This window comes from Ranitomeya imitator, chromosome 1 (genome assembly GCF_032444005.1).
Source record: "Ranitomeya imitator isolate aRanImi1 chromosome 1, aRanImi1.pri, whole genome shotgun sequence".
In the NCBI taxonomy this organism is placed as follows: domain Eukaryota; kingdom Metazoa; phylum Chordata; class Amphibia; order Anura; family Dendrobatidae; genus Ranitomeya; species Ranitomeya imitator.
The window spans coordinates 383,330,262-383,618,619 of record NC_091282.1 but is presented as its reverse complement, the minus strand read 5'-3'; the positions used below and the strand labels follow the sequence as shown (position 1 = coordinate 383,618,619).

General features: G+C 43.8%; 1 protein-coding gene and 1 long non-coding RNA gene across 3 annotated transcripts; one reads left to right on the top strand and one right to left on the bottom strand.

The window, feature by feature from the left end:
- Positions 1–107,318: 107,318 nt before the first annotated feature.
- LOC138657816 (uncharacterized) lies at positions 107,319–114,614 on the bottom strand. Its single transcript, XR_011317204.1, has 3 exons — positions 114,493–114,614; positions 111,438–111,576; positions 107,319–108,026 (listed from the first exon to the last, which is right to left on the bottom strand). It is a non-coding gene; the product is annotated as an uncharacterized lncRNA (long non-coding RNA).
- A 183-nt stretch (positions 114,615–114,797) lies between these two features.
- On the top strand, positions 114,798–257,611 carry PTCH1 (patched 1). 2 transcript variants are annotated; one of them, XM_069762024.1, is made up of 24 exons: positions 114,798–114,934; positions 135,008–135,200; positions 184,464–184,653; positions 185,634–185,703; positions 187,196–187,287; positions 188,162–188,360; positions 188,584–188,705; positions 192,609–192,756; positions 194,044–194,175; positions 194,330–194,485; positions 196,727–196,825; positions 197,147–197,272; positions 206,437–206,555; positions 207,183–207,573; positions 207,846–208,155; positions 212,626–212,768; positions 222,672–222,852; positions 223,745–224,025; positions 226,823–226,960; positions 233,462–233,604; positions 242,782–242,881; positions 243,014–243,265; positions 252,295–252,814; positions 253,923–257,611. In XM_069762024.1, exons 1-23 carry the CDS (start codon positions 114,932–114,934, stop codon positions 252,811–252,813), a joined length of 4,107 nt encoding a protein of 1,368 aa, XP_069618125.1. In that variant the 5' UTR covers positions 114,798–114,931; the 3' UTR covers position 252,814; positions 253,923–257,611. The 2 variants fall into 2 exon arrangements, with proteins under 2 accessions (XP_069618125.1, XP_069618124.1); XM_069762023.1 differs by lacking the exon at positions 114,798–114,934 and adding an exon at positions 130,523–131,161.
- The last annotated feature ends 30,747 nt before the right edge of the window (positions 257,612–288,358 follow it).

Sequence of the window (288,358 nt, the reverse complement as noted above, 5' to 3'; positions counted from 1 at the left end):
GCGTTCCGCAGGCGAAAACTTTCGGGAAAAGAAGGCACATGGCTTCATCAAGGAACCATCAGAATTCCTCTGTGACAAAACGGCCCCTGCCCCAATCTCAGAAGCGTCAACCTCAACCTGAAAAGGAAGAGAAACATCCGGTTGACGCAACACAGGGGCAGAAGTAAATCGGCGTTTAAGCTCCTGAAAGGCCTCAACAGCCTCAGAGGACCAATTAGTCACATCAGCGCCTTTCTTCGTCAAATCGGTCAGGGGTTTAACCACACTAGAGAAGTTGGCAATGAAACGGCGATAAAAATTAGCAAAGCCCAAAAATTTCTGAAGGCTCTTCACAGATGTGGGTTGAATCCAGTCATGAATGGCTTGGACCTTAACAGGATCCATTTCTATAGACGAAGGAGAAAAAATAAACCCCAAAAAAGAGACCTTCTGAACTCCAAATAGGCACTTAGACCCCTTCACAAATAGAGCATTATCACGAAGGATCTGGAATACCATCCTGACCTGCTTCACATGAGACTCCCAATCTTCGGAAAAAATCAAAATATCATTCAAATACACAATCAGGAATTTGTCAAGATAATTGCGGAAAATATCATGCATGAAAGACTGGAACACAGATGGAGCATTAGAGAGCCCAAATGGCATCACAAGGTATTCAAAATGGCCTTCGGGCGTATTAAATGCAGTCTTCCCTTCGTCACCCTCTTTAATACGAACAAGATTATATGCCCCTCGAAGGTCAATCTTGGTAAACCAACTAGCCCCCTTAATCCTAGCAAACAAATCAGAGAGCAAAGGTAAAGGATATTGGAATTTGACCGTGATCTTATTAAGAAGGCGATAATCAATACAGGGTCTTAAGGAGCCATCCTTCTTGGCAACAAAAAAGAATCCCGCTCCCAATGGTGACAAAGACGGCCGAATATGCCCCTTCTCTAAAGACTCCTTAACGTAGCTCCGCATGGCGGCATGCTCTGGCACAGACAGGTTGAAAAGTCGGCCCTTAGGGAACTTACAGCCAGGAATCAAGTCAATAGCACAATCACAGTCCCTGTGTGGTGGAAGGGAACTGGACTTGGGCTCATCGAATACATCCTGGAAATCTAACAAAAATTCAGGAACATCAGAAGAGGGGGAAGAGGAAATTGACATCAAAGGAATGTCACTATGTACCCCTTGACAACCCCAACTAGTCACAGACATTGATTTCCAATCCAGCACTGGATTGTGTACTTATAACCATGGAAAACCCAGTACAACAACATCATGTAAATTATGCAACACCTGAAAACGGCAATCTTCCTGATGTGCTGGAGCCATGTACATAGTCATCTGCGTCCAGTACTGAGGTTTATTCTTGGCCAATGGTGTAGCATCAATACCCCTCAAGGGTATGGGACTCTGCAAAGGCTGCAAAGAAAAACCACAGCGCCTAGCGAATTCTAAGTCCATTAAGTTCAGAGCAGCGCCTGAATCCACAAATGCCATGACAGAAAAAGATGACAATGAGCAAATCAGGGTCACAGACAGGAGAAACTTAGGCTGCTTAGGTTACTAATGGTAACAGATCTAGCGACCCTCCTAATACGCTTAGGGCAATCAGAAATAGTATGAACAGAATCACCACGGTAAAAACACAGCCCATTCTGACGTCTGTATTCCCTCTGTTCCGCTCTAGTCAAAATCCTATCACATTGCATGGGCTCAGGACTCTGCTTAGAGGACACTGCTGTTGTGAATTCTGTGGCAGAGCTCCCTCCTGTGGTCACAAGTGGTACTTCGGCTGGTTCTCTCTGTGAGCTTCCGTTGGTGGAGGAAAGTGGTACTGCGGCTTCTGAGTTTCCTTCCTCAGGTGTTGTGGTGAAGTCGTTGGGTGCTGCTCTATTTAACTCCACCTAGTGCTTTGATCCTGGCCTCCAGTCAATGTTCTAGTATTGGACCTGTTTCCTCCTGGATCGTTCCTGTGGCCTGCTGCTCTACATAGCTAAGTTCCTCTTTGCTATTTGTTTGCTGTTTTTTTCTGTCCAGCTTGTCTATTTATTTTTTACTGCTTGCTGGAAGCTCTGGGACGCAGAGGGTGTACCTCCGTGCCGTTAGTTCGGTACGGAGGGTCTTTTTGCCCCCTTTGCGTGGTGTTTGTAGGGTTTTGTGTTGACCGCAAAGTTACCTTTCCTATCCTCGCTCTGTTCAGAAAGTTGGGCCTCACTTTGCTAAATCTATTTCATCTCTACGTTTGTCTTTTCATCTTAACTCACAGTCATTATATGTGGGGGCTGCCTTTTCCTTTGGGGTATTTCTCTGAGGCAAGGTAGGCTTATTTTCTATCTTCAGGCTAGCTAGTTTCTCAGGCCGTGCCGAGTTGCATAGGGAGCGTTAGGCGCAATCCACGGCTGACTTTAGTGTGGTTTGAGAGGATTAGGGATTGCGGTCAACAGAGTTCCCACGTCTCAGAGCTCGTTCTTGTTTTTTTGGTTATTGCCAGGTCACTGTATGTGCGCTGACCTCTATGTCCATTGTGGTACTGAATTACCTTTCACAACACACTGCCATATGGTGCACCACTTTGCGTTCGCGCAGGCGCCGATCAATCTGAATGGCCAGAGACATAGATTCGCTCAAACCAACAGGCGTGGGAAACCCCACCATAACATCTTTAAGGGCTTCAGAAAGACCCTTTCTGAAAATTGCTGCCAGAGCATCCTCATTCCATTTAGTGAGCACAGACCATTTTCTAAATTTCTGGCAGTATAATTCTGCCGCTTCCTGACCCTGACACAGGACCAACAGTGTTTTCTCAGCATGCTCTACAGAGTTAGGTTCGTCATACAATAATCCGAGCGATTGATAAAATGCATCTACATTAAGCAATGCCGGATTCCCTGACTCAAATGAGAATGCCCAGTCCTGAGGGTCGCCACGCAGTAGAGAAATAACTATCTTTACTTGCTGAACGGGGTCACCAGAGGAATGGGGTTTCAGAGCAAAAAACAATTTACAGTTATTTTAAAAGTTCAAAAACTTAGATCTATCCCCGTAAAACAAATCCGGAGTAGGAATTCTAGGCTCTAAGGCCGGAGTCTGAACCACATAATCTTGAATACTCTGTACTCATGCAGCATGCTGATCCACACGAGAAAACAAACCCTGAACATCCATGCCTGCATCCATATCCCAAATCACCCAGAGATCAAGAGGAAGGAAAAAGACAAAACAAACTAAAGAAAAAAAAATGGCTCAGAACTCTTTTTCTCTTCCTTCTTTTGAGAGGCATTCAGCTCATTGTTGGCCAGTTGTACTGTTATGAACTGGTGATTAGGGAGCGACATGCGTCTAGCTCTGAGCAGGTGGCAACTATACTGACCGCAGTCCCTAAGCTCAACACAACACTAGAAGCAGCCGTGGAATGCTCCTAACTCGGCCTAAGCATCTCGTCACAGCCTAAGAGCTAACTACCCCTAAAGATAGAAGCAGGAAAACTATCTTGCCTCAGAGAAAATCCCCAAAGGATAGATTAGCCCCCCACAAATAATGACTGTGAGAGGAGAAGGAAATGAGATACGTAGTATGAAACAAGATTTAGCACAGGAGGCCACTTCTAGCTAAAAAGAAATAGTACAGAACAGAACGCTGTGCGGTCAGTAAAAAAAACTAGAAAAAGTCCACCGCAGAGAAATGCAAAAATCTCCACACCTGACTAAAGGTGTGGAGGGCAAACTCTGCTGCCCAGAGCTTCCAGCTTAACTAAATAGATCCATACTGAAAAGCTGGACAAATGAACAAAAACAAAGAAAGTGCTGAACAACAAGTCCACAACAAGAGAACCGCAAAAGGACAAGCAAGGACTTAGCTTTTGATGAACTGGTCAGAGTGTCAGGAAAGTCCTAAGAGCAATGACTCCAGGCAGGAACAATTGACAACTGGCATTGAATGAGGGATAAGGCCAGACTAATATAGCCGAGCCAGAAAGACGATCAGTGAAAACAGCTGCTGAAGCTAAATCCAAGAAGCAGCCATACCACTAAAAACCACAGGAGGAGCCCAAGAGCGGAATTCACAACCGTCAACACATGCTCCAGTGTTATTGGGGTTCAGTAATATCAGCTGATCCCCATGCTGTGTCTCCGGCAATTTCTTCTGCTCTGTCCACACTCACACTACTACAGATATTAAACTTGCTCCAATTAGGTCTCTGGCTACACTCTGTTTCTCCTGTAATCCCTGGGCTCCAACACTGACAGTTGTTTCTCAGAAGTGTCGTCTGCACAGTCAACACATGCTCCAGTGTTATTGGGGTTCAGTAATGTCAGCTGATCCCCTGCTGTGTGTCCGGCAATTTCTCCCACTCCGTCCACACTCACACTACTACAGATATTAAACTTGCTCCAATTAGGCCTCTGGCTACACTCTGTTTCTCCTGTAGTCCCTGGGCTCCAACACCGACAGTTGTTTCTCAGAAGTGTCGTCTGCACAGTCAACAAATGCTCCAGCGTTATTGGGGTTCAGTAACGTCAGCTGATCCCCTTCTAGTGCCTCCTTCTCGGTATCTGAGTTCCACCAACGTCTGCTGGTCCTTGGTAGTGCTTTCTGGCACAGGTACCTCTGCTTAGTAACCAGGTTGCAGTACCATCAGCTGGTCCTCAGTAGTTCCATTGGCTCTTGTACCTTCGGCTACCCATCCAGGTTCCAGTACCGTCAGCTGGTTCTCAGCAGTTCCTTAGCCTTCTTGTACCTTCTGCTACATTTCCAAGTTCAAGCTTTTTGAAATGGTTTTAGGTAATCTCTCTGGATCTCCCTGACGACGACCCCGAAGACGACGACCCTGAAGACCACCCTGAAGACGACGACCCCGAAAATGACGACCCTGGAGACGACGACCCTGAAGACCACCCCGAAGAAGACGATGACCCTGAAAACGATGAACCTAGAGATGACGACCCTGAAGACTGTGGGATCTGGCAATGAAGGCTGGTTCCGTAGTGCCAATATGACAAGCTCCCCCTGTAGGATTGTGGGTTTCGGTAACTCCAGCTGGCTCGCGGCCTTGCAACTTTTTTTTTCATGTGTACCTTCTACTGCCTATCTGAGTTCCATTACCATTAGCTGGTTCTTTGGAAGTCAATCTTGATTATGTCCCCATGGGTTCCAGTAATGTCAGCTGGTTCCAGGCAGAGCTTTTGGCTTCGGTGCCTCCTTCTCAGTATCTGGGTTCCACCAACGTCTGCTGGTCCTTGGTAGTGCTTTCTGGCATAGGTACCTCCTGTTTAGTAACCGGGTTCCAGTACCATCAGCTGGTTCTTGGTAGTTCCATTGGCTCTTGTACCTTCTGCTACCCATCCGGATTCCAGTACCGTCAGCTGGTTCTCAGCAGTGTCTTTGGCACGGGTACTCCCTCCTGCCCAGCCTGGTTCCAGCACGCCAGCTGTTTCCGGGTAGTGTCAACATCACTTTGCCTCCAATACGTTTTCCTGTCGTGTTGTGGTCGGGTTAGCCGACTCTATGGTGCCTGCAGTTTAGGTGCTTCCTATGTGGGCTGCGGGATCTGGCAATGAAGGCTGGTTCCGTAGTGCCAATATGACAAGCTCCCCCTGTAGGACTGTGGATTTTGGTAACTTCGGCCGGCTCGCGGCCTTGCAACTTTTTTTTCATGTGTACCTTCTGCTGCCTATCTGAGTTCCATTACCATTAGCTGGTTCTTTGGAAATCAATCTTGATTATGTCCCCCTGGGTTCCAGTAACGTCAGCTGGTTCCAGGCAGAGCTTTTGGCTTCGGTGCCTCCTTCTCGGTATCCGAGTTCCACCAACGTCTGCTGGTCCTTGGTAGTGCTTTCTGGCACAGGTACCTCCTGTTTAGTAACCGGGTTCCAGTACCATCAGCTGGTCCTTGGTAGTTCCATTGGCTCTTGTACCTTCTGCTGCCCATCCGGGTTCCAGTACCGTCAGCTGGTTCTCAGCAGTTCCTCAGCCTTCAGCCTTCTTGTACCTTCTGCTACATTTCCAAGTTCAAGCTTTTTGAAATGGTTTTAGGTAATCTCTCTGGATCTCCCTGACGACGACCCTGAAGACCACCCTGAAGACGACGACCCCGAAAATGACGACCCTGGAGACGACAACCCTGAAGACAACCCCAAAGAAAACGACCCTGAAAACGACGACCCTGAAGACCACCCCGAAGAAGACGACGACCCGAAAACAACGACCCTGAAGACCACCCCGAAGAAGACCAAGAAGATGACCCTGAAGAAGATGACCAAGAGGACAAAGAACAAGAAGACAACCACCAAGATACAGAAGAACAAAAGACAGAAGAACAAGAAGTTGCAGAACAAAAAGCAGAAGAACATTAAGCATAAGACTAAAAATCAGAGCAAAAGATATTATCTAAATTATAAGCAGAAGAAGACTAAGCAGTGTATGGGGGTGAGTCCCTTCCTCCTCGTGGTGCCCCTGGAAAATACCTGCTGCTGCATGCAAAACTGAACGCGGACAAATCATGTTGTAAATCTTTTGTGACAGGCGGAGCGGAAGGTGTAATCTTCAAACTTTTATAGATAATAACTACAGGAATGCCTATCACAAATAAGAATATGATGAAGAAGAAGAATATGAAGAAGATGAAGAAGTACAATATGAAGAAGAATAATAGCTGAATAAGAAGAATATGAAGAATGTCAAAAAAGAATAATAGGAAGAAGGTGAAGAAGAAGATGAATAAGGTGAAGAAGAAGTTGATGAAAAAGATGCTGCTGCTGTGGATGATGAAGGAGAAAGTGTGGGAGAAGTAAAAAAGAAGGAGAGGAGCATGGAAGTAGTGAAACATAAATATCTGACAAAATATAAAAAAGCTTAACCTAGTCAATATCTTTGTAACTCCGAACGTCTTAAAAAAAATTAATTCCTGCTATTCCATTTGATTGGGCTAAACCTCTATGCCTTTAATGTCTCCTCCAGCTCCCCCAATACATTCTACATTATTCTTAGTTGTTTTCCTTCATGTAGAATTAACCTACAAGGAAAGTATTTCCCATTGACTTGCATTGGTTTCCGGTATCGGAATTGGTAATATCCGATATTTTTGGGGTATTGGTCCGATCCAATCCGATCCAATATTTCCCGATATCGGAAGGTTTCGCTCAACACTACCAATAAGTGATGACTTCAGTGTTTTAAAAAGCCACATCGTAGGCCCCGTTCCATTGTCACAATGGTTAAGACTTCCAAAAGGTATAAGGCCATCTCGAAAGACCTTGGTATCCCAGTTTCAACAGTGCACAATGTTATTAAGAAATTTGCCAAGCATGTAACCATCAAGAATCTCCCTGGATGCAGGGGAAAGAGGAACATTTTACAAGAGATGTCTTCAAAGGTTGGTGAGAATGGTGGAAAAACACCACGTCAAACATTGAAAGACCTGAAGGCTATCCTTGAACAGTCTGGGGTCATGGTTTCAACAAGTACCACTAAGTCAAGGAAGACACCATTGCTGAAGAAAAGGCCTGGATGTCTTCCTGGAGCAAAACAATATTGTATCATACAATTATTAGGTTCTGTAGAAGGACGTAGATCTGGGTATTTATTATGATGGAATATAGGCTGAACTGGATGGACAAATGTCTTTTTTCGGCCTTACTAACTATGTTACTATGTTACTATGTTACATAAAGAGTAACAACTGATCTTTGCCAAAGAGGGCAGAAGAAAAAAAAATAATACCCTAAAGTTATGCTTTTTATAGGGGCTAAATTTGCTATATAACTTTGTTTAGTTTAATTTGAGTTTGGGGGGGGGGCGGGGGTAACCAACTCCATTTAAGTTCTATATATATCTTGTCCAAAAAAAAAATAACCATTTCCTATCATTTGTAAAACCAAATATCAGGAGTCATGGTTCACTGAAATGATTTATAAAATGTAACTATCTAATACCCATGTTTAAGCAATAAAGTAGTAATAGGTTTCCATTGAAATGTCTTACTTTATCTGTGAAATGTCCTACTATGGACCTGTATTTCCAATTCGTAAATCAATGGGGGCTCAATGCTAATATTTGGATATTTTTTTAAGCATCCATTGTAAAAACAAAGCTCTAGATTTTCCAGTTGTATCAGAAGTGATTATGGAATCCTTTGTCAATGATCATTGAAGTCAGACCTAGTAGGTGGTGCTTGAGCATTGTATTAGAACAGGAGATTGCCCTGTCCTTGCGAGCTAACAGTCTACAGAATATTGATTATAGTGTGGTGTGTTGTGAATTCTGTGGCAGAGCTCCCTCCTGTGGTCACAAGTGGTACTTCGGCTGGTTCTCTCTGTGAGCTTCCGTTGGTGGAGGAAAGTGGTACTGCGGCTTCTGAGTTTCCTTCCTCAGGTGAGGTGGTGAAGTCGTTAGGTGCTGCTCTATTTAACTCCACCTAGTGCTTTGATCCTGGCCTCCAGTCAATGTTCTAGTATTGGACCTGTTTCCTCCTGGATCGTTCCTGTGGCCTGCTGCTCTGCATAGCTAAGTTCCGCTTTGCTATTTTGTTTGCTGTTTTTTTCTGTCCAGCTTGTCAATTTGTTTTTTACTGCTTGCTGGAAGCTCTGGGACGCAGAGGGTGTACCTCCGTGCCGTTAGTTCGGTACGGAGGGTCTTTTTGCCCCCTTTGCGTGGTTTTTGTAGGGTTTTGTGTTGACCGCAAAGTTACCTTTCCTATCCTCGCTCTGTTCAGAAAGTTGGGCCTCACTTTGCTAAATCTATTTCATCTCTACGTTTGTCTTTTCATCTTAACTCACAGTCATTATATGTGGGGGCTGCCTTTCCTTTGGGGTATTTCTCTGAGGCAAGGTAGGCTTATTTTCTATCTTCAGGCTAGCTAGTTTCTCAGGCCATGCCGAGTTGCATAGGGAGCGTTAGGCGCAATCCATGGCTGCCTTTAGTGTGGTTGGAGAGGATTAGGGATTGCGGTCAACAGAGTTCCCACGTCTCAGAGCTCGTTCTTGTTTTTTGGGTTATTGCCAGGTCACTGTATGTGCGCTGACCTCTATGTCCATTGTGGTACTGAATTACCTTTCACAACAGTACTGGAGGCCATAAGTACTAATGATTCCCAATAGAGGGAAAAAAGAAGTTCTGAGACCATTTTTTTTCTTTGCACTGTGTTTTGCCTTTTTTTTCCCCTAGACATTTGGGTGGTTCAGGACACAGGTGTAGCAATGGACATTAAAGGTCTGTCTTCATGTGTGGATCAGCTCACGGCAAGAGTACAAAGTATTCAAGACTTTGTGGTTCAGAATTCTATGTTAGAACCGAGAATTCCTATTCCTGATTTGTTTTTTGGAGATAGAACTAAATTTCTGAGTTACAAAAATAATTGTAAACTATTTCTGGCTTTGAAACCTCGCTCCTCTGGTGACCCAGTTCAACAAGTTAGGATCGTTATTTCTTTTTTGCGTGGCGACCCTCAGGACTGGGCATTTTCTCTTGCGTCAGGAGATCCTGCATTAAGTAATATCGATGCATTTTTTCTGGCGCTCGGATTGCTGTACGATGAGCCTAATTCTGTGGATCAGGCAGAGAAGAATTTGCTGGCTCTGTGTCAGGGTCAGGATGAAATAGAGGTATATTGTCAGAAATTTAGAAAGTGGTCCGTACTCACTCAGTGGAATGAAGGTGCGCTCGCAGCTATTTTCAGAAAAGGTCTCTCTGAAGAACTTAAGGATGTCATGGTGGGATTTCCTATGCCTGCTGGTCTGAATGAGTCTATGTCTTTGGCCATTCAGATCGGTCGACGCTTGCGCGAGTGTAAATCTGTGCACCATTTGGCGGTATTACCTGAGCTTAAACCTGAGCCTATGCAGTGCGATAGGACTTTGACCAGAGTTGAGCGGCAAGAGCACAGACGTCTGAATGGGCTGTGTTTCTACTGTGGTGATTCCACTCATGCTATCTCTGATTGTCCTAAGCGCACTAAGCGGTTCGCTAGGTCTGCCACCATTGGTACGGTACAGTCAAAATTTCTTCTGTCTGTTACCTTGATCTGCTCTTTGTCATCGTATTCTGTCATGGCATTTGTGGACTCAGGCGCTGCTCTGAATTTGATGGACTTGGAGTATGCTAGGCGTTGTGGGTTTTTCTTGGAGCCCTTGCAGTGTCCTATTCCATTGAGAGGAATTGATGCTACGCCTTTGGCCAAGAATAAGCCTCAGTACTGGACCCAGCTGACCATGTGCATGGCTCCTGCACATCAGGAGGTTATTCGCTTTCTGGTGTTGCATAATCTGCATGATGTGGTCGTGTTGGGGTTGCCATGGCTACAAGTCCATAATCCAGTATTAGATTGGAAATCCATGTCTGTGTCCAGCTGGGGTTGTCAGGGGGTACATGGTGATGTCCCATTTCTGACTATTTCGTCATCCACCCCTTCTGAGGTTCCTGAGTTCTTGTCTGATTACCGGGATTTATTTGATGAGCCCAAGTCCGATACCCTACCTCCGCATAGGGATTGTGATTGTGCTATCGATTTGATTCCTGGTAGTAAATTCCCAAAAGGTCGACTGTTTAATTTATCTGTGCCTGAGCACGCCGCTATGCGGAGTTATGTGAAGGAGTCTTTGGAGAAGGGGCATATTCGCCCGTCATCGTCGCCATTAGGAGCAGGGTTCTTTTTTGTAGCCAAGAAGGATGGTTAACTGAGACCTTGTATAGATTACCGCCTTCTAAATAAGATCACGGTTAAATTTCAGTACCCCTTGCCATTGTTATCTGATTTGTTTGCTCGGATTAAGGGGGCTAGTTGGTTCACCAAGATAGATCTTCGTGGTGCGTATAATCTTGTGCGTATTAAGCGAGGCGATGAGTGGAAAACTGCATTTAATACGCCCGAGGGCCATTTTGAGTATCTAGTAATGCCATTCGGACTTGCCAATGCTCCATCAGTGTTTCAGTCCTTTATGCATGACATCTTCCGAGAGTACCTGGATAAATTCCTGATTGTGTACTTAGATGACATTTTGATCTTCTCGGATGATTGGGAGTCTCATGTGAAGCAGGTCAGAACGGTGTTTCAGGTCCTGCGTGCTAATTCTTTGTTTGTGAAGGGATCAAAGTGTCTCTTTGGTGTTCAGAAGGTTTCATTTTTGGGGTTCATCTTTTCCCCTTCTACTATCGAGATGGACCCTGTTAAGGTCCAAGCCATCCATAATTGGACTCAGCCGACATCTCTGAAAAGTCTGCAAAAGTTCCTGGGCTTTGCTAATTTTTATCGTCGCTTCATCTGCAATTTTTCTAGTATTGCTAAACCATTGACCGATTTGACCAAGAAAGGTACTGATTTGGTCAATTGGTCTTCTGCTGCGGTGGAAGCTTTTCAACAGTTGAAGCGTCGTTTTTCTTCTGCCCCTGTGTTGTGTCAACCAGATGTTTCGCTTCCGTTCCAGGTCGAGGTTGATGCTTCTGAGATTGGAGCAGGGGCTGTTTTGTCGCAGAGAAGTTCTGATTGCTCGGTGATGAAACCATGCGCCTTCTTTTCCAGGAAGTTTTCGCCTGCTGAGCGAAATTATGATGTGGGCAATCGAGAGTTGCTGGCCATGAAGTGGGCATTCGAGGAGTGGCGTCATTGGCTTGAAGGAGCTAAGCATCGCGTGGTGGTCTTGACTGATCATAAGAACTTGACTTATCTCGAGTCCGCCAAGCGGTTGAATCCTAGACAAGCTCGTTGGTCGTTGTTTTTTGCCCGTTTTGACTTTGTGATTTCATACCTTCCGGGCTCTAAAAATGTGAAGGCGGATGCTCTGTCTAGGAGTTTTGTGCCCGACTCTCCGGGTGTATCTGAGCCGGCGGGTATCCTCAAAGAGGGAGTAATTGTGTCTGCCATCTCCCCTGATTTGCGGCAGGTGCTGCAAAAATTTCAGGCTAATAAACCTGATCGTTGCCCAGCGGAGAAACTGTTGGTCCCTGATAGGTGGACGAATAAAGTTGTCTCTGAGGTTCATTGTTCGGTGTTGGCTGGTCATCCTGGAATCTTTGGTACCAGAGAGTTAGTGGCTAGATCCTTTTGGTGGCCATCTCTGTCGCGGGATGTGCGTACTTTTGTGCAGTCCTGTGGGATTTGTGCTCGGGCTAAGCCCTGCTGTTCTCGTGCCAGTGGGTTGCTTTTGCCCTTGCCGATCCCGAAGAGGCCTTGGACACATATCTCTATGGAGTTTATTTCAGATCTTCCCGTCTCTCAAAAGATGTCAGTCATTTGGGTGGTCTGTGATTGCTTCTCTAAGATGGTCCATTTGGTACTCTTGTCTAAATTGCCTTCCTCCTCTGATTTGGTGCCATTGTTTTTCCAGCATGTGGTTCGTTTACATGGCATTCCAGAGAATATCATTTCTGACAGAGCTTCCCAGTTTGTTTCGAGGTTTTGGCGAGCCTTTTGTGGTAGGATGGGCATTGACTTGTCTTTTTCCTCGGCTTTCCATCCTCAGACTAATGGCCAGACCGAACGAACCAATCAGACCTTGGAAACATATCTGAGATGCTTTGTTTCTGCTGATCAGGATGACTGGGTGTCCTTTTTGCCTTTGGCTGAGTTCGCCCTTAATAATCGGGCCAGCTCGGCTACCTTGGTTTCACCGTTTTTCTGCAACTCTGGGTTCCATCCTCGTTTCTCTTCAGGGCAGGTTGAGTCTTCGGACTGTCCTGGTGTGGATACTGTGGTGGACAGGTTGCAGCAGATTTGGACTCATGTAGTGGACAATTTGACTTTGTCCCAGGAGAAGGCTCAACATTTCGCTAATCGCAGACGCTGTGTGGGTCCCCGACTTCGGGTTGGGGACTTGGTTTGGTTATCTTCTCGTCATATTCCTATGAAGGTTTCCTCTCCTAAGTTTAAACCTCGTTTTATTGGTCCGTATAGGATTTCTGAGGTTCTTAATCCTGTGTCTTTTCGTCTGACCCTTCCAGATTCTTTTTCCATACATAACGTATTCCATAGGTCATTGTTGCGGAGATACGTGGCACCTATGGTTCCATCTGTTGATCCTCCTGCCCCGGTTTTGGTGGAGGGGGAGTTGGAGTATATTGTGGAGAAGATTTTGGATTCTCGTGTTTCTAGGCGGAAACTCCAGTATCTGGTTAAGTGGAAGGGTTATGCTCAGGAAGATAATTCCTGGGTCATTGCCTCTGATGTCCATGCTCCCGATCTTGTTCGTGCCTTTCATATGGCTCATCCTGGTCGTCCTGGGAGCTCTGGTGAGGGTTCGGTGACCCCTCCTCAAGGGGGGGGATACTGTTGTGAATTCTGTGGCAGAGCTCCCTCCTGTGGTCACAAGTGGTACTTCGGCTGGTTCTCTCTGTGAGCTTCCGTTGGTGGAGGAAAGTGGTACTGCGGCTTCTGAGTTTCCTTCCTCAGGTGAGGTGGTGAAGTCGTTAGGTGCTGCTCTATTTAACTCCACCTAGTGCTTTGATCCTGGCCTCCAGTCAATGTTCTAGTATTGGACCTGTTTCCTCCTGGATCGTTCCTGTGGCCTGCTGCTCTGCATAGCTAAGTTCCTCTTTGCTATTTGTTTGCTGTTTTTTTCTGTCCAGCTTGTCAATTTGTTTTTTACTGCTTGCTGGAAGCTCTGGGACGCAGAGGGTGTACCTCCGTGCCGTTAGTTCGGTACGGAGGGTCTTTTTGCCCCCTTTGCGTGGTTTTTGTAGGGTTTTGTGTTGACCGCAAAGTTACCTTTCCTATCCTCGCTCTGTTCAGAAAGTTGGGCCTCTCTTTGCTAAATCTATTTCATCTCTACGTTTGTCTTTTCATCTTAACTCACAGTCATATGTGGGGGCTGCCTTTTCCTTTGGGGTATTTCTCTGAGGCAAGGTAGGCTTATTTTCTATCTTCAGGCTAGCTAGTTTCTCAGGCCATGCCGAGTTGCATAGGGAGCGTTAGGCGCAATCCACGGCTGCCTTTAGTGTGGTTGGAGAGGATTAGGGATTGCGGTCAACAGAGTTCCCACATCTCAGAGCTCGTTCTTGTTTTTTGGGTTATTGCCAGGTCACTGTATGTGCGCTGACCTCTATGTCCATTGTGGTACTGAATTACCTTTCTTAACAGTGGTGTTAAAGGCAACCAGGTTTGGCCAATAAGAGATACAGCCATCACTTTTCAGAGCTGAGATACAGATATATCAGCCCCCAACCAGACCTGCAAGAGAAGAAAAATAACTTTTATTATACTCACCTGCAGGGCGGTCCAGTCCGATGGGTGTCGCTCTTCTTGACCTGGCGCCTCCCTTCTTCTTACGATGATGCCCTCCTGCTTGCTTTGTGTTTATGACGCCTTTCCTCGGCACTGCGCTCCTGCGCAGGCACAGTTCTCTGCCCTGTTGAGGGCAGAGCAAAGTACTACAGTGAGCAGGTGCCGGGAAAGGTTAAAGAGCCCCGGAGCATGCGCACTACAGTACTTTACTCTGCCCTCGATAGGGCAGAGAAGTACTCCTGCGTAGTAGCGCTGTGCTGAGGAGACTGTGTGGATGACGAAGGGATGCATCATCCACACAAAGCAAGCAGGAGGACGGGGATCACAGGAAGATGGGAGGCACCGGACCAAGACCAGCAACGCCCATCGGACGGACCGCCTCATAAGTGAGTATAGTAAAAGTTATTTTTCTTCTCTTGCAGGTTGGGTTGGGGGCTGATATACAGCATTATAGTATGCTGTATATCAGTCCTGAAAGATGATGGCAGCATCTCTTATCGGCCAAACCTGGCGACAGGTTCACTTTAAAAGGCTGCTAACCAGATGAACAAGCAAAACGTTTGGTGTAATGATTTTTAAGATTAATCATGTACATCATCAACATGGTTGGCCTAAAGAGGCTATTAAATGACAGACGATTGGCAAACATACAGTTGATCAGCGGTCACCTAACAGCCGCAGGTCATCTAATGTAAATGTACCTTTTGACTGTTGTGAAATGGTCACAATAGAGCAAAGTCTACAAATGAATGCATAGTCTATGGTGAAATCTTTACATTAGAATAAAGCTTTTTATATATATTTTATATATATACATAAATACAGAGGTTATTCATTGTACTGATGAAGAATCTGGCTATTGTGACATCATCACAACAGAATATTGCTCATAGACAAGATACAGCCTAATGTGACATCACAGTTAAATGTACTTTAGGAATAGAGAAGAACATCATTGTGACATCACGTCATTTCAATTCAACCAATACATAATAGAGCATGGCTTATAAATGAGGACGCAAAATATTGTAACATAATTAAAACACATTGTAGGAGAACAAGCACACAGTACTGTTAAATCATTACAACCTAGAAAATACAGCCTAGAAATTCAAACAACAATATAACACAGCCTTGTGATAAAGATGAACTCTATTGTAATATTGTATCAATAGAACACAGCCTATAAATGAAGTTCAGTGATTGGCAAATGACATGCTGAATACTCAATATTCTTTTAGTTTAGTGACTGATGTAGCATATTTGGCCATAGTTTAACCAACAGTGAAATTTATTTCCTGAAATAATTTTGTATCTTTTTACTGTCTTCACAGAGGAAGAGAGCTGGATCTCTAGGCATTTATCGAGAAAAAAAAAACATTTCTATAAGTCAATATTGACCATTTAAAGTGACTTACCCCATGACTTAGGATAGAAAGCCCAAAAAGAACCTCCATTTACATACAGTGGTTTGGGGTTCTGTCTACTCATTAGTCCAAAGTAGGCAAATGGTTGGCTGGTTGTGAGGTCTTTGAAGGGGATTCAAGAGTTAAATTTCAACTTGAAAGCTGGCATGGGGGGACTTTGAGGTTTTGCAACACTCACAGTGATATAAAATTCCATGAGAGCTGAATTCTGTGATTTTGTTGTAAAGGGGCACTCTTCCCATCAAAGTTTTTATCATCTTCATATATTGCAGTCATCATATTATTTAGCACTATGCACTTACAATTGCTCATTTTGCCTTTCTACAATGTTAATTGCAATTTTTTCCATTAGGTCTATGACATCAACTGATTAGTAACAGACTACCTGAATCCTTCTAAACTTTCTGTAGAAACAGGAAGTCTATTTTCCCTGCATGAATCACAAGTCACTGCAAAAGTCCCTGGAGGGGAAAGAGGAAGGAACATCTGGGTCACAAGTTGATGAGGGGGATGATAAATGCCGGGGAAAAGAGACTTCCTGTTTCTACACGGAGCAGAGAAAAGAGAAGAATTAGCTGGATAGAAAGGCAAAATGAGCTATGTAAGTACACAGTGCTATATAATATGATGACTGCAATATATTAAGAGGATAAAAACTTTGGTGGGAAGAGGAGGAGTGCTTCTTTAAAAACTAAATTGTTTAATTTATCTACAGGATTACACTCTGAAATATAAAATGTCTCCCATCTGCTTGCTGAGCTAACTTAACAAGAGTAATTTCTAAGTGCACAACAGTAAGGTCTGCATGTAATATGATAATGTACTAAAATATATAACAACCTCCAAAGTTTTCACTTATTACCGTCTGGGATTTTAATGAAGCATGCAATCCAAGCACAGTAGAGTTTTACCAAGAGACAGAAATGAGGCGGTATTCATGCACACCTGTAAGTACTGGCACAAGAAACTCTCCAACTGTGAGTATCTGTGGCTAACAAAATAGGAATCAGCAGGTGACAGACCACTGCCGTGTCTTATTTCTACAAGCATTATGCAATAAGTGGCCAAGTGTAACATAAGCATCCTGTTCTACAACAGATACACATTAGGCTTCACCCTACTTCTTTACTACTTACTATGTGTCTTCTATCAATAACAACATGTTTCAATTTTGTATGTCTTTTCCCCATTTAACGTTTTTAGTTTGAATCCCAACACACACCACATTTTATAAAAAGCAAATAGTAAATGAATGCATAGAGAGTAGTGATGAGCGGATAGGGAAATATTCGGATTTGGGAAAATCAGCACAAATAATTTCTAATATCTGTTTATTTGTACGGAATAACGAATCCAATGAAAGTCAAAGGGAAAGCCGAATATTTTTCTGCTGGACCCAAACAAAACAAACAGGTCTGGGGGCCTGAGAAAAAAGCTGAAATGGATGGGAAAGAGCTAAAACTAAATGGGAACAGCATGGAGAAGATGCCTGCATGTCTTTCTGACTCACATATGGTATCTGGGAATAATGTTGTCAGACTATTGTGCTGGTTTTACGGATTTGTAAAAAGATCTACCAAAATAAACCTACATTTTTGTAAAGGAAAAAATGCTAAGAAACTTCATACTTACATGTATATAACGCAAAATAAAAATAAAAAAAAATAAAAATTATACCATCCCTTTAGCATATGCTCACACAGAGCGTTTTGGCTTTAATTTTTCCTTTTACATTTGTGAGGGCTCTCACTCCTACATTTGGAAGGTCCCTCCCTCATTCCAAATTATTATGCGGCCCTAGCTTCACAAGTGCTATGAAACCTAAGTTTGGTAATGGCCCTCAGGTGGCCCTATATCATACATTTGCGAGAGCTCCCACTCCTACATTTGGGAGGTCCCGCCCTCATTCCAAATAGATAGCAAGATAGTGGAATACATATTTTCCATCCCATTCCAATGCCAGTTAAACATGCCCATTTGAATTTTGGGTTTTGCCCGCCACCACCAGCATGGCCACCGCCATGTCATTATGAGGTCCTCACTTCCCATTTTCAGAGGGCCACTAGGCGCTGTGAAACCTGAGTTTGGGAAGGGCCCTCAGGTGGCCCTGTATCATATATTTGGGAGAGCTCTCACTCCTACCTTTGTGAGCTTCCTCTCTCATCCCAAATAGTTAGCAAGATAATGGAATACATATTCTCCATCATTTTACAATGCCAGTTAAAACATGCCCATTTGAAATTTGGGCTCTGCCCGCCACCACCACGTCCACCGCTATGTCATTATGTGACCCTCGCTTCACATTTTCAGAGGAAGGAAGGTGTCATGAAACCTGAGTTTTGAGAGCTACACGGTTCATTTTGGTCACCGTATCCCAATGGAGCCACTGTCATAGCAGGTAAAGCCACTGTAAGGTGAATATAATACAGGAGTTGGGGGAGCTGTATAATCAATGTCAGTAAATTGGATTCTACCAGACAACAAAAGCATTATAATTAAATTCTGAATACAGTCTGTGCAAGCGAGGGCCTGTATTGTGGTCAGTCTGTCAGGCCTGAAACCCATGTCAGGAACATGTACAAGCCTCATTTTACTTGGTAGCAGCCTCTTCAAGGGAAAGAGACAGGAGTGAAATTGACCAATCTGCACAAGCCTACGTGCTCCCTCTAGAAACTACCCAACCAGGCAGAATGTAACTTTTGCATGGTTTTGAGCAACAATGGAGTAATTACAGGACATGTCCCAGAGAGTGTCGAGATCTGTGGAGTGTATTACTCAGGTGACAGGCAGTGCTACAGAGCTCAGGAAAAGGCCTTAGAATGACCATGTTCCAATATGTGTAGGTTGCAGCCTGAATAGGTCTGTGGAGAGTATTAACCCAGTCTCTTAGATGTGTTTAAAATGTACAGAAACTGGCCAATACCAAACCACCATTTTTTTGTAAGGACCCAAATGTATAAAATGTAAGGGAAGCAACAGTTTAATAAAGAGACAACAGACTCATTTAGGAGCCTGGAAAAGTCAGCAATGGTGCTTGTCCAGCACCGGACAATGTAAAGTGCTAATGAATATGTATGCCCTATCTAACTAACAATTTGTGAACAGACATCTGCTGACGAGGAACAATTGAATGCTGTGCTGGGATAAGGAACTGGACGTGGTTGCTGACTGTTGTGTCTGTGCAACTGCAGGTTGGGGACAGGAGGCATCAGTGCCTCCTTCCTGGACAGCATATTGGGAAGGGCATAACACAGTTGATAGGCCAGTGGTTTCACCCTCGGACACAGATTTTGTACCCAGGTGTTCTGTCAACCTATTGGGGTTCTGCGTGTATGAGTAGTATATGGCCTATGCTAACAGAGGTATGTCGAATTTCCCTTTATAAAGGGATGTGTGTGTGCTAACTAGCAGCATATACCGTATTTTCCGCTTTGTAAGATGCACTTTATTTCCCCCAAATTTGGGGGGGAAATGGGGGGTGTCTTTCAAAGCGAACATACCGCTTACCGTTATAGGCTGGGATGAGGGGGTGTCCGCCGCCGCGGTTGTCCGCCACCTCTGCCGCCCGCCACCACTGCCGCGGTTGTCCGCTGCTGCCCCGGGTGATGCTGGAGGCTCTGGTGCTGTGGGGGGCTCTGGCGACATTTTGTGAAAGACCAGAGCCCCCCGGCAGTTCGTCCATGCTTTCCTGTATGATTGACTCCGGGAAAATGGTCGCCGGAATCTCGGGAGATGAGATTTCAGGGCTGAGATCTCATCTCTCGAGATCCCGGCGGCCATTTTCCCAAAGTCCACCGCAAAGGAAAGCATGGACGAACTGCCGGGGGCTCTGGCCTTTCACAAAATGTCGCCAGAGCCCCCTGCAGCACCGGAGACAGCCCTGCAGCACCAGAGCCCCCTGCAGCACAGGAGACAGCCCTGCAGCACCGGAGACAGCCCTGCAGCATGGGAGCCCCCCTGCAGCACAGGAGCCGCCCTGCAGCACAGGAGCCCCCTGCAGACCCCCTCATCCCAGCCTGCAGCAATGCTCCACTCCTGCCTCCAGCAACAACCCTGGGACCCTGATCCACCGCAGCCACAACCCCTGGTAAGCAATAAGACACATGGATTATAAGAAGTTTATTAAAAAAAGTTTTTTCCTATTTTTCTCCTCAAAATTTGGGGTGCGTCTTATAATCCGGAGCGTCTTACAAAGCGAAAAATACGGTATATATATATATATATATATATATATATATATATATACAGGTCCTTCTCAAAAAATTAGCATATAGTGTTAAATTTCATTATTTACCATAATGTAATGATTACAATTAAACTTTCATATATTATAGATTCATTATCCACCAACTGAAATTTGTCAGGTCTTTTATTGTTTTAATACTGATGATTTTGGCATACAACTCCTGATAACCCAAAAAACCTGTCTCAATAAATTAGCATATTTCACCCATCCAATCAAATAAAAGTGTTTTTTAATAACAAACAAAAAAACCATCAAATAATAATGTTCAGTTATGCACTCAATACTTGGTCGGGAATCCTTTGAAGAAACGACTGCTTCAATGCGGCGTGGCATGGAGGCAATCAGCCTGTGACACTGCTGAGATGTTATGGAGGCCCAGGATGCTTCAATAGCGGCCTTAAGCTCATCCAGAGTGTTGGGTCTTGCGTCTCTCAACTTTCTCTTCACAATATCCCACAGATTCTCTATGGGGTTCAGGTCAGGAGAGTTGGCAGGTCAATTGAGCACAGTAATACCATGGTCAGTAAACCATTTACCAGTGGTTTTGGCACTGTGAGCAGGTGCCAGGTCATGCTGAAAAATGAAATCTTCATCTCCATAAAGCATTTCAGCCGATGGAAGCATGAAGTGCTCCAAAATCTCCTGATAGCTAGCTGCATTGACCCTGCCCTTGATGAAACACAGTGGACCAACACCAGCAGCTGACATGGCACCCCACACCATCACTGACTGTGGGTACTTGACACTGGACTTCAGGCATTTTGGCATTTCCTTCTCCCCAGTCTTCCTCCAGACTCTGGCACCTTGATTTCCGAATGACATGCAAAATTTGCTTTCATCAGAAAAAAGTACTTGGGACCACTTAGCAACAGTCCAGTGCTGCTTCTCTGTAGCTCAAAAGTGGCTTTACCTGGGGAATGCGGCACCTGTAGCCCATTTCCTGCACATGCCTGTGCACGGTGGCTCTGGATGTTTCCACACCAGACTCAGTCCACTGCTTCCTCAGGTTCCCCAAGGTCTGGAATCGGTCCTTCTCCACAATCTTCCTCAGGGTCCGGTCTCCTCTTCTCGTTGTTCAGCGTTTTCTGCCACATTGTTTCCTTCCAACAGACTTACCATTGAGGTGCCTTGATACAGCACTCTGGGAACAGCCTATTTGTTGAGAAATTTCTTTCTGGGTCTTACCCTCTTGCTTGAGGGTGTCAATGATGGCCTTCTTGACATCTGTCAGGTCGCTAGTCTTACCCATGATGGGGGTTTTGAGTAATGAACCAGGCAGGGAGTTTATAAAAGCCTCAGGTATCTTTTGCATGTGTTTAGAGTTAATTAGTTGATTCAGAAGATTAGGGTAATAGGTCGTTTAGAGAACCTTTTCTTGATATGCTAATTTATTGAGACAGGTTTTTTGGGTTATCAGGAGTTGTATGCCAAAATCATCAGTATTAAAACAATAAAAGACCTGACAAATTTCAGTTGGTGGATAATGAATCTATAATATATGAAAGTTTAATTGTAATCATTACATTATGGTAAATAATGAAATTTAACACTATATGCTAATTTTTTGAGAAGGACCTGTATATATATATATATATATAGCATGTTTCATTGCTCATATTATTATTCGGTGTAAGGCTGAAACCTGAAGACTTGTGTGGAGCATAGTAATGCATTGATGTTCCAAATTGTCCAAGTGCAGACCCAAAAATTAACATCAGGCTACCAGATACACCCTTAAAGAGACCATGAGAAGGGCAACACAATAAAAAAATAATAGAATATATAGAGATTGACAGTAGAAATTTGACCATTGCACAATGTACAAAGGTTTATCATACACGTTGAAAGAGGCCGTGACGGGGACCTCACAATACATTTAGCAGTTATTACAAGAGGTAGAGATAGGTAGTACAATTTTCACCATTACACCATGTGAAAAGTTTTCCAAAAATTACCCAAGGATTCTCTATTAGTGATGAGCGAAAACATTCGGCACTATTCGTTACTTACACAAATAGTATGGTATTCGGACTATTTGTTACTAGGCAAGTAATTACTCGCCTCGGTATATTTGAGTGACCCTCCCAGTATGTTTGGCATGCTATTTGCAGACAATGAACATGCTGTACAGGCTTACCAATCACAGTAATGCCGGCGCCATCTTTGTTGTGGCATTACTGTGATTGGCTGGCCTTCCAGCATCATAGGGGATATTTAAAGGCTGCCAGCGCCATCTTGTGCACATTGTAGCTGGAAACAGTGTAGGGAGAGTGTAGTTTGAGCGTAGGGAGAGTGAAAGGCACGTGTAGGGGGAGTGAGAGTGATAGGAGCTTATAGTGAGTGTTATTCATTCCAAAAAGCTCTTTTAAGAGCTGAAGATTGTGAAGATTAGTTGATTGTTAGGTAGGTATTTAGTAGGGAGAGATTTAATAGGAGGGAGAGTGAAAGGCAGGCACCTGGGTGTTCTCATCATTGCAAGTACATGCTGCAGATCTCTGCTATTTTCTGTGTTGTATAGTAGTTAGTATTAGGAACAGACAGTGGAATTTGGTAGGGATGGCTTCATCCACTACCAAAATATAAAAATCAGTTATTTGTAGAAATAAATAATATTAGGTAATAACAGCATATACAATATCATTTTTGGGAGCTACATAATATTTTTGTGTAGAAGAATATATTTTTTTACCACAAAGTAATATTTCTCAGTGCCAGCTTATAGTAACATCCATTTTAAAATCTAATTGGGAAATAATATTCCTCATCTATTGCTTAAATACCTAGTATTTGTTTAGCAGTTGTGCGACTGGCGCAAAACCTCTTGAGCTACGGAAACGTCACTATTTACCATTAATTTCCCTGAGTCTGCTGGTGGCATGTCTCCTAAAGAGTATGATAAAAAATCCCCCCAAAAATATATTTATTTAAAAAATAGCATATCTTTATCTAACAGTTCTGCGACTGGTGCAATCCAGGTAGAAATAATCTTACGTGACAATTTAGCAGGGACAATAATCTTCATTACTCCACATTTGGAGTCTGTCAGCCAAGCGATCTAGAAAAATCATAAATTTCTATTGGTTTAAAAAATACTGTATCTTTAGCAGGGCTGTGACTGGCGCAATCCAGGTAGAGATAATCTTACGTGACAAATTAGCAAGAACAATAATCTTCATTACTCCGCATTTGGAGTGTGTCAGCAAGGCGATCTAAAAAATAATTTATTTTTCTATTATTTTAATAAATAGCATTCTTTTATCTAGCAGTTATGTGACTGCTGCAATCCGTGCAGAGGTGAATTTACACGACAATTTAGCATTTGCAATAATATTCATTACTCCGCTGTTGGAGTGTGTCAACAAGGCAATCGATAGTGAGTACAAGTTTCACCATTGCACAATATGCCAAGTTTTCACAAAGTGCAAAACATTAACCACATGAGGTATACATACATGACCACTAAGTACTGGTTGCAGAAGCAGGAGGAGGAAGAGGAGGAGGTTATTTCCTGAACAAACTGGGTTTGGATGGTAAGTAGTGATGAGCGAGTATACTCGTTGCTCATGTTTTCCCGAGCACGCTCGGGTGGTCTCCGAGTATTTGTAAGTGCTCAGAGATTTCATTTTCATTGTGGCAGCTGAATGATTTACAGATGCTACAAAGCTTGAATACATGTGGGAATTCCCTAGCACCCAGGCAACCCCCCACATGTACTCAACCTGGCTAGCAACTGTAAATCATGCAGCTGTGTCAACAAAAACTAAACCTCCGAGCACTTACAAATACTCGGAGACCACCCGAGCATGCTCAGGAAAACACAAGCAACGAGTATACTCGCTCATCACTAATAGTAAGGGATAGATGTTAAGACAATTTCCCCCCAAAAAAACACTTGGGCTGCTTTTACATTGCATTGCTGTCATCTGTAGGACTTACAAAGTTGGAGGAAATCCAGCCCGTGTTCAATTATAGAAGAGTCAGCCTGTCTGCATTTTCCATTGACAGGCGTGTGCGCCTATCCATTATGATTGCACCAGCCGAACTAAAAACCGGTTCAGACAGCACACTTGCGGCAGGGCATGGCAGTACCTCCATCCATGGAGATTTTGAGCCAAATGTGGAGCTTGGACAACCAATAGTTAAAGGGCATTGAAGAATAAGGAAGGGTGCTGGTATGGTCACTTAAGTAGTCCTTCACCATCTTGGCCAATTTCTCACTCCTTTTCATAGTTACACCCACAGAGAGCCCTTGATGATGTGACGGTTTCAGGAAAATAGCCCAGTTGGTGGACATTTCACCCCCTGGTATACATATATGACCACTAAGTACTTGTTGCAGAAGCAGGAGGAGAAGGACGTTATTTCCAGAACAAAATGGGTTTGGATGGTAAGGTGCATTTACGTTGGGTTGCTGTCATCCGTAGGTCTTAAAAGTCAAAGGAAATCTAGACCTTATTCATTATTCGTTGACAGGCATGTGTGCATATCCACTTTGATTGCACTGGCCGAACTAAAAACCCACTCAGACAACACACTTACGGCAGGGCATGGCAGCACCTCCAAGGTATACAAGGAGAGGTCGGACCAAGTGTGCAGCTTCAACAACCAATAGTTAAAGGGCACTGAAGAATCAGGAAGGATGCTGGAATGGTCACTTAAGTACTCCTTCACCATTTCGGTCAACTTCTCCCTCCTTGTCATAGTCATACCCATATATAGCCCTTGCTGATGTGACGGCTTCATGAAAATGGCCCAGTTGGTGGACATTTTTCCACTTCCTGTGCTGCACCTGGTGTGCATGGGCCTCCCCTGTAATAATTGTGAGTGAAAAGAGCCAGTACCTCTTCCAGCAGCATTGTCAAAGGGTAATCATTTTAGCAAGTCTTCCAGAAAGGCCCTCTAGCATACATGCCCTGAAAATGGCACATCTGCCTGTGACATGAGAGAAGGAAATTTCTAATTGTACCATGGGTCAAGAAAGGTGCACAGCCAGTATTTCATGTTTGACAAAATCTCTTTCACATGAGGGTCTTGGGAAATGCATCTGGACATGAACTCTGCCATGTGTGGAAGACTACAAAGAGCCAAATGTTCAGTGTCCTCACCAGGAAGAACACTAACCATCCTCTCCTCCTCATGACGCATAGCCTCCTCCGCCTATTTCACCCCCTCAGGCCATCCATGCTGGACAGACATGAAGCTGGGATTGGGAGACCAAAAACTCCTGTTCCTCCTCATCCTCCACCCCCTCCTGTTCCTTTTCATCCCCCAATGTTGCCTGAGAATATTGTCTGAGGCTGGGCTGTGTGGTATCAGCCAATGTGAAATCTTGCTCCATAGCTACCTGCTCGGCATTCAGAGTATCCTCTTTGAGATGTATGGTTATGCTGATAATAGCATCAACAGCGCTCACCATCTTGGTGCAGTACTCTAAGTTTTGAAGAACTTCACATATGTCAGCGATCCACATCCACTAGGCAGTTATGTGTGGATGCTCAGTGTTACTCTGATGGGCATTGAGAAGCTGGAATTCAGACACTGCCCTCTGCTGCTTACTAAGCCTTGCCAACATATGAAAGGTTGAATTCCAGCATGTGGGCAGGTCACAAATCAGTAGGTGATGAGGCAAATTAAAGCGCTGCAGCAGCGCAGCCAGACCAGCGAAAGCCTAAGATGACTTTCCTCATGACCACCTTTAATGGTGAGAGACTTTAATAATTACAAGGTAACAAAAACAGTTAATCACAGTGGCCAGTTTTGGGGTCATATGTCTCCTGTGATTCTTGATGGGGGGAGGAAGGAAGACCAGACTGAAGATTGTGAGTCGCAGCCTCTTGGCTACTGAGACTGGACTGTGTGGAAGACTTAGTGGTGCTGCTTGTCAACACACTGGAACCTTTGTCTGCCATCCAACCCACAACATCCTGGCACTTTTCTGGGTTTGACAGTGGTATAGCGTGCAGACCGAATTTTGAGAGGAAGCTAGAACAAGATATAGTCACCATCTGATCTGTCACACGGCCTTGGCGTACACTACCACATCCACGTCCCCTTTCCCCTATTGAATGCATTATGAAAAAAATTTCCACCATACAGAGGTGTTATGCACAAATTCCCTAGATCTAGCAATGTGTGGGTAATATTTTTTTAGCTATCACCTTTATTACACATGCGAACAGCAGACTCGGGAAAATTCCTAGTAAATATTGACATTTGCATATGTCAGCAGGTTTTACGCCAGTCGCACAACTGCTAGATAAATTTACTCTATTTAACCAATAGCAGAGTAATTTTTTTATATCGCCTTTACTACACACGCCAACAGCAGACTCAGGTAAATTACTTGTAAATAGTGACATTTGTGTATGTCAGCAGGCTTTACGCCAGTCACACAACTGCTAGCTAAATGGACGCTATTTCAGCAATAGGCGAGGAATATTATTTAGCTCTAGAAAAGATGTTTAGTATATGCTGGTACTGAGGAATATTATTTTACTGCAAAAAAAAAAGCAGTTTAGTATATGCTGGTACTGACGAATATTATTTAGCTGTAAAAAAGCAGTTTAGTATATGGTGGTACTGACAAATATTATTTATATATGGTGGTACTGACAAATATTATTTACCTCTAAAAAAATGTTTAGTATATGCTGGTACAGAGGTATATTATTTTGCTCTAAAAAGAGCTGTTTGTATATTATGGTACTGGATATGAAATCCTGCCTCTCTTTTCCTACTCCTACAATCTGTTCTTACACTATACACAATGCAACCTAGCAGAGATCTGCAGCATGTTCTTCCAATGCTAACACCCTGCCTTCCTTTCCCTTGTATTAAATCTCTCCCTATGCTATCTCAACCTGAGAGAGCTAATCTTCACTCTAAGTAGCTCTTAAAAGAGCTTTTTGAAAATCTCAGTATATGCTCTTTTCACTCTCCCTACGCTGACATTATGCTCTCACTACGCTGTTTCCGCATGCAATCTGCGCATGATGGCTCAGACGGGGCTTAAATATCCTCCTATAACGCTGTAAGGCCAGCCAATCTCAGTAATGCCACAACAAAGATGGCGATGGCATTACTGTGATTGGCAAGCAAGTCTAGAATGTTCATTGGCTGCAAATAAAGCGTCAAAAATGCTGGGGGGGGCACTCAAATATACCGAGGCGATTAGCTAATTGCTCGCCAATTAATGATTAGATCAAATAGCATACTATTCATGCGAGTAACGAATAGTGCCGAATGTATTCGCTCATCACTAACGCTAATAAAAACTCACTCTTTAATGCAAAAATGCATAAAATGTTCCTCATAGTCTCAAATCTCCGAGTTTTGAGGATTTTTTAAAACCCCTTAGTGACCAGGCCAAATTTTTGAAATCTAACCAATGTCATTTTATTAACCAAATAATAGGCCTAACTCAAAAAGGCACTCCCATAAATACAAAATCAATCAAAGAGAACAATCGGAACCTTAAATACCAACAAAAAGTATCAAATTTTATTGAATCACAACAATAATTAAAAACAAGTCTCATAGTAGCCAGTGGAAATACATGTGACAGAATAATACTGTCTGCATACAGTAAAATGCCAGATCTAGTAATACATATAAATATGCCAAAGGCAATAGCCGCACATAAATATGAAGATAGGGAAGATATAAATAAATCTCCTATATATTATAATGTCCAATATGTCTACCTATGGTTAATAATATCACAGTGAACAATGAAAGAAAGGGTTAATACCATCAGGCATATTACATAGCAAAGTTGCTCATAAGAAAGAAACCCCATCCAGTAGAGCAGGACATATCACATGTTGCACCAATAGTAAACAAGTGCATATAGTACATATAAGCAGCCTAAAAATAAAGAGAGGGCATATTACCTAGATACGCAGCTCAGTATAAAGGACCCCGACGCGCGTTTCGCAATATGCTTCGTCCAGGGGGATAGTCACAGCACATAGTGGCTATTTCAGGGTTTATATAGTAGGTGTAATCAGTGGTGGCAGCGGTTTCAAATGACGCATCTCCACAGCGACCCGAAAACCGGAAGTATCCACAAGCGCGCACCGCAGGATAAGAGTATAATAAGGATACTAGCGGAATGGTTCGTACCTACATAAAGAGAATGTCTAGTGCTAAATAAAGTGCATAACCAGTGCCTCTATGTGAAATGCGGATAGCCACACTACAGCGCATATCCATGGCAACCCGAAACCGGAAGTGTCCACAGACATACATCGCAGTAAAATATAATTAGGATACTGGCAGAATGGTTCGTACCTACATGAATAAAGTGTCTAGTGCTAAAAAAGTGCATAACTAGTGCCTCTGTGTAAAAATACAGATAGCCACACTATAGTATGTATCCATGGCAACCCGAAACCGGAAGTGTCCGCAACCGCACATCACAGGATAATAAATATAATTAGGACACTGGCAGAATGGTTCGTACCTGCATAAATAAAGTGTCTAGTGCTAAAAAAAAGTACATAACTCGTGCCTCTATGTAAAAATACAGATAACCACACTATAACGCGTATCCATGGCAACCCGAAACCGGAAGAGTCCACAGACACACATCACAGGATAGTAGAAAAAATATATATTAATAAATGCTCGACTAGTGCCTAAGTGCAAAGTGTAATATAATGCAAAAGAAGCAGCATATATCAATTTAGAAAAAACACCCTTATAAAGTGCCAATATATGTAAAAATAGTGTCAATAATTACCTATATACAAAATAATGCGATATACTAATTAGTAGTTAATCCAACTATGTAAAAGATAAATCATATAAAATAATATGTATAAATCTTATATATCATAGTGCAGATACACTGCCCATAAGGCATTGTGTTAATAGATATGGCTATAATACATCTACTCTCCATAGAATATAAATACGCACACAATAAGTACTAGATATAAAAATATAAAATATAGTAATATATCTCAAAGAAATACATATAAACATATACATATAATACAATATATATAATACAAAAAAAAGAAAGAAAAATTATCCAAAAAATGATAAGAAAAATGTTGATAGATGCAGGTCCCACTCCAGATGAAGAATATCCTAGGATGCCAAAGCCAGAGCACTGTGTTGGTCAAATCAAGTGTTATGGGGACAATATCGGGAGCTAGAAACTAAAAAACACAAAATTAAAATCAAGCAATAAAAACACCACTACAATAAAATAAGATATACATTAAAGAAAGGGGGCAAAGCTAAGCACCTCATTCAGACCACACGGCTGAACAGAATTAATTTTAGAGATCCAACGAGATTACATTTGCGAGCCAGATGAGAGAAGTGTTGAGGAAGTACTGGCCTTTGCTACAGACAGATAAAGATTTGACTAAATACTTACCTACAAATCCATCGATCACATATCGAAGATCTAGTAACTTGAAAGATTTATTGGTACATAGTTACTATGCAGTAATCAATAAGTCCTTTGGATCTAGAGGACAAAAATGGGGTTGTTTCCCTTGCAAGAACTGCATTGCTTGTCCGAACATTCTACAGGCTTCAACGTTCACTTCAAGTGATGGGAAGAAGAATTTTAACATAACCCAACATATCACTTGCAACACATTGGGAGTGGTGTATTATGCACAGTGTCCATGTCCCAAAATTTTTGTGGGACTGACGTCTAGAGCTTTAAAAATCAGAGCGAGGGAACATTTCAGAGACATTACCAATGCAGAGGCAATTGATGATCTGTCCTTGCTCAAACCTGTACCGAGACATTTCAAGTCCCATCACAATTGCGATGCCAAGCTTCTTAGAGTAATTGGGATAGACAAGGTGTATGTGGACCAGAGAGGAGGAAATTGGAGAAAAACTCTGGCGCAAATGGAAGCTCGTTGGATCTCTAAAATTAATTCTGTTCAGCCGTGTGGTTTGAATGAGGTGCTTAGCTTTGCCCCCTTTCTTTAATGTATATCTTATTTTATTGTAGTGGTGTTTTTATTGCTTGATTTTAATTTTGTGTTTTTTAGTTTCTAGCTCCCGATATTGTCTCCATAACACTTGATTTGAGCAACACAGTGCTCTAGCTTTGGCATCCTAGGATATTCTTCATCTGGAGTGGGACCTGCATCTATCAACATTTTTCTTATCATTTTTTGGATAATTTTTCTTTCTTTTTTTGTATTATATATATTGTATTATATGTATATGTTTATATGTATTTCTTTGAGATATATTACTATATTTTATATTTTTTTATGTTTATTTACATATATCACCAATATCTAGTACTTATTGTGTGCGTATTTATATTCTATGGGGAGTAGATGTATTATAGCCATATCTATTAACACAATGCCTTATGGGCAGTGTATCTGCACTATGATATATAAGATTTATACATATTATTTTATATGTTTTATCTTTTATATAGTTGGATTAACTACTAATTAGTATATCGCATTATTTTGTATATAGGTAATTATTGACACAATTTTTACATATATTGGCACTTTATAAGGGTGTTTTTTCTAAATTGATATATGCTGCTTCTTTTGCATTATATTACACTTTGCACTTAGGCACTAGTCGAGCATTTATTAATATATATTTTTTCTACTATCCTGTGATGTGTGTCTGTGGACACTTCCGGTTTCGGGTTGCCATGGATACGCGTTATAGTGTGGTTATCTGTATTTTTACATAGAGGCACGAGTTATGTACTTTTTTAGCACTAGACACTTTATTTATGCAGGTACGAACCATTCTGCCAGTGTCCTAATTATATTTATTATCCTGTGATGTGCGGTTGCGGACACTTCCGGTTTCGGGTTGCCATGGATACATACTATAGTGTGGCTATCTGTATTTTTACACAGAGGCACTAGTTATGCACTTTTTTAGCACTAGACACTTTATTCATGTAGGTACGAACCATTCTGCCAGTATCCTAATTATATTTTACTGCGATGTATGTCTGTGGACACTTCCGGTTTCGGGTTGCCATGGATATGCGCTGTAGTGTGGCTATCCGCATTTCACATAGAGGCACTGGTTATGCACTTTATTTAGCACTAGACATTCTCTTTATGTAGGTACGAACCATTCCGCTAGTATCCTTATTATACTCTTATCCTGCGGTGCGCGCTTGTGGATACTTCCGGTTTTCGGGTCGCTGTGGAGACGCGTCTGTAATGTGACTGACTCCGCCCCCTGCCCTGACACGTCGGGGAGGGGATTGGACAAGCCGCATGTGATGCTGACCGGCAGTGACGCCCGAGCCAGTTTGTTGAGACAAGCGCCATTTGAAACCGCTGCCACCACTGATTACACCTACTATATAAACCCTGAAAGAGCCACTATGTGCTGTGACTATCCCTCTGGACGAAGCATACCGCAAAACGCGCGTCGGGGTCCTTTATACTGAGCTGCGTATCTAGGTAATATGCCCTCTCTTTATTTTTAGGCTGCTTATATGTACTATATGCACTTGTTTACTATTGGTGCAACATGTGATATGTCCTGCTCTACTGGATGGGGTTTCTTTCTTATGAGCAACTTTGCTATGTAATATGCCTGATGGTATTAACCCTTTCTTTCATTGTTCACTGTGATATTATTAACCATAGGTAGACATATTGGACATTATAATATATAGGAGATTTATTTATATCTTCCCTATCTTCATATTTATCTGCGGCTATTGCCTTTGGCGTATGTATATGTATTACTAGATCTGGTATTTTACTGTATGCAGACAGTATTATTCTGTCACATGTATTTCCACTGGCTACTATGAGACTTGTTTTTAATTATTGTTGTGATTCAGTAAAATTTGATACTTTTTATTGGCATTTAAGCTTCCGATTGTTCTCTTTGACCAATGTCATTTTATATGGTAAGAACTCTGGAATGCTTCAACAAATCCCAGTGATTTTGAGCTTTTTTTTTGTGGAACATAATTTATGATAATGTTAAATTTAGGTCAATATGTTTTGTGTTTATTTATAAAAAAATATCAGAAAGTTGACAAAAATGTAAAAAATAGCAATTTTCAAACTTTGAATGATTATCTCTTTAATCCTCATTATTTACAAAGTAATATTTTTAGGGTTTGAAGTGACTTTGAGGGTCCCATATAGTGGAAAACCCTCAAAAGTGATACCATTTTAAAAGCAGCCCCCTCGACATATGGAAAACTACTGTCAGGTAGTTTATTTACCTTTCAGGTGCTTTTCAGGAATTAATGGAAAATGGCATAACAGGAATGAAGAAATGTATTTTCACCACCTAAATGTCGCTAACTTCTGAACAGGCCACTATAGCCGGCAGACTCTAAGACCACTAATTGGTCGTGAATTACCATGGCAACCATCAGGATCACACAATCATGATCTCGGGGTCTCAATGGGGATAAAGAGGAAGCTTCCACACTCTGTTAACCATTTATATGATGTAGTCATTATTGACAGCAGCATCTATGGGGTTAAACAGATATGGACGGTGCAAACACTGATCATGGCTATTGCAGCAAGGTGTCAGCTATAGTATACAGCTGACAGCTGCTGGATTGTCACCTGTATGGGGATGCTATTCTCTTATATCTCAGGTCAGTAAAAAGATGTATTGGCGGTCATTAAGGGGTTAAGTTCTAACATAGCCATGAAGCATGTTATGTATTGCTAGTGCTACATGTGCACAAGATTGGAACCACCTTCAGCACATGAGTTCGGCATCAGAACAACCATTAGAATTAGAATGCAGCATCAGAACCACCGTCAGTACATAGAATGCAGCGCCACAACCACCGTCAGTACATGAATTCAGCACCAGAACCACCATCAGTACACAAATTCAGCACCAGAACCACCATCATTGCAGTGCCCCAGGGTCCTGGTCGTCACAGTGGTATTGCTTTCTTCTCGGGGAGAGTGATGCTACGTTTGGAGGCAAAGAAGGATAACTGCATCCAGGTATCACAAACATGTAACACATTTCACACTCCAGACCACCAGGCGAAGCTTCTGCTCCTATTTATTAGGCCACTCCCCACATATATATAACTGGTAGTCTGTAGGGAAAGTTAGTGAGCTCCAGACAGGAGTCAGTTCCAGACAGTAGTCTGAGGAAGACAGAAGGAAAAAGGAGCGGTGCATGCCCTCAGAGCTGCAGCTCCGGAAAGAGATATTGAAAGGCAGAATTGTATTGCAGCGAGTGTGAAGGAAGTCAAAGCAAAAGAGAGGATACCAGAAGGGGACCAGCCCCGTTCAAGCTGTCTCCTTCTGAGGCGCAACATCCCGGTAGCCGGACCACCGAGGAAGTAAGGACCTCTATGCCTTATTTCAGAGACCGGAAGGACAGCTAATTGCCCTGGAAGCACGGTGACACCTACAGAGCTACGTTATCTAAGACACCCTATAAACAGGCTCAAGTCACCAGTCATACGGGTTTTGTCCTATCCTATATGGGGGACAGAGAGAACAAAGCACCACATCTGGGAGACCCTTATGTGAAGCCATAGGCAGTAAGGGACTACACCACCGCAGCGCAAGGGAAGGCTACTGATTTTCACCTGGATAAGTGAACTCTCGACTTGCCTCCAAACCGACCGGATTCTGCCTGCCCTGTGATCTGGTGCCCTAGACTGTGGATGCTGAAGTCTTCAGTAAAGGTAAAGAAACTGCAACCTTGTGTCCTCATTCTTCTCTGCACCTCTCACACACCACCATCAACACACCAGGAAACCCTGGGGACATACTTCAACTGTGGGAAGGTATACCATCTAGCAGCAATAACATCACCCCAGAGACCCTTTAAAGCAGCGTCAGTCACCCTGACCGAATACCACAGGTGGCGTCACGAACATAAACTCTATCCCTTTGAAGACCTTTTACACAGACGTCCCAGGGCCACGACCGGTTCAGCCACCGTGACATCCCCCTGTGAACTGCAGGACCCGGTACCGAGTACCCCTAGCCCTCAAAGTGACTCAACTACATGGCCAGAAATACAATCAGCACATCTATACAGCACAAAGCTTTATTCAGCGATCAATTGCAATATCAGGTCAGCCCCATATACAATTGTATTGCATGAACGTACAACTACAAGTATGTCCATATTAATAGTACCTTATAGGTGACATCAGTTCTGATTGAACTAGTTCTTTTCTTCTACATTTTGACCATACGCCATGATGAGATTTCATGCCCAAAGCTTGTCTTTGCAGACTTCCCTCTTCTCCATCTTCAGCAACACCTCCAGACACGGTGCCCTTAAAAATAAAGTATCATTATACTGCAACCTAAATATAGACATCTCCTATGCTGAATAACTAAATGACCCTCATTGTGTTTCCTGCACAAAATTCCCTCCCATATTGCCCCTCCCTATAATATCCCCAATACTACCCCTCTCTATAATATGCTCTTTCACACTGCCCCTCTCTGTAATGTCCCCCTCATGTCCCTTCTCCATGATATAGCACCACACTGCCCTTCTTCATAATATACCCCCTCACATCCCCTCTCCATAATAAACCCCCTATACTGCACCTCTCCATAAGATCACCCCAAATTGCCCTTTCCATATCTCTCTGTTGTGAATTCTGTGGCAGAGCTCCCTCCTGTGGTCACAAGTGGTACTTCGGCTGGTTCTCTCTGTGAGCTTCCGTTGGTGGAGGAAAGTGGTACTGCGGCTTCTGAGTTTCCTTCCTCAGGTGATGTGGTGAAGTCGTTAGGTGCTTCTCTATTTATCTCCACCTAGTGCTTTGATCCTGGCTTCCAGTCAATGTTCTAGTATTGGACCTGTTTCCTCCTGGATCGTTCCTGTGGCCTGCTGCTCTGCATAGCTAAGTTCCTCTTTGCTATTGTTTGCTGTTTTTTTCTGTCCAGCTCGGCAATTTGTTTTTTTCTGCTTGCTGGAAGCTCTGGGACGCAGAGGGTGTACCTCCGTGCCGTTAGTTCGGTACGGAGGGTCTTTTTGCCCCCTTTGGGTGGTTGTTGTAGGGTTTTGTGTTGACCGCAAAGTTACCTTTCCTATCCTCGCTCTGTTCAGAAAGTTGGGCCTCTCTTTGCTAAATCTATTTCATCTCTACGTTTGTCTTTTCATCTTAACTCACAGTCATTATATGTGGGGGCTGCCTTTTCCTTTGGGGTATTTCTCTGAGGCAAGGTAGGCTTATTTTCTATCTTCAGGCTAGCTAGTTTCTCAGGCCGTGCCGAGTTGCATAGGCAGCGTTAGGCGCAATCCACGGCTGCCTTTAGTGTGGTTGGAGAGGATTAGGGATTGCGGTCAACAGAGTTCCCACGTCTCAGAGCTCGTTCTTGTTTTTTGGGTTATTGCCAGGTCACTGTATGTGCGCTGACCTCTATGTCCATTGTGGTACTGAATTACCTTTCATAACATCTCTCACACAATGCCTCTTTTAAGTCCCCATTGCCCCTCGCTATACTATGCACCGTCTCACAATCCATCAATTGCCCCATAATGTACCCCATCACAGTAAACTCAACCCTTCCCTCCCCTGACCCCCAATCTAAAATGAAAGCACATTTAATCTTCAGCTGCTCCGTAGAGTGTTTACCAGTACCCAATGTTTTCTCTGCCTGTGCGGCCCTGACGCTGGCAGTAGTGTGATGACATAAGCAGCGTGCTCACCTGATCACAAAGCGGCATGTCAGGGCTGGGTCTGGTGTGATCTGTTCCTGTCCTGGAGCTGCAGTGTTTATATTTATTCATATCTGAAAGATGCAAATACATTTGAACATAGGAAGGGAGCGGAGTCTCCTGGACAGCTGTGAAGGCCACACAACATCGCTTGGGGGTCCGCATGCAGTGCACAGGCCGTATGTTGTGCTGGACTGCCTTATCTGGTGGCAAAATAACATTGGAAGCTTCATACGTTACTTTGTGTCACTACTCTCTGAAATGGTTTAACATAAAAATAAAATACATTCTATCAATTTAATACAACAATAGCAGCTGAGGTGTGTATCATGAAGTTCTGCATCAGCTGAGGTGTGTGCAATGAGGTTCTGTGGCACCTGAGGTGTGATTTATTTGGTTCTGCTGCAGCTGAGGTGTGTCGTATGCAGTCCCACAGCAGCTGAGGTGTGTACTATGAAGGTCTGCAGTAGCACAGGTGTACAGTAGTGTGCAAAATAATAGCAGTCTAATATGACTATCCAAATTAATCACTGTTTTTGGTATGAATTATATTACCAATTTACTAGTTGGTGCAGTAGATACAAAGAAAACCAACAGACTCAGCATTCATGATCTGCATGTTTTTGAGTCGGTTAGAAGAGGTTAGCTAACTAAATGGAGATACTATTGATTCATGGGTGGTTATAGGCCCTACTGTTTGTGAAGGAAAGATCAACAGTATTATTAGCAACTTGCAGCATTAAATTGATAGTGGCAGATTGGATTAGGCTACGTTCACACTGGCGTTCCGCCAATGTGCATCGCTGTTGCGCCGGCGACGCAGCGGCGACGCAGCGGCGACGCAGCGGCGACGCGCCCCTATGTTTAACATAGGGGACGCGTGCGTTGTTTTTGGTGGCGTTTTTGCCACGTGCGTCGTTTCCGACGCTAGCGTCGGACGCAAGAAAACGCTACATTGTAGCATTTTCTGTGCGTCCGATTTTCGTCAAAAACGACGCACGCGTCGCAAAACGCGCGCGTTTTTGCGCGCGTTTGCGCGCGTTTTTACGTGCGTCGCGCGTTGCGTCGCCGACGCAGGGCGGCGCAACGCTAGTGTGAACCTAGCCTTAGAACAGTGTTTCTGAAACTCCAGTCCTCATGGCTTTCAACAAGTCATGTTTTCTGGATTTCCTTAGGCACATTATGAAAGTTTGTTAAGTTTTTTTTTTACATTTGTGGTATTGTATCATTGCGCAAAGGAGATTTCTGAGAATCCCAGAAAAGATGTTTATGCTCATCAGGCTGGAAAAGTTACAAAACCATCGATAAAGAGTTTGGACTCCACCAACAGCTAGATTGTGTACAAATGGAGGAAATTCAAGACCATTATTACCCTCCCCAGAAGTGATAGACTAAGAAAGGTCATTCCAAGAACACAGCATGTAATAGTCCATGCAGTTTAAAAGGAACCCAAATTAACTGCTAAGCAACTAAAGACATCTTTCACATTAGATTAGATTAATGTTCATCAGTCCACCATCTGGAGATCACTGAACAACAATATTGTGTAAAACAGATTGCAAGGATGCCTGTGCACCTGCAGTTTGCTAAAGGTCACCTGGACAAGCCAAAAGGCTATTTGAACAATGTTATGTGGCTGAATACAACCAAATTGAGCTTTTCAGTTCAGCATTATGTTTAAGAAAGACAAGCACTGCATTGCAGTATGAAAACTTCACACCATCTGTGAAACATAACGGTAGTAGTTATATGGTTTTGGCATGTTTTGCTGCATTTATGCCAGGATGCTAGAACATTATTGTGAGTCTCTTCTCACAGAAAAGCAATGAGATGGGGAAGTCAAGGAGACCAAGGTCAAATGCCAGAAGAGGATATCAAAGACAAATGGGATAACACAAAGGAATAGTCAGAGGCAATGTCAGGGGTCAGGCAACTAAGGTCAGAGTGTGTCATAGGCAATATTGGTAATACAAACGAGTAGCCAAAAAGGCAAATCCAAGGTCTTGCAAGAAAGATCAGAATATTAGAACACAGAGAACACAGAAAACACACCACCATCAAGTGAGGCTACAGCTGGCAATGGTCTGAACATTGCCACCTGGCTAAATGGCCAGGTAATCACCCTGAATGGGTGACATCTGGAAAAAATAACCTGCAAACCCAGCCAGATTCAGCAGCTGAGCTGTCACTCAAAATACTGACAACACAGCACACCCCTGCCTCCGATTGGGTGGCTGGGCTGTCACTCACAATACTGACAGTTTAACATGTCCCTGATCCACACTCATGTCATTCACTTCATGAGTCTAATCTCAAAAGATAAAAGGTCATGCAGCAAGACAACAATCCAATGCACACAAGTTGTTCAACAAAAGAATATTCATGTTTAAATAAGAATAATGTTAACATTTTAGAATGGTAAAGGCAAAGTCCTGATTTTAAAAAATTATCACGGTGCTAGCGATGATCTCATTCAGGTCACTGCAGTTCATCGGACCACTCACAGTGAACTGCCCTTGGGAACTGCAGCTTCAGTGAGCGGCAGTAACCTCTATAACGTCATTGTTCATTGTGGATTATCTTCAAGTCGGACAGGTGAGGAACACGGTTGTTTATTATTTTTGTTTTTTTACAGGGGACATGGGCTTCAATGGATTTTAGTTGTAAAGGTGAGTATAACTTTATTTTTTAATAAATGTGTAAAACAGGTTGTTGATTTCTAATTCAATTAAAGGATTTTATTCTGGCTGTGTGTATTTCAAAACTTACTATGGGGTTAGTAATGGGGGCATCTCTCCATTACTAACCTCTGGGCTTGATGTCAGATACCAATACAAAGCTGATATGAACCCCAACCCAATAACCCCACTAGCACCCGCCACAGGGCAAGTGGGAACAGCGAGGCTAAGCCCCATATTTGGCACATCTTATGGATGTACCATTCTTGGGGTGGCTGAGGGCTAATGTTGGTAGCCTGGGATGGGGGCAATATCTCTGACTACTTCCCAGGCTGTTAATATGAGCTCACAGCTGTTTAGCATTTGCTGGTTTGAATTTGTAGGGGGACCCTACCTCATTTTTTAGGGGGGTCCCCTGTAAACTCACCAGTGAGCTGTTATTAATAGCCTGGGAACATTTGGGGATATTGTCCCTTTTCCCATATTATTAACATCAACCCCCAGCAGTGCGCTTTCCCTCTGCTGGTTATGTAAATTACTTGGGAGCCCAAGCCAATTTTTTTCATTTAATTATTAATTTTACACAGAATGTACACAGCAGGTGCTGAATACAATTCCCATTATTGTCACCTGGTAGCCTGGATCTCAGGGAGACCAAGCGACAGTGATGAGCGCTGTCTTCATCAGCTGGCACCTGGGATCAGCGTGAACTGTACCGCTTCTTCTCAGGCGCTGGAATGAGTCACCAAGGAAAAGACAAACTCGAATGGGATCACCAGACAAAATAATATATAAATAATCCTTTATTGATGAACAGCTACACACTAAGAGTACATAAAAACAGTTAAAACGTTAATAACACGACTCCAACCACGATCAACCAAAGAGGGTGACCAACACTGTCAGGCAATGAATGAAGAGTTCAATCTCTTTAAATAATGGATGTAACCCAGGCTAAATATACAGTACAAAAATGCATTGATCTCTCTCAAAAGACATACTGTAAGCGCCCCTGCAACAAGATGATAAAACCAATATGGGTGTTAGCACGGCTGTGCTGCTGGAAACAACCTGTTCAGATCACGATGACAGATAAGAAGAAAACGGCCCATGAGGAAGCCACACACTAGTGGCGACATGCGTTGGGCACTCTTTGCTCTATCAGAGAATTTGACTTTTTGCTGACCCAGGTTGCTATGCTCTCACATTGGTACACACCATTGGCATCATAACGTGTTTGATGTAGGTATTTCCTATCCTTCATTTGTCCCCAGCAGCATGTTCTTTTATTCAGCGTGGATCAATGCATGGTAGACTTGTTTGTTTAACAGTCCTTCTCATATTTATATGATTCTGATTAGCTGATATTTTGGTATTTAACCTTTATTAGATATTCCATTGCTGCTTACCATTTTCTTCTTATCTGTCATCGTGATCTTGAACAGGTTGTTTCCAGCAGCACAGCCGTGCTAACACCCATATTGGTTTTATCATCTTGCTGCAGGGGTTCTTACAGTATGTCTTTTAAGAGAGATCAATGTATTTTTATACAGCAGATTTAACCTGGTTTACATTTCCTATTTATAGAGATTGAACTCTTCATTCATTGCCTAACCGGGTTGATCACCCTATTTGGTTGATCATGGTTGGAGTCATGTTATTAACTTTTTATTTGTTTTTTTGTACTCTTAGTGTGTAGCTGTTCATCAATAAAGAATTATTTTCATTTTATTTTGTCTGGAGACCCCATTCTATATACAGTAGCTTGTCTTTTTTGTTTTTTGCAATAGTATACACTACTCGCTATAGGTGATCCAAGCAGTATTTACAGTGGTGCCCTCCATTTCTTTTCATTTGATACAAATTTGAAGAAACAACCGCACTCAGAGAATGGATTTTAACTTGCGTCATATATGTGAAATTTAATAAAGTGTTGAGGTAACGTTTCGACCCCTTGATGGGTCTTTATCAAACCTCACTGGAAAAAACATAAAAATACAATATATTAGAGATCATGCGGCAAAAAGAAACAAAGAAAAGTATATCAATCTGTAAAAATAAGACAAACATAGTACAACAGTATGGTGCAAAAGCTCCAAGAGAGCATCCAAAATCGGGGGTGTATATACAGTAAAAAATAGAAAATACACATAAACAGCCAATAATATACAAAGGATCAACATATATACAGATAATGCCTGTGGAGGATATGCAATGAACGAAATGGACATAGCTGCGTGAAGGAAAGCAACAACGGAGAAGGCTGACAACGCAACAAAACAATTAAATGAGGCATGAAGATCTTGGAATAATACATAGGCAAGAAGTGTAGAACATAACTGACTTTTAGAGTGGAGAGCAATGAGAGATTGAGAGGACGCTGTCCAGTGAACGGACACAAAGGCTCCTAGGGAGAGTTAAGGAGAGTGAGGCAAAGTAACAACCGTAGAAAGACGCCCAGACACCTATGCGCCGTAAAACAAAAACATACCAGAAGCAGGTAGAGAGTACGGGGGTACGGTATGGCACGGACAGGGACCGAGATCCCTAGAGGCACTATGAATAAAGAGGCACGAAGTCAAGGTGCTGGTGGCGCTATAGAGTTTGTGAAAATGGCGGCGCCAAAGCAAAATATCTGTGGGTCCAGAGGCAGGGAGATCAGCGGTGGTGTGAGCCATCATTGGTGGCCAGTGGGTTAACATAGCGGGGAGATCAGCGGTGGTGTGAGCCATCATTGATGGCCAGTGGGTTAACATAGCGCCGAGAAAGGAAGTGGAGTGAGGCGGGGGAACGCGCGTGTGCGCGTGATAAGGATGAAGGCTAGGAGCGCAGGGAGCCAACGTGGAACGCAGCGATGAAACGGCGCGTGCGCAGTGGGAGAACGGCGCCTGCGCAATGAGAAAGGAGCTAGCGTGGAATGCAGTGATGCATGCGCAAATGAAAAAGAAGGCTATGGGACACACAGCGCCTACGCGGTGTGTGCAGGGCGCCGTGTGGAAGGCAGCAGTGCAGAAGATGTGGAACTGGTGCAAGCCAGAGGAGGCATAAGACAGGGGATGAAAAGGCAAGAGGAAGGAATGAAGGGGAATGAGCTAGAGGTGGGACTGTAAGAGAATATAAGAAAATGAGAATAGAAAAAACGGAAACAGATGGGAGAGTAATATGAATAAAAGGTGGAAAAATGGAAATCTCGAATGAAGCAGAAATATATATGAGAAATAGATATCATGGCTGAAACAAAAAGATTCATAAGAGAAATAGATATATGGAAAGGAGAAGACAAATATGTAAACCAAGAAAATGGAAAATATGAAAAAGGCTGATGAATGAAGATGAGGAGAAAATGATGGAAAAGAAAAGGTAAAAACTGGTGGAAAAAATGGTGAAAAAAATGGTGAAAAAAAATAAATAATAAAAATTAAAGGAAATGAAAAGGAAAACCAAAATGAAAATAAGAATAAAAGGAATGAAAAAATAAAACTGTAAGTAAAAAGGAGAGAAAATTGGAAAAAAGAAAGATTGATAAAAATAAAAAAATAAAAATAAAACTGAAATAAAATGTGGAAAAATGGTGAGATGTAAAATAATGAAAAATAATGAAAGATAAAAATATAAATGAGAAAACAGATAGAAATAAAGATAAAGAAAATAAAAATAAAATGGAAATAAAGAATAGAAAATAAAAAAGGTGGACCTGGGTACTTACCCCAGTAGGATGTAGCGAATTGTGGTAGTCAAACTGCCTGCAAGTAGGAGGATAGGTTAGTGCACTGAGAAAGAAAGAAAGGTCAGCATGCTACACTTACATATCAACAGATTGTATTAAATATGCATGACACATGCAGGATACAAGTGATAGACAATACAAGCAGAAACCTAGAGCTGGCAAGAGGACACGCGGCCCCACGGCGATTTTGTCATCAGATCAGGTCGAGTTCCCTATTCAAACCTTTGGGTGTGAGCTTTTGCAAAGTGTAAATCCAATGTGATTCACATTGTCGTAGTAGTTCTACATGGTTACCACCCCTCCTTGAGCGCTCAACCTGCTCAAGGACCTGGAAGCGTAGTTGGGAAACCGAGTGGTTGGCAGCAACAAAGTGGTAGGGGAGGGGAAGCCAGGTTTTCTTGCACCTTATAGTAGATTTGTGGCTGGCGATACGATCACGGATGTGATGTGTCATTTCACCAACATACAGTAACCAACAAGGGCACTTGCACTTGATAACATATACTACGTTGTTGGATTCACATATGAAGAATCCCTTGATTTGGTATTGTTTACCGGAGTGCGGGTGAGTGATGGTGTTAGACTTGATGACATTGGAGCAGCATGCACAGCCTAAACAAGGAAATGTGCCGTGCCTTTCTGTACCTAAAAAAGTTTGTCTGGGTACCCTGGAGGAGCTGCCCAGGTCTGCTTTAACAACTCGATCCCTGATGTTGTTAGGTCTCCGTTTACACATAAGTGGCGGTATCTTGAAAGCCTCAATCTGTGGGTATGAATGTTTCAGCAGAGGCCCGTCTAAAGTTTGCTAGAGAGCATTTGGATTATCCAGAAGAGTATTGGGAGGATGTCACATGGTCTGATGAAACTAAAGTAGAACTGTTTAGTAGAAACAAAACTTGTTGTATTTGGAGGAGACAGAATGCTGAATTGCATCCAAAGAACACCATACCTTCTGTGAAGCATGGGAGTGGCAACGTCATGCTTGGGGCTGTTTCTCTGCAAAGCAACCAGGACCACTGATCCGTGTACATGAAAGAATGAATGGGGCCATGTAGCGTGAGATATTGAGTGCAAACCTCCTTACATCAGCAAAAGCATTGAAGATTAAATGTGGATGGGTCTTTTCAGCATGATAATGATCCCAAGCACACCGCCAGGGCAATGAAGGAGAGGCTTTGCAAGCAGCATAGGAATATCCTGGAGTGTCCTAGCAAGTCCCCAGATCTCAACCCCATGGAAAACCTTTGGAGGAAGTTGAAAGTCCATGTTGCCCAGCAACAGGCCCAAAACATCACAGCTCTAGAGGAGATCTGCATGGATGAATAGACCAACATACCACCAACAGTGTGTGCCAACCTTGTGAAGACTTACACAAAACGTTTGACCTCTGTCATTGCCAACAAAGGATATATAACAAAATATTGAAATTAACTTTTGTTAATGACCAAATACTTATTTTCCACCATAATTTGAAAAAAAACTTGCCAAATCAGACAAGGTGATTTTCTGGATTTGTTTTCTCATTTTGACTTTCATAGTTGGGGTCTACCTATGATGTCAATTACAGGCTGACTAAATACTTTTTTCCCCATTGTAACTAAACCCATAGAGAAAGATCAAGTCCACACGGAAGAGAGCACCACAACCATATGTAAAAAATACAAATTCTTTTATTAGCAAGCTTTTACAAAAAATAATGCAACACACAAAAAGATAGGTCACACAAAAAAACGGATAAAAACATTAAAAGTGCAACAACAGCACAAATCTTGTACACAAGTCATATCCTAATATGATAATGTAGGAAAAAAGTGACAACCCACATCCCAAACTACTCCAGCATGGTCATACAATCTATAATATAACGCTGGGAGCGTCACTCTGTCCGAAGCCTTTGTAGACTGCGCAGGCGCAAGCGCCGGCGCAGTCTGGCCCCCACAGAGTGACGCTCCCAGGAGATCGCGGTATGCGTAAACACTGAACGCATACCGCGATCTCCACCGGAGAGTCAGGGACCGCCAGGAGGGTAAGTATATTCACCTTTCCCCGTTCCAGCGCTGCGTGCGGCTCCGTCTCCCGGCTCCTCTGCTGTGACAGTTCAGAGGGCGCGATGACGCGCTTAATGCGCGCCGGCGCCGCCCTCTGACTTACCAGTCACAGGCAGAGGAGCCGCAGTGTGTCTTCAAGAAAATGGCGCTGGAAAGCGCGGACTGCGCAGGCGCCGATTCCTGCTGCCGGAATCGGCGCCTGCGCAGTCCGCGCTTTCCGGCGCCATTTTCTTGAAGACACACTCCGGCTCCACTTCAGGTGTGTCTTCAAGAAAATGGCGCCGGAAAGCGCGGACTGCGCAGGCGCCGATTCCTGCTGCCGGAATAGGCGCCTGCGCAGTCCGCGCTTTCCGGCGCCATTTTCTTGAAGACACACCTGCAGTGGAGCCGGACGATAGGTGAGTATGGTATTTTTTTTTTTTTATATGGCAGCAGCATACGGGGGCATACACACTGGAGCGTCTTATGGGGGGCATATAATACAATGGTGGCGCAGGATGGGAGCAGCACATGACAGAACGGGGGCAGGATGGCAGCAGCACATGACAGAACGGGCCCAGGATGGCAGCAGCACATGACAGAACGGGCGCAGGATGGGAGCAGCACATGACAGAACAGGGGAGCAGGATGGGAGCAGCACATGACAGAACGGGCGCAGGATGGCAGCAGCACATGACAGAACGGGCGCAGGATGGCAGCAGCACATGACAGAACGGGCGCAGGATGGCAGCAGCACATGACAGAACGGGTGCAGGATGGGAGCAGCACATGACAGAACGGGCGCAGGATGGCAGCAGCACATGACAGAACGGGCGCAGGATGGGAGCAGCACATGACAGAACGGGCGCAGGATGGGAGCAGCACATGACAGAACGGGCGCAGGATGGGAGCAGCACATGACAGAACGGGCGCAGGATGGCAGCAGCACATGACAGAACGGGCGCAGGATGGGAGCAGCACATGACAGAACGGGGCACAGGATGGGAGCAGCACATGACAGAACGGGGGCGCAGGATGGGAGCAGCACATGACAGAACAGGGGCGCAGGATGGGAGCAGCACATGACAGGATGGGAGCAGCAAATGACAGAATGAATGCGCAGGATGGGAGCAGCACATGACAGAACGGGGGCGCAGGATGGGAGCAGCACATGACAGAACGGGGGCGCAGGATGGGAGCAGCACATGACAGGATGGGGATGCAGGATGGAGCAGCACATGACAGAATGGGGGCGCAGGATGGAGCAGCACATGACAGAACGGGGGCGCAGGATGGGAGCAGCACATGACAGGATGGGGACGCAAGATGGGAGCAGCGCATGACAGGATGGGGGCGCAGGATGGGAGCAGCGCATGACAGGATGGGGACGCAGGATGGAGCAGCACATGACAGGATGGGGACGCAGGATGGAGCAGCACATACCAGGATGGAGACCATATACCAATATAAATGCTCGCCACCCGGGCGTAGAACGGGTTCAATAGCTAGTACAATATAATGGCCTGTGGTATAACCATATACAATGTGCTTAGTATACAGAAACAATTAGTTATATACAGTTATATGAAAAAGTTTGGGCACCCCTATTAATCTTCAGCTTAATGTTTTATAAAAATTGGGTTTTTTGCAACAGCTATTTCAGTTTCATATATCTAATAACTGTTGGACACAGTAATGTTTCTGCCTTGAAATGAGGTTTATTGTACTAACAGAAAATGTGCAATCTGCATTGGTGCTCCCTTCCATGTGGACTTGATCTTTCTCTATGGGTTTAGTTGCTATGTTTCCAAGTCCACGGTGAGCCCCAACAGTTATATATTCAGCGGTGCCCTCCGCCCTCACGAATTTATACATTTTTCCCCATTGTACATGCAGATGGCACACGGACACGGACCACGGATCTCACCAGTACTGTTTTTTTTCCTGTCCAGGAATCACCAGGACGTGTGAAAAAAGCATTAGTCTGAAACTAATATGTCTTGATGACCTGTGTCTTGCAAATTAATAATCTGATTTTAGAACTATTACTGTTATGAAATCAAAACTGTAACACAGAGTAGGCAAGATGAGATTTATGGGCAGCATTTGGGATGAATAAATTAAATATATATACTTTAAGCAACATGGCATTTTCCATTCAATACTAAGTTTGCTGTCTGTACATCTGGTTTGTAATGTCTGTGACCACACTATCTGTGTGTAAAGCCCAAGTGGAATGGTTCCCACGAGCGATAGGCTGGACTTTATTTACTTTTGCAGTCACCCTTAAATCTCCTAACACATTTCCCACTGATTTTGACATCTGCACACTCACTTAGAAGAATATGATAGTGTTATGAGCTAAAGTTAGTCTGAAATATTAAAAAATAATATAATCAGATTGATGCATATTTTAGATTTTGGTAGGTGTGGCACCTTATATACAAATTTAAAATTACAACACTTACTAGTACTCGTTGTGGCCCAGCCATAGCTGAGACATAAAAATTGAAGACCTATAATGTAATTCAATTATATTGAATTTTTGAGATTTATAGCTGAAATAATTGGTTCACAGTGAAAGTGCACAACCTTACAGCTTTTCTGTGTTCAACTTTCTTGTTCTGTTTTCGAAAACTTGAAATAGCTTTCTTCCATATGCAGGAAGCAGATGCTTTCTGCAAGATGTGCAATGACGAGCGCAAAGCAGGTACTGGTGTTATATTGGTATAGTGATAGAGCATGGAGCAGGTAGTTAGTGGTTACATTAAAATAGCAGTCCAGTGATTTTGTTTTTAATTCATTTAGTCACTAGTCTCCAAATTCATATATCAGCTAGTATTACTTTATTTACTTTTTGCTTTCTATATGAAAATTCAGGAATCCTTCTCAGTAAGCTCATGTGAAATCATGGTACACCATCTTCATCAGACTCTAATGATTCACCATGAAATTGCATGGACGGTACCACTGAACTTCTTCCATGGGTGAGAAGAAACTTCTATCACAGTTACTGATTATGACTAGGGAACGCTTGTCACAGAGTTAGAATGTAGATGATAGAAAATCACAGTTCAGTTTCCATGACTTATATGGATATAATCTATTAATCTATTTAGAAGAATATACAGTAGTGGAGAATATAATCATAGTTACCACAGTATTCAGAAATGCTACTGGCTCTATATACCTATGTGAAGCTGTGTTGAAGCATCATGGGATTAAAATCATAAAAGGAAAATAATGACAAGATGGAGACTATAGGGAAGCAAAAAAGAAGCTGAACTGCATAGAATTAAGTACACTGTACTATACTTGCAAAGACTACCTTGCCTATACTCCTAGATAAGGGCTGAGAGGGACTGAGACCAACTAGTGGACACACAGCCGAGGGAGATCACATCAATAATGCCCACCTCAAAGGAAAGTCAGACCGCACCTTTATATGTACATGATGAAACAGACAGAAAAAACCCAAAAGGTATGAACTGGGATATAAACTGGTGTGCGTGTAAGCGCACGTTCACACCAGCCACTAAACAGAAAAAAGCAAATAAAGAAATATAACGATTTATCCTGCAGTAAATAAATAAATAGCATAGTGCACAAAAATAATATACGGTAACTAAGTTAACATGTTTTTTGATTAAAAAAAAATGGGGAAACCATCACTCTTCGTCACAGTGACCGTAATTGCCTGTGCTCCTGTAGAAAGTCTATTCAGTGAGCCACCAGTTCCATTCGGATTCTCCACACCTCTTTTCTGCAAGTCATTGCTTACTAAGAGAGGGAGAAATCCGAAAAATACAGCTTATTGAGGGCTCACCCCCACCTTTAGTGGCCATCACTTAAGAGAGATTTGTTTTTGTGCTAAGACAATATAATTTCTAAATAAATGTATTTCAGATTTCCTTTTTAATACGTTTGCTATCATTTCAAGCCAAGCTACATGAAACTACTGTGACCACTGAAAATTTTTGTATGTAAGCCACTTATATTGCTAAATTCCCATATTTCTCTTATATTCACATATAGTAAATATACACAACTGAGAGACATTAATCATATGAGAAGGGAAGGTAGGGATAGTATGTGAATACAACATATTATGAATACCTGCCGCGGACGCACTCATGCTCCTCCCCCGGTCTGTCCGCGCTGGGGCAGAGCTAGCGCACACTTGGATGGTGCGACTACACATGGTGGTGCCTTGTGCGTGGAAGTGGTGAGCAATGTGGGAACATGGACGCCATGCTCCACACTGGTTTTACGGCCCAAGACACATGAGACACTGTGTATCCAAGTTGCCAGGCAACGCAGGACGCTCCCTTGTCTGGTGTTAAGGTACCGTCACACATAACGATATCGTTAACGATATCGTTGCTTTTTGTGATGTAGCAACGATATCATTAACGAAATCGTTATGTGTGACAGCGACCAACGATCAGGCCCCTGCTGGGAGATCGTTGGTCGCTGGGGAAAGTCCAGGACTTTATTTTGTCGCTGGATCTCCCGCTGACATCGCTGAATCGGCGTGTGTCATCACTGGTAACTAGGGTAAACATCGGGTTACTAAGCGCAGGGCCGCGCTTAGTAACCCGATGTTTACCCTGGTCAGTCACGTTCCTCAGCGTCAGCTTCCCTGCGTTCCCCAGAGTCAGCGCCGGCCGGCCGTAAAGCAAAGCACAGCGGTGACGTCACCGCTCTGCTTTCTGGCAAGCGTGCTTACACAGAGCAGGGAAGCTGAGGCCGGGGGACGCGACAGGAATGTAAGTATGTAGTGTTTTTTTTTTACTTTTACAATGGTAACAGGGTAAATATCGGGTTACTAAGCGCGGCCCTGTTTACCCTGGTTACCCGGGGACTTTGGGATCGTTGGTCGCTGGAGAGCTGTCTGTGTGACAGCTCTCCAGCGACCAAACAGCGACGCTGCAGCGATCGGCATCATTGTCTAGATCGCTGCAGCATCGCTTAATGTGACGGTACCTTTAGTCAATAGAGGGAATTTGTGCACCCTGCTGTTCAGGTGAACAGTGAGTGGCTCCTTGGACATAACAAGGAGAATTGTATCACCTCATTGTTATCTCTGGATTATGGCTGGCCATATGAGCCCTAATTCTAACCCAGTTCAGTGCGGTTTATTCAGTTACCTTGTGTAGGTGTATGGTCAGTGATTCCTGGTCAAGCTCTGGTAGCTTCTCAGTAGTTGCTAATGGTCATTATTTGTTCTGATTTACTAGCTATTGTCCTGGAGTTTTATTTTGGTTTTCATTTGTTTTGTTTTTCTAACTTTGGATTTGCTTTTGAACGTGACACCACATCATCCGCGTCACAAGACACCAGCTATCCTGCAACAGCAGTCTAGGAAGGGCTCCGTAAAGTCCCCCTCCCCTTTGGGAGTGGGAGAAGAATTTCCTGGCCCTAATAGGGGTGGCTTGTGCAAAATGCGTTTGTGACTGTACTTTTGCTGCTCCGATGCGAGTCACTACAGAGTAGCTATTTCTGCGCATGATACAAGATAGCTTTTATTTATATATTTTTTAAAAAAGGGAAAAAATGGTTTATATTCGCACAGCCGTTATTCACTTATAAGACCTGACATGTAGTGGGTAGGAAATTAATTGTTGTGTTACAATTTTCGTATAGAATTAATTTATTTTTAGGTAAGAAGATATTACTTACCTTTGATGTAACAGACTGCATACAGTCCACGCTTCTTTAGTAAAGTTAAAAATGCACAAACAGCTTGCCGAGATGCCACTTGGTAGGTCAGCTGTGGCTGAATCTTATGAAATAAGTATGAGTGGGAGTTTGGAACCTCTTTGTGTAATCTTTGGAAGGTTTTTGTTACTCCATCCATCTCAGTTAAGAGTAACCATGTATGCATAATAAACTACCTCCCAAATGAGATTTGGAAGCTAGAAGTCCCTATACTTTAGATTGTTAGGGATTCCATTTGGCAGATTCCCAACAGTTTGATTATTACGGTGTCCGATTCATATCTCATTGAAATCTATAATCACAAAACCTAATTAATTTGTTTATTCTTACACATTTATACTTACCCAAATTACTTTGCTGTATTGAGAATAAGCTTTGGAGATTTTCTCTCCTGTAAGAAAATATTTTTTGCTTTTCTTTTAATTCGAAAAGATTTCGATTTCAATATACAGTCTCTGAATGTCATAATCCTGCTTTCAAAACTCGGGTTTGCACAGGTATTCTTCTAGTAGAGCCTGGGATTTTTATACATAAAAATCACGTAGGGAGGACCATATTATTTGGCAAAACTATGTCAGAAATGTTAAAGAATTTTCTCCTAATATGTGCATACTAAAGGTAACTTTGAAAACCTGCCATTCAAAATGTGTCTGAAGTAAGGTCAAAACCAATATTATTCTACTCCTGTTCAAAGGTTTCATAAAAGTGAATATTGGTATCAAAATACATACGCTTGGAAAGCACCAGGTGTGTTATGAATGATTTGTACTTACTGGAACTGTGACCAAGGCTGCATTTACAGCTGGTAAAGCCCAAGACATCAAATCTGAATATGCTCCAATTCTGCATTTGTTCAGCACTTTTCCTTGAAAACTGTCAAAATGAATCAGGCAAGGATCACTGCCGACTTTCAATCACCTTTGGCTGATTCCAATGGTTAAATCAGCCATACCATTTGCCTGCCTACCTATTGTCTGTCGTTTACACCATTATGCTGCGTTCAGTGCTTACCCTACATTGTCTTACATCTCATTGCCTGCATAACTCTGTCTACTCCCTGTCCATTATTTCATCTATATTGTAGTACTGCTTCTGCTTGGGTTGTTGTGGCTGGCCCTATATTTACTGAAACCTCATTGCCTATCGATCCTAATTCCTTACAGTACTGCTACTGCCGCAGCCACTACTAAACCACGTCGGGCACACATATCCTAGCTGTACATTGTCTTATAGTGCTGGATACTAGGAAATGTACTCTCTTGAAGGTATACAAACATGAAACAGCTCCCCAAATTTTGTCTCCCTAAACAGGAGGATTCATTCTGGATTATGATATAATTTTGTGATTATCAGACCTTTTTGTGGACCCCCAAAAAAGGGATAATTTTTCACTACTTGATGATAATCCATACCTTCTTCATGTTCAAAACAGTACACCTGTTTTGTCTTCAGAAAAATGGGGATAACTTGATAAAATGCCTTTGTAATTGTCTAATCATTTTGTGATTAGCAAACCTGCTGTACATCCAAAAAAAAGGTATTTTTCTTTTACTACTAGTTGATAAGTTTAGGATGGGGGAACAGCGAAGAGTTATATTAGTGAAGTAGGGTAATAGACATGTCTAATGAGGTGTGTTGATAAAGCATGCTTAAAAATGTGGAGGCTAGGTATTAATGTGGGGCAAGGTATTGGATTGTCTGGGGTAGGTCATTCTAGAAAACTGGGGTAGCACAATAGAAGATAGAGACGGAAGTGGGAGATTCAGATTATGGAAGATGTTAGTCTTATGTCACTTGCAGAATGGAGAGCACAAGTAGGGTAATAGATAGAGATGAGGGAGGAGATGTAATGGGGTGCAGAACTTTGGAGAGCTTTGTGGGTGAGAGAGATAAGTTTATGCAAATTGCCTCTTCAGAGAAAAATAGGACTTGAACTCTATAGCACCACCTGTTGGAAGTAGCGATCCTACAAGTCACAATCAACCCTTTAACGAGTCTTGCAATATGACTTAGGATAAAAGCCAAATCAGTACCTCAATTCGTAGACCCTGTGTTTTGCGCTGTTGGCCCTCGTCAATGCGAAGCATGAGAACTGATTTGGCTAGGTGGGAGGCTCTGGACTGAGGTCTAAGGGGTAAGGTTTCTCCTTGTGGAGAGTGACATACCAGCTTTGGCTGGTCAAGGTAAGGAGGCTTATTCATCATGCAATGCTCCTCTGTAGAACATGATTAACCAGTGCAATCATTGGTAAATGGTGGATGAGACAGTGTAGCAGCTGGACATAAATATAGCCCTTACTGCTACATTCAGGATGGATTAGAGATGAAAATACTTAGTAAGAGGGAGACCGATTAGTAGAGAGTTACAGTAGTACAGACAAAAATTTGTGTCAAATATGACCCCAAGACAGTGAGCGTGCTACCTGGGAGTTATGGTTGAATCACACAAGGAAGTTGCAATATTGGGTATAGATAAGTTAGTAGAGGGAGGGAACATGAGAAGTTAAGTTTCAGAGGGATTGACTTTTAGATAAGAGGACATGATGTTATAGACAGCAGACAAACTCTGTGTTTTGTATCAAGGTAGGGGTGATGTCAGGATAAGAGGTGTCCAATCTGCTGATGGTTTGTTCAATAGCGGCAGTATGACTAAACCCCAAGGAACCTCGGCAGTAAGGAGGAGAGGAAGAAGAGTAGGAAAATGATACAGTAGAGGGGCGGTGTCATGCCGTAAGCGGAGTTAAAGGAGCAGGACAGCGTACTGGGACCCACACCTGTCCCTACCACTTTAATGGGGCCCTGGCTTTCCCTTATCTTGGGGGTACCTATGATAGTTAGGAGGCCCGAGCCGCCAGCGTATCCCTGTCTCCTGTGCAGGCCCTATCAGTTGCCCCCTCTCCCCCCAAAGGAGGTGGACTGCACCAGTGTAATAATACAACAAATAACAGGGTATACAGACAAGGTAACTAAAAGTCTCAAACTCACTAAATGCTCACACAACCACAGTGGAAACACAGAGAAGGGAAGAGAAGGAATAAAATAGGAAAGAAAACAGTTTAAACATGCAACCAAAACCGCAGACACCAATCTCTGTAAATAAACCTCCAACACTACACTCCTGCAACCTCCAAGCCAGGCAGTAGAACTGATCACTGACAATAGTTGAAGTCAGGACTGGGTCTATATAGAGCATCAGATTACAAAATCCACTTCAGCTGAGAGAGACCCAGTTCACAGCAACTCAGCAACAAGATTAACTCCTGCACTGCTGGCACAAAGCAGCCAGGTCAGAATATAGGTGAAGAGCTTCTGTTCACTGTGTGTGAACGAGGCCCAGAGCGCTGCGGTTCAATGGAACCTCTCTGTCGTGGTAGCCCCGTGACAGTATCCCCTCTTCTACAAGGGATCTCCGAAACCTCAGGACCAGGTTTCTCAGGATAAGCTGTATGAAATGCCCGAACCAACCTAACCGCATGGACATCGGCAGCAAGTACCCACGACCTTTCCTCAGGACCCTACCCTCTCCAGTGAACCAGATATTGTAGGGATCGACGAACTAAACAAGAATCCATAACCCTGGAAATCTGGAACTCAAGATTTCCATCAACAAGGAATGGAGCTGGAGAAGAAGGGGACTGATTGGATGATGCCACAACCTTTTTGAGTAAGGAGCGATGAAAAACATTATGGCTCTTAAATGACTGAGGCAAAGCCAGCCGAAAAGCAATAGAATTCATGACGGCCACAATCCTATAAGGGCCAATGAACCTATGGCCCAATTTCCACGAGGGAACTCTCAGCTTAACCCCTTACCGGCATCGGACGTACTATACCGTCCGATGCCGGCTCCCCTGCTTTGATGCAGGGCTCCGCGGTGAGCCCGCACCAAAGCCGGGACATGTCAGCTGTTTTGAACAGCTGACATGTGCCCGTAATAGGCGCGGGCAGAATCGCGATCTGCCCGCACCTATTAACTAGTTAAATGCCGCTGTCAAACGCAGACAGCGGCATTTAACTACCGCTTCCGGCCGGGCGGCCGGAAATGACGTCATCGCCGACCCCCGTCACATGTCCGGGGGTCGGCGATGCGTCTCCATTGTAGCCATAGAGGTCCTTGAGACCTCTATGGTTACTGATTGCCCGTCGCTGTGAGCGCCACCCTGTGGTCGGCGCTCACAGCACACGTGCAATTCTGCTACATAGCAGCGATCAGCAGATCGCTGCTATGTAGCAGAGCCGATCGTGCTGTGCCTGCTTCTAGCCTCCCATGGAGGCTATTGAAGCATGGCAAAAGTTAAAAAAAAAAGTTTAAAAAAATGTGAAAAAAATAAAAAAAACATAAAAGTTTAAATCACCCCCCTTTCGCCCCAATCAAAATAAATCAATAAAAAAAATATCAAATCTACGCATATTTGGTATCGCCGCGCTCAGAATTGCCCGATCTATCAAATAAAAAAAAGTATTAACCTGATCGCTAAACAGCGTAGCGGGAAAAAAACTCGAAACGCCAGAATTACGTTTTTTTGGTCGCCGCGACATTGCATTAAAATGCAATAACGGGCGATCAAAAGAACGTATCTGCACCGAAATGCTATCATTAAAAACGTCATCTCGGCACGCAAAAAATAAGCCCTCAACCGACCCCAGATCACGAAAAATGGAGATGCTACGAGTATCGGAAAATGGCGCAATTTTTATTTTATTTTTTTTAGCAAAGTTTGGAATTTTTTTTCACCACTTAGATAAAAAATAACCTAGTCATGTTTGGTGTCTATGAACTTGTAATGACCTGGAGAATCATAATGGCAGGTCATTTTTAGCATTTAGTGAACCTAGCAAAAAAGCCAAACAAAAAACCAATGTGGGATTGCACTTTTTTTGCAATTTCACCGCACTTGGAATTTTTTTCCCGTTTTCTAGTACACGACATGCTAAAACCAATGATGTCGTTCAAAAGTACAACTCGTCCCGCAAAAAATAAGCCCTCACATGGCCAAATTGACGGAAAAATAAAAAAGTTATGGCTCTGGGAAGGAGGGGAGCGAAAAACGAACACGGAAAAACGAAAAATCCCCTGGTCATGAAGGGGTTAATATTTTCCGAAGACAACCAAACCCAATCACCCACACAGAGGTCCGGACCTTCCACACGTCTCCGATCAGCCGCATTCTTATACCTGGAACCCATCTTCTTTAATTTTTCAAGAACCCCTTGCCATACGGACGTGATGGATGAAGAAAACTTCTCCTCTTCAGGAACACCTGAGGAATCCCTCCTATTAAATGAACTAGATTGAGGATGAAAACCATATGCCCCAAAAAACGGGGACTTACCAGTAGACTCATGAGTACGATTGTTTATAGCAAATTCTGCTAGTGGTAAGTATTTAACCCAGTCCTCTTGATTCTCTGAGATGAAACACCTGAGATAAGTCTCAAGATTTTGATTTACGCGTTCAGTCTGACCATTGGATTGAGGATGAAAAGCTGAAGCAAACGACAAATGAGTCCCCGGCCGGCTGCAGAAAGCCCTCCAAAACTTAGAAATAAACTGCACCCCCCCGGTCTGAGACAATATCTGAAGGAATACCATGCAGTCTCACAACCTCCTTAATAAAGACCTGTGCCAGAGTCTTAGCATTTGGTAATGCAGGGAGCGCAATGAAATGAGACATCTTGCTAAATCTATCAACTACGACTAAAATAACTGTATTACCCTCCGAAACCGGTAAGTCAGTGATGAAGTCTATTGACAAATGAGTCCAAGGTTTATTGGGAATCTCCAAAGGTTGGAGAGACTTAGACGGGTGAGAATGAGAGGACTTGGAACGCACACACACACTGCAGGCAGCGACATATTCCTGTACATCATGTCTTACCCCAGACCACCAAAAACGCCGAGTGAGTAGGTCCACAGTAACCTTACTTCCAGGGTGTCCGGCCAAAACCGAGTCATGATGCTCATTTATGACCCTGAGATGGAGATTAGCTGGAACAAAAAGTTTACCTAACGGACAGGCTGCTGGGGCGTCCCCCTGTGCCTCTACCATCTCTTTCTCAAGATCAGAATTAATTGCGGCGACTACTACACCCTTCTGCAGTATAGGACCTTGTTCACAATTATCGCCACCCCCCGGGAAACAATGGAATAACGCATCAGCTTTGACATTCTTATTTCCTGGCCGCTACGTAATGTAGAAATTGAACCTGGCGAAGAACAGAGACCACCTTGCCTGCCTAGGTGTAATACGCTTTGCAGATTCTAAATATAACAGATTTTTGTGATCTGTAATCACCATGACAGGGTGAAGTGCTCCCTCCAAAAAATGACGCCATTCCTCAAATGCCCATTTAATTGCCAACAGCTCCCTGTTACCAATGTCATAATTCTTCTCCGTAGCAGATAATTTTCTCGAGAAAAATGCACACGGATGCCACTTACTCTGAGAAATCCCCTGAGACAATACAGCTCCCACCCCTACCTCAGAGGCATCCACCTCTACCACAAATGGCTGAGTGATGTCAGGCTGTATTAATATGGGTGCAGTGGAAAAACACTTTTTCACATTTTCAAAAGCTTTACTGGCCGCACTGGACCATATGGAGAAATCCGTGCCTCTCTTGGTCACGTCTGTCAATGGTTTGGCTACCACTGAAAAGTCTTTAATAAATTTGCGATAGAAATTTGCAAAACCTAAAAACCTCTGTAAAGCCTTAAGGTCCTCAGGACGATCCCACTCGAAGACCGCCCTGACCTTAGCCAGATCCATACGAAAACCTGTGGAGGATAAGATATAACCCAGAAACTAAATTTCTTTGACCTCGAACATGCATTTCTCAAGTTTGGCAAACAGTTTATTGTCCCTGAGTACCTGAAGGACCTGCCGTACATGATCCTGATGAAACTCGAGGTCAAGGGAATAAATTAAGATGTCATCGAGATATACCACCACAAACCTACCTATTAAGTGACTAAGTATATCATTGACAAAGTGTTGAAACACAGCAGGAGCATTACTTAACCCAAAAGGCATAACCAAGTTCTCGTAATGTCCCTCTGGAGTATTAAATGCCGTCTTCCATTCATCCTCCTCCTTCATCCGAATGAGATTATATGCCCCCCTGAGGTCTAATTTGGAGAACCATTTAGCCCCCAAAATTTGGTTAAAGAGGTCCAGAATAAGAGGGAGCGGAAAAGAATACCAGACCGTAATCTGATTTAATTCACGGAAGTCTAAGCATGGGCGTAAACCCCTGTCCTTCTTTACAAAGAAGAACCCGGCAGCAATGGGTGATGGCGAGGGTCTGATATGACCATTGGCCAGACTCTCTGTGATATAGTCCTTCATGGCCTGTCTCTCTGGGGCAGAGATGTTGTATAGCCTACTCTTAAGCAGTTTAGCACCAGGAATGAGACGTATGGCGCAATCATAAGGACGGTGTGGAGGTAGCTCTCGACTCCCCTCCTCAGAGGATACATCCTCAAAATCTGAGATGAACTCTGGCAAAACCTGAGAACTCAATCCGGCCAGCCGAGTACCCAGGCAATGTTCCTGACAAAACTCACTCCATCTAGTAATCTCTCGAGTCTGCCAGTCTAACACCGGGTTGTGTAACGTGAGCACTGCAGCTTTATGACAGGTGGGTAGAAGCAAAGTCAAATAAGTCACCTGATGTCTCTGCAGTGTCTGCAATAATGTTAATTTAGCCTGGGAGCTTTCTAGGAAAGTTCCCACGATCTATGAACAGCCAGCAGAGGGCGCCTCACCGCAAATGAAGCTAAATATAGATCATTGATCTATATTTAGCCTCATTCCCCGGGGTTTTGCAGCAAGGAGCAGCCTGCATTAGCGGAACTCCTTGCTGCAAAATATTTTAACCCCTTCAGATGGATTTACATCGTTGGACGTTACAGATCTGCGGAGGGTAAGGATATTGTTGGTTTATTATGTTTTTTTACTTACAGAACGAGGGTCTTCAGTGACTGGATTGGGCGTAGAATAAAATACTCCAACAACCATTGTTTTTATTTCATTAAAATAATTTTAAATAATGTGTTTGTCTTTTATTTAACCCTTTCATTCAATTGGATTAATAATGGATAGGTGTCATAATTGACGCCTCTCCATTATTAATTAGGCTTAATGTCACCTTACAATAGCAAGGTGGCATTAACCCTTCATTACCCCATATCCCACCGCTACACGGGAATGGGAAGAGAGTGGCCAAGTGCCAGAATAGGCGCATCTTCCAGATGTGCCTTTTCTGGGGTGGCTGGGGGCAGATGTTTTTAGCCAGGGGGGGCCAATAACCGTGGACCCTCTCCAGGCTATTAATATCTGCCCTCAGTCACTGGCTTTACTACTCTAGCGGAGAAAACCAGGTCTCAAATCATGTCGGGTTTTAGGAAGGAGAAAGCAGAAGCCGGCAATTGAATTACCGGCTTTCTGCTATATCGCGCTGGATGAAATATTAATATATATACATATATGTGTCTACTGACATTATATATATATATATATATATATATATATATATATATATATATATATATATATATATATATACATATATATATGACAGTATATATGTTTGTTTGTTTTTGACACATGGATCCCTTGTATTGGCGTATGTTGGTTTTGCAAGCCTGCGATAAAAACACGCAGTACGGATGCCATACGGATGTCACACGGATCATTTGATGCGAGAAAATCGCATCCTCGCACTGCACTCGGATCACTGTTTTGTAAAAATTTTTGCGATTCTCCTCCGTCAAAAACGGACCGTTTTTTTATACGTTGTGTGTGTCCCCGGCCTAAGATGGTACATCAGCAGATAAAACATCTGGTCTATCTTGTCAAATATACTGTAGTCACTGCTGTTGCCTCAGGTACATGCTTCTGGCTTTAGTTATATAGATCCTGCATAGGCTTCTGCATATGATATCACAGAGCGAGCACCCCTTAGGGCTCATACCCAGTTGCTAGAAAAAAAAACGGTCCGTAACCTGGACCGAAAAAATTGGATGCAAACTATGCAATTGTCATGCGAGTTCAATGCGATTTTTAATCGCACCATCCGTTTTACATCCGTATGACATCCGTATGCAATGCGTTTTTTTTCTCTGCAACTGTTTTTTTACAATCATTTACAGGACCATTTACAGTCTTCTATACCACAGAATGGTAAAGTATCTGTAAAAAAACGGACGGAAAACGGATGGTGCGTATTCCGTGCGTTTGACTTGCATTGGCGAGACTCGCAGCAAATCGCAGCATGCTGCGATTTTTTCCTCAGTCCGATTTCGCCTGAGAAAAAAATGCAAATGAGATGTCACCTATTGAATAACATTGGTCCGAGTGCAATCCGATTTTTATCGGATTGCACTCGTCTGTTTTGCTCGCAAGTGAGTATGAGCCCTTAGGCTGGAGTCACACACAATGTATAAAAATCTGTCTGATTTTTGTCTGCTGAGAATCGCACAAATGTTCTCCGAATGGTGATCCGTATCTCATCCGTGTGAAATGCCAGGATGCTTTTTTTCTCATCCGTATGGTGAGATTTTCTCACACACTTGCAAAATGAGCAAATAATGGCTGAGCCATTCCTGTCACCTGCCCAATGCCTGAGAATTTCTCACAAGTCACACTGGTGGTCCGTGTGCTGTGCGATTTTTTTCTCACACCCATAGACTTGCATTGGCGTTTTTCAGTTGAGATACGCAGACAATCGCAGCATGCTGCGATTTCACTCGCAAGCGTAATACGGATGAGAAAAAAAACGGATGATGAGAGCTGCCCCATAGATTAACATTGGTCCGAGTGCTATGCGATTTTTTATCGCATAGCCCTCGTTCGTATTATAGTCTAGTGTGACTCTGGCCTTAATGTGAGAAATAATGGCGGCTGGGTATCTTACAGCAAGATTAAATTCACATCATCATTTATCAAAATGCAACTTTACCAGGAGTATGTATACGTCAAATAATTAGATGACTAAGAGCGTCACCTGATTGCTCAACATACAATCATCTGTTGTCTTTGGGATGGATCATCAATATCTGATTTGTGGGGTTTCAAGTCAAGAGACGGTGGATGTGCAGCACCCAGCAGCAGCCACTATACCATTGATGGAGCTCTGCAGCTGAACACTTCTAGCCAGTAGCGTACCTACAGGGGAGAAGAAGTTACAGTTGCCTCACTCAGAGGCTCCCACCCAGAGCTATGCTACCTTTAACTGTAGCATGCCGATACAGTTAACTCCGTTGTAGAGCAGGAAGACACGATCTCCCTGCACGACGGCGCTTTGTTCTGTAGCCCGCAGGTTGCTTTAAACCTGCGGTTTACAAAATGGCCAAGCATAAAGTCAAAGTCCTGGCACAGTGAAGTCATCACGCAGTGCCAGGACTCTGATGTCCTGTGCATGCGTCAGCACCAGGGGCAGGCAAGTATATGCCCCCCAGGCCAGCACTGTACCTGAATAAACAGCCATCTCATCTAAATTAACATTATTGCAGACACTGCAGAGACATCAGGTGACTTATTTGCCTTTGCTTCTACCCACCTGTCATAAAGCTGCAGTGCAATACAGCGCAACTTACACCAGGGGGAGTTTAATAGGGGTGCAAGACTGCACACACTGAGCAGCTGAACAGATGCCACCTAGTTTGCAAGAGAGTAGTCAGAAAAAGCCGAGTCAAGACACTAGATAATATGTCAGTACAAAAGGATTAAACAGAAAGCATAGTCAAGACGTAGCAAGAGATCAGTAAACCAGGGCGAGCAAAATACGGTACAATAGGGACAAATCAAGACAGAGTCAATAAACAAGCCAGGAGTTCAGCATCAGAGAATCAGTCAGAACAGACAAACGCAGGGAAAAGGCAGACAGAGGGGGATTACAGACACAGGACAAGTCAGGGTTTCCAGCAGGACAAACCAAGGGTTTCCAGAGTCAGGTTCTCAAGCCGAAGACAGAACTATAACTGACATTGCCAGCAAGATTCATGGGAGCTAAATAGCAAACCCGAACCCAGAATGAGGCATAGCCAAGTTAACCCTTGATATGATCCATCCAAAAAAAGGCCAGACACTAATAAACCCTGGAACGGATCATGACACCGCCATAAAGGAGCTTGTAGGTGGGACAGGAATCCAGGAGACAAGACACCATCAGCTTCTTGTAGGTGAGTTCAGGCTCCTGCCCATACCTGGGGCTGGACGTATCTGTAGTACCCAGTGTGATGGCAAGACGCTGATAACATCTACATACCTAACCTGGGTGCCTGGGTTTTGGGCTGTGAGATAACTTAGTGAGATAGCAGTCTTGCAGTGTCTTTGTCTGGGGTGTAGCTGCTATACAGATGTTTGCTATGCATCTAGATGTATCCCCTCCTCCACAGCACACAGTCGGCCATGAGATAAGATGACATAATGACCTGTAAGTGTTCTTTTCAATTTTTGTCCTTTTTTTTATTTGCAATTGTATTGTAAATATGCTTTGTCTCCTTTATAATATCTTTTTATACCTCTGTAAACACTGCCTACCTTTTTTGGAGTAAAATCTAAAATTACTATCTTACATAGTAACATAGTAACATAGTTAGTAAGGCCGAAAAAAGACATTTGTCCATCCAGTTCAGCCTATATTCCATCATAATAAATACCCAGATCTACGTCCTTCTACAGAACCTAATAATTGTATGATACAATATTGTTCTGCTCCAGGAAGACATCCAGGCCTCTCTTGAACCCCTCGACTGAGTTCGCCATCACCACCTCCTCAGGCAAGCAATTCCAGATTCTCACTGCCCTAACAGTAAAGAATCCTCTTCTATGTTGGTGGAGAAACCTTCTCTCCTCCAGACGCAAAGAATGCCCCCTTGTGCCCGTCACCTTCCTTGGTATAAACAGATCCTCAGCGAGATATTTGTATTGTCCCCTTATATACTTATACATGGTTATTAGATCGCCCCTCAGTCGTCTTTTTTCTAGACTAAATAATCCTAATTTCGCTAATCTATCTGGGTATTGTAGTTCTCCCATCCCCTTTATTAATTTTGTTGCCCTCCTTTGTACTCTCTCTAGTTCCATTATATCCTTCCTGAGCACCGGTGCCCAAAACTGGACACAGTACTCCATGTGCGGTCTAACTAGGGATTTGTACAGAGGCAGTATAATGCTCTCATCATGTGTATCCAGACCTCTTTTAATGCACCCCATGATCCTGTTTGCCTTGGCAGCTGCTGCCTGGCACTGGCTGCTCCAGGTAAGTTTATCATTAACTAGGATCCCCAAGTCCTTCTCCCTGTCAGATTTACCCAGTGGTTTCCCGTTCAGTGTGTAATGGTGATATTGATTCCCTCTTCCCATGTGTATAACCTTACATTTATCATTGTTAAACCTCATCTGCCACCTTTCAGCCCAAGTTTCCAACTTATCCAGATCCATCTGTAGCAGAATACTATCTTCTCTTGTATTAACTGCTTTACATAGTTTTGTATCATCTGCAAATATCGATATTTTACTGTGTAAACCTTCTACCAGATCATTAATGAATATGTTGAAGAGAACAGGTCCCAATACTGACCCCTGCGGTACCCCACTGGTCACAGCGACCCAGTTAGAGACTATACCATTTATAACCACCCTCTGCTTTCTATCACTAAGCCAGTTACTAACCCATTTACACACATTTTCCCCCAGACCAAGCATTCTCATTTTGTGTACCAACCTCTTGTGCGGCACGGTATCAAACGCTTTGGAAAAATCGAGATATACCACGTCCAATGACTCACCGTGGTCCAGTCTATAGCTTACCTCTTCATAAAAACTGATTAGATTGGTTTGACAGGAGCGATTTCTCATAAACCCATGCTGATATGGAGTTAAACAGTTATTCTCATTGAGATAATCCAGAATAACATCCCTCAGAAACCCTTCAAATATTTTACCAACAATAGAGGTTAGACTTACTGGCCTATAATTTCCAGGTTCACTTTTAGAGCCCTTTTTGAATATTGGCACCACATTTGCTATGCGCCAATCCTGCGGAACAGACCCTGTCGCTATAGAGTCACTAAAAATAAGAAATAATGGTTTATCTATTACATTACTTAGTTCTCTTAGTACTCGTGGGTGTATGCCATCCGGACCCGGAGATTTATCTATTTTAATCTTATTTAGCCGGTTTCGCACCTCTTCTTGGGTTAGATTGGTGACCCTTAATATAGGGTTTTCATTGTTTCTTGGGATTTCACCTAGCATTTCATTTTCCACCGTGAATACCGTGGAGAAGAAGGTGTTTAATATGTTAGCTTTTTCCTCGTCATCTACAACCATTCTTTCCTCACTATTTTTTAAGGGGCCTACATTTTCAGTTTTTATTCTTTTACTATTGATATAGTTGAAGAACAGTTTGGGATTAGTTTTACTCTCCTTAGCAATGTGCTTCTCTGTTTCCTTTTTGGCAGCTTTAATTAGTTTTTTAGATAAAGTATTTTTCTCCCTATAGTTTTTTAGAGCTTCAATGGTGCCATCCTGCTTTAGTAGTGCAAATGCTTTCTTTTTACTGTTAATTGCCTGTCTTACTTCTTTGTTTAGCCACATTGGGTTTTTCCTATTTCTAGTCCTTTTATTCCCACAAGGTATAAACCGCTTACACTGCCTATTTAGGATGTTCTTAAACATTTCCCATTTATTATCTGTATTCTCATTTCTGAGGATATTGTCCCAGTCTACCAGATTAAGGGCATCTCTAAGCTGTTCAAACTTTGCCTTCCTAAAGTTCAATGTTTTTGTGACTCCCTGACAAGTCCCCCTAGTGAAAGACAGGTGAAACTGCACAATATTGTGGTCGCTATTTCCTAAATGCCCAACCACCTGCAGATTTGTTATTCTGTCAGGTCTATTAGATAGTATTAGGTCTAAAAGTGCTGCTCCTCTGGTTGGATTCTGCACCAATTGTGAAAGATAATTTTTCTTGGTTATTAGTAGAAACCTGTTGCCTTTATGGGTTTCACAGGTTTCTGTTTCCCAGTTAATATCCGGGTAGTTAAAGTCCCCCATAACCAGGACCTCATTATGGGTTGCAGCTTCATCTATCTGCTTTAGAAGTAGACTTTCCATGCTTTCTGTTATATTTGGGGGTTTGTAACAGACCCCAATGAGAATTTTGTTACCATTTTTCCCTCCATGAATTTCAACCCATATGGACTCGACATCCTCATTCCCTTCGCTAATATCCTCCCTTAAAGTGGACTTTAGACAAGACTTTACATAGAGACAAACCCCTCCTCCTCTCCGATTTTTACGATCCTTTCTAAACAGACTGTAACCCTGTAAGTTAACTGCCCAGTCATAGCTTTCATCTAACCATGTCTCGGTTATTCCCACTATGTCAAAGTTACCTGTAGATATTTCTGCTTCTAGTTCTTCCATCTTGTTTGTCAGGCTTCTGGCGTTTGCGAGCATGCAGTTTAGAGGATTTTGTTTTGTTCCAATCTCCTCACTGTGGATTGTTTTAGAAATGTTCTTACCTCCCTTCTGAGTATGTTTTCCTGGGTCGTCTTTGTTCGAGTCTAATGTTTTTCTTCCCGTCCCCTCTTCTTCTAGTTTAACGCCCTCCTGATGAGTGTAGCGAGTCTTCTGGCGAATGTGTGTTTCCCAGGTTTGTTGAGGTGTAGTCCGTCTCTGGCGAGGAGTCCATCATACCAGTAATTCACACCGTGGTCCAGGAATCCAAATCCTTGTTGTCTGCACCATCGTCTTAGCCAGTTGTTTGCATCAAGGATCCTGTTCCATCTCCTGGTGCCATGCCCGTCTACTGGAAGGATAGAAGAAAAAACTACCTGTGCATCCAGTTCCTTTACTTTCTTCCCCAACTCTTCAAAGTCCTTGCAGATTGTCGGTAGGTCCTTCCTTGCCGTGTCATTGGTGCCAACATGTATCAGAAGAAATGGGTGGACGTCCTTGGAGCTGAAGAGCTTTGGTATCCTATCGGTCACATCCTTGATCATCGCACCTGGAAGGCAGCATACTTCTCTTGCAGTTATGTCCGGTCTGCAGATGGCTGCTTCGGTGCCTCTCAGTAGTGAGTCTCCCACCACCACCACTCTTCGTTGCTTCTTGTCTGTACTTTTTGCTGTCACTTGTTGCTGTGTGCCCTTTTCTTTTTTGCTTGCTGGTATTGCTTCATTCTTAGGTGTGCCATCTTCATCCTCTACAAAGATTTGATATCGGTTCTTCAGTTGTGTGGTTGGTGATTTCTCCATGGTCTTCTTGCTTCTTTTGGTCACATGCTTCCACTCATCTGCTTTTGGAGGTTCTCTGACACTTTTTGCACCTTCTGTGACCAGTAGAGATGCTTCTGTTCTGTCTAGAAAGTCTTCATTCTCTTTGATGAGTTTCAAAGTTGCTATTCTTTCTTCCAGACCCCGCACCTTTTCTTCTAAAAGGGCCACTAGTCTACACTTCTGACAGGTGAAATTGGATTCTTCTTCTGGTCGATCTGTGAACATGTAGCACATGCTGCAGCTCACCATGTAGGTTGTCACATCTGCCATGTTGCTCCTAGATCCTGCTGACTTGCTGTGTGTTTTCCTTCTTGTGTAATCTACTCAGCCAAGCTCTCTTGCAATAATGTCCTACAGGCAAAAATTCGCGCGCCGTACGGCGCGCGGTTTGGTGATGCTTTCGAAGCAGCTGGTCCCGGCTGTACCCAACGATCTTCTAGCTTAGGGAGACTTCGCTTCTCCCAGAAGGCACCTGGAATATGCAAATTAGCCTCCTGAAGCTTGAATCCCTGGTTTGGTGATGCTTTCGAAGCAGCTGGTCCCGGCTGTACCCAACGATCTTCTAGCTTAGGGAGACTTCGCTTCTCCCAGAAGGCACCTGGAATATGCAAATTAGCCTCCTGAAGCTTGAATCCCTGGCTTGGTGATGCTTTCGAAGCAGCTGGTCCCGGCTGTACCCAACGATCTTCTAGCTTAGGGAGACTTCGCTTCTCCCAGAAGGCACCTGGAATATGCAAATTAGCCTCCTGAAGCTTGAATCCCTGGTTTGGTGATGCTTTCGAAGCAGCTGGTCCCGGCTGTACCCAACGATCTTCTAGCTTAGGGAGACTTCGCTTCTCCCAGAAGGCACCTGGAATATGCAAATTAGCCTCCTGAAGCTTGTCTCTCCTTGTTCTATAACGAACTGTCGCGTCCTCTGAGGCGAATTGCACTACTAATCTGGGTTGGCTCCGGACCCATTATTAATTACGAAATTGGAGCTGGTGGCAGCGGATTTGTACTGTGCGGTTGGGAGTCTTTGTAGCGACTGGCGGCGTTGATAATTATTGTTCCCGCCTGAGTGGGAGTAGTTATATCCTCCTCGCTGCAGCATGCCCAATAGCCAGTACATAAAAGGCAGCCTTTCTGGTGACTAATTATCCTAGGTGCTGTACCCTGACAGACCTGAGGGTAAAGGGGGGCACCAGAGAGCTGCAGGTTCCAAACTGGAACTGGGAAGTGGGATATAGATAAATCCCCTTCAGAAAGAACCAGGGGCACTCAAACAATCCCCAATTCATGACAAATTGGTGTGAGTGATGGGGATGATAAAGGTATCCTCCCCGTGAAGGAGACATGATGTCCCAGATGTGTTCAATCGGATTCAGGTCTCAGGAACAGGCGGGCCAGTCCATAGCTTCAATGCTTTCATCTTGCAGGAACTGCTGACACACTCCAGCCACATGAGGTCTGGCATTGTCCTGCATTAAGAGAAATCCAGGGCCAACCGCACAAGCATATGGTCACACAAGGGTTCTGAGGATCTCATCTCGGTACCTAATGGTAGTCATGCTACCTCTGGTGAGCACATGGAGGGCTGTGCGGCCCTCCAAAGAAATTCCATCCCACACCATTACTGACCCACTGCTAAAGCGGTCATGCTGAAGGATGTTGCAGGCAGCAGATTGCTCTCCACGGCGTCTCCAGACTCTGTCACATCTGTCACATGTGCTCAGTGTGAACCTGCTTTAACCTGTGAAGAGTACAGGGCGCCAGTGGTGAATTTGCCAATCCTGGTGTTCTGTGGCAAATGCCAAGCATCCTACACAGTGATGGGCTGTGAGCACAACCCCCATCTGTGGACGTCGGGCACTCAAACCATCCTCATGAAGTCAGTTTCTAACGTTTGTGCAGACACATGCATATTTGTGGCCTGCTGGAGGTAATTTTGCAGGGCTCTGGCAGTGCTCCTCCTGTTCCTCCTTGCACAAAGGCTGAGGTAGCGGTCCTGCTGCTGGGTTGATGCCCTCCTACGGCCCTCTCCACATCTCCTGGTGTACTGGCCTGTGTCCTGGTAGCGCCTCCAGCCTCTGGACACTACACTGACAGACACAGCAAACCTTCTTGGCACAGCTCGCATTGATGTGCCATCCTGGATGAGCTGCACCACCTGGGCCACTTGTGTGGATTGTAGAGTCTGTCTCATGCTACCACGAGTGTGAAAGCACAATCAACATTCAAAAGTGACTAAAACATCAGCCAGAAAGCATTGGTACTGAGATGTGGTTTGTGGTCCCCACCTGCAGAACCACTCCTTTATTGAGTATGCCTTGATAATTGCCAATAATTTCCATCTGTTGTCTATTGCATTTGCACAACAGCATCTGAAATTGATTGTCAAACAGCGTTGCTTCCTAAGTGGATAGTTTGATTTCACAGAAATTTGATTTACTTGAATTTATAGTCTGTTGTTTAAGTGTTCCCTTAATTTTTTTCAGCAGTGTATATACAGTGGGTACGGAAAGTATTCATACCCATTTAAATTTTGCACTCTTTGCTTCATTGCAGCCATTTGGTAAATTCAAAAAAGTTCATTTTTTTCTCATTAATGTACACTCTTCACCCATCTTGACTGAAAAAAACAGAAATGTAGTAAGTTTTGCAAATTTATTAAAAAAGAGAAACTGAAATATCAAATGGTCATACATATTCAGGGCTCTGGCACTGATCTTCCTGTTTCTCCTTGCACAAAGGAAGAGGTAGCAGTTCTACTGCTGGGTTGTTGCCCTCCTTTGGGCCCCAAAAGATTTGGTAGTTGGTGATAAAATATAACCTTGGTTCATTATTAAATTATGTGTGGTGCTAGCAGCAAGGATAGAAAAGGGTTGGGTAATAAAACCTAACTTTTAATTTGTTTCATATAAAAACAGGGAACAAAAACACGCTATTCACGACAGGTGCTAAAAATAAAGATGCTCAATAAATCCAGTGCGCATTATTAAAATAGTACGGTCTCAAGTCCAAGAGTGGGCACGGGGGGTGGGGGATTCATTAATTGCTTGTGAGCTACCCTGTTATGCCCCATGCAAGTCTCCCATGCTATCAAGGAAAGCCCCCAAGTGTAGTCCTGCCCTCACTAGTGTCTCTTATTTCCCTTCGGACACGTTTCGTCTGACAATACAGGTGGACTCATCAGGGGAGCATTAATATATCTTGGGAGTTATTATAGGGTTCAAGAATATTGAACCAAACATAGAGTTACAGGGATCAGGGTGTTGACGAGTAACCGAGGTTAGGGGATAGCCTCCCCTGACGGCAGATTGCCGCCTGCTTCACAGAGTAAATGTTGTCCTTAGGCTATGTGCACACGTTGCAGTTTTTACAGCGGAACCGCGGCGATTTTGATGCTGCGGGTCCGCTGCAGTTTCCATTGTGTTTACAGTAACATGTAAACCAATGGGAAGCCGCAAACCACTGTGCACATGCTGCGGGAAAAAAAGTGCAGAAACCGCACAGAAACATTACTATTGATGCTGCATATTGCTGCATATGCAGCATCAATAGTAGGAGTAAATCCCGCAGCGGAAACCGCAGGACAGAACGTTATAAATCTGCAGGGATAACCGCAGCGGTTTTGCCCTGCAGATTTATCAAATCCGCTGCGGGAGAACCCGCAGGGACCCGACCCTACGTGTGAGCATGGCCTTAATAGGATGGGAGACTGCACAATTTTATTAATGTCCACTGGCTTTTTTCAATTTTGTATATTTAGCACCTGTTGTGAATAGCGTGCTTTTGTTCCCTGATTTTATTATACAAAACATATTACAAGTTAGGATTTATTACCCAACCATTATATCTATCCTTGCTGCTACCACTACTAAACTGGTAGGAGTCCATTTGCTTTGTTATATTACATTATCTAATTATATGCATAAAGCAATAAAATATTAAAAAGATTTGAAAAAAATTATCACATAGGGACAAAATAACCTGATCTGGGACCATTGTTGACAGAAAACCCACAGATTGTCTTCAGTAGAGCACACAATATAAGGAATCTTGACACAAAATGTAATGTTATAAAGGTTGTAAGGCAGTAGAGGCCCAACAAAAAGCAACTATTTAAGAAAAAAATCTTTGGATTTTAAAAAGATAAAGAATAACGACCAGAGATCCCCTTCTTCCCGAAGCCATAACTTTATATTTTTTTGTCAAAATAGCCATTTGAGGGCTTGTTTTTTGCGGGACAAGTTGGACTTTTGAAAGACACTATTGGTTTTAACATATCATGTACTGGAAAACGGGAAAACAATTCCAAATGTGGTGAAATTGCAAAAAAAGTGCAATTCCACAGTTATTTTTTGTTTGTTTTTTTACCAATGCTAAAACTGGCCTGCCATTATGCTTCTCCGGGTCATTAAGAGTTCATAGACATCAAACATGTATAGGTTCTTTTTTTATTTAAGTTGTGAAAAAATTTCAAAGTTTGGTAAAAAAAAATAAGAGTCTAAAAATGTGGCTAACCAATAGTCATCATTTTGATTGATGTTAACAATACTCTTGTCCTCCAACAAGAATTGCATCATACAGCCCTGATATTTCACGGTCATCACTTCATGACCAGCATTGTCATCCTCATCATTTTCACTTTGACTATCTTATCTCCTGCCTGCTCCAAGTCTATGTCCCCGCCACATTCATTAGTTGCTGATTCTCCTCCTCCACCTCCAAATTTTGCAGCACATAACATGGACCTTCAGGGTCCCCAACAGAAACAGGGTAGCACTGAACAGTTACAAATTGGTAGCCTTACTCCACCCTCTCTTCCTGTTAAATACTTTACCCAGTTATCCCAGGCTCTGCTTCCTTCACCTCAGTCTGCTTCTCCCTGTTATGTTCCATTTTGGGTTTTGCAGGTTGCCCAGTGTGCTTCAGCGACATCATTTCCCTAATCCTATAAAAGGCCCACTAAAGGTACCGTTACACTAAGCGACGCTGCAGCGATATAGACAACGAGCAGATCGCTGCAGCGTCGCTGTTTAGGTCGCTAGGAGACGTCAAACACGGCAACAGCAGAACGATGCAGGAGCGATCCAGTGATGTACTTATGGTTCTCGCTGGTTGTTAGCTCCATGAAAAAACATTGCAGGCATCGTTGCTTTTGCTGTCAAACATGACGAATCACGCCGACCTGATGACCAAATAAAGTTCCGAACTTCTAGCTACGACCAGCGATGTCACAGCGGGATCCTGATCGCTGCTGCGTGTCAGACACAACGAGATCGCTATCCAGGACGCTGCAACGTCACGGATCGTTGTCGTTCTCGTTGGAAAGTTGCTCAGTGTGAAGGTACCTTAAGACTTAGGTTTTAAACTCCACAGTCCAAGAGGAAACATGTCTGCAGTTTCAGGGAGTATAATACTGGGGTTATCACTTAACATTATAGCTGATAGGAGTACATTCACCTCACACATCATATATTAGTGTAGTATCAGCTCCTACATCATATATGGGATCAATTTTACCTCAGAAATTCATGTAGCCGCCATGTTCCCTCATGTGTACCTCCCTACAGACATGGCTGATATACTACTCCACATTCATCATGTATTAGTGTAGTCTCAGCTCTTACATCTTATTTGGGAGTAATATTACCTCAGAGATTCATGTAGCTGCCATGTTCCCTCTGTCCCCAGGCGAGAGTCAAGCTATGTGGGACTACATTCGGGAGAATTTGGCCAAGGGGTTCATTATTATTATTTTTATTTATTTATATAGCACCATTAGTTCCATGGTGCTGTACATGAGAAAGGGGTTACATACAGAGTTATAGATATCTTTTACAGTAAATGAATTTACAATGACAGATTGGTACAGAGGAGAGGACCCTGTCCTTGCGAACTTACATTCTGCAGGATAATGGGGAAGAGACAGAAGGTTGGGGGTGCAGCAGCTCTGGTGGTGGTGAGGCGGCAGCCCGGGTGGTGATGAGGCAGCAGAATGGTTATTGCAGGCTGTAGACTTTCCTGTAGAGATGGGTTTTCAGATTCCATCTGAAGGATCCGAGGGTGGTGGATAATCGGACGTGTTGAGGCATGGAATTCCAGAGGATAAGGGATATTCGGGAGAAATCTTGGAGGAGGTTCTGTGAGGAGCGAATAAGTGTGGTGGAGAGTGGGAGGTCTTGGGAGGATCGAAGATTGTGTGAGGGAAGATATTGGGAGATTAGTTCAGAGATATAGGGAGGGGACTGGTTGTGGATGGCTTTGTGGATCAGTATTAGTAGTTTGAACTGGATTAGCTGAGGAATTGGGTGCCAGTGGAGGGATTTGCAGAGTGGAGAAACAGGGGAGTAATGAGGAGAGAGGTGGATTAGGCTGGCAGCAAAGTTGAGGATAGACTGGAGTGGTGCACGAGAGTTAGCGAGAAGACCACAGAGGAGGGTGTTGCAATAGTCGAGGCGGGAGATGATGAGGGCATGCACAAGAGTTTTAGTAGATTGAGGGCTGAGAAAGGGACGGATTCTGGCAATATTTTTGAGTTGGAGGCGACATGAGGTGGCAAGAGTTTGGACATGCGGTTTGAAGGACAGGGCAGAGTCGAGAGTTACTCCGAGGCAGCAGATTACAGGTACGGGAGAGAGCGTGACGCCGTTTACCATAAAAGATAGATCGGGTAGGGGAGATACACGAGATGGGGAAAGATGATGAACTCGGTTTTGTCTACATTGAGTTTTAGGAAGCGAGAGGTGAAGGAGGATATGGCTGATAGACACTCCGGGATTCTGGACAGAAGGGAGGTGACATTTGTGCCAGAGAGGTAGATCTGAGTGTCGTCAGCATAGAGGTGGTACTGGAAGCCATAGGACTTTATGAGTTATCCTAGGCCAAGGGTATAGATGGAAAAAAGTTGGGGCCCCAGGAAAAAGACTTGAGGGACACAAACAGAGAGAAGGTGGGATGAGGAGATAGTGTGTGTTAGGGGTCGAGTTCCCGCCTCTGCACAGGGGGAATCTCGGGCCATCTCCGCTGCGGTCTCCCATTCTTCTCCTGCCACAGTGGAGCCTGCTCAGCGGAGACGTCAGTCCCAGCGTCTCGCTCAGTCTGACTCTGTACAAAGAGTTACTGCTGCTTTTCCTGCTTCTGCCATTGAAGTCAGTGCTGGGCAGCGGCGAGCAGACGCTTCTGGGACTAAGTCCTGCTTTTCTCGTTCTGAGCATGCCCAGAGTAAGATCTCTCAGTGGAGATCGAGGGTCACATGTTCAGATACTGCAGCTAAAGCCATTGGTCCTTCAGGAAGGTCCTGTAGGTGCTCAGGCTCTGTGGCAGCCTCTCATTGGTCCTTCTAGGAAGGTACTGTACGTGCTGCAACTATTTAAAGGGAACCTGTCACCCCGTTTTTTGAGATTGAGCTATAAATACTGTTAAATAGGGCCTGCGCTGTGCGTTACTATAGTGTATGTAGTGTACCCCGATTCCCCATGTATGCTGAGAAATACATTACCAAAGTCGCCGTTTTCGCCTGTCAATCAGGCTGGTCTGGTCAGGTGGGCGTGTTCACAGCGCTCTTTTCTTCCCCAGCTTTCCGTTGGTGGCGTAGTGGTGTGCGCATGTCCAGAGTTCCGACTTCCCTGCGCCCACGTGAAGACACAGCGCGCGATCTGCGCTGTAATCCCTTGCATCGGTGGGGGCGGCCATCTTCCTGGGGCCGCGCGTGCGCAGATGGAGTGCTCTGCTGCACGGGGCTTCAGGAAAATGGCCGCGGGCAGCCGCGCGTGCGCATTAGAGATCGCAGCGGCCATTTTCCCAAAGCCGAGATGCAAACTCGGCTTTGGGAAAATGGCCGCCGCGATCTCTAATGCGCACGCGCGGCTGCCCGCGGCCATTTTCCTGAAGCCCCGTGCAGCAGAGCACTCCATCTGCGCACGCGCGGCCCCAGGAAGATGGCCGCCCCCACCGATGCAAGGGATTACAGCGCAGATCGCGCGCTGTGTCTTCACGTGGGCGCAGGGAAGTCGGAACTCTGGACATGCGCACACCACTACGCCACCAACGGAAAGCTGGGGAAGAAAAGAGCGCTGTGAACACGCCCACCTGACCAGACCAGCCTGATTGACAGGCGAAAACGGCGACTTTGGTAATGTATTTCTCAGCATACATGGGGAATCAGGGTACACTACATACACTATAGTAACACACAGCGCAGGCCCTATTTAACAGTATTTATAGCTCAATCTCAAAAAACGGGGTGACAGGTTCCCTTTAAGGCTCGCATGGCCACACATCCATGCGCTAGTATCTTTCTATGTTATGTGCTTTGCGCCAATGTGGTCATGTAAGTTTGTGTTCAGGGACCCGGCTGAAATAAGCCCCTAGAATGCTGGCACCCCTGGCGAGGAGATTGTGTGTGCATGTATTCAGGGACCTGGCTGAAATAAGCCCCTAGAATGCTGGCACCTCCGGCGAGGAGTTTTGTGTGCATGCATGACCACTGACTGCTCTCAGTTGGGTAGTTAGCCTGTGCCTCTGTGAAGTCTAACAGGGCACAGTGCTTTGATTTTACAGCTACTCTGTGAATTAACAGAGTTAGTTCATACCGCCATATAGTTCCGCCTTTTGCTAGCAGCAGGTTCTCCTGCACGGTGGACCCCGGGCTGTGAACGCATCAATTACAATAAAACATCTATATTTACTCGGTGCTTTCCGCTAGCCCTAACAGAGTGGGAGTGGAAAACGCTAAATGTGTGGTCGGAAAGGTACAAGGCAAGGTCCTTGATGCCAAGGGAAGAATCTGTAGCACAAGGCCGTGGTTGACTGTGTCAAAGGCAGAGGACAGGTTGAGAAGGTGGAGGATGGAGAACTGTCTGTTGGCTTTGGCTGTGACTAAGTCATTAGTAATTTTAGTCAGTAATTTAGGCAGTTTCGGTGGAGTGGTGGGGGCGGAAGCCAGACTGGAGGTTGTCAAGGAGTTAGATGAGAGGTGGGAGGAATGGACATGCTGCTCAAGGAGTTTAGAAGCAAACGGGAGCAGTGATATGGGGCGATAGCTGGGCATAGCAGTTGGGTCAAGGTTTGTTTTTTTGAGGATGGGTGTGATGGTGGCATGTTTGAAGGCAGAGGGGAAGATAGGAGAAGATAGCGATAGGATGAAGAGATGGGTTAGGGCTGGAATGAGCATGTTAGTGAGGTTAGGAAGCAGGTGGGAAAGGATGGGGTCAAGTGCAAAGGTGGTGAGGTGTGATTTGGAAAGGAGGTGAGTAAGCTCTCCTTCAGTGATGTTGGAGGGGGAAGTCATTAGGGAAGGGCAGAGGTCTTTTATATGGAGTGGTTGGGGTGGTGGAACAGTAAAGGTTTGCCTTGTTTGGTCGATCTTATTTTTGAAGTAGGTGGCAAAGTCCTCGGAAGAGATGAGGGGAGTTGGAGGTGGCAGTGGGGGGCGGAGGAGTGAGTTGAATGTGCTGAACAGTTGTTTTCATTCAGAAGTCCTCCTCTCCTGCTGGGGCTGGGTTTTCTTCGTTAAAAAGAAAGATGGATCGCTCAGACCCTGTATAGACTATTGGGGTCTCAACCAGATTAAGGTGAAAAATAAATACCCTATCCCATTGATCCCTGAGTTGTTTGACCGATTAAGATGTGCCAGGATCTTCACTAAACTAGATTTAAGGGGCGCCTACAAACGAATCCGCATTTGCCAGGGAGATGGCTTTCAACACCAGGGACAGACATTATGAATATCGAGTCATGCCATTCGATCTCAGTAATGCATCAGCAGTTTTTCAAGAGTTCATCAATGATATCTTCCGGGACCTGCTTTATTCCTCCGTTGTTGTGTATCTGGATGATATTCTGGTATTTTCCCTGGATCTGGCCTCCCACAGATGAGCAGTTCAGCAGCGTCTTTGGGAGAATCGACTCTACGCCAAGTATGAGAAATGCGTTTTTGAACAGTCCTCCTTTCCCTTCTTGGGTTACATCATCTCAGATACCGGACTCAGGATGGATCCTGAGAAAGTCTCTTCCATCTTTAAATGGCTGCTGCCTGTTGGAGTCAATCCAGAGATTCCTTGGCTTTGCAAACTATTATTAACAATTCATTCCTCACTTCTACACTCTGACCGCTCCTATCTCTGCTATGACCTGAAAAAGAGCCAACCCAAAGAACTGGTCCTCTGAGTCTGAGGAGGCCTTCCGCTCTCTTGAACGGTCCTTTTCCACCACTCCTGTTCTGTAATGTCCGGATTTGAACAAACAGTTGTTAGAGCTGGACGCATCCTCGTTAAGGGCTGGAGCTGTGTTCACTCAGAAATCTTCCTCGGGTCGCCGCGTGTCCTGCGGTTTCTTCTCTAAAGCCTTCTCTGCCCCAGAGCGTAACTACTCCATTGGTGATGGAGAGTTACTCGCCATTAAGATGGCTTTGGAGGAGTGGCGATATCTGCTGGAGGGTGCAGTCTATCCATTGGTTATCTACACGGACCATAAGAACCTGGCGTACCTCCAGTCCGCTCAGAGACTTAATTCATGCCAAGCCAGGTGGTCTTTATTTTTTGCCTGCTTTAACGTTTTGTTGCATTTCAGGTCCGGTGACAAGAATGTCAGCGCTGATGCCCTCTATCGCTCTTTTCTGTCAGGAGACCAAGAGAAGGATCCTCAATTTATCATCGAACCATCCAAGATGGTCACTGTCGCTCCAGTCAGCTTGTCGCAAATTCCCCCAGGAAAACCCTTTTGGCTGAATCCGAGAAGGAGACAGTTTTGTCATGGGGCCACTTGTTCAAGGTGGCTGGTTACGAGGGACAAAGGAAGACTCTACAATTGATTTCTCGCCACTACTGGTGGCCATCCATGAGGAGGGAGATCTATGCTTACGCGGCTGCTTGCCTGATTTGTGCTCTCAATAAGGTCCCCAGATGACTTCCTACCATTACCCATACCATCTGGTCCATGGCAGCACATAGCAATGGACTCCATTACAGATTTGCCAATATCCGAGGGCTGCACCTTCATCTGGGTAGTCGTGGATTGCTTCTCCAAAATGGCGCATTTTATCCCATTGTCTGCTCTTCCATCTGCTGCTGAACTGGATGACAGCTTCACATGGGCGAACATACCGCTGGTTCAACCGATGCAGCTGCATCGAGACCCGGAGGCTCCGGGGAACCACTGCAGGGTGGCTAATAATGAGGGCAATCTGGCTAGTTTATCTGGCCCCGGGGCTCCGGGGGACCCCTGGCCAGATTGCCCTCATGTGCAGCGGGCAGGGAGCAATCCCTGCAGCTCCGCTGCCATCAAGAGAAAATGGCAGTGGAGCGGAGCTGCAGGGAATGGATCTTTCCTTCTTCCTGTCTCACACAGAAGCGACTGAATGACATCATCATTCAGCACCGCGGCTGTGCGAGACAGGAAGCTGCCTGTGATGGTGCGGCTTCAGGATACCGTGCGCAGAGGTGAGGTGTGATGTGTGTTTGTGTGTGTGTAGGTGGAGGAGAGGCCAATGATGGGGGGAATGGGGCAGAAGGCAATGATTGGGTTGACGGAGAGGGCAATGAAAGGGGTTGTGGGGGAGAAAGCAATGATGGGTGGTGGAAAGGGCACTAATAGGGGTGGTGGGGGAGGAGGAAATGATGGAGGTCGTGAATGGGCAATAATGGGTGTGGTGGGGAGGAGAAAATGATGGAGGCGGTGTAATGGGCAATGATGGGGGAAAAGACAATGATGGTGGTGGTGGAAAGGGCAATGATGGGGATGGTGGGGAGGAGGAAATGATGGAGGTCGTGGAATGGATAATGATGGGGGTGGTGTGGAGGAGGAAATGATGGAGGTCGTGGAATGGGTAATGATGGGGGTGGTAGGGGAGAAGACAATGATGATGGCTGTGGAAAGGGCAATGAAAGGGGTGGTGGGGAGGAGGAAATTATGGAGGTGGTGGAATGGGTAATGATGGGGTGGTGGGGGAGAAGGCAATGATGTAACAAAAAAACAGGACTCTATAAAATCCAATATGTAAGGTACGGTGCTGTACATAACAAGAGAGGGCACTGTATAATAAGGGACGGCAATATACATAATAAAGGAGACTATGTAACATATACATGTACGTGTGTGTACCTATATATATACTTGAGGGGGACCCAGGGGGACCCAGACACATTTCCTGTACAGGGGCCCCAAGCTGTCTGTGTCCGCCCCTGCAGCTTCATCAAACATATTTTCCACCTGCACGGATTTTCTCGTCACATTGTGTCCGATCGAGGTTCACAGTTCACTTCCAGATTCTGGCGAGCTCTCTGTAAACATCTGGATATCATCTTGGTCTTCTCCTCATCCTATCACCCTAAGTCCAATATGCAAGTGGAGCGTGTCAACCAGGTCCTGGGCAACTACCTGCGACACTTCATTAATGCCCACCACAGCTATTGGGTGAAATTACTTTGGGCTGAGTTCTCGTACAACTATCATGTTGGTGAAGTCTCGGGAGAATCTCCTTTCTACGTTGTGTTTGGTCGGCAACCCGAGGTTCCTCTTCTGGTGACGGTTCCTTCTGATGTTCCTGCGGCAGATGTCCTCTCCAAGGATTTTGTAAAGTTGTGGGAGGATACCAACGCCACATTAGAAGCATCCTCCGCCCATATGAAGAGACATGCAGACAAAAGTCACCTGGATCCTCCATGCTTCCGCCCCGGCGACAAAGTATAGCTCTCATCCAGGTACATCCGACTGAAGGTTCCCTCTTACAAGTTGGGTCCTCGCTTTATCGGACCTTTCGAGGTGCTGAAGCGGATCACCGAGGTCTCCTATAAACTGAAGTTGCCTCTTTCATTATGGATTCCGAATTTGTTTCATGTCTCTCTGCTGAAGCCGATCATCCTGAGCCCCTTCTTCAAGGATCCCAGTACCACACCCGTGCCAACTGTCTAGGATGACGTTTTTGAGGTGCAGAACATCTAGGCCATGAAGATCGTGAGAGGCAAGACCTTCTTCCTTGTTGACTGGAAGGGGTTTGGTCCGGAGGAGAGATACTGGGGGCCTAAGGAGAATATTCATACTCCGATTCTCCTCCGGAACTTTCTTGATGGATTAAAGAGGTGGGGGCATGAAGGGAGGGCACTGTTAGAATCATGCCAGATCCCTGCTCTGACAGGCAGGGCTTCCGGCATGTCACTTCACTCACCCACGCTGCAGTCGGTTCTCCCCTTTCTTGTGCTCCGCATGCTTCCAGCAAAGCTTCAAGCTGGGCCTCTAGCCATGTCTTTAGACCACGCATGCGCTCCCACCCTCTTAAAGGACCAGTGCGTGCACTTGCTATTTCCTCCCCAGCCAGTGGCTGTGGGGCAGTATGTATATATTGCTTCCTCCCCACCGGGGAGGTATCTGAGCAACCTTCCTGTTCTGCAGTCTAAGTTGTGTAAGGCTGTGTACCAGTCCTTGCTGCCCTCTGGTGCACATCCTGCCTGCTGCACTCTAGTGCAGATCCTGCCTGCTGCATTCTGATATGAACTCTGCCTGCTGCACTCTGATACAAACTCTGCCTGCCGCACCATCCAGTCTGTCCTTTCGGGTCCAGCTGCCGAGCGTCCATTAGTCTGTCCTGGAGTGGCACCTGGCATGCATCAGGAGCCAAGCCTAATCTCACCATCAGAGGCTCTAGTGAACAGTCTGGTACTCGCTTAGTCATGGCCCTCCAAGCTCTCCGTGGCACAGTGGTCCTACAACCACATCCGTGACAACCAGGGCCGACCGAACCCTCTTCCGACAAGAAATGGTATCCCCTGAAGAGATTATCATGGTGAAAACCCTGTCATCGGGATTGGGGGTGTCCACTGTCCCTTGCCGATGGCCCGGTTTTTAATAATTGGTGTCCCGGGAGCTGGGTGAAGGAAGTGGGGGAGTCCGAAAAGCTACCCACAAACATTTTGTTGGGAACCAATTTGGGGAGGATGTTCGCTTACTATGTCCCCAACACCACTCCTTGATCTGATACTGATGGTAATGTTAAGGCTAATGATGTGAATGTCAATGCTTTACCTGATAACGATGTATCTGGTGGTACAGGAGAACTCAGGCATGTCACGCTGTGGGTGTTATTGCTGAGGATCTCCTAACAGGAGCAAGAGTCAGTGCTAAGGGGGATGGAGAGAGGCATGGGAACCATGAAGCAGGTGATGCCGTGCAATTGACCAGTGTCATAAAGGAAGCTGAACTGGCTGATGGTAGCTGCACCATAATTAGCACTGCTCCTGATGTAATAGGGGAGGATGGGGACGTAGTACCAATAGCTGGGCAGGCTGATGGGACTGTGTTATTCCCCAGGAAGAGGGCCTATATATCCACTGTCACCCGCAGTTAGAGTGCACAGAACGCAAGTAACACTCTGCATTCTGGACCCTCCTCAGCCAGGGAAATAACTGAGCCAATAACGGACCCAGAGCAGGTCCCAGAGGGACCTTAACGTCACTTCTGGCCACCCCCATCCAGGATTTTCAGACAGCTCTGCACACAGATGCTAGCCTGCAGACGTTGAGGAACCTTGCTGAGAAGCCCACCTCCGAGACTGATAAGGAGAGGGTATTCTGAGAGCAAGGGAGGTTTTACCGGGAGACGGTTCCCTGTAAACCCCAACAGGAGTGGTTGTGGGAGAGCAAGCAGGTTGTACCCTACCAATTTAGGGATGGGTTGTTACGGATTGCCCATGAGATTCCCCTTGCTGGACACTTGGGGGTCAGCAAAACTGAGGCCCAACTGTCTCAACACTTCTCTTGGCCCAAAATGGGGACAGATGTGACAAACTACAGTCGCTCCTGTGTCACATTTCAAAGAGTGGGAAAGTCAGGGCCTGCTCCCAAAGCTCCCCTGATATCTTTGCCAGTGATAGAGAAGACTTTCCAGAGGATTGCTGTGGACATTGTGGGACCACTGGTCATACCCAGCAGTTATGGAAAGCATTTCATTCTTACTGTGGTAGACTATGCAACCTGGTATCCGGAGGCAGCATCTCTGTCCTCAATTAGGGCGGATAAGGTGATGGATGCCCTGTTGGCCATCTTTTCCCAAGTAGGATTTCCCAGGGAGATGCTTACCGACCAGGGGACTCAATTCATGTCTGGCTTAATGGAGGCTCTATGTAAGAAAATGCAGGTGCGGCATCTGGTATCGAGCGCGTATCATTTTCAAAGCAATGGTTTGTGTTAGCGCTTCAATGGTACCCTCAAACAGATGCTAAAAATGCTGGTTGAGACCCAGGGACACGACTGGGAGCAGTACATCCCACATCTGCCAATTGCTTACGAGAGGTTCCGCTGGCCTCGACGGAGTTCTCCCCATTTTAGATCCTGTACGGCAGGTGAGTTCAGGGACCCCTTGATCTGGTAAGGGAATCCTGGGAAGAAGAGCTGAGCTCTCCAGAAGTTTCCATCGTGGAGTATGTCATGCGCTTCCATGACAAGATGCAGACCTTGACTCAGTTGGTGCATTACAACATGGAGCAAGCTGTTGTGAATTCTGCTCTTGGGCTCCCTCCGGTGGTTATGAGTGGTAGTGCTGCTGTCTTTGGATCGCAGCATTTATCAGGTGTGTCCACTTATTGCAATTTGGACTGGGCTATTTAGTCTTGCTTGATCCTTTATTCAGTGCCAGTTGTCCATTGTTTTTGGAGGATTCACTTCCCTACCTGGTCTCTCCTGTTTTGCTGTTCTTTTCTACAAAGATAAGTTCTGGCTTTGTTTTTGCTGTCCACATGCTGTGGGCCTTATAGTTCTGTGCATTTTCATGTTTGGTCTTGTCCAGCTTGTCTGTGTAAGGATTTTTTGCAGCCAAGCTGTATCTCTGGAGATGCAGATATACCCTCCATGTCTTTAGTCAGATGTGGAGATTTGTATTTTCTGTGGTGGATATTTTCTAGTGTTTTAATACTGACCGCATAGTACTCTGTCCTATTCTTTCTTTTTAGCTAGAAAGGCCTCCTTTGCTAAATCCTGATTTCTGTCTGCGTATGTCATTTCCCTCTCCTCTCACAGTCAATATTTGTGGGGTGCTGTCTATCCTTTGGGGATTTTCTCTGAGGCAAGATAGTTTTCCCGTTTCTATCTTTAGGGGAAGTTAGTCCTTAGGCTGTGTCGAGGTGTCTAGGGAGTGTTAGGTACATCCCACGGCTACTTCTAGTTGCGGTGCTAAGTTCAGGGTCTACGGTCAGTACAGGTACCACTTTCTCCAGAGTACATCTCATGCTGCTCCTAGGCCACCAGATCATAACAGTACAACTGGCCAACAATGAGTTAAACGCATCTCAGAAGAAGGGAAGGAAAGTGCTGAGCCATTTTTTTTTCTGTAGTCTGTTTTGTCTTTCCTTCCCTCTTTTCCTCTGGGTGGCTCAGGAGTTAGGCGCTGTCATGGAGGTTCAGGAATTGGTTTCTCGTGTGGACCAACTAGCTGCTAGAGTACAGGGTATTTCCGATTATATCGTTCAGACTCCGGTTTTAGAGCCTAGAATTCCAAATCCTGATTTGTTTTTTGGGGACAGGTCCAAATTTTTGAGCTTTAACCCCTCTCTGACCTTAGACGTACTATCCCGTCGAGGTGCCCTGGGCTTATCTGACCCTGGACGGGATAGTACGTCATAGCGATCGGCAGCGCTCACAGGGGGAGCGCCGCCGATCGCGGCCGGGTGTCAGCTGCTTATCGCAGCTGACATCCGGCACTATGTGCCAGGAGCGGTCACGGACCGCCCCCAGCACATTAACCCCTGGCATGATCGCGGTGTGCCGGCGGTGCAGGGAAGCATCGCGCAGGGAGGGGGCCCCCTGCGGGCTTCCCTGAGACCCCCGCAGCAACGCGATGTGATCGCGTTGCTGCGGGGGTCTTACCTCCCTCCCTGCCTGCTCGAGCCCCGGATCCAAGATGGCCGCGGATCCGGGTCCTGCAGGGAGGGAGGTGGCTTCACAGAGCCTGCTCAGAGCAGGGACTGTGAAGGCTGCAGCGCTGCTAGTCAGATCAGTGATCTGACAGAGTGCTGTGCAAACTGTCAGATCACTGATCTGTGATGTCCCCCCCTGGGACAAAGTAAAAAAGTAAACAAAAATTTTTCCAAATGTGTAAAAAAAAAATAAAAAAAAATATTCCAAAATAATGAAAAAAAAAAAAATATTATTCCCATAAATACATTTCTTCATCTAAATAAAAAAAAAACAATAAAAGTGCACATATTTAGTATCGCCGCGTCCCCAACCTATAAAACTGGCCCACTAGTTAACCCCTTCAGTAAACACCGTAAGAAAAAAAAAAAAAACGAGGCAAAAAACAACGCTTAATTATCATACCGCCAAACAAAAAGTGGAATAACACGCGATCAAAAGGACAGATATAAATAACCATGGTACCGCTGAAAACGTCATCTTGTCCCACAAAAAACGAGCCGCCATACAGCATCATCAGCAAAAAAATAAAAAAGTTATAGTCCTGAGAATAAAGCGATGCAAAAATAATTATTTTTTCTGTAAAATAGTTTTTATCGTATAAAAGCGCCAAAACATAAAAAAATGATATAAATGAGGTGTCGCTGTAATCGTACTGACCCGAAGAATAAAACTGATTCATCAATTTTACCAAATGCGGAACGGTATAAACGCCTCCCCCAATAGAAATTCATGAATAGCTGGTTTTTGGTCATTCTTCGTCACAAAAATCGGAATAAAAAGCGATCAAAAAATGTCACGTGCCCGAAATTGATTTCAATAAAAACGTCAACTCGTCCCGCAAAAAACAAGACCTCACATGACTCTGTGGACCAAAATATGGAAAAATTATAGCTCTCAAAATGTGGTATTGCAAAAAATATTTTTTGCAATAAAAAGCGTCTTTCAGTGTGTGACGGCTGCCAATCATAAAAATCCGCTAAAAAACTCACTATAAAAGTAAATCAAACCCCCCTTCATCACCCCCTTAGTTATGGAAAAATAAAAAAAAATGTATTTATTTCCATTTTCCCATTAGGGCTAGGGTTAGGGCTAGGGTTAGGATTAGGGCTAGGGCTAGGGTTAGGGTTAGGGCTAGGGTTAGGGCTAGGGTTAGGGCTAGGGCTAGGGTTAGGGCTAGGGTTAGGGCTAGGGTTAGGGCTAGGGTTAGGGCTAGGGTTAGGGCTAGGGCTACAGTTAGGGTTGGGGCTAAAGTTAGGGTTAGGGTTTAGATTACATTTACAGTTGGGAATAGGGTTGGGATTAGGGTTAGGGGTGTGTCAGGGTTAGAGGTGTGGTTAGGGTTACCGTTGGAATTAGGGTTAGGGGTGTGTTTAGATTAGGGTTTCAGTTATAATTGGGGGGTTTCCACTGTTTCGGCACATCAGGGGCTCTCCAAACACGACATGGCGTCCGATCTCAATTCCAGCCAATTCTGCGTTGAAAAAGTAAAACAGTGCTCCTTCCCTTCCGAGCTCTCCCGTGTGCCCAAACAGGGGTTTACCCCAACATATGGGGTATCAGCGTACTCAGGACAAATTGGATAACAACTTTTGGGGTCCAATTTCTCCTGTTACCCTAGGGAAAATACAAAACTGGGGGCTAAAAAATAATTTTTGTGGGAAAAAAATTTTGTTTTATTTTTATGGCTCTGCATTATAAACTTCTGTGAAGCCCTTGGTGGGTCAAAGCGCTCACCACACATCCAGATAAGTTCCTTAGGGGGTCTACTTTCCAAAATGGTGTCACTTGTGGGGGGTTTCAATGTTTAGGCACATCAGGGGCTCTCCAAACCAACATGGCGTCCCATCTTAATTCCTGTCAATTTTGCATTGAAAAGTCAAACGGCGCTCCTTCCCTTCTGAGCTCTCCCATGCGCCCAAACAGTGGTTTACTGCCACACATGGGGTATCAGCGTACTCAGGACAAATTGGACAACAACTTTTGGGGTCCATTTTCTCCTGTTACCCTTGGTAAAATAAAACAAATTGGAGCTGAAGTAAATTTTTTGTGTAAAAAAGTTAAATGTTCATTTTTATTTAAACATTCCAAAAATTCCTATTAAACACCTGAAGGGTTAATAAACTTCTTGAATGTGGTTTTGAGCACCTTGAGGGGTGCAGATTTTAGAATGGTGTCACACTTGGGTATTTTCTATCATATAGACCCCTCAAAATGACTTCAAATGAGATGTGGTCCCTAAAAAAAAAAATGGTGTTGTAAAAATGAGAAATTGCTGGTCAACTTTTAACCCTTATAACTCCCTAACAAAAAAAAAATTTGGTTCCAAAATTGTGCTGATGTAAAGGAGACATGTGGGAAATGTTACTTATTAAGTATTTTGTGTGACATATCTCTGTGATTTAATTGCATAAAAATTCAAAGTTTGAAAATTGCGAAATTTTCAAAATTTTTGCCAAATTTCCGTTTTTTTCACAAATAAACGCAGGTACTATCAAAGAAATTTTACCACTATCATGAAGTACAATATGTCACGAGAAAACAATGTCAGAATCACCAGGATCCGTTGAAGCGTTCCAGAGATATAACCTCATAAAGGGACAGTGGTCAGAATTGTAAAAATTGGCCTGGTCATTGACGTGCAAACCACCATTGGGGGTAAAGGGGTTAAAAATAACTGCAAACTGTTTTTTGCTCTGAAACCCCGTTCTTCTGGTGATCCCATTCAGCAGGTTAAATTGATATTTCCCTGCTGCGTGGTGATCCTCAGGATTGGGCATTTTCCCTGGAATCTGGGAATCCTGCTTTGCATAATGTAGACACCTTTTTCCAGGCGCTAGGGTTATTGTATGATGAACCTAATTCAGTGGATCATGCAGAGAAGACATTGTTGGCCCTGTGTCAGGGTCAAGAAGCTGCAGAATCGTATTGCCAGAAATTTAGAAAATAGTCTGTATTGACTAAATGGAATGAGGATGCCTTGTGTTATGCACCTGGTGGTTAGGAGATGCATTAATACTTTGGGCCAGCTGTACTGTTATCTACCTGGTGGTTAGGAGCACCCGGAACGACCTGATGGTTAAACTCACACAGGACAAGCTCTGGGAAGTGGGAGCTCTGCTGACCGCAACCCCTAATCCTATCACAACAACTAGAAATAGCCGTGAAGCGTACCTGACTCTGCCTAGACGCCTCTTCACAGCCTAAGAGCTAACTAGCCCTAAAGATAGAAAATAAGGCCTACCTTGCCTCAGAGAAATTCCCCAAAGGAAAAGGCAGCCCCCCACATATATTGACTGTGAGTAAAGATGAAAGTCACAAACGCAGAAATGAAACAGGTTTCAGCAAAGGGAGGCCAGACTTACTAAACAGACAGAGGATAGGAAATGTATCTTTGCGGTCAGCACAAAAAACTACAAAAAGACCACGCAGAGTGTGCAAAAAGACCTCCGCACCGACTCACGGTGCGGAGGTGCCACTCTGCATCCCAGAGCTTCCAGCTAGCAAGGCAAAATCATGATAGCAAGCTGGAAAAGGAAACAATGAACAAATAATAAACTAGCAGGGACTTAGCTTCTGCTGGAGTAGACAGGTCACCAGAAAGATCCAAGAGCGAACTGAACCAGTACAAGAACATTGACAGCTGGCATGGAGTAACGATCTGAGTGGAGTTAAATAGAGCAGCCAGCCAAAGAACAAACTACGTCACCTGTGGAAGGAACCTCAGAAGCAGCAGCTCCACTCACAGCCACCAGAGGGAGTCCATGGACAGAACTCGCCGAAGTACCATTCATGACCACAGGAGGGAGTTCGATAACAGAATTCACAACATTTCTTCCCCCTTGAGGAGGGGTCACCAAACCCTCACCAGAGCCCCCAGGCCGATCAGGACGAGCCAAATGAAAGGCACGAACTAGATCGGCAGCATGAACATCAGAGGCAAAAACCCAGGAATTATCTTCCTGACCATAACCCTTCCACTTGACCAGGTACTGGAGTTTCCGTCTCGAAACACGAGAATCCAAAATCTTCTCCACCACATACTCCAACTCCCCCTCGACCAACACCGGGGCAGGAGGATCAACAGAGGGAACCATAGGCGCCACGTATCTCCGCAATAACGACCTATGGAACACATTATGGATGGCAAAAGAAGCTGGAAGGGCCAAACGAAATGACACAGGATTGAGAACTTCAGAAATCTTATACGGACCAATGAAACGAGGCTTAAACTTAGGAGAGGAAACCTTCATAGGAACATAACGAGACGACAACCAAACCAAATCCCCAACACGAAGTCGGGGACCAACACAGCGTCGGCGGTTAGCGAAACGTTGAGCCTTCTCCTGGGACAATGTCAAATTGTCCACCACATGAGTCCAAATCTGCTGCAACCTGTCCACCACAGTATCCACACCAGGACAGTCCGAAGGCTCAACCTGCCCTAAAGAGAAACGAGGATGGAAACCAGAATTACAGAAAAAAGGCGAAACCAAAGTAGCCGAGCTGGCCCGATTATTAAGGGTGAACTCAGCCAAAGGCAAGAAGGACACCCAATCATCCTGATCAGCAGAAACAAAGCATCTCAGATATGTTTCCAAAGTCTGATTAGTTCGTTCGGTTTGGCCATTTGTCTGAGGATGGAAAGCCGAAGAAAAAGACAAATCAATGCCCATCTTAGCACAAAAGTACCGCCAAAACCTCGAAACAAACTGGGAACCTCCGTCCGAGACGATGTTCTCCGGAATGCCATGCAAATGAACCACATGCGGAAAAACAATGGCACCAAATCAGAGGAGGAAGGCAATTTAGACAAGGGTACCAAATGGACCATCTTAGAGAAGCGAGCACAAACCACCCAAATGACCGACATCCTTTGAGAGACAGGGAGATCTGAAATAAAATCCATGGAAATATGCGTCCAGGGCCTCTTCGGGACCGGCAACGGCAAAAGCAACCCACTGGCACAAGAACAGCAGGGCTTAACCCGAGCACAAGTCCCACAGGACTGCACAAAAGAACGCACATCCCGTGACAAAGAAGGCCACCAAAAGGATCTAGCCACCAAATCTCTGGTACCAAAGATTCCAGGATGACCCGCCAACACCGAACAATGAACCTCAGAGATAACTCTACTAGTCCATCTATCAGGGACAAACAGTTTCTCCGCTGGACAACGGTCAGGTCTATCAGCCTGAAACTTCTGCAGCACGCGCCGCAAATCAGGGGAGATGGCAGACAAAATTACCCCCTCTTTGAGAATACCCGCCGGCTCAGGAACACCCGGAGAGTCAGGCACAAAACTCCTTGACAGGGCATCAGCCTTCACATTCTTAGAACCCGGAAGGTACGAAACCACAAAATCAAAACGGGAGAAAAACAGCGACCATCGAGCCTGTCTAGGATTCAACCATTTGGCAGACTCGAGATAAGTCAAATTCTTGTGATCCGTCAAGACCACCACGCGATGTTTAGCTCCTTCAAGCCAATGTCGCCACTCCTCGAATGCCCACTTCATGGCCAACAACTCTCGATTGCCAACATCATAATTGCGCTCAGCAGGCGAGAATTTTCTAGCAAAGAAGGCACATGGTTTCATCACCGAGCCATCAGAACTTCTTTGCGACAAAACAGCCCCTGCTCCAATCTCAGAAGCATCAACCTCGACCTGAGACGAGAGCGAAACATCTGGCTGGCACAACACAGGGGCAGAAGAAAAACGACGCTTCAACTCCTGAAAAGCCTCTACAGCCGCAGAGGACCAATTGACCACATCAGCACCTTTCTTGGTCAAATCAGTCAACGGTTTAGCAACACTAGAAAAATTAGCGATGAAGCGACAGTAAAAATTAGCAAAGCCCAGGAACTTCTGCAGGCTCTTCACAGATGTCGGCTGAGTCCAATTATAAATGGCCTGAACTTTAACAGGGTCCATCTCGATAGTAGAAGGGGAAAAAATGAAACCCAAAAATGAAACCTTCTGAACTCCAAAGAGACATTTTGACCTCTTCACAAACAAGGAATTCGCATGAAGGACCTGGAACACCATTCTGACCTGCTTCACATGAGACTCCCAATCATCCGAAAAGACCAAAATATCATCCAAATATACAATCATGGATCTATCCAGGTACTCTCGGAAGATGTCATGCATAAAGGACTGAAACACAGATGGAGCATTAGAAAGCCCGAATGGCATAACCAGGTACTCAAAATGGCCCTCGGGCGTATTAAATGCTGTTTTCCATTCATCGCCCCCTGTTTAATTCGCACAAGATTATACGCCCCTCGAAGATCTATCTTGGTGAACCAACTAGCCCCCTTAATCCGAGCAAACAAATCAGAAAGCAGCGGCAAAGGGTACTGAAATTTGACTGTGATCTTATTAAGAAGGTGGTAATCAATATAAGGTCTCAAAGAGCCATCCTCCTTGGCCACAAAAAAGAACCCTGCTCCCAACGGTGATGACAACGGGCAAATATGACCTTTCTCCAAGGATTCCTTTATATAACTCCGCATAGCGGCGTGCTCTGGCACAGATAAATTAAACAGTCGGCCCTTAGGAAACTTACTACCCGGAATCAAATTAATAGCACAATCGCAATCCCTATGAGGAGGTAGGGCACCGGATTTGGGCTCTTCAAATACATCCCGGTAATCTGACAAAAACTCAGGGACTTCAGAAGGAGTGGAAGGCGAAATTGACAGCAATGGAACATCACCATGTACCCCCTGACAACCCCAGCTGGACACAGACATAGATTTCCAATCCAATACTGGATTATGGACCTGTAGCCATGGCAACCCCAAAACGACCACATCATGCAGATTATGCAACACCAAAAAGCGAATATCCTCCTGATGTGCAGGAGCCATGCACATGGTGAATTGAGTCCAGTACTGAGGCTTATTCTTGGCCAAAGGCGTAGCATCAATTCCTCTCAATGGAATAGGATACTGCAAGGGCTCCAAGACAAACCCACAGCGCCTAGCATACTCCAAGTCCATCAAATTCAGGGCAGCGCCTGAATCCACAAATGCCATAACAGAATAGGACGACAGAGAGCAAATCAGAGTAACGGACAAAAGAAATTTAGACTGTACCGTACCAATGGTGGCAGACCTAGCGAACCGCTTATTGTGCTTAGGACAATCGGAGATAGCATGAGTGGAATCACCACAGTAAAGACACAGCCCATTCCGACGTCTGTGTTCTTGCCGTTCAGCTCTGGTCAAAGTCCTATCACATTGCATAGGCTCAGGCCTATGCTCAGAGAATACCGCCAAATGATGCACAGCTTTGCGCTCACACAAGCGCCGATCGATCTGAATGGCCAAGGACATAGACTCATTCAGACCAGCAGGCGTGGGAAATCCCACCATGACATCCTTAAGGGCTTCAGAAAGACCCTTTCTGAAAACTACCGCCAGGGCACACTCATTCCACTGAGTAAGCACAGACCACTTTCTAAACTTCTGACAGTACACCTCCGCTTCATCCTGACCCTGACACAAAGCCTGCAAGATTTTCTCTGCCTGATCCACTGAATTTGGTTCATCATAAAGCAATCCAAGCGCCAGAAAAAACGCATCTACATCACACAATGCAGGATCTCCTGGCGCAAGGGAAAATGCCCAGTCTTGAGGGTCACCACGCAACAAAGAAATAATGATTTTCACTTGTTGAACGGGGTCACCAGAGGAGCGGGGTTTCAAAGCTAGAAACAGTTTACAATTATTTTTGAAATTCAAGAACCTAGATCTATCCCCAGAAAATAAATCAGGAATAGGAATTCTAGGCTCTAACATCGGATTCTTAACCACAAAATCTTGAATGTTTTGTACACTTGCAGTGAGATGATCTACACAAGAGGACAGACCTTGAATGTCCATATCTACACCTGTGTCCTGAACACCCAGAGGTTAAGGGGAAAAGAAAGACAAAACACACTGCAGAGAAAAAAAAATGGTCTCAGAACTTCTCTTATCCCTCTATTGAGATGCATTAATACTTTGGGCCAGCTGTACTGTTATCGACCTGGTGGTTAGGAGCACCCGGAACGACCTGATAGTTAAACTCACACAGGACAAGCTCTGGGAAGTGGGAGCTCTGCTGACCGCAACCCCTAATCCTATCACAACAACTAGAAATAGCCGTGGAGCGTACCTGACTCTGCCTAGACGCCTCTTCACAGCCTAAGAGCTAACTAGGCCTAAAGATAGAAAATAAAGCCTACCTTGCCTCAGAGAAATTCCCCAAAGGAAAAGGCAGCCCCCCACATATATTGACTGTGAGTAAAGATGAAAGTCACAAACGCAGAAATGAAACAGGTTTCAGCAAAGGGAGGCCAGACTTACTAAACAGACAGAGGATAGGAAAGGTATCTTTGCGGTCAGCACAAAAAATTACAAAAAGACCACGCAGAGTGTGCAAAAAGACCTCCGCACCGACTCACGGTGCGGAGGTGCCACTCTGCATCCCAGAGCTTCCAGCTAGCAAGGCAAAATCATGATAGCAAGCTGGACAAGGAAACAATGAACAAATAATAAACTAGCAGGGACTTAGCTTCTGCTGGAGTAGACAGGTCACCAGAAAGATCCAAGAGTGAACTGAACCAGTACAAGAACATTGACAGCTGGCATGGAGTAATGATCTGAGTGGAGTTAAATAGAGCAGCCAGCCAAAGAACAAACTACGTCACCTGTGGAAGGAACCTCAGAAGCAGAAGCTCCACTCACAGCCACCAGAGGGAGTCCATGGACAGAACTCGCCGAAGTACCATTCATGACCACAGGAGGGAGTTCGATAACAGAATTCACAACATCCTTGGCGGCAATTTTCAGAAAGGGTCTTTCTGAATCCGTTAAAGATGTTATGGTGGGGTTCCCCACGCCTGCTGGTCTGAGTGATTCTATGTCCTGGCCATTCACATTGATCGGCGCTTGCGCGAGCGCAGAGTTGTGCACACTGTGGCGTTGTCCTCCGAGCGGAGCCCTGAGCCTATGCAGTGTGATAGGATTTTGTCTAGCGCTGAACGACAAAGATTCAGGCGTCAGAATAGGTTGTGTTTTTACTGCGGCGATTCTGCTCGTTATTTCTGATTGCCCTAAGCATACAAAGGGAATCGCTAGTTCTGTTACCATCAGTACTGTACAACCTAAATTTCTGTTATCTGTGACCTTGATCTGCTCATTATCGTCATTTTCTGTTATGGCATTTGTGGATTCAGGCGCCGCTCTGAACTTAATGGACTTAGAATTTGAAAGACGTTGCGGTTTCCCCTTGCAGCCTTTGCAAAACCCTATTCCTTTAAGGGGCATTGATGCTACACCGTTGGCTAAAAATAAACCTCAGTTTTGGACACAGCTGACCATGTGCATGGCGCCAGCCCATCAGGAAGATTGTCGATTTCTGGTGTTGCATAATTTGCATGATGCTATTGTGCTGGGTTTTCCATGGTTACAGGTACATAATCCGGTGTTAGATTGGAAATCTATGTCTGTGACTAGTTGGGGTTGTCAGGGGGTTCATCGTCACGTTCCTTTGATGTCAATTTCCTCTTCCCCCTCTTCCGAAATTCCTGAGTTTTTGTCAGATTTCCAGGATGTATTCGATGAGCCCAAATCCAGTTCCCTTCCACCGCATAGGGACTGTGATTGTGCTATTGACTTGATTCCAGGTTGTAAGTTCCCTAAGGGCCGACTTTTCAACCTGTCTGTGCCAGAACATGCCGCCATACGGAGCTATATTAAGGAGTCTTTGGAGAAGGGGCATATTCGGCCATCTTCTTCACCATTGGGAGCAGGGTTTTTTTTTTGTTGCCAAGAAGGATGGCTCCTTGAGACCCTGTTTTGATTATCGCCTATTGAATAAGATCACGGTCAAATTTCAATACCCTTTGCCTTTGCTTACTGATTTGTTTGCTAGGATTAAGGGGGCTAGTGGGTTTACTAAGATTGGCCTTCGAGGGGCATATAATCTTGTTCATATTAAGCAGGGTGACGAATGGAAAACTGCATTTAATACGCCCGAAGGCCATTTTGAATACCTTGTGATGCCATTCGGACTCTCTAATGCCCCATCTGTGTTCCAGTCTTTCATGCATGATATCTTTCGGAGTTATCTTGATAAATTCATGATTGTATATTTGGATGATATTTTGATTTTTTCCGATGATTGGGAGTCTCATGTGAAACAGGTCAGGATGGTATTTCAGATCCTCCGTGATAATGCTTTATTTGTGAAGTGGTCTAAGTGCCTCTTTGGAGTGCAGAAGGTTTCTTTTTTGGGCTTCATTTTTTCTCCCTCATCTATAGAAATGGATCCTGTTAAGGTTCAGGCCATTCATGATTGGATTCAGCCCACATCTGTGAAAAGCCTTCAGAAATTCTTGAGCTTTGCTAATTTTTACCGTCGTTTCGTTGCCAACTTCTCCAGTGTGGTTAAACCTCTGACCGATTTGACGAAGAAAGGCGCTGATGTGACAAATTCGTCCTCCGCGGCTGTTTCTGCCTTTCAGGAGCTTAAACGCTGATTTACTTCTGCCCCTGTGTTGCGTCAGCCGGATGTTTCTCTTCCATTTCAGGTTGAGGTTGACGCGTCTGAGATTGGGGCAGGGGCCGTTTTGTCTCAGAGGAATTCTGATGGTTCCTTGATGAAACCGTGTGCCTTTTTTTCTCGGAAGTTTTCGCCTGCGGAACGCAATTATGATGTCGGCAATCGGGAGTTGTTGGCTATGAAGCGGGCATTTGAGGAGTGGCGACATTGGCTTGAGGGGGTCAAGCACCGTGTTGTGGTCCTGACCGATCATAAGAATCTGATTTACCTCGAGTCTGCCAAACGACTGAACCCTAGACAGGCTCGATGGTCCCTGTTTTTCTCCCGTTATGATTTTGTGGTCTCGTATCTTCCGGGTTCTAAGAATGTTAAGGCTGATGCCCTCTCTAGGAGTTTTTTGCCTGATTCTCCTGGGGTCCTTGAGCCGGTCGGCATTCTGAAGGACGGGGTGATTCTTTCTGCCATCTCCCTTGATTTACGACGGGTTCTTCAGGAATTTCAGGCTGATAAACCTGACCGCTGTCCAGTGGGGAAACGGTTTGTTCCTGATAGATGGACTAGTAAAGTGATTTCTGAGGTTCATTGTTCTGTGTTGGCTGGCCATCCTGGAATTTTTGGTACCAGAGATTTGGTTGGTAGGTCCTTTTGGTGGCCTTCTTTGTCGCGGGATGTGCGTTCTTTTGTGCAGTCCTGTGGGACTTGTGCGCGGGCCAAGCCTTGTTCCCGTGCTACTGTGTTGCTTCTGCCTTTGCCGGTCCCTGAGAGACCTTGGACGCATATTTCTATGGATTTTATTTCAGATCTTCTGGTTTCCCAGAGGATATCGGTTATCTGGGTGGTTTGTGATCGGTTTTCTAAGATGGTTCATTTGGTACCTTTGCCTAAATTGCCTTCCTCTTCTGATTTGGTTCCGTTGTTTTTTCAGCATGTGGTTCGTTTGCATGGCATTCCGGAGAATATTGTGTCCGATAGAGGTTCCCAGTTTGTTTCTAGGTTTTGGCGGGCCTTTTGTGCTAGGCTGGGCATTGATTTGTCTTTTTCTTCCGCATTTCATCCTCAGACAAATGGCCAAACTGAGCGAACTAATCAGACTTTGGAAACTTATTTGAGATGCTTTGTGTCTGCTGATCAGGATGATTGGGTGGCTTTCTTGCCATTGGCCAAGTTTGCCCTTAATAATCGGGCTAGTTCTGCTACCTTGGTTTCGCCTTTTTTTTGTAATTTTGGTTTTCATCCTCGTTTTTCTTCAGGGCAGGTTGAGCCTTCTGATTGTCCTGGTGTGGATTTTGTGGTTGACAGGCTGCAGCAAATTTGGGCTCATGTGGTGGACAATTTGGTGTTGTCTCAGGAGGAGGCTCAGCGTTTTGCTAACCGTCATCGGTGTGTTGGTTCCCGGCTTCGGGTTGGGGATTTGGTCTGGTTGTCTTCCCATCATGTTCCTATGAAGGTTTCTTCCTTTAAGTTCAAGCCTCGGTTTATTGGTCCTTATAGGATTTCTGAGATTATCAATCCAGTGTCTTTTCGTTTTGCCCTTCCAGCCTCTTTTTCCATCCATAATGTTTTCCATAGATCTTTGTTGCGGAAGTATGTGGTGCCCGTTGTTCCCTCTGTTGATCCTCCGGCCCCGGTGTTGATTGATGGGGAGTTGGAGTATGTGGTTGAGAAGATTTTGGATTCTCGTTTTTCAAGGCGGAAGCTTCAGTATCTTGTCAAATGAAAGGGTTATGGCCAGGAGGATAATTCTTGGGTTGTTGCCTCCGATGTTCATGCTGACGATTTGGTTCGTGCCTTTCATTTGGCTCGTCCTGATCGGCCTGGGGGCTCTGGTGAGGGTTCGGTGACCCCTCCTCAAGGGGGTGTTATGACCTAGTGGTCAGGACAATAATGGACCTGGCGGTTAAGAGCACACGGAATGACCTGATAGTTACTGATAATAAGGACGAGCTCTGGGACATGGGAACTCTGCTGACCCCAATCCCTAAACCTATCAAACACACTAGAAATAGCCGTGGATTGCGCCTAACGCTCCCTATGCAACTCGGCACAGCCTAAGAAACTAGCTAGCCCTGAAGAAAGAAAAATAAAGCCTACCTTGCCTCAGAGAAATTCCCCAAAGGAAAAGACAGCCCCCCACATATAATGACTGTGAGTAAAGATGAAAATACAAACACAGAGATGAAATAGATTTAGCAAAGTGAGGCCCGACTTACTGAACAGACCGAGGATAGGAAAGGTTACTTTGCGGTCAGCACAAAAACCTACAAAAAGACCACGCAGAGGGCGCAAAAAGACCCTCCGCACCGACTCACGGTGCGGAGGCGCTCCCTCTGCGTCCGAGATCTTCCGGCAAGCAAGACAACAAATTAAATAGCAAGCTGGACAGAAAAATAGCAAACCAAAGAAATACAAGCTGGAACTTAGCTTCTGATGGGAAGACAGGTCACAAGAACGATCCAGGAGTGAACAGACCAATACTGGAACATTGACAGGTGGCATGGAGCAAAGATCTAAGTGGAGTTAAATAGAGCAGCAGCTAACGAATTAACCTCGTCACCTGTGAAACTTAGAAACACCCACCAGAGGAAGTCCATGGACAGAACCAGCCGAAGTACCATTCATGACCACAGGAGGGAGCCCGACAACAGAATTCACAACAGGGGGGTACTGTTGTGAATTCTGCTCTTGGGCTCCCTCCGGTGGTTATGAGTGGTAGTGCTGCTGTCTTTGGATCGCAGCATTTATCAGGTGTGTCCACTTATTGCAATTTGGACTGGGCTATTTAGTCTTGCTTGATCTTTTAGTCAGCGCCAGTTGTCCATTGTTTTTGGAGGATTCACTTCCCTACCTGGTCTCTCCTGTTTTGCTGTTCTTTTCTACAAAGATAAGTTCTGGCTTTGTTTTTGCTGTCCACATGCTGTGGGCCTTATAGTTCTGTGCATTTTCATGTTTTGTCTTGTCCAGCTTGTCTGTGTAAGGATTTTTTGCAGCCAAGCTGTATCTCTGGAGATGCAGATATACCTTCCATGTCTTTAGTCAGATGTGGAGATTTGTATTTTCTGTGGTGGATATTTTCTAGTGTTTTAATACTGACCGCATAGTACTCTGTCCTATTCTTTCTTTTTAGCTAGAAAGGCCTCCTTTGCTAAATCCTGATTTCTGTCTGCGTATGTCATTTCCCTCTCCTCTCACAGTCAATATTTATGGGGGGCTGTCTATCCTTTGGGGATTTTCTCTGAGGCAAGATAGTTTTCCCGTTTCTATCTTTAGGGGAAGTTAGTCCTTAGGCTGTGTCGAGGTGTCTAGGGAGTGTTAGGTACATCCCACGGCTACTTCTAGTTGCGGTGCTAAGTTCAGGGTCTGCGGTCAGTACAGGTACCACCTTCTCCAGAATACGTCTCATGCTGCTCCTAGGCCACCAGATCATAACAGCAAGCCCAGGCTGACCAGAAGCATTGGTACGACCAGAATGTACGGCAGCAGACCTACCAGGTCGGTCAGAACGTGTGGGTGCTGGTCCCTGTACCAAAAGACAGGCTTCAGACGGCCTGGGAGGTCCCGTACGTCATACACCAACAGCTCAACCCAGTCACCTACGTGGTCACTCTTGACCATGCTCGGGTAGGCAAAAGGCCTTCCACATTAATATGATGAAGGCTCATCAAGAACGTGGAGCCTGCGTCTTACCATTCTGCATCCTGCCTGAGGATGGGGAGGAAGACCCCCTCCTGGACATGCTGTCCCAAGCGAATGCCGGCGGGTCTATAGAGGATGTGGAGGTAAGAGCCTTGTTATCCTCATGCCAGTGGTTTCAGCTGCGAGCAACACTAAAATCCTTCCAGGCTGTGTTTACCAACATGCCTGGAAGGACTGAAGCAGCGGTCCATGAAGTGGACACTGGGAATCATACCCCAATCCGGTGGACATCCTATCGAAACTCGGACGAACTGCAGCACATCATGCGCCAGGAGATCGATGAGATGCTGAAGTTGGGGGGGTGATTAAATGGTCTAAGAGTGCGTGGGCCTCACCTGTAGTCCTGGTGCCAAAGAAGGATTGGACCTCCTGGTTCTGTGTGGACTACAGGGGGCTCAATGTCATAATGGCCTCCAGTGCACACCCAATGCCACACATCGAGGAGCTGCTTGAGCAGTTAGCTAGCGCGAGCTACCTATTCCTTATGGATCTGAGCTGGGCATATTGGCAGATTCCCCTGAGACCTGAGGCACAGAAGTCCGCCTTTATCACCCCCTTTGGACTGTACAAGTCCACGGTCATGCCTTTTGGCATGAAGAATGTCCCTGCCACATACGAGCGGTGGCGTACCTAGATGACATTGTCGTCTTCAGTCCCACCTGAGATGATCAACTCGAGCATCTACAGCGGGTGCTCGGCGCATTCACCAAGCAGGCTTGACCATCAAGCCGGGAAAGTGCCAGATGGGCATGAGCGAGGTCCACTACTTGGGGCACGGGGTAGGCGAGGGTCTTCTGAAGCCAGAGCCTGGGAAAGTGGATGCTATCATGTCATGGTCCACCCCCAGGACCAAGAAGCAGGTGATGTCCTTCTTGGGCACTGCCTGCAGGGTACTATAGGCGCTTTGTGCAAAACTGTAGTACTCGAGAAGTTCTTGACGGACCTCACTAAGAGGAACCTACCCCATACAGTCGATTGGATAAACGACTGAGGTGGCCTTTCAGGGTTTGAAGACCTGTGCTAAAGGTGGTTGACTGCAGTTGGCCATTCTTAGTACAGACAGACACCAGTGGGTTTGGCCTTGGTCCTGTGCTCAGCCAGGTCGACTCGGGGAACCAAGAGCACCCCATGTTGTACCTAAACCGGAAGCTCCTGCCACGGGATGTGGCCTATACCACTATAGAGAAGTAGTGCCTGGCCATGGTTTGGTCCCTGCAATGCTTGCAGCCCTACTTGTACAGGTGCACCTTCACCGTCGTGACCAACCACAACCCCTTGAGCAGGCTGCACACCGTGTCTGGTTCCAACAGAAGGTTGCTATGCTGGAGCCTCGCCCTGCAGCAGTACGACTTTACCATTCAACACAGACAGGGCAGCAAGCATGGCAATGCAGATGGGTTATCCTGGCGGAGAGACCGCAGAAATGCACATGGAGGAATACTGAGAGGTCCTGCCCCGTAGTGCAGTCAAAAGGGGAGAGGTGTCAGGAAAATATGAATTATCTTCCATTGTCCTGGGTATACAACCAGAACTGGCCCACTGCTTCTCCCACCTGGTTGCTGCAGGGTCAGGTCCTGCATGCAGCCTCCTCTCTCTTGCCCTTTGAATCTCTACTCCTCCCTTCAGGCAAATCGTCAGTGTGTAATGTGAGCCAGCTATCAGAGCTGAATGTATTTTTCTGCCGAAAATCCCTTTATGCCCTAAGCAAAATACTCAGTCAAATTCAATAACACACATTAATCCTAGAAACATGAAAATTAGATTTCCAGGATCGGGGCACTTCGGGCTGTGCATGGCAGCGTTTTGCAACATTTAGGGCCATCAGAAACCTGGGAAATTAATTTCTGCCCACAAGAAAATCACAGACATACCGTGTTTGTACTGTAAAGAACGGTAAAATCGCAGGGAAAAAATAATGCCAATATCATTGGCCTGTGAACTTCCACGCCAAAGATATGAAGAAAAGGAGTTTTGATAATTTTCAAAGAGATGTGTACCTCCCAGAAAACAGCCCATATGTAAGGTCAGCAAAGCGGGAGTTCTTAAGTTTATGGCCAAAGCTTAAAACAGGAATGCCCATTTTTGGCCATTATTCATAGCCGGAGAGACAGCTGAAACAACATGCTGGGGTACTAAATCATTTCTTTTGGAACTCTCCTCTCCTTTATCGACATATCATACCTGTGACTGAAATGTAGTAAGTTTCATATCTTTATGCCTTTTATTTCATAACTGTTTGTACATACTTATATTTTGTCTCTTTTGTAATATTTTTGTATCTTTTGTAAATACTGTTGATTTTTTGTGGAGTAAACTTATAAATTTGCTAGCTTCGTTATTCTTGCTCTATGAGCGATCCGACACATACTCCGTGCAAATTCACACTACCTGGGGTTCTTTTCTGACCCAATGTAGGCTTGTTAACGTACTGGGTTTATATCTGACAAGGAACTGGTGGCAGCATACCGTACTGGTGTTATTGGGGGATCCTGGCAGTGACAGACCGGAGGTTTATATATGTATTGTCGGCCTGGGACTGGTGATATACATACTGCCCTCACTTCAGAGTGCCCCAATAATCAGCACGTGACAGGGCAGTCTCTCCAGGGACTATGTATCCTAGGTACAGTTCCCTGGCTGACCTGAGAGGAAGGGGTGCGCCAGAGAGCTGCAACTGTGTAAGCTCCATCACAGATTGGTGATGGTGAGATGATATCCATATCCCCCGGCACACTCGTGAGTGAGTGTTGTTTGTGACACTAACATATTGCACATCAGACAGAAGCATAAGGGTAAGTTCACACAGGGTGTTTTTGCTGCGTTCTTTTTCTGCAGAAAAATCTGATCATCTTCGCAGGAAAGAAGCTGTGCCAAAACGCAGGTTTAGGTGCGTTTTTTTCATGAGTTTTTTTTTCTCTTTGTGCATGCCAATAAAGTTGAGTGCACACAGAGAAAAAAAACAACTTCCTGTAGATAGACTGAATAGATAGAATAGATAGATTGATGGAATAGATAGAATGAATAGATAGATTGATAGAATAGATTGAATGAATAGATAGAATAGATAGATTGATAGAATAGATCGATACATTACCTGCAGTATCCTGTTCCCTGGCATTTTCCCACGGTGCAGAGGTTACCTCAGATCAGGCTGTGAGGGAGCGCAGGCTCAGTGACGTCACCGCTAGTGATCGTCTCATTCATTCCCCAGTAGCTTACAGCCGGGAGCGGTCGCATTAGCAGCGCTCCCGGTTGTAAGCTTTATCACCCCCAGATACAGTTTGGGACACTCGTTATAATAGACTACGACGGATAACAAAATACTGATCACACAAAACCCAATGTGTGTGCATGAGATTTCTGAAATCTCATAGACTTTGCTGGTACTGTAAAAGGCAGCTGAAAATTAGCATAAAAAAGCAGCAAATACGCCCTACGTGAACTTACCCTAATGGTTGTATTTACATGCACTGATTTCAGGCCACTAAACAAGTGTGATCAACAATATTGAAGTAGTTTGATGCTTATTTCCTGGCCTGTTTACACCAGTTGAGGAACAATGATAGGGCAGAATAATCAGTAATCTGTCCCCATACAGTATCATGTTATCAGCAGCATATCTGCAGTTTTCACTGGGCAATTTACTGCTGAAAGAATTATTTTTGTTCCGGCATAAACAATCCAAGCACTCGATGACTAGGCAGCATTTTGTTTTTTTAGTATAATACACCCCATAGTCCTCCACATAGCATAATGCACCCTATAGTCCTCCACATAGTATAATTCACCTAACAGTCCTCCATATAGTATAATGTGCACCACAGTCCTCCATATTGTATAATACACACCCCATAGTCCTCAATATAATATAAAGTGCCCCATAGTCCTCCATATAGTATAATATACTCCTCATAGTCCTCCATATAGTATATTTTACTCCCCATAGTCCTCCATATACTACATTACACTCCTCATAGTCCTCATATAGTATAATACACTCTCCATAGTCCTCCATATAGTATAATATACTCCCATAGTCATCCATATAGTATAATACACTACTCATAGTTCTCCATATAGTATAATACACTGTCCATAGTCCAGTATAATGCACCCCATAGTCTTTCCTATTGTATAATGTGCACCACAATCCTCCATATTGTACAATGCACACCCAATAGTCCTTCATATAATATAATGTGCACCATTGTCCTTCATATAGTAAACTACACTCCTCATAGTCCTCCATATAGTATAACACACTCCTCATAGTCTTCCATATAGAATAATACACTCCTCATAGTCCCCAAATATAGTATAATGCAGCCCCATAGTCCTCCATGTAGTGCAATGCATTGTATAGTATAATGCACCCCATAACTCTTCATGCAGTATGTAGTACAATACATTCCCCATGGCCATCGATATAGTATAATGCATGTCACATATAGTACATATAGAATAATGCACTGCCACTAGTACGATAGAGTACAATGCAGCCCCTATATAGTATAATGCAGCCCCCCCATAGAGTATACTGCAGCCCCCCTCAGAGTATAATGAAGCCCCCCATAGAGTATAATGCAGCCACACCATAGAGTATAATGCAGCCCCCCACAGAATATAATGTAGCCCCCTAATAGAGTATAATGCAGCGCCCCACAGAATATAATGCAGCTCCCCATACAATATAATACAGCTCCCCATACAATATAATGCAGCTTTTTCATAGTATAGTGCAGGCCCCATGGAATATAATGCAGCCCCCTCATATAGTATCATGCCGCCCACCACAGAATATAATGTAGCCCCCTCATAGAGTATAATGCAGCCCCCCGTAGAATAAAATGCAACCCCCATAGAATATAATGTATTGGACAGGTGATGAGCAGGGCTTGGTTTTCCCCACACATGCCGCTTAGAATTATCACCAAAAAGATCTATCTTTGTCTCATCAGACCAAATAATGTTATTTCTCATAGTCTGGGAGTCCTTCATGTGTTTTTAGCAAACTCTATGGGGCTTTCATATGTCTTGCACTCATGAGAGGCTTCCATTGGGACACTCTGCCATAAAGGCCCGACAGGTGCAGGGCTGCAGGATAGTTGACTTTCAAAGGTAAATATGACACAAAAACATGGTAACACAATAATTCAAAATCAATCACTAAGTACCAACTCATATACCATGTTAGCAATAATAGGACAATAGAGCCTATCATCCGATACTACATTGAAAACAAAAAAAAGATGATCAAAAGGCCCCAAAAATATGAAAAATACCAAATTTTATTTAATTACAACCGTATAAAAGCATATGATCATAGTGTAACATATAGGAAAAAAACACAAAAGATCATAAAATAGGACAGTGCAGGCAAAACCCTAACAGGGTAACAAATAATGAAAAACTATAATTGCACCTAGCCCGAACTACTGTCCACAGGGAGAACTCACTTAGCTATATGGAATATATATCTGCACTGCAGATCTCCTATGAAGTATATCCGCTATCCTGAGTATTCTCAATGTCCCCACAGTTGGTGGCACACATGGCTACAAAGCCCCATCATAGCTAACCAATCTCTGCATAATTACCTGCTCCAAACTATAGGGGGAATGTTGCCAGCACCTGCGGTAGCGCGTCCGCCCCGTAGGTGCTGGCAACATTCACCCTATAGTCCTATTTTATGATCTTTTGTTGCCATACATATCCTGTGGGTGTGCGTAGTATGTATGATGGTATTTTATGAGTGTTTTTTTCCGTATATGTTACACTATGATCATATGCTTTTATACGGTTGTAATTAAATAAAATTTGGTATTTTTCATATTTTTTTGGCCTTTTGATCATCTTTTTTTTGTTTTCATTCAGGATAGTTGACTTTGTGGAACTTTCTCTCATCTCCCTACGACATCTCTGGAGCTCAGCCACAGTGATCTTGGGGTTCTTCTTTACCTCTCTAACCAAGGCTCTTTTGCCACGATTGCTCAGTTTGGCTGGAAGGCCAGGTCTAGGAAGACTTCTGGTAGTCCCAAACTTCTTCCATTTAACGATTATGGAGGCCACTGTGCTCTTAGGAACCTTGAGTACTGCAGAAATTCTGTTGTAACCTTGGCCAGATCTGTGCCTTGCCACAATTCTGTCTCTGAGCTCCTTGGCCAGTTCATTTGACCTCATGATTCTCATTTGGTCTGACATACACTGTGAGCTGTGAGGTCTTATATAGAAAGACGTATGCCTTTCCAAATCAGGTCCTATCAGTTTAATTAAACACAGCTGGACTCCAATGAAGGAGTAGAACCATCTCAAGGAGAATCACAAGGAAATGGACAGCATGTGACTTAAATATGAGTGTCTGAGCAAAGGGTCTGAATACTTAAGACCATGTGATATTTCAGTTTTTCTTTTTTATTAAATTTGCAAAATTTCTACATTTCTGTTTTTTTCAGTCAAGATGGGGTGCAGAGTGTACATTAATGTGAAAAAAATTAACTTTTTTGACTTTACCAAATGGCTGCAATGAAACAAAAAGTTAAAAATTTAAAGGAGTCTGAATACTTTCCGTACCCACTGTAGTATAATGCAGCCCCCATAGAATATAATGCAGCTCCTCATATAGTATAATGCAGCCCCCTAAAGAATATAATGTAGCCCCTCAGAGTATAATGCAGCCCCCCACAAAATATAATGTATCCCCCTAATAGAATATTATACAGCCCCTCCATAGAATATAATGTAGCCCCCCATAGAATGTAATCCAGCCCCAAAGTCCTACACGCACTATGGTGTGTGATGAAGTGACAAGTCATAGATCACCCGCTTTGTCAGAGGCAGAGGGAAATGATGGGAGAAGGAACGTCATCTGACGCTTTCTCCTCCATTACTGCTTTCGACTGTATTGGCATCGGCTGGCACCAGGCGGGTCCCTTTGACTCACGGGCCCCATAGTGGCCATGTTGTGTGCTGCTATTAGCGGGCAAGCCACAAGCTATGGGCCCCTGGGGGAGTAGCTGCCTAGTCTGCTTGCCCCTAACGCCGGCCCTGGCTACATGCAAAGTTACATATATTTACACAAACTATACATTATCACAGCTTGCGTTGCACACATGCACACACACACTATACATTACCAAATATTGCTGTTCCTGATCAGGACCTGAATGAGATGTGCAGCCAAAGGACTTTCCACACAATTAACTCAAGGACTTTTCAGGTCATGTGATCAGTCACATGACCTGAAAGGTCTTTGAATTACTTTCATTATGTTATGTCTATGTTGTTCTACTTGTTGGAGTGGACTCAAGTTGCTTGCTCTCCTTTTGTATTCGTTCCAAAACCATTAAATAAAGATTTTATAAAGAGAAAAAAGAAAATCATGTCCTGCATAGCTATCTACAGACAACAGGAAGGAACAGAAAACAGCTACAATTTTCTATTGCATGTGATCAGAAACACATTAGTGGATGTTAACATAGCTCCCACCTTCTAAATACTCACTTCTCTCCGACGCCTTCATCGCTCCTTAGCTCCTCATCTTCAGGAGTGGGCTACTTCTCTCTGCTCAGTGCATAAATTAAATTATAATATTCACTGTTTCTTCTCCTTTGCTGGGGACTCCCCAGAACTCGAACTCATTTCTCAATGTTCACAGGCTACACCTCTATCTATGAGCCACAGCTCATAATGATAGACATAGGAGAATTTGGTAATCTTGACTAAAGATGAGCGAATTTGATCGGGTCAGGGCTTATTCGGCAAGCTATAGCGCTTACCAAATAAGCTGCAGAGGGAACCTGGCTTTCTGGATTGCTCCAGCTGACCAGCTGTTCGCCTCTGCAGCTGCATGTTTGCGGTTGTGTCACGACACATGCATGGAGAGCTCAACAAACAGGCTCTCCATGCATGTGTCATGACTGTCACACAGCCGCAAACATGCAGCTGCGGAGCCGAACCGCTGATCAGCCGCTGTGCTCCTTGTGTTATGACCAGGCCGAACGTTCCCTGCTATCCACTCTCACACGGTGTCCGTAGCTGAAGGAATTATGGCACACACCGTTCTCGGCGATAACAGCTGCATTTACTTCAGCAGGAATTGGAATTATAACTTGGAACAAATAAGGAACAGTCTCTCATGGGTAGTTCACGGCAATTACAGTTCACACTTAGATGCTGAGATGTGATTGGGGTCTGAAGCTTTAAGAGCACTGGATAGTGTCTTTTGGTAGTTAACAGAAGGAGGTAGACGCAGCAATTAGAGGTTACAGACCTGTACTCGGGGTTAACTCCACAGTGAGTCACGGCATGTGCACAAGTACTTATAGGTGAATGTAAAAACGGAGTCGAATCCAGTCAGAAAGACTTTAGATTGATATCACTTATAGGTGAATGCAAAAACTGTGGTGAATCCCGTCAGAAAGACTTCAGAATGATGTCACTTGTAGGTGAATGTAAAAACTGTGGTGAATCCAGTCAGAAAGACTTCAGAATGATGTCACTTGTAGGTGAATGTAAAAACTGTGGTGAATCCAGTCAGAAAGACTTCAGAATGATGTCTGTACGGGTTAGAGAGGGAACCCAGGCTCTTAGGCCTACAGGAGATCTTGTAGTGAAAACAGCTTCCACGTGTGTTCTGCTCTCCCTGAAGGTATCCCTCAGACTAAGGCCGGGGTCACACTAGACCGTAATACGGACCAGTGCAATGCGATAAAAAAATCGCATAGCGCTCGTCCCAATGTTAATCTATGGGGCAGCTCCCATCATCCGATGTTTTCTCGGCCGTATTCAGGATCTGAGTGAAATTGCAGCATGCTGCGATTGTCAGCGTATCTCGGCCGAGAATCGCCAATGCAAGTCTATGGGTGCGAGAAAAAATCGGATTACACACGGATCATGCGTGTGCATTGCGAGAAATACGGAAGACTTCTCCAGGTGACAGGAAATTGAATCATCCATTATCAGGAAGCCTTGGCATGCTAATTTCTGGGCCACGATGGATTGAAAAGCAGGAAGCACGCCTCCACGGAGTGTACTGTGTAGCAGCATGGCCAGGCATATAAATGTGGAGATGGTGATTGCTCTGGTCCATGATAGACCAGAATTATGGGACCAACGCGATGCACATTATGCAGACCATGCACGTAAAGACGCAGCATGCAGGGCAATCTGTCGCCACATGTTCCCCGATTTTGATGAGCGACTTCATGAGGTTCAGCAAGAAATTAGTAAGTACCATCCTTTACCAAAATTGTGTTTAAAATTGGGTTCCTGATAAAACTAACCATGAACACATCATTTGTGGTGTGTTTATTAGTGAGGTAAATGTTAAAATCTCTTGCTTGCGGATGCAAAATCATCAACATGACACACAAATATGGTTTAAATGTACTAGCAATAGTCCTTTTATATAGGACAAAGGGACTTTTATGTCCCCCTAAGCTCCAGGGCCCATGTGCGATTGCAAACCCTGTATCTGATGGAGTTATGTGCTTGATAGTTAAAACAATTCTTGTGTTTCTTTGCAGTGAATGATGTCAATAGACGCTGGCGGAGTTGCAGGGACCAATACCGGCGTGAACGTCAACTGTTTGGGCGTAGTGGTGATGCAGCCCCCCAAAAAAGAAAATATCTTTATTTTGAGCGTCTTAATTTTCTTGCACCCGTGATGGAGCTCAGACCATGAGTGCATGCATGTCACAAAATTTTTAACACATGTTATAACGTGAATATGTTTTTTTGAATTTTTTTAATTTTTTGAAATCCAGAACAGAGTCAAATCTGACAGAAAGGGAGACTGCATCTGACTCCGAGGTGGTGATTGACCCCGTTGGTGAAGGTGCCGAAATGGCTGGGCCATCTGGCCAACAAACAAGCAGCAACCAACCATCACCACCACAACTAGCAGCAGTGTCTTCTGCCACACAGGAGGCCAATGCAGAAGTGGAGGAAGGCGCCCACAGCAGCAGTCCAACCTTGGCTCTGGATACATCACCACAGCCTACTACAAGACCAGACCGTGGTCGGCGCAGAAGGGTGCCTTCTACCACTGGCACCAGGAGGCAAGTGAATACAGGGGTGTTGGACTATTTGTCCAGGGCTGCCCATGATAATGGGGAGGAAGCGTACTTCCGCAGTCTTGCCTGCTACTTACGTCCCATTCTGCGCTCGTTCAGGCTGCGGACCAGAGGTTGTCTACAATTATTGATAGATGCGGCAACACCCCCAAACAACCCTACTCCTGTGTTTAACTACCTAGATAGTTGGAAAATGTCATCTACAAACCTTCTGACGGTGCAAGACCTTCCACAAGAACAAACACAACCAGTCGCAGCACCACCACCGCCACGTATAGCACCACAACAACAGCCTGCCCAAAGCAACCAACAAACACAACTTAGGCCAATTTATGAGTATACAACAACTGCCCAATCTGACCACTTGAACAGACACACGTTTGGAGGCTGGCCCCAACATGTGTCTGCTCGACATGGCCATATTGGGGGGTATGACCAAATGGGACAATCCAGTACACAGGAGTTAATGCACTTCTACCCTCAACAACAATTTTTACCTCAGACACAGGATAGATCCTTGCAACACCACCCTTTATATATATCTGGCATACCACAGGCTGACAGTCAGGTTGGTCATTCACCTAGGCCAAGTTCTGCACATGCTGGACACCCGTCATCACCATCACCACCCCCAACCTACCAGAACCTGTAATTTTTTTAAACCAGTTTTTGGCCTGTCATTTACGCTGCTTTTGGTGTAATGTTATTTGTGCTCTTGGCATGTTATGCTTTCTTGTTTGCTCAGGTTAATATGCCTACAATTACATATGATGTGAATATGTTGTTGGCTACTAGATATATGTTTTGAGCAGTAAAAACGTTTTGACAAATATAAGTGTTATGTATTGTTATGACTACATACATGATGTGACTACTTAACAAAATAATTATTTTGTAAGGACAAACATACTACACAGTTCAAACAGGAACATTATGCTATTTATGAAGTTAGAATATAACTAAAGATTAAAGCAAAACATCATTGTCTTGCCAGACAGTCGATCCCTCTGGTGACATAAAATAATTTGTTAACACATCACAAACTTTTAGACCCGAGGGCTGACGACGTTAAGGAAGAACACGTGTAGTAGACAAGACAGTATTTGCATAATCAACTTCATCATCAGCAGATGATGGGCAATCATGGTATCTTGTAAAGTTGTGAAGAACAACACATGCTTTTATCACGCCATTGACATTGCCTTCATTCAGTTGAATTGCGGACTGAAGTACCCACCATTTTGCAGTGAGAATGCCGAAGGAACACTCTACCAGACAGCGGCCGCGGGAAAGACGCAATTTAAAAATTCGCAAAAAGTCCAGGCCTCTCCGTGGATAGGGCCTCATGACGTTCCTTGATAATTGAAATGCCTCATCTGCTACCATGACGTAAGGCACCGCATCCAAATTAGTCCCTGGTATGTGACTTGGGGGTGGGAGATCCAAATCATTGTTGCGCAGCCGCTGACACTCTAGAGTCTCCAGTTCTCCCATAGGCCCCAATATCTACAATTAAGAACCTGTAGTGGCTGTCGACCAGGGCCAACAGCACTACAGAGAAAAACTGTTTATAATTATAGAATTGGGTCCCTGAGTTTGGCGGCTTACGCACACGGATGTGCTTTCCGTCCAGAGCTCCAATTCAGTGCGGAAACTGGCACGTGTCCTGACATCTTTGGGCAATACGTAACCAGTCTGCCACTTTAGGCTCACCTCTTGATGGAGTCTTCTTCAGATTTCCGAACATGTATCCCGCACAATTCCAGAAATTGTGGATTTGCCCAGTAAAAACTCTAAATGCAGTGCCGCATATGAAATGCCAGTGGCAAGGAATCTAAAAGAAAACAGAGTATGTTTTTTTTTTTTTTTTTTAAAAAAGGGTAGACATTACAGTGTTATATGGGCAAAAACTAAGATTAGATAACTAAGAAGCCATCTTTAATCAAACATTAAGGACATGCGATGGCTTTGATGTTCTATAAAGTAAAAGATTATAAAAGCACAAATGATGTTGAAGCTACATAATTTAATTATCTAATTATAAAAAGGGGTAAGACCATTAGATGGCACCAGAACACAGCTAATGAGAAATGCTTTGCATCTAAAATGGAGGTGACTAGAAATGGAGAATTACAGCTCACAAATGCAGGGGATAATGTAGAGGGGCAGTTAGAGAGTGAGGAGCTGTAGTGTACATAAGCTACTCACAATCCAGGATTACTTAAAGGGAAGGACACACTCTGGACTTTGTCACTACACATGTATCCGGGTTCCCTCTGCAGCTTATTTGGTAAGTGCTATAGCGTGCCAAATAAGCCCCGACCCAATCAAATTCGCTCATCTCTAATCTTGACCTGTATTACAGGCATTGAACTCAGATGCATATCATGTATGTACATATTTCAATGTATTTTTATGTTCCCTGTATCCAACAACCCTCAACATTACAGGCAGGAGCTAAAGCAACTAAGCCACAAGGTCTGGTGTTGTAATGAGGAGAATTTTGTGTACTTGATCTGTATTGCAGGCTATGACTCTGCAGGCAGATTGTACTGATACTTTGTGCACAGAAGTGTATTTCTATGTTTCTGCATTCTAGAGGGATACTAAAAAAGATTTTTTTTATCCTATAAAATTACTTAAAATATATATGTATAAACTATTTCAAATATTGTCATTTTTAATGTGCTTATTTAAAAAACAATGAACATCAAAAGTCAGCAAATAACATGGAAATATTTGGTGTCCCTGTAATTGTAACGACACGCACAACACTTTGATCATATTATTTATAAGGGGATCAGTAAATGGTGTAAAAAAAGGCATGACTGATATTATTTTTCTGTGAAATCCTCCAAAAAAGTAACAAAATGTAACGGTGAGGCTGTGTTCACATATAACCGTAAATCCTGAATGTTTTCTGCTGCTTTTTTTTCTGTAGGTGTCAACACAATAACAACCTTCTCTGATTATTGCATGTTTGCTGCGTTTCTTTTATGTGTGTTCCCCCATATTTAGGCCATGTTCACACAGTGCGTTTTTTACTGCGGAACCGCCGCGATTTTGCCGCTGTGGCTCCGCAGCTGTTTTCCATGCAGGGTACAGTACACTGTACCCTATGGAAAACAGGAACCACTGTGCACATGATGCGGGAATCGGGAAAAAAAGCCGCGCTGAATAGCCGCGGTAAAAAAGAAGTACCATGTCACTTCTTTTTTTCGGAGCCGCAGCGGTTCTGCACCCATAGACCTCCATTGTGAGGTCAAACCCGCAGTAAAACCCGCAGATCAAAAATATATCTGCGGGTTTTATTGCGGTTTGTGGTGCCGAACCGCTGCAGCAGGAAGTGCGGGCGGAAGTGCGTGGGCGGAGTGTGGCTGCCCCGATCCCACCCCCCCATGCTCCGATGCCCCTCCCCCGTGTTCCGATGCCCTCCCCGTGCTCCGATGCCCCCCCGTGTCCTAATCTCCCCCCCTTATACTTACCCGGCCTCCCGATGTCCGTCCGGCCATCTTCTCCCTGGGCGCCGCCATCTTGCAAAATGGCGGGCGCATGCGCAGTGCGCCCGCCGAATCTGCCGGCCGGCAGATTCGTTCCAAAGTGAGTTTTGATCACTGAGATATAACCTATCTCAGTGATCAAAATAAAAAAAATAGTAAATGACACCCCTCCCCCCCTTGTCACCCCCATAGGTAGGGACAATAAAAAAATTAAGAATTTTTTTTTTTTCCACTAAGGTTAGAATAGGGTTAGGGTTAGGGGTAGGGTTAGGGTTAAGGTATTTTCAGCCATTTTAACCCTAAAAAACTTCCTAGAAAACACACAGACTCTGCATAGAAAACTGCATAAAAAAACGCATCAAAAAACGCACCAAAAAACGCACCAAAAAAGCACCAAAAAAAGGACCTGCGTTTTCTGCAAAGAGCTGCGGTTTTTAGTCCTGAAAAAAAGGATGGAAATCAGGAACGTGTGAACATACCCTTAAAGTGTTTTTGGTGCAGATGAGAATCCACGTTTTTAATGCTTTTTAAATACTGCAGAAAAGCTTTGATTTTGCACTTAAAAATGCAAAGGTGTTTTTTTTTCTTCATACATTTTTTCAGAAAAAGCCTATAAAGAAAAAGTGCACAAAAAAGGCAGATTTCAGCAGTGTTTCTAGACACAACGAGGGCAGAGATTTCATGAAATCATATCCACTTTACTTAGACATTTAGGCTGCCATCACACTAGGAGTATTTGGTCAGTATTTTACATCAGTATTTGTAAGCCAAAACCAGGAGTGGAGCAATCAGAGGAAAAGTATAATAGAAACATATGCACCACTTCTGTATTATCACCCACTCCTGGTTTTGGCTTACAAATACTGAGGTAAAATACTGACCAAATACTGCTAGTGTGACAGCAGCCTCAGACTGTGTTCACATGTAGCATAAATGAGGCATTTTTGCTGATTTTTTTGCACAGAAATCCTTCTGTGTTTTAGGCTGTGTGCACACGTTGCGTTTTTTTGTGGATTTCCCACTATGAAATGCATTGGGAAATGTCCGGAAAAAAACGCATCAAAAACGCAGCAAAAAACGCGCAAAAAAAACGCATGCAGATTTCTTGCAGAAAATTTCAGGTTTTTCTCAGGAATTTTCTGCAAGAAATCCTGAACGTGTGCACATAGCCTAACTGTCAAAGCAAAGTGGATGTGATTTAATGAAAACTGCTCCCCCTGTGGTCTAAACACGGTGCTGAACTGTGCGGCTTTGGTGCTTTTTTTCTCTAGAGGCTTCTATGTTGAGCCTTAAAAAAAAAAACACATGTAAAAAAAACTGCAGTTACTTTTTTAAGTTCAGAACCTAAGCTTTTCTGTAATGTAAAAAGCACTTAAAAACGGAGCTTCACATCTGCACTAGAAATGCATCTATTAAGGAAGAAAACGTATAAAAACTGCACCAAAAAAGCAATAATCAGAGAAGATTGTTATTGTATAGTTTGGTGCAGACACCTGCAGAAAACAACAAACACAGTATTTATGCTATGTGCGAACACGGCCTTACAGACAGCAAAAAGCCAGATGTTGTATAATGAAGCTACATAAAAATGATAAAGTTCTGCTCTGTGAATGATGGAACAAAAAATAAATCCACAGGCCCCAACTAGAGATGATCAGGATGCACAGATGATGTAGCGCCAGCCCTGGCTAAGCATAAGTTGCGTTGGGAACACCAGAAGGTAAAAGATTCCAGGCACTACTGACCTGGACGCCGGACCAGAGTCCTGTGAATCAATCCACTCATCTTTAGTCCAAACTGTCCCGGATACAGCGAACAGTCCCGAATTTGGGTCTACATCCTGCAGTCTTGGGCATCTGCTGAATGTTCCTCTGACATGTCCTCCTGCCAGGGTAGAAAGGAACGGTGAATGGGCGTGGACTGAGGTTTGGCCAGGGGCGTGGCCAAAGTTTACCTCAGCACAAGTAGTGCGCTGCATAATTTGTCCCTCTTTCTAATCTTCGAAAGTTGGGAGGTATGGCTGTTGACTATATGTGGCTTAAAATTAAAAGCATTAAAAAAAAACATTCTGTGCCTAATCTTGGTGTGCCCTTCCTTTATATAATTGAATTATCTGTTGTAGTAAGTAAGGAGAAATGTGGCCTGCTCCATGTGAATAAGCACTGATTGTCTTCTTTACAACATAAATTGGACCTTTTGACTATATGTAGCTGGGATGATGTGTGGGTGGATACATGGATACAACAACCATCCCTGATCTCCCTCTCTCATTAGTAATGCTAGTAATGATATTGATATAGCCCCCCCCCAGCCTAAAAATAGCAGCCTGCAGCTGCCCAGAAGAGGTGCATCTAAAGGCAACAGTGTTCCATCTTGTGGCAAAGAGAAAATGAGTCAGTATGCTTTATGTTGTATTTTAGAAACATTTGGAATCGGAGTATTAAGCAAGGCTGGCCAAAGAAACACAGAGATAAAGGATCATTTCAGCATTTCTCAGCTTTTTGACATATTTCATGGATCAATGAGCAACTTCTGCACATCCCTGAAAACACAGATTTGAATAGATGGTGGAAAATTTGAAAATCTTCCCTAGTCTGTCAAAGGTTAGGTATGGATAATTAAGAATGTACTGTACTTACTGTCTCTTTTACATTATGATAGCCAGAGCAGATATGTATATTTCTCATATCTGCTCCCATGAAATATCATCTGAAATTAGGGTCTAAGGGGTAACGTTTCTCCTTATGGAGAGTGACATACCAGCCCTGGCTTGTCAAGGTAAGGAGGCTTATTCTTTTTTGCCTTGACAAGCCAGGGCTGGTATATCACTCTCCATAAGGAGAAACGTTACCCCTTAGACCCCGGTCCGGAGCCTCTCACCTAGCCAAATCAATTCTCATGCTTCCTACTGACGAGGGCCAACAGCCCGAAACACCGTGTCTGCGACCTGAGATACTGATTTGGCTCTTATCCTAAGGGCCCCTTTCCACTTGTGTGACAAAAAAAAGGTTCGATTTACGGACCGAAAAAACGGATGTAACGTGTGCGATTGTCATGCGAGTGTCATGCGAGTGTAATGCGATTTTTTAATCGCATCATCCGTTTTTACATCCGTATGCAATCCGTTTTTTTTCTCTGCAACTATTTTTATACAGTCATTTACAGGACTATTTACAGTGTTCTGTGCCACAGAATGGTAAGGTATCCGTAAAAAACGGATGGAATACGGATGGTCCGTATTCCATGCGTTTTTTTTCTCGCACCCATTGACTTGCATTGGCGAGTCTCGTCCGAGAATCTCAGCAATACGCAGCATGCTGCGATTTTTTTCTCAGCCGACACAGATTTTTCTCAGTCCGATTTCGGCTGGGAAAAAAATCGCAAATGGAATGTCACCTATTGAAAAACATTGGTCCGAGTGCAATCCGATTTTTTATCGGATTGCACTCGTCCGTTTTTCTCACAAGTGGAAAGGGGCCCTAAGTCATATTGCAAGACTCGTTAAAGGGTTGATTGTGACTTGTAGGATCGCTACTTCCAACAGGTGGCGATATAGAGTTTAAGGCTATGTGCACACACTGCGGATTTTGCTGCGGATCCGCAGTGTTTCCGCAGCTGCGGGTCCGCAGTGGTTTCCCCCCCCCCCCCCCCACTTGCCAGGCAATACTCACCGACACCCAGCTCCAGCGATGTCTCCTGGGGGCGCACAGGGGATCGGAGGCGGGAGGGGACGCACAAACTTTATTTTTAAGGGGAAAAAAAAAAAAGATTATTCATTCCTTCTTTCCAGCGAACGCTGCTGGGAAGAAGGGATGAATACCGGCTTCAGCACCGCACGCAGGGGACAGCGCTTAACTGTAGCGCTGTCTCCTGCACGGTCCGTGTGGTCCTCAGTCGGCACACGGGCGGCACACGGCTGCCGCACGTGTGCCACACTGATGTGCTCCGTAAGCACACGGACACACGGACACGGATAATTCCGGTACCGATTTTTCCGATACCGGAATTATCTGGACGTGTGGGACAGGCCTAAAGTAGTGAAATGATTTCTTTATTTTGTTAGCTACTTTTCACAGCTTTTCAGATGTAGATGAAAGGCAAATCAGGATGGCAAAACGTATAAGTTTTTGGTGTGTTTTTGACCATTTTTTATGCTAATTTTAGCTGCGTTTTACAGTACCAGCTATGTCTATGAGATTTCAGAAATCTCATGCACACAGCTTATTTTTTTTTATCCTCAGTATTTTGGGCACAACCTGAGGATTTGCAGAATGGAGAATGTGACATCTTTTTGCTGCCAAAATCTGATCAAGTAGATTTTTTTTTTGGCACAAAATTTATCAGCATGCACAAGATACAAATGTAATATGTCCAAAATGCAGCAAACGCAAAAACAAAAACTAAGCAAGACCTGCTTCTTTTGCAGCGAGTTTCTAGCTGCCAGGAAAGCAGGTTCTGCCAGCGGAAAAAAAAAAACATGCACCAAAATGCAACATGTGAACATAGCCTTACAGTTCTGATAAATGATCAATGTGTGATTAGATCACTGGGACTCCGAGTCCCAATCAATCACTCCTCTATTAACATCAGTGTCGTAGACTTTTAAAGGACTGTCAGTAGCTCACACTATATAAATGATCATGCCTGTTAGGTATTATTGCAAAATCTTCTTGTTAGAAAAAAAAAGCAAAAACAATAGCCTAAATGAAAAACAAATCGTAGAAAAGTGTTCAAAGAATCTAGTGAAGGATGCTGCTAGAATGCATCAGGTTCAGAGTGTGAACATATTCTTTGCCTTACCAGTTCCCCTCTGCAGTGGCAAGCAGATGAAAGGAGGGGGTGCAGTATGTTTGCCTGCAAGGCCAGGCTGGTGCACAGAACATGTTTACAGGGCTTTGCTTTGCCTTCTCTTTCAGAAGTTTATTGTATTAAAAAGGTCACCGTGTTTCTTCTCCTTCTTTCTTGTTTCTGGGAGTCACGTGACGCTGACAGGTCCTGCCTATTGAGAGGCAGACCACCCACATGGAAGACGATGGAGCTGCTTAATAGAAACAGTCATGTAATTGTGAGAGCTTCCAGCACTCTGCAGAATGCCTGCACACCAGAAGGATTATTACACTCTCAGTTCCTGATGGCAGGGAACTGATGTGATCTCAAAGCCCCCCCCCACCCCCAAGAATACAGGGAAAAATATCATCTTCCATTTCACTGGGGCTTAGCACGTGAGAGAAGGGGCTTGATGGTAAGTACAGTGATATGCTGAATTGCAGAAATGACTCTCTGGAGTGGGATGTTGGCAAATGGCTGTATTTGTGATCTTGCTGCAGAGGAGCACAGGGAGGGCAGGGAAGGGTTGGCAGGGTGTGTGTTTGTGGCTACAGGATCTGGGGATGGGGATTATGTGGTGTAATAGGGGGAATTGTGTGTCATTAATATCAGCTACAAACTCTCTGATTCCACAGTGAGGTGTGTGTCCTTCACAATCCTTTTACTGCTGTAGTTTAGCACTATGTAGACTTCCTAAACATGGATCTTGCTAGTTTGGGGTTTCCATATGGACTCTTGTGTGTTCTGTGTGTGACAAGAGGGGATCTCTTGGTGACATTGCTTTTAGGAAAGGTGTATCTCATTGTGGTGGAGATGTCTACTATCTGATAATATAGTTGGACAGTAAAGGAATTGTAGGACACAGGCTTGAAATCAAATCCTCTTGCAAAGCTCCAGGATAGAAAACCCACAGGCAGAGAGCCCAGGGGATGGTGTCTTCCAGGATTGCACTTCTCCTGTCCTGGGCCATTCTGGTTTACAATGACATTCTAGCCAAGCTGGATATAATAACATATTTTTACCAGCAGTGTCACACTGTCATTAGTGATGGCCACTGTCAATGCTCTTGGAAGAGCTGTCAGTCTAATGCTCCTACTGTGGCTTGTGGAATTGCATTGAATAGTCTATTTCTAGAGGTTTTATGGTAGCATATATATTGCCTGGAAGTTATTCACCATATCTTATAGCTTGCACAGCTCTGAGAAGTAAAAATTTGGAGATGTAGAAATACGTTGGTAGTAAATGTACATGCTAAGGATTATAGTGTAAACACAGGTTTCGTCACATCTCTATGCAGTGCATCATGGAGGCTGATACTATCTGCTACTGTATGTAATTTATCAGTGTTCATAACCTGTAAATAGTTATTGCACAATGTTTCCCATTGGTTCACTAATAGCTGGTGTCTACTTCTAATATGCAACAGATATTACTCCACTGCCATTGTCTCACAGAATCCCTATTCTAGGAGTGCAAGGAAATTTCCATATGGAATCTGTCACAAATTATTTGATTGGTTTCTGACGTTTGACCACATATTAAGTGTTTTTTGGTCTATTAGTGGCTCAGCCTGTAAGGAAGCAGGTGCAGAGTATAGGTAAACCCTGTGGAACTGGCAGTAGTGCTGTACTATTACAAATACTTTGGGATTAATGCCAATATAGCTTATGTGAGTGCTTTATACAGAAGGCTCAGTGTAGTATCAGTTATCATGGTGACCCTTGTTCACACTCATTAGGCTGCCGTCACACTAGCAGTATTTGGTCAGTATTCTACATCAGTATTTGTAAGCCAAAACCAGGAGTGGGTGATAATGCAAAAGTGGTGACGTGTTTCTATTATACTTTTCCTCTGATTGTTCCACTCCTAGTTTTGGCTTACACATACTGATGTAAAATACTGACCAAATACTGCTAGTGTGACGGCAGCCTTAGGTACGCTACACATGGCCTGATAGTTTTTAACCTCTAATGTAGATATGAGAAGTGAACCCTGATCACCTGCATTAAGTTATCCTTTATCTTTCTCACACATCCCACCCCAGGAATGAAGAAGACACCTTTGTCATGTCTTTCCTTGCTACACATCTGTGCTAAGATTTAGCGGAAGTTAACAAAACCTGGTGTACATGTCCAGGGCATGCATATGAAAAGCCAGCAAGGCTTACACATGTAAATAGGGGCAGATTGATTAGGAATAGCATTATGGCCAGGGATGCAACACTCAGGAAAACAAATTGGGGGCAGGAATGCCTCTGACCACCCAAGTTGAGGCAGACTAATACAATGACACCTCTTCCTCTTTTTAGAACATTACTCAAACAAGGCCAGTTATATCCCAACAGTAATTCATCAGTTGCATATGAAGGAGACTAGACCACAGGGAGAGGAATCATTAAGATAGTACTTCTTTAGTCCTAGCCTTCTCATAAAGCTCCGCAAGGAGCACAAAGAATTTGCTGGCAGCACTGTTTTAGGTCATTTTGGGAAAGTTAACCACATAGAGGTGCAGAGTGCCTTCCACAAATCACCACTCCCAAAACCTAGCATCGTCAATGGAACATGTTTCTTGCCAGTCTGCTTTCCTTGTGTGTGAGTGATGACGAATGGCAGTGGTTATAACTTATCTTGTGCCCAGACTGTATTTCCAGTGTGTTGTCCTGTGTCCAACATGGCTTGGCCAAGCCCATGAGTGCAATGACTGTACAACGTTAGCTCAGCTCATACTTGGTGGCTGGCAGCCCATTAGATTCCGGTCATTGTTTTTTTCATAATAATATACACTTCCCATACTTTTATAAAGCAGACAAGAACCCAACCAATTGTAGCTTCTGTTCCAGCCAAATGTGCTGAAATGTTTATTTTCTTTAGAACCTCATTTTAACACAAGTTCACAATATATTTAATGAGACAGTTTGTTAGGCTGAGAGCTCACTACAAATAGATGTGATTTATCACCATGCAAGCATATAGGCTGATTAATTAGTAATATATCCTACCTGTAATGGTAAACAAACTCCAAATCCTCTGCATAGGACATATATTTAAAACACCACATTCTGGATGCATGCAGCCACCACTAGGGGGAGCTTCAGTTATTGGTAGGTGAAAGCCTAAACTGCCTCCTTAAACTTTAGGTTCTGTCACCATATTTCACAATAGAATCTGCAAACACAAGACTTTATGAGGCTGGTGTCCTTACTTTGAAAATCAATGTAAGATAAGCTGTGTAAGGTATGTGATGTTAAATATTTGTAGCAGACATACACCCCTTTGTGAATGTTTACCTTACAAATATTAAAATGAATATTTTGTGAGTCCACCTCTAGCTCATGCTCATTTTAAGCTTTAGGATTATGCAGCCATTTTGACATGGATTTTCAAAGTAACAACAACAGTCTCATCAGGACTGACAGATCTATGTTATAATGGAGGCCAAAAAAGACACTCTTTTGCCCTCTGGCAGGTAGATGGAGCCTTACAGATTTCACTTATACCCTGGGAGCTTCACCAATTTCTATTCTTTGGCTTCCACTTACGGTACTGTTCCTGTACCACAATTTGAATAGGAACTGTGACCATTTTATTTCTGTTGTTGCAAGAACAGTAATTTCCATCCTTTCTACCAGAGAAACCTCTAAAGAAACGTTGTCTTCCTGAGGAACCCCTAGAACTTTTCCATGCTTAAGGTTTTTTTATTATACAGTTCAGGTGCAGTTCAGTGTCAAAAAATAATGCTCTTTACTTGCCCTCCCAAGGTTTAGATTCCAAGGTTTTACAGAACCCTAGGTGGAAATTTGCTGTTCTGATCTTTAGCAGTTGGAGCTCTGTTCACATCTGGGTTGGAGGATCCACGTGGAATCTCCCTTTTCATTCTATCATATTTTCTAGAAAGAATATCGATGGCAATGACACTATGGCGGATGCCATTCTAGGTCAGCGAGTTCCGTCAGGTGCTCTTGCCGCCCTTCGCACAATTGACCACACAAAATTGCATTAGGTTATGGCTTCCTTATAAACAGAAACATGAGAAAGATGTGAGCAGCGTGTTATCTGGCAAAAGAGCTCCACAATAAAGTGTCGGTAATGGAAAAAATTGCATTTAGACTCAGAGCACATAGTTGTGACAATAGTTTTCTGACAATTTTTGGGAGGATTTTTGTCAGGTCTGAAAATTGCAGCATGTAAATTTCAGTCGATTGCTCGTTTGGTGACAACTATTCTTCTTGAGCCGCTCTACACACATGTACACTCAGCTGAACCGAGCTTGCATATGCTTTCAATGGGATGAGGGGAACAGGCTGTGTCATGTGTGTATGGAAGCCGTGTACCTACTGTGAGAGCAGTGCATTAGGTATGATGAGATCCAACATGGCGGACCCTTCTCTCCTCTGACATTTTCTGTTGGGGGCAGTAGGGGCACCCCAGTCATTTCTAGATCAATCCAGTCCATTCTAGATGGTGAACCATCTTTTCTCCCATGTATCTGGCTACCGTTAGAGGTGATAGGCCGGGGTCACACTTGCGAGTGTGATATGCTAGTTTCTCGTATCACACTCGCAAGTATGACCCCGGCTTTACGCTAAGTAAATACTACATTTATACACTCAGGAGGTATTCACCAGACAGTGTCTACGGCCAGGATGGATGCCGATGTCCACCATAAGGACCCACTCTGTTCAGTGGCCCTCTATATATGTGCAGTCTGCTGCACTTTACTATAAACGGCATGCAGCTGCACACCGGCCAGACGTAGGCTGAAAGAACACACCTATGGCAGCTTTACAGTATACATAGGGGAAAGCTCTCAATATATACAGTGCCTTGCGAAAGTATTCGGCTCCCTGGAACTTTTCAACCTTTTCCCACATATCATGCTTCAAACATAAAGATACCAAATGTAAATTTTAGGTGAAGAATCAACAAGTGAAACACAATTGTGAAGTTAAACGAAATTTATTGGTTATTTTAAATTTTTTTTGTGGAAATTCAAAAACTGAAAAGTGGGGCATGCAATATTATTCGACCCCGTTAACTTAATACTTTGTTGCGCCACCTTTTACTGCGAGTCGCTTGTGGTATGTCTCTATCAGTTTTGTACATCGAGAGACTGAAATTCTTGCCCATTCTTCCTTGGCAAACAGCTCGAGCTCAGTGAGGTTTGATGGAGATCGTTTGTGAACAGCAGTTTTCAGCTCTTTCCACAGATTCTCGATTGGATTGAGGTCTGGATTTTGACTTGGCCATTCTAATACCTGGATACGTTTATTTGTGAACTATTCCATTGTATATTGTGATTTATGTTTGGGATCATTGTCTTGTTGGAAGACAAATCTCCATCCCAGTCTCAGGTCTTTTGCAGACTCAAACAGGTTTTCTTCAAGAATGGTCCTGTGTTTGGCTCCATCCATTTCCCCATCAATTTTAACCATCTTCCCTGTCCCTGCTGAAGAAAAGCAGCCCCAACCCATGATGCCTCCACCACATGTTTGACAGTATAGATGGTGTGTTCAGGGTGATGAGCTGTGTTGCCTTTACATCAAACATATCTTTTGGCATTGTTGCCAAAATGTTCAATTTTGGTTTCATCTCACCAGGGCACCTTATTCCACATTTGATGTGTCTCCCAGGTGGCTTGTTGCAAACTTTAAGCAACACTTTGTATGGATATCTTTGAGAAATGGCTTTCTTCTTGCCACTCTTCCATAAAGTCCAGATTTGTGCAGTGTATGACTGATTTTTGTCCTATGGACAGACTGTCCCACCTCAGCTGTCGATCTCTTCAGTTCATCCAGAGTGATCATGGGCCTCCTGGCTGCATCTCTGATCAGTCTTCTCCTTGTTTGAGATGAAAGTTTAGAGGGATGGTCTTGGTAGATTTGCAGTGGTATGATACTCCTTCCATTTCAATGTCATCGCTTGCATAGTGCTCATTGGGATGTTTAAAGTTTTGGAAATCATTTTGCATCCAAATCCAGCTTTAAACTTCTCCACAACAGTATTACGGACCTGCCTGTTGTGTTCCTTGGTCTTCATTATGCTCTCTGTGCTTCAAACAGAACCCTGAGACTATCACAGAGCAGGTGCATTTATACGGAGACTTGATTACACACAGGTGGACTATATTTATCATCATTAGGCATTTGGGACAACATTGGATCATTCAGAGATCCACAATAAACTTCTGAAGTAAGTTTGCTGCACTGAAAGTAAAGGAGCCGAGTAATATTGCACGCCCCACTTTTCAGTTTTTGAATTTCCACAAAAATGAAAAATAACCAATAAATTTCGTTCAACTTCACAATTGTGTTCCACTTGTTGTTGATTCTTCACCAAAAATTTACATTTGGTATCTTTATGTTTGAAACATGATATGTGGAAAAAGGTTGAAAAGTTCCAAGGGGCCGAATACTTTCACAAGGCACTGTACTTATAAGCCTTGTGCCACATTCACACATCCGTGTGTGCAAGGCTGGCTTCACAGCCTCATGAATGCAGCATCCCTCCTTAAGAGCTTGATCACACGTTATATTTTTTGCACATTTTTTTCCCCCATGGGGGAAAAAAACACTCGTTTTCCATTAATAGAAAAGTGAATGAGATTTCTGAAATCTCCTGCATATGCTGCTTATTTACTCCTTGCAGGTTGAACCTTCAAAGCGGCTTATCAAATATGCAGCAGGCCAATTCTTTCAGCCTTTTCTCAGTGTTTATCACCCATTCAAATGAATGGGGAAACAAAACAGGCAAAATGCATCAAATATGCACACAAAAAAACACTCCTGTTTTACCCAGCGTTTTTCCTGCCAACGCTGATTTTGGGGGCTGAAAAATCTACTGCCAATACATGTGCATGTAGCGCCTAAGGGATTACTCCCAATAGTAAGTTATCCCCCGACCATTGGACAGTTGAATTATCGCTGGGGGTCCGACTGCAGTAACCCCCAATGATTCTGAGAATGGGGCTCTGGATCTGGGAGTTTCACATATACAACCACTGCTCTATTCATTGTCGATGGGACTGCCGGTAATAGCAGCTCTGTTGTCGACTTTTTCCAGCAGTCCCATAGACAGTGCATGGATTGGAGGTAAAGCACCTTCACGCCTCTCAAAATAGCCCCCATCCTAGAGATCGCTGGGGTCCCAGCCATCACATGCCCAGCAATCAGTCATTTTCTATCTTAGGAATAATGTATACTTTACATTTACTGTATATTTTCAAGTATGCAGTTGTCCAAATGTGATTTTATATGTGACAAAGGCCGGCGTCACACTCAGCGTATGAAAATACGGTCCATTTTTATGGCCGTAATACGCAGAAATGTTCCCAAAATAGTGATCTGTATGTCATCCGTAGGCAGAGTGTGGCAGCGTATTTTGCGCATGACATCCTCCGTATGTAATCCGTATGGAAGTCGTACTGCGAGATTTTCTCACAGGCTTGCAAAACCGACATACAATGGATCCATGGGCTCAAATGTTCATTAAAACATATATACAGTCATATATATATATATATATATATATGTATATACTCTATTTATATTTAATTCAGCGCTAGATAGCAGAAAAGACGGTAATTTAATTGCCGGCTTTTCCTACCTCCTTCACAAACCCGACAGGATATGAGACATGGTTTTGGTTTACATACCGTAAACCATCTCATATCCCTTCTTTTATTACATATTCCTCTTTACTAATGTAACAAGTGTCTCTGTGTAAAATTTGGTGTGTCTAGCTATTAAATTAAAGGGTTAAATCCTGGAAAAAAAAATGGCGTTGGCTCCCGCGCAATTTTCTCCTCCAGAGTAGTAAAGCCAGTGACTGAGGGCAGATATTAATAGCCTAGAGAGGGACCATGGTTATAGGACCCCCCCTGGCTAAAAACATCTGCCCCCAGCCACCCCAGAAAAGGCACAGCTGGAAGATGCGCCTATTCTGGCACTTGGCCTCTCTCTTCCCACTCCGGGGTAGTGGTGGGATATGGGGTAATGAAGGGTTAATGTCACCTTGCTATTGTAAGATAACATTAAACCAGGTTGATAATGGAGAGGCGTCAATTCTGACACCTATCCATTATTAATCCAATAGTGCGAAATGGTTAATAAAACACACACATTATTAAAAAGTATTTTAATGAAATAAAGACACATGGTGTTTTAATAGTTTATTATACTCTTAATCCACCTGAAGACCCTTGTCATCTGAAACAAAGGTAAAAAAAACAAACAATATTCCATACCTTCCGACTATTCTAACCTGTCAGTGTGATTTTACTGTACACCGCACTGAATTGCCGGCTTTTCTATAGAACACCGCTGCGTATTTCTCGCAAGTCACACTGCTGGTCTGTGTGTAATCCGTATTTTTCTGGCCCCATAGACTTTCATTGGCATAGTTTTTGCGCAATACGGTGACAAACGCAGCATGCTGCAATTTTCTACGGCCGTACAAGACCGTATAATACGGATCCGTAAAATACGGCAGATAGGAGCTAGGGCATAGAGAATCATTGTACCGTATGCAATCCGTATTTTCTGCGCCTCTCATACGTCCGTATAACTCGCTAGTGTGAGGCCGGCCATATAGGTGAAAAGGGTTATTTTTGTATTTTTTTTTGGGGATAGAACAATTTTTGCAATTGGGTTTCCTTACTAATTCTGCCCTGTTTGGCTTTTACAGGTACTTTGTTCCGTGGTACATCCAACTGTGGTCCGCTGAGCGCTCAGAAAGACAAATAAGCGACAAACTCTCTCATCATTCAATGTGAATGAGCTCAGTGCACCAGAGGCTTTAGAAGGCAAACACTAACATGTTTAATGAAATCCAATTGCAAAAATGGTTTTTATTCCCAAATACATTAACTTCATTAAAAATATCCCCAAATGTGGATAGTTCCTTCAAAGACATGTCGCGCGTTGCCTCAGGTTTTTCTGCTGGTATATAAGTGACGTGTGTGGGGGGCTCCTCAGGTCAGTGGTGGTCGGCGCCTGTGCACATGCTCTTACTGTATACACGGTACAGGAGGGCTCCTGTCACGGTATTGGGTAGCGTCATGAGGTAAGGTGTCCTCTCAGGAATGTATTATGGCTTGTGAGGTATTTCTTCACAAGCTGATGTGTCCTGCCGCCGGACCGCTGCAGTATGGCGTGCGCGTATACACGGTGCTGTGCCCTCTGACGTGGGCGCTTGGGTGGCAGCCTTGTGGCCCGGCTCGCCGAGCTCTCCACATGTCTACACTACGCCATAGTGCTGCTGACCGGGAGCGCGCCTTGCTCAGGGGGCCCGTCCATCACGTGACGCAGGCGGAATTCCCGCCCCGGTCGGGCGGCTTTTCTCTCTCCCACAGGCCTGTCCCCTCAGCTCCCTCCTCCCCGCCAGCAACGCTTAGGTTTTTTTTCTTCAATGGACACACACAGTGCTGCTGTTAACTCCCTCACTGCTGGAACATCTTCTTCTGCGGTAGTCCAACTCCATGCAGAGGACTTTGTGAGGATACAAAGTTGCAGATCTTTTTAGGAATTGTGTCAGACAGCTAGGAAACAGTTACATTTGTCTTCAAGTGACTTATATTTAGCAATGTTTGGTGTTTTCAGCTCAACATTCAGGATTATACTGCTGTAGGGTATTCCAGGTCTTCTTAGCATCAAAGTTTGAGTAGTTGTAATATTTTACAACAAAATGAAAGCGCCATGATACCTGGACCTCCCTTGGACGTGAGTTGTAGTAAGGCCACGTTCACACCATCAGTATTTGGTCAGTAGTTTACCTCAATATCTGTAAGCTAAAACCAGGAGTGGGACAATCAGAGGAAAAGTATCATAGAAACATGTCACCACTTCTGTATATATCACCCACTCCTGGTTTTGACTTACAGATACTGAGGTAAAATACTGACCAAATACTGAACGTGGCCTTGGGGTAGGTTGGAAATCCACATCAAAATCTGCATGTTAGACTACGTTCACACGTTCAGTATTTGGTCAGTATTTTACCTCAGTATTTATAACCCAAAACCAGAAGAGGGTGATAAATACAGAAGTGGTGACGTGCTTCTATTATACTTTTCCACTGATTGTTCCACTCCTGGTTTTGACTTACAGATACTGATGTAAAATACTGACCAAATACTGAACGTGGCCTTAGGGTAGGTTGGAAATCCACATCAAAATCTGCATGTTAGACTACGTTCACACGTTCAGTATTTGGTCAGTATTTTACCTCAGTATTTATAAGCCAAAACCAGGAGTGGGTGATAATACAGAAGTGGTACATATGCTTCTATTATACTTTTCCTCTGATTATTCCACTCCTGGTTTTGGCTTACAAATACTGAGGTAAAATACTGACTAAATACATATGGCCTTACTTTCATGTGGATTTTGATTCAGATTTACCTCAGAATTCAACCCTGCTACACGGAAAGGTGAAAAATCCATCATAGAACTTGACATGCTGCCGATTTCAAAATCCTTTGCACATATCAATTTCCGCAACATGTGGATGTGCTTTTGCAAATGGCAGCATTTCTGTCCTCTGTGAACTTCCATCCCTTTGGAGTTATTTCCATTTTCTGCCTTTCATGGCTGAAACGGAAATAGCTCATCCAGTTGCCAACCTGTGGAGATGGGACTATGGAAATATCCAGAGTGGCTCGTCACTGTGCTACTGTTTCTTTCACTCCCATTCATTTCTATGGATGTTATGGGAAAAAAGTGTAACTCTTGGCTGTTTCTATGGCTAGCGCCCAGATGGAGTTAGGCTAGGTGGCGCATATTCTGTCCGTACGCCTATCCCACAGTATACATCATGAGCTTTTCTTGACGTATACTGTAATGACGCCACAGGCATCTATTCACCAGACGAAGGCTAAAAGTCTGTTCTTTCAGCCTCTGTCTGGCCAGTATGCTACTGGATACTGTTTACCTGTACAGTAAAGGACAGCAGAGTGTGCTTTTCTATACAGAAGACTACTGCAGAGAAACGTATGCTATGTGGTATACATTTGTTTACAATGGTGGAGGGATGTCTTGGCATCCATCTTGACAATGCACACTGTCGGACACACATTTCCTGTAGTGTATATGGCTGACAGTGAGTACAGACATAGTGTGGACCGAGCCTTATTCCTAACTTAGCCATGAAAGATTGACATGGCAATAACCCATAATTTGTTATTTAAGTATTCCACTCCAATATCCATATCAAAAATCACTTTTAGGGCTCGTGCACACAACCGTTTAAAACAGACGAGTGCTGTTCTTCCTTTTCATGGATAGCACTGGTAACATGTTATTCTATGAGGCTTTGCACATCCAATTTTGATCTGAGTGTCCGATCAAAATTGTCCATGCAAGTCTATGGGCCCTGAGAATACATCAGACCTCATTCGAATGACATCCGAGTACGGTTTGATTCTCATGGACTGAGTAGATGGAGCAGGTTGGATAAACCGCTCTTTTTTTTCTCTCCACATCTGAGAATATCGGATCCCACTCTGATCAAACTCTGATCAGAATCTGATTGGCATAATTGGACCGCTTTTCTTGGATGTAGAGAAAACTGTTGTGTGTACCTATCCTAAGGGTAACTTCACAGGTTTCTTTTTACATGGATTTTAAAGCTTTAGGCTATGTGCACACGTTGCGGATTAGGCTTAGGAATTTCTGGTGCAGATTCTGCCTCTCCTGGAAGAAAACGCACCTGCGGATTTGTCGCGTTTTTTGTGCGGTTCCGCAGCGTTTTTTGTGCATTTTTGCTGTGGTTTTCTTGCAGATTTGCTGCGTTTTTTACCCCTGCGGTTTTCTATAATGGAATGGGTACAAAAACGCTGCAGATTCACAAAAAAGAAGTGACATGCTACTTCTTTTAAACCGCAGCGTTTCCGCAGCGGATTTTCCGCAAAGTCTGCACAGCATTTTTTTCTCATTGATTTACATTGTTACATTGTACTGTAAATCAATTGCGGATCTGCAGCATTTCTGCACTGTAAAAAACGCTGCGGATACGCAGAGAATCCGCAACATGTGCACATACCCTTAAAATATACACATAAAAGAGTATTGATAGGCCCCAATTCATCAAGACTGGAGTTTTGCATGTCAAATGATTGGAGTGCTTTGCTGTTGCAATTTATGTTACTTTTGTGGCATGAATTTTGATGAATTTGCTGGATAAGGCTACTTTCACACTAGCATCGGCGTCGACCCGTCGCAGTGCGTCAGGCCGACGTACCAACGCATCCTGTGACAACGCAGCACAACTGGGGCAGCGGATGCATTATTACAACGCATCCGCTGCCCCATTGTGAGTTGCGGGGAGGAGGGGGCGGAGTTCCGGCCGCGTATGTCGGAAATCGCAGACACGACGCACAAAAAAAGTTACATGGAACTTTTTTTGTTCCGACGGTCCGCCACAACATGACGCAACCGTCGCACGACGGTTGCGACGTGTGGCAATGCGTCGCAATACGTCGCTAATGTTAGTCGTCTATGGGGAAAAAACGCATCCTGCAGCCAACTTTGCAGGATGCGTTTTTTCACCAAAATGACGCATTGCGACGTGCGGCGTACGACGCTAGTGTGAAAGTAGCCTAAGCTCACCAGCTCCCCTTCCGCATAAGCTCCACTCCCTTTACCAATCCTTTTCAGAGCTGGCCAGTAGTGATGAGCGAACGTGCTCGGACAAAGTGTTATCCGAGCATGCTCATTTGCTAACCGAGTCTGCTCGAATAATATGTTTGTCCCCGTTCCTGCATGTCTCGCAGCTGTCTGACAGCCACAACACACGTGGGGATTGCCTGTTTATTAGGCAATCCCCGCATGTGTTGCGACTGTTGAACAGTCGCGGGACATGCAGCCGCAGGGACTCGACCATATTTCTTGAGCAAGCCAAAGACGATAGCACACGAACGAGCATGCTTGGATAACACCTTATACGAGCACGTTCACTCATCACTACTGGCCAGGTAAAAATGCCAAAGACAGAAATTATTTTGCAGCTATGAGTTGCGCACACATTTTAAGACATTTCAAGCCGTTTTATACCAAAAAGATTGACAAAAAGTGCTTGTTCAATCAGGGCAAAGAGTATTTGAAGCTTTTTTGTTTATGTGCATTTTGAAGCAGGTCCACTTCAGAATCCACCCACGTAAAAAAAAACCTTTGTGTGAACATACCCTAAACACTCTTTGCATAAACGTCCTATGGAATTTCAGTTTGAATCTTATAAGGCTTTACAAAAGGCAAACATTCACTTTAAGGGTCCAAGCACACGGAATCGTCATGAGTACAGGCTCGGTACTTTGGCGCGTACATCCCATCTGGTCCTGATCATAAACCTGTGGACACCACGGGGGCATTTTACTCAAGAAGCAATGTTTTTAGAGGAGAATATCTCTGGCATGGCATTTGTTGAAGCATGCCAACATATTTTTTCTCCCAGAATCATACAAAAAGAAAACCACTTTGTGTGCCTCTGAGGCAATGTATGACTCCAAAGCAGGCTATGGGTGCCATATTCTGGATACAGAGAGCATAGATTTCTATAAGGGTTATGTGCTTTTGATATAAAGATTGCATAAGACAAAGATTTACTTTACTAGACTTTTAAAGAGGAGGCTAAGACATTGTTCACCTCAGTTCAAAATGTCAGCACATAATATATTTAGTATAGCTTATTCCCATTTACTCAGATTTCATGTGACATCATTTTGCAGCAAAGTGTCACTAAAGACAGGTAATAATTCTTTTCTGAGGCAGCCAGCTGTGTCTACAAGAGGCCCAAGTGAACTTGTGCGGGTAACTTTTTGATGCATAGTTAAAACCTTATGTAGGTTAACAGAAAATTATAGATGATAGCTTAGAGAAAAAAGCCTCTATTTACTTTATTATGTAAAGTACCAGAATTCTATCAAGAAATTCTAATAATAAAATATATATGAACTATTTGGAATAGCAACAGTTAAAACATCATTTCTACACGCACAATGAATCAGTACCAAAATACATACATAATATATTACAGGGGGATATGGTTGCTGTAGCATACATCCTTGCCACAAATCTCTATCATGTGTTCCATTGGAATTCTAGAGCATAACGTGTGGTGGGTCGTTAACCCATAGCATGCTGTGGGACGAAAGTCACAGCGATGAATTATATGGGGGTAATAAGGGGTTACATTTACTGCATATTTGCTTATATAAAAATATATCAAGCTGGTAGGATGATAGCTATCACTGTAGGCTGGTTTGGAAGGGGTGCCTTTTTATTTTCCTGCAAATGGAATGTTAGAAGAAAAGAAAGAAAAAATCTGGCACTTCCCAGTACTTCTCCCACAAGCACTGTGTCATTATTTGTGCAAGCCTGGGAATTCAAGCTGGACCTCCCAGTATTTGTTTCAGCTTGGGGCCAAGGCGCCTCTTTAAAGGATCTCTGAAGAGTTCCCACTAGATGGGAACGTGTAAAGTAACTTTGACACAAAAGTCTTTCTTTGGCCAGGCCTGTTTTTTAGAACTATGACCTATAAGGCTGCTCTGAGTTGAGAAGAGAAAGTTGAGGAAAATGTAGATACTGGAGACAATGAGGGAAAGGAAAGAAAAGTATCTATGGATTTAAGAAGAGGGGAAGGCAGAAATAAGGGCAGAGACAGAAGTGAAAGATATGTGAAAGGATAGAAACTGGAAAACAAAGGGCTTATACACTAATCAGGAAAAGAAGGGACCAGAGTAACTAAAGAACATGAAAAAGCAATGTGAAGAGACAGGAGAACAGAGGCTACTGAGCAGACAAGAAGAGGCATATAGAGAAAAGAGAAGAGACTGGATGGAGACCGGGAAAGCAAAGAAAAGTGAAGAGGACAGAGAAGGGTGAACAGAGAGACAACTAGGAGAAGACAAAGGGAAATCATAGACTTTTGGGAAAGAGCGAAAGCAGAGAAAAATGAAGAAAACAGAGAAGGAAAGCAGAGACTACTTCAGAGACTGGAAGACACAGAGAGAAAGTGAAGATTCCAGAGACAGCTAAAACTAAAGCGAACAGAGAAGAGGTAAAGCACAGATTACTATAAAGACTGGATAAAAGGAAAAGAGAAAAGTGAAGAGACAGAGGAAAATCAGAGACTAGAGAAAGGGAAAACAGAATGATGCGAAATCAAAGATTACTGGAGAGACTCCAGACAACGGAAAGCAGAGCAGAAAAAGATGAAGAGACTGCAGACGGAGATCATAAGTATACAGAATAAAGAACAAAAGGGAAAGCAAAAGTTAGAGAAAATATGAGAGGAACTAGAGGCAAGCATAGAGACAGGAGCTAGAAGAAAGCAGATAAAAGGGGACTGAAGAAGAGAAAAAGGAAGGGAAAAGACAGAGGAAGGAAACATGGGTAAGGGTAAGCACAGGAATGGAAAAACAGAAGACTAAGAGGAAAATTAGGGACTGATGAAGAAGGGGAAAGCAGAGAAGTCCAGAAACTGGAGATCAAGAAATAAGCAAGCAGACCGACATAGAGACTGGAGCAGAAGAGAAGGCAGAAAATAGGACAAATCTTGAAGATCGAAAACAGAACAGTGAAGAAGGAAAGCTGAGAATAGTGTAAAGCCTGGGAAGAGAAGGCAGAAAAAGTACTAAGTGGAGAAGGAGGAAAGCAGCTATCACCGAGTGAAGCCGGAGAGCCGAGGACAGAGGGGGAAGCTGGTTCCTGTCGGCTTGCATGCGAGGAAGGGTTGGTGCTCTTTAAGACTCCCCCTGAAGCTGGGAGATACACACACAAGTCCTGGCTGCCTGGGTGGTCCCTCTACTTTGGTGAGCTGTTGCTAAGCAGCTAATAATAGTCATGTTTGTTGAGTATTTTTTTGCTGCGCTTCAGCCAATGGTATGAGCGAATTGCCAGCCATCTGACGGCCCCGGGGGCGGCTCTCTCCACATTCTCCCCTCCTTTTCTCTTTCTCCAAATGGAGAGAGCGAGCTTTCCTCTCCCTCCCCCCTTCTGCTACATCTCATCTATTGAAGCAAGGAGAGAGCCAGGGAGAAAGAGTGGAGGCACAGGCAGCTGAGCCAGTCTCCCAGCAGGGCCCCAGTCACGGATCTGCTGCTACCCAGGGAAGCTACTCTCCAGCGTGCCCAGTGTGGGATTAGCTGCTTCCATGCTCCTCGGGCTGGCTGGGGTCTGTCTGTGAGCGAGTGCAGGAGCGCCCCTACTCCCTCTACTCTCCACCTTCCACAGAAACAAACACTCTGAATGTGGGAAGCGGCTCAGACCTCCGGATCGCGAAATGTGGGGATGGAAGGCGCAAAGTGTGACTCGCCGCCCTCCTCCACCAGCTCGCCGGGAGAAGCATGAAGACTCGCGCTGTGCCAGCCAACGAACAAGAAGCCTTCCCATCACCACCCAGCTAAACCTAAGGGGCAAAGCGGAGTGCACAAGTCGCAAAAGCTGCGGCCACAATCCGGCCACAACATGGCCCTGGCTGCCTATGCTACTGAGCCACAGGGCAGTGGGGAGCCAGCTGCCCGGCCGAGGGTAGCCAGGAGGAGGGGGCGCAACAGAGACCCACATCACAGGACTACGGGGCCGCCGGACCGGGACTATCTGCAGCGGCCGAGCTACTGTGATGCGACGTTCGCCCTCCAGCAGATCTCAGAGGTGAAGTGTGCTCTGGTTCCTAGGGGGTTAATGAGAGGGAGTAAATAGTAGTGTTACAGCAGGTCAGAATGTCGCAGGAGGCTGCACTGGGTACTGGAGCTGTAGGGATCGTGCACTGTGTAATAGAGCTGTAGGGATCGTGCCATCGAGGTGCTCTAGATACAAGAGCTGTAGGGATCGTGCACTGTGTAATAGAGCTGTAGGGGATGTGCTCTAGCTACAAGAGCTGTAGGGATCATGCACTATGTAATAGAGCTGTGGGGATCGTGCACTGTAACAGCTGTAGGGATTGTGCAATTGATGTACTCTAGATACAAGAGCTGTAGGGATTGTGCAGTGGATACTAGAGCTTGTCGGATCGTGCAGTATGTAAGAGCTGTAGTGATCGTGCAGTGAGTGCTAGAGTGGTAGGGATCATGCCCTGTGTAGCAGAGCTGTAGGGATTGTGCAGTATGTAATGGAGCTGTACAGATCGTGCAGTGGGTACAAGATCTGTAGGGATCGTGCAGTAGGTACTAGATCTGTAGGGATCGTGCAGTGGGTACTAGAGCTGTAGGGATTGTGAACTACAGCTGTAGGGATCATGCAGTGGGTGCTAGAGCTGTAGGGATCGTGCAGTGGGTGCTAGAGCTGTAGGGATCGTGCAGTAGGTACTAGAGCTGTAGGGATTGTGGAGTAGGTACTAGAGCTGTAGGGATTGTGGAATGGGAACTACAGATGTAGGGATCGTGCAGTTGGTACTAGACCTGTAGGGATTGTGCAGTGGATGTGCTCTAGATACAAGAGCTGTAAGGATCGTGCACTAAGTACTATATTGTGCACTAAGTAGTAGGGATTATCCAGTGGGTACTAGAGCTGTAGGGATCGTGCAGTGAGTACCAGAGCTGTAGGGATCGTGCAGTGGATGCGCTCTAGATACAAGACCTGTAAGGATCGTGCAGTGGGTACTAGAGCTGTAGGGGTCGTGCAGTGGGTACTAGATCTGTAGGGATCGTGCAGTGGGTACTAGAGCTGTAGGGATCGTGCAGTGGGTACTAGAGCTGCAGGGATCGTGCAGTGGATGTGCTCTAGCTACAAGAGCTGTAGGGATCATGCACTATGTAATAGAGCTGTGGGGATCGTGCACTGTAACAGCTGTAGGGATTGTGCAATTGATGTACTCTAGATACGAGAGCTGTAGGGATTGTGCAGTGGATACTAGAGCTGGTCGGATCGTGCACTATGTGAGAGCTGTAGGGATCGTGCAGTATGTAAGAGCTGTAGTGATCGTGCAGTGAGTGCTAGAGTGGTAGGGATCATGCCCTGTGTAGCAGAGCTGTAGGGATTGTGCAGTATGTAATGGAGCTGTACAGATCGTGCAGTGGGTACAAGATCTGTAGGGATCGTGCAGTAGGTACTAGAGCTGTAGGGATCGTACAGTGGGTACTAGATCTGTAGGGATTGTGCAGTGGGTACTAGAGCTGTAGAAATCGTGCAGTGGGTACTAGAGCTGTAGGGATCGTGCAGTGGATGTGCTCTAGATACTAGAGCTGTAGGGATCGTGCAGTGGGTGTTAGAGCTGTAGGCATCGTGCAGTGGGTACTAGAGCTGTAGGGATTGTGAACTACAGCTGTAGGGATCGTGCAGTGGGTGCTAGAGCTGTAGGGATCGTGCAGTGGGTGCTAGAGCTGTAGGGATCGTGCAGTGGGTACTAGAGCTGTAGGGATTGTGGAATGGGAACTACAGCTGTAGGGATCGTGCAGTTGGTACTAGAGCTGTAGGGATTGTGCAGTGGATGTGCTCTAGATACAAGACCTGTAAGGATCGTGCACTAAGTACTATATTGTGCACTAAGTACTAGGGATCATGCAGTGGGTACTAGAGCTGTAGGGATCGTGCAGTGGATGCGCTCTAGATACAAGACCTGTAAGGATTGTGCAGTGGGTACTAGAGCTGTAGGGGTCGTGCAGTGGGTACTAGATCTGTAGAGATCGTGCAGTGGGTACTAGAGCTGTAGGGCTCGTGCAGTGGGTGCAAGAGCTGTAGGGCTCGTGCAGTGGGTACTAGAGCTGTAGGGCTCGTGCAGTGGGTACTAGAGCTGTAGGGCTCGTGCAGTGGGTACTAGAGCTGTAGGGCTCGTGCAGTGGGTACTAGAGCTGTAGGGATCGTGCAGTGGGTACTAGAGCTGTAGGGATCGTGCAGTGGGTACTAGAGCTGTAGGGATCGTGCAGTGGGTACTAGAGCTGTAGGGATCGTGCAGTGGGTACTAGAGCTGTAGGGATCGTGCAGTGGGTACTAGAGCTGTAGGGATCGTGCAGTGGGTACTAGAGCTGTAGGGATCGTGCAGTGGGTACTAGAGCTGTAGGGATCGTGCAGTGGGTACTAGAGCTGTAAGGATCGTGCACTAAGTACTAGAGCTGTAGGATCTTGCACTGGGTCCAATGTAGCGGTGCTCCAGCGCCATTCATAAATCCTGCCCTGGAGAGTAGGACTGAGCAGTGTGCATGTGTGCCGCCTGTATAGCAATGTTATGTATAGGAGGTGAGGAGGGACCTCCTCTCTGCAGACAGGTTGTATATACCCGCCTGTATATACATCCTGTTTATGTGTCTGCCACAGGGAGCAGTCCCCCTTTTTACTCCTCACAAGGATAGACCATGTGGCTGCCCTCTTCCGTTCACTAATGTTGTTGTGAGCTCCATAGGGCCAATCTGCTGTGGACATTACTACTAGCCCATGTGTACATTGTAACCACGTGTATAGTCAGTAGATAGTGCTGCTGCTAATGTGGAAACATGCTTTCCAGGACTTCCACTGTCTTCCTGTAGATGCTGTTCTTGTTTTCTGCAGAATTTGTCCCCAGATTACTGCTGCATACATCATTAGAAACCTGGTGTCATTACTGTGTGCTTGCTTAACCATGTACTTTCTTTGAAAATCTATGTAAGAACGGTTGTGTAATCCTTTTTGAAAGTTTTCGTGGCTGTTATTAAGATGTGATTTTTCATAAAATGCAAATCTTAATGTGAAGATTATACTTTCAATATGACATGAATTGTGTGGGTAACTGTGACCAGGTCTAAGGGCTCTATATAATGATGGTTGCAATTTGTATTGTGAAACCTCGTGACAAATCCTCTTTAAATGAAATCCAGTAGCAAGAAAAGCTTTTCTAACCAAATACATAGATTGATAGTACCACAAACAGCCAGTGATGATGGGTAGCGGGTTGGATATAAAAATCTGTTTCCAGAAAGCAGTTGCACCCCTGGTACTAAATGGACACTGCTGCCACCACAATAGATCTATATACATATATCAGGGTATACTATATTGCTGCCAAAAAAAAGTAGAATTGGTCAATCAGTTGCTTTACTAAACATGCTGTCTATATGGCAATACCCAGTGAGACATCGTGCCGGTCACCACCTGGGTGGCTATACCTGTCAGCCATGAGATGATGGTGCCAGTGTAGTGAGAATACAACAATCACTGTTTCCGCCACTGAAGGCCTTCCTTCCTTTTCAGTAGCAAAAGATGACCTGCTGTGATCTACACCAGTTGAAGTGACTTGTGTCAACATGATATGAAAGTGACAAATAACCAATCAGAAACTACCTTTACCCAGGCTATGCCATGATAGTTGCCTCTGATTACAGTTAATAAATATCCCTTTATGTAGGGGACAGTCATAACACATGCATCATGGTCAATGGCCATTAGACGACATGATTCTACAGTACGGCTCCTAGGCTCCTATTTCCTTGGATAGACTAAAAAAATATGTATTTCATGACCAATGTCACCTCGGAAGCTTTGTCTGACATTAAATTACATTTATTGTTTTTTTTTTTTTATATTCCATAGGGGAAGGCCACGGGCAGGAAAGCGCCTCTATGGCTCAGAGCGATGTTTCAAAGACTGTTATTTAAACTTGGTTGCTACATACAAAAAAACTGCGGAAAATTTTTGGTTGTGGGCCTCTTGATATTTGGTGCTTTTGCGGTAGGATTACGAGCAGCGAATCTAGAGACTAATGTGGAGGAGCTTTGGGTTGAAGGTAAGAAAGCCTTTCTTACGTGTTACTTGTTACCATTTTGTCATGTTGTGTTGCGGCAGTACATATGGTGCGCCGTGTATTTAATGTTTTCTTTTTAAGTACGGTATGTTGCATCTAATGGTTTTTGGTCTTGCACATTTTTCAGCTTTCCTGAACCTCCTAGTTAGTATTTGTTTTAACATGTGTCGCCATCCATATGAAAGTGGGTATTTAATATGAAATTAACTAGTTGCTTTGCTGGGAAGGCCTCTAGCAAGAAATCATGCACAATGCAACCTGTAGAGTCTTGTGTGTGGTCCTATGTTGGAAAGCTTTCAAGTTTTGCTTCAAGAGGGTGGAGTTGTGCAACATATGTCTCAAGGTAAAATAGGAGTGTAATCCTTCAAATACATGGTGTCCCCATAGCAAGGGGAGATGCACATATTTGATGTTGCTTGTTTCAATGTTCTTTGTTTTTGCATTGATGAATACAGATTTAGCATTGGTACCAGCACGCAGCTTTATATGTTGTTTGTATGTGCAAATAGTATTTTGTGTTTTATATTGTGTCACTTTATATTGTTTTATTAAAAGTAAGAAGGATATTTACTTTGAAGACAATGCTGTCTGCATTTTCTGTTGTTTTGGCTATCAATGCCACTCTTGACTTCCTATGGTCTGGATGGCATGCTATGATGACATAAAAAAATAGCTCTCAAAAGTTACTTTCTAAAAAATTATTTCACTTAATATGGTGACCTGGTGTCTATTATCCCGATTTATAATTGTTCGTTTTTCTCTGGCATGAAACCACAATAGCATTGCTTCATCATAAGCTCTTACATTAGTTGGCATTCTCTGCCACTTCAGAAACTTGTGTGCTTTAACTGTATTAATGCCACCCCTGTTTAATTAGTATTCCGGGGCCATGCTAAATGTTGTTTGGGATCTCCCCTCTTACGTTGCGCCCAGTAATTTGTGGATGTCACTTCACAATGATTTAGTTGTTTGGCAACCAATAAGGGTAAATACCAATGGAAACTTAGTGGCGAGGTTTATGAATTAACATCTATTCTTTAATGTTTTTCTTATCCATAGCAGCCAGGTGATGGTGTACGTTTCTCCTTATTAATTGTCAACTATTTTTCTTATCCATGGATTTCTTCCATATAAGGTTTTTAAATTCATTGGTCAAACAAAAGCTGAATGTGCTACACTGTATATAGTGGTGGAGGCATGCCAATAATATGTGGATATTTTACTGCAAGGTTTAACCTAGTGGTGTCACAGCTGTGCGAATGGTCTTTGAAAAGTAGAATATTGGGCAAATTCCTTTTAGAGTAGATATTGTGCTAAAATGGTATTAGCAACATCTAAGGAGAGTCATATCCATATATTTGGAAGCTGTATTTGAAGTTTTATAGGGAACACCGTTCTCAAGTGAATTCTACCATGTTTAACAGATAATAAGACTGGGTCTTATATTTTTGGGGGGCTCTAAAAGATGGGTTAGGTCTTATTTTCGGGGAATGTCTTATTTTTTTTTCCACAAACAACAATCCACATTTATTCTTGAACAAAAAAATCTACTTTTATTCAAATCTAGTCATGTCATCACTAGAGATGAGCGAATTTGATTGGGTCCCTGCTTATTCGGCAAGCTATAGCGCTTACCAAATGAGCTGCAGAGGGAACCCAGATACATGGAGCGCGCCGGCTGATTGGCGCCGCAGCTGCATATGTCGCGACTGTGTCACAGTCCCAACATAGGTATGGAGAGCCTGTTTTGTTGTTGTGTAGCTTGCCAAATAAGCAGGGACTCGATCAAATTCGCTCATCACTAGTCCTCACACACACTGCACATACACGTGTATTAGACACACACTGCACAGCCACATACACATGTAAATATTAGTGATGAGCGAATATACTCGTTACTTGAGATTTCTCGAGCATGCTCGGGTGTCCTCCAAGTATTTTTTAGTGCTTGGAGATTTAGTTTTCCTCAGCTGAATGATTTACAGCTTTTAGCCAGGCTAAGTAAATGTGGGGGTTGCCTGGTTGCTAGGGAATCCCCACATGTAATCAAGCAGGCTAGTAGCTGTAAATCATTCAGCTGCGGTGAAAAAAACTAAATCTCCGAGCTCTAAAAAATCCTCGGAGGACTCCCGGGCGTGCTCGGGAAATTTCAAGTAACGAGTACATTCGCTCATCACTAGTAAATATAGATGCACTGCACATATAGTGCATACCAGCCTGTCTCCTCTTCAGATCCCCTAGTCTCCTGCAGTTAATGGACCTTTGGTGACATTATGGTAAGATGATCGTGATGTTACCAAAGGTCTTTAAAGGGAACCTGTCACCCCCGCAGGGCCTAGTAAGGTAAAAGAGCCACCTTCAGCAGTGCTAAGGCTGCATTCTGTGAAGGTGGCCCTTATGCCTAGTATCCCTAGGAACGCTGAAATAATCATTTTTATAAATTTCGCGCCACACCTCTATTGAGTCATGGAGGTATGATTTCTCCCTGACTCAAGCGCCTCACTGTCCATCATCCCACCGGGCACCGCCTCCTCTGTCTTGTGCCGTCACTGGCGCCTGCGTGCTGCAATTATTTCTCAGGCATGCACCTTGTGCGCTGCCCTGGAACTTACATCAAGTGATGTAAGTAGATTGCGCTTGCGCACAGCGGAGGCCCCAGATCCCGTCTCACAGTGTGTTATGATGTATTCACACTGTGGGGCTGGGAATCTGGCGCTGTGCGCAGGTGCGATCTACTTACATCACTTGTTGTAAGTTCCAGGGCAGCGCGCACGGTGCATGCATGAGAAATAATTGCAGAGCGCTGGTGACGGCACAAGACAGACAGGAGGCAGCACCCGGTGGGATGATGAACGGCTGCAAGGTAGCGGAGTCAGGGAGAAATCATACCTCCCTGACTCAATAGAAGTATGGCACAAAATTTATAAAAGTAATTATTTCAGCATTATTAGGGAGCAAAAACATAAGAGCCACCTTCACAGAATGCAGCCTTAGAGCTGCTGAAAGTGGCTCTTTTACCTTAATAGGCCCTAGGGGGTGGCAGGTTCCCTTTAAGCAGTTTTACCTCCAGAACAGAAATGCTTGTGTCCCCTAAGGCCGGTTTCACACGTCAGTGGCTCCGGTACGTGAGGTGACAGTTTCTTCACGTACCAGAGACACTGACTCATGTAGACACATTGAAATCAATGTGTCTCTGCACATGTCAGCGTGTTTTCACGGACCGTGTGTCCGTGTGCAAAACACGGAGACATGTCAGTGTTCGTGGGAGCGCACAGATTACACGGACCCATTAAAGTCAATGGGTCCGTGTAAAACACGTACCGCACACGGACGCTGTCCGTGTGCAGTGCAGGAGACAGCGCCACAGTAAGCGCTGTCCCCCCAGCGTGGTGCTGAAGCTGCCATTCATATCTTCTCTCCAGCAGCGTTCGCTAGAGAGAAGATATGAAAAATCCTTTTTCTTTTTTTTTCGTGTTTAAAATAAAGTTCCCTGTCCCCAACCCCCTCCCACCCCCTGTGCGCCCGCCCCCTGTTAATAAAATACTCACCCGGCTCCCTCGCAGCTTCCTCTCAGCGCCAGCTTCTCCTGTATGAGTGGTCACGTGGGGCCGCCGATTACAGTCATGAATATGCGGCTCCACCTCCCATAGGGGTGGAGCCGCATATTCATGACTGTAATGGGCGGCACCACGTGACCGCTCATACTGGAGAAGGTGCGGCGCGGAGAGGACGCTTCGAGGGAGCCGGTTGAGTATTTTAGTAACAGCGGGCGGGCGCACAGGGGGTGGGAGGGGGGAGGGGACAGGGATCTTTATTTTAAACACACAAAAAAAATTTTTTTTTCATATCTTCTCTCTAGCGAACGCTGCTGGAGAGAAGATATGAATGGCGGCTTCAGCACCAGATGCAGGGGACAGCGCTTATCTCTAGCGCTGTCTCCTGCACGCTCCGTATGGTACCCAGTCGGCACACGGCTGCCGCACGTGTGCCACACTGATGTTCAAGGTAAGCACGCGGACACTGATAATTCCGGTACCGGAATTATCTGGACGTGTGAGACTGGCCTAGGAGAGTGGGGGCTCTAGGCAATTGACCAGGATCTAACAGAGTCTGCTAGTGTTGCAGAATTAACGTCAAGACCTCTGAGCTCACTTGTTCTCTGCAGCACTATTGATGTGATGTCAGCGCTGCAGACAATAATAGACACTTGGAGCAGCAGTGCTGACTCGGTGCTGGACCCAGAGAGGGTGAGTAAAGCACAATTTGTTTTAGAATAAATAAACTGGAGTGGGGGAAAGGGTTTTATCTCAAATTGGAAAGCTCTAAATTGTGTTGAGCAGCCTAGTTAGTGTTCTTACAAAAGGAGCCTGTGTGTCTTTGCTACACGTTTTGTAAAATGGCAGCAGAAAAATATGGTTAGGCAAACCCATGGCATAGGCTAAGAGTACAAACAATGTTTTTGTTGGGCATATAAGTTAATGAGGCTTAAGTCTTGCAGTGGCCACAGTCTGGATGAATGCCTTGGCATCTGTCCACAATAGGAGCCCATTGAAAAAAAGGCATAGGATGCACAGAGAAAGAAGCTCCAAAGGTTAGACCACCACAGCTCTGTGACTATGGCATATACTAGCTACATAGCATAGCTTACTTGGGTGTAAAACCATTAAAGGTTTTTTTTGTGAAATTTCAGAGGATTGACAGTCATACTGTCACCGACAAATATTGTTTCTCTATAACCAAAAGGAAAGGTTCTTAAAATGTGAACGATATTTGTCATTTGCAGAACAAACGTATGTAGTGTCATCAGGGCCGTATTTAGAGTTTCTGCTGCCCTAGGCACTTTTAGTGCTGCCTCCCCCTTTGGTGAGTATGACACTATCGGCAGTGACTTTGGCAAAAATCGCTGATGTGAAAGTCGCCTTTTGCAGCAGATCCGACAGTTTTTCCGCATCTGCCGCGTAATGGATCACTTAGGGCAACACTGCGTTCGGCCTCATTCATTCCCTATGGGACTTACAGACATGTGCGGCTCTTGCGGTTTTGCCGCCATCCGGCAAATGCGGTACTTGCAGCAATGAGAAAAAACACTACTAGCAGTGTTTTATGTATCATCGTAAGTGCAAAACCGCAATTGCCGCACATGTTCGCAAGTAGCCATCATTACCTGTCCCTGCACCTTGCTAGCTCATCCCTATCCAACCCTCCCTGACCTAAAACTACACTATAAAGCTTCAGAAAAGCAATTTATTAACTGCCATATTCCTATGATAATGAGGGCTCTAGGCTACGGCGTAGACTGGGACGGGCAGTCTCCGGGTCTCCATCCTCTCTGTGCACACCCTCAGTCCCTGCCTCACTGCCTGTGCACAGACCTCCCTCCACCGCACCCGGTAATCACCGCTCGCAGTAGCATACCAGCAGAGGTGTATCTAGGGTTTCTGGCACCCGGGGAAAGAATTCATTTTGGTGCCCCCCCTCCGCCAAGGACATATGTGATTTGCACACTCAGTCATGTACCCACGAGCTCCTCTCCCTAATGCTCTCAATGTTCAGTGAAAAACTAAGAGAAGCAGAAGAGAAGCTCGATGTCGCAGGACCATAAGAGTATGTGTCCACGTTCAGGATTGCATCAGGATTTGGTCAGGATTTTTCATCAGTATTTGTAGCCAAAACCAGGAGTGGAACAATTAGAGGAAAACTATAATAGAACCATATGCTCCACTTCTGTATTTATCACCCACTCCTGGTTTTGGCTACAAATACTGATGTAAAATACTGACCAAATCCTGATGCAATCCTGAACGTGGACACACACCCTAAGTCTGAAAAATCGCATATGAGTGACGTGTCCATGTGACGACTACTGGAACTTGCAGAGCTGAATCCTGACATCGCAGCTTCTGAATTCTCACAACGCATGCACTGCACTTTTAGGATTCTCCCTTGCCGGTGGACGGTCATGTCAGCACAAGTATGTGATTTGTAGACTTCTGACCACATTCTGACTAGATGTGCCCGGCCTCGCTCAGTTCATTTTCATTGACGGAGGTCACGCATGTCTAGTCAGCACGTGATCGCATTAATGTAAATCCCCAGCATGAGAGAATCCTGACAGCGTGCAGTGTGCACTGTGAGAATTCAGAAGTCTGCAGTCACAAAGAATGACTGCAGACTCATCACAAGCCTGGACATCCCCTTTAAAAGGGACTCTGTCACCTGAATTTGGAGGGAACAATTTTCAGCCATAGGGGCGGGGCTTTCGGGTGTTTGATTCACCCTTTCCTTACCCGCTGGCTGCATGCTGGCTGCAATATTGGATTGAAGCTCATTCTCTGTCCTCCATAGTACACGCCTGCGCAAGGCAAGATTGCAGATTGTGCAGGTACAGTATGTACTACGGAGGACAGAGAATGAGCTTCAATCCAATATTGCAGCCAGCATGCAGCCAGCGGGTATGGAAAGGGTGAATCAAACACCCGAAAACCCCACCCCTATGGCTGAAAATTGTTCCCTCCAAATTCAGGTGACAGTGTCCCTTTAAATCTCCTAACATATATAAAAACATGAGAGTTAGCATCACAAATAACATTTACATCCAGGTACCTGATAGATGACGTCGCCTCTGGAGCCGTTCTCCTTTTCTTCATCTTGTCCAGATCCCATGATGAGTTTTCTCATCCACAGCCGTCTCTGCAGACTTCCATCTTCGCCGCTCTTTTGCAGAAAGTCTCCACATGACGCCCTTAAAGATACAAGTGTCATTATAATGCTCCCAAATAAAAAATTGCCCCTCACTATATTGTCTGCACAAAGTATGACCCCCACACTGTCCCTCTTATGGTACATGCTCTTCACACTGTCCTCTCCTTTCTATACCAGTCCCCTCTTCACACTGTCCTCTCACACTGTGTCCCCCTTATAGGGCCCAGTATTTATACTCCATATTTATACTCCATCCTCCCACACTGCGTTCATGCCTCCCCCATCCTCCCACCCTGCGTTCATGGCTCCCCCATCCTTCTCCCCTGCAAGCATGGCTCCCCCATCCTCCCACTCTGCGTTCATGGCTCCCCATCCTTCTCCCCTGCGTTCATGGCTCCCCCATCCTTCTCCCCTGCGTTCATGGCTCCCCCATCCTCCCACTCTGCGTTCATGGCTCCCCCATCCTCCCACTCTGCGTTCATGGCTCCCCCATCCTCCCACTCTGCGTTCATGGCTCCCCATCCTTCTCCCCTGCGTTCATGGCTCCCCATCCTTCTCCCCTGTATGCACGGCTCCCCATCCTTCTCCCCTGTATGCACGGCTCCCCATCCTTCTCCCCTGTATGCACGGCTCCCCATCCTTCTCCCCTGTGTGCACGGCTCCCCATCCTTCTCCCCTGTGTACATGGCTCCCCATCCTTCTCCCCTGTATGCACGGCTCCCCATCCTTCTCCCCTGTGTGCACGGCTCCCCATCCTTCTCCCCTGTGTACATGGCTCCCCATCCTTCTCCCCTGTATGCACGGCTCCCCATCCTTCTCCCCTGTATGCACGGCTCCCCATCCTTCTCCCCTGTGTGCACGGCTCCCCATCCTTCTCCCCTGTGTACATGGCTCCCCATCCTTCTCCCCTGTATGCACGGCTCCCCATCCTTCTCCCCTGTATGCACGGCTCCCCATCCTTCTCCCCTGTGTGCACGGCTCCCCATCATTCTCCCCTGTATGCACGACTCCCCATCCTTCTCCCCTGTATGCACGGCTCCCCATCCTTCTCCCCTGTATGCATGGCTCCCCATCCTCCTCCCCTGTGTGCACGGCACCCCACTTTTTTCCCTGTCATACTTACCTCTCACCGGCGCGCAGCACAGAACTTCCTGGCATCTCAGCGTCTTCCTTCCTGTCTTCAGCGGTCACATGGTAGCGCTAATTAAGGGTGATGAATATGCGCATATTCATCACCCTTAATGATCGGTACCATGTGACCGCTGAAGACAGGACGGCGCTGAGACGCAGTTGCAGCCACCGCTGGAGGAAGGTGAGTATTACGTCTTCAGGGAGGGAGGGAGGGGGGCGGGAAGGAGGGAGGAGGGGGGGGGCGGGAAGGGGGGAGGGAGGAGGGGGGGGGCGGGAAGGGGGGAGGGAGGAGGGGGGGCGGAAACTTGACCCCGGAGTTTTATAAAATAAAAAAAAAAGAAAAAAAGGAAAAAACCTAGCTCAAGGGCGCCCCCCCGCATCCCGCCGCCCTAGGCACGTGCCCTCAAGTGCCTAGTGGCAAATACGGCCCTGAGTGTCATACATCTTGATCTTTTATTTGTTAAAGCTCGTTATTCCCTTACATAGTTGTTGTCTTCTGTGATACTGCATAGTGTACTGTACAGACATCAGTGAGAAGGTGCAGAGTACATCTAGTCAAGTAAAGGCATCGCAACGGTGATAGCCGTTCCCATATGGGTGTGCCAAAGAGAGGGATCAGAAATGGAGACTGGAGCTGGGCGAGGTTGAGAATTATTGTATCGATAGTAGTGAAGAGAGGTGAATGATTATGTGCTTGCCTTGTGAGATTATGTGTTTAGAAGAGTTGGACTAGCTGAGTCTAGTCCTGCAGGCAAGAGTATAAGGAGGTGATGAGAGTAGAGAAAAAGGATGGCTACAGAGTGGAGGTGGGCTTCAGTGGTGTTTGGAGATTAGTTACAATATATATGTACTGATGGAGGCAGTTTTGTTTGCATTAGAAGTGACTGGCATTCAGTTGAATGATGGAAGTAAAATAGTAAGATGCTATCTGGATGAGATTGAGGAAAGATTGACTGGTTTGGTTACCTTCAGAGAAAGGGTTTTGCATCAGTGAATTATGGATGTATTGGGAAAAGACTTCTTGCTTTAAACATACTTACACATAGGACCTTACTTGTAAAGGAGCCAACCTTTTGATCCCCACAAGATTATAATGAGAATTGCTAGTCAGTTTGTGTTGGCTCGCAAATTACAAACTGTACCATACCATAGCATAAACCTAATCAGCTCTGCTTATCACAAGTCTGACAAATGTAAGTCACAGTGTGTCTCCATGCGTTCTACAAATAAATCAGTAGAGGGCTTTTCTGTTTTAAAAGTAATTTTAGGGAACATGTGGAACATTTGGTAAATCTTCTTGTTTTAGTTATCCCCAGGTGCAGATTCCACACATGTAAAGCAAGCTGATTCCCTCCCATACTGTGCATGTCCAGCTGTGATTACACAATTTCTTAGTGCTAAATAGATGTTGGTAGTGGTGGGGCTTGTGAACACAAACAAACAATTTGGTTTGCATTTCTTTGGTTGAGAATTGACAGAGCTGGTGTCTCTAGGGCATATAGTGGCCAATAACAGATGTCTGTGCTCCATATGTGGCCATGTGGCTTTCCATCCACTAGTTGGGATCCCTGCAATAGGCAATGAGGGACAGCAACTTCTGTACATGGTAGTCTGTGTATCAGTTCTGATCCCTAAAAACTGTTTCAACCACCTAAGAGCAAGAGTGCTCATGTCCATCCACCTGTAAATGATTAGCATCCTCATAGATTTATCAGGATCACTTTTGCATTGCATTCAAAGCATAATAAAATACCCTGGACATCTTCAGATTTCTGTGTTAGGGCTCATAGTCACTTGCGCGAGACTCGGATGAGTCCCGCACGGCAATACCCGGCACTACACCCGGCACTCAGGAGCAGAGCATGCTGCTGCGTGTATTCCTGTGCGGCCGCACGCTCCGATCTGAGTGATGGCAGCGCCGGGTTTTAACATGCGAGACTCATCCGAGTTGCTCACAAGTGAGTATGAGCCCTTAAAGGGAACCTGTCACCCCGAAAATCGCGGGTGAGGTAATCCCACCGGCATCAGGGGCTTATCTACAGCATTCTGTAATGCTGTAGATAAGCCCCCGATGTTACCTGAAAAAGGAGAAAAAGACGTTAGATTATACTTACCCAGGGGCGGTCCCGCTGCTGGTCAGGTCGGATGGGCGTCTCCGGTCCGCTCCGGCGCCTCCTATCTTCTTTCCATGACGTCCTCTTCTGATCTTCAGCCACGGCTCCGGCGCAGGCGTACTTTGCTCTGCCCTGTTGAGGGCAGACAAAGTACTGCAGTGCGCAGGCGCCGGGCCTCTGACCTTTCCGGCGCCTGCGCACTGCAGTACTATCCTCTGCCCTCAACAGGGCAGAGCAAAGTACGCCTGCGCCGGAGCCGTGGCTGAAGATCAGAAGAGGACGTCATGGAAAGAAGATAGGAGGCGCCGCAGCGGACCGGAGACGCCCATCCGACCTGACCAGCAGCGGGACCGCCCCTGGGTGAGTATAATCTAACGTCTTTTTCTCCTTTTTTCAGGTAACATCGGGGGCTTATCTACAGCATTACAGAATGCTGCAGATAAGCCCCTGATGCCGGTGGGATTACCTCACCCGCGATTTTCGGGGTGACAGGTTCCCTTTAAAGGGGTTGTCCAGAATGAACCTACTGTTAGGTAATCAATATGACTTTGGTGGGGGTCTGACACATGGAATAGCTACTGATCAATTGAACTCTGCTTGGACAGTAGTCAGATATAAGCAGTGTACAGAGTTGAACACAGTACTTGTAGCTGTATATTTTGCCTAGTGGATGCCGCTTAGTATTTCGCAGCCAAGTATTTCTATTTCTCCCCCATTCAAATAAATGGGAGAGAAATATCAGTACCTGACAGCATCTTCATAACAAAATGTGGGACTGCTGTTTTCCAGCACATACATCACTTGTGCAGATTTCAGCTGAAAGGTGGGGTACTAAGTGTAAGCAGATTTAATCTAATCAGTGGGTGTGCCAGTTGTCTGACTAAAGGTACCTTCACACTAAACGACGCTGCAGCGTCGCTGTTTGGTCGCTGGAGAGCTGTCACACAGACCGCTCTCCAGCGACCAACGATGCCGGTAACCAGGGTAAACATCGGGTTACTAAGCGCAGGGCCGCGCTTAGTAACCCGATGTTTACCCTGGTTACCATCCTAAAAGTAAAGAAAACAAACGCTTCATACTTACCTTCCGCTGTCTGTCCCCGGCGCTCTGCTTCTCTGTACTGGCTGTGAGCACAGCGGCCGGAAAGCAGAGCGGTGACGTCACCGCTCTGCTTTCCGGGCGCTGTGCTCACAGTGAGTGCAGGAAAGCAGAGCACCGGGGACAGACAGCCGAAGGTAAGTATGAAGCGTTTGTTTTTTTTTACTTTTAGGATGGTATCCAGGGTAAACATCGGGTTACTAAGCGCGGCCCTGCGCTTAGTAACCCAATGTTTACCCTGGTTACCAGCGAAGACATCGCTGAATCGGTGTCACACACGCCGATTCAGCGATGTCAGCGGGAGAGCCAGCGACCAAAGAAAGTGCTGGCCTTCTAGCCCCGACCAACGACATCACAGCAGGATTCTGATCGCTGCTGCGTGTCAAACTGAACGATATCGCTAGCGAGGGCGCTGCAACGCCACGGATCGCTAGCGATATCGTTTAGTGTGAAGGTACCTTAAGGGTACCGTCACACAGTGGCATTTTGATCGCTACGACGGCACGATTTGTGACGTTCCAGCGATATATCCGTGACGTTCCAGCGATCTCGCTGTGTCTGACACGCTCCTGCGATCAGGGACCCCGCTGAGAATCGTACGTCGTAGCAGATCGTTTGAAACTTTCTTTCGTCGTCTAGTGTCCCGCTGTGGCGGCATGATCGCATGGTGTAACAAAGGTGTGCACGATATTGTATACGATGTGTGCATAGTAACCAACGGCTTCTACATCGCACATACGTCATGAAATTATCGCTCCAGCGTCGTACATTGCAAAGTGTTACAGCAGTCTACGACGCTGGAGCGATATTGTTACGACGCTGGAGCGTCACGGATCGTGCCGTCGTAGCGATCAAAATGTCACTGTGTGACGGTACCCTAACAGATCTCATATTGATAATCTGTCTGATGGATCAATTGTCAAGTCCCAGACAACTGCTTTAACATTTTATTTTGTAATCTGTGTCCATTTGGTAAAGTTAATTACTACAGCCCACCATGCTGCAATAGCGCTTTATGAATGTTTTCACATAGTAGACAATACTCAAAACAGCAATTTCCATTTTGCAAATACTTCTTTAACCAGTTCCTGACAGCCCATATACTTTAAAGGGAACCTGTCACCCCCAAAATCGAAGGTGAGCTAAGCCCACCGGCATCAGGGGCTTATCTACAGCATTTTGGAATGCTGTAGATAAGCCCCCGATGTATCCTGAAAGATGAGAAATTGTTTAGATTATACTCACCTGGGCGGGCGGTCCGATCCGATTGGCGTTGCAGTCCGGTCCGGGCCTCCCTACTTCTTACGATGACGTCCTCTTGTCTTCACGCTGCGGCTCCGGCGCAGGCGTACTTTGTCTGCCCCCGATGTATCCTGAAAGATGAGAAAAAGAGGTTGTCTGCCCTGTTGAGGGCAGAGCAAAGTACTGCAGTGCGCAGGCGCTGGGCCTCTCTGACCTTTCCCGGTGCCTGCGCACTGTAGTACTTTGCTCTGCCCTCAACAGGGCAGACAACCTCTTTTTCTCATCTTTCAGGATACATCGGGGGCTTATCTACAGCATTCCAGAATGCTGTAGCTAAGCCCCTGGTGCCGGTGGGCTTAGCTCACCTTCCATTTTGGGGGTGACAGGTTCCCTTTAAACATCTGGGCAGTCCACACTTTACACTGCACTTGTGTACTAAAACATCAGTGCCGAGTAAACTGCTTTCACACAGGCATGCAGTTGCTGCAGCAAGGAGAATGTCAGATACAGCCAGACTCCTGTTAGGGTATGTTCCCATGGTCAGAAACTGGCAGTGCTTTGGACGCAGCACATGTCCGCTCCGTCAAAAGCGTTGCTGTCTTTTGAATGCAGGTGATTCCTCATGTGTTCATTGAACCGTGCGGAATAACTGCGACCAATACATTGTGCGGAAAATTTATCTTGCCGAGACTGAGCGTCTCCGCAAGATAAATTGACATGTTGCTGTCTCAAAAGACGCACCACATGTCCGTCTACGCAGGTAAGCCAGAGGCGTCGCTGCACGCATAGCAGAGATGGGATTTCTTCAAATCCAACCCACTATGCTGTAACATCTGGTCGCTGTGGGCTGGAAGCTGCAGATGTGCGCAGCGTCCAACCCGCAGCTTTTACTCACCGTGGGAACAGACTCTTAGAGAAGGCAGAGATGGTTTATTGCAGGGGAGGGCAATTTTCCCAAGGGGCCACATGAGAGACTGTGACTGTTGTGGAGGGCCGAACCAATAGGCCGAAATTAATTCTACTCAATATTAATATCGATATATTTTATAATTATTATATTATTGATAATTCTGTTAATATTAATTGTATCACTTATTATTGAGCAGAATTAAGTATGCTGACATCCACCTATATCGTTTGAACCTGAATACAGCCCCTTCAGTATATCATATGAGCCCCACATATACAGGGTTGACCATGTATATGGATACTCCTAAATAAACTGGGAATGGTTGGTGATATCATCTACCTGTTTGTGGTACATTAGTATATAGGAGGGGGAAAACTTTTCAAGATGGGTAGTGAGCATGGTGGCCATTTTGAAGTCGGCCATTTTGAATCCAACTTTATAAATGGCCCACCCAGGTGTATCCATATAAATGGCCCACCCTGTACTTTAAGAGCCCCACACAACTTTCCCATATGCAGCATGAGCCCGACACAGCTTCCCTCATATGTGGCATGAGCCCCACACAGCCTCCCCCATATGCGGCATGAGTCCAAAAAGCCTCCCCCATATGCGGCATGAGCCATACACCTTCATCCCCCATATGCTGCATGAGCCTCACACAGCCTCCCCCATATGCGGCATGAGCCGCACACAGCCTCCTCCCATATGCTGCATAAGCCCTTCACAACCTCCCCCCATATGCTGCATGAGCCACACACCTTCCTCCTCCATATGCGGCATAAGCCCCACACAGCCTCCCCCATATGCGGCATTCGCTCCACTCAGCCTCCCTATATACACTGCATCAGCTCAACACAGCCTCCCTATATACAGCATGAGCCCCACACAGCCTCCCTATATACAGATTGTGCCCCACACAGCCTCCCTATATACACTGCATGAACCCCACACAGCCTCCCTATACATTGCATGAGCCCCACACAGCCTCCCCATATACTGCATGAGGTCCCCATAGCCTTCCCAAGTGTAACATGACATTCCAGTAGCATCCTCATGTGCAGCATGTCACCCCATAGCCTCTCCATGTGCAGCATATCACCCCCATAGCCTCCCCATGTGCAGGATGTCACCTCTATAGCATTCACATGTGCAACATGTCATCCCCATAGCCTCCCCAATTGCAACATGTCACTCCCATAGCCTCCCCATGTGCAGCATGGCCTCCCCATGTGCACCATAACACCCCCATAGCATCCTCATGTGCAGCATGACACCCCCATACCCTTCCCATATGCTGCATGTCACCCTTATAGCCTCCCCATGTGCTGCATATCACCCCTATAGCCTCCCCATATGTTGCATGTCACCACCATAGCCTCCCCATGTGTAGCATGACATAGTAGCTAGAGGCCCCACCTCCACTAATGCAGACAGCGAGCGGGGGGGCACGGTGCGGGACGTGGGCCTCTGATTTCCAGCCCTATGGCTCTCTCCGTGTTCGGGCCGGACTGAGACAGACAGATGGCCCGATGTGGCCCTGAACCACACTTTGCCCAAGTCAGGTTTATTGTCATGTCTGCCTTCCTAAGGAAGACACTGACAGTGCTTCCTCCTCCAGACCCAGCTATCATGTGATTGCTAGTCAGAGAACAGGAGCCGCTGGATCCTAAGAGATACAGTTAGCTCTAAAATACCATCCCCAAAGGGAAAGTCAGCAATAAAAAAAATTAATTACCGTAATATGTTAAAATGCCCACACAAAGGTATTTTAGGACTTTATGGAGCACAGTGTGTAAAATAAAAAATAAATAAAACAATAAAAAAAAGACACAACCTGTCTAAATTGCTTTTTCTAGCTCTTCCCCAGTATTAAAAATAAACATGTCCAATATATAAAAATAATTTCTGCTTAAAGGAAAACACTGTTTAAAATGTTTTTTTAGGAGTGTTTTGTGATCTTAAAAAAAGTGAAAAATAGACGCGTATTTACTATTTTTATTTGATTGATTTTCATTTTTTCCCCAGTAGATTTAATAAATGGTCATTGGATTCTGATATGTATATTAGGTTTTTAAAAGAACACAATGCAAAACTTTACTGAGAGCAGGAAGGTAAATATTGCCAGTTTCAAATGCCAAGAGTTGATTATTATCTGAATATATTATTCTGAAAATTATATTCATACAAACTGGCTCCCGAAAAAACTAAACTACAGAACTATAAGGTATATTTAATATGCATGAAATTATGACCTATTACACTAAACACTATTTTCTACCGTAAAAAGCATTGTCATTGAAAAGTTGCATAATTTTGGTGCAACTTGAGGCGGTGCTTAAATTTGGTGACGTTTGGCATTTTTAATTTCTCCCAGCTCTGACAGACCCCAGCTCGTAAAATTCATGATGATCGGCAGTGTCATGCCAATCTCACTCCAGGAGGGACTGGTGTAGGATTTGTGGTGAGACGCACACAGACTTGTATGCCACTCATCTCAAATATGTTTCTTCATGAATCAGGAGCGTCTGGCTTCAGCACATCTCAACAATATGTTGAACAACTACTATTCTTGATGAATCGGACTCTACATTCTTATATAAAAATACACTGCTCAAAAAAATAAAGGGAACACTTAAAAAACAGAATATAACTCCAAGTAAATCAAACTTCTGTGAAATCAAACTGTCCACTTAGGAAGCAACAATGATTGACAATCAATTTCACATGCTGTTGTGCAAATGGAATAGACAACAGATGGAAATTATTGGCAATTATCAAGACACACTCAATAAAGGAGTGGTTCTGCAGGTCCCCTTGGTCACTTTTGAATGTTGGTTGTGCTTTCAACCTCGTGGTAGCATGAGATGGACTCTACAACCCACATAAGTGGTTCAGGTAGTGCAGCTCATCCAGGATGGCACATCAATGCTAGCTGTGGCAAGAAGGTTTGCTTTGTCTGTCAGCGTAGTGTCCAGAGGCTGGAGGCGCTACCAGGAGACAGGCCAGTACACCAGGAGACGTGGAGGGGGCCATAGGAGGGCAACATCCCAGCAGCAGGACCACTACCTCAGCCTTTATACAAGGAGGAACAGGAGGAGCACTGCCAGAGCCCTGCAAAATGACCTCCAGCAGGTCACAAAAGTGCATGTGTCTGCACAAACGGTTAGAAGTCGACTCCATGAGGATGGTCTGAGTGCCTGACGTCCACAGATGGGGTTGTGCTCAAAGTCTAACACCGTGCAGGACGCTTGACATTTGGCACAGAACACCAGGATTGGCAAATTCGCCACTGGCGCCCTATGCACAGATGAAAGCAGGTTCACACTGAGCACATGTGACAGACGTGACAGAGTCTGGAGATGCCGTGGAGAGCGATCTTCTGCTTGCAACATCCTTCAGCATGACCGGTTTGGCAGTGGGCCAGTAATGGTGTGGAGTGGCATTTCTTTGGAGGGCCACACAGCCCTCCATGTGCTTGCCAGAGGTAGCCTGACTGCTATTAGGTACCGAGATAAGATCCTCAGAATCCTTGTGAGACCATATGCTGGTGCGGTTGGCCCTGGGTTCCTCCTAATGCAGGACAATGCCAGACCTCGCGGCTGGAGTGTGTCACCAGTTCCTGCAAGATGAAGGCATTGAAGCTATGGACTGGCCCGCCCGTTCCCCAGACCTGAATCCGATTGAACACATATGGGACATCATGTCTCGCACCATCCACCAACGACATGTTGCACCACAGACTTCCAGGAGTTGGCGCCACCTCATCAGGAGCATACCCAGGCATTGTAGGGAGGTCATACAGGCACGTGGAGGCCACATACACTACTGAGCATCATTTCCTCGTCTTGAGGCATTTTTACTGAAGTTGGATCAGCCTGCAACTTCATTTTTCACTTTGATTTTGAGCATCATTCCAACTCCAGGCCTCCGTGGGATATTAATTGTGATTTACGTTGATAATTTTTAGGTTTTATTGTTCTCAACACATTCCACTATGTAATGAACAAAAATTTACAACTGGAATATTTCATTCAGTGATATCTAGGATGTGGGATTTTAGTTTTCCCTTTACTTTTTTGAGCAGTGTATATCACAGGCATTGTTTCAGTTGCCATACACATTTAATAGGTTGCTAGATCCTGACAATTCTATTGGTATATAGTGGTAACCGCCCTCAATCTAATGTGTATAAGGACCGCTTGACTTTCCCCCCGCAGAGGTATAAGAAAATAAAGATTGGGCATGCTGGATTTCAACATGCCTAATCTTTAAGGTACCGTCACACTTAGCGACGCTGCAGCGATACCGACAACGATCCGGATCGCTGCAGCGTCGCTGTTTGGTCGCTGGAGAGCTGTCACACAGACCGCTCTCCAGCGACCAACAATGCCGGTAACCAGGGTAAACATCGGGTAACTAAGCGCAGGGCCGCGCTTAGTAACCCGATGTTTACCCTGGTTACCATCCTAAAAGTAAAAAAAAACAAAGACTACATACTTACCTACAGCCGTCTGTCCTCCAGCGCTGTGCTCTGCACTCCTCCTGTACTGGCTGTGAGCACAGCGGCCGGAAAGCAGAGCGGTGACGTCACCGCTCTGCTTTCCGGCTGACCGACGCTCACAGCCAGTACAGGAGGAGTGCAGAGCACAGCGCTGGAGGACAGACAGCTGTAGGTAAGTATGTAGTGTTTGTTTTTTTTTACTTTTAGGATGGTAACCAGGGTAAACATCGGGTTACTAAGTGCGGCCCTGCGCTTAGTTACCCGATGTTTACCCTGGTTACCAGTGAAGACATCGCTGAATCGGTGTCACACACGCCGATTCAGCGATGTCTGCGGGGAGTCCAGCGACCAAATAAAGTTCTGGACTTTCTTACCCGACCAGCGACAGCAGAGCAGGGGCCTGATCGCTGCTGCCTGTCACACTGGACGATATCGCTAGCGAGGACGCTGCAACGTCACGGATCGCTAGCGATATCGTCTAGTGTGACGGTACCTTTAATCCCATGTGGGAGATAGTCTAGCATTGGCTTGTCTTTCGCTCCTCTTTTGATCAGACCTAGACAAAGTTTTCTTTTAAGTTTTGATTTGCTTAATTTTTTCTTTTTTTACAAAGAGAAGGGTTTTAACTAAGCACTCAAACAGATTGAACTGTTATCTCAAAATTCCACTAAATGACCCCCAAGAAGCATGAAGATACAAGTCTTTACTCCTGATACTTCCATTTATCCTGGGGATAATGTTACCCCTTCTGGGTTCTGCTGAAAGAGTATGTTTTACGGGGCAAGATATTCCTCCTAAGCAACTTTTTTTTTAATCCTTTTAGTTGTCTAGTTCAGTGATATTAGGACAATAGAAAGGACTGGTTACTATGGACCACCGGTAAATGTTTTCCCGTTTCTGAGACAGAAAGTGTCAGATTCCAGATGTGTGAATGGACTGCTCCACTTGTTTAGATGATGTGGTACAGCTGATACCTTTATTTATGCTGGCAGGATGGAGCAGGAGATTTGTATGCTTCTTACAATGAGATGTTTACGTTTCATCTGAATGTCTCCTTTACAGCTGACCTTTCTATGACCTCTGAAATAATGCAATCTACACCTAGTGTGTACATTTATGTTAAAGAGGTTATTTGCGGACCATTAAAAAGGCAACCCCCCCCCCCCCCCAAAAAAAAAAAAAAAAATACTTGTAATCATCTTTATACACTGATGTATGCATTCATTCATGGGCAAAAACATATTTCAGCCTTATGCTAGTTTTATATGGACCGTTAATCGGGGAATGAGCTCTCCTAGTTCCCGACCATCATGTCCTCTAACTCTAAACAGGCTGACAATCAACGATGATTTTAAGCTGGTTTAAAAATCGTTTGCGGCAACACAGTGTCTCATGTAAACCGATTATGCGCTGCTGACAATAATATTCTATGCCCATAGAACGGTGACATTATCCATCTTCTGTACAGGTAATTCTGGTCAGCCTACCTAAGCAGGCCAATTAAACGATGCTGATTAGCTTGCTTGCAGCTGACAAGCTTGTTTTTACAGCCTAGGTCTCCATGTCTGAACCCAGCATTACTCACCAGCACAGTTGTACTACTATTGCAATGTTCAGGGTAATAGTCTGGACTTGTAGTTTAAGTTAGTCCTGAATACCATAAGCCCTGTCATCCTATTATTTTCCCTAAATTATGATATCCCTGGCCACCCCTGTGTTCAAGAGTGGTGGAAAAAGGTCTGTGGAAGAAGGGGGCAGCTTTTTTTCCTCTACAGTTATTACCAGCCTCCTATTGGTTATCTTATTTGATGAAGCAACGATAAGTGGAATACGCACTTCATTAAATTGAGCAAAGTCGGTATGTTTTCTTGCCGGACTTTTTTTTTTTTTTTAACTTTTAGGGTATGTGCACACGTTCAGGATTTTTCAAGTTTTTTTCGTGTTTTTTTTTCATGATAAAAACACATTAAAAACACATACATATGTATCCTATCATTTAGAATGCATTCTGCAGTTTTTGTGCACATGATGCATTTTTTTCTGCCAAAAACACGCATCGCGGTAAAAAAAGCAGCATGTTCATTAATTTTGCGGATTTTTCGCATTTTTGGGAAAAACCGCACAAAAAAAGCGGAAAAAAAAACGCATGCGGATTTCTGGCAGAAATGTCCGGTTTTTGTCAGGAAATTTCTGCAAGAAATCCTGAACGTGTGCACATAGCCTAACTGTCACATGACAAGTATATACCCCTTAATGACCGCCAATACGTCTTTTTACTGACCTGAGATATAAGAGAATAGCCTCCCCATACAGGTGACAATCCAGCAGCTGTCGGCTGTCCTCTATAGCTGACAACTTTCTGCATCTGCCACGATCAGTGTTAGCACCGTCCAACTCTGTTTAACCCCTTAGATGCTGCTGTCAATAGTGACTACATCATTATAAATGGTTAACAGAGTGGGGGCTTCCGATTTAACCAAATTGGTGCCCTCAGATCTTGATTTTGTGGTCCTCATGTTTGCCGTGGCAATTCATGACCAAATAGCGGACTTAGAGTCTGATTGCTGTAGTAATCTGTTCAGAAGTTAGAGACATTTAGGTGGTAAAAATACACTTTTCCGTTTCTGTCATACCACTTTGCATTAATTCCTGAAAATCGCCTGAAGGATTAATAAACTACCTGTCAGTTTTCAATATGTCAGGGGGGCTGTTTTTAAAATGGTATCAATTTTGGAGGTTTTCCAATAAATAGGACCCCCAAAGTCACTTCAAACCTGGATAGGTCCCTAAAAAAAATAAATGTTGTAAATTTCCTTGAAAAAAAATGAAAAATTACAGCTACATTTTTAAACCTTCTGAAATGCTAACAAAATAAAAGAACATTTTACAAATGGTGCTGATGAAAAACAGACATGAGGGAAATGTTATTTCTTCATGCTTTTCTGTGGTATAACTACCTGGATTAAAGGGATAATCATTCAAAGTTTGAAAATTGCACTTTTTTAAGTTTTTGTCACATTTTTTATATTTGTTGTAAATAAACACAAAACATATCAACCTAAATTTACCATTATCATACATTATAATGTGCCACGAAAAAAACAATCTAAAAAAATCACTGGGTTATGTTGAAGTGTTACCACATAAAGTGACACTTCTCAGATTTAAAAAAATTGGCCTGGTCACTAAGGGGTTAATAAGTCTCTTTGTTTATTTTTTTTCTTTGGCATACAATTGCCCCCAAGTTCTGTATCTTTATGGTGGCCACATTGAGATTGATATGTTGTTTTAAGGTGAATTTATGCTTTTTAAATGGAGGGATTCTGTTTTTTCATCTTTTAAAAATTGACTGATAGAGTGAAAAAGGATAACTCCCCCTCAACTATATCCATCAAGTCAGTGCCATAGCTCCCTGCCATAGAAGTAGTGCATAGGTTCCTGGCAAACTTATCCTGACAGCCATCAATCCCAACTTCCGTAACTTGAGACACTAAGGCCGGTTTCACATTAGCGTTTCTGTGTGCAGCATGGGCCTGCGTACTTCTTTCCTTAAGATCCGCACAGATCCGCATGTGTCTTGCATACCTATAGTTAACATTGCGTACGCAGGGACATGCGTTGTATGCGGATGCGTCGTCGAGCGTTGTTTTGACGTGCCCGCAGAACGCAACATGAGCAAATCATCTAGCCCTTTTTTAAAAATGCCTGCCATTACTACCTCTTCTGGTCGGGCATTCCACAGTGTGACTGCTCTAACTGTAAAGAACCCTTTCCTCCTTTCCTGTTTAGATGCCTGAATCGCCTTTCTTCCACCAGTAGTGAGTGCCACCTGGTCCTTACTATGGCCCTTGGAAGGAATGTGCCAGTTGTTTGTGCTGACCACACGTGTATTTATACGTATAACATACCTGAGAGCTCCTCTGAAACGTCTTTTTTCTAAGCTAAAGAAGCCCGACATTTCCAACGTTGTCTTTGACTGCTGGATGGAAGCCCTGCAAATCTCCTTACGTCCCGGAATTCCTGATTATATTCTAGATTAGCCGTACTAGCACTGCGTCACGTGTGTGTCAAACCGTTATGATGACACTGCACCAGCCCGACTAACCAAAAGAAGAGCTGGGAATGCCGGGAGGTATGGAGATCTGCAGATCTCCAGTCGTGTGGTCGCAGATTACTGACCTGTCCGATAGACAGGAGTCCTGTGAATCCATTCTCCCATCTCTATGACCTGTCCGATAGACGGGAGTCCTGTGAATCCATTCTCCCATCTCTATGACCTGTCTGATAGACAGGAGTCCTGTGAATCCATTCTCCCATCTCTATGACCTGGCGGATAGACAGGAGTCCTGTGAATCCATTCTCCCATCTCTATGACCTGGCCGATAGACAGGAGTCCTGTGAATCCATTCTCCCATCTCTATGACCTGTCCGATAGACAGGAGTCCTGTGAATCCATTCTCCCATCTCTATGACCTGGCGGATAGACAGGAGTCCTGTGAATCCATTCTCCCATCTCTATGACCTGTCCGATAGACAGGAGTCCTGTGAATCCATTCTCCCATCTCTATGACCTGTCCGATAGACGGGAGTCCTGCGAATCCATTCTCCCATCTCTATGACCTGTCCGATAGACAGGAGTCCTGCGAATCCATTCTCCCATCTCTATGACCTGGCGGATAGACGGGAGTCCTGCGAATCCATTCTCCCATCTCTATGACCTGTCCGATAGACAGGAGTCCTGCGAATCCATTCTCCCATCTCTATGACCTGTCCGATAGACAGGAGTCCTGCGAATCCATTCTCCCATCTCTATGACCTGTCCGATAGACAGGAGTCCTGCGAATCCATTCTCCCATCTCTATGACCTGTCCGATAGACAGGAGTCCTGCGAATCCATTCTCCCATCTCTATGACCTGTCCGATAGACGGGAGTCCTGCGAATCCATTCTCCCATCTCTATGACCTGTCCGATAGACGGGAGTCCTGCGAATCCATTCTCCCATCTCTATGACCTGTCCGATAGACAGGAGTCCTGCGAATCCATTCTCCCATCTCTATGACCTGTCCTATAGACAGGAGTCCTGCGAATCCATTCTCCCATCTCTATGACCTGTCCGATAGACAGGAGTCCTGCGAATCCATTCTCCCATCTCTATGACCTGTCCGATAGACAGGAGTCCTGCGAATCCATTCTCCCATCTCTATGAGCTGTCCTATAGACAGGAGTCCTGCGAATCCATTTTCCCATCTCTATGACCTGTCCGATAGACGGGAGTCCTGTGAATCCATTCTCCCATCTCTATGACCTGTCCGATAGACAGGAGTCCTGTGAATCCATTCTCCCATCTCTATGACCTGTCCGATAGACAGGAGTCCTGTGAATCCATTCTCCCATCTCTATGACCTGTCCGATAGACAGGAGTCCTGTGAATCCATTCTCCCATCTCTATGAGCTGTCCGATAGACAGGAGTCCTGTGAATCCATTCTCCCATCTCTATGACCTGGCCGATAGACGGGAGTCCTGTGAATCCATTCTCCCATCTCTATGACCTGGCGGATAGACGGGAGTCCTGTGAATCCATTCTCCCATCTCTATGACCTGGCCGATAGACAGGAGTCCTGTGAATCCATTCTCCCATCTCTATGACCTGGCGGATAGACAGGAGTCCTGTGAACCCATTCTCCCATCTCTATGACCTGGCCGATAGACAGGAGTCCTGTGAATCCATTCTCCCATCTCTATGAGCTGTCCTATAGACAGGAGTCCTGTGAATCCATTCTCCCATCTCTATGAGCTGTCCTATAGACAGGAGTCCTGTGAATCCATTCTCCCATCTCTATGACCTGGCGGATAGACAGGAGTCCTGTGAACCCATTCTCCCATCTCTATGACCTGGCCGATAGACAGGAGTCCTGTGAATCCATTCTCCCATCTCTATGACCTGTCCTATAGACAGGAGTCCTGTGAATCCATTCTCCCATCTCTATGACCTGTCCTATAGACAGGAGTCCTGTGAACCCATTCTCCCATCTCTATGACCTGGCGGATAGACAGGAGTCCTGTGAATCCATTCTCCCATCTCTATGACCTGTCCTATAGACAGGAGTCCTGTGAACCCATTCTCCCATCTCTATGACCTGGCGGATAGACAGGAGTCCTGTGAATCCATTCTCCCATCTCTATGACCTGTCCTATAGACAGGAGTCCTGTGAATCCATTCTCCCATCTCTATGACCTGTCCTATAGACAGGAGTCCTGTGAATCCATTCTCCCATCTCTATGACCTGTCCTATAGACAGGAGTCCTGTGAATCCATTCTCCCATCTCTATGACCTGTCCTATAGACAGGAGTCCTGTGAATCCATTCTCCCATCTCTATGACCTGTCCTATAGACAGGAGTCCTGTGAATCCATTCTCCCATCTCTATGACCTGGCCGATAGACAGGAGTCCTGTGAATCCATTCTCCCACCTCTAATGTTGAGCTCAGAGAAATTTGTGTATGGTATTTTAATCAAATAGTGTTGGACTTTGCTGTTCATTTCCCTTAAAAAGTGTATGGTTTTTACTAGACGCTCCATTAAAATTAGTAACAAGACTGATTTATATCGAAGCACATTAACGATCATGCTAATAATGAGCTGGATACAGCAATTTATGGAGGGAAATAGGAGAACAAATGTAAGCAATGTGATATTTCCTGGAAAAATTTCCTTCAGTCCAAAGGCTAAACAAGGTGACTTTTTTTATGTTCCCATTCCCCTCCCCAGAATGCCTACTCATCAACTGTGACTTAGGTCAGTACAGAATAGGACCCTTCATTGATAGTTTACTATAGTCTGGTATTATGTATACATGTGTTAGTCACCCCCCTCACTGTGAGCAAAAATCAATATATGTATTAATACGAGTTTTCTTCCTTTTTTCTGCAATCATTGCTTAAGGGCTTCTGGCCCCCAGCTCAGGAATCCTGACCAAAATGCCAGAAGTATTACACAGTCAAGGATTGCAATGTAAACAGTGCTCTCTGCCATAAGAGCAGGGTGGTCCATTTTTTTTCCTGTAAGGAGGGGGAGAGGAGGGAAGAATGCCTGCGCTCACAGCACAGTAGTTGTAGTGTTATTTGTGTTTTGGCTGCACAGATGGGTTTCTCTTGTGAGCTGCAGTTTGAGAGCACAGATGAATTAATATCTTGGACAGGCAGGAACTAGCATCTGAAACGCTGAGATACTGCGTTCTGAAATGCTGCTTGGAGATCGTTTCTTGGTTTGGCACGATAATGCTTTGTAACTGGATGCGTGGAAATGTATAGGCACGCATGCTATATTTTAGAAATTGTGGGGGTGTGAAAGTCCATGCTGCGCACTATTATTTGGCGCGATCAATAAACTTTTAAAGATCATTCTCTTATAAATAACTGGTATGATGTTTTTTCCTTTTTTTCTGTTTCCCAAATTATTTTGTTTTGGTGACCTACAAACACAATTGGGCAAATCACACAAGGGTGAGGATGAAAAATAACCGCGATTCTGTTTAAATATAACACCTCGTATTTATTCCAAGCAGATACAAGTCCTGGAAGAACATGGGAGAACAGATGGAAAGGAAGTTAGAGGATTTGGGGCCAAGTCCAGACTTGGGCTTGTAAAGAGCACTGCGGTGTTAAGTGTGGAAAGGGAGGTGAGCCACTTTATCTGGACAGCAAGTTGGATACGGTACCGCTATGTCAGTACTGCTTGTCATCACCGCGTCATTTTCCCAGATCACGGAGGTATCTCAGGAGTTAGCAGACGGCTTTGTCCGCAGTCCGCTTTTTTATCTTCGCATTTAACGCCTGGTCTGAACAAGGCACCCATGCAGGAAAGGATGTCTGAGAAATAAAATGCTCGGAATTCTATATTGCATCATCGGTATATTGTATTGGGTCGACATTGGTAGCAATCTTCTATACGGCTTTATAAAAGTTATTTTCTGTATAAAAAATATTAAGGTTATGAACGTTCCCAGAGCTCACACACACAATCAAGCATTGGTAATGCAAGTGCCAGCTTTTAGGAGATAGGGAGCACATAATCAAGGGCAAAACTACCCAGTGGTTTTCTGCATTAGTGTATGACTAGAACTGTACATTTTGCTGCAGTTTTACAGTAGACGTATTTCTGGTGTAAAAGACAGCACTAGAAAAGATACAGCGGCGTGGCGTTCGCTAATCCAAAATATTGTAAGAGTTTTCTGGATCATTTTCAGTACTATAACCTTATGATCTAGCAAAAGTGAACATTCTGGTGGTATGGCAGTAATACGCATGTGTGTCAGATTTGGTAAAACCTCATCGCAACGTCTTGTATTCTCATATTTTTTCGGGGCTAGAGTATGATTTGTGGATCAAACTCTCTTGTTCAGTATAGGTATGCCAAAGAAATACTACGGTGTGGAAACGCATAGTGAAAATAAAAGCATCTTCTGACTTAAAACTTCTTTCCAGCAGCACAGAATATTTTTAAACATGTTTTTATCCACTTATGGTAAAAGAAACAAACAGCACACAGAAGCCAGCCATGTTGCATCCTAGTGATGTATGGCCACTAGGTGTCACTCTTCTGTCTAATTTACTGTCCTCTGCCTCTTGCCTAGTGTCATTGATCTCGTCACATTACAGAAGAACGCAGGAGGCAGATTGCAGAAAGCAGTCAGCCATGAAGTGAGGCAGGTTTTCAGTTTAAGGATGTGAGGAAAAGGAGCATTCAGTGCCTATGGTGCCGGCAGAATGATAATAAAGCAGAACCAGCCACTCAGAAAAATATTAATGGCATGTTACAGTGCATGAGAACAAAGACAGTTCCTGGATAAGTTAGACCAGACCTGGGCAAAGTGCATCCCTTGATCGACATCCGGCACGCTGGGTGTTCCAGTCTGGCCCCCAGACCAAGACAGCCAAAGGGATGAAGCAGTGGCTCACATTGCACTCCCCTGCCCTCCGTCTGTCCGCTACCACTGCCCGCTGTCACCAGTCTACGCATCCTCTGGATGTACACAGCAGGGCATACATTGGTGGAGGATGGCGCCGCTTTCTCTGTCTTCCACCAATCAGCATGTGAGCCAGCAGTTGTAATGGTGCACATCAGCTGTGCACTGCAGAGAGTCAGTGCATTAGATAAAGCCAGGGGAACGGGAGTAAGATTAGTATGTGTTATTTTTTTTATTTTTTTTTTCCATATGTATGGGAGATTTGTATGTATATTTAGGGCTCATATTGTGTGTGTATATATAGGGCTCATGCTGTGTACAAGAGACTCATGCTGTATATTAGAGGCTACGTGAGACTCATGCTGTATATCAGAAGCTACGTGGGGCACATGCTGTATATCAGAAGCTACGTGGGGCACATGCTGTATATCAGAGGCTACGTGGGGCACATACTGGTAAGCATAATACCCAAGCCCATAATCTCAAAAGGGGATTAGGCAAACACTTCATATATAACTAGAACATAACTGACCCGTAGCAGTAAAAGCTATGGTCAATAGACATGCTACAATTATAAAATCATTATAAATCTTTATTGAAGGTATAAAAATACACAGTACATACAACCACAAACTAACATAGAATAAGGTGTCTACAACAAACTACATATACATGGGGCACTTACTGTATATCAGAAGCTACGTGGGACACATGCTGTATATCAGAGGCTACGTGGGGCACATACTGTATATCAGAGGCTACGTGGGACACATGCTGTATATCAGAGGCTACGTGGGGCACATACTGTATATCAGAAGCTACGTGGGACACATGCTGTATATCAGAGGCTACGTGGGGCACATACTGTATATCAGAGGCTACGTGGGGCACATACTGTATATCAGAAGCTACGTGGGACACATGCTGTATATCAGAGGCTACATGGGGCACATACTGTATATCAGAGGCTACGTGGGGCACTTACTGTATATCAGAAGCTACGTGGGACACATGCTGTATATCAGAGGCTACGTGGGGCACATACTGTATATCAGAGGCTACGTGGGGAACATACTGTATATCAGAAGCTACGTGGGGCACATGCTGTATATCAGAGGCTACGTGGGGCACATACTGTATATCAGAAGCTACGTGGGGCACATACTGGTAAGCATAATACCCAAGCCCATAATCCCAAAAAGCGATTAGGCAAACACTTCATATATAACTAGAACATAACTGACCCATAGCAATAAAAGCTATGGTCAATAGAAGTGCTACAATTTTAAAATCATTATAAATCTTTATTGAAGGTATAAAAATACACAGTACATACAACCACAAACTGACATAGAATAAGGTGCCTAAAACAAACTACATATACATGGGGCACATACTGTATATCAGAAGCTACGTGGGACACATGCTGTATATCAGAGGCTACGTGAGGCACATACTGTATATCAAAAGCTATGTGGGACACATGCTGTATATTAGAGGCTATATGGGGCACATACTGTATATCAGAGGCTACGTGGGGCACATACTGTATATCAGAGGCTACGTGGGGCACATGCTGTATATCAGAGGCTACGTGAGGCATACTGTATATCAGAAGCTACGTGGGACACATGCTGTATATCAGAGGCTACTTGGGACACATGCTGTATATCAGAGTCTACGTGGGACACATGCTGTACATGGGAGGCTACGTACGGCTCTTACTGTATATCGAAGGCTGTGTGGGGCATCTGTTTTTATATACCAGGTTTTGTGGGGCACATGCTGTATATAAAAGGCTTTGTGGGGCACATGCTGTATATAAGAGGCTATGTGGGGACTCATGCTATATATAAGGTGGCTATGTGAGGCACATTTTGTATATAGCCTGGCTATGTGGGGCACATGCTAAATATCACAGGCTACATGGGGCACATACTGTATATCAGAGGCTACGTGGGGCACATACTGTATATCAGAGGCTACGTGGGGCACATGCTGTATATCAGAGGCTACGTGAGGCATACTGTATATCAGAAGCTACGTGGGACACATGCTGTATATCAGAGGCTACGTGGGACACATGCTGTATATCAGAGGCTACGTGGGGCACATACTGTATATCAGAAGCCATGTGGGACACATGCTGTATATCAGAGGCTACTTGGGACACATGCTGTATATCAGAGGCTACGTGGCACACATGCTGTACATGGGAGGCTACGTACGCCTCTTACTGTATATCGAAGGCTGTGTGGGGCATATGTTTTTATATACCAGGTTTTGTGGGGCACATGCTGTATATAAAAGGCTTTGTGGGGCACATGCTGTATATAAGAGGCTATGTGGGGACTCATGCTATATATAAGGTGGCTATGTGAGGCACATTTTGTATATAGCCTGGCTATGTGGGGCACATGCTAAATATCACAGGCTACATGGGGCACATACTGTATATCAGAAGCTACGTGGGACACATGCTGTATATCAGAGGCTACGTGGGGCACATACTGTATATCAGAGGCTACGTGGGGCACATACTGTATATCATAATCTACGTGGGACACATGCTGTATATCAGAGGCTACGTGGGGCACATACTGTATATCAGAGGCTACGTGGGGCACATACTGTATATCAGAATCTACGTGGGACACATGCTGTATATCAGAGGCTACGTGGGACACATGCTGTACATGGGAGGCTACATACGGCTTTTACTGTATATCGAAGGCTGTGTGGGGCATCTGTTTTTATATACCAGGTTTTGTGGGGCACATGCTGTATATAAGAGGCTATGTGGGGACTCATGCTATATATAAGGGGGCTATGGGAGGCACATGCTGCATATATCGGGGCTATGTGGGGCACATGCTAAATATCACAGGCTACATGGGGCACATGCTGTATATCAGAGGCTTCGTGGGGCAAATGCTGTATATTAAAGGTTATGTGAGGTGCATACTGTATATCGGTATATAGGGGTCTGTGTGTGGGCTCTTACGGTATATTAGGGGGCCGTGTATAGGCTCATTATTATTATTATTATTCATTTTTATAGCTCCATTTATTACATGTGAAAAAAGGGGCATACCTAGACAAGTGCAATAAACATTAGCAATACAAGGCACTAACGGGTACAGAAGGAGAGAGGACCCTGCCCACGAGGGCTCACAGTCTACAGGGTATATAGGGGGCTGTGTGCATGCTTGTACAGTATATAGGGGGAAGTCAACATGCTTAATTCATCTCAATGTTAAGTCATACAGCAATATAAAATAATTATAGTTAACATAATATTGAGCAGAACTAATTTCAGCCTATTGGTTCTTCCCTCCACAACAGTCACGGTCCCCTATGTGGTCCTTCGGGAAAATGCAGCAAAATCTTAATGTGGAAGGACAGTTACACTTTAATACAGGCATGCCAACCAGACAAGGCACCAACCATTTAAGACAAAGTAAAACATTTTGTCATTTTTTCAGGTCAGAATGAGACGTGCATTCACTTTCTTACAGAAGTTACTTCCAAATATTTTGGTCGTAGATAAGTGCTGCATGGCCTGTGTGCATATGTACTACACGTTAACACGTCAAATATGTGCAACAGTTTCACAGGACTTGTAAGAAATGCCAATCTCTCTTTGTTTCCCACTCCAATTGATTTATCATTTTGCTTGCAAGCAGAGTTTGAGTGTTAGGGCACGAACACACTCACTTTTCTATCGTAACTTTTGTTGCGGACCGAAACCAGTTGACTTGAATACATTTTTCTGTGGCCTCAATGAAACCAGCAACGTGGAAAAATCTTGCCATTCAAGGCCGTCTGAATGTACATTTCAGCCACACAGTAAGCTGCATTGGTAGGCAGTGGACTGCTAAATACAACCATTTTTCGCAGCAGAGAGTTAGACAGGTGATTAGCATAATTAGCACAGAGTAGGCTATACATATGGTAATGTTAAATGTGTAAATGCCAGCTGCGGTGTAAAATTTATGTCAGGGGTCGGCAGGGTTGTGCGAAAGTATTGTGTTACCGCTGCAGGTCAAAGCCTCCTTTGCCTTCACCCTTTTCTCTTGTTGGTGAATGCAAGTGCAGAGTAGAAAAGGAGAAACCTAGCAGAGAAGGTTGGGATGGAGGAGAGGCGCAGTGAGCCTTCTCCCCATATTCCAAAAACATTAGCGTGAATGCCTGTGGTTTCTAATGGCACATGTATGGCTTACGTGAGTGGAGGTAGATGCAGAATTAATGTAATAGTAACTTGTCAGTGCCGCACTTTTGGAGCCATCCGGCTGAATTTGGAACCAGAGCCAAGAAAAGTGGTTTTTGTGTGCAGTTTGGTATACTGACTCCCCTAGCCCCTCCAGACTCAGTAACCGCAGCATTCTTAAGAAATAAAAATATACCTGGGTGGCTATTTTCACAAACCCGTAACTTTATTTTCGAAACAGAAGCCACATTGTAAGTCAGAAACGTCACATTTCCTTTGTTCTGCTCATGTCAGGTTCTTCTGTCTTTTTTTGTGTGTGCCGGTAGTGGTGGTGTTGACAGAATATACTTCACACCACAGTGACCTTGTGATGAAACTTCCTCGCGGCCGCAGGGGGTCCTTATGAATCAAACCCTAATCCAGCTAATCCTGATCGCAACAAAAATCATGAAAGTGGCCCCCAGTGCTGTGTGTTTCTCTGCCCAGATGCAGGGTTGGGTGTAAATCAGTGCAAGGATGATGCTGGGGAGCCTGTGTGAAGCTGGGGGAGTCCTTTGTGTTTTGCCCCATGCGGCCTCAAGTGGAAAACCAATGAAAGGAGAGCTGGAAGCATAATGAGAAGTGTTCAGAGCCATGAAGTGATGTCAGCCTTCCGCAAGTCAGGACAAGAGAAGTAGTGGGGTTAACACAATGCACTAGTTTAGAGAAAAGGGTGAATAAATTTTCGTTATTTAAATTTTTTTTTCCTTTAGTTTATTTGCAACTTTTTGTAACACATGCCCCTTTAATATTGGGCTCAAGTCTAAGTAAACTGCTGTCTGATAGGTTTGTTTGTAAGCGGTTAATCAATGGTAGCGATACATCAGGGAAGGCCAGCACTCTCAAGGTGGTATCATTATTCTGCATGTGTTAGGTTGCTAAGCGGAGTTGACAGTGAGCTCCTTGTTTGCAATGCTGTCTGTTGAGATTTCTGAATGAACCATTTAGGTATCCAGTGAAAAATCGGCTGCATGACAGGTCCAATGTTGTGTTTGGAACTGGTGGGCATGTAAGAAATCTGGAGACAGGGAGGGCTATGACAGGCAGCAGTTTCATGCTGGGGGAGCGCTGACCTGACCTGATTGTCTCTGACAGTGAGAGCAGTTCTGCTTCACTGCAAGGATTTTCCATAGTAAACCTTTTAGGTAACAACAGATGGCAGAACAGGCAGCTGGTGAGAAACCTTGAAGACTAATGGAGAGGCGTCTCCTTATTGCTTTTACTGTATATGTGGTGTACTCATTTGTTTTCATCAGTTATTGCCTGGCTGCTATTTTTGAAGTATTGAGACTGTCTTGTTATGTTTGTGTGATTAACAATATGGCGTGTTCTGACTTCTAGGTTTGGCTAATATATGTGTAGGTAACATACCTAAATTACATGATGATGTTAAATGTGCTGTGACTCATGTTTCTGATTGACTTGTACCTAAATTTTAGCTATATCTTTCAAAACACACACTTGTATATTTTTCTCTATCCGCTAGCCAATTTCTCTACAAATTTACCATTGATGCCTAATTTATTGGGTTGTTTTGCCTTGTATGAAGGTTCACTAAAACATCATTTAGGCTCCAGGAGTGAAACAACTGACCTCTACACTACAAAAAATAGAAAAAGTGTCATTTCGGTTCCCATTGCGTTAATGGGACCGCGCTAACGGACAGCGTTGCACGGCGAAATTAACGCCGTGCAATGCGTCCGATAGCGCGCCCATTAACAGCAATGGGGACGCGCATCACTAGCGCGTGCCATTTTCGGCACGCGCTAGCGATGTGCCGGTGTTTTGTGGCGCGCCGCGGACGCTGCTTGCAGCGTCTGAGGCGCGCCCGCGGTCCGTTCTCCGCTCTCGCAGATCTCAGATCTGCGAGAGCGGGGACGTTTAACGCGACCCCTTTATATCACATTGCGTTAGCGCAATCCGCTAGCACTAGGCGCTAAACGGATTGCACTAACGCAATCTGAACCTTAGAGGTCAGTATCCCAGGAGACTTCCAGGGTAGACAGTCTGTGGTCTGGGTGTGGGGCACAGAGTGCGCTGCTTCCAGGTCTAATAGCTCTCAATAGTCCACATAAGGATGTTCTCAAACACCCAAGGGAAGTAGTTCATTTTTAGTAATTATATAGGATAAGAAAAATTGGGAGAATGTAAACATATTAGAAAAGAAAACTCAGAATGCTTACGCTTTTCGGTTGTAAAACCCCTTAATCATAGCTGGCCAAACAGTAGTTCAAAAGGTGATGTTATCCAGCAGTTAATTAAAGTAGTTAAAATTTAGCCTTAAATCACATAGGATAACAAAATTTGGAGAATGTGCACATAGCTCCAGCTATGATTAAGGGATTTTAAACCTGAAACGCATAAGCATTATGAGTTTCCTTTTTAATATGGGCACATTCTCCCAATTTATTTTATCCAATGTGAATAAAGTCTAAGTTTTAACTACTTTCCTTTGGTTCTGGAGAACATGCCCTTTTGGACCACTGTGACCGCTAAAATGTTTAATATGCCATCCACCCTTTATATATTCAAATCAGATCTAAATTCTTGTTTTTAAAGAGATAATGTCATTTTTCTCAAGATGTGATGTTCCTGATCTTCGGCTCCTTCCAACAATAGACTGGCTGTTCTAGCAAAGGCAACAGGAGCTAAAGGAGATTACATCAACTAATTCATTCTTGCACACCTAAAGGTACCTTCACACTAAACGACGCTGCAGCGATCCAGACAACGATCCGGATCGCTGCAGCGTCGCTGTTTGGTCGCTGGAGAGCTGTCACACAGACAGCTCTCCAGCGACCAACGATGCCGGTAACCAGGGTAAACATCGGGTTACTAAGCGCAGGGCCACGCTTAGTAACCCGATGTTTACCCTGGTTACCATCCTAAAAGTAAAAAAAACAAACGCTTCACACTTACCTTCGGCTGTCTGTCCCCGGCGCTGTGCTTCTCTGTACTGGCTGTGAGCACAGCGGCCGGAAAGCAGAGCGGTGACGTCACCGCTCTGCTTTCCGGCCGCTGTGCTCACAGTGAGTGCAGGAAAGCACAGCGCCGGGGACAGACAGCGGTAGGTAAGTATGTAGTGTTTGTTTTTTTTACTTTTAGGATGGTATCCAGGGTAAACATCGGGTTACTAAGCGCGGCCCTGCGCTTAGTAACCCGATGTTTACCCTGGTTACCAGCGAAGACATCGCTGAATCGGTGTCACACACGCCGATTCAGCGATGTCAGCGGGAGAGCCAGCGACCAAAGAAAGTGCTGGCCCTCTAGCCCCGACCAACGACATCACAGCAGGATTCTGATCGCTGCTGCGTGTCACACTGAACGATATCGCTAGCGAGGACGCTGCAACGTCACGGATCGCTAGCGATATCGTTTAGTGTGAAGGTACCTTTAGGAGTAGCCGCAGTCAGACCTCCAAATATTTCACCTTTTGATACGTCTGTATTCTATGTCAGAAGATGAACAACATAGCAATTAGGGCTTGTGCACATGGACGTTTAAGGCTGGTTTCACATTTGCGTCGTGCATGCAGCGTTTCATCCGCATAGATCCGCATGCATCCTGTGTACATATCTTTAACATGGTGTCCATAGGGACATGCGTTTGCATGTGTTCGCCTGCGGATGCGTACACATGCGTCGTTTCTCGATTTACAGCGGGGTTCGGCGAAGTCAACATGTTGCATTTTTGGAAGCATCAAAAACCCGTCAAATATGTGCAGACATGCAGATGAGTGCGTTAAAAAACACATTACTGTCTATAATAATGATCTTTTATTTTTATATAGCGCTAACATATTCCACAGCGCTTTACAGTTTTGCACACATCATCATCACTGTCCCCAATGGGGCTCACAATCTAAATTCCCTATCAGTATGTCTTTGGAACGCATGTGTACGCATGTCTTTGCGTACGCATGCGTTCGATGTGCTGGCGTACTTTGGACTGCGCATGTCCAGGAACTGATATAGACACGCCCATTGAAACACGCCCTCCTGGAAATTTGAAACGCATGCGTAGATAAAGCGCAATTGCATGTAAAAACGCATACAAACGCTGCGGTTTTTTGGCCGTCATGCGTAAGCTGATGCGGATAAGAAACTCTACGTTATCATGCATTTGCATGCGCTTTTGGATGCATTTGCAGTTGCAGACGATACGCTGCGGACTCAAACGCAAATGTGAAACCAGCCTAAGAGATTTGTGTTACATGAATTCTTTAGTCCTGTGTCATACCCAGCAGTGGGTCCTTATTGTACCATGTGTATAGACACACACAACAGTGTCAGTTTCTTGCAAATCCCCAAAAATATCAAATCTAACAGCATATAACACCTACAGCGAGAAAAGGAGCTATCAAGGCCACTTTATCTTATACAACCATACTTTTATTATCATTATATTATCCTTATAAATATAGAAATGATTAAATGAGAAAATGGTGGGCTCTTGAGATTTGCAGCACACATAACAGGCCCAATTATTAAAGGGGTTGTCCTTTAGTTTTATATAGGTGGCCTTTCTTCAGGGTACGTCCTCAATATTCTTAGGATAGGTCATCAATATCTGATTTGAATCAAGAGATGGGCGGATGTGCAGTACCCATCAATAGCCACAATAGTGACAGAGCTGTGCAGCTGCGTAACTGGGCACTTCCGTCCTACATCAGGAACAGTTGATCAGTGAGGGTGCCAAGTGTCATCCCCCAGCGATAAGATATTGATGAGGTGTTCTAAGGATAGGCCATCAATGTAAAATTCCCAGACAACCTGTTTAACCCCTTTCTGACATGAGACGTACTATACCGTCCATGTGCCCTGGGCCAATTTCACCATGGACGGAATAGTACATCTCAGCTCACAGTTGACACCCGGCACTAAGTGCCAGGAGCGGTGACAGATCGCTCCCGGCACTTTAACCCCCGGAGTGCTGCAATCGAACACGATCGCAGCATTCTGGGAGCAAGCAGGGCTAACAACCCCTCTGCCTTTGGATCGGAGACCCCGTTGCGTGACGCGGGGTCACGATCGCTGCCATGGTAACCCGATGTCATCGTGGGACAAAGTGTAAAAGTTAGAATGAAGTAAAAACAATTTTTTTAAATAATTGCAAAAAAAAATTTAAAAAATTAAAAACAATCAAAATTTATTCGGTAAATAAATATTTGAATGTAAAAAAATCTAAACAATTAAACAATAAAAGTACACATATTTGTTATCGCTGCGTCCATAACGACCCAACCTATAAAAATGTCCCACTAGTTAATGCCTTTAGTGAACACCATAAAAAATTTTTTTTTTATCATACCGCCAAACAAAAAGTGAAATAACACGCGATCAAAAAGATGGATATAAATAACCATGGTACCGCTGAAAATGTAATCTTGTCCCAAAAAAAACGAGCCACCATACAGCGTCATCAGCAAAAAAATAAAAGTTATAGCCCTCAGAATAAAGCGATGCAAAACAATAATTTTTTCTATAAAATATTTTTTATTTTATAAAAGTGCCAAAACATAAGAAAATTATATAAATGAGGTATCGCTGTAATCGTACTAACCTGAAGAATAAAACTGCTTTATCAGTTTTACCACAGGCAGAACGGTGTAAACGCCCCCTCCCCCCCCCCCAAAAAAAAAAAAAAAATTCATGAATTGCTGGCTTTTGCTCATTCTATCTCCCAAAAATCGGAATAGAAAGTGATCAAAAAATGTCATGTGCCTGAAAATGTTACCAATAAAAACGACAGCTCGTCCCGCAGAAAACAAGACCTAACATGACTCTGTGGGACAAAATATGGAAAAATTATAGCTCTCAAAATGTGGTGATGCAAAAACATTTTTTTGCAATAAAAGCATCTTTTAGCGTGTGACAGCTTCCAAACATAAAAACCCGCTATAAGGCCTCCTTCACACGCCCTGATATTTCCAGTACCATAGATGTTAGTGTCCGTGTGTGTACTATTTGCTTCACACATGTGGCATTTGTGTGTGTCGCATCAGTACCACACGCACAGGTGCCAGGGAAGAAGCGTTGCAATAAGCAGCTCTGTTCCCCAGGTGCTGAACACAGCTCTCATCATTCTCCCATTCTCTGCCGACGATTGGCGCGAGCAGGGGAGAATGATGAGAGTTACATTTAACCCCTTAATGACCGCCGATACGACTTATAATGGCGGCAGTTAAGGGTACTCAAACCCTTTAGCGGCACTGAGGTTTAAGGTTATAGCGCCCCCCCAGCGTCGGAATTTCTCCGGGGTGTCAGCTGCCGGGGGTAGCTGAGACCCCAAAGAACATGATTTGGGTCGGTTTTTACCGACCCCGGTGTTGCAGTAAATCAAACCCCCTTTTTCACCCCCTTAGTTAGGGAAGAAGAATAAAATTAAAAAATGTACTTATTTCCATTTTCCCATTAGGGTTGGAGTTGGGCTGAAGTGAGTTGGGCTATAGTTAGAGTTAGGATTGGGGCTAAAGTTAGGGATAAGGTTGGGGCTAAAGTTAGGGTTTGGGCTGGACCTAAAGTTAGGGTTTGGGCTGGACCTAAAGCTAGGGTTTCGGCTAGAGTTGGGGTTAGGGTTTGGATTACGGTTACGGTTGGGATTAGGGTTAGGTTTGGTATTAGGGTTAGGGTTGTGTTAGGGTTAGGTTTGTGGTTAGGGTTAGGGGTCTGTTAGGGTTGAAGTTAAAATTGGGAGGGTTTCCACTGTTTAAGCACATCAGGGGCTCACCAAACACGACATGGTGTCCGATCTCAATTCCAGCCAATTCTGCGTTGAAAAAGTCAAACGGTGCTCCTTCCCTTCCGAGCTCTGCCATGCGCCCAAACAGTGGTTTACCTGCATATATGGGGTATCAGCGTACTCAGGGCGAATTGTACAACAACTTCTGGGGTCCAATTTCTCCTGTTACCCTTGGTAAGATAAAAAAAAAGGATCTGAAGTAATTTTTTTGTGAAAACAGTTAAATGTTCATTTTTTTTAAACATTACAAAAATTCCTGTGAAGCACCTGAAGGTTTAATAAACTTCTTGAATGTGGTTTTGAGCACCTTGAGGGGTGCAGTTTTTAGAATGGTGTCACACTTGGTTTTTTTCTATCATATAGACCACTCAACGTGACTTCAAATGTGATGAGGTCCCTAAAAAAAAAAAATGGTGTTGTAAAAATGAGAAATCGCTGGTCAACTTTTAACCCTTATAACTTCCTAACAAAAAAAAATATTGGTTCCAAAATTGTGCTGATGTAAAGTAGACATATGGGAAATGTTACTTATTAAGTATTTTGAGTGACATATCCGTGATTTAAGGGCATGAAAATTCATGGAAGCGTTCCAGAGTTATTACCTCCATAAAGGGACAGTGGTCAGAATTGTAAAAATTGGCCTGGTCATTAACATGCAAACCACCCCTGGGGGTAAAGGGGTTAATATTTAACATATAAATACAGTTCAGACCAAAAGTTTGGACACACCTCATTTAAAGACTTTTCTGTATTTTCATGACTATGAAAACTGTACATTCACACTGAAGGCATCAAAACTAGGAATTAACACGTGGAATTATATACTTAACAAAAAAGTGTGAAACAACTGAAATTATGTCTTATATTCTAGGTTCATCAAAGTAGCCACCTTTTGTGTTGATGACTGCTTTGCACACTCTTGGCATTCTCTTGATGAGCTTTAAGAGGTAGTCACCGGGAATGGTCTTCCAACAATCTTGAAGGAGTTCCCAGAGATGCTTAGCACTTGTTGGTCCTTTTGCCTTCACTCTGCGGTCCAGCTCACCCCAAACCATCTCGATTGGGTTCAGATCTGGTGACTGTGGAGGCCAGGTCATCTGGTGTAGCACCCCATCACTATCCTTCTTGGTCAGATAGCCCTTACACAGCCTGGAGGTGTGTTTGGGATCATTGTCCTGTTGAAAAATAAATGATGGTCCAACTAAGTGCAAACCGGATGGAATAGCATGCCACTGCAAGATGCTGTGGTAGCCATGCTGGTTCAGTATTTTGAATAAATCCCCAACAGTGTCACCAGCAAAGTACCCCCACACCATCACACCTCCTCCTCCATGCTTCACGATGGGAACCAGGCATGTAAAGTCCATCCGTTCACCTTTTCTGCATCGCACAAAGACACGGTGGTTGGAACCAAAGATCTCAAATTTGGACTCATCAGACCAAAGCACAGATTTCCACTGGTCTAATGTCCATTTCTTGTGTTCTTTAGCCCAAACAAGTCTCTTCTGCTTGTTGCCTGTCCTTAGCAGTGGTTTCCTAGCAGCTATTTTACCATAAAGGTCTGCTGCACAAAGTCTACTCTTAACAGTTCTTGTAGAGTTGTGTCTGCTGCTAGAACGCTCGTGTGGTATTGACCTGGTCTCTAATCTGAGCTGCTGTTAACCTGCGATTTCTGAGGCTGGTGACTCGGATAAACTTATCCTCAGAAGCAGAGGTGACTCCTGGTCTTCCTTTGCTGGGGCGGTCCTCATGTGAGCCAGTTTCTTTGTAGCACTTGATGGTTTTTCCCACTGCACTTGGGGACACTTTCAAAGTTTTCCAAATCTTTCGGACTTACTGACCTTAATTTCTTAAAGTAATGATGGCCACTCGTTTTTCTTTCCTTAGCTGCTTTTTTCTTGCCATAATACAAATTCTAACAGTCCATTCAGTAGGACTATCAGCTGTGCATCCACCAGACTTCTGCACAACACAACTGATGGTCCCAACCCCATTTATAAGGCAAGAAATCCCTTTTATTAAACTTGACAGGGCACACCTGTGAAGTGAAAACCATTTCCAGTGACTACCTCTTGAAGATCATCAAGAGAATGCCAAGTGTGTGCAAAGCAGTCATCAAAGCAAAAGGTGGCTACTTTGAAGAACCTAGAATATAAGACATGATTTCAGTTGTAACTTTTTTGTTAAGTACCGTATTTTTCGGACTATAAGATGCACCGGACCATAAGACGCACCCCAAATTTGGGGTGAAAATTGCAGAAAAAAAGATTTTTTATAACATGGGGGTCCGTCTTATTGTCCGAATTTACAGTATCTTATGGCGGTGGCAGAGCAGGGTCACAGGAGGCAAGGTGTCGGCAGAGGTGGGGTGATGCTGGGATGAGGAGGTACTGGGATCAGGAGGTGCTGGGATCAGGAGGTGCAGTGAGAGATATGGCGTGAGAGGGGTCCCTGGCGTACCATGCAGGCTTACCTAGGTGGCAGAGGTGCGGTGGCAGAGGTCCGGTGGCAGAGGTGCGGTGGCGGGGGTGTGGCGGCAGAGGAGGCGCAGTAAGCGGGGTCCCTTTCCCCGGTATGGTGATGCAGCGCACGCGCGGCCTCCGGAAAATGGCCGCCACCACCGATAACAAGAGGATTCACCCGGCTCTGCTGCATACCGGGCCTGCTGCATCACCATACCGGGGAAAGGGACCCCGCTTACTGCGCCTCCTCTGCCGCCACACCCCCGCATCCGCACCTCTGCCACCGGACCTCTGCCACCGCACCTCTGCCACCTAGGTAAGCCTGCATTGCGACTATTAGACGCACCCCCCATTTTCCCCCCTTTTTTGGGGGGAAAAGTGCGTCTTTTAGTCCGAAAAATACGGTATATAATTCCACATGTGTTAATTCATTGTTTTGATGCCTTCAGTGTGAATGTACAATTTTCATAGTCATGAAAATACAGAAAAATCTTTAACCCCTTACCGGCATCGAACGTACTATACCGTCCGATGCCGGCTCCCCTGCTTTGATGCAGGGCTCCGCGGTGAGCCCGCACCAAAGCCGGGACATGTCAGCTGTTTTGAACAGCTGACATGTGCCCGTAATAGGCGCGGGCAGAATCGCGATCTGCCCGCACCTATTAACTAGTTAAATGCCGCTGTCAAACGCAGACAGCGGCATTTAACTACCGCTTCCGGCCGGGCGGCCGGAAATGACGTCATCGCCGACCCCCGTCACATGATCGGGGGTCGGCGATGCTTGTATATTGTAACCATAGAGGTCCTTGAGACCTCTATGGTTACTGATTGCCCGTCGCTGTGAGCGCCACCCTGTGGTTGGCGCTCACAGCACACGTGCAATTCTGCTACATAGCAGCGATCAGCAGATCGCTGCTATGTAGCAGAGCCGATTGGGTTGTGCCTGCTTCTAGCCTCTCATGGAGGCTATTGAAGCATGGCAAAAGTTAAAAAAAAAAGTTTAAAAAAATGTGAAAAAAATAAAAAAAAACATAAAAGTTTAAATCACCCCCCTTTCGCCCCAATCAAAATAAATCAATAAAAAAAATATCAAATCTACGCATATTTGGTATCGCCGCGCTCAGAATCGCCCGATCTATCAAATAAAAAAAAGTATTAACCTGATCGCTAAACAGCGTAGCGGGAAAAAAACTCGAAACGCCAGAATTACGTTTTTTTGGTCGCCGCGACATTGCATTAAAATGCAATAACGGGCGATCAAAAGAACGTATCTGCACCGAAATGCTATCATTAAAAACGTCATCTCGGCACGCAAAAAATAAGCCCTCAACCGACCCCAGATGATGAAAAATGGAGACGCTACGAGTATCGGAAAATGGCGCAATTTTTTTTTTTTTTTTTTTTTTTTTTTTTTAGCAAAGTTTGGAATTTTTTTTCACCACTTAGATAAAAAATAACCTAGTCATGTTTGGTGTCTATGAACTCGTAATGACCTGGAGAATCATAATGGCAGGTCATTTTTAGCATTTAGTGAACCTAGCAAAAAAGCCAAACAAAAAACCAATGTGGGATTGCACTTTTTTTGCAATTTCACCGCACTTGGAATTTTTTTCCCGTTTTCTAGTACACGACATGCTAAAACCAATGATGTCGTTCAAAAGTACAACTCGTCCCGCAAAAAATAAGCCCTCACATGGCCAAATTGACGGAAAAATAAAAAAGTTATGGCTCTGGGAAGGAGGGGAGCGAAAAACGAACACGGAAAAACGAAAAATCCCCCGGTCATGAAGGGGTTAAATGAGAAGGTGTGTCCAAACTTTTGGTCTGTACTGTATATACCAGAAATTTGGGGTTATAACTATAAATAAAATTTGTAAAATGATATAATAACCTCTGAAAAATAATACAAAAAGTATCCATGTTAATATTGGTAGATAATACTGTATATAGTTCACTAAGATATACACATGTTCTATATCATTCCTGATTGATTATTGATAATAATAATTGCCTTCATATGGGAGAAAAGCACCCTTTATGCGTGTGTCGCCGCACCACAGCAGTTTCGTCAGGAGACGGTAATGAATTTGTCAACTTATTATTATGATTTGGCATTTTAATTATCAGGGTATTGGTTTTTATATGATATATGTTCCAAACGATCCAGATTCTAGGAGCCGCATTGCTTATGCCTAACGTCTAAAGTCATGTTCTACATCTGTGCCGGTTGTTACTGAGAATCGTATCCATTCTTTCCATACACTTAGTTGGCATTTTGTTGCTGTTTTGACAGATAGTCTCGATGATGGGCTACTTACATGCTGAATTATTAGCATAATGAGTAACGTGAATACTTTTGTTGTAACAGGTGTGCCTTAAAGACTTGGACAGCTTGTCACAAACACGTCTTCGTCCATATGGTACAAAATGTTAACTTAAGCTCAATTCATGTTTCCCAGCATGGAATGTAAGGACAGACAGTGTGTATGCTACAACAGAAAATACATGGAGTACCGTATTTGTGAAAGGAACTAATATTGCTTGTTAGCATTCTTTACTGTATGTCTCTACTGCAAATTACATATGTTTAGGCCATTTTGGTGTAGAACAAACATAATGCTATAGACTTACTAATTGTCTCTTCATACAGCTGTCTCTCATTCAGCTTGCAAATTGCCTCTTCAGAGAAAAAGAGGACTTGAACTCTATAGCGCCACCTATTGGAAGTAGCGATCCTACAAGTCACAGTCAACCCTTTCAGGAGTCGTGCAATATGACTTAAGACAAATCAGTATCTCAATTCGCAGACACGGTGTTTCGGGCTGTTGGCCCTCGTCAGTGCGAAGCATGAGAACTGATTTGGCTAGGTGAGAGGCTCTGGACTGAGGTTCTCGTTCAGCTTGTCATCCATTTCATGCCAGAAAAGATCTTTGCACCTAATTTGAAAGTGATCAATTCGACTGATCTACAGAAAAGTCTTTCAAGCAAGGTAATGGAATTCTGCTTCGGTTTTTCAAACTTTTGCTGCTTCTGAAACTCATAAGTTATTGATGAAGAAAAATATATTTTCCAATAAGTGGGCTCCTAAATAAATAAGGGACACATTGACATCAAAATGTTGTGGTTTTGGTATCAATTTTGCCAAAATAGATTTTGGCAAAATGCTACAATTTGAATGCACCTTGTGATTACACGGTGTAGCGTTTCACCCACTACGTGTCTTGGGGGACACTCGCTTGGCAGCAGAATAATCATAGACAGGCACGTTTTTTTTCAGATAAACAGTCCATGTGGTTTATTATACTCTCAGCATAAACCACTGTAGGCCATGTTACATATCACAGACCTCACATAGTCCTTTCGTTCATCATATATGGCTTTACAAATCCTTCAGTGGTCACACTGGTATCTCTCCAGTCACCGGGTGACTGCACAGTTCAGCAACTGCCCTATGTTAGCGCACACAGTTCTTTTCCCCATACCAGGGGTTACCTCTTAGGAGCTCCTGCTCCACAAGTTGACTCCACGTCAGTCCAAGGTCCACAACAGGACCGTCCAGGTCGATGGTCTCACAGTGCTTCCAGGATGACTCCAGTCCCAGGAGCCTCCAACACTGACCGTCCATATCGACGGTCACACAGTGCTTCCAGGACGACTCCACTCCCAGGAGCCTCCAACACTGACCGTCCATATCGATGGTCTCACAGTGCTTCCAGGACGAATCCACTCCCAGGAGCCTCCAACACTGACCGTCCATATCGACGGTCTCACAGTGCTTCCAGGACGACTCCACTCCCAGGAGCCTCCAACACTGACTGTCCATATCGATGGTCTCACAGTGCTTCCAGGACGAATCCACTCCCAGGAGCCTCCAACTCTGACCGTCCATATCGACGGTCACACAGTGCTTCCAGGACGACTCCACTCCCAGGAGCCTCCAACACTGACCGTCCATATCGATGGTCTCACAGTGCTTCCAGGACGAATCCACTCCCAGGAGCCTCCAACTCTGACCGTCCATATCGATGGTCTCACAGTGCTTCCAGGACGAATCCACTCCCAGGAGCCTCCAACTCTGACCGTCCATATCGATGGTCTCACAGTGCTTCCAGGACGACTCCACTCCCAGGAGCCTCCAACACTGACCGTCCAGGACCTACAGCACACAGGCTACTCAGTGCCAAAGCCCAACCATGTACTATTCAGGAATTCCCAGGATTTCCAACACAGGCTTCCAGGGCCTTGCACTTGGACCATTCAGATCCAAAACACAGGAACCATGTGACCCACACCCTGGTCACATTACATACCTGTAACCATTCCCTTGGGTGGGAGTATGGGTGTGTGTGGCTAGTTTGTCCCGCCCATCTCACATAACTAGCCCTGCCAATCTCCCATTAGAACTTACACATTTACATGTGGGACTACAGGTCCCAGACCACAACATAACTTTAGACTGACAGCGCAGAGTGTACTCCTCTGCGACACACATACCGGCCATCTACAATTCTGCAGGACTTTGTTTCATCACAACTATGCTTCCAAGTGCATCTTGAAGTGCACACGCAGCGCCCCCTGGCTGTAAGATTGGTCACTGCACCACAACGGTTAGGTTATGTTCACCTGTTGCATATTTTATTCGTTTTTTTTCTGCAGGCAAAACCTACTCTTTTGGCAGTAAAGAAGCAACGTCAAAAAAGCAGGTTTTATTGAATGTTTGCCGCATTTTTTATGGCATTTTTTCTGCGCTTTTGGTGCGTTTTTTACTGTGGTTTGTCAGGGTACATTTGTCTCTTGTGCATGCTGATAAAGTTTAGTGCATAAAAAAAAATCTGATTCAACTTCACCAGGTTTTGGCACCAAAAACGCAGCAAAACCTGATTACCTGTGTTTTATTTTGCAGCGCTTTTTGCACTATCCATTGCTTTCAATGGGGAAAAATGCTGCAAAAACGCTGAAAGAAGTGACATGCTCCATTCTGCAAAAACTCAGCTCTTTGAAAAAACAGGGAAAAAAAACAAGGTGTGTGTATGAAATTTCTGAAATCTCATAGACTTTTCAGGTACTGTGAAACACCACTGAAAATTTGCATTAACCCCTTAGTGACCGAGCCAATTTTGTACTTAATGAACAAGCCAATTTTTACAATTCTGACCACTGTCACTTTATGAGGTTATAGCTCTGGAACTCTTCAACAGATTCCACTGATTCGGAGTTTGTTTTTTCCTGACATATTGTGCTTCATGTTAGTGGTAAAATTTCTTTGATATGACTTGTGTTTATTTATGAAAAAAAAAACCGGAAATTTGGCAAACATTTTGAAAATTTTGCAATTTTCAAACTGTAATTTTTGTGCCCTTAAATCAGAGCGATATCTCACACAAAATAGTTAATAAATAACATTTCCCACATGTCTACTTTACATCAGCACAATTTTGGAAACATAATTTTATTTTGTTAGGACGTTACAAGGGTTAAAAGTTGACCAGCGCTTTCTCATTTTTCCAACAAAATTTACAAAACCATTTTTTTAGGGACCACCTCACATTTGAAGTGAGTTTGGGGGATCAATATTACAGAAAATACCCTAAAGTGACACCATTCTAAAAACTGCACCCCTAAGGCTATGTGCACACGTTCAGCTTTTTTAGTGTTTTAGTTAGCATTTTTTCAGCCGCTTTCCACCGAAAAAACGCTAAAAAAACACTTACATAAGCACCCGATCATTTTTAATCCATTCCGAATTTTTTGTGCACATGTTGCACTTTTTCCCGCGGCGGAATCGCATTACGGAAAAAAACACAGCATGTTCATTCTTTGTGCAGAATCGCGGGGATTCCGCACACATAGAAATTCATTGATTCGCTTACTTCCCGCATGGGGCTATGCCCACCATGTGGGAAATAAGCAGATCATGTGCGGTTGGTACCCAGGGTAGAGGAGAGGAGACTCCTACAGGCCCTGGGAACCATATACCTGTTAAAAAAAAAAGAATTAAAGTAAAAAATCATGATATTCTCACCTAACTCTAGCCAAACCCTAACCCTAGCTCTAACCCCAACACTAACCCTAGCCCCTGCCCTAACCATAGTGGAAAAATGAAAAAAAAAAAAAAAATTTTTATTTTATTTTACGTAGCTAAGGGAGTGATAAAGGGGAGTTTGATTTCCTTTTTTTATTTTGATAACTGTGATAGGGTCTGCCACAGTGATCAAAATGAACCAATAGGAAAAATCTCCTATTGTTGCCGGGTGCCGGCTGGCAAATCTCGGCGGGCACAGTCCGGCAGCAAAATGGCCGCTCCATACTCCCCTCCAGTCAGCACTCACACAGGGTTAATGGCAGTGTTAACGGACCGCATTATGCCATGGTGTAACGCACTCCGTTAACGCTGCTATTAACCCTGTGTGACCAACTTTTTACTATTGATGCTGCCTATGCAGCATCAATAGTAAAAAGACCTAATGTTAAAAAAAATTTAAAAAAAAAAAAAAAAATAGTTATATACTCACCGTCCGTCGGCCCCTCGGATCCAGAACAGGCCTTTCCCACTCCTCGCGACGCTCCGGTGACCGCTCCATGCATTGCGATCTCGCGAGATGATGACGTAGCGGTCTCGCAAGACCGCTACGTCATCATCTCGCAGGACCGCAATGCACTCTTGAGACCGGAGCGCGCGAGGAGCATCGGTAAATGCTTCGCCTGGATCCTGGGGCCAACGGAAGGTGAGTATATAACTATTTTTTATTTTAATTCTTTTTTTAACAGGGATATGATGCCCACATTGCTATATACTGCGTGGGCTGTGCAATATACTACGTGGCTGTAGTGGCTGTGTTACAGTGTGCAATATAGTATGTGGGCTGTGCAATATACTTCATGGGCTGTGCAATGTACTGCGTGGGCTGTGCAATGTACTGCGTGGGCTGTGCAATGTACTGTGTGGGCTGTGCAATGTACTGTGTGGGCTGTGCAATGTACTACGTGGGCTGTGCAATATACTACGTGGGCTGTGCAATATACTACGTGGCTGTGCAATATACTACGTGGGCTGTGCAATGTACTACGTGGGCTGTGCAATTTACTACGTGGGCTGTGCAATGTACTACGTGGGCTGTGCAATATACTACGTGGGCTGTGCAATATACTACGTGGCTGTGCAATATACTACGTGGGCTGTGCAATATACTACGTGGCTGTGTAATATACTATGTGGCTGTGCTATTTACTATGTGGGCTGTTAAGTACTACGTGGCTGTGCTATATACTACGTGGTCGGCCACGAACAATCAGCGACAGGTGCAGTCAGGCCGCGAATTGACGCGGGATTTGAACCATGCTTCGCTATTTGGTCCCGGCCGGCCGAATCCTGTGTATTCAATGTATTATTCTACAATCTTCATAAATAAACTACATATTCTAGAATACCCGATGCGTTAGAATCAGGCTACCATCTAGTAATAATAAAATTGTTGTTCTTAAAGGGGTGGTCGAGCTTCCAAAAGAATAGGTTTTAAATGGCAAGTAATGTTATAGCATGGTAAAATGAAGCATAGTCACCTGCTGTTGCCCATGTGGATTCATTGCTGGCCATTCCAGTGGTCAGGGTTGGGACAAAAGCAGTTACCTCCCGCTCTTCAGTCACCTACCAATTGAGGTCTGTTATTTGCTGCAGTGGTCAGGTGACTGGAATGGGATGTCACCCTTGGCACATCCAATGATGTTCTGTTCCAGTGTCCTGAACTATGGAGCCAATCATCAGCCTCAGCAGTCAGTTGACCGAAGAATAGGGCATTACTGCTTCCTATCACCAAGTGTTTTTATTATGTATACCCCTCCTCACATGTAAAACGCCATGGAATAAATGGCGCTATAATAATAAATAATAATAATTTAAAGATCTACAAGTCCTTTAAGGCTAAGTGAAGGTAGCAGATTACAATTGACATCAAGACTATTCAATGGAAATCTACCAGTACATATTATTTTTTTGTACAAATTAAGGAAATGAAATCAAAGAGACAAATTCCAATGTGAATACAGTCTAACAATAATGTGACAGCAGAATAAAAATTTGTAGAGTAAGGCCTCTTTCACACTTCAGTTATTTGGCGTCAGTCTAAAACCGCCATTTTCCTCAAATAACGGATCCGTCAATTTTTTTTGACGGATCCGTTATTTTCCCATAGACTTGCATTAGTGACGGATTGTGACGGATGGTCGTCCGTTCCATCCGCCATGCGACGGATCCGTCGAAATTTGGCGGACGTTTTCTGAAAATAGACGGACATTGAAACGTTTTTTGTCAACGCCGAAATGGCGGATCGCGACGGATCCGTCGCGTCCGCCGTTCCATAGAATGGGCGCCTATGGGTGACGGATCCGCCGCAACCGTTTTTTCGGCGGATCCGTCGCCCCAATCCGTTTTTTCAATTGCGCATGCTCCAAAAAGAAGATACTTTTCCCAGACAACCCCCAAGTAACGGATCCGTCAAAAAAACGGATCCGTTAGAACCGTTTTTACAACAATTGTGACGGATCCGTCAATCCGTCACTATGTCGGTAGTGACTGACGCCAAATAACTGAAGTGTGAAAGAGGCCTAATTAGAGGTACTTTTGTCTGTCTCCTACGAGCTCAGTTTTTGTAACATTGTTGCAAAGAAAAATTGTTCTACCAGTGCCAGCTTTTTTCTTTCAACGTATGGATGTATATACATAAAAGCCATTGATCGTGAAATGTGCTATAGAACCAGACTGTTTATACAAGTGCAAGAAATTGTACAAAAAATGCTCAGTCTGCTCGCTATAGAAAGCCTTCTTAAAGTGATTTAGCTTCTCCATATGGAAATCTTATATTCAAGAGGGGGGTAAAAAGCTGGAAGAAAAATTAAGGCTATTTGTAATGTAATTATTACTCTTTTATGGTTTATTGTAGTCGTCAACAAATATTATCTGTACATCAGAGCGGGGGAAAAAGTACCCTGCAGATGTTTAAGTACTTCTTCCCTGGCAAAGGTTTCTGAGAATAGTAGTTCAGTAGCAGCTTGACGGCTTCATGTTCTCTGGCATTGTGTTAGTGCTAGATTCTTGTCCTCTGAATGATCTGTAAATGTATTTTTCTTGCAGTTGGTGGACGAGTAAGTCGTGAATTAAATTATACTCGCCAAAAGATCGGAGAGGAAGCCATGTTTAATCCACAGCTCATGATCCAGACTCCACTAGAGAATGGTGCTAATGTCCTAACAACGGAAGCTCTGAGGCAACATCTTCTCTCAGCACTTGAAGCCACCAAGGTGCAAGTCTACATGTATGACAGGTAAATGTCAGATATGTACAAAATTCTTTCACTCCATAGTTTCTCTTTGACCACAGCATGTGTTTTATTATTTGTATTGCTTCATGGTTTGTTTGTTTTTATATGTCAATTTTCTTTCATGCCACGTTTTCTCCTTTAAAGGCTGAGGACAATTATTAGGCATGTTAGTGGTTACATTTAATTAAAACATGCACTAAGTTTCAGTCTGCAAATTTAATTCTTTTATTCATTTTCAGACACAACAATATGCAATTTGCAGCCTGATCCAAGTTTCAGATCTTTCTCTTGAGGGATTTTCTGCACCAGTAATATAGGCTGGATGTGAAGTTTACTAATTACATTAGCTAATATGTCAGCACAGCTTCTATCCTGCACTTATTTTCTGCTGATTTTATGTTGCCTGAACTCGGTACTTTCTCTCTGAGATACTTTCTCCCTTTTCCAAACTTTTTAGATCTGTAACACCTCCCCCTCCCCTCTCTCTCTGCTGTTATCTCTAATTAAAATCATTGAGCTAGATAAAGGATTTACAGATACAGCAACAGCAAAATGCTAGAATTTTTTTTTAAGAAAACTATTTAGCAAATTGCTCAAGTTTGCAATTAGGAAGCAAATGAACCATATATAAATTGTGTATGAAAGTGTACATAACCTTTAAATCCTACGCCTAACAAATGGATGCATCTATTATGTGAACGCACTTTAGACATCAATGGTTCTTTTATAACCACAATACAGATAAAAGTTATTTCAAATATGCACTCATTTTATACGACCATGTGAAAAGCCTCATAGATTAACATGGGTTAATACAAACCATATAAATACGGAAATGACACAGATGCAAAAAAAGCTTGTGTGAAATTGGCCTCACTCATAAAACTTCATTGGAAAAGTCTGAAAAACACATGACAAGATTATAAAGAGGTTTTTTTTTTCTAGAAGGCAATACAGTGACATTGTCTTCTCTTACCCAATAGGCATTGGAAACTAGAGGAACTATGTTTTAAATCCGGAGAACTTATAACCGAAACTGGGTATATGAGCCAGGTAAGTGTCTACAATGAGAATAATTCTGATGAACACATGTGATCCATACTTCCATGGGAATAGTGCCTCAGCCCTTACTAATATTGCTATCTAGCCTCAATCTCATTCATCTGGGTTTCCTACATGGACAAACTAAAGGTTCTTCTTTTATTAGGCAGTTATATTGCTCATAAAATGTATTGATCGGTGACAGAGTAAGTCATTAGGCACTTGTTTACCATCATGTTACAATTTTATTTTATTTTTCCTTTTCATCAGCCAATCCTTCATTTCCCCTCTACCATGCAGCTTACATTATAAGTGCCAGCACATCCCCTCATGTAAATGAGAAACGATAATTCTTATGTCATCGTAGCAGATGACAACGATCAACGTCAAACGTGTGAACACTCGTTTGTAATTGGATCGTTGGACATGTTTACACTGATAATCAAGATCAAACATTAGTATGAAAATGATTGTTCTGACTATTATAACCCAGAACCCAGTGTAAACAGTCCTTTAGAGATCTTACTATAAAATGGGAATAACACTATTGGCTCGTCTAAATGGACCACTAGTCTAATTAAGAGGAATCTGAAGAATAGTACGGCAACACTCACCGGTCCAGTTGTGGTGCAAAAATCTTTATTCAAGCCATTAAAACGCCTTCACATAGACGGCCCGGGACAGTAGAAGGAGGTGAGCAGGATGTGACGACGGCCGTTTCGCGCCTACGACGGGACCCGTTGAAGCGCTGACGTAGGCGCGAAACGGCCATCGTCACATCCTGCTCACCTCCTTCTACTGTCCCGGGCCGTCTATGTGAAGGCGTTTTAATGGCTTGAATAAAGATTTTTGCACCACAACTGGACCGGTGAGTGTTGCCGTACTATTCTTCAGATTTCTTGTTGGTTGATGCCTTTTTTCCGTACGAGCACCTCAACTGGGACGTCAGGCTTATCATTGGAGGCACCGCTGTCAGCATATTGATCTGATAGCAGCTGTGCGGTCAAACCTTCTTCTTGTTTATTTTAGTCTAATTAAGAGACAGCCACTAAGCTAAAATGATACCTTGAGTGGTTGGCATAAAGATGCCCTCAAATGTAAGTCTATCATTCAGAGTAGGAAGAGTTTCAAGATCTTTTCTAGTTTGAGAAATCTCTTTATTAGAAGGACCCTTGAGAGGGTGATCGGCTTCTGGGACTCACAGCAATCAGCTTGAATCAGCGTTAGAATCCAGCAATAAGTGTTCAGTTTATCTGTAGCGCCTAGAATAATGTGATTCACATTAAAATCAGAGGCCTATTTGTTATAAGTTATGTAACTGATGGGTCTTCCAGAAAAGAGATTTTCTAATAATGTACCCGTGCCGCTATATCTATTCAATACATCAACGTATAAGTATATTTTAGGAGGAAACCTTACGACAGTGTATTGGGATATATTTCGCATGGCTTGAGCATAAAGCGCAGGGATATTAACCAGAAAATCCTTCTGTTTTATATCATAGATCATAGAATCACTATACCCTTGTTTAATTATCACACCGTTGGACTGCTTTTGGGAAGGAGCAAAACTTCATTCGGGAAAGGCATATCTACCGTAAGCAATTCATTTTATTCTTGACAGTTTTGTAGATGGCTGAAATGTGTTTCATTTACTTGCAGATTTCCTCTAAACAGATTGATGTTTCTAGGGTGTAGATCTAATGTGCATGGACTTTTCCTTTTATTGCTCCCTCCTCGGGAACGTTTTGTAGCATTTGCTTGTAAAGCCTGAAGTATTAAGATGCATAAGCAATCGGGTCTCTTTTTTTTTAATTATTATTTCATTTGTTTAATGAAACAAGAAAATGCTGCATTTTAATTCTCACCTTAGTTTTTTACAGTTGAACAGCTTTTATAGTTCATAGTCTGCATGCAACAAAGAGTTAATTGTTTAGTGCATTTGGCATATGTTGGCATCTTTGAGTAATTATGCAAGAGTTCGTGTCTGAGTAATTGTTCATGTCCTGGTTTGCTTGTCTCTGAAAATAAGCAATTTGCAATGGCCGTCCCCTAGCCTACAATGTGCAGCTCTGGATGTAGGACGTGAAGCATTTTCACTTTTCTAGTTGGGAGACTTGAAATAATGACTTAAGCCTGGATGGGCAAATACAGTTTGGCATAGACAACAAAATGAGGCAGCCTGAAAGGCTTTGTAATTTGCCTGGCTAAAGCTGAAAAGTGCCAGTTCTGGTGTAGCAGCAGTAGCCACTGGAATGGGAGACCTTGCCAAGTCATCAGGCTCGCTTAAAAGATATTTTCTCCTCTTGCCTTCTTTTTGCTTTTACTACTTTCTCGCTGATATAAATTTGTCATCATTAGTTATATGCTTTGCCTCCCACTCTGCCGTCTCATTTTCATTCTTTCCGAGCAGCTACACTACAGCACAGATTGTATGTTGTCATTTTTGGCTCACACTGGTTTCTCTCCAGAGGTAAACCCACTTTACAATGGACAAACTTTGACCCCATGGGCTTGCTGGAGGAATTGAAGAGAGAAAATTTCCAAGTAGACATCTGGGAGGAAATGCTAAAAAAGGCCGAGGTTGGTCACGCGTATATGGACCGCCCCTGCCTCAACCCAATTGATTCGAATTGTCCGCCTACAGCACCTAATAAAAATTCAACCAAAGTGAGTTAAGACATAGGGTAATGTTCTTCAAGCTGTTCTCTAAAAAGAAAAAACACTTTGCATACTTTGTCGTTAATAGTGTAAAATTAATTGCTACATATTTTATAATTGTTTCAAAGGAAATTAATATTGGAATAGCTTGAATACAAATGTATAAAATTGCTTGTAGTTCTCATCATTGTATGGATCACCTGAATTATCTTGGTCTCGTAATGTATTTCAGCCTCTGGATATTGCCCTTGTGATGAATGGAGGATGCTATGGTCTTTCAAGGAAGTATATGCATTGGCAAGAGGAACTCATCATTGGTGGCACAGTGAAAAATACTAGTGGAAAGCTGACCAGGTAGGTGATTATGCATAATGCTAGATAGTATACAGAGTATATTAATCTTTTATTGTAATTAAGGATGCTCTGTCTGCATATTATATACATAGCCAAATACCTGGCATTTTTTGGTGTGTAGGTTGTTTCCTTCATTTTCGAGAATCCACAAAATTTGGGGAAATGGTATAACATAACAAAAGATGCTATATTATGTGTTAAACTACCCACTGCTACAGCAACATTTCCCCGGTGGCCCCTATTGATTTTAGTTTACTTGGCTGCAACAATGATGACTGCTACCATGACCACTGCAACCAATCATTGGCCAGCCTTGTGCCGTACATGTGTACATGCATACAGATTCTCTTTTAGAGTCTTGGAAAACTACTTTATTGCCTAAATAAATATGATAAATGTAAATTCTTGTTGATAACACAGAAAATATGAACCTACATCCACAATAAGATGGATTTTAAGAGGAATTTTAGGAATCAATTTGATTTTTTTTGTGACTAGGTAATGTGACTGTTGTTAGCCTCTCTAGAGAATAAAACAAAAAGTTAGACACATATTTTTTGGGCTATATCCACCGCTGCTCTTGGTGTACCAGCGTACAAGTTTGAGTATCACATTGACTAGATACTAAAGTATGTTACTGAAATAACACTCATGCGTATACATCTGGAACATACAGTTGTGCTCAAAAGTTTACATACCCCTGCAGAATTTTTGCTTTCTTGGCCTTTTTTCAGAGCATATGAATGATAACACCCAAAACTTTTTCTCCACTCATGGTTAGTGGTTGGGTGAAGCCATTTATTGTCAAACTACTGTGTTTTCTCTTTTTAAATCATAATGACAACCCAAAACATCCAAATGACTTTGATCAAAAGTTCACATACCCTGGTGATTTTGGCCTGATAACATGCACAGAAGTTGGCACAAATGGGTTTGAATGGCTACTAGTGATGAGCAAGTATGCTTGTTACTCGAGTTTCTCCGAGCATGCTCGGGTGGTCTCCGAGTATTTCGACGTGCTCGCAGATTTAGTTTGTCGATGCAGCTGCATGATTTGCTGCGGCTAGACAGCTTGAATACATGTGGGGATTGCCTAACAAACAGGCAATCCCCACATGTATTCAAACTGTCTAGCAGCTGCAAATCATGCAGTTGCGTTGAGATAAACTAAATCTCCGAGCACGCCGAAATACTCGGAGACCACCCGAGCATGCTCGGAGAAACTCGAATAACGAGCATACTCGCTCATCACTAATGGCTACTAAAGGTAACAGCCTCACATGTGACCTGTTTGCTTGTAATCAGTGTGTGTGTATAAAAGCTGAGTGGGTTTCTGGGATCCAGACAGACTTTTGCATCTTTCATCCAGCCACTGACGTTTCTGGATTGTGAGTCATAGGTAAAGCAAAAGAATTGTCAATGAATCTACGGGAAAAGGTAGTTGAACTGTACAAAACAGGAAAGGGATACAAAAAGATATCCAAGGAATTGATAATGCCAGTCAGCAGCTTTCAAACTGTGATTGACAAATGGAAAATCAGGGGCTCTGTAAAGACAAAACCACGGTCAGTTAAACCAACAAAAATGACGTCCACAACTGCCAGGATAATTGTTAGGGATGCAAAGAAAAACCCACAGATAACATCAGCTGAAATACAGGGCTCTCTGAAAACTAGCGTTGTGGCTATTTCAAGATGCACAATAAGCAGGCACTTGAAGGAAAATGGGCTGCTTGGTTGAGTCGCCAGAAGAAAGCCATTACTGCGCAAATGCCACAAAATATCTCGCCTACAATACGCAAAACAGCACAGAGACAAGCCTCAAGCCATTTGGAACAAGGTAATTTGGAGTGATGAGACCAATATTGAACTTTATGGCCACAACCATAAACGTTACATTTGGAGAAAGGTCAACAAGGCCTATGATGAAAGGAACACCATTCCTACTGTAAAGCACGGAGGTGGATCGCTGATGTTTTGGGATGTGTGAGCTACGTAGGCACAGTAAACTTGGTCAAAGTTGAAGGATAGATGAAAGCAGCACATTATTAGCAAATACTGGAGGCAAATCAGCCCCAAAGCTGCGCATGGGATATACTTGGACGTTTCAACATGACAACGATCCAAAACACAAAGCCAAGTCCACTTGTCATTGGCTACAGCAGAACAAAGTTAAGGTTCTGGAATGGTCATCTCAGTCTCCTGACCGCAATATCATTGAGCCGCTATGGGGAGATCTCAAGCGTGCAGTTCATGCTAGACAGCCCAGTAATTTACAGGAACTGGAGGCTTTTTGCCAAGAAGAGTTGGCAACTTTACCATCTGAGAAAATAAAGAACCTCATCCACAACTACCACAAAAGACTTCAAACTGTCATTGATGTTAAAGGGGACAATACACGGTATTAAGAAATGGGGTATGGGAACTTTTGATCAGGGTCATTTGGATGTTTTGGATTTTCATTATGATTTAAAAAGAGAAACACATTAGTTTGACAATAAATGGCTTCACCCAACCACAAAACCATGAGTGGAGAAAAAGTTTTGGTGTCATATTCCCTGAAAATGGCCAAGAAAGGAAAAATTCTGCCAGGGTATGTAAACTTTAGAGCACAACTGTATATAGCCTGTCCTCAGGGGCATAAAGTAAGCTATTTTGAGTACGATTATCCCATGGTAAGATTGATCATCTCAGTTCTTGGCTTGCAATGTCAATTCTAATTCATTCCAAAGGTGTTCGTTGGGGTTGAGGTTAGGGCTCTGTATGGACCAGTGAAGTTCTTCCAAACGTAACCGTCCATGTCTTTATGGAACTTGCTTTGACTACTGTGAAACACTGAAACTGGAACAGAAAAGAGCCTTCCCCAAACTGTTCCAACAAAGATGGAAGCAAATAATTGTCCAAAGTTTTTGCTATGCTGAAGAATTACGGTAACTTAACCTTAACTGGACCTAAGGGACTTAAGCCAACCCATGAAAGACAACCCAACAACATTATCCCTTCTCCCCCAATGTTCATTGTTGGAACAATACAATGTCAGGTGGGTAGATTCTCCTGGTGTTCACCAAACTCAGACTAGTCAATCAAGCTACAATACATGTTTCTACTGCTCAGTGGCAGCACTACATTCGACACTTGTCATTCTGCTTATTGATGTAAGTCTTGCATTTAGCTGCTCAGCCATGGAAACCCATATTGTGAAGTTCCCAGTTTTTTCTCTGATGACAAAGTGTTAGTGACTTTTAAACACTATACCCCTAAGCACTTGATGACCCTTCTCTAAATGTAACTTTACGTGGTCTGCCACTTTCAGGCTGAGTTGCTGTGGTTCCTAAACACTTCCACATTTCAACAATACTAACTTTGAACTCAATGATTACGAGGTGTGCACTAATACTTTTGTCTATATAGTGTGTGTATCAGCTCCTGACGCTCTTTGGAAATGTTTTTTTTTCTAGTACTTGCACCACATTGTAACTAAGTGCATGTGTCAGGCGGCTTTCATGTAAATGCAATTAACTGAATGCAGCGTGATTACATAGTACAGAGGGGAAAGACTTGCACACGTCTGTTTAAACAATAATCACCATTTGTGTACTTCCTAGATTCCTGTAGAGTGTCAAGAGTTTAGTCTGGTAGAGCTCTCAAGTCAAGCCAAATTTTTAGTGATTGCAGACAGGGTTTCTACACATGGCATTGAAACGAGAAATGTTGTTTTCTAATATGTGATATTGACCTTTTGACTTTTACTTAACAAAGGGAAAACTTAATGACTCAAGGCTCCATGGTGTATAATTTTATATTTCTGTAAAATGCACGCACTTTAGAAAAAAGGAATGCAACAGTGTCTGCAAAATTTACTGGACTTGCTAATAAAATATTTCCATGCATTTCTATGTTACAGTGCCAAAGCGTTACAGACTATGATTCAGTTAATGACTCCTAAGCAGATGTATGAGCATTTCAAGGGGTATATCGATGTTTCAAAGATCAATTGGAACGAAGAGAAAGCAGCGGCCATTCTGGAAGCCTGGCAGCGGGTTTATGTTCAGGTATGACTGAGTATATTGTGCAAGAATGAGTTGCCAGCATATTGCAAAGTTAACATTTTATATTCAGAATAAACCTATTGGAATTTCTGTACAAAAAATGTCACCTATATGCAAATGTATAAGCCTTTAACTTGTGATTAAGATCACTTATGGCATTATGTTGGCACAACAGCATATAGAAACAGTCAGATTTGTATTGTCAATGACTGGAAGTTTCTTTCTTTTCTATAAGCATTTTGTATTTTTCTTTCTACCAAGCAGTATGTTAAGGTGTTGCTTCTTGAGTGATATTTCTCCCATGTATAGGCTGCTTTTACATGCAGTTTCCTATTAAAACACCACTGGAGACATTACCCGATACATTAGCCTGCATTCACACAGCCATAACGTGGCCTCATGAGGGAGCCATATATTTAGAGGCAAAAGCAGGATTGTATCCGTCATGTGTAATAAGGAAATCATTTCCCTAACCATTTCATTCTAAACCTGTTTTTGGCTCCTAATATGCGGCTCCCTCATGGAGACGTGTTATGGCTGTGCAAATAAACCCTTACACACCATTCAGTCTGTAGGTCAGGTCCTTTTTAAACTGTAATGTAGCTACAAATGAGCCCGTGTCCTACCAGTAGCTGGCACTGGGTGAGAAATATTGGAAATATCTGGCCCCCAGGTGAAGCCTGGAAAATACAGCTTTGTATGGAAGATATACAGAGTGAAAATGGCTAATATCTACTCATTATGTTAGAACAATTTGCAATGGCAAAGAGTTTTCTTTCCCTAGAGTTGCAGCAACTTTCCAGGGTGATACTTCCTAATATTGGATGCAGGCTAGGGAGAAGAGAGAGAACTGAAATAAAAAGCAAGTGTGACTTGTAAGGAAAGGTGTCTGGAACACATTAGTGAGCCAGAGAATCTGATCACAGCTGCGGTCCCATTGGTGAGGTCATGTGACATTTTTTTGGCCTTTGTTTCCCAAGCATTGACCTTTGCCGGGTTGCATGTGACCTCTGTGAGTCAGCCAAACAATTAAACTAAGGCTTCTCTTCAAGGCAACATCTAGAAGACCACTGCAGAGTGCTATATAGGAAATGAGTGATGGCTCTGCAGCGGTCTACCATCCCGCTTCCCTGGAAAGATACAATATTCATTTTATTGTCTTTCAATGAATGAAATCAAATTAGGACTGACTGGTGGGATCAGGCACCAGATGAATTTACTTACTTGTAAGTGCTTGTTGAAATTCTTGCCTGGCTCTTCTTGTGATATCAATGTCTCCTTCGCTTTTAGGTTGTACATCAAAGTGTTGCACAAAATTCCACCCAGAAAGTCCTTCCCTTTACCACAACTACACTGGACGACATCCTCAAGTCATTTTCTGATGTCAGTGTCATCAGAGTTGCCAGTGGCTACCTGCTGATGGTGAGTCCAAACTGTTACCAAGCTCTAACAGATGTAGGCATGGGGCCTTGACACTAAATGTGTTAACATGCATGTTTAAAAACAGTTACCTCCTTAGATTACCTGACACATTTTAATGTGGTTTGCTTTTTGTTTCCAAATGTTTCATTTGCAGCTTGCGTATGCCTGTTTAACCATGTTGAGGTGGGACTGTGCTAAGTCTCAGGGTGCCGTTGGGCTGGCTGGAGTTTTGCTCGTTGCGCTTTCAGTGGCAGCAGGATTAGGCCTCTGTTCATTGATTGGAATTTCCTTTAATGCCGCAACAACTCAGGTATTAACGTCCGTCCCACACATATTTAAATAGACCAAAAATTAGGCACATGATTAAGTTTCTTGTTGTCAGAGGTTTGAAGAGAAGTGGTAACCTCTTCTGATACCTGTTTTAGTAAATATCCCATGAAATAACAGTCTTGGTGCATTTTTCCTAGAACTCTACATTATGCCGTTCCTCTTTTATTCCTCCTAAATATTTATAAATAAATTCGACAACTGATTGTTACCATTCTCCTAGTCAAAGAGCATGTCTCTACACAGTCTGGCACTGATTGGCTAGTATCCATGTACATCCAACGTATGAGAAGAGGGGAGAGGGAAAGTCAGCTCACCAACAAAACGGTAGTGGTGTTCACCATGTATACATCAGACAAAGCTGCCCAGGTCCAGGCGTAGAGATCAGCAGCGAAAGAAAATCGTCCAGTGATGACACAAGTTATGGATTTAAAACTTCACATTTATTTCTGCATTAAAAAAGTGATGGTGCCTGCATTATGAAAACAAACCTACACATTTCAGCTATGAAGCCTTAATCATGTTTCATCCATGTTTAGGCACACACCCCCAACTGGTAACATCCAGTCAATATCAAGAAGGAATAAACAGGAGTGGCTTACCGCTGAGTTCTTAGAAAAGTTGTGTCAGAATGGGTATATTATAAGGAATATAGGTATTTATTTACTACAACTAACATGTCAGGAGAGTGGAGCCTAGATTTTAACTGGTAGTAAACATTATTTGTATGTTTACATACAGGTGCATCTCACAAAATTAGAATATCATCCAAAAATTAATTTATTTCACTTCTTCAATACAAAAAGTGAAAATCATATTATTATAAAGAGTCATTACTCATTACAATTAGAGTGATGTATTTCAAGTGTTTATTTCTGTTAATGTTGATGATTATAGCTTACAGCCAATGAAAACCCAAAACTCATTATTTCAGTAAATTAGAATAATTAACAAAAAACACATGCAAAGGCTTCCCAAGCATATTAATGGAAAGTTGAGTTGAAGGAAAAGGTGTGGTAGAAAAAGGTGCACAAGCAACCGGGATAACCGCAGTGTTGAAAGGATTGTTAAGAAAACGGCACTCATAAATTTGGGGGAGAATCACGAGGAGTGGACTACTGCTGGAGTCATTGCTTCAAGAGCCACCACACACAGACATATCCAGGACATGGGCTATATGTTATCGCATTCCTTGTGTCAAGCTACTTATGACCAATAGACAACACCAGAAAACTCGCCTGACCATCAACTCATAGAGAAACTATGGGGCATTGTCAAGAGGAAGATGAGAGACACCAGACCCAACAATGCAGACAAGCTGAAGGCTGCTGTCAAAGCAACCTGGGCTTCCATAACATCTCAGCAGTGCCACAGGCTGATCCCCTCCATGTCACGCTGCATTGATACAGTAATTGATGCAAAAGGAGCCCCGACCAAGTATTGAGTGCATTTACTGAACATACATTTCACTAGGCCAACATTTCAGATTTTAAAATCATTTTTCAAGCTGGTGTTATAAAGTATTCTAATTTACTGAGATAATGACTGTTGCGTTGTCATTGGCTGTAAGCCACAATCATGAACATTAACAGAAATAAACACTTGGAATAGATCACTCTGTTTGTAATGACTCCATATAATATACGAGTTTCACTTTTTGTATTGAAGGACTGAGTTTTTGATGATATTCTAATTTTTGAGAAGCACCTGTGTATGAATCAAATAGACTTATTATTATGGATCTCGCAGAAGCTGTCTTATTGATAAGATACTTGTTTGGCTGTGGGGAGTACAGATTCCCAATCTGTACCCTGAAAATCCTTCAGAAGAATGTCTCCCACCCAAAGGAACAGAAGCATAGGCTGCCAATGAGTTCTGACAGGGAGGCAGTGAGGAATTTGTATTCCCTGCGGCTTCCCCGCTTTATGATCAGAATGCCTCTACTTCTCCAATAATAGATGTATATTAGGGAACTGCTATTTATGGACTTCCCTCATTTATTAGCTTAAGTTCACTGAAGGTGAGACTATACTTTAATGGCACTTTAGACTATGGAAGAGCCAAGTATTCCTGAATGCAAAAAATGTCTGTCTGCGAAAGACCTCATTCTTCTATAGCAAGCTTCTGAGATGAATGGGCATGTTACTTAGGGTGCATGTACAGTATGACTGCCAAAGATTGTATTTGTGTGTCAAGTATTCACTGCCTGCATTGTTCCCCACAGGTTCTGCCTTTTCTTGCTCTCGGGGTTGGTGTAGACGATGTCTTTCTGTTGGCACATGCGTTTAGTGAAACAGGCCAAAATAATAGGATTCCATTTGAGGTAATTACAAAACTTGAAAATGAAAAAGTGTCTTTGTTAGAGAGGTATTTTTTTCCAGGAGGCATATGCTGTGCCTTAAAAAGAAAGTTTAACATTACGTTATTCAATGCCGATTTAGGGCCGACGTGCTCCATCTTTTCCAGGAAATGAATACTGCTCCACATCCTCCATCCCTTCCAGGGAATCAAAGTTACGAGTGGCATTTGCTAACAATGTGTCCTAACGATCATGTAAACATAAAACCGTTTTGCTACCTATTGTGGTGGCAAAAACATTTGGTTAATGTGTTGAATAAATATATTTTTTTATTTTTACTTTTAGGACAGAACTGGGGAATGTTTAAAAAGAACCGGAGCTAGTGTTGCCCTAACCTCTATCAGCAATGTGACTGCCTTCTTCATGGCTGCCCTAATACCCATTCCTGCACTCAGGGCCTTTTCTCTTCAAGTAAGATTTTTTTTTTCTAAAAAAAAAAAAAAAAAATTCTGTGTGAATTTTTGTGTAGAGGTAAAGGGGTTGTCCGGTCCAAGTCGATAAGTCTGCAGTCACTCTGTGTGACTGCAGACTTATGAGTACCCCCAGTGGGTGCACTGTGCACTGCGAGGATTCACTGGTTTCTGAGTCGGGACAGGAGGGTACGTATCAGTTATGCAAACACCAGAGCCTGTCCAGTGGGTGCAGTCTCGCTCCATACTCTTGTATAGAGCGAGACTGCTCCCTGACTAGTGATGCAGACGTCCAGTGGGCATAGCTGACTAGAGGAGACGGCCTCTCTTCATTCAAGTGTATGGAAGCGAGGCCACACCCACTGTTCCTGGTCAGGAGTATGTATAACGCATACATACCCTCCAGTCCCTGCTCAGAGCTCATAAACCATAAAATCCCCACACCACACAGTGCGTGCATGAGTCTGCAGTCATACAGAGTGACTGCAGACTTATAGCTTTGGACCGCACAACCTCTTTCATTTGATCACATACACCGTGTTCTTGTTTCCATTGTTCTGTTCCTTCATTTAAGCAGAACAATGAAAATAACAGAAGTGCCATATGACTGCCATCAGTGGTGCCCGACAGATCCCATTGGCCATGATGGGGTGTAAACACAGGTGTGAATAGAGCATTAACTGTAAATTTTAAAAATAATGCACTGAAATCCAATCTGCAAGCATGTATGGACTTTAGACTAAGTAAGAAAGTACTCCTTTATGTAGATTATCTCTACAGTCAATAATTGTGTAAATTGTGCACACTACATGTTATGGACTGACCTGGGTTAGAGTAGTGGTATGGCAACTACTAGGGGCAGCAACGGCAGATAATGTAGTGAGGGATAGCCAAGGGGTCGGTACACAGGAGCAGCAATGTAGGTTAAAGGAGCAGCACGTAACATAGTCAGGGATAGCCAAGGAGTCGGTACACGGAAACAGCAGTATAATCTTAGAATGAAGGAACAGATGAAAGGAAGATTGACTAGAGTCTGGTAGCTCAATTATCTTGCAAGGAAGGGAGTGCAATAGGGTGTTCAATCAGAGTGGAGACACTCAGAAACAACACAGGTACAAGTCTCCGGGTTAGCACAGGACTCTCCAGCACACTGAATAGCTCAGAGGGAAGAGCTGCCGCCTGGTGCATAAGAGCTGCTGGGTTTGAGTCCTGACACTACGTCTAAAGGTACCTTCACACATAACGATATTGTTAACGATATCGTTGCATTTTGTGACGTAGCAACGATATCGTTAATGAAATCGTTATGTGTGACAGCGACCAACGATCAGGCCCCTGCTGGGAGATCGTTGGTCGCTGAACAAAGTCCAGAACTTTGTTTCGTCGCTGGATCCCCCGCGGACATCGCTGGATCGGCGTGTGTGACACCGATCCAGCGATGTCTTCACTGGTAACCAGGGTAAACATCGGGTAACTAAGCGCAGGGCCGCGCTTAGTAACCCGATGTTTACCCTGGTTACCATCCTAAAAGTAAAAAAACAAACACTACATACTTACCTACCGCTGTCTGTCCCCGGCGCTGTGCTCTGCACTCCTCCTGCTCTGGATGTGAGCGTCGGTCAGCCGGAAAGCAGAGCGGTGACGTCACCGCTCTGCTTTCCGGCCGCTGTGCTCACACAGACAGTACAGGAGGAGTGCAGAGCAGAGCGCCGGGGACAGACAGCGGTAGGTAAGTATGTACTGTTTGTTTTTTTTACTTTTAGGATGGTAACCAGGGTAAACATCGGGTTACTAAGCGCGGCCCTGCGCTTAGTTACTCAATGTTTACCCTGGTTACCGGCATCGTTGGTCGCTGGAGAGCGGTCTGTGTGACAGCTCTCCAGCGACCAAACAGCGACGCTGCAGCGATCCGGATCGTTGTCGGTATCGCTGCAGCGTCGCTTAATGTGAAGGGGCCTTTAGGCTTCCAATTCCTGACCTATACCTATAATCAAAGGTATATAGTGTCATACGCTTCCTGTAAGGGTCTCATTGTAAAAAAGAAAATGGTCTACTGTAGGGGTTTTGGCAGTGACCTTATAATAAAGAACAATCTGATGATCTTTTCTATGCAGTTGATAAATAAGTATACCATCATATACCAGCTTGACAAAGAGAATTAAGTTGAGCCCATTAATTCATTTCCCGTATACTCTGTTTTCCATGGCAAAGACGACATGCATAGGGTTAATACACTGTGTGCGGAGAGCCTACAGCTGGTTTCAGACACGTGTAATATGGTCATCATTTAGTGTCTGTATTACAGCAACAATACTTGTATTAAACCAAACAAAAACGTAACATACCAGCATATTCCGAGACACAAAAGGTGCTCATGATGCACGATCAGAATTTGTCGTTTTTACCACTGAAATAGGTTTCAATGGATACGTGCAGTATTTTGTATATAGGTGTGAGCTGTGTGATGCATTGGCTTCTGATAAGCTCACATGTGCACTTGCAGAGATGAAATGAAAGCCATGTGATATTTTATGCATGCTTAAGGGTACGTTCACATTTGCGGTTTGCGCCGCAGCGTCGCCGCCGCAACAAAACGCATGCGTCGTGCGGCCCTATCTTTAACATTGGCGCCGCATGGGGCCGCATGTACATGCGTTGTGTTGCGTTTTACGCCGCATGCGGCGTTAGGGCGCACCTGTCTGGGCGCGGCAAACGCAACATGTTGGATTTTTTGTGCGGCGCCGACCTTTTAAAAAACGCATGCGTCGTGCGGCCCTATCTTTAACATTGGCGCCGCATGGGGCCGCATGTGCATGCGTTTTGCTGCGTTTTTGTTTGCGTTGTGCGTTGCGGCGACGACGCTGCGGCGCACAACGCAAATGTGAACTTAGACTAAGTCTGATTCAGCAATGCGTGGCATTTACATTCATTCCTAGAGAAAAAGCCGCAGTTTCTTCCATTAGCCTCTCTTTTAGTCCTGCCTGTCACCTTTCCTAACCTCTATCTTGAATAGATAATAGGATAGGTAATGCTGGAGTCATATACTGGACAAAAAGAGGCTTTACACAATAGTTGGATAAAGAAGGGAGTTACTAAGGAGCAGCTGTAATGTGGAGCTTGAGCTGACAGGCGTCCTCATCTGCTCATCACTTCAAGCTATGCAGTACACCCACTCTCCCTGTGTGGTCTGCCCGCAATGGCAAAGAAAACATACATACCTTGGGCAGGGCCCCATCTAAGAAGGCATACTAGCTTTTCCCTGGGTACTTCTAGCACAGCACAGACCTCCTATTCTTCTCTGACATCAGTTGCAGGCAGAAAGCTCCAGATTTTTAAACACTGGAACAGTGAAACCTTACAAGGGCTTTAAATGTGACCACATAGGAAAGGCTTGTGTAGTCTAGCAGATCACTACTGATCACTAGCTGCCGTGGACATATGGCTTACTCATTCTGTGTCTTAGCTACCATAGACGAGCTAGAGATAGAGAAGAAAATAAATTCTGCTACTGTATCTGCAATACAAAGGGCCATAAGCATAATTCATTCTGTACTGGATGCATAATCACTCCTTATGAGCCAACGTAATTACAATTGCTAAAGTTGCCCGGTCAATTTAACAAGCTGTCATACTTATCTTTATTAGTTATTATTCGTATTATTCACCAGTGTAAGTTCAGTATGTGACTGGTATTTACGGTATATGTATAAATAGATCATATTTCTTCCTCCTAGGTACAGTAGATTTTATTTGATTGGTACCGCTTATCTTTCCCTATATACCATATATGCATACATTATGTGTGCTTGGAATAGATATAGTAGATACAATTTGACTGGTAATATATATCTAATATATAAAGCTGAATGTGTGTATGTGTGTGTGTATGTATGTCCGGTATTGGCATCTGCACCGTCGCAGCTACAGCCACAAAATTTTGCACAGTCACACGTCTGGACCCCGAGAGCGTCATAGGCTATGTTGTGAGGCGAAATTTTAACCCCGCGCGTTCCAATTCACCAAACAATTTTGCCCCTATCTACATAATGGGGAAAAAAGTGAAAGGAAAAGTGTTGGAGGCGTCGCAGCTACAGCTACAAAATTTTGCACAGTCACACGTCTGGACCCCGAGAGCGTCATAGGCTATGTTGTGAGGTGAAATTTTAACCCCGTGCTTTCCAATTCACCAAACAATTTTGCCCCTATCTACATAATGGGGAAAAAGTGAAAGGAAAAGTGTTGGAGGCGTCGCAGCTACAGCTACAAAATTTTGCACAGTCACACGTCTGGACCCTGAGAGCGTCATAGGCTATGTTGTGAGGTGAAATTTTAACCCCGCGCTTTCCAATTCACCAAACAATTTTACTCCTATCTACATAATGCGAAAAAATGAAAGGAAAAGTGTAGGAGGCAAATTGACAGCTGCCAGATGTGAACAAGGGGGACTTAAAGAATGAGAGCGATGGCGCAAAGAGTATATACCGTACAGTTGCTAAGTTGGGGCCCCGACATGGGATACTCACCACACACGGGGATATAAACACACACACACAAAATGCGCCACACACTACCACATGCTTGAACACATATTACCCTCAGCACACATTTCACCACACATACACCAACCTCGCCACATAAAAGTCGAAACACAAAAGTCGCCACTCAAAACTCGCCACGCGCAGAACTCGCCACATGCAAAAACTAGGCTCTTGCAAAACTTGCACACGCGGAAAAATTGCCACATGCACAAAAGTTGCAACACATGCAAAAGTTGCCTCACACAAAACTTTCACATACTCAAAAGGCACCACACATAAAACTCGCCACGCGCAAAACTTGCTGCACACAACTTGCTACACTAACCTGTCACATGCAACTCGACACACAAAAAGTTGCTACACGCATGTTGCCACACAAAACTCATCTCACAAAAGTCGCTACATGCATGTCGCCACACGCAACTCAACACACACAACTTGACAAACGAAACTCGCCCTAAAACACACACAAGTCTGGTATTATCCTTCAAAAATAAAAATCTGATTAATAAGCAGACAAACTACAAGAGCAACAAATGTACCATATAGGAAATACGGCAGCTGTCAGTCACATAACCTGTATATTATGTGTATGTGTGAGCTAATATATACTGCCAGGGGGAGGGCTTCCTGTTGGCTGGGGATTTATCAGGCTGCCAATTTAGCTTAGAATTACTGAGGTAAAAATACTGAGCAAATAACGTGTGAACGAGGTCTAATACAGGAGGAGATGACACACAGGTATATACTATATAGAGGAGGAGATGACATACAGGTACATATATATACAGGAGGAGATGACATACAGGTATATACTATATACAGGAGGAGATGACACACAGGTATATACTATATACAGGAGCAGATGACCTACAGGTATATACTATATACAGGAGGAGATGATATACAGGTATATGCTATATATAGAAGATGACATGAAGGTATATACTATACACAGGAGGAGGTGACACAGATATATACTATATACAGGGGAGATGACACAGATATATACTATATACAGGGGAGATGACACACAGGTATATACTATATACAGGAGGAGATGACATACAGGTACAGTATATACTATATATAGAAGGAGATGACATTCAGGTATATACTATATATAGGGGAGATGACACACAGCAGGTATATACTATATACAGGGGAGATGACATACAGGTATATACTATATACAGGAGATGACATACAGATGTATACTATATATAAGGGAGATGACAAACATGTACAGTGGGGCAAAAAAGTATTTAGTCAGTCAGCAATAGTGCAAGTTCCACCACTTAAAAAGATGAGAGGCGTCTGTAATTTACATCATAGGTAGACCTCAACTATGGGAGACAAACTGAGAAAAAAAAATCCAGAAAATCACATTGTCTGTTTTTTTAACATTTTATTTGCATATTATGGTGGAAAATAAGTATTTGGTCAGAAATAAAATTTCATCTCAATACTTTGTAATATATCCTTTGTTGGCAATGACAGAGGTCAAACGTTTTCTGTAAGTCTTCACAAGGTTGCCACACACTGTTGTTGGTATGTTGTCCCATTCCTCCATGCAGATCTCCTCTAGAGCAGTGATGTTTTTGGCTTTTCGCTTGGCAACACGGACTTTCAACTCCCTCCAAAGGTTTTCTATAGGGTTGAGATCTGGAGACTGGCTAGGCCACTCCAGGACCTTGAAATGCTTCTTACGAAGCCACTCCTTCGTTGCCCTGGCGGTGTGCTTTGGATCATTGTCATGTTGAAAGACCCAGCCACGTTTCATCTTCAATGCCCTTGCTGATGGAAGGAGGTTTGCACTCAAAATCTCATGATACATGGCCCCATTCATTCTTTCATGTACCCGGATCAGTCGTCCTGGCCCCTTTGCAGAGAAACAGCCCCAAAGCATGATGTTTCCACCACCATGCTTTACAGTAGGTATGGTGTTTGATGGATGCAACTCAGTATTCTTTATCCTCTAAACACGACAAGTTGTGTTTCTACCAAACAGTTCCAGTTTGGTTTCATCAGACCATAGGACATTCTCCCAAAACTCCTCTGGATCATCCAAATGCTCTCTAGCAAACTTCAGACGGGCCCGGACATGTACTGGCTTAAGCAGTGGGACACGTCTGGCACTGCAGGATCTGAGTCCATGGTGGCGTAGTGTGTTACTTATGGTAGGCCTTGTTACATTGGTCCCAGCTCTCTGCAGTTCATTCACTAGGTCCCCCCGCGTGGTTCTGGGATTTTTGCTCACCGTTCTTGTGATCATTCTGACCCCACGAGGTGGGATTTTGCGTGGAGCCCCAGATCGAGGGAGATTATCAGTGGTCTTGTATGTCTTCCATTTTCTAATTATTGCTCCCACTGTTGATTTCTTCACTCCAAGCTGGTTGGCTATTGCAGATTCAGTCTTCCCAGCCTGGTGCAGGGCTACAATTTTGTTTCTGGTGTCCTTTGACAGCTCTTTGGTCTTCACCATAGTGGAGTTTGGAGTCAGACTGTTTGAGGGTGTGCACAGGTGTCTTTATATACTGATAACAAGTTTAAACAGGTGCCATTACTACAGGTAATGAGTGGAGGAAAGAGGAGACTCTTAAAGAAGAAGTTACAGGTCTGTGAGAGCCAGAAATCTTGATTGTTTGTTTCTGACCAAATACTTATTTTCCACCATAATATGCAAATAAAATGTTAAAAAAACAGACAATGTGATTTTCTGGATTTTTTTTTCTCAGTTTGTCTCCCATAGTTGAGGTCTACCTATGATGTAAATTACAGACGCCTCTCATCTTTTTAAGTGGTGGAACTTGCACTATTGCTGACTGACTAAATACTTTTTTGCCCCACTGTATATACTGAGGTGATGAGGTGAAAATGAGAGGTGTGAGGTGAAAATGAAAAGGTGTGAGTGCAAAATGAGAGGAGTGAGGAAAAATAGTGGAGTGATCAGAAAATGACAGATGTGAGGTTGAAATGACAAGTGTTAGGGGGAATGAGAGGAGTGAGGGAGAAAATGAGAGGTGTGAGGGGGAAAATGAAACGTGATTGGGAAAATGAGAGGCGTGATGGGAAAATAAGACAAGTGAGGTGCTATAACTAACCACAGATATATACTATGCCCAGGCAACGCCGGGCTCTTCAGCTAGTATATATATATATATATATATATATATATATATATAATGTGTGTGTTTCTCACTAAATTAGAATATCATGAAAAAGCTAATTTCAGTTCTTCAATACAAAAAGTGAAACTCATATATTTTGTAGAGTCGTTACAAACCGAGTGGTCTATTTCAAGTGTTTATTTCCCCGTTATGTTGATGATTATGGCTTACAGCCAATGAAAACCCAAAAGTCACATTATCTAGGTAAATTTGAATAATAAACAAAAAACACCTTCAAAGGCTTCCTAAGCGTTTAAAAAGGTCCCGTAGTCTGTTTCAGTAGGCTCCACAATCATGGGGAAGACTGCTGACTTGACAGATGTCAAGAAGGCAGTCACTTACACACTCCACAAGATCAATGCTAAAAAAGCTGGCTGTTCAGAGTGTTGTATCCAAGCATATTAATGGAAAGTTGAGTGGAAGGAAAAAGTGTGGTAGGAAAAGGCGCACAACAACTGGGATAAACCGCAGCATTGAAAGGATTGTTAAGAAAAGGCCATTCAACAAATTTGGGGGAGATTCACAAGGAGTGGACTTCTGCTGGAGTCATTGCTTCAAGAGCCACCACACACATACGTATCCAGGACAAGGGCTACAAGTGTCGCATTCCTTGTGTCAAGCCACTCATGACCAATAGACAACGCCAGAAGCGTCTTACCTGGGCCAAGGAAAAAAAGAACTGGACTGTTGCTCAGTGGTCCAAGGTGTTGTTTTTAGATGAAAGTAAATTTTGCATTTCATTTGGAAATCAAAGTCCCAGAGTCTGGAGGAAGAGTGGAGAGGCACACAATCCAAGCTGCTTGAGGTCTAGTGTGAAGTTTCCACAATCAGTGATGGTTTGGGGAGCCATGTCATCTGCTGGTGTAGGTCCACTGTGTTTCATCAAGACCAAAGTCATCATATCCGTCTACCAGGAAATTTTAGAGCACTTCATGCTTCCCTCTGCCGACAAGCTTTTTGGAGATGGAAATTTCATTCTCCAGCAGGACTTGGCACCTGGTCACGCTGCCAAAAGTACCAATACCTTGTTTAAAGACAACAGTATCACTGTGCTTGATTGGCCAGCAAATTCGCCTGACCTTAACTCCATAGAGAATCTATGGGGTATTGTCAAGAGGAAGATGAGATACCAGACCCAACAATGCAGAGGAGCTGAAGGCTGCTATCAAAGCAACCTGGGCTTCCATAACACCGTAGCAGTGCCACAGGCTGATCGCCTCCATGCCACGCAGCATTGATGGAGTAATTGATGAAAAAGGAACCCCGACCAAGTATTGAGCGCATTTACTGAACACACTTTTCAGTAGGCCAACGTTTCTAATTTAGTGAGACGTACTCGTGTGTATATACACATTATGTGTTTCCTGAATAGATATAGTAGATACTATTTGACTGGTATTTTGTATTTCTCTTTATGTACTGTACATTATTTATGATTTTTTTGTTGTATACCTCAGGCTGCCGTTGTGGTGGTGTTCAACTTTGCCATGGTTCTTCTGATATTTCCTGCCATTTTAAGCATGGACCTGTATCGCAGAAGAGATCGGAGGCTTGATATCTTTTGCTGCTTCAGCAGGTAAATGTTATTCCAGTATATTTCAGAAAACTTTTACAATTGGATAATACGTTTGGTGTTTTTAGAAATCATTATACATTTATCTGTAAAAAAATACAAATAAAATTGAAAAGTAATATACCATTATTTTGCGTATGGATTTTACCATACACAATTTCTTTTTACAAGGCAGTTGTTATGTGTGTCACTTGCACCTGCGCTTATTTTCACATAGTAGCTTTCTAAAGATCTGACAATGGCATTGCTGTTTAAAATGTATAATTTATTCCCTTTCACTTTCTATTGAGCCACTAAACTTTATACTAAGAATTTAGGTGATTAGTTGAGTGCCATGGATACAGTATCAAAAACTACTTGTCGTTGCAGTAAGGGAATTAAATAAGTGCTTGTGCCCATGCGTATAAACGGTGACATTATAATGCCAGAGATCCTCTTTTTTAGGGTCTCTTCATTCTGGCCCATGAAATGACGTGACCCCTTTGTATGAAATTCATATGCCCTGGTAGATAATTCAGACAAGGATTGTCTTGATGAGACGAACCCTTCAAGAGCTACAAAATTAGATGTGATTTGCTAATGAGAAGCCTCAGATGTATTTGCTAACAGCCATTCTTTTTTTCCTTACAGTCCGTGTGTTAGTAGAGTGATTCAAATTGAGCCCCAAGTATACATGGATAACAATGAGAATACAAGTTACAGTCCACCGCCGCCATACAGTAGCCACAGCTTTGCTCGGGAAACACAAATCACTATGCAATCAACCGTCCAATTGCGGACAGAGTATGACCCCCGAACCCAATCATATTACACCACAGCGGAACCTCTATCTGAAATCTCTGTGCAACCATCAGTGTCAACATCCCATGATGCTAGCAGTCTGGCCCCAGAGAGCACAAACTCCACACGGGACCTACTTGACCCTGGTTTTAACTGCGTTGAGCCTTCCTGTAGCAAGTGGACATTGGCATCATTTGCTGAGAAGCACTATGCCCCTTTTCTCTTGAAGCCAACAACAAAGGTAAATCCCTGCTGCCACCTTCCCAAAATACGAATTAAACAGAAACCATTATAGTGTGTAGCAATATATACAATATACTGAGATTAAACTTCATCTTGTGCAATGGAAAACATTGCATTCAATAAAAGAATACAGATGTACTTTGTTTTTTAACCTATTGAATTTATGAATGTAGACATGTCTGTACCACAAACTCTAGCATAGGCTTTATCTGTGTCACATTGCTTACATTTTCTATAATTTTATGTTGTTGCATTTTTTTTAATTCACAGATTGTGGTGATATTGGTTTTCTTGGCCCTGCTTGGCATTAGTCTATATGGCACCACACGTGTCCGAGATGGATTGGATCTCACTGATATTGTGCCTCGGGAAACCCAGGAGTATGACTTCATTGCTGCCCAATTTAAGTACTTCTCTTTCTACAACATGTATGTGGTGACGCAGAAGGCAGACTATCCCCACGCACAGCAATTGCTCTATGACCTGCACAAGAGTTTTTCCAGTGTTAAGTACGTTTTGCTGGAGGATGAACACCAGCTTCCCAAAATGTGGCTCCATTATTTCAGGGACTGGCTGCAAGGTAAGGTCATGATAATATGATGCGTTAGATCACTAGATGTACCCAAATGTCTGTAAAAAAAATTGACAGTTCAATTAGCTATGGTATTCAGGTGACACTAAAACTGTGAACTTGAACTGTCTGAGTGGCTGCCACCTAGTGTCTGTGGATATTTTACCTAAGTATACCTACAGGAGATGAGATAATTGATTAACAGGACCCTAGTCCAGCAGCTGGGCCTGTATTCCGTGGCGATGGAGCCCTGCGGATTGCCTCCTACCTGCAGACATCACCAGCTCTTCTGTTATGTTAGTTAGTCAACATGGTGCACCACACACGTGATATTGTGCCGACGCAACTAATCAGAAGAGGCACCGGGAATGCCAGTAGGTAGGAGTCAGTTTGCAGGGCTCCATCGGCCACAGAATTAAAACTACTGAAAGAACAAGATTAGAGACACAACAAATGATCTTCTCTGTTCTATCACTCCTGTTCTTAGCCTAGAGACTAAAAAAAACAGTTCAATGTAAAAACACTGACCCGATGATTTCAAGAGTCCTTGTGGAGGTTAGATAACTGTATATCAATCATAACAAAACCCGAAATTTCTGCTCGATCATTCTAATATATGAAGATCTCATAAATGACTCGCAGCACTGTATTCCTGTATCTGGTCATACAATTTTTCATCAGAGAATTAAATTAGTGCTTCTCTGGGATTTTTGCACTTACGTCCAAATCTGAGTGTTGTATGTATGGACGGCTGGAAAAAGAATGACTGCATCTGGAAATCTATGGCGTTCATTATTTCAGGAGGACTTATACACTGGGCAGAAAAAAATTCTAAAATGTCCCATTTAAATCTAAATAAATTTATTCCTTGAAAATCACTTATTAATTATTAATCACTTATTTATTAATACATGTGATTTCCGTATCATGAATTCTTCAGATTATTCAGAATTCATATATACACACACACACATATATATATATATATATATATATATCTGTAACATCCACAATGACTCTTGAAATCATTGGGTCAGTGCTTTTACATTGGACTTTTTTTCTGTCTCTAGGCTGTGAGCAGGAATGATAGAACAGAGAAGAAAAATATTTAGAATTGAGAGTCCTCAGTGGTTGATACCTTTTAATGGCTAACGGAAAAGATAACCACTGAGGACTCTCAATTCTAAATATTTTTCTATCTACTGGCTAACACGGTACCAAGATATATTTCTTTCCTGTATCAGAACAGAGAAGATCATTTTTTGGTCTCTAATCTTGTTATTTCATTCGTTTAATTTGAGCTAAAATTCCCTGAGTGATAAAGGGAAATGGAGCCATCTGGGACGTGCACTTACTGTGGATTGATCTATTTCTGAGTCTTTGACGGGTATTTATTGGAAGAACTTTGTGTGTCAGTTGTGGTTTTGTGGCTTGTAGACTTGGGTGGTATTGCATTTCTGGTCACATTCTCAGTGGGTAAGTCTAGCTGTGTGTAATCTCTTTGAGACATGCCTCATTGTTCCGAGGGTTTCACAAGTTTTTACTAGTCTTATTGTTTTAGGCCTTTCACTACGATGGGGAGTTTTATAAAGCAAAAAAAGCATCAGTGATCGGTTAAAGAAAACACCACATACGGTATCTAAAGGAGGACAGATTAGACTAAATTTTGTTGAAGCAACTGTAGCAGTGTAATTGCATTCCTTAAAAATGATAACATCTCTCTTCCAACCAGTTTCTTTTTTTTTGTGCTCTGATTGTAATTTTATATTTGTTTTTAATCTGATATCTTTTCATCTCACGAGTTCCCCTGCTTTCCATCTGGGAAAGGGTACTGTGATTTCTTCTGCAGCTGTTAAATATTGTGGAGGTTATTAGAAAGCGGTTAGGTAGTTTGGTTCTGAGTAAATCACTACACAAGAATACTTTTATTGTTCTGTGTACAGTACTTATTAATTGTAGTTTGTATTTGCTTAATGTTTTATACTATCAGTACTTTATTGCACATTGGACATTCAGCCATTTTCACTCATTCACCATGCCTTATGCTTTTCAGACATGCATAGGAACATATTTGCTTGCATTTCACATGTAAATGAATGAATGAACCATGGACATAGTTATTTTGGACTGAACGCTATTTCTTGTAAAAACAATGAAAGGCATTAACTAGCTTTCAGCAAGAAAGCACCCCTCCATGAGAAGGACAACATGTGTTTGGGATTGATGTCCTGTAATGAAGGGTTGGATTTCACATTTCTAGCCCAATTGTAGGGGGCCTTGTATCTCGTCATCCCATTCTTCTTTCTCGCCAGGCTGCGAATTGTCATGTATGTTTGTGCAGTGGCCGGCATGTGCGGAGCTATGGCTTCCTGTATGAAATGTGCTCCAGATTACCTGCCCGCCACCACTTGTATTCTGAGAGGCTCAGTGCCTCCCTGTGCTCCCTCTCCCCCAACAGGATGGCAGAGAGGAAAGGAGCAGTTGAGAGTGAATAGATGTTGGCTGTGATCTTTACACATGCTGGCAGCAGATCCCACATCTTGTATTAGCTGCACAAGTTGAACAGATGGAACAAATTGACAAAATCGTGTTCACTCACACTGTGCCTGAGAAGCAGCTGAGATGCTATATGAAGCCCAAAAACGGAAGAATTTTTATTAGTTCTTGAGTTCTCTTGTCACGGAACTTTCTATTTTAACCTGCCGAACAGTAGCTCAGAATGATTCATGATGAATGCTGTATGCATCCTCTTTTCCAGTCATGCCTGGCCCCAATTGCTGTGTTCTAATAGGCCATAAAGACCATTCTCTGTGAACTTTCCAGCTATTGAACTCTCATTCTGACACTCTCTAAATTATCAAAACACAATATGAATGGATTCACAGAGGGGTAACATGTACCAAAAACCAACCAGGAAAAGAATACCCCTTAAAAATAATCACCTATATACCTATAGGGATAATATACAGTCTCTGGGAGGTAGTAAAATAAACCTAACCCTCCCCCTAGTAGGCCCTAGAGTCTGATGGCCTACCTAATAGCAAAGGTTGGCACCCTAATTTGGGGATGTGGCTCTCCGCTCCACGACGACTGTCCCTTCAATCCCTGAAAATCCCTTAATCAGAGAAAACAGAAAAAAACAGATGCATTCAATCCAGATGGACCCAATGCATTTGAATACACTACTGTGTATAGAAACTGGGTAATGCCTTGTTTAGACTGGGTCAGAGAACAACAATAGCTGTCTTACTTTCACTAGCTAATATGGCTATGAACTAGCATGCAGATGATGAGCGGTGTTGATATATAATAGTATGGCCTGTCCACTCAAATATAGCATCTCAAAGGTGTACAGTTGGATGATATGGTTGATCTAAAGAGACAAATAAATTGTCTAACTAACTAGCAACATGTGATAAACAAGATGACTATAAGTGCTAGAGAAAAAAATCCACTGGTAGTATATGGGTGTCAGGCTTAAAGTATAACAAGTGGCTGTAGTCGCAGTTTCATTAAATCACCCTTATAGGAGTAGTCTCTACCCCCTAAATAAAGGACAAAACAGAGAGGTGTTCCAATAATAAAGTGCAAGTGTGCTAGAGAGCCAATAGCTCAAATAAAAACAAAAAGATTTATGGTAGCTTCATATTTAAGGTGAATTCCTTGTCTCAGCTGTATAGGTAGATTCATCCCTGGTCCCAAGGATTTTTCCTTTATTTATGGGAGACTAATAATGCAACTATATCTGCATTAACTGTTGCCACAGCAAAAATGTGAATGTCAGTATCTCTATGTGAGAAGTGTGATTACCAAATCTTGTCTACTCTTCTTACTTCAAATTCTGATTTATTTACTAATATATGTCAATTCTTTTATATTTTGCTTGAGATCACTACCTTAAAGGGGATGTCTCATGAAGACAATCCCTGTCAGTATGTCCTATTAAAGCCTGTGGGCGTCATGGAGTGGAGAAACCCCTCTACAAGCCAGATTGTATACTAGATACAACTCTGAAGGACTCAAAGCCTTCCATCTATTACAAATGGCTTGTTTCCTCTAATTGTTAGTTAATCCCCTAAGCCATCCTTTACTCAGGAAGGTAGTTTCCCTGTACGTAGGTGTAATAGCCTGACTTCTCTGACATTAGCAGTAGTACCGTATTTATTTCCCAGGTATTTATCCATTTTATTATATAACATCTATGTAATGAATTATTCTATTTTCCCTTTTTTATTTTATTCTGTTAAATAATGTGCTACCTAACAAATGATGTTAGAAATTTTTAATAACTTATTCAACAACTGGTATTGATTATTGTAAAATATTCGGCCTTTTGAGGAGTGGGACCAATAACATATGAAATACAATTTGTAAAATGTGGAGCTTATCTGCAAATTCTATTTTCAGTGATATGAGATACAGCTTTTTTGGCATGCATGACTTGACAGGTTGTTGAATTCTCTTTTTTTCCCCTATTAGGACTACAAGATACTTTTGACAGTGAATGGGAAGCTGGGAAAATTACTTATAATAATTACAGAAATGGCTCTGACGATGCAGTCCTAGCTTACAAATTGTTAATACAGACCGGCAACACAGATAAACCTATCGACCTTAGTCGGGTAAGAAAGTGAATGCAAAATATTAGCAATTATTTCACAAAAATTGAAATCCATGATCATTAAAAAATCATTGGTGCAAATTGACCTATAAGTCCCATTCCATCTACCATAACATAAGTTGGTGGCCATAGTACCAGAGCAGGAGAACCACCTCTTAACCTCTGGGTATCCATGCCTCTCCTTTTGATTAGCTGGCCTGGTGTGACACCACTTGTGTGTGATGCCACAATGATGATGACCTCGCACCAGGTCTACTAATCAAAAAAGCTGCTGATGGCGGCAGTTAAAAGATGGTACTCCTGCTCTCGTGCAACAGCCAAAAACCATTGTCGTGGGTGTGGAATGGGACGTGCAAATCGGTTCGCACCAACTCTGTTTCACAGTCATTGAAAAACAAGACATTTTCTAGTATATTGCATCTTACATTTTTCTTTTGTCCCTAATTGTATTAACTTTTGGCCCTGTGTAACTAGAAAACACAGTGATGTTTCAGTGACATCCTTGTCTCGTGGTGATGCCAGATTACCACGCTATTTAATGGCTACTGCTTTAAAGGCAGCGATTGCTGTGTGAAAGTGATAACCCACATGTCCTAGACAAGCACTTTAAAGGGCATTTGCTGGGCCTAAATGTGAATGCCCTACCTTCAGGGTTGTCCATCAAAATATAATTGGTGAAGGACCGGAGATAAACAGAATAAAGTGAACTGGAACGCATTGTATAACATAAAAAAGTAACTTATGTTTTCCTGTTTATTAAAAGCATTTTCCAGTATATTAAAGCACCACTCCGGCATTTTTTATTATGTTTTACTGCCAGGGTAGTATCACTATTGTCTGTTCTCTGCCCCTTCTAAGATACTTACCAGCTGCCATCTTCTGCTCTCTGCGCCGCTCCGGTCATCTTCAGCAGATTCTACCTGCCAGATCACAGTGTTTGCTGGGCCAGCTAGAGATCACTTCTCAATGCCAGAACGAGGTATAGACTTACATTGAGAGCTTGTGACCATTAGCTGTGACTACCGATCAGTCAGGAGATGCGGTCACAAGATGGCGGATCAGAAGGGTGACTAGTAAGTATTTTACTAGGGGCTGGAAATATGCATTAGTGATAACCACTCCAACAGTCAAAAAAAAAAAAAAAACGCCAAAGTGGTGGTTTAAGAAAATCGTGGACAACGAGAAAATGGTTTAAAGTAAAAAAGTAACGTACATTCATTCAATGAATCCCATGCTGGTTCTAGTAGCACCACTATGGTGATCCCTACCGGTCTCACAGTTTACAACCTTCAGCAATGATGAGCTTTTGAAACACAAATGACCGCTGCAGCCAGTCACTAGCCTCAGTGGTGATGTTGCCATGTAAAGCGAGACACGTGAATACAAGTTAAGCCATCAACAGTTCAGCCTAGCTTTGACTGCCAATATACATGTCAAGAAGTGGCTGAATCTTTCAAACCGAGGGCATATTTTATTTTGGGGGAGCTAACGCTACCACAAACATTTGTATTTATAAAACATCTGACAACATGGAGAACGGATTAGGTGGCGCGACTGTTGTGGAAAGTGTGGAGACAGACGACAAGTCGTAATTATTTCTGCTTCAATGATTACATACGGTACATGCTCAGTATGGAATCTGATGCCGAGACCTGAGATGAAATACCTCCTAGCAGTGGTCTCGCAGTAGAGATGTACTTTACCAGACACATCTTGAAGACATGCTGTTATTCCATCTCCAGACGATTAATTAACTCCAGATACTTCAAATCATTGGGGGCACGAATAAGAGAGTTGTGCTCCTGTCACTGTTTCTCATTTCATTCAGAAGACCTCAGCGTGGAGTTTTGCCAGGTTTTTTTTTTTTTTGTCTGCTGTAGCTTTTTTTTTTTTACAAATAGCAATGGTTAAATGGATGTGCCTATCCTTCTGTGACTGCCCTTGACTTAGAAGGTCACCATTCTTGGCCCCATGAGAGCTGTCATTGGATCTCAGCAATAAATGAGTTAATATTAAAATAAATGGTCATTTAGTAAATACTCGAGCCACAGAGGAAAAAGTCATAAGATCACATATACAGATGTTTTATTTTTTATTGCTCTCCTTCATTTACTGGGTGGCATTTCCTTCAGTGTTAACAGCGGAGGTTAACTGCACCCAGACGTGCGGGGGGGATGTTTGCCAGGTCTTTCTTTTTCTTCTGCATTGCTTTGTTTCTGCAAAATGTTTCTGGAGCTTGGTCATCCCTCCAAGAACCACCCTCGCCCCCCAGCTGTATGCATTTGTTGAGCACACTGGTCCATCAGGAGGGCTTGGATTGAAGAATGGAACAGGGTCGCTAGTGTAATTACAAGGGGAAGAGGGAAAGAAAGGGAAAATGTTTTTGTTAGATGGGGAGTCATATTTCTTAGGAATGCAGCAACTGTTTATTCATTGCCATTCCATTCACTTCAAGGGTAATTAAAAAACTGAGATGTTTATCATTTTTCTTTAAGAAAACAAATCAACCTCATATGGCTATACCCCCTCTGCTTTCTAATGTAATCACTTAGAGGACAACTGTGTCTATGTGGATAAATATCTGTAGTCTATGTACCATTATGTAACATTAAGCAAACGGCCTTGTTTCCAGTTTTTTAATGTAAGAGTCCTCGACTAAGTAATGTTCCTGGGCATATTGGGTTCCGGCAGAAATGAACACCATTAGTCAGATATTGACTCTCCATACTGTTTTCTGTACTGGTGTATAATAAGCATGCCGTGTATGAACAGTGGAAAGAAGCAGAGCTCGAAATACGTTTAGGCCATGTTCACACAGTGCGTTTTTTACCGCGGAACCGCGGCGGTTTTGCGGCTGCGGTTCCGCAGCTGTTTTCCATGCAGGGTACAGTACACTGTACCCTATGGAAAACAGGACACACTGTGCACATGGTCCGGAAATTGTAAAAAAAAAAGACGCGCTGAATAGCTCCCGGAAAAAAGAAGGAGCATGTCAATTCTTCTTCCTGAACCGCAGCGGTTCTGCACCCATAGACCTCCATTGTGAGGTCAAAATCGCAGTAAAACCCGCAGATCAAAAATATATCTGCGGGTTTTACTGCGATTTGATGTGCAGAACCGCTGCAGCAGGAAGTGCGGGGGAGCGGGCGGAAGTGCGTGGGCGGAGTGTGGCTGCCCCCCCGTGCTCCGATCCCGCCCCCCCGTGCTCCGATGCCCCCCCCCCCGTGCTCCGATGCCCCCCCCCAGTGCTCCGATGCCCCCCCCGTGCCCTAATCTCCCCCCCTTATACTTACCCGGCGTCCCGGTGTCCGTCCGGCCGTCTTCTCCCTGGGCGCCGCCATCTTGCAAAATGGCGGGCGCATGCGCAGTGCGCCCGCCGAATCTGCCGGCCGGCAGATTCGCTCCAAAGTGCATTTTGATCACTGAGATATAACCTATCTCAGTGATCAAAATAAAAAAATAGTAAATGACACCCCCCCACTTTGTCACCCCCATTGGTAGGGACAATAAAAAAAATTAAGAATTTTTTTTTTTTTTTTTCCACTAAGGTTAGAATAGGGTTAGGGTTAGGGGTAGGGTTAGGGGTAGGGTTAGGGGTAGGGTTAGGGGTAGGGTTAGGGGTAGGGTTAGGGTTAGGGGTAGGGTTAGGGGTAGGGTTAGGGTTAGGGTTAGGGGTAGGGTTAGGGGTAGGGTTAGGTATTTTCAGCCATTTTAGCCCTAAAAAGCTTCCTAGGAAACACACAGTAAAAAAAGGATAAAAAAACGCATCAAAAAACGCATCAAAAACGCATCAAAAAAGGACAAAAAAAGGACCTGCGTTTTCTGCCAAGAGCTGCAGTTTTTTAAAAAAACTGTCCTGAAAAAAAAAGGATGGAAATCCTGAACGTGTGAACATACCCTTACCGTATATCTTGACTTTCACTTTGGGCTGAAATAGTGGGAAAAAATCACAGCTAATGTTAGTCTAATCATCTGTGTACATTGCTGCTGTTTTATGCAGAGGTACGTCTGTACACCATCCTTGCTCTATTGGGTGCCATATGTGAGATGCATTTTCAAAATAGAAGTCAATGAAGACCTAAAAATGTAATCAATATACGGTACACAGATTTGTGTGAATCCAGGGTTCCCTTTATTCATCCATACTTGGGGACATTCAAATACAGCAGATGTCCCCTGGTGAAGCTATTCATGGATTCCTAGCTCTCTACTAGGGTATTTTAGCGCACCCCATCTAAATGGTGGTTTCCTTGATCAGCAAAAATTTGGTTAAGTACATGCCATAAAATAATAAAAAATGTATTACTTATCTAATAATTCCATTTGCTTCCCGCTGGTCTATGTATAGGTGGGAAGATCTCAGCTGACCATTTTGGTGGTGTAGGTGCAGAGCATGAGACCTTTAAGGTCAGTGATTGACTGCAGCGGTCACTTGGGTAGAGAGCACATGACTGCCACAGGGAAGTAAACATAGAGCTTCAGGGATTGCTGAAGAAGCATGAAATTTATCAAATGAGTAAAAGTTATTTTTATTTTTAGTTTTAGTCTTTTATTTTACTTTATGCCAATATTTTTCCCAATCTAAGTAAACTCCTTTTTCGTCCTTGTGACAATTGTTATAAGCCATGAAACTCTCCATCTCAGTCCCATAACATATTCTCTAACAGGAATGTTCAAGTGGCTTTTAAGGTCTCATATACATTAGATGAAAGTTGCTTCAAAGTGCCAGTTTGTTTTCACTTTCACCCCTATAATCCTTCACTTTCTGCTACCTCCCCTGATCCCTACACAAAGTAAGGAACTGTTCATCTCCTCTTCAATCCTCCCCATCCACCTCACCTCCTCCTCCAAACTGTTCCTTAACATATAATCCTCTGTCTCCAAGCACAGACAGCCCCCTCACGCCCTCTCCTGCTCCCACCTGCTAACACTTTCTCTGCTCCTTCTTACTGCTGGTGATATCTCTCCAAATCCTGGTCCTCCTCACCATATTCCCACAATCATTTCTACCTCCCATCCACGCTCTAGCACAAACTTCCGTAACCTCTCTAACCTAATACCCATTCACCCAGCCCCCGCTTCCCCAGTCCCACTAGTGGGAGCTCTGTGGAACGCTCGCTCTGTCTGCAACAAGCTCTCCTACATCCATGATCTCTTTGTTACTACCAAACTTTCCTTCCTCGCCATCACCGAAACCTGGCTCACCCCCTCTGACTCAGTCTCCCCTGCTGCACTCTCTTACGGTGGCTTCCACCTTTCCCACACGCCCCGCCCCAGCAGCAAACATGGCGGAGGAGTTGGTTTTCTCCTGTCAGATAACTGCTCCTTCACCCCAATCCCACTGCCACCCTCTGTTACCCTCCCTTCCTTTGAGGTGCACTCTATGCGCATCTATTCCCCCACCAACCTCCAACTGGCTGTCATTTACCGCCCCCCAGGGCCAGCCACCATCTTCTTTGACCACTTCACCACCTGGCTACTTCATTTCCTTTCTGCGGACATCCCCACTATCATCATGGGCGACTTCAACATACCCATTGACACTTCCCTCACAGCTGCCACTAAACTTCTATCTCTCACTTCCTCCTTCGGCCTCACTCAATGGTCTTCTGCAGCCACTCACAAAGACGGTCACACATTGGACCTCATCTTCACCCGCCTCTGCTCTCTATCTAACCTCTCTAACTCACCTCTTCCACTCTCTGACCACAACTTTCTCACATTCTCATCTCTCTCCACTCCATGTCTACAATCCCCACCCCACAAACTTTCACACCCTCGCAGAAATATTAAACATCTTGACCTACATTCATTCTCTGAATCCCTCCTCCCCCTCACAGGCATAAGTTCCATACACAATGCGGATGACGCTGCTGCTCTATATAATACCACAATAGCTGTAGCTTTGGAATCGGCTGCCCCACTTACACATACCAAAGCTCGCAAAATCAACAGACAGCCCTGGCATACCAGCCTGACCAAAGAACTTAGGCGAGCTTCCAGGGCTGCTGAGCGCAGATGGAAAAGATCCCACTCTAACGAGCACTTCATCGCATTCAAACAGTCCCTCACTACTTTCAAGACCACACTTGCCACAGCTAAACAAACCTACTTCTCATCTCTCATATCCTCCCTCTCTCACAACCCTAAACAGTTATTCAACACCTTCAATTCTCTCCTCCGTCCCCCAGCACATCCTCCCTCCCCACTTATCTCTGCTGAAGACTTTGCCTCATTTTTCAAGCAGAAGATTGATAGCATTAGAGACAGTTTTGGTCAACAACCCCCAGAGCTCTTCCTCCCGATTTCCCAGCCCTCCACCTCCAAAACCAACTTCTCCACCATTACAGAAGATCAACTCTCCACTCTACTCTCAAGATCACATCTCACCACCTGTGCACTTGACCCGCTCCCATCCCACCTCATCCCAAACCTCACCACAAGCTTCATCCCAACCCTAACCCATCTCTTCAACTTATCTCTAACAACTGGTGTTTTCCCCTCAAGCTTTAAACATGCCTCAATCACACCTATCCTCAAAAAGCCCTCTCTTGACCCATCCTCTGTATCTAGCTATCGCCCTATATCACTTCTCCCCTATGCCTCCAAACTACTGGAACAACACGTCTACCTTGAACTGTCCTCCCATCTCTCTTCCTGCTCCCTCTTTGACCGCCTACAATCTGGCTTCCGGTCACACCATTCCACCGAAACTGCCCTAACTAAAGTCACCAATGACCTCTTAACCGCCAAGAGCAAGCGACACTACTCTGTCCTCCTCCTCCTCGACCTGTCGGCTGCCTTTGACACAGTGGACCATTCCCTATTATTACAAACCCTCTCATCCCTTGGCATCGCAGACTTGGCCCTATCCTGGATCTCATCATACCTAACAGACCGGACATTCAGCGTCTCCCACTCACACACCACCTCCTCACCTCGCCCTCTATCTGTCGGAGTCCCACAAGGTTCAGTCCTTGGGCCCTTGCTCTTCTCCATTTACACCTTTGGCCTGGGACAGCTCATAGAATCTCATGGCTTTCAGTATCACCTCTATGCTGACGACACACAGATCTACATCTCTGGACCAGATATCACCTCCCTTCTAACCAGAATTCCTCAATGTCTGTCCACTATTTCATCCTTCTTCTCCGCTAGATTTTTGAAACTTAACATGGACAAAACAGAATTCATCATCTTTCCCCCATCTCACGCGACCCCCCCAACGAACCTATCCATTACAGTAAATGGCTGCCCACTCTCCCCAGTCCCACAAGCTCGCTGCCTCGGGGTAATCCTTGACGCTGATCTCTCCTTCAAACCACATATCCAAGCCCTTTCAACTTCCTGCCGACTGCAACTCAAAAATATTTCACGAATCCGTTCATTCCTCAACCATGAATCTGCAAAAACCCTAGTCCATGCCCTCATCATCTCTCGCCTTGACTACTGCAACCTCCTGCTCTGTGGCCTCCCCGCTAACACTCTCGCACCCCTCCAATCTATTCTAAACTCTGCTGCCCGACTAATCCACCTGTCCCCCCGCTATTCCCCGGCCTCTCCCCTCTGTCAATCCCTTCACTGGCTCCCCATTGCCCAGAGACTCCACTACAAAACCCTAACCATGACGTACAAAGCCATCCACAACCTGTCTCCTCCATACATCTGTGACCTCGTCTCCCGGTACTTACCTACCCGCAACCTCCGATCCTCACAAGATCTCCTACTCTACTCCCCTCTTATCTCCTCTTCCCACAATCGTATACAAGATTTCTCTCGCGTATCACCCCTACTCTGGAACCCTCTACCACAACACATCAGACTCTCGCCTACCATCGAAACCTTCAAAAAGAACCTGAAGACCCACCTCTTCAGACAAGCCTACAACCTGCAGCTACCACCGATCGACCAAACCGCTGCATGACCATCTCTACCCTCACCTACTGTATTCTCACCCATCCCTTTTAGATTGTGAGCCCTCGCGGGCAGGGTCCTCACTCCTCCTGTACCAGTTATGACTTGTATTGTTTAAGATTATTGTACTTGTTTTCATTATGTATACCCCTCCTCACATGTAAAGCGCCATGGAATAAATGGCGCTATAACAATAAATAATAATAATAATAATATGCGATTGGCCCACCATCTGACATGAATGAGGGGGGCTGATGAATCTCCCCGATAAGTGACGTCATGGATCAGAAGGATCTGGGAGTTGGAGTTTCATAGGCCTATCAGTTTTGTTTTTAGGGGAAATAAACTGTGCTAATTATATTTGGCAGTGAATTTCTCTTTTCCCCCTGTGGAAAACTCACAAACGCTCAGCTGAGCTAAGCACTCATGTGCATGGGAGAGGCGGGAGAAATAACTCAAACGAGGGAGAAAAGAGAAGTGTCCGTTGAGTTAACCATGTGTCGAACAGTCAATCATCTGACAACTACCTATTAAGCATATCCAGCTTTAGTGTGGTAGAAGCCCTCTTACTTATTGGGTCCCTGTGTTGGTTACACATTTGGTATGTGTGTATTGCCAGTGACCAGCTTTAGGGTGGAGGTAGCTCCCTTACCTACTTGGTCCTTACTTACTGTAGGTTACACGTTTGGTATGTGTCTATAGTCACCAGCTTTAGTGTGGTACTAGTCCCCGCTTACTGGGTCCTTGTATAGGTTGCACATTTGATAGGTGTGAATGGCCAGTGACCATCTTTAGGGTGGTGGTAGCCCCCTTACTGGGTTCTTGCATTGGTTACACATTTGGCATGTGTGTATGACCAGTGACCATCTTTAGGGTGGTAGTAGCCCCCTTACTTACCGAGTGCTTACATAGGTTGCACATTTGGTATATGTGTATAGTCACCAGCTTTAGAGTGGTAGTAACCCCCTTACTTACTGGCTCCTTGTATAGGTTGCACATTTGGTAGTTGTGAATGGCCAGTGACCAGCTTTAGTCCTTGTATAGGTTGCACATTTGGTATATGTGTATAGTCACCAGCTTCAGAGTGGTAGTAGCCCCCTTACTTACTGGCTCCTTGCATAGGTTACACACTTGGTTTGTGTGTATGGCCAGTGACCAGCTTTAGGGTGGTAGTAACCCCCTTACTTACCGGGTCCTTACATAGGTTGCACATTTGGTATATGTGTATAGTCACCAGCTTTAGAGTGGTATTAACCCCCTTACTTACTGGCTCCTTGTATAGGTTACACACTTGGTTTGTGTGTATGGCCAGTGACCAGCTTTAGGCTATGTGCACACGTTGCGGATTCTCTGCGGATCCGCAGCGTTTTTTCAGGTACAATGTAAATCAATGAGAGAAAAAAATGCTGTGCACACTTTGCGGAAAATCCGGTGCGGAAACGCTGCGGTTTAAAAGTAGCATGTCACTTCTTTTTTGTGAATCTGCAGCGTTTTTGTACCCATTCCATTATAGAAAACCACAGGGGTAAAAACCGCAGCAAATCCGCAAGAAAACCGCAGCAAAAACGCACAAAAAACGCTGCAGAACCGCACAAAAAACCGCGGAACCGCAGGTGCGTTTTCTGCCAGGAGAGGCAGAATCCGCACCAGAAATTCCTAAGCCTAATCCGCAACGTGTGCACATAGCCTTAAGGTGGTAGTACTACTGTGTTCCTGCGCAGGTTGCACTTCTGGTAAGTGTGTTATTACATATACACAGTTATAATGTGTAGAAATAAAATTAGGATTTAACTAACAAGACATGTATGAGACATAAATGAGGCATGAGAAATATGACCTCTAATGGCTTATGTTGGTACATTATAAAGAGATTATATTATGGTAATGCATTTCCAACGTCTAATCCATAAAGATTGTAATTTTGCATATAAACTCTGAGCTAAATCTCATTCACTTATGTGACAACTTTCCCCATATGTCTGGTCTACAGTTGACTAAACAGCGCCTTGTGGATGCAGATGGGATCATTCATCCAAATGCCTTCTACATCTATTTAACGGCCTGGGTGACTAATGACCCTGTAGCCTATGCTGCTTCTCAGGCCAATATCCGCCCGCACCCTACAGAGTGGGTCCACGACAAAGCAGACTACATGCCGGAATCCAGGACAAGTAAGTAGGACTTTGCCTGAAGCCTTAAACTGTTTATGAACAGCTTCCTCCATCCTGGGTCTGTTTTTTGGTTGACATTGTGCAGATCTACCACACTTTCGGAGACTGCTCTGTTTTCGTTTGACAACCATTTTAGCGGTACATTTTTTGCTAAAGAAGGAAAAAAAAAAAAGAATTGTGTCTTTTCAATTCAGCCAGAACTAAATGTTGCCTTACACCTTATTGTCAAGCAATTCCTGTATTTTGTAACTTATTCTGGATAAATTATCCTAAATCGGACAACATAGTAGTCATTGTTACTGTTTTGCTACTTATCTCACTTGTATATTGTATGTTTTAGAAAGGGACATTTAATAGAGATTTACATATTCCAATAAAAAAAAATGTCACTGGCTAAAAAGTCTAGAAAACAAGTAGCTTTACTGTATCTGAACCCTAGAGCCTTGTGGCAGCCAGCCAAACCTTGTCTTAATGAAAATTTATAGTTGAGATTATAATAGGGCAAATCATGTTTAGCAAGTCAACTGAATGACCCTGCAGGGTCTGGAACACACAACGGCAGTAACTGAACGCTAGCGGTATGACTGACTGGAATTTCTAGATCTAGCTTTTTTCTCCCCCTTATTGTGGTAGATCTAGGGTTACCGTTACATGATAAAAGAAGCATGGAAAATCAAGGTTCCCAGACTATTAAATGATCATATGTTCTAAATTTCTTAAAACAAAGACCTTTTCATCTTTGTAGATGTTTCTTGGCTCCGTCATTATCAGTACCTCTACTAGTCCTTCTATGTTTTTTTTTCTTTCTTTTATCGCGGCCATACAATACGCTTCTTTTCATGTTCTAGCTGGTGTTTACTAGTCTTTAACCCCATGTTTATTTGCTTTTCAGTCGACGCAGCTGAGCCAATAGAGTATGCCCAGTTTCCATTCTACCTCAACGGCCTACGAGAAACGTCCGATTTTGTGGAAGCTATAGAGAAAGTTAGAGCCATTTGCAACAATTATACCAGCCTGGGAGTATCAAGTTATCCAAATGGCTACCCGTTCCTCTTCTGGGAGCAATATATTGGGCTCCGCCACTGGCTGCTGTTGTCCATCAGCGTGGTCCTGGCCTGCACATTCCTCGTGTGTGCCCTCTTTCTTCTGAACCCCTGGACTGCTGGAATCATTGTAAGTTAATAAGGTTCTTTGTTGCAGTGAAATTCCTTTCGGCATAGCTCTTGCTACAGCCAGTAAGGTTTGTTTATGTCTGGATCTCTGGTGGAATAAAGTATGTTACATCATTCATGATATGTTTATTCGACTTCGAAGGGGAAAGAAAGGGAGGGTTCACAGCTACAGAGTCAACCTGAAAACTTCATCCACATATTCCCTGACGTGCAAGCACATTTTTTAATTGATATACAGTGGAGATTTACTTAGGAGTAATAGTTATCAGAGATGCAGCATGAATATGGTCAATAGTTATTTTACTTTGTCTCCAACTGAGATATTTTGTAATATAATAGTACACTTCTATTCTGACAGTTAACATAAGTAGATGTCGCAAATTCGAGGGGAAAATAGCCACATGCTGTTGTATTAATTTTATTAATTTAAAAATGGTCAGTCATTTTCACATGCATGTGAATAGGATTTCCTCAATGTGCAATCAGGTGGATACCAAGCGTCTTCCCTTGGGGGAAAGTTAGAATGACTCCCATTGAATTGTATGCAACTCAAGCCGCAAATACACTTTATAATTTATGTTGATGTATGAACATACCCCAAAGCAGATCATACTCTGTCATTCGGAATGTAGTTATTTCTCTCTTCTCCCCCTCACATGCACTCCCCATTGCATTCGCTCTTGGCTCTGCAAGCATTTATGTGTTTTTAATATGGAGAGAGGAGAAAGCTGCTGCCAGATTCCTGCCAGTGGCTTATATTATGTGAAAGCAAAAGAACCGTACACTGAAATTCCAATTTCCCCATCCTTTTTGTCCCCATGCATCACCTCTCAGGCGAGAATTGGGAGACCCCCCATACAGTTGGTCAGCAGGTTCAGACTACTTTCACTGGTGTACGTGGGGGCCTTCACCAGCTTGTCAATGTGAGCTTTTAACCCAGGTTCATATATTGCTCCTATATAAAGATTTTGCCTTCTTGCATATGGCCTGGTTTTTTTTTTTGTTTTTTTTTAAATCCACACATTTTAGGTTTAATATACTTTTTATAATTACTTTTGTTGCTAGATATCAGATTTGCAATGAATACTGCTGCAGCAGAAGACTTTTTCCAAGTCCCCGACTCCCCAATTCATCAGTGACATTTGCTTCACTGCCTGCTTTGTCTATACCAATCTTTCCTAGTTTCTTAAAAACCATGAGGCCTCCTGTAATCTGACACCCATTAGCTTTCTGTCTTTTTTTTTTTAGCTAGCCAAGGATTTAGCGTTAAATATCCTGGAAAATACTTGTTTTCTTATTCCTAAATCCAGCATTTTTTTGTAACCCCAAAATGTCATTATATACTTTATTTAATGCAGGGGCAAACAAGGTCATATGGTATATTTACAGTCCCTCTTGTGGATAAATGCTGAACTGTAAGCAGTTGACCTATGACGTGCTGGAGAAAACCAGCAAAGCATTTCTTCATGTCAAGTCATCTCATTCTACGTTAGGAGGATATTTCTGACACACAAAATCTTAGTACCCTATATGTGTATTTTGTAATTCTTCCAGTGTATCCATGTAGACAACATTTTGGCCCGATTCATCATGTGCGTGTTTTTTTTGGTTTACTTTTTTTTCCAAGTCACTTTTTCTTTTTGTCCTGGAGTATTCGTTGACATTTTTTGAGCCAAATTCTTCAAAATTGCGCTTGTGGTTCATGAATTATTCGCAAAGTAAAAAATGGTCTGACTTCGTCTTAGGCTGGTTTCACACTTGCGTTTTGAAACGCATGCGTTTTTTTAAAAAAACGCATGGTGAAAAAACGCATGTAAACGTCGCATTTTTTTTGATGCATTCGTTTTTGCATGTGGTGACAAAAACGCGGCGTTTTAACGCGTTTACATGCGTTTTTTCATGCGTTTGCGTTTTTTAAACTCATGCAGATAAATGTGTGACAGCTGCCAATCATCAAAATAAAGTAAAAAACCCACTATAAACAGAAAGAGCTAGGGGTAGGGGTAGGGATCATAACCCTAACCCTAAAGGGATCCTAAACCCTACCCCTGACCCTACACCTAACCCTACCCTTGAAGGGATTAGGGCTAGGGTTAGGGGTAGGATCCCTTTATCAATTTTATGGTGTGGGGTGGTTTATCAGTGTGTTTTTTTTGTTTTTTGTTTTTTATAAAAACGCATGCGTTTTTAACGCATGCAAACGCATGTGGTTAAAAACGCATGCGTTTACATAGACATCAATGCATTTTTTGCGGCAAAAAACGTATGCGTTTTTTTTCCGGCAAAAAAACGCAGCTAAAATTGCTACATGTTGTATTTCTGCAACACAACGCATGCATAAAAAAGACGCATGCGGTGGAAAAACGCAGCAAAACGCATGCAAAAAAAGCATGCATTTTTAATGTTAAGTATAGGGGGAAAAACGCATGCATTTTTTTTGCGTTTTTTACCGCAAAAACGCAAAAAAAACGCAAATGTGAAACCAGCCTTAATCTTTTTTTTTTTTACTTTTTAGCTTGATGTTTTTTAACAAGATATTTGGCGCACATAAAATCACACCCCAACCACAATCAAGCCCCAACCACAATTTCAAATAAAGTAAGACAGCAGGCAAACACATGAAAGACACTTAAAAAAAGGCACAAATTAAAAGACAATAAGACGCAAATGAAAAACAGCAAAAATAGGAACAAAAAAGGCACAAATGAAATATTGAATCAGCCCCTTTGATTGTGCACAATATATGTTCAATGGATTTGTCAGATTTTAACCGATTTTATGTTTTTTTGTCTTTGTAGGTAATGGTACTAGCCCTTATGACAGTGGAACTGTTTGGAATGATGGGCCTCATTGGGATTAAGCTGAGTGCTGTGCCTGTGGTGATCCTGATAGCCTCTGTGGGCATTGGGGTAGAGTTTACTGTGCACGTGGCTTTGGTAAGTACATAGCACCAGTACAGCTCCTAATTTATCAATTCTGGATACAATACATATTTTATTATAGCGATTCTCATATTTCTTTTATTGAAATTATCTTTGCTGTTACATGTACTGCCAATTTTGCAAGTTTTCCAACCTACAAAGAATGGAGAGGTCTGTAATTTTTATTGTAGAAACACTTCAACTGTGAGAGACAGAATCTAAAATTTAAGAACAAAAAAAAAAACAGAAAATCACATAGTATGATTTTTAAATAATTAATTTGCATTTTATTGCATGAAATAAGTATTTGATCTCCTACCAACCAGCAATAATTTTGGCACTCACAGACCTGTTAGTTTTTCTTTCAAAAGACCAACTCTGAACTCATTACATGTATTAATTGTACCTGTTTGAACTCATTGCCTTTATAAAAGACACACTCAATCACAGTCCAACCTCTCCACTATGGCCAAGACCAAAGAGCCATCTAAGGACACAGGGACAAAATTGTAGACCTGCACAAGGCTATGATGGGCTACAGGATAATAGGCAAGTAACTTGTGAGAAGGAACAATTATTAGAAAATGGAAGAAACACAAGATGACTGTCAATATTCCTCAGTCTGGGGCTTCATGCAAGATCTCGCCTCATGGGGTAAGGGTGATTCTGAGAAAGGTCAGAAATCAGCCCAGAACTATATGGGAGGACCTGTCAATGACCTGAAGATAGCTGGGACCACTGTCTTTAAAATTACATTACGACCTCATAGATTAAAATCCGCCAGAGCACGCAATTTCCCCCTGCTCATGCCAGCACATGTCCAGGCCCATTTGGTGTTTGCCAGTGCCCATCTGGGTAATCCAGAGGAGGCATGAGAGAAGGTCATGTGGTCAGTTGAGGCCAAAATATAACTTTTTGGTATGAACTCCACTCACTGTTTTTGGAGGAAGAAGGATAAGTACAACCCCAAGAACACAGTTCCAACCGTGAAGCATGATGGGGGAAACATCATACTTTAGGTGTGTTTTTCTGCAAAGTGGATAGGACAACTGCACTGTATTGAAGGGAGGATGGATGTGGTCATGTATCACGAGATTTTGGCTAACAACCTCCTTCCTTCAGTAAGCGCATTGAAGATGGGTCGTTGCTGGGTCTTCCATCATGACAATGACCCAAAACACACAGCCAGAGCAACTAAGGAGTGGCTCTGTAAGAAGCATTTCAAGGTCCAGGAGTGGTCTAGCCAGTATCCAGACCTGAACCCAATAGAAAATCTTTGGAGGGAATTGAAACTCAATGTTACCCATCGACAGCCCTGAAACCTGAAAGATCTGGAGAAGATCTGTATGGAGGAGTGGGGCAAAATCCATGCTGCAGTGTGTTCAATCTTGGTCAAGAACTACCGGAAACGTCTGACCTCTGTAATTGCAAACAAAGGTTTCTGTACCAAATATTAAGTTGTATTTTTTCTATTGTATCAAATACTTATTTCATGTAATAAAATAAAAATTAATTATGTAAAAATCATACAATGTGATTTTCTGGATTTTTCTTAAGAGTCTGTCTCTCACAGTTGAAGTGTACTTACAATAAAAATGACAGACCTCTCCATTCTTTGTAGGTGGGAAAACTTGCAAAATCGGCAGTGTATGAAATACCGTACTTATTTTCCCCACTGTATATGGGTGTGATCATTTTTAGGTTTTAGCTGAACTTTTTTTAAACATGAACTTGATTTTTTACATGAGTTTTTTTTTATAATAACCCAAATCTATGCTTTAAAAAATAATCACAAACTAAGGGCTTCTTCAGACAAACGTACTACATGTCCGTATTCATATCTGATAGCATACAGACAGCACAAGTACCAATACATGTGATGGGGAAGTTCACATAAATGTTTTTACACTCAGATCAATGGTCTATGCATTAGTAAAATCGCAGCATGCACTACTGCATATTCTGGATCAGACATGCCTATTATAAGTTGACTAGATGGTGACCCAATTCTAACGCATCGGGTATTCTAGAATATGCATGTCCACGTAGTATATTGCCCAGCCACGTAGTATATTGGCCAGCCATGTAGTACATTGTCCAACCACGTAGTATATTGCCCAGTCACGTAGTATATTGCCCAGCCACATAGTATATTGCCCAGCCACGTAGTATGTTGCACAGCGACGGAGTATACAGCACAGAGCCATGTAGTATAGGCTTAAAATAAAAAATAAACATATACTCAACCTCCGTTGAAGTCCTGGCCCTGTGTGCGGTGCACGCGGCAGCTTCCGGTCCCAGGGTTGGTATGGGCGCAGGACCTGTGATGACGTCGCGGTCACATGACCGTGATGTCATGGCAGGTCCTTGTCGCATACCATCCTTGCCACCGAAACCTGACGCTTGCATGGAGTGGTCACCGGAGCGTCGCGAGGAGCAGGAAAGGCGCTGGAATGTGAGTATATGATAATTTTTTTTTTTATTATTATTATTTTTAACATTAGATCTTTTTACTATTGAGGCTGCATATGCAGCGTCAATAGTAAAAAAGTTGGTCACACAGAGTTAATAGCAGCGGTAATGGAGTGCGTTACACCGCGGCATAACGCGGTCCATTAGCGCTGCCATTAACCCTGTGTGAGGGCTGACTGGAGGGGAGTATGGAGCGGGCACTGACGGTGGGGAGGAAGGAGCGGCCATGTTGCCGCCTGCTGCGCCCGTCGCTGATGGGTTGTGGCAATGGTCGTGGGCGTTTTGCCACGACCAATCAGCGACTTGGATTCCATGACAGACAGAGGCCACGACCAATGAATATCCGTGACAGACAGACAGAAAAACAGACAGACGGAAGTGACCCTTAGACAATTATATAGTTGATAAGTGCGCAAAACATGGATCACATATCAGTTACCATTTGTAAATAATTTTTTTCACTGGTACATTACAATTATAAAGATAGGAAATTGTATTTGGCTTGTGTTATTTATTACATGTATTTATTAAATTGTGTAAAAACAATAAGATGTCATACAGATGTACAAAATGGACATACGAATGACATACAGATTGCATTCAAATGACAATGCGGATAAAAGATTTTTTTTTTTTTCTGGACGTAAAACCGACAACTTTGCATGTACTTAAGTACACGCAACCTACCAAAAGTTGAAAAACATTCTGCATATTCACTTGCTGCAATAACACATGGCTACATAATTTGAAAATCCATGATCTAATCAAAATTTGTGGGACTTTTCTTTTTATTAAAGAGAACTTGTCACAGTTCAACATAATGTGTAAGCAGATTTGCAGAACCGGTTGATGTATAGTTTTATGGAAAAATATTTCATATGACTTGCTTGATAGTCCAGTAAGCCGTCCTATTCAGTGGTTACAAAGATAGCAGTCAATCACTGAGTAGGACCTCCCACTAGACTCCTAGGCATTGACAAAGGAGGGATATATAGAAGGTGAAATAATTATTGAATACATCACCAATTTTCTAAGTAAGTATATTTCTAAAGGTGCTATTGACATGAATTTCTCATCAGATGTTGGTAACAACCCATCCAATTCACAGTCAAAGAAATTAAGCCATAGATGTCAAGAAATTAAGTTATTTGTAATAATGAGAGATGACACAGGCAAAAAGTATTGAATGCGCTTACTGAAATGTATTTAATACTTCGTACGAAATTCTTTGTTGGTGATGACAACTTCAAGATGCCTCCTGTATGGAAAAACGATTCACATGCATTGGTCAGATGTGATTTTGGCCCATTCTAACACACAATCACTCTTCAAATCCTGAAGGTTCTGTGGGCTCCTTCTATGAACTCTGAAATTTAGTTCCTTCCATAAATCTTCTATTGAATTCTGGTCAGGTGATTGGCTAGGACCAGCGTCAGACTGGAGCACCTTGGGCCCACCAGAGAAAATCACTCTTGGGGCCCACTATGTAGCTACATAGAAATAAATATAAAACCACCAATTGTGCGGTAAAATGCGCTAATATCCGGGTATAATATCAGGTAGTACACGTCTTAAATATGTAGCAGGACTACCTAGCCCCCCTCATAGAATATAAAGTAGTCCCCTCATAGAACATAATGTAGCAACGACATAGAATATAATCTAGCCTCTTCATATAGTGTAATGCAGCCCCCTCATAGAATATAATGTAGCCCCCTCATAGAATATAATGTAGCCCCCTCATAGAATATAATGTAGCCTCCTCATAGAATATAATGTAGCCCCCTCAGAATATAAAGTAGTCCACTCATAGAATATAATGCAGCCCTCATATAGTATAATGCAGCCTCCACATAGAATATAATGCAGCCCCAAATAGAATATAGTGTAGCCACACCCATAGAATATAATGTGGTCCACTCATAGGGTATAATGCATCCAGCCTGATATAGTATAATTCAGCCCCCACAGAATATAATGTAGTCCACTCAGAGTATAATGCAACATCCTCATAAGGTATAATGCAGCCCCCTCATAGGGTATAATGCAGCCCCCCATAGAATATAATGTAGCCCCCTCATAGGGTATAATGCAGCCCCCCATAGAATATAATGTAGCCCCCTCATAGGGTATAATGCAGCCCCCTACGGAATATAATGTAGCCCCCTCAGAATATAATGCTGCCCCCTCATAGGGTATAATACACCCTCCTCATAGAGTATAATGCTGCCCCCCTCACAGTGTATAATGCACCCCCATCCCAGGGTATAATGCTGCCCCCTCATAGGGTATAATGCTGCCCCCCTCATAGAGTATAATGCTGCCCCCCTCATAGGGTATAATGCTGCCCCCCTCATGGGCTATAATGCACCCCCCTTAGGGTATAATGCTGCCCCACCCCACCCTCATAGGGTATAATGCAACCAGGACTCACTGATATATATTTAAAAAAAACAAAAACAAAAGACAATACTCACCTCTCCTCCTCGCTCCCACACTGATTCCGGCGCTGCTGCACTGCCGTCTGCCAGACACACAGCGGGTGCGCGATGAAGTGACAGAGGGGACAGATGGCAGAGGGAGCGTCATCTGACGCTCTCTCCACTCCAGTATTGCTTTTAAGTGTATGGTTGGGGGCCCCTGGAGCAGCGGGAGAGCTAGGGAGCTGCTGGCCCTGTATCCCAGCAGATGTCAGTGACTGGACCCACCGGAGAATCAGCCAGTTCTCCGGTGGACCATTTCAACCCTGGCTGGGACATTCTATCAGCTTTATTTTCTTTCTTTTAAACCAATTGAAAGTTTCCTTGGCTGTGTGTTTGGGATCATTGTCTTGCTGAAGTGTCCACCCTCTTTTCATTTTCATCATCCTGATAGGTGGCAGCAGATTTATTATCAAGCATGTCTTGGTACATTTCTACTTTCATCCTTCCTTCAGTTACATGAAGTTTGCCTGTGCCATATGCTGAAAAACAGCCCCACAACATGATGTACCCACCTTCAAACTTCACTGTTGGTATGGTGTTTTAACATGATGCATATTATGGCATCCAAGGAGTTAAATTTTGGTTTCATCTGACCAGACTATATTCCCCCCAGTATTTCACAGGCTTGTCTAAATGTTTTTAAGCAAATTTTAAGTGTGCTGGAACTTGCTTTTTGTTCAGCAAAAGAGTCTTGAATGGTGGTGTGCATACAGGCCGTAGAGGTTGTGTGCATCACTTATAGTTTTCTTTTAAACAATTGTACTTGCAGATTCCAGGTCTTTCTGTAGCTGTTCACAAGTGGTCCTTGTCAGTTGGAAACTCTTCTGCTAATTCTTTTTACTCCTCAGTCTTAAATCTAACGGGAATCACCTGATCAAAGCTCGGTTTAAGGTGAAATTATGTTCTTTCCACTTCCGGATTATCTCCCCAACAGTGCTCACTGGAACCTTCATTGGTTTAGAAATTGTTCTGTAACCAATACCATCGGTATGTTTTGCAACAGTAAGGTTGCGAAGATATTGAGGCAACTCACTGGTTTTACCCATCATGAGATGTTTCTTGTGTGGCACCTTGGTAATGAGACACCTTTTTATAGGCCATCAGTTTCCAGCTGATATTATTTTTCAATAAGTGACAGGATTGCTTTCCAATTACTGATAGATTTCAGCTGGTGTCATGACTTTCCATGGCTTTTTGCTTCTGTCTTGGTTCATGCATTCAATACTTTTCCCTGTGTCATTTCTTGTTATTACACATGACTTAATTTATGGACATCTATGGTTTGATTTTTTTGCCTGGATGGGTTGGTACCGACATTTGGTGAGAATTTTATGTCAGTAGCACCTTTAGAAATATATGTACTTCAAAAATTGGTAACGTGTTCACAACTTATTTCACCCAATGTTAATGAATAAAATACAAATTTTACTGAATTTTAGCCAACTAAACTAAATATCTGACCAGCACTTCCTGCCTATGCCAAGCTGCCCCCATGTACAACTTGTCAGGTTTCTTTTTCAACCTACACTGCTGACTAATGGAATTTTATCTTCATGTATAGGCTTTTCTCACAGCTATTGGAGACAAGAACCGTAGAGCAGTCCTGGCTTTAGAACACATGTTTGCTCCGGTACTTGACGGAGCCGTGTCTACCTTACTGGGAGTACTTATGTTAGCTGGGTCAGAATTTGACTTCATTGTTAGGTAAAGTGGAATTTTCAATTGTAATCTTCTTTTACCTAATTCAGTAAATGTATTACTTTACGTCCCATATATTTCCTGCCTTTTTCCATCCATAATCTAACAATGAATAGCTTTTTAATTCACATACCTAATCTATAATTTATAGCTCCAGGTACATAGTATTTCCTTTAGAACAAATGCTCTTATGGTTGAGCAGATGAATTATCATTCGCATTTGCTAGATGGTATTAAGAGCTATGGGGTTTCTGTAGGGAATTAAAAGGGAGGCTGTTTTCTTGTGGATTTAATTAAGAATGTAAGTTTGTCAGCTCTGGGAGGTTTTCTTTGAAGGGAATTTGATAAGTGCAGTGAAATAGATCCGTCTCTATTACAAACAACCTGTGGAGCTCTGTAAAATGACTAATCTTAGATGTAACACTGCTTCATTGTGGTGAACTGCTATTGCAAAAGAAGCCTGGGAGCAAGAACAAAGCCTGATGGAGGATGGGCTTATGAAATTCCTTCTATTTAAAATAGATACTCTTATCCATGTAAATGTGATGGCCATGTTTGACTTAGCACTGGGCATAATTTGTGACAGAGGAGATTGTTACATTGATTGGAAAATTACTTTTCGTTAGGTGTAGTTGAGCAAAGTTTTTCAGGTGGACTTATCTTGTCTGAAATTAGGTGTAGAAATGTTTGGAGAATATAAGGCTTTAAGACTCTGTACAGTTTACATATACACAAACATAGGCTTGCAAAGAGATACAGATCTCACAACTGAACTGATAATTTTACTCTTCAGGGGTACATTGTTTGGGCGCTATCCAATGAGTTAAGATAAAATACCCATAAGATAAATGGCTGCAGATTCTATCGGCAGTGTTAAGGTACCGTCACATTTAGCGACGCTGCAGCGATCTAGACAACTATGCCGATCGCTGCAGCGTCACTGTGTGGTCGCTGGAGAGCTGTCACACAGACAGCTCTCCAGCGACCAACGATGCCGAAGTCCCCGGGTAACCAGGGTAAACATCGGTTACTAAGCGAAGGGCCGCGCTTAGTTACCCGATGTTTACCCTGGTTACCAGTGTAAATGTAAAAAAAAAAAAACACTACATACTTACATTCCGGTGTCTGTCGCGTCCCCCGGCGTTCTGCTTCCCTGCACTGTGTAAGCGCCGGCCGTAAAGCACAGCGGTGACGTCACCGCTGTGCTCTGCTTTACGGCCGGCCGGCGCTCACACAGTGCGGTGCGGGCCTGCGCTTAGTAACCTGATGTTTACCCTGGTTACCAGTGAAGACATCGCTGAATCGGCGTCACACGCCGATTCAGCGATGTCTGCGGGAGATCCAGCGACGAAATAAAGTTCTGGCCTTTCTGCTCCGACCAACAATGTCACAGCAGGATCCAGATCGCTGCTGTGTGTCAAACACAACGATATCGCTATCCAGGACGCTGCAACGTCACGGATCGCTAGCGATATCGTTGTTAAGTTGTTCAGTGTGAAGGTACCTTTAGGCCTCTTTCACATTTACGTCGGTACGGGGCCGTTGCAAACCGTCGGCCCGACATACCGACGGACGTTGTGAAAAATTGTGCACAATGTGGGCAGCGGATGCAGTTTTCCGACGCATCCGCTGCCCTTTCTGAAGTCCGGGGAGGAGGGGGCGGAGTTTCGGCCGCACATGCGCAGTCGTAAATGGCAGATCTGATGGACGAAAAAACGTTCCCTTGAACGTTTTTTCGTCACGACGGTCCGCCAAAACACGACGCATCCGTTGCATGACGGATGCGACGTGTGGCCATCCGTCGCAATCCGCCGTCAATAAAAGTCTATGGCAAAAAAAACGCATCCTGCGAGCACATTTGCAGGAACCGTTTTTTTTTACCAAAACGACGGATTGCGACGGATGGCAAAAAACGGAAGTGTGAATGAGGCCTAATGGGTATGAGATCAAACTAACTGACCACCAACATGTTCTGTAGGAATAGTGATGTTAGGCTTCTTTTACACTTACCGTGATTTTAGCGGCCCGTTTTTGCAGCCTTTTTGCGGGCCGTATAGCCGTAATTTTCCTGGTCTGACGCAAATACAGGCTGCAAAAATCTTGCGAATCGCCGTTTTTCTGGATTAGAATAGTAGGGAAAAAGTAGGGACCAAATAAAAAATGGCGATCCGCAAAAACAGAATTGACGGTGCACCGCAAAAACAAGCTTCTGTTGTTTTTGCGACCCCATTGATTTTCAATGGGACCCGTGTCCATGAGCCATGAAATATATCGAGCAAGCGAGATATTTTTTCACAGCCATAAATACGGCCCTCACGGCGTACGGCGCTCCTACAAATTTTTGCGGCCCCATAGAAATACATTGGGGCTGCAAAAACGGGCCAAAAAAACATGGCAAGTGTAAAACCAGCCTTAGATTCCATCATGATATATTATATTTCTACAGAAGAATACGCTGCCAGAGGGGGCACTGCCAGCAGCGTATCATCCTTTCACTTCAGCAGTAATCATGAATATTAATGGAGGACTTAGCTGTCTTACTGATAAGCTCAGCTTAAGTTACTTTTTGGATTCACAGAAAAATTATATACCCCTAAAAATATTTTTTATTAGCTATGCTTTAAAAGTGCAAATACCCTTTCTTAAAATACACCAAAACACACTTAAGTGACAACCAACGCTTTGTGAGGCAGCAAAAACCTATGCTGCTACACTAGGTCATTTAAATGTAGGTATATGAAATGGTAGAATGGTAAGGTAGTAAGCACCTAGTGTAAAGAAATCCCTACCTAGCAGCGAAGTTTGGCACCTATATTGCGCACCCCCTGCTCACCGTTGACTTGCTGTAATAGACCCTAGTAAACCCTATCTTCCATCAGGGACCTATTAATAGGTGGAGGTATAACCAACTTGGTCACAAACAGAGGACAAACAGAATGCAATTGCACAATAAATATACAGTCATGGCCAAAAGTGTTGACACCCTTGAAATTGTCCCAGAAAATGAAATATTTCTCCCAGAAAATTATTGAAATTCCACATATTTTGTTACACATGTTTGTTTCCTTTGTGTGTATTGGAACTGCAAAAAAAGAGAGTATAAAAAGGCAAATTGCATATAATTTCATGCAAAACCCCAAAAAGGGTCTGGATAAAATTTTTGGCACCTTTTCCAAAATTATGGGCAAACAAATTTGTTTCCAGTACGTGATGTTCATTCAAACTCCCCTGTGACAATTAACAGGGGTGGGCAATATGAAAATCACACCTGAAACCAGATAAAAAAGGGAGATGCTTACCCAGTCTTTGCATTGTGTCTGTGTGTGCCACACTAAGCATAGAGAACAGAAACCGCAGAAGAGAACTGTATGAGGACTTGAGAACCAAAATTGTTGAAAAATATTAACAATTTCAAGGTTACAAGTCCATTTCTAGAGATCTTGATGTTCCTTTGTCCATGGTATGAAACATAATTAAGAAGCTTTCAACCCATTGCACTGTAGCTAATCTCCCTCGATGTGGACGAGAGAAAAAATTGATGAAAAGTTGCAAGGATAATCTGGATGGTGGATAAGCAGGACCAATCAAAATTTTAAGAAATTAAAGCTGTCCTGCGGGCTTAAGTTGCATAAGTGTCAGCGCGAACTGTCTGTCTACATTTGACTGAAATGAAACGTTCCACTTCTGACACAGAGGCATACAAAAGCTAAACTGCAATTTGCCAAAATTTACCTAAGTAAGCCAAAATCCTTTTGGGAAAGTGTCTTGTGTATAGATGAGACCCAGATAGAACTATTTGGTAAAGCACATAATTCTACTGTTTACCAAAAATGGAATGAGGCCTACAAAGATGAGAACACAGTACCCACAGTCAAAAATGGTGGAGGTTCAAAAATGTGTGGGGCTGTTTTGCTACCTCTGGCACTGAGTGCCTTGACTGTGTGCAAGGCATCATGAAATTTGAAGATTACCAAAGGATTTTGGGTTGCTATGTAGTGCCCAGTGTCAGAAACCTGGGTTCGCGTCTTAGGCCATGGGTCTGCCAGCAGGACAATGACCCCAAACATACTTCAAGAAGCACCCAGAAATGGATGGAAGCAAAGTTCTGAAGTGGCCAGCTTCGGATCTAAATGCCATTGAACACCTGTGGAGAGATGTTAAAATTGCTGTTGGGAGAAGGCACCCATCAATTATGATAGACCTGGAGCAATTTGCAAAAGAGGAGAGGCCCAAAATTCAAGTTGAGCGAATGATTGCAGTTATTTATTCCAAAGGGTGTGCAACCAAATACTAAGTTGAGGGTGCCAAAAATGTTGTCCTGCCCATTTTGGGGGTTTGTGTGAAATTATGTCTAATTTGTCCTTTTTTTCCCTCTGCTTTTTTATGTATTATTCCAATAAGCACAAAAAAATAAACGTTTATATCAAAACGTGTATTTGAAATATTTTTCTGGGAGAAATACTTCATTATCTGGAACAATTTCAAGGGTACCAACACTTTTGGACATGACTGTAAGTATAGTCCATAGAGGCCCTTAGCACAGAGCAAAAACACTTCATGAATCTCAATATTCATTATTAAATAAGCACCACCAATCAGTGCCTCTCCTGTATACACAGTCATATAGCAGGGGCATTATAAAGTCACAGTTAATAATAAAACATTAGGCACCCCAGTCAGCACCTCTTTTAGCATACTCAGTATAAGTCATTAAATAAACACCCCAAGCAGTGCCTCTCCTGTACATGCAGTTGTGCAACAGGGGTAGTGAAAAGTCACAGTTAATAATCAATCATTAAGCACCCCAGTAAGCGCCTTTTATTGCGTACTCAATGCATGTCCCCTCTTAAATCAGAGGTTCCTCACGAGTACCACCGACATATATATTGGAAGACATATGTAAACACTGCACAAGTACTTAGCTTGTCTAGCAGATTAAGTGTAGACTGGAGGATGATGCCACTTTGTGTCAGATGACGTATGCAAAGTCTGAACCAGAGGACAACAGGCCAGTTTTGCGCCAGGAGGATAATGCCATGCTTTTTTATTTACTTGTTAGCCTACTTTAAGGGGATTTTCCAGAGCTTCTTTAGGATTTTCCACCAATATCATATCAGTGGCATCTGACTACCACCGATCAGCTGACTGAAGAGGCCGTGGAGCACTATGCACCCATCACTGTTGAGCTGGGGGGATGCTGTAGACATTTTGTAGAGGCTGTGCTGGCTACTACAGCTCAGTTGCATGAAGTCTGACACCGACTAATTGATATATCCTAAAGGTACCTTCACACTGAACGATATCGCTAGCGATCCGTGACGTTGCAGCATCCTGGCTAGCGATATCGTTGTGTTTGACACGCAGCAGCGATCAGGATCCTGCTGTGCCATCATTGGTCGGAGCAGAAAGTCCAGAACTTTAAGGTACCTTCACACTGAACGATATCGCTAGAGATCCGTGACTTTGCAGCGTCCTGGCTAGCGATATCGTTGTGTTTGACACGCAGCAGTGATCAGGATCCTGCTGTGCCATCGTTGGTCGGAGCAGAAAGTCCAGAACTTTATTTTGTCGCTGGATCTCCCGCAGACATCGCTGAATCGGCATGTGTGACGCCGATTCAGCGATGTCTTCACTGGTAACCAGGGTAAACATCGGGTTACTAAGCGCAGGGCCGCGCTTAGTAACCCGATGTTTACCCTGGTTACCAGCGTAAACGTAAAAAAAAACACACACTACATACTTACATTCCGGTGTCTGTCCCCTGGTGCTGTGCTTCTCTGTACTGTGAGCGCTGGCCGGCCGGAAAGCAGAGCACAGTGGTGGCGTCACCGCTTTGCTTTCCGGCTGGCGCTCACAGTCAGTGCAGAGAAGCACAGCGCCGGGGGACAAACACCGGAATGTAAGTATGTAGTGTTTGGTTTTTTTTACGTTTACGCTGGTAACCAGGGTAAACATCGGGTTACTAAGCGCGGCCCTGCGCTTAGTAACCTGATGTTTACCCTGGTTACCAGGGGACTTCGCATAGTTGGTCACTGGAGAGCTGTCTGTGTGACAGCTCTCCAGCGACCACACAGCGACGCTGCAGCGATCGGGATCGTTGTCTAGATCGCTGCAGCGTCGCTAAATGTGACGGTATCTTACGGAAAACTCTTTTAAATTACACGTTAACAGCTTATATGCAGGCTTATGATATGATATAAGCATAGATTAAGCGAACGATAAACTTGAGGTAGCTGTCATTAAAACTATTAGGCGTTCGTACTCAGCCTGACCAAGTGTACATGTTTATTTCAATATGAAAAGGTGAATTAACCATTGGCAGATACCTTTTGACTTTCACGAGAACAAAAAATTGGGCATGTAAGGGTGGTTTCACACTTGCGTTTTTGTCTGCAGCGTTTTTTTTTTTCAAAAAACGCATGCGTTTTTTTCCCCTATATTTAACATTGAAAACGTATGCGTTTTTGTTTGTACGCGTTTGGTCACGTTTTGCAACGCATGCGTTTTTTTACTGCATGCGTTCATTTTCAGAAATGCAACTTGTAGTATTTTTGAGAGGCGTTTTTTGGACCAAAAAAAACGCATGCGTTTTCATGCGGTTTTTTTGGGTAAAAAAATACATTGGAGTCAATGGGGACGCATGCGTTTTTTTGCGTTAAAAACGCATGCGTTTTTATATTAAAAAACCAGAAAACACACTGATATGCCACCCCTCAACATAAAGGTGATAAAGGGATCCTAACCCTACCCCTAACCCTACCCCTAACCCTAAGGGATCCTAACCATAACCCTACCCCTAACCCTAAGGGATCCTAACCCTGCCCCTAACCCTAATCCCTTTAGGGGTAGGGTTAGGGTTAGGATCCCTTAGGGTTAGAGGTAGGGTTAGGGTTAGGATCCCTTTAGGGTTAGGGTTTGCGGTAGGGTTAGGGTTAGGATCCCGTTAGGGTTAGGGTTATGATCCCTAACCCTACCTATTTCTGTTTATAGTGGGTTTTTTACTTTATTTTGATGATTGGCGGCTGTCACACATTTCTCAGCATGCGTTTAAAAAACGCAAACGCATGAAAAAACGCATGTAAACGCATCAAAACGCCGCATTTTTTTCACCACATGCAAAAACGCAGCGTTTGCACGCGTTTACATGCGTTTTTTCACCATGCGTTTTTTTACCGCAAAAACGCACCCAAAAAAACGCAAATGTCAAACCAGCCTTAATAAGATTTAGCACCTGCCATGGGTAATACAGTTGGGAGGACCCTATCAACAATATCTTCAGCTAATCCTGCCGAAATTGTTAACTCTACTCGGCTCACTTTCCTTGGAAAGCCCAACCACATATCTAGTCTGTATGTATCACTTAAGCCCACCATACAGATTAGATGACCTGTCGGCCAAACAGATCATTCGGTTAGTGGACATTCTTAACAAAGAAGGGCTGGTCTGCTCTAGTGCTCCTATGTTTTCTATGGGAGAGTCGCTGTCAATCATATCTGGTGGCGGCTTATCTCCAAAAGAACAAAAGGATTGGCAGTCCAAAGTTCCCTGATACATTAGTCTAATGTGTATGCTGGGCATTTAGACATTTTCAGTCTCTTTCCCTTGTAATAAGACGGACACGCGAATATGCTGCCTTTCACAGATGGTTACTTGAGATGATAGTTATATTGGAGTTTTCTGAGCTTGGAACCATTATGTTTACCCTCTTCCCAAACACATATGTTTGAGCTAAATAGAAATCTGGTTCTTTTCTGGGTTGGATATAAAGAGATCAAATGATATTCCATTGTTCCAGGGAATTACCAATGTTCCAAAAGTTCTGGAAAGACAGAGAGATTAGCTCAACGATGCGCTCCACTAAAATGGAGTAAATTAACAGACATTGTATATGCAAAGCCGGCTGAAATATAATCTCCGTGTTTATGCTAGAGCTAGATGGATGACATGCAAATGTTTCTGGGGCCTATTGTTGATACAAATCCCAGTCTAAAGTTTTGCTTGGTTTACATTTGAAGAGGACATTGGCTTGTTCATTGTATTAATGGAGTTAAGATTTTCCAAGATGTTTACAGAACCAGGTTATTTGTATATTGTGATTTTTGCTTGGAAAAAAGATACAAGGAAAACAAAAGCTGTGTCCCCAGCCAAGCCTTTGTTAACCTCTTTCGTGAAGACTTCCACAACCTAAATGATTCAAAGTGACGGGGAAAATATCCAGCTGCCAGACACATCTTTGCTTTAGTAAATAATCCTTCATTTTATTAACTTTTATGAACTTTTTAGAACGAAATAAACATCCCTCAGCGACAACTTTTATGGAAGGGGCTAGAAGCGTATTTCTGATTAATCCCTGACCATAAGCCTTAGTGGTGGGAAACAGCATCCACTTGTGCACTTCCCTCCTCTTCCCCATTACTTTAGCCTTTATGTCAGAATTGGCTGACTCAAAACAAGAGTATTCAGAGATGCTAAATTGATCAACAAAAGATTAGCCTGCAATGCAGCTCAGCCATTGTGGAGCCTTTTACTCCGTACAATGCTCAGGCATGCCATAGAATGGAAAGCTTTTTCTTTTACAAAAAGCTTGTTCCTCTACTCAAAACGGTTTGCAATTTAAGCTATGTGGTAAAACTGAAACACATTGAAATCCAGGAGGAATATAGTTGTTAGAGAACAGAAAAAGAAAAAAGTACTTTACCTGAACAACTAGTGACTTCATTGGAGATTGCTATAGTAAGTTTCAGAAACTGTGGATTAGCATTTTGGAGAAGTGGCTCTTTTCCCCTTATAGAGGGTTTCTAGTTTTTATTCTCTTTCCCTCCATCCATTTTGTTACCATTTTCTGTATCCTGGTTGATGGGGAGAACAGTGGAGTGTGGTATAGTGTTCTGTTCACTTCACATTCCATATTTCGCAGTCTTGTGTTACACTTTTATGAATAGAAGCAATTTATCAAGCATTCTGTTGTCGTAACAATCTAACCATTTTCTTTTCTGCTAACTAAGAGAGAACTGGGGGATTTAACCTTCAAGGTAAATAATCTGTGTTTCTAATGCTTGCAGTTGTTGTTAATGTGGCCGTTCTGTATTTTTTGGTTAATAGTATTGCATGTTTTGCTCACTGCTAATAAACCTATATCTGATTGTATACAGCACATTTTCAATTGCTGTTTTCTCTTTGCAGGTACTTCTTTGCTGTTTTGGCAATATTAACACTTCTTGGGGTACTAAATGGTTTGGTGCTTCTCCCGGTACTGTTGTCATTCTTCGGACCTTATCCTGAGGTGGGCGTCATATTCTTACATTCACTCTTTATGTGAATTTTAAGTGCTCTTTGGGCACCTTTTATGTATATATTTACTTTAAAAACCAATACTACCTATAGTTCTACTGTCAACAAAAATCTATTTTTCTAGGTGTCCCCAGCCAATGGTGGAGACCGGTTACCCACACCATCTTTAGGTTTACCACCGACCTTTGTGAGGGTTCCGGTTTTACAGCAACAAACGCATACTGGTTCCGACTCCTCAGACTCTGAATCAAGCTCACAAACAACAGTGTCTGGCTTCAGTGAGGAATTTCACCAGTATGAGGCCCAAAGAGCTGGAGCGCCCCAACATCAAGTTATTGTTGAGGCCACAAGAAATCCAGTTTTCCCTAGATGTTCTGTAAGTATTGCTCATTTTTATCCATATTTGTTTTCTTAAAATCTTTAAACTACACATACAAAACCTTTTCTTTCTTTTTGGTACCTATACTAAACTTTACTGAAAACAATTATGTTGATGTCATTTGTCAAAATCTAAGGAAAGTCGAATTCTGGTTGAGGTCTAAAAATTATATTTAAGCCGCTACTCTACCCTATATGTGGCACTTACAGAGGTTTACTGCCATGCTTAATATCAGCTCAATTAGAAATTGGTTTTAATGATATTAATTTCATCACATTTAGTAATCATAAATAGTAAACAGCATAAAAAGTGAAAAGAAAAGTGAAAGGGTTTCCTTGAAACTATTTTATACATAGGGAGAGGTTTATCAGAAGGGGAGTTTGTGAACATTGGTTGTGGCTGCTTTGCCTTTATTAGATAAAGCATCACAGAAAAAGAAGCAGCCTTACCAACACCAGGTGAAATTACCAATGCACTAGCAGGAGCAGTAGGCCACCATAATAAAGTCAGAGCAGCACAGGTGCAAAATACTGATGGAGCAACCACTTACAAATTTACAAATTTAGGGGGGCTTATTAAAGTATTAAAAATGCACACAGATACGGGCGATTTAGATGCCTTTTCTCCCTAGAAAACTCTATTTATTCCGTGTATTGCCTATCCCTGTTCCATCATGCTACCTCAAGTTAGCACAACACCTACCGTATTTTCAGGTGTATAAGACAACTGGGCGTATAAGACGACCCCCAACTTTTCCATATAAAATATGGAGTTTGGGTTATGCTCGCCGTATAAGACAGGGGTCATCTTATACGCCGGGTGTCGTCTTATACGGCGTGTGCGGTTCGGATAGTTCCCAGGGTCTGGGACACGTGACCGCGAAGTCATCTCCGGTCCTTCGCGCAATGCATCCTTGGGAACAGAGGCCCCCGCTTGCACCGCTGAGAGTCGGGGGCTGTCGGAAGTATAGCCATATTTTTTTTTTTTTTTTTACTTGAATATGGATCCCAGGGCCTGAAGGAGAGTCTCCTCTCCTCCAGACCCTGGGAACCATCCAGGATCGCTCCCTGCAGCCGTACCCGGCGTATAAGACGACCCCTGACTTTTGAGAAGATTTTCAGGGGTTAAAAAGTCGTCTTATACACCGTAAAATACGGTAGTTAACACTTTTGTTTGCAAGGGTGGTCTCCCTGGGGTTGACAGAGCAACTCTTTACCGACACCGCCTTAAAGGATGGTCTGGAAGTCCCTAAACTTTAAAAATATTACCAGGCAGCCCAGATAGCTCAGTTAAATCTATACCATTCTTATTCAGAACTCTCATAATGGCTTACCTTGGAAGCCCCTGAATGTCAGCCAATGACCCTTGATGCTTTATTATGGATCCTCCCACCATAACACAAGCAAATTATAAATCCAATTCTATCAAAATCATTCAAAATATGGGATTCCCTAAAATATTCCTCAGACTTAATTTCCCCCTTCTTGCCTCTCGCCCCACTATGGGGCAATTCACAGTTCCCTCCGGAAATGAATCACTCTGGAGCTTTCGTCTTTGGGTCGCTTCACGGATTACGAGAGTCCACCATCAATTTAACGTTGATGGGATTATTCAATTCCCAGTCCTCCAAGAAAAGTACAAATTCCCTCCTAGAGAAATATTCCGCTATTTACAATTGAAAAACTTTGTTACCACACTTCTGAGAAATGCCACTCCACCTTATATGTTCACTCCTTTCGAACAAAGGTGTCGCGAGAATCCACACGCCCCAGGTACCATCTCACTCCTCTATTTGCATATCAACTACACCTCACACAAGTGTAATTTAACCTACACCTCTCGCTGGGAGTCTGATATCAGCTCTGCCTTTTCTGATTCAGAATGGTCTCAAATTTGGTCCTCTTCAGCCTGCGGAATTCTAAATACTTTAATGCTAGAGACAAACTATAAGGTGTAAACTAAATAGTACTTATAACGTTCAAGGTGAAAAGAGAGTGGACCCTCTGGACCGTGGAAGAGACCTACCCCTGGGCGAGCAGACCTAAGGGTAACCAACCCCTATACAGGGACTGTCAGGAGCAGGCCCAGAGGTCGCTAATCCACGGTAGCAGATACCAAGAGGGACGGCTCCGGAGGACAAAGAAAAAGACACAAACTGGAGTACCGGAACGGAGGCGGAGGGACTAATGGCAACGGAGAATGGAAGAGGACGACTAGCTAGAGCTGAAGAAAGACTGGAACAGGAGCGGAACAGAGGAAGAGAAAGCACCAAAAGAAACGGGAAAGTGGCGAGCAAAAGGGCGAGAGCAAAGGAGTAACACTCGGAGCTGACTGAAGCACAGTAGCACAAAGCAGAAGGGCCAGAGACAGAAGCAAATAGCAAATGATACTCAGGCACCTCCTAACAGAGGAGGTGGCCTGAAATACCCCGAACCTACCCAGGATTGGCCAAGACAGAAGGTATCCGGAATCAGAGGATCAGCGTCAGCTGCGAACCCCTGCGCACCTGCACAGAAGCTAGACAAGGTGCCGGGAACGAGCGCGCCGCCCACCAGCAGTAGGACAGCGGGAGCGCGCACTGAAGGCGGGAGTTCGCGACGCCGAGGAGGAAGCGCGCCGGAACCCGGAAGCCGCAGCACCGGCGGAAGGAGCGGCGCGCCGAGAGCCAGGGACGGAGCCGCAAAGGTGAGTAGCGGCCGTAACAGTACCCCCCTCCTTAAAATCCCCCCTTCCAAAACTGGAGAGAAATTTGTTTAGAAGGCGAGGTGCATTGATATTCTCCAGAGGCTCCCATGATCTCTCCTCAGGACCAAACCCCTTCCAATCCACCAAGAAAAATTTTCTCCCACGAACCCTCTTCATAGCTAATATATCCCTCACCTCAAAGATATTATCGGCACAGGCAGGCTGAGGAGAGGCGCAGGAAGAAGGGTGAAAGCGATTAAACGTAACCGGTTTGAGTAGGGACACATGGAAGGTATTGGGAACACGGAGCGAAGCAGGCAACTTCAGCTTGTAAGCGACATCGTTGACTCGACTCAGAACCTCAAAGGGACCGATGTAGCGAGGACCAAGCTTGCAGGAAGGTATCTTGAGTCTAATGTAACGTGAGGAGAGCCAGACTTTGTCGCCGGGTAGAAACGGAGAAATATCCAATCGCCTCTTGTCGGCAAATCTCTTCATCCTCACAGATGCCTTATCGAGAGCGCTTTTAACTTGTCCCCAAACAGACGAAAAGTCCGAAGTCAAAGTATCTGCTGCCGGTACTCCAGACGTAGAGGAGATCGGGAGAGGCATATTAGTATGTTGTCCGAACACGATAAAAAATGGAGACTTAGCAGAAGACTCATTGGAATGGTTATTATAGGCAAACTCAGCCCATGGCAGAAGGTTAACCTAATCATCCTGATGGGCGTTAGAGAAATGATGAAGATAAGTAGCTACGATCTGATTTGTTCGTTCAGCTTGACCATTAGTCTGAGGGTGATAGGCAGATGAAAAATCTAAAGAAATCTTCAGGAGTTTGCATAGTGCCCTCCAAAAATGCGAAGTAAACTGTACCCCTCTGTCGGACACAATGTTTTGAGGAAAACCATGAAGTTTGAAGATATTAGAAATGAAGATCTTCGCCAATTCTGGAGCCGAAGGTAGACCAGGCAGGGGTACAAAATGAGCCATCTTGGAAAACCGATCTACTACCGTAAGGATGACTGTACAACCAGAGGAATTTGGTAAGTCGGTAATGAAGTCCATGGCGATGTGCTGCCACGGACTAGAAGGTACTGGAAGAGGAAGCAGACCTCCATGAGGTAACTGTCTTGGAACTTTGTATTTAGCACAGGAAGGACAGGAGGCGACAAAGTCTTTAATATCAATACGCAACGAAGGCCACCAATAGTAGCGAGAGATGAGAAGGAAGGTCTTCTTTATCCCTGTATGGCCTGCTAATTTAGAGGAATGTCCCCAACGAAGAACTCTCTCTCTGTCGTTTTCAGCCACCAGTGTCTTACCAGGAGGGGGACAGGTCATCCTCAAAGGTGCCACCGTGATGATCTTGCAGGGATCCAAAATATGTGCTGGTTCTTCATCCAAGTCTTCCGGCTGCGAAAGCCTGGACAGAGCGTCTGCTTTGACATTTTTGTCGCCGGGCCGAAAACGAAGCTCGAAATCGAAGCGAGCAAAGAACAGAGACCAACGAGCCTGCCGTGGATTTAGTCTTTGCGCGGTTTGAAGGGAGGCCAAATTCTTGTGGTCAGAGAAAATTACGAATGGATGAACTGCTCCTTCAAGAAGATGCCTCCATTCCTCTAGGGCTAATTTAATAGCCAAGAGTTCTCGGTCTCCAATGGTATAATTACGTTCAGATGCAGAAAACGTCTTGGAAAAGAATCCGCAAGGAACCAGATGACCCACTGAGGACCTTTGGGAGAGAACTGCTCCAGCTCCCGTGGAGGAGGCGTCCACCTCGAGAACGAATGGCTTGTTAATCTCAGGATGGTGTAACACTGGAGCGGAGGAAAAGGACTGTTTCAAGAGCAAAAAGGCATTCTCGGCCTCCGGGGTCCAAGTCTTCGGGTTGGAACCTTTGTGGGTGAGAGCAGAAAGAGGCCGAATAGTTGAGGAGAAATGAGAAATGAACTGCCTGTAGTAGTTGGCAAATCCCACAAACCGCTGGATGGCTTTTATTCCATGGGGACGTGGCCAATTGAGAATGGCATTCACTTTCTCAGGGTCCATCTTGAGGCCGGAATCCGAAACAATATATCCAAGAAAGGGCAAAGAAGTTTGTTCGAATAGACATTTATCATATTTAGCGTAAAGACGGTTCTCTCTTAGCCGCTGCAGGACCAGGCGAACACTTCTTCTGTGGGACGGCAAATCTGCTGAGAACACCAGGATGTCGTCTAAATATACCACAACACAGGAATAGAGAAGGTCTCTAAAAATGTCATTAACGAATTCTTGGAAGACTGCGGGAGCATTACAGAGGCCGAATGGCATGACCAAGTATTCATAATGGCCGTCTCGAGTATTAAAAGCGGTTTTCCATTCATCACCGGCGCGGATTCGGACAAGATTATAAGCTCCACGAAGGTCTAACTTGGTGAAAATTCGCGCCCCTCTGAGACGATCAAAGAGCTCAGGGATGAGAGGTAGAGGGTACTTGTTCTTGACCGTGATGTTGTTCAACCCTCTGTAGTCGATGCAAGGTCTAAGTGAACCGTCCTTCTTTTTGACGAAGAAGAATCCCGCACCTGCGGGAGACGAAGACTTACGAATGAAACCCTTAGACAAGTTCTCTTGGATGTATTCAGACATGGCTTTGGTCTCAGCCGGAGAAAGTGGATAAATTCTCCCCCTAGGTGGGGTGGAACCGGGGAGAAGCTCGATAGGGCAATCATAGGCACGATGTGGAGGAAGGCTCTCGGCCTCCTTTTTATCGAAAACATCTAAGAACGACCAGTATGGAGAAGGTAGATCAGAGGGAACGGAAACTGCCGGAGGTGGAAAAACAGGACGAACTGATTGCAGGCATTGTCTATGACAAGAAGAACCCCAACGAAGCACGTCACCCGAACGCCAGTCGAGGGTAGGTTCATGAGTTCGGAGCCATGGTAACCCAAGCAGTAGAGCATGGGCGAGGTTAGGGAGAACGTAGAAAGAGATCTTCTCGTGATGTAGGGCTCCGATCTGAAGTTCAATTTCTTCCGTTACCAGGGTGATGGCGTCTTGCAAAGGTCCTCCATCTACGGAGGCGATCAAACGAGGAGAATCCAAAGAGAGCACTGGAACGCGAAGCCTCCGAACCGCCTCAAGGCTGATAAAGTTGCCTGCTGCACCCGAATCCACATACGCTACCTCGGAAAAACGCTTCAGTTTAAAAATAAGCAAGACGGACAGAAACAGGGGTTGAGAGGGATCAGAATCACCTAGGGAGGCCTCTCTTACCTGTCCTAGGCGGAGGAGTTTTCCGGTCTCTCAGGGCAAGATCGTAGTAAATGCGAAGCACTACCGCAGTAGAAACAGAGTCCCTGGGAACGTCTCTCCTGACGACGTTGCTCAGCCAATTTGACGCGATCCACTTGCATAGGCTCTGGTACGGATGCAGTAGAAGACAACAGGGGCCGTGGGCTCCCTGACCTGCGAACGGAGGGTAAAGAGCGAACGGACCTCCTCTCTCTTATGGACTCACGAGTTCGCTCTTGGAAGCGCAAGGTCTATGCGTGTAGACAAGGCTATAAGATCCTCTAAAGAGGTTGGGGTATCTCTTCCTGCCAACTCATCTTTTATCCGAGAGGACAGGCCTCGCCAGAACGCACCTACCAAAGCCTCATTGTTCCACCCAAGCTCAGAGGCTAGGGTGCGAAAGCGGATGGCATACTGACCTACTGTTTGAGAGCCCTGTTGTAGGTTGAAAAGCGACTCGGTTTTGGAAGCTAAGCGTCCGGGCTCGTCAAAAACTCGGCGGAAAGTCTCAAGAAAAATAACTAACTGAGAAACTATGGGATCATCCCGCTCCCACAAGGGATTGACCCAAGCCAGAGCCTCTCCCTCTAAATGAGACACAATAAAAGCCACCTTGGCTCTATCGGTAGGATATTGCTGAGGGAGGAGTTCGAAGTGGAGACGGCACTGGTTTAGGAATCCCCTACAGAGTTTAGGATCCCTGTTATACCTGGGAGGTTTGCCTAAGCGAGGTGGCGGATGGGGTGAAACCGTAGAATTAGGATCCTGAGGGGCTACCTGAGCGGAGAGCGACTGCAAGTTAAATAAACGGTCATCAATAGAGGCCATATAAGAAAGCATGCGTGTCTGCGTATCGCGCTGCTGGGAGAGCTCTTGCTGCAGACCCGCAATTTGAGAAGCATTAGCTGGGTCGGTGGTTTGTAGAGCGGTCAGACGAGTCTCCAATGTTTTTAAGAAAGACATGATGCGCTGCTGATTATCGCGCAGATGCGCCAATTCTTTCTGAGCCGAAAACGCGGCACCTGCGGGGTCCATGGCCTGAGTATACTATAACGTTCAAGGTGAAAAGAGAGTGGACCCTCTGGACCGTGGAAGAGACCTACCCCTGGGCGAGCAGACCTAAGGGTAACCAACCCCTATACAGGGACTGTCAGGAGCAGGCCCAGAGGTCGCTAATCCACGGTAGCAGATACCAAGAGGGACGGCTCCGGAGGACAAAGAAAAAGACACAAACTGGAGTACCGGAACGGAGGCGGAGGGACTAATGGCAACGGAGAATGGAAGAGGACGACTAGCTAGAGCTGAAGAAAGACTGGAACAGGAGCGGAACAGAGGAAGAGAAAGCACCAAAAGAAACGGGAAAGTGGCGAGCAAAAGGGCGAGAGCAAAGGAGTAACACTCGGAGCTGACTGAAGCACAGTAGCACAAAGCAGAAGGGCCAGAGACAGAAGCAAATAGCAAATGATACTCAGGCACCTCCTAACAGAGGAGGTGGCCTGAAATACCCCGAACCTACCCAGGATTGGCCAAGACAGAAGGTATCCGGAATCAGAGGATCAGCGTCAGCTGCGAACCCCTGCGCACCTGCACAGAAGCTAGACAAGGTGCCGGGAACGAGCGCGCCGCCCACCAGCAGTAGGACAGCGGGAGCGCGCACTGAAGGCGGGAGTTCGCGACGCCGAGGAGGAAGCGCGCCGGAACCCGGAAGCCGCAGCACCGGCGGAAGGAGCGGCGCGCCGAGAGCCAGGGACGGAGCCGCAAAGGTGAGTAGCGGCCGTAACAGTACTTAACCCCAGGTAGAGTTGCCAAGGCAGTTCCTGACTACTCTCCCAAATGTTTTAGAGGTTGTGATTCTGACGGGGATATGTACCATATTTAGTGGATGTGCCCCTGGTGGGCAGATTTTATACTAGGGTATATCACCTTATTCCCTCAGTCACAAACACCAAACCTGGGAAGTATTAGTTAACAAACATATCCCTACCATCCCTAAACACACCCAAATTCTCATCTCATTTATATTCCTAGAGGCCAAGCAAACTATAGCATTGGCATGGAAAAAAATTAGGTCTAGATTTATCAGAAGTGAAGAGAATCCTTTCTTAATATATAATAAATGAAAAATTATCTGCCATACTTATGAATAAAGTCTGTAAATTTGAGAAAATTTGGCTTCCCTGGGCGGAATACGCCACCCACATTCTCTTTGACACACCGTCAGTTCGTTTACATGCTCCTGACTCCTCAGATTCGTCCCAATTCTTTATATTGAATTTAGACTCGACTAATCCCCCTCCCGGGCTCCTTTTTTCCCTCCTTTACTCTCTACTCCTTCCTGCCAGTTACGTTAGCACCTCCCCTTGTACTCTACCCAAATAAATGTTTGTTTTCTTTTTGATCACTACAATGTACCTGCCTGTTATTTGAATAATTCTTTAACAAAAATCTATTGTTGAAAAAAAAAATGCACACAGATGAGTCTTGTATAGGGCGCCAGTCACACAGAGGCACAGTGTTTGACTTATAGATGACGCCCATATTATTAGATCAGGCAGGGAGCACCCCACAAGGACAGACACCCCAATTCACCCAACCATCACTAAAAAGCCTGGCGGCATCCTGCATAAAAAAAATACAAGAGATAATGGTCGATATTTTGGCCAAAATGCGCAAGATCTTAACCCATGTCAAGGGTCCTGATACTTGCAAGCAGGGGCGTAACTACAACAGGTGCAGGGGTTCCAGTCGCACCCGGACCCTGGAGCCTAGGGGCCCTAAAAGTCCCTTTGGCCTATAGAATCTGACAAAAATTTATTTACATAGCTAATTGTGCCCATCTCTCTTCCCAAATTTCAAAGATACTAACAGCAGCGTAAAATTGCAAGTACTTGCACATTTTTGCCCAAAATAAGATGTAACGCTGGAAAACTGGCTAGATAAAATCGCTTGATAAATTGTCCCTGAAGAATTGGAGCCTTATAATGTTTCATTCCTAAAATAGATAATACTATATTATAATATAGTTTAGTATAATACAATTTTCATTTCTATTTTCCCAGGTCGTAATGCCAGATGCCACACATAACCAGAGGACACAGCCCGAGCAAGATCAAAAGTCCCAACAACAGTGGCGCCCTAACAGGAATCAGAGATGGGAGTCAAGGGAACAGTCACGGCCGCCTCCTTATCGGCCTCGCATGGATGCTTTTGAATCTTCTACTGAGAACAGTGCTGGTACAAGTACAAGAGATCGCTCAGGACACAGGACACACTTACAAAGCAATAGGAGAACTGCTTTTGCTCCAGGAGGTACTTCAGTGCCTGCATACTGCCAGCCTATTACTACTGTGACTGCTTCGGCTTCAGTTACTGTTGCTGTTCACCCTTCAGTGTGTAGCCACAATAATCGTGCTAGTTACCCATTCCATGGTGGGTATCACGAAGATGACTATGGACCTTATGAGGATCCTCATGTGCCTGTCAATGTGCGCTATGAGAGAAGGGACTCTAAAGTAGAAGTGATAGAGCTGCAAGATGTTGAATGTGAAGAAAGAACACAAGGAAATCTCTCAAAATAAGGTACAATATTTGTCATAACCAACAAGAGTTAAAGTAGCACTCAAGCTTTTTTATCTTTTTTTAAATTCATGCTGTCACTGGTCCCTCACTATTTGTTTCTTTCTATTTGGAAATTCATGGCATTCTTCTCTTCAGTTAAGTCATTTGATCAAATGGTGACACTCTGGGAATTTCATGGCTTTATAATATTTGAAACTCCTTGTATGAACTGTACCCCTGAAGTTCTCTACAGGGGGAGAAGCTGAAACTTATATCAAAGATAGAGCTGTGCAGTCATCATCATTATCACACAATCATAATGTAGGAGATCACAGCTCAGCTTTCCTGATTATATAGGTTTAATATATTAACATATTTAGGATCATATAGAGTAAATGATCACCACTCATGAGATGCTGTACTGACGCATCATGGGTTGAACAGCTTAGCATAGAGGGATATCGCGCAGGATAAAAGCTAAGAGTCAGATTGGAGGAAGAAATAGGAGGATAAACTGCATGGAAGATAAGAGAGTACAGAGAGTGATAAAACAATGAGTTGTATGGTGCAGTTACTAAAGGGAAAAAAAGCTGGGAGTACTTCTCTACGTCTGATTCATTCAAGTACGGACACATCAACATTTCCATTTCCCATCCGTGACCTAGAGATCCTAACGAATGTTCCTATACTAGTATATGAGCTACCTTAATTTTGAAAGTAAGTTCTTAAAGAGGATCGTTCAGGTCTCCTTACATGTCTGTTTTAGTTAATTCTTGTGTTCCCCTAGAATTAGTACGGTAATTCCGGAGCATCTTTTCTCCATGTGTGCCGTTCCTCTGTTTTCCTCCTACAATTTATGAATAAATTGATAGTTAGGTGTCACCATTGTCAGTGAGGTGTCTTCCTTCACAGTCTATTGGTGCTGTATAAGGGAAATGTTAACACCAAGGTGATATTTTTTTTTTATATATCAACAATGGAAATAACGGAGAAACCTCACAACATAGTATTGTAAGGAAAGATGTTGCTGCATTGGTATTTCTTGTGGAATGCAAGAATTTACTAAAACAGACACAAGTCATCTTGACAGTTCTAATGAGGCAAGTTAATCCTTGTTATTTTTTTTCAGTGTCAACACATTCTGAATTATTGATGGCCAAAGATGGGACAGAATTTCCAGACTAGTTAATGAAAGCTGCTGGAGGTTTTATATAATGGACATGCTGCATCAAGACAAACAATTCTTTATTACTGTAATCTATTGTACAAATGTGTTAAATATTGGTATAAATATTTAAAAGGTGTATACATATGTAATATACAAAAGAACTATGTAAAGTTAGCGTAACTGCGGAGTTCCTTGACTCCTTTTAACAGATGGGGCAAAAGCTTCTTTGCCCCCTCTACTTAATGTACAGGATTTGTGCCACACTTTAATCTAGATATAAGATCCAGTGTATTTTTCTGCTGCTTAAATATTGTATAATTTACTTGTATAATTCCTATGCAAATATTGCTTACGTGATAGGTGTTATTTGGTGTGTGTAAATGTTTCCTGTTTTGATGTTTAATGTTCATATCACAACCCTGTGGTAGTATGTTACTGATAATTTTCAAACACGCTATGCGTGAGTATCTCTTTTCTTTCAAATGGGCAGATATGAAGAATTTGTCTACGCCAATGTCGTGTTTTACCTGTCCTCGTGTCTGGATCTGTGCACCTGTCTCATGTGATACTGTAGAGTCTGTTCCACTGTGTTTTTGTATTCTTGTTGTTCTTATGTAAACCTGTAATGTTTGGGAGTCTTCTCCCATCCATCTTCAGCACTTACTTGCAGGAGAAATGCATTCTCATTAGCAAATGCTATTTGCGGACCTTACAAAATCAGTCTTTTATTTATAAACCCTTTGTGTGTAGTTTTTGCGGAATGGCTACTGGTTTGGTGCCATTCCAGTTTAGGGGCTACTTGGCCATTATGGGGGTTGTCATTCACCACTGGTTAAGTGCTAATTTTTTATTTTTTTGTAATAAAAAGCACTTCAAGTGATAAAGGGGATAGAACTACAATTGAATAATACAGTACATTTTTATATGGCTTACGTTAACTTTTCTTTATGTTGGTGCTACTATTCCTTTTTTGCCTCTGAAAGTGTAAATGGTTTCGCTATCTACCTCCCTTCCTCTCTTACATACATAGATATGTTGTTTGCTCAGAGTTTAAATTTATGCTATTAATTTAATTCAAATGATGAGTTTTTATGTTTTTTATTTTGTACATTGATATACTGTATGCATTCTTCATGTGCCATTGTGGATTGCAGTGCCGATCGCATTGCATGCTGCCCTGCCATGTAAGAAGATTCATTTAAATGTTTTAACCTCTTTAAGGCACTTGTTAAAATCTTCCAAAAAAAGCAAGGAATATGTAGCTGCCTTTCCTTATTATAAGCTATTGTTACATAAGCACACTGAGACCACTACAAAAGTCTCCGTGTCCAGATCACTGCCATTATTATAGAGAGTGGTAAAAACAATGGACCCTGTCTTCTTGCAGTGTAAAAGCCCATACACATTATGATTACACTTTAAAGCTAAACCCTTATGGCACAACCTGAAAAACTACCTTCATTTCACAAATAGTCATGTATGGCACAGTGACCCTCAATCCTGTAATTGGAATTTGCTAAAAAAAAAAGGAACTGGAAACTCTCCTGGTATATGACAGATCCCTATTGTATTGCAGGAAACAACACTGTCCTACAATGGTAGGGAGAAAATTGAATGCAAAGGTACAATCAGATATTAAGATCAACACCCAGGCTTCGGTTGAATATGTTCACATTACATTGGGGCCACACGTTTGTATCTATGTGAGGGCCTTTGTCGGAAGCTCAAAAAAAAAACAGTATTTGAATGAAACCCGCAATGGATGCATTTACTTTAATGAGGCAGACAGAGTCAATTCATCTGAACTTCGTCGCATAGTGTCCATTTCTTGGGCGGCAGGCACAAAAGGGTGTTAGACCGCATTTAATTCTTGCCTAAAAAAAAGGTAATTCCGAAACTATAGGTTCTGTCAACCTCATATTAATGAATGGCTTTATTGGAGGTTCCATTCGAATCCCGTTTCTCGGGGCTACAGAGGAATCCTCAATGGAGCCACAGATTTGTGACCCGAGAGCGAAATGTTAACTCGGCCTTACATTTATGCCTTGTGGCCATGGCGGTTATCTGACTGTGAGCACATAGAAGCTCCAGGCTGCCACTAGGACAGCTTCAAAAGGTGACTGTTCTGTGTCTAGATCGAGGCTATACAGAATCATACATTTGGTAATTAATGCTTTAATGATGCCATTTATACCATATAATTTCTTATTTATTCTTAGATGTTAGACAATTCCCAAGCATGTAGACTTCCTTACTAGTGATGAGCGAATATACTTGTTACTCGGGATTTCCCGAGCATGCTCAGGTGACCTCCGAGTACTTTTTAGTGCTCGGAGATTTAGTTTTTCTTGCCGCAGCTGAATGATTTACATCTGTTAGCCAGTATAAGTACATTTGGGGGTTGCCTGGTTGCTAGGGAATCCCCACATGTAATCAAGCAGGCTAGTAGCTGTAAATCATTCAGCTGCGGTGAAAAAAACGAAATCTCCGAGCACTAAAAAATACTCGGAGGACCCCCGAGCGTGCTCAAGAAATCTCGAGCAACGAGTATATTCGCTCATCACTATTCCTTACCCTTCAGGGAGTAACCAAGTGAGCGATCCCAGTTATATGTTAAGCTGATCACCAATTTACTTGCTAGAGAGCAGCACTGTGCCATCATGGTATGATGGCATTGCTAATGATAATAGACTCGAAGCTGTATTTCCCCTTCCCCCAAGTCTCATACTACACACACATGGCCAAATCTCCCCGATCCCTCTTTAGTGTGTCTGCTGCCTTCTGCACAGTATAGACTTTATAAAAAAAATATTATATATATATAAATATATCTCCTGTAGTCATATTGGCAAAGGGAGAACAGTAGCTGGCAATGTTTTTCTTTGTATGTTTTTTTTAATATTTATATTTTTGTATAATAAGAATGTGTTCTTACAGTATTTGTCATGCCAGTCTATAACAAAAATATGCAGGGATATTTTTTTATTTCTATTGGAAAACACTATCACAGCTATGGGCTACTTTTAGTGGATTTTTTTATTTGTATAGAGTGCTTACTAATGTTAAATAGGAGAGAGTATATGACATTTACATTAAAGACTCATAGCATTTTAGAGTAAGGAGTTAAAAAGGAAAACTATTCAAACTGGGTCTCATTGTCTGCCTCGTTTGGCAGTAGTGGGTTTTGTGTCATTTTCATTTACAAAGATAAACATATGCCATATAATTTATTTATATGAAAATTTATTTTTGTAGTGTACATAGTAGCAATCAAGTCTTTTTTTTTGACAGAAGTATATTTTTAAAGAGTTTATATGTATTGATACCATTGTGAGACATGAAATTTGGGTACAGTGCACACATACTTTTAAAAACACCGGACAAAATATCACTTAGCCCCTTCACAGTTTCGAGTTGTTCCAGCAAGACACCTTTACAAGGGGTATTGCTAAACCACTCCAGCAGGGAACGGGTTAACCACGTTGAGAGAGCATTATAATCTTTACCATACAGAATGTGTTTGTTTCATTTTTGTAATCTAGTGTGGTTTACATTTCAAACATTGAAAATGGAAATTGTACAAACTCTCTAAATATTAATGTTCGAACACTGATAGAATTTCTAACATGAATAAAAATTATTATAACTTATTGGGTACGCAGTTTGTTTTTGTTGTCTTTTTTCACATCCTAATTTATTTTAATATATCTAAAATGTGATAAATTGATGTTATTTTTTTACACTTCTTTCTTACTACTAGGTCCATGTACGACTCCAAGCTTAAAGTTTATGGTGGTGACTTCTATTTGGTCCTGCTGTACTTTTGTATGATTTCATATATGGCAACTTACATCTGAAACCATATTGCAAACTTATTCTCTTCTAGAATAATTGTTTTTGCAAACTTATTCTCTTCTAGAATAATTGTTTTCGGCCAAGTATCTCCATCGTATGTCACTACAGTGGTCCAGCGCATGGCAACAGATTACCTACAGCTTTGCAGTAAAGAGATGTATACCTCTACAGATTTTATGTACACAGTTCCTGTACAAATGAGGACTATTGCTTAAGGTTTTCCTCTGATTGTTGCAGTCCTGGTTTTGACTTACACATGCTGAGGTGAAATACTGACCAAATACTGAATACTGAAAGTGTGAAACGAAAACTGCTTATGATCAGCGGTAAAATCATTACCGCCGGTCAGACAACCACGGTGCTCACACTTTCAAATGACAGTGCAGGCCCGCAGCTGTCATAGGAGGTGTAAAGTTTACCTCTGGTCACTGGCATTGGATGTTGGGACTACTACTCCCAGCCTACGCCTGCTGTTTCTAATAAAAGTGATAGCAGACGGCAGTTGATGGTAGTATTCATCAGCTGGCACCTGCGCTCTAAATAAATAATAAAAAAAAAACTGGCGTAGGTTCCCTTGTAGTTTTTTTTATAACCAGCCAGGCAAAACTCACAGCTGGGGGCTGCAACCCTCAGCTGTCAGTGTTAGCAAGGCTGGTTTTCAAGAATAGAGGGGTCCCCACATTGGTTTTTAAATTATTTAAATAAATGTAAAAAATGTCGTGGGGTTCCCCCCCTATTTTTGACAACCAGCTTTGCTAAAGCAGACAGCTGGGGGCTGGTATTCTCAGGCTCGTAAGGGGACATGAATACTGGCCCCTCCAGCCTAAAAATAGCAGCCGCCCAGAAAAGGCACATCTTTAGATGCCCCAATTCTGGTGCTTTCTCCGGCTCTTCCCACTTACCCTATAACGATGGCAAGTGAGGTTCACATCTGTGGAGATGATGTCACCTTTGTATTGTCTGTGACATCAAGCCCATGGCTTAGTAATGGAGGGGCGTCTATAAGATTTTTCCTTTTGGTTCCTTTCGATCACTATGATAGACCCTATGATAGACCCTATTACATGACAGTTTGGCAAACACTGGATGTTTGGGCCCCCCATTCAAGTGAATTGGGTCCAGGTCCTGTTCTGATATCCGAACCCACGCTTTTTTTTACCAGTATGGCCGGACTCGAAAATACATGGGTCTGCCCATTGCCCATCTCTAATGACGACTTAATGTTATCGAATTCTGTCGTACCTGTAGGTTCAAAATACTCACTATACCCCTGGATAAAATTCTTGATGGGTGTGGTTTCCAAAATGGGGTCACTTGTGGGGAGGTTTCCATTGTTTAGTTACATCAGGGGCTCTCCAAATGCAACAAGTCGTCTGCTAATCCAGCAAATTTTACATTCAAAAAGTCATATGGCACTCCTTCCCTTCTGAGCAGTGCCGTGCGCCCAAACAGTAGATTTCCCCCACAAATAAGTTATCAGCATACTCAGGAGAAATTGCACAACAAATTTTGGGGTCCATTTTCTTGTTATCCTTGTGAAAATACAGATGTTTAGGTCTAAAGTCATTTTTTGGTAAAAAAAAATTAAATGTTAATATTTTCCTTACACATTGCTTCAGTTTACTTTTGGGTATTTTCTGTCATATTGGCCCCTCAAAGGCACTTCAAATGTTATGTGGTCCCTAAAAAAAATGGGTTTCTAAATTTTGTTGGAAATATGACAAATCGATGGTCAACTTTTAACCCTTATAACTTCTTAACAAGAAAAAAAAGGTTTCAAAAATTGTACTGATGTAAAGTAGACATGTGCGAAATGTTATTTAGTGACATAACTTTGATTTAAAAGCATAAGAATTTAAAGTTTGAAAATTGTGAAATTTTCTAAATTTTTGCCAATTTCCATTTTTTGTGTCACAAATAAAGTCATATCGAAGAAATGTTAGCACTATCATGAAGTACAAAATGTCACGAAAAAAACAATCACGGAATCAGTGGGATCCTTTGAAGCGCTCCAGAGTTATTACCTCATAAAGTGACACTGGTCAGAATTGTAAAATTTGACTTGGTCAGTAAGGCCAAACTTGGCTCGGTCATTAAGGGGTTAATAGTCCCACCAGGATGCAGGAAGAGCTTATTGCACCCAAACTATTGATAACTAAAAAGCAGCCAAGCTGTGGATTTCTACACTGAAGATACCTATTAAATCACTATTACAGTGCCTTTGTGCTCATGCGTTTAGTTAAATATGCATCATCTGATGACAGGTTCTCTTTAATCATTGGACTCTTCTAAAACTGTGCGCTTGCTTTTGATGGAATGAAAATACTTCTCCAAAAAACCCAAAGATGATAAACTATAGGTGGCCGTAAACCTTCAACAGAAAATTCTGATATGTGTTTCCAGACTCATTAAGGACACTAATGTTGGAGAAAACAGTAGATCCATTTGATAGTATACATTGGGAGTGATATATAGCATTAAAATTAATCTGTCACCAGGTTTGAGAGTAGCATGAGACCTGAAAATATCAGAGACCCTGATTCCAGTGATGTATCACTGATGTACTTGCTACAGTTTTGATGAAATCACTGTTTCATGTGCTGTAGGTCTACCTGTTCTCTAAATGCTGTGCTCTTTATAACCCTGTCCATGCCACTGATTTACATCTTTCTGTATATAATGTGCATCAGTGGTGAGGGGTACGCAGAGATCATAAATATAGAGGACTATATGGCAGCTGGTTTACTGGTCCTCTAGTGAAAATCTGCTGATAAAACGGTGATTTAAATTATTCATATGGGCCCCTACAAATACTGGAAGAGCAGCTAGAAATCCTAGATATACCAACTATGTTATTTCTTTCCTACATTATTTATTCTCATTTATATATACCAATGGCTGAAAGACAAAGACCATATGCTGCTTGCTTTATCCATAGACCAACTTGATGTACAGTGGTTGTTCAGTTTAGAAAACCTTTTTTTCTATCTTATGAATTTTGAGTATGTACAGGTGCTTCTCACAAAATTAGAATATCATCAAAAAGTTTATTATTTATTTCAGTTCTTCAATACAAAAAGTGAAACTCATATATTATAGAGAGTCATTACAAACAGAGTGATCTAATTAATTCAAGTGTTTATTTATGTTAATGTTGGTGATTATGGCTTACAGCCAATGAAAACCCAAAAGTCATTAACTCAGTAAAATAGAATAATTAACAAAAAACACCTGCAAAGGCTTCCTAAGCATTTAAAAAGGTCCCGTATTCTGTTTCAGTAGGCTCCACAATCATGGGGAAGACTGCTGACTTGAAAGATGTCCAGAAGGCAGTCATTGACACATTCCACAAGGAGGGTAAGCCACAAAAGGTCATTGCTAAAGAAGCTGGCTGTTCACAAAGTGCTGTATCCAAGCATATTAATTGAAAGTTGAGTGGCAGGAAAAACTGGTAGAAAGAGGTGCACAAGCAACCGGGGTAACTGCAGCCTTGAAAGGATTGTTACGAAAAGGCCATTCAAAAATTGGGGGAATATTCACAAAGAGTGGACTGCTACTGAAGTCATTGCCTCAAGAGCCACCACACACAGACGTATCCAGGACATGGGCTACAAGTGTCACATTCCTTGTGTCAAGCCACTCATGACCAATAGACAACACAAGAAGCGTCTTACCTGGGCCAAGGAGAAAACGAAATGGACTGTTGCTCAGTGGTCCAAGGTGTTGCTGTCAGATGAAAGTAAATTATGCATTTCATTTGAAAATCAAGGTCCCAGGGTCTGGAGGAAGAGTGGAGAGGCACACAATCCAAGCTGCTTGAGGTCTAGTTTGAAGTTTCCACAATCCGTGATGGTTTGGCGAGCTATGTCATCTGTTGGTTTAGGTCCACTGTGTTTTATCAAGACCAAAATCAGCGTAGCCGTCTACCAGGAAATTTTAGAGCACTTCATGCTTCCCTCTGCTGTTTGGAGATGGAAATTCCATTCTCCAGCTGGACTTGGCACCTGCTCACGCTGTCAAAAGTACCAATACCTGGTTTAAATACAACAGTATCACTGTGTTTGATTGGCCAGCAAACTCGCCTGACTTTAACCCCATAGAGAATCTATGGGTTAGGCCGGCGTCACACATGCGAGTTTTACGGACGTAAAACTACGCAGAAACTACGTCCGTAAAACTCGCAAAAAATACGGCACAATTATTCTCTATGCCCCTGCTCCTATCTGCCGTATTAAACTGATCAGTATTATACGGCTTTCTACGGCCGTAGAAAATCGCAGCATGCTGCGTTTGTCACCGTATTGCGCAAATAAAACGTCAATGAAAGTCTATGGAAGCCCCAAAAATACGGATTACACACGGACCAGCAGTGTGACTTGCGAGGAATACGCAGCGCTGTTAGAGAGAAAAGCCGGCAATTCAGTGCGGTGTACAGTAAAATCACACTGACAGCTTACAGTAGAATAGGTAGAATAAATGTGTACACATAGAATAGGTATATATATATATATATATATATATATATATGTCAGTGAAACACATATATGTATATATATTAATATTTCATCCAGCGCGATATAGCAGAAAGCTGGTAATTCAATTACCGGCTTTTGCTTTCTCCTTCCTAAACTCGACATGATATGAGACCTCGTTTACATACTGTAAACCATCTCACATCCCCATTTTTTTTGCATATTCCACACTACTAATGTTAGTAGTGTGTATATGCAAAATTTGGCCGTTCTAGCTAGTAAATTAAGGAGTTAAATGGCGGAAAAAATTGGCGTGGGCTCCCGCACAATTTTCTCCGCCAGGGTGGTAAAGCCAGTGACTGAGGGCAGATATTAATAGCCTGGAGAGGGTCCATGGTTATTGGCCCCCCCCTGGCTAAAAACATCTGCCCCCAGCCACCCCAGAAAAGGCACATCTGGAAGATGCGCCTATTCTGGCACTTGGCCACTCTCTTCCCATTCCCGTGTAGCGGTGGGATATGGGGTAATGAAGGGTTAATGCCACCTTGCTATTGTAAGGTGACATTAAGCCAAATTAATAATGGAGAGGCGTCAATTATGACACCTATCCATTATTAATCCAATACTAGTAAAGGGTTAAAAAAAACACACATTATTAAAAATTAATTTAATGAAAAAAACACAAAGGTTGTTGTATTAATTTATTCTACTCTCAATCCACTCCCTCTCAATCATAAGAGGGCGCCCTCTGCTGGTTGTCCTCATATGAACTCGAGGCAGGGAGCTTTCTAGGAATGTTCCCACGATCTAGGAAAAGCCAGCAGAGGGCGCCTCACCGCAAATGAAGCTAAATATAGGTCATTAACCTACTTTACCTTCATTCGCTGGGGTTTTGCAGGCACGAGTAGCGCTGCATTAACAGAACTCCTGCCTGCAAAATATTTTAACCCCTTCAGATGGATTTACATCGTTGGACCTTACAGATCCTCGGAAGGTATGTATATTCTTGGTTTATTTTTATTTTTTTATTTACAGATCGAGGGTCTTCAGTGAGTGGATTGAGAGTAGAATAAATTAATACAACAACCTTTGTGTTTTTTTTCATTAAATTAATTTTTAATAATGTGGGTGTGTGTTTTTTTAACCCTTTACTAGTATTGGATTAACCCCTTCATGACCCAGCCTATTTTGACCTTAAAGACCTTGCCGTTTTTTGCAATTCTGACCAGTGTCCCTTCATGAGGTAATAACTCAGGAACGCTTCAATGGATCCTAGCGGTTCTGAGATTGTTTTTTCGTGACATATTGGGCTTCATGTTAGTGGTAAATTTAGGTCAATAAATTCTGTGTTTATTTGTGATAAAAACGGAAATTTGGCGAAAATTTTGAAAATTTCGCAATTTTCACATTTTGAATTTTTATTCTGTTAAACCAGAGAGTTATGTGACACAAAATAGTTAATAAATAACATTTCCCACACGTCTACTTTACATCAGCACAATTTTGGAAACAAAATTTTTTTTTGCTAGGAAGTTATAAGAGTTAAAATTTGACCAGCGATTTCTCATTTTTACAACGAAATTTACAAAACCATTTTTTTTAGGGACCACCTCACATTTGAAGTCAGTTTGAGGGGTCTATATGGCTGAAAATACCCAAAAGTGACACCATTCTAAAAACTGCACCCCTCAAGGTGCACAAAACCACATTCAAGAAGTTTATTAACCCTTCAGGTGCTTCACAGCAGCAGAAGCAACATGGAAGGAAAAAATGAACATTTAACTTTTTAGTCACAAAAATGATTTTTCAGCAACAATTTTTTTATTTTCCCAATGGTAAAAGGAGAAACTGAACCACGTACGTTGTTGTCCAATTTGTCCTGAGTACGCTGATACCTCATATGTGGGGGTAAACCACTGTTTGGGCGCACGGCAGGGCTTGGAAGGGAAGGAGCGCCATTTGACTTTTTGAATGAAAAATTGGCTGCACTCTTTAGCGGACACCATGTCACATTTGGAGAGCCCCCGTGTGCCTAAAAATTGGAGCTCCCCCACAAGTGACCCCATTTTGGAAACTAGACGCCCCAAGGAACTTATCTAGATGCATAGTGAGCCCTTTAAACCCCCAGGTGCTTCACAAATTGATCCGTAAAAATGAAAAAGTACTTTTTTTTCACAAAAAATTTATTTTCGCCTCAATTTTTTCATTTTCACATGGGCAATAGGATAAAATGGATCCTAAAATTTGTTGAGCAATTTCTCCCGAGTACGCCGATACCTCATATGTGGGGGTAAACCACTGTTTGGGCACACGGCAGGGCTCGGAAGGGAAGGCGCGCCTTTTAACTTTTTGAATGGAAAATTAGCTCCAATTGTTAGCGGACACCATGTCGCATTTGGAGAGCCCCTGTGTGCCTATGCAATGGAGCTCCCCCACAAGTGACCCCATTTTGGAAACTAGACCCCCCAAGGAACTTATCTAGATGCATACTGAGCACTTTAAACCCCCAGGTGCTTCACAGAAGTTTATAATGCAGAGCCATGAAAATAAAAAATAATTTTTCTTTTCTCAAAAATGATTTTTTAGCCTGGAATTTCCTATTTTGCCAATGGTAATAGGAGAAATTGGACCACAAAAGTTGTTGTCCAGTTTGTCCTGAGTATGCAGATACCCCATATGTGGGGGTAAACCACTGTTTGGGCGCACGGCAGGGCTCAGAAGGGAAGGCACGCCATTTGGCTTTTTAAATGGAAAATTATCTCCAATCATTAGCGGACACCATGTCGCGTTTGGAGAGCCCCTGTGTGCCTAAACATTGGAGATCCCCCACAAATTACCCCATTTTGGAAACTAGACCCCCAAAGGAACTAATCTAGATGTGTAGTGAGCACTTTGAACCCTCAAGTGCTTCACAGAAGTTTATAACGCAGAGCCATGAAAATAAAAAAAAAAAAATTATTTTCTCAAAAATGAATTTTAGCCCGCAATTTTTTATTTTCCCAAGGGTAACAGGAGAAATTTGACCCCAAAAGTTGTTGTCCAGTTTCTCTTGAGTACGCTGATACCCCATATGTGGGGGTAAACCACTGTTTAGGCACATGCTGGGGCTCGGAAGTGAAGTAGTGACGTTTTGAAATGCAGACTTTGATGGAATGCTCTGTGGGCGTCACGTTGCGTTTGCAGAGCCCCTGATGTGGCTAAACAGTAGAAACCCCCCACAAGTGACCCCATTTTGGAAACTAGACCCCCAAAGGAACTTATCTAGATGTGTGGTGAGCACTTTCAACCCCCAAGTGCTTTACAGAAGTTTATAACGCAGAGCCGTGAAAATAATAAATACGTTTTCTTTCCTCAAAAATAATTTTTTAGCCCAGAATTTTTTATTTTCCCAAGGGTTACAGGAGAAATTGGACCACAAAAGTTGTTGTCCAGTTTCTCCTGAGTACGCTGATGCCCCATGTGTGGGGGTAAACCACTGTTTGGGCACACGTGGGGGCTCAGAAGGGAAGTAGTGACTTTTGAAATGCAGACTTTGATGGAATGGTCTGCGGGCGTCACGTTGCGTTTGCAGAGCCCCTGGTGTGCCTAAACAGTAGAAACCCCCCACAAGTGACCCCATTTTGGAAACTAGACCCCCCAAGGAACTTATCTAGATATGTGGTGAGCACTTTGAACCCCCAAGTGCTTCACAGACGTTTACAACGCAGAGCCGTGAAAATAAAAAATCATTTTTCTTTCCTCAAAAATGATGTTTTAGCAAGCAATTTTTTATTTTCTCAAGGGTAACAGGAGAAATTGGACCCCAGTAATTGTTGCGCAGTTTGTCCTGAGTATGCTGGTACCCCATATGTGGGGGTAAACCACTGTTTGGGCACACGTCGGGGTTCGGAAGTGAGGGAGCACCATTTGAATTTTTGAATACAAGATTGGCTGGAATCAATGGTGGCGCCATGTTGCGTTTGGAGACCCCCTGAAGTGCCTAAACAGTGGAAACCCCTCAATTCTACCTCCAACACTAACCCCAATACACCCCTAACCCTAATCCCAACTGTAGCCGTAACCCTAATCACAACCCTAACCCCAACACACCCCTAACCCTAACCACAACCCTAATTCCAACCCAACTCTAAGGCTATGTGCCAACGTTGCGGATTCGTATGAGATTTTTCAGCATCATTTTTGAAAAATCCGCGGGTAAAAGGCATTGCGTTTTACCTGTGGATTTACCGTGGATTTCCAGTGTTTTTTGTGCGGATTTCACCTGTGGATTCCTATTGAGGAACAGGTGTAAAACGCTGCGGAATCCGCACAAAGAATTGGCATGCTGCGGAAAATACAACGCAGCGTTCCCGCGCGGTATTTTCTGCACCATGGGCACAGCGGATTTGGTTTTCCATATGTTTACATGGTACTGTAAACCTGATGGAACACTGCTGCGGATCCGCAGCGGCCAATCCGCACCGTGTGCACATAGCCTAATTCTAAAGGTATGTGCACACGCTGCGGAAAACGCTGCGGATCCGCAGCAGTTTCCCATGAGTTTACAGTTCAATGTGAACCTATGGGAACCAAAAATCGCTGTACACATGCTGCGGAAAAACTGCACGGAAACGCAGCGGTTTACATTCCGCAGCATGTCACTTCTTTCTGCGGATTCCGCAGCGGTTTTACAACTGCTCCAATAGAAAATCGCAGTTGTAAAACCGCAGTGAAATGCGCAGAAAAACCGCGGTAAATCCACGATAAATCGGCAGCGGTTTAGCACTGTGGATTTTTCAAATCCGCTGCGGAAAAATCCGCATAGGACCAGAATACGTGTGCACATACCGAAACCCTAACCCTAGCCCTACCCCTAACCCTAACCCTAGCCCTAACCCTAACCCTACCCCTAACCCTACCCCTAACCCTACCCCTAACCCTAACCCTAGTTCTTACCCCAACCTTAGTGAAAAAAAAAAATTCTTTATTTTTTTTATTGTCCCTATCTATGGGGGTGACAAAGGGGGGGGGGGTCATTTACTATTTTTTTATTTTGATCACTGAGATAGGTTATATCTCAGTGATCAAAATTCACTCTGGAACGAATCTGCCGGCCGGCAGATTCGGCGGGCGCACTGCACATGCGCCCGCCATTTTGGAAGATGGCGGCGCCCAGGAAAGAAGACGGACGGACCTCGGGCGGCCAGGTAAGTATAAGGGGGGGGAGATCAGGGCACGGGGGGGGCGTCGGAGCACGGGGGGGTGGATCGGATCATGGGTGGGGGTGGATCGGAACACGGGAGGGAGGATTGGAGCACGGGGAAGGATTGGAGCACGGGGTGAGGGATCGCTGTGCGGGGGGGGTGGATCGGAGCACGGGGGGGTCGCTGTGTGCGGGGGGGGGATCGGAGTGCGGGGGGGTTTGATTGGAGCGCGGGGGGTGTGATTGGTGCACGGGGAAGCGGACAGGAGGACGGGGGAGCGGAGCACAGGACGGAGGGGAGCGGACCACAGATCGGGGGGCTGGGGGGGCGATCGGAGGAGTGGGGTGGGGGCACATTAGTATTTCCAGCCATGGCCGATGATATTGCAGCATCGGCCATGGCTGGATTGTAATATTTCACCAGTTTTTTAGGTGAAATATTACAAATCGCTCTGATTGGCAGTTTCACTTTCAACAGCCAATCAGAGCGATCGTAGCCACGGGGGGGTGAAGCCACCCCCCCTGGGCTAAACTACCACTCTCCCTGTCCCTGCAGATCGGGTGAAATGGGAGTTAACCCTTTCACCGGATCTGCAGGGACGCGATCATTCTGTGACACAGCATATGCGTCACAGGTCGGATTGGCACCGACTTTCATGACGCATACGCTGTTTTCACAGGTCGGTAAGGGGTTAATATCTGCCCTCAGTGACTGGCTTTACCACTCTGGCGGAGAAAATTGTGCGGGAGCCCACGCCAATTTTTTCCGCCATTTAACCCCTTAATTTACTAGCTAGAACGGCCAAATTTTGCATATACACACTACTAACATTAGTAGTGTGGAATATGCAAAAAAATGGGGATATGAGATGGTTTACTGTATGTAAACCAGGTCTCATATCATGTCGGGTTTTAGGAAGGAGAAAGCAAAAGCCGGTAATTGAATTACCGGCTTTCTGCTATATCGCGCTGGATGAAATATTAATATATATATACATATATGTGTCTACTGATATATATATATATATATAGTATATATGGGTTTTTTTTTTTTACACATGGATCCCTTGTATAGCTGTATGTCGGTTTTGCAAGCCTGGGATAAAAACACGCATTACGGCTGCCATACGGATTACATACGGAGGATGCCATGCGCAAAACACGCTGACACACCCTGCCTACGGAGGAGCTACGGACCACTATTTTCGGGATTTTTCAGCGTATTACGGCCGTAATATACGGACCGTATTTTCATACGCTGTGTGTGACGCCGGCCTTATTGTCAAGAGGAAAATGAGAGACACCAGACCCCACAATGCAGATGAGCTGAAGGCTGCTATCAAAGCAACCTCAGAAGTGCCACAGGCTGATCACCTACATGCCACGCTGCATTGATGCAGTAATTGATGCAAAAGGAGCCCCCACCAAGTATTGAGTGCATTTACTGAACATACATTTCAGTAGGCCAACATTTCAGATTTTAAAATCATTTTTCAAGCTGGGGTTATAAAGGATTATATTTTACTGAGATAATGACTTTTGAGTTTTCATTGGCTGTAAGCCATAATCATTAACAGAAATAAACACTTGAAATAGATCACTCTGTTTGTAATGACTATATAATCTATGTTTCACTTTTTGTATTGAAGAACTTAAATAAATTAACTTTTCGATGATATTCTAATTTTGTGAGAAGCACCTGGGTGATTGTTTGGCTCTCCATCCGAATGTGAAGAACTTTCCTACAACTACGTGTAATGAGAAGTTCATTTAAATTATTATATACCTAAACGTTCTGTTTATCTAAGTGCCCATCAGATGTTTGTCAGTTTCAAGTTAATTGATACGATGAAAAATTCTATAACTATTCAACTTAACTTCGGTGAATGTATTCATACATACCTTTTTGTGTGTTTACTTTCCAGTTTTGTGTAGCACTTATCTCTCCCCTTCTAAACAACCTCCAAAGCTGATTTGTGCTCAAATCAAGGAAACAGTGGGAGTTTGGCTCTCAAAAGGGTAACATTCTACCTAGTTCGTTGGGCACAAAAGGAGCTACACCGCAGTTTTCCATGTGTTTTTTCAATAATCACTTCTACCAATTAAAAAAAAATGTAATATGTAGAAATACTAAAAAATAATACAGTAACATAAACAATGTAAAGCACAAGTAAAGGCCCCTTCACATTTAGCGACGCTGCAGCGATACCGACAACGATCCGGATCGCTGCAGCGTCGCTGTTTGGTCGCTGGAGAGCTGTCACACAGACCGCTCTCCAGCGACCAACGATGCCGGTAACCAGGGTAAGCATCGGGTAACTAAGCGCAGGGCCGCGCTTAGTAACCCGATGTTTACCCTGGTTACCATGCTAAAAGTAAAAAAAAACAAACGCTACATACTTACCTACCGCTGTCTGTCCTCCAGCGCTGCGCTCTGCTTCTCTGCTCTCCTCCTGTACTGTCTGGGAGCCGGAAAGCAGAGCGGTGACGTCACCGCTCTGCTTTCCGGCTCACAGCCAGTACAGGAGGAGAGCAGAGCGCAGCGCTGGAGGACAGACAGCAGTAGGTAAGTATGTAGCGTTTGTTTTTTTTTTACTTTTAGCATGGTAACCAGGGTAAACATCGGGTTACTAAGCGCGGCCCTGCGCTTAGTTACCCGATGTTTACCCTGGTTACCAGTGAAGACATCGCTGGATCGGTGTCACACACGCCGATCCAGCGATGTCTCCAGGGAGTCCAGCGACGAAATAAAGTTCTGGACTTTATTCAGCGACCAACGATCTCCCAGCAGGGGCCTGATCGTTGGTCGCTGTCACACAGAACGATTTCATTAACGATATCGTTGCTACGTCACAAATAGCAACGATATCGTTAACAATATCGTTATGTGTGAAGGTACCTTTAGCACACCTATGTGGCTTCATGCAATTGTGGCTTGTACCACTCTTAGGGTAGGTATGTTCACACTGCGTCCTTGTCTGCCTTTTTTATGAGCTGCTCCAGTCCTAAAAACACCAGAAAAAAACATTCACAAAGTGCTCAAAAAACTTACTGTTCTTATGTTCAGGCTTTTTAAATGTCTTTCAAACACTTCAGGCTTTCAAAAATGCCTGGTTGGAGAAAAAAAAAAGTGGATGTCCGTTCTTTGAAGCGGCTCCTGATACTAAATGCTATAAACTAGTCACAGTCCAATTAAAAGGCTGCAAAAAAAAAAGCTTCAGGAAAAAAAACACTCTGCAAAAGTGCATGAAAATTTCTTTAAAACCGCTGCAGGAAATGCTTCAGGAAACAGTAAATTCATCCAAAAACTCACAAAGAAGGAGAGTTTCCTTAAGTGATTTCCAATGTGAACATGCCCTTATGCAAAAATGTCTGATTTTTTTTTTTTGCTGGAGTAGTCTAATGTAGCACACATTTTCCCTTTTAAACTAAGGAACCAGATGTTTCTTTACCACATACTACAAATCTGTGGGTTTATTGCTATCATGATAAAGGTGTCAAAGTAAATAGTAAAAAGATGCAAAAAATAATGTGTTGAAACAAGTAAACATTGGTTAAGACATTTATTGAACTACAAACAAATCTACACATGCCTTTTCATCCATACTATGAAAGCGGACAAGCATTCCGAGCTATGATATGGAAAAGTCAGCAAACACCTTTTCAAGGTGTGACTGCACTCAGTAAGGAAGTGGGCTTATTTCTCCACTTCCCCTTACTCCAGAGCATTCCTTTCGAAACGTGAACATATCATCTGTTTAAAAGTGCAGTCAACCCCAAAGTGTTTATTTTTTAATACTTCTTAAAGCAATGGGCATTTACTCATTAGAGGAAAAATGTGTGTTATTTTTACAAAAAAATAACACTTTTTACGCAGCTCACACCGTTTCTTGATATAGGACAGACTGAAAAAAACAAGATTAAGCACTTCTACAGCCAATTTAATAAAACTACTATAAACACACCATCTTTTACCTGCAGAAGAACATATTACTTCTTGCCGCATATATTAATGCATACTTGGGTCAAACACTATATGATAATGTCATATACATTAGAATGTTTATTCATTTTTATTATGGATTTAAATGTACACCTGTCCCTATAGTATACTCTGAGATACATAAGTTTAGGTAAGGACTGGTGCACATATATCTATTGCATGGCAAAATGACAAATTGGTGTGAGTAGTGGGGACGATAAAGATATCCTCCCTGGGATCCCTGACATACTGCTGGGATCCGTGACATAGTGTTGGCAGCATGGTGTGAACCATGACAAGCGACATTAGGGTTAGACAAGAGTTAATGTTTGGGACTACCCCATAGTGGGATAGGCTTAGTGTTAGGGCAAGTGACTGCTTACTGTAGATAGAGTTTGGAGGGTTAAACGGGAAGTGCTTCCATTAGAGTGATCCACAGTAAAGAGAAGACTTAGTGGCAGGGATAGGGAGATCCAGAAAGAGATGTGACTGACTAGTCACAGTGGCCTGAGCTTACTAAACGCTGAAAGTAACGGACCTAAACAGGACTGAGCTTATGGGAATAGAGGGCATCCCAAGTGGTAAATACAGGGTGCCAGTAGTGGAAGAAATAGGACGCATTACCACAGAGCAGGTAGAGAAACTTGCTGATCAAGACTGTGGCGACAATCTAGGCTATGGCGACATAAGATGAAACAGACAAGCTGCATTGCCTTGGAGTAAAATTACAGAGGAAGGGTACGGTGTAAGGGAAGAATGCTTTATACTGTAGAGCAAATGTCCATAAGACTTTTGTACCTGCTATCCCTTGTACATGTCGTTTGCCAAGTCATCGTTCAGTTAAGAGTCTATGTTTGAATGGCAGTCTCTTATTGAACTGTGTGAGGGCAGTCCCACACGTCCAGATAATTCCGGTACCGGAAAAATCGGTACCGGAATTATCCGTGTCCGTGTGCCCGTGCGTTTCTGTGGCACATCAGTGTGGCACACATGTGCCGCCAGTGTGCCCACTGGGTACCACACGCACCGTGCAGGAGACAGCGCTAAAGTTAAGCGCTGCCCCCTGCATCTGGTGCTGAAGCCGCGATTCATATCTTCTCTGCAGCAGCGTTTGCTGTAAAGAAGATATGAATAATCCTTTTTTTTTTGTTTCTCGTGTTTAAAATAAAGGTCCATGTAACCCCACCCCCTGTGCGCCCGCCCGCTGTTCTTAAAATACTCACCTGGCTCCCTCGCAGCGTCCTGTCCTGCGTCCTGTCCTGGCTGCACCTTCTACTGTATGAGCGGTCACGTGGGGCCGCCGATTACAGTCATGAATATGCGGCTCCACCTTCCATACTGTAAATGAGCGGCCCAACGTGACCGCTCATACAGTAGAAGGTGCGGCCAGGACAGGAAGCAGCGCCAGCCAGCGAGGGAGCCGGGTGAGTTAATAACAGCGGGTGGGCGCACAGGGGGTGGGAGGGGGGTGGGGACATGGACCTTTATTTTAAACACGAGAAACAAACAAAAAAAAGGATTATTCATATCTTCTTTACAACGAACGCTGCTGCAGAGAAGATATGAATCGCGGCTTCAGCACCAGTGGGGGTGTACTGTAGCGCTGTCTCCTGCACGGCACACGGACAACGTCCGTGTGCGGTACGTGTTTTACACAGACCCATTGACTTTAATGGGTCCGTGTAATCCGTGCGCTCCCACGAACACTGACATGTCGCCGTGTTTGGCACACGGAGACACGGTCTGCAAAAAATCAATGACATCTGCACAGATGTATTGATTTGAATGTGTCTACGTGTGTCAGTGGCTCTGGTACGTGAGGAAACTGTCACCTCACGTACCGGAGCCACTGACGTGTGAAACCGGCCTGACATATGGTCCTGGCAACCCAATATTGGACCCTACAAATCATGCAGGCAGTAAGATAAACAAAATTACAATGTATATATATAGAGAGAGAGAAAAAAAAACAACCAGCACTCCTAATGTGAACATGTGCAAGCTGCATCATATAGATAAAGAAGAACACAGCAGCACATGTACATGAATCTAGGCCATGTGAAAACACAGACAAATATTCAATACGAATTATACTTCTCAAAAATATTTTTTCATAAAAAAATGTTCACATTTTTTTTTTCATAAAACTTACAGTTATAGATAAAATGAAGATTCTTAGCGCATAAATTGGCCAATTCATGTGTGCCCATTAACCACGGCAAGGTGATCTCCCTATGATGGGTCCTACTCTACCATGCCACTTTTGGGCCACCAGCCTACAAATCTGGACAAAACATGTCACTCTGGGCTAAACCTACAATTTATGGGCAGGTAGAGTTGATTACCACCACCTGCAAGGTCAATGGGAGGAGTGCACAGAGCAGTCAGGATGCAGCCGCATCCATCCATCAAATAGAGAAAAAAAACCAACCAGCACTCCTAATGTGCACTCCTAATACCTATGCGGTATTTCCGTAACAGACAGAAAGACCGACAAACAGACGGAAGTACCCCTTAGATGGTTATATAGATACTAGATGGTGGCCCGATTCTAACGCATCGGGCATTTCCTCATAGTATATTGCCCAGCCATGTAGTATATTGCCCAGCCATGTAGTATATTGTCCAGTCACGTAGTATATTGCCCAGAGACGTAGTATATTGCCCAGCGACGTAGTATACAGCACAGAGCATATTGCCCAGCCACGTAGTATATTGCCCAGCGACGTAGTATACAGCACAGAGCCACATAGTATATTGCACAGCCCACGTAGTATATTGCCCAGTCACGTAGTATATTTCCCAGCTACGTAGTATATTGTGCAGTCACGTGCTATATTGCCCAGCTACGTAGTATATTGCCCAGTCACGTAGTATATTGCTCAGTCACGTAGTATATTGCCCAGCCACGTAGTATATTGCCCAGCAATGTAGTATACAGCACAGAGCATATTGCCCAGCCACGTAGTATATTGCCCAGTTACGTAGTATATTGCCCAGTTGTGTAGTATACTGCCCAGTCACATAGTATATTGCCCAGCGACGTAGTATACAGCACAGAGCATATTGCCCAGCCACGTAGTATACAGCACAGAGCCACGTAGTATATTGCACAGCCCACGTAGTATATTACCTAGTCACGTACTATATTGCCCCGCTACATAGTATATTGCCCAGTTACGTAGTATATTGCCCAGTCACGTAGTATATTGCCCAGCCACGTAGTATATTGCCCAGCAATGTATTATACAGCACAGAGCATATTGCCCAGCCACGTAGTATATTGCCCAGTTAAGTAGTATATTGCCCAGTTACGTAGTATATTGCCCAGCAATGTAGTATACAGCACAGAGCCACGTAGTATATTGCACAGCCCACGTAGTATATTGCCCAGTCACGTACTATATTGCCCCGCTACATAGTATATTGCCCAGTCATATAGTATATTGCCCAGCCATGTATTATACAGCAAAGAGCATATTGCCCAGCCACGTAGTATATTGCCCAGTTAAGTAGTATATTGCCCAGTTACGTAGTATATTGCCCAGTGACGTAGTATACAGCACAAATCCACGTAGTATATTGCACAGCGACATATTATACAGCACAGAGCCACATAGTATATTGCCCAGCAACGTATGTCACAGGTTAAAAAATAAACATATACTCACCTTCCGATCCGAGGGCCCCTTGTAGTTCTGTCGCCAGCTTCCGGTCCCAGGGAGTGATGACGTCATGGTCACATGACCGTTACGTCATGGCAGGTCCTTCTCGCGTAGGCGCGCAGGACCTGTGATGACATCGCGGTCACATGACCGTGACGTTATGGAAGGTCCTTCTCACGCAGGCGCACTGGACTTGTGATGACGTCGCGGTCGCATGACCGTGACATCATGGCAGGTCCTTCTCGCGCAGGCGCGCAGGACCTGTGATGACGTCGTGGTCACATGACCGTGACGACATGGCAGGTCCTTCTCGTGTAGGCGCGCAGGACCTGTGATGACGTCGCGGTCACATGACCGTGACATTATGGAAGGTCCTTCTCGCGTAGGCGCGCAGGACCTGTGATGACGTCGTGGTCACATGACCGTGACGTCATGGCAGGTCCTTCTCGTGTAGGCGCGCAGGACATGTGATGATGTCGCGGTCACATGACCGTGACATTATGGAAGGTCCTTCTCGCGCAGGCGCGCAGGACCTGTGATGACGTCACGGTCACATGACCGTGATGTCATGGAAGGTCCTTGTCGCATACCATCCTTAGCACCGGAACGTCACGAAGAGCGGGAAAGAGGGTGAGTATATGATGATTTTTTATTTTTTTATTATTTTTAAGATTAGATATTTTTACTATTGATGCTGCATAGGCAGCATCAATAGTAAAAACTTGGTCACACAGGGTTAATAGTGGCGGTAACGGAGTGAGTTACCCCCGGCATAACGCGGTCCGTTACCGCTGGCATTAACCCTGTGTGAGTGGTGACTGCGGGGAGTATGGAGCGGGCGCAAGGCACCTGACTGCAGGGGAGTAGGGAGGGACTAATCGGACTGTGGCCGTCGCTGATTGGCGGCAGCCATGACAGGCAGTTGGTGAGACCAATCAGCGACTTGGATTCCATGACAGACAGAGGCCGCGACCAATGAATATCTGTGACAGAAAGACAGACAGAAGCACAGACAGAAAGACGGAAGTGACCCTTAGACAATTATATAGTAGATATATATGTATCTTGGTACATCTCCAGCTGGCCTGCTCCTTTGACGACTTCTTCTGTTATCAGGTGCCGCTGTATTCACCCGAGGATGGTACTAGTGATGAGACATCGTGACAAAACTCTCTGGCCAATGCGGTGCAGGTGCTGTCCAGCCAGAGAAACTAGTGTTGCTTTGACCACCATCTGGCAGTATGGATGTGTGTGCTGTCTATCAGTAGTATTCTGCTCCCTGCTATGTCCAATGGGATATCATTACACTATACTTAAACTTCTAGCCTACTGCTGGGAGTTGCCAGTTGTAGTTTATACTGGTTTTGGTTCACTCCTGTTATTTGTCTCTGGTTCCGCATGTTTGATTCCCAAATCTGACCTCGTCCCCTGTTTAGACTATCCTTCTGCCTGACGATTCTGTTCCTAATTTGCTGATAATGACGTAGTTTTCTGACCACCCCCTGGGAACTCACTCCATTGGCCAGCAGCCATTCCATGAACCCAACCCACTACCCATATTTAATGGGAACCTATCACCAGAAATAACGCTGATCTGCAATTTAACAGAATTATGCTGTCCTGCGCATGCATGCAGCTGAATGCAGCAGGGAGAAAATGATCTTTATTCTTGTTAAAAATACTTACTTCGTATATTTAGTTATGCAGGACTCTTTACCAGATGTGATACTCTAAAGAAAATGTCATGATATTTCTTATAAAAAATGCAGTGGTTTAATGGATTGTCCACCAAAAAACATCATTGCAGTAAAACATAAAATCTTCTGAAATAGTTACAGAGATTGTCCATTTATTCATATGAAAGTTTATTCCCCTTCTTTCCTGAGATCCTGAATGGTAAATGAAGTCTGTGTCTGTCATAAGCGTCTCTGGAAGCAACACGTGGTGATTAACTTACATACCAGCTGTCCATCCAACCTAGTGTCAGAGTAAAATGTCCCTGGAGTGTGTCCGTAGAGAGTGAACAAGAACCCCCTTCTTCCTGTGGCCATGTTATATATACGTCCCACAGAGCACGTGGTCTCTATATATGGGATTGACATTTACTATGAGTCAGAAATACCATATGTTTTGTCAGCGAAAGGCAATGTGCTCAGTACAGAATTGAGAATAAGAATAAGTCAATAATCAATAATTAATATTTAACAGTGTGCATCCGTGTAAATGGTAGCGTGCGTGTGTCTGCGTACGTGGGGATGTGTAGTTGCAAATCTGTTAATGCACAGTAAGCTGGGTGTTTGCACACCAGATTTAGCGGTGACACAGGACTCTGTCAGCCATTAGCGCCAACTTTGAAAATCTCGCATTTGGCTGTGTCCTACATCACTGCTGCCGTGACAATGAAGCCGCGGTGCATGCATACAGCTTCCCTGCGTGTTTGGAGGGTGGTGGTAGAAGCTGTGGGGTGTCACTGGTGTCACTCACTACTATTGTCTCTGCCCACTTACGACCTCTTGTTTCATAGTTAGAAGATGTGATGGCAGAGATAGAAGCACATCTCCCACAGACTCTGTCACCATGTTTACAAGACATCTTTAGAGGCTAATCTTAAAGGGAACCTGTCAACAGAAAAAATACTATCAACCTGCAGATACGGGGTTAATCTGCAGGTTAATAGCGTTCCTAACCTGCCCGGCACCTACACTTAGCCAAACGCTGCAGGGGGAAAATTAACTTTATTCTCCATGTAGCATCCGCATTTTAGTCATGGAGATGGTGCCGACACAGGTTCAAGTCACCGCTCTGAGTCTACAGAGCGGCGGCTGTTACCGCACCCTCGCATTGACTGATGCTCTGCATTGGGGAGGGCTGTCAGTCAGGGCCGGGGGTGCAGTTACGGCCATCACTCTGTATATTCAGAGTGGTGACTGAATCCGCGCCGGCACTTCCCCCACCCCGTGACTGAAACCCGAACACTGATGGGGAAATAAAGTTCATTTTTTCCAATGCAGCGTTCGGCTAAGTGCGGGCGCTGGGCAGATTAGTAACACTATTAACCTGCAGATTATTCTCATAGCTGTAGGTTTATAGCGTTTTTCTGCAGTCAGGTTCCCTTTAAACAAAACACCACAGGAAATGAAGTAAAAAAAATACTTTTAGAGATTAGATAGGTAGAGAGTAGTGATGAGCGAGCATGCTCAGGTGTTCTCCGAGTATCTTGGGCATGCTCGTAGATTATGTTTGTGTCCCCGCAGCTGCATGACTTGTAGCTGTTAGACAGCCTGGATACATGTGGGGATTCCCTAAGAAACAGGCAATCCCTGCATGTGTTCAGGTTGTCTAACAACCATAAATCATGCAGCTCCGGGGACACAAACATAATCTACGAGCAAGCGCAAGATACTCGGAGACCACCCGAACATGCTCGAAAATCTCGAGTAACGAGCACACTCACTCATCACTAGTAGGGAGAAGTGTAGGGTGTTGTGTAATAAAGCTCATTACAAAGAATTTAGGGTGTACGGATAGAAATTCACAAAGGTACCGGACCATCCCTCTAATGTTGGCAGTGCAGGTGTAAGATTCATTAAGAGGCGCGCTTAGCACTTAATGTATTAACCCCTTAAGCCCCGAGGGTGGTTTGCACGTTAATGACCGGGCCAATTTTTACAATTCTGACCACTGTCCCTTTATGAGATTATAACTCTGGAACGCTTCAACAGATCTTGGCGATTCTGACATTGTTTTCTCGTGACGTATTGTACTTCATGATAGTTGTTAAATTTATTCGATATAACTTGCGTTTATTTGAGAAAAACACGGAAATTTGGCGAAAATTTTGAAAATTTCGCAATTTTACAACTTTGAATTTTTATACCCTTAAATCACAGAGATATGTCATGCTAAATACTTAATAAGTAACATTTCCCACATGTCTACTTTACATCAGCACAATTTTGGAACCAACATTTTTTTTTGTTAGGGAGTTATAAGGGTTAAAAGTTGACCAGCAATTTTTCATTTTTACAACACCATTTTTTTTTAAGGACCACATCTCATTTGAAGTCATTTTGAGGGGTCTATATGATAGAAAATACCCAAGTGTGACACCATTCTAAAAACTGCACCCCTCAAGGTGCTCAAAACCACATTCAAGAAGTTTATTAACCCTTCAGGTGTTTTACAGGAATTTTTGGAATGTTTAAATAAAAATGAACATTTAACTTTTTTTCACACAAAATTTATTTCAGCTCCAATTTGTTTTATTTTACCAAGGGTAACAGGAGAAAATGGACCTCGAAAGTTGTTGTACAATTTGTCCTGAGTACGTTGATATCCCATATGTGGGGATAAACCACTGTTTGGGTGCATGGCAGAGCTCAGAAGGAATGGAGTGCCATTTGACTTTTCAATGCAAAATTGACTGCAATTGAGATGGGACGCCATGTTGCATTTGGAGAGCCCCTGATGTGCTTAAACATTGAAACCCCCCACAAGTGACACCATTTTGGAAACTAGACCCCCTAAGGAACTTATCTAGATGTGTGGTGAGCACTTTGACCCACCAAGTGCTTCATAGAAGTTTATAATGCAGAGCCGTAAAAATAAAAAATCATATTTTTTCACAAAAATTATATTTTTGCCCCCAATTTTTTATTTTCCCAAGAGTAAGAGAAGAAATTAGACCACAAAAGTTGTTGTGCAATTTGTCCTGAGTACGCTGATACCCCATATGTGGGTGTAAATCATTGTTTGGGCGCGTGGGAGAGCTCGGAAGGAGCGCCATTTGACTTTTCAATGCAAAATTGACTGGAATTGAGATGGGACGCCATGTTGCATTTGGACAGCCCCTGATGTGCCTAAACATTGAAAACCCCCACAAGTGACACCATTTTGGAAAGTAGACCCCTTGAGGAACTTATCTAGATGTGTGGTGAGCACTTTGACCCAACAAGTGCTTCATAGAAGTTTATAATGCAGAGCCGTAAAAATAAAAAATCATATTCTTTCACAAAAATGATATTTTTCCCCCCAATTTTTTATTTTCCCAAGGGTAAGAGAAGAAATTAGACCACAAAAGTTGTTGTGCAATTTGTCCTGAGTACGCTGATACCCCATATGTGGGTGTAAACCATTGTTTGGGCGCATGGCAGAGCTCGGAAGGGAAGGAGCGCCATTTGACTTTTCAATGCAAAATTGACTGGAATTGAGATGGGACGCCATGTTGCGTTTGGAGAGCCCCTGATGTGCCTAAACATTGAAACCACCCACAAGTGACACCATTTTGGAAAGTAGACCCCCTAAGGAACTTATCTAGATGTGTTTTGAGAGCTTTGAGCCCCCAAGTGTTTCACTACAGTTTATAACGCAGAGCCGTGAAAATAAAAATTCTTTTTTTTTTCACAAAAATGATTTTTTAGTCCCCAGTTTTGTATTTTCACAAGGGTAACAGGATAAATTGGACCTCAAAAGTTGTTGTCCAATTTGTCCTGAGTACGCTGATACCCCATATGTGGGGGGAAGCACTGTTTGGGCGCATGGCAGAGCTTGGAAGGGAAGGAGCGCCATTTGGAATACAGACTTAGATGGATTGGTCTGCAGGCGTCACGTTGCATTTGCAGAGCCCCTGATGTACCCAAACAGTAGAAACCCCCACAAGTGACCCCATATTGGAAACTAGACCCCCAAAGGAAGTTATCTAGATGTGTTGTGAGAACTTTGAACCCCCAAGTGTTTCACTGCAGTTTACAACGCAGAGCCGCGAAAATAAAAAAAATCTTATTTTTCCCACAAAAATGATATTTAGCCCCCCACATTTTTATTTTCCCAAGGATAACAAGAGAACTTGGACCCCAAAAGTTGTTGTCCTATTTGTCCTGAGTACGCTGATACCCCATATGTTGGGGTAAACCCCTGTTTGGGCGCACCGGAGAGCTCGGAAGGGAAGGAGCACTGTTTTACTTTTTCAACGCAGAATTGGCTGGAATTGAGATCGGACACCATGTCGCGTTTGGAGAGCCCCTAATGTGCCTGAACAGTGGAAACTCCCCAATTCTACCTGAAACCCTAATCCAACAACACCCCTAACCCTAATCCCAACGGTAAACCTAACCACACCCCTAACCCTGACACACCCCTAACTCTAATCCCAACCCTATTCCCAACCGTAAATATAATCCAAACCCTAACCCTAACTTTAGCCCCAACCCTAACCCTAACTTTAGCCCCAACCCTAACCCTAACTTTAGCCCCAACCCTAACCCTAACTTTAGCTCCGAACCCTAACCCCAACCCTAACCCTAGCCCTAACCCCAGCCCCAACCCTAGCCCCAACCCTAACCCTAGCCCTAACCCCAGCCCCAACCCTAGCCCCAACCCTAGCCCTAACCCTAGCCCCAACCCTAGCCCTAACCCCAACCCTAGCCCTAACCCTAGCCCTAACCCTAGCACTAACCCTAGCCCTAACCCTAACCCTAGCCCTGATGGGAAAATGGAAATAAATACTTTTTTTTAATTTTATTATTTTTCGCTAACTAAGGGGGTGATGAAGGGGGGTTTGATTTACTTTTATAGCGTTTTTTATATCGGATTTTTATGATTGGCAGTTGTCACACACTAAAAGACGCTTTTTTTTATAGCAAAAAAGTTTTTGCGTCTCCACATTCTGAGACCTATAATTTTTTCATATTTGAGTCCACAGAGTTATTTGAGTTCTTGTTTTTTGCGGGACGAGTTGACGTTTTTATTGGTAACATTTTTGGACACGTTACAGTTTTTGATCACTTTTTATTCCGATTTTTGTGAGGCAGAATGACCAAAAACCAGCTATTCATGAATTTTTTTTGGGGGGAGGCGTTTATACCGTTGCGTGTTTGGTAAAATAGATAAAGCAGTTTTATTCATCGGGTCAGTACGATTACAGCGATATCTCATTTATATCATTTTCTTTATGTTTTGGCGCTTTTATACGATAAAAGCTATTTTATAGAAAAAATAATTATTTTGGCATCGCTTTATTTTCAGGAGGACTATAACTTTTTTATTTTTTTGCTTATTATGCTTTGTGACAGCTCGTTTTTTGCGGGACAAGATGACGTTTTCAGCGATACCATGGTTATTTACATCCGTCTTTTTGATCGCGTGTTATTCCATTTTTTGTTCGGCGGTATGATAATAAAGCGTTGTTTTTTGGCTCGGTTTTTTTTTTCTTACGGTGTTCACTGAAGGGGTTAACTAGTGGGACAGTTTTATAGGTCGGGTCGTTACGGACGCGGCAATACTAAATATGTGTACTTTTATTGTTTTTTTGTTTTTTTTTAGATAAAGAAATATATTTATGGGAAAAAAATTTTTTTATTTATTTATTTAGTAATCTTTTTTTTAATTTTTTTTTACACATGTGGTAAATTTTTTTTTAACTTTTTTACTTTGTCCCGGGGGGGGGACATCACAGATCGCCGATCTCACAGTTTGCACAGCACTCTGTGAGATCGGCGATCTCACTCATCGCTGCAGGCTTACAGAGCTGCAGCTGCAGCCTGCTCCTGACCCGGAAATACTCCCTGCAGGACCCGGATGCAGCCCTGCGGCCATTTTGGATCCGGGGACTGCAGGGAGAAAATGCTTGGTACAAGGTGAGCACATCGCCTTGTACCAATCGTCTCAGGGAAGCACGCAGGGAGCCCCCTCCCTGCGTGATGCTTCCCTGTACCGCCGGCACATCGCGATCATCTTTGATCGCGGTGTGCCGGGGGTTAATGTGCCAGGAGCGGTCCGTGACCGCTCCTGGCACATAGTGCCGGATGTCAGCTGCGATAGGCAGCTGACACCCGGCCGCGATCGGCCGCGCTCCCCCCGTGAGCGCGGCCAATCGCCTATGACGTACTATCCCGTCGGTGGGAATTAAGGCCCACCCCACCTCGACGGGATAGTACGTCATATGGGATTAAGGGGTTAAGCACATCTTGTCACTGGTGTGCACCTTGCCAAAAGTGTACATTTCTGGCTTAAGTTAGGCCACTAAAGTCTTCTAACTTTTGAAGAATTTGGTTGACGTGCTTCACCCATGTTCTTCCTACTTTGGTGTATCTGGCTAACACTGGGTGAACATGGCAAAAGCCACAACTTTTTTTAATAAGTTCGAAATGTGCACAAATTTTCTGACTTTTCAAAGTGTATTATGCCAGAATTCAAGAAAAAATTGATGAATTGTGGCCTAAATGTATTAGTGGATTCAGTACACAAATAAAAATAGAGTGTCTTAGGCATTTGTCATGTCTGTATATCAATCTTACATTATGTGACTGTGCACACTGGAGTGTTCCTGCAAAGAGGCATATGATTATAGACATAAACTGGTTAAAACTGCATCTCAGGTAGCATTTGTTGTGTGTAACACTTTACAGTATGGCTGCTAAGAAGTAGAGTCGTGTGAATATGTTCGGAATCGACGCCGAATCTGAAATTGCCATATTCGTGCCATACTGGTACCAACATATTTGGTCATTTCTACTCCCACTGACTCCAATGACGTTCAGAGAATATTGCAAATACAAAATTTGCTGCTGATCATATTCAGAACCGAACTTTGTTGCACTCAGTTGCACTTTGGATGCGCACTACTCACATTGAATGGTGTGTGAGACCTTTGACTCCTTAACATAAAGATGGGCCACCACTCCTGGGCCAGTGCTTTGTGTTTTCTCCCCAGGCTAAAATTTGCTAGCCAGCCCCTGCTGGAGTCTTTAGGAAGAGACGTCTCCTAAGAACCCTGACATCCACTCCCGAAGTGCCACTCTGCGTGAGTGAACCCTCCCCATGACCAGACCACAGGGGGTGCAGGTCGAGACTCGAGATCCTGGCCATAAACCGAGTGCGGCCATTGTACAAAGACTCTGCCGCCCGTATTAGCATTGTGCCGACACTTATAAAGAAAGGACTGTTATCTCTCCATCGTGACCTATCGTGGAACCAGGACCCGCGAAAGGACATTCCAGGACCCTCGCCGACACCGGAACCCAGGACTCATCTCCAACCAGGACGCCACCGGATTCTTCGAGCGTTCAGGCGGGAACGCCACCGATATCTTCACAGAGACTGATCCTCAACACCACTGGACTGGATCCTCAACCCTCTATTGCCCCTGCTATACCTACGTCCACCAAACACCGTTTTACTATCCTTATTCCCCCATTTACCCTATCCCTAGTCAGCAGGATGCAGTATTCAGGTTCGGAGGGGGCAGACCAAGCGTCTGGAGCACTCCTCAGGTCCATTATCTCCCTAGGGGCTATGCTGACTAACTTGCCAAAGTTCAATGGGAACAATATTATGTTGTGGAGCCGGACGGAATGTATCAGGGGGTGATGAGAATGCACCCTATGGTGCCCGTGTTGCAGGTGGAGGTTGCCATAATGGCATTAGAGGGGGAGGCAAAAGGTTCAGTGATGTTGAGACCTTCCCGACAACGTGACACATTTGACAAAGTCCTTCATATACTGGAGGAGATGCAAAGAGACACCACAGATGTGGGGGAACTGAGTGTTGTGAATTCCGCTCTTGGGCTCCCTCCGGTGGTTGTAAGTGGCACTTTTGTGAGTTCTGCTCTTGGGCTCCCTCCGGTGGTTTTAAGTGGTATGGCTGCTCCTTGGATTTAGCAGTCTGCAGCTGCTTCCACTGATTGTCTTTCTGCTCGGCTATTTATGCCTGGCTCTTCCTTCAGCCAGTGCCACTTGTCAATGGTTCCTGGTTGGATTCACATCTCTTTGGATTTCCCTGTTGTCCTGACCAGTTCAGCAAAGTTAAGTCCTTGCTTGCTCTTTTCTGTCCTCAGGTTGTGGACTTATCCGTTCTGTGCTTTCTATGTTTGTCCAGCTTGTCAGTATGAATTAATTCAGTGTAGCTGGAAGCTCTGGGAAGCAGATTTACCCTCCACACCTTTAGTCAGGTGTGGAGATTTTTGTAAACTCTGTGTGGATTTTTTGTAGTGTTTTATACTGACCGCACAGTATTCCATCCTGTCCTATCTATCTAGCTAGACTGGCCTCCTGTGCTCATCCTGGTTTCATTCTGAGTATGTCTTTTCCCTCTCCACTCACAGTCATTACTTGTGGGGGGCTATCTCTCCTTTGGGGATTTTCTCTGAGGCAAGATAGTTTTCCTGTTTCTATCTTTAGGGGTAGTTAGATCTTAGGCTGTGACGAGGTGCCTAGGGAGTGTCAGGAGCATCCCACGGCTACTTCTAGTGTTGTGTTGATCTTAGGGACTGCGGTCAGTACAGGTACCACTTCCTTTAGAGCTCATCCCATGTTGCTCCTAAACCACCAGATCATAACAGTACAAGTGGCCAAAAATGAATTAAATGCATCTCAAAAGAAGGAAAAAATTCTGAGCCATTTTTTTTTCTGTGCTCTATTTTGTCTTTTTTTTCAGGATTTATGCTCTGGCATGGATGTTCAGGGTTTGTTTTCTCGTGTGGATCAACTTGCTGCAAGACTACAGAGTATCCAAGATTATGTTGTCCAGACTCCGGCTTTGGAGCCTAGAATTCCTACTCCTGATTTGTTTTTTGGGGACAGATCCAAGTTTTTGAACTTTAAAAATAACTGCAAATTGTTTTTTGCTTTGAAACCCCGTTCTTCTGGTGATCCCATTCAGCAAGTTAAAATCATCATATCCTTGCTGCGTGGTGACCCTCAGGACTGGTCATTCTCCCTTGAATCAGGGGATCCGGCATTGCTGAATGTAGACGCATTTTTTCAAGCGCTCGGATTATTGTATGACGAACCTAATTCTGTGGATCATGCAGAAAAAACCCTGTTGGCCCTGTGTCAAGGTCAGGAAGCGGAAGAATTATACTGCCAGAAATTTAGGAAATGGTCTGTGCTCACTAAATGGAATGAGGATGCTCTGGCTGCTATTTTCAGAAAAGGTCTTTCTGAAGCCCTTAAAGATGTTATGGTGGGCTTCCTTACGCCTACTGGTTTGAGCGAATCTACCGTATGTCTCTAGCCATTCAGATTGATCGGCGTCTGCGCGAGCGCAAAGCTATGCACTATATGGCAGTGTCCTCTGAGCAAAGTCCTGAACCTATGCAATGTGATAGGATTTTGACTAGAACAGAACGGCAGGAATTCAGACGTCAGAATAGGCTGTGTTTTTACTGTGGTGATTCTGCTCATGTTATTTCTGATTGCCCTAAACGTACTAGGAGGGTCGCTAGGTCTGTTACCATTAGTACTGTACAGCCTAAATTTCTTTTATCTGTGACCCTGATTTGCTCATTGTCGTCCTTTTCTGTCATGGCATTTGTGGATTCAGGCGCTGCCCTGAACTTAATGGACTTAGAATTCGCCAGGCGCTGTGGTTTTTCCTTGCAGCCTTTGCAGAGCCCTATTCCTTTGAGGGGCATTGATGCTACACCATTGGCCAAGGATAAACCTTAGTATTGGAAGCCGATGACCATGTACATGGCTCCAGCACATCAGGAAAATTGCCGTTTTCTGGTGTTGCATAACCTGCATGATGTTGTTGTACTGGGTTTTCCATGGTTACAGGAACATAATCCGATGCTGGATTGGAAAACTATGTCTGTGACTAGTTGGGGTTGTCAAGGGATACATAGTGACATTCCTTTGATGTCAATTTCCTCTTCCCCCTCTTCTGAGGTCCCTGAGTTTTTGTCGGATTTCCAGAATGTATTTGATGAGCCCAAGTCCAGTTCCCTTCCTCCACATAGGGACTGTGATTGTGCTATTAACTTGATTCCTGGTTGTAAGTTCCCTAAGGGCCGACTTTTCAATCTGTCTGTGCCAGAGCATGCAGCCATGCGGAGCTATGTTAAGGAATCTTTGGAGAAGGGGCATATTCAGCCGTCTTCATCACCATTGGGAGCGGGTTTCTTTTTTGTTGCTAAGAAGGATGGCTCCTTGAGACCGTGTATAGATTATCGTCTTCTTAATAAGATCACGGTCAAATTCCAATAACCCTTGCCTTTGCTTTCTGATTTGTTTGCTCAGATTAAGGGGGCTAGTTGGTTTACTAAGATTGACCTCCGAGGGGCATATAATCTTGTTCGTATTAAACAGGGTGACGAATGGAAAACTGCATTTAATACGCCCGAAGGCCATTTTGAATACCTTGTGATGCCATTCGGGCTCTCTAATGCTCCATCTGTGTTCCAATCCTTCATGCATGATATTTTCCGCAATTATCTTGATAAATTCATGGTTGTATATTTGGATGATATTTTGATTTTTTCCGATGATTGGGAGTCTCATGTGAAGCAGGTCAGGATGGTATTCCAGATCCTTCGTGATAATGCTTTATTTGTGAAGGGGTCTAAGTGCCTATTCGGAGTTCAGAAGGTCTCTTTTTTGGGTTTTATTTTTTCTCCCTCGTCTATGGAAATGGATCCTGTTAAGGTCCAAGCTATTCATGACTGAATTCAACCCACATCTGTGAAGAGCCTTCAAAAATTTTTGGGCTTTGCTAATTTCTATCGCCGTTTAATTGCCAACTTTTCCAGTGTGGTTAATGTTGTGAATTCTGTGGCTGAATTCACTCCTGTGGTCACAAGTGGTACTGCAGCTTCTGAGCTTCCTCCCTCAGGTGTTCTGGTGAGCTCGTTAACTGCTTCATTACTTAACTCCGCCTGATGCTGCTATCCTTGCTCCTTGTCAATGTTTCAGTGTTGGATCTGAGCTTCTCCTGATTGTTCCTGTGACCTGCTGCTCTGTATAGCTAAGTGCTTTTTGCTTTTTTGTTGCTTTTTTTCTGTCCAGCTTGTCTTTTGTTTTGCTGGAAGCTCTGAGACGCAAAGGGTGTACCGCCGTGCCGTTAGTTCGGCACGGTGGGTTTTTTTTGCCCCCCTTTGCGTGGTTTTGCTTTAGGGTTTTTTGTAGACTGCAAAGTTCGCTTTACTGTCCTCGCTCTGTCCTAGAATATCGGGCCCCACTTTGCTGAATCTTTTTCATCCCTACGTTTTGTCTTTTCATCTTACTCACAGTCATTATATGTGGGGGGCTGCCTTTTCCTTTGGGGAATTTCTCTGGGGCAAGTCAGGCCTATTTTTCTATCTTCAGGCTAGCTAGTTTCTTAGGCTGTGCCGAGTTGCCTAGGTAGTTGTTAGGCGCAATCCACAGCCGCTTTTAGTTGTGTTTAGGATAGGATCAGGTGTGCAGTCTACAGAGTTTCCACGTCTCAGAGCTCGTTCTTGTATTTTTGGGTATTTGTCAGATCAC

Bases quoted from the DNA above. Each gene is read 5' to 3' on its own strand.
- PTCH1 (XM_069762023.1), top strand. From the start codon at position 130,976: ATGGCCCTGGCTGCCTATGCTACTGAGCCACAGGGCAGTGGGGAGCCA. The intron at 187,288-188,161 runs GTAAGCAATTCA...GTTTCTCTCCAG, and splicing joins TCGGGAAAGGCATATCTACC to AGGTAAACCCACTTTACAAT. The intron at 242,882-243,013 runs GTGGGCGTCATA...CTATTTTTCTAG, and splicing joins TCTTCGGACCTTATCCTGAG to GTGTCCCCAGCCAATGGTGG.